At 40.0% G+C, this 286,660-nt stretch overlaps 5 protein-coding genes and 2 long non-coding RNA genes across 13 annotated transcripts; 3 read left to right on the forward strand and 4 right to left on the reverse strand.

Annotated features, from left to right (window-relative positions):
• Positions 1 to 1,558: 1,558 nt before the first annotated feature.
• Positions 1,559 to 36,033, reverse strand: NUDCD1 (NudC domain containing 1). Of its 2 annotated transcripts, none has more exons than XM_064394822.1 (10): positions 35,815 to 36,033; positions 26,083 to 26,237; positions 15,542 to 15,727; positions 13,646 to 13,826; positions 11,242 to 11,427; positions 8,670 to 8,877; positions 6,442 to 6,586; positions 5,021 to 5,146; positions 4,057 to 4,216; positions 1,559 to 2,423 (listed from the first exon to the last, which is right to left on the reverse strand). In XM_064394822.1, exons 1-10 carry the CDS (start codon positions 35,930 to 35,932, stop codon positions 2,131 to 2,133), a joined length of 1,758 nt encoding a protein of 585 aa, XP_064250892.1. In that variant the 5' UTR covers positions 35,933 to 36,033; the 3' UTR covers positions 1,559 to 2,130. The 2 variants fall into 2 exon arrangements, with proteins under 2 accessions (XP_064250892.1, XP_064250901.1); XM_064394831.1 differs by lacking the exon at positions 35,815 to 36,033 and adding an exon at positions 35,105 to 35,255.
• A 71-nt stretch (positions 36,034 to 36,104) lies between these two features.
• ENY2 (ENY2 transcription and export complex 2 subunit) lies at positions 36,105 to 40,714 on the forward strand. Of its 2 annotated transcripts, none has more exons than XM_064394864.1 (5): positions 36,105 to 36,235; positions 36,623 to 36,716; positions 38,615 to 38,685; positions 39,490 to 39,564; positions 40,476 to 40,714. In XM_064394864.1, the coding sequence occupies exons 2-5, from the start codon at positions 36,649 to 36,651 to the stop codon at positions 40,550 to 40,552; spliced, it is 291 nt and encodes a 96-aa protein (XP_064250934.1). In that variant the 5' UTR covers positions 36,105 to 36,235; positions 36,623 to 36,648; the 3' UTR covers positions 40,553 to 40,714. The 2 variants fall into 2 exon arrangements, with proteins under 2 accessions (XP_064250934.1, XP_064250943.1); XM_064394873.1 differs by lacking the exon at positions 36,105 to 36,235 and adding an exon at positions 36,252 to 36,454.
• A 28,688-nt stretch (positions 40,715 to 69,402) lies between these two features.
• Positions 69,403 to 87,831, forward strand: EBAG9 (estrogen receptor binding site associated antigen 9). Of its 3 annotated transcripts, none has more exons than XM_064394850.1 (8): positions 69,428 to 69,566; positions 75,303 to 75,478; positions 76,406 to 76,503; positions 79,811 to 79,935; positions 80,158 to 80,316; positions 82,210 to 82,317; positions 83,334 to 83,425; positions 87,302 to 87,831. In XM_064394850.1, the coding sequence occupies exons 4-8, from the start codon at positions 79,816 to 79,818 to the stop codon at positions 87,420 to 87,422; spliced, it is 600 nt and encodes a 199-aa protein (XP_064250920.1). In that variant the 5' UTR covers positions 69,428 to 69,566; positions 75,303 to 75,478; positions 76,406 to 76,503; positions 79,811 to 79,815; the 3' UTR covers positions 87,423 to 87,831. The 3 variants fall into 3 exon arrangements, with proteins under 3 accessions (XP_064250913.1, XP_064250920.1, XP_064250914.1); XM_064394844.1 differs by having other exon boundaries at positions 79,857 to 79,935; XM_064394843.1 differs by lacking the exon at positions 75,303 to 75,478 and having other exon boundaries at positions 69,403 to 69,566; positions 79,857 to 79,935.
• A 4,877-nt stretch (positions 87,832 to 92,708) lies between these two features.
• SYBU (syntabulin) lies at positions 92,709 to 132,812 on the reverse strand. Of its 2 annotated transcripts, XM_064394804.1 has the most exons (7): positions 132,529 to 132,812; positions 132,163 to 132,349; positions 118,998 to 119,195; positions 99,594 to 99,696; positions 97,005 to 97,208; positions 95,897 to 96,046; positions 92,709 to 94,767 (listed from the first exon to the last, which is right to left on the reverse strand). In XM_064394804.1, exons 1-7 carry the CDS (start codon positions 132,553 to 132,555, stop codon positions 93,669 to 93,671), a joined length of 1,968 nt encoding a protein of 655 aa, XP_064250874.1. In that variant the 5' UTR covers positions 132,556 to 132,812; the 3' UTR covers positions 92,709 to 93,668. The 2 variants fall into 2 exon arrangements, with proteins under 2 accessions (XP_064250874.1, XP_064250882.1); XM_064394812.1 differs by lacking the exons at positions 118,998 to 119,195; positions 132,163 to 132,349; positions 132,529 to 132,812 and adding an exon at positions 101,475 to 101,602.
• Positions 132,813 to 132,845: 33 nt separating this feature from the next.
• On the forward strand, positions 132,846 to 145,152 carry LOC135283784 (uncharacterized). 2 transcript variants are annotated; one of them, XR_010349427.1, is made up of 3 exons: positions 132,846 to 133,760; positions 138,815 to 138,931; positions 145,011 to 145,152. It is a non-coding gene; the product is annotated as an uncharacterized LOC135283784 (long non-coding RNA). The 2 variants fall into 2 exon arrangements; XR_010349426.1 differs by lacking the exon at positions 132,846 to 133,760 and adding an exon at positions 133,784 to 135,098.
• A 21,791-nt stretch (positions 145,153 to 166,943) lies between these two features.
• On the reverse strand, positions 166,944 to 172,523 carry LOC135289826 (uncharacterized). The gene is made up of 3 exons (XR_010352566.1): positions 172,306 to 172,523; positions 171,083 to 171,175; positions 166,944 to 170,497 (listed from the first exon to the last, which is right to left on the reverse strand). It is a non-coding gene; the product is annotated as an uncharacterized LOC135289826 (long non-coding RNA).
• Positions 172,524 to 239,648: 67,125 nt separating this feature from the next.
• KCNV1 (potassium voltage-gated channel modifier subfamily V member 1) lies at positions 239,649 to 251,083 on the reverse strand. The gene is made up of 3 exons (XM_064394894.1): positions 250,494 to 251,083; positions 248,229 to 248,755; positions 239,649 to 240,513 (listed from the first exon to the last, which is right to left on the reverse strand). Exons 1-3 carry the CDS (start codon positions 250,973 to 250,975, stop codon positions 240,002 to 240,004), a joined length of 1,521 nt encoding a protein of 506 aa, XP_064250964.1. The 5' UTR covers positions 250,976 to 251,083; the 3' UTR covers positions 239,649 to 240,001.
• Between the last annotated feature and the right edge of the window lie 35,577 nt (positions 251,084 to 286,660).

Genomic DNA, 286,660 nt, shown 5'->3' on the forward strand with positions numbered 1-286,660 from the left:
ATGAGAGAGACTACTTGATAGATTGGTCCTGGGAACCATGATTATAGATGAGTAACATGGAAAAGGGATGAACCTTTTCCCTGTGTTATTTCCAGATGCAAAGAACTCTCTTGAACAGACACACATTTGGAATGTGAGTTCTAGTCACTGCATATTGTAATACCACTGAAGAGGTAACCATTTTACTTTACTTTGTTTCCTCTGTTGCAGGAGGCGGTAGAGCATGTTTCCAGACATGTAACTCACAGCAAGAAGAATTTGACAAAGAACAGCTGAAATTCTCATCTATACTGAAGCTGACTGCAGTAGACCAAAGGTGGCAAAGGCATGTTGACTATGATTCCTTTACTCTTCCATTGCTCCATTTCCCAGATATAATGTTCTTAACTCTGTGTCCCCAAAGATTAAACCTCAGGTTACTAAGTAATATCCATATACATCTAAAAGCACCTAATTTATGTTGCAAAGTAATAAGCTACACTTTTTTTTTCCTATAGGACCTCTGCAAGAATTCTGCCACCTTGACTGACATTATTGGATAACAAATAAAATTTAGATGCAAAAGAGTCATGCAATGGTAATACATTCACCGAGCCTTTCCAAAAAGCATTTTCAAGACAGTTTTAGAAGGACAGAATGAAAAAAGGTTTACAAATCCAGTCTGTTTTAACTTACCCAACTAAAGCTTTTCAATATTGGACGCACAATATAATCTTGCTGTGAGAAGGAAAATCAGGTTTCTTGAAAAGTTTCTGCATTTGGATGGTTTTTGCAAGCCACAGCTGCTTGCCTCCCTCTTGTTAGTTAATCAGTTCACTGATTCAAATCTGGAGAATTTACAGGAGAGTCGAAACGATCACAACTAAAGAAATACTTAACTCTTCTCTCAATAGATTCTTACAGAGTTCTGAAATAACATTGGTAGGGAGATGCAAACTAAAAGGCTGCCTGTATTTGTGACTTCAGTACTTTGGTACCACAGATGACAGCAGCTTACCTGTCAGTACACAATATATTAGGCATTCTTTGCTAAGGATTTGTAAGCCAGCTATGATAAAAGCCCAGCCCAGCGTGAGGCTGTCACACCTGACTCTTTGGTTTAAATGTATTGACAATGCCACTTTAAAATAATAAACAAAAATCTTCAGCTAGAACTATTCAACTCAATTAACCATAGCAGTCTGTTAAACCAAAGCATCCTCATTGGCCTGAGTGCCCTTACATTGCAAATATATCACATTTTGACTTAGGCATCACAGACAGAACAGTTAATTGACAATGCAGCATTTTCAGTGGTATCTGAGGCAGAAGCAGCACCTCTGAGTGTCCCATCCAGGTTACAATACCAGTGCTTTTTCAGCCATTTTCTCATTTTCTCATTGTAAATGAAGTATAAAGTCAAGTGAAAATGGCACAACTGAGAGTATGACAAGACCTTAACTAACAGCACTCGATGTATAATTGCCAGCTATATATTGACCCTTACTTTGCTTTTGGAAAAAGCTATAAAACATACAAGTATAAACAAGTCCCAAACCAATAATTTAAAATGTGCACATACAGTAAAATTGCTCCATTTTATTACCTGTATAAGAAACATAATACCTTGTTAATTTCATTCACATGTCACTCAAAACTACTGAATATCAAAACGTGAAATCAGTTTTTTGGTCAACCATATTTGATCTGGAGATTTTTTTCTTCATGATACAATCTACTTGGCATATCATATGCTTGTAACTCTTTATCTGACTACTTTTTTCATAGGTAAACAGTGGCATTTAAAAACAGCAGTGAATTCAAAAAACTCAGAAGTATAACAAATAAAGTCACTTGGAAAAAGCAATGCATAAATCTATTCACCTATGCAATAGCAGCATCTGACAATTATTTTGACAAAGATGTTAATGCAGAAGACATTTTCCCATAGCTCTGAAAAAGTTTACTTCCATGGCAGCAAAGTCAAAAAACTCACTTTTTTACAGAAGAATTCTAACGAAGAAATTTGATTCTCCTGTAAAACATCCCCTTTTTGATTTTCAGCAAATTGTACTGAACTTGTCAGATTGTCAGCCTATTCACTTCTATAACAAATTGTTAACACAAACTACAGCAGAGCACACTGAATAATTAATTTCCAGAGTTCACCTTTATTAAAAACAAGGTTTTTGTTGTGAGAACAAATAATCTCTCACTCGTAGCTTGAAAGCCTAAGATAGGATCATTGGCTTCCAGGGTTGCTACCAGCTGCTTAGCAACCTGTCCTACTTGTCTTCCTTCCTTCCTGTTGTAGAGAACTGTGGCCAGAGGAGTCGGCTGGCGATAGATGAAAACTCTTCGCAAGCATTCACAAAGAGCAGCGTAGGAGTAATCTGGAGCACAAGCCATGAACTTCTTGTCTTGCTTTGATGCTTGGACATAACCTGTATAGCCCAAAACCAAGGAGAAGGGATAAGCAATAGCTGGGTTTCAACAGAACTTTAACTGGCTGACAAAAACCTAAGCTTAACAATATGCGATTTATAACAGAAATACTCCCAAAACAAACAAGAACAACAACCAATCAACAAAACCCAACATTAACAAAAAACCCCCAAACCACCAAACTACTCTTATTATATAAGCCAGTACTTTCTGAAGGGATGCATTAACCAGTTTAACACCCATATATAATTCTCGTGTACCTCATGTTAACTGGTGTTTTGGATACATATGTACAGCAAGATACTCTTCCCACATCTGGCTTCTTTCTGCCTCACAAGGTCTTTCATTTCCTCAGCAGGATCATAAGGACACAGACATGGTCCATATGGGAAATCCTGGCCCAATATTAGTGGTCTAAGAATAAATCTCTTCTCTCTCTTCATCTCCCAGTATGTAATGACATTTAAAAAGAGTCTATCTAATTTTGAACAGACACTTAAAACTTGTCTTCAGTTTAAAACTCACTAAAAAAAAAAAGTTACTTTTAAACACAGTGTAATTTCTGTTAATATTCATTCAGAAGGAAAAAAATCCTCCCCTTTCCACTTTCATAACAGGACTCTGGTATCATATTGACTCAATTTAGAATGATTTCCTTTCACACTTCTGTAAAGAGAATTGAGATGTAATTCTGCAAAGTGATCTACCATCTTTCTGCAAGGTTATTTGCTTCACTTCCCTTGAAAAATGCAAGCCAATGGTTATCACATGGGTCAACAAGACAGAAAAAATCTAAAGGTCACTTATTAACATACCTTACCATAAGATTACACACACCTAGACACATAATCAATTAACTGCAGCTGTTGCCCTGATGATGTCTGTGTCAATGTTAAGGTGGTGATTATGCTTTTCAGTCTCTGACTCCAGGTGACTTAACCAAGGAACTCTCCTTTTCACTATGCAGTTCTGTGCTTACATCCTGTACATGGTCTGAAAAGGCTTGTCTTTCTCCCAGGACATAAACGTTTCATTTCTGTGTTCTCTTATTTCTAAAATTAGGATACTGTCGCTGTTGACCTTGTGTTAGAGATAGAAATGAGATGAGACACTACTTTCTTTGTGCCTAATAGCTGAATTTTTATTGCACACAGCTCATTTTTACATGGTATCAGAAGGCACCATGTTTACCTCTAACTGGTTAACAACCCACTGAAACTCACTTCACTGCTCAATAAATGTATAGTGTACATCATCAAACCTCCCTCTTTCTAGACAGTTTGCAAATTTCTTTCACGGAGTCTCATGGGATAGACTTCTTGTTTTCACAGGTGCAAACTCTTTTCTTACAAAAATAGATTGTTATGCAAACTGATTCTCATTCCTATGATTCTTTTCTCATGGGAACTTAACAGGCTAGCTTAGCCAGAACAGCAAGGCCTAAGCCATGTCTTACAAGGCCTCTCTTCCATAAGGTTTTACCTATATGCAACACGCTACCATGCTGCTACCAACAGAATTATAATAACTTTCAATTCAGATTTAAGTAAGTGAAATGTCGACATAAGCCATACCAGCAGTATTCGCATAGAAAAGTCTCACAGGTGCGTGACACAGAAGTTAATTTCTTACCTAAAGCATTAAAAGTTGCAATGTGTTCCCACATATTCTCTGGTTGGTCAGAGTGAGGCTGCCAGAGAAGAGCATCAACATCATGCCTCAGGCAGAAGCATGGCATTTCTTTGGGATTCACAACAACTGAGAAAAGATACTGGTTGCTTCCAAGATTAATCTGAAAACAAAACAAATACAAAATATTGATTCAAAGCACAAATAGCAGATTCTGTCACACATACTGCCAAACTTAGATGATCAACAGTTTTATGTTTGTTACTTGACAAAATGTTTGAATACATTATGCTGCATTCCACTGATCAACAGTTCAATACACCACAGGTGCCTCACGCATTTCAAGGAGATGCAATTAACTTTGTTGGAGTAATATTCAGAGAAACATTATGTCCACTACACAAGCAAATGGGAATGTGTTTTGTGCAGAAATGGTTTTCTAGGACAGATCCTAACCTACAACTTCTCATGTTACAAAAGACTCTCTCTAAGTAATCACATCTGGTTTTCTGCAGGGCTAACAGGGAAGGAAATACTGTCCCTCTCAGGTAAAAGCTGGCAGACACTGAAACAAGGATTAGTTAGTATACTAAAATTATGAAATGAAATAATTTTTTAATTTACTTGCAATCAAGTAACTACTAAATTTCAGATTAGCACACTCTTCAATAAAAATGTTTGTAGCAGTTGTGGATAAAAAGCTGTATCAGCCCCATTTCTGAAGGGAAAGGCCCCAAAATTACTAAGAAGAAACCCCAAACAACTTGAAAGAAGAACTAAATCAAAGTGAAAATATCTTCCTGCATGCTGAAAAATATACTGAAATACTCATATTTCTACATACTCTAACAAGGACAAAACTGCAAGTTCTCATAGAATAGGCTGAATTTTTGTACTGATAATAGAGATCAATTTCCAAACAAAAAAAAAGTTTTAAAGTATTTCTATAATAATTTACAGTACTTACTATATGAGTGATTTTCAAGGTATCACCATCAAATCTGCACAAGCTTGCACCATCTTCAAGAAAAGCATCACATTCTTCTAACTCTTGAGCATTACATGGTGGATTTTCCTTTTCAGGGTTTGGATTCTGAAAAAAAGAATGAACTACACTGAAAATCCAAACAACTGAAAAAAAATATGAATCCTTTTTATAGCTTAAAAAACAACCTAAAGAACAATTGAACAGGAAGAATTATTTGCATATGCATACATACTGACAGATTAAGCTATTATGTACTTACTCAAAATTAATAAAACACTTTCTGCTGTGGAGGACAACACAAGTGGTATGTACAATAAAATCAACTTCAGTTTGAGGAAAGGTACATAAGCCACTAAAACATGGATGATAAATTCCAAATTATTCCAAATAATTCTCTAAGTAGCAAAAGCATACAATCCTGAAATCATATGCACATTTGATAAATGTACATCAGTGTAAGCTTGTTTCATCTTGCCATCAGTAATGTAATTAAAAATGTATTAATTTAATAGCAACTCTAAATACATGACACATTTTAGTTTTGCTATTAATTTTAATTTATTAAAATCTATTTTAAATTAATGAAAACTTAAGATTAAAAATCATCACTTTAAGCTCAGTAGGAAGTACACAAGAAAAGAAATTTAAAGTTAAAAAAAATCTATGGTCAAAAGATATACTATGATATCTTGCTTACAAATACTGAGGTAGAGAGAAGTCAATCTGGAGTACTACACAGAATTTATTTTAATAACACTTTTCAGACTTACTAAAAACAAAGTAATAATCCAAACCTAATATATAAAAAGCCACAGGGAGGTACAATGCACAAGTTTCAGATGAGATGCCACTTTATAATTAAAAAGTAGCAAGTCAATATCAGCTAAAAATTACATTTTACTTTAAGTAGACTTCCTGTATAACAAAAATGCTAGAAAGTTCATGAGCCATGTTTATACTTTCCCAAATTTTCCTTTTAAACATGTCATTTACACTCTGTAGGTCAAGTACAGTATCCCTAGCAAGACAGTAAAAAAGTTTTGCTAACCTATTGATAAACAAGAAACAGCCATCTTTCAAAATAATTTACTTAATTGCTTTAAAACAAACTGGCACACCCTAACTGGTGGGAACAAAGTTTATTTTCAGTGTTAAATCAGGCTTCTGTTTCGTGCACAGACACCATCATACAAGTTAAATTCAGTCCCCCTTGAAGATTATTGTACTGTTCAAAGTACATTCACAACTCTAGTGCCAGTAGTTTGTTACTGTTTCAATTGAAAACGAATAAATAGCAAAAGAAGTAATGAGCTGGGTCAGTGCAGTGCAAATTAGGGTAACAAGAAAAGACAACATGCAAAAGTACAAGAATTTTAAGTCTTTGATTCTTGACTCTTTACCATTACTTCAGAAGTAAGATGCATCAGGCTTTCAGCTATTTCAGAGCATTGGGAAGGGTCCATAATGAATTCCCCTCTTGTGTCGCCAACAATTAGCTCTGTCCACCGGCACCCCTCATTTTTCTTAATCAGAGAGATTTCCAAACTATAATGCAAAGAAAAGACAAAGAGTAGCACATGCAAACACTACATCCATTTGTCAGATTAGTCAAAAAGCTCTAAATGTACATAAGAGCACTTCTCTTCAAACTGAATTAATAAGGAAAATCACGTAACAGAAACCATTAGCATTCAAATTATAAAATAAACTATTCTAATAAAAAATACTTTAAAGAAAACCAGACCAAGGATGTGATTTCTAATACACAAACCTCAGGGTTTACAATGTAAGTGTAGTTTATCCTGAAGCAGTCTCATTAAAATATTTAAAATATGGCAGGAAATCACTTGTACAGCAATCTATTCAAAGACTGTCAGAATTTTACTACAGAAGTATTTGAAACATAAGCAGTAGTTCTTAGGGCTACTTAAGTGTGCCCTACCTCTAAATAACATCTGGGACAAAATATTAATATTTTACAGACCTCAGAAATAATATATCAACTAATTATCTATACTGACTATATAAAACAAGTATTCCAAAAGAGATAAGATTTCCATAACAATTAAAAAAAACCCCAACAACAACGAAGACAACCGAGTATAATCACTAAACTATTGGAAATAACTAATTAAGTAAATGAAAAATAAGACACAGCCTGATGCACCAACATGGTAATTCCATTTAAATACTGTATTGGACAAACACATAGATATAATGGTAAAACTGAAGTAAATTTTATCATTTTTAGATACACTTATAAGTTCTGCAGCAATGACAGCTGTAGTGCTCCTGAAAGAAAACCCTCTTAAGTTACTCATTACTGCACCATAGCAGCAACTATTTAGTGAACTCTGAAGCAATTACACTGGTACTAGGAACAGCACACTTCTACAGAAGACATTTGGAGCAAGTTTTTGACTTTCAATCAATAGATTTATAGCAGTGCTGCAGTACGAACACTAAGAACTGAGTGCAACTTATTACACTGAAATACGGAACTACCCTTTCTCATTAAAGTAAAAGCCTGATATTCATGCAATAACACTCACTGGAATGAGTAATAAAAAAAAATCAAGTTATTCACCTTATAAAAATCAAGTTATTCAGAGTTATTTTTCAGGAGGATATCTAAAAAACAACAACCCCACACATTTTAATCATAGTCAAATTTTAATATATGGTAATAGTATAACCTATATAAAAATATTAGTCTCTCTAATTTTTTTTTGAGAATGACTGTCCTTTACAGTTAACCTTTTGGAAACTGAAAAAAAGCCAACCTTATCACAACTCAAAGAGCAGAGCAAATCTTTTGTTTTAGATAAACAGCTATGAGCTGTTGAGTGGATCACCTGGTGGTGTACACGTTTCTTCTTGAGTTCATTAAAGAGTATGAATATCTCAGAGATAACCAGACCAGGGTGGGTAAGTGAATACATGGCTCACTTCAGGCAGAGTATGAAAACCAGACAATGCACAAAGAAAAAACTATGTTTTAGGGAGCTCTGAATTATTTTTTTGCACCCACTCCATTCTTTTATATTTTTATTTCAGAATGAGAAAAGCACCTAAAAGTAACTTTTCAAATAAAAGCAGGAACATTTGTATTTGAGGTCTACAACATTTTAAGTTCACACAGATTCATTTTCTATAATGCACATGATATATTACTTTTTAGGAAAATATATTAAGGAATTTATAAGTCAAGCCTAAAGAATTTTGTTGTAATATTACTAAAACGCTTGTCTGTGGAAAACAGAAGAGAAACTAACACATATAACAAGGTAAATTCAGACTAATCAATCCTGAAACATAGTGAAAAAAATAACTGTTGAACCAATTAAGTTTACTCTTCTTACAAATCTCTGTTTAACATTTGATACTGGGTGGGTTTTTCCCTGGAAAATAACTGCAAAAAAGGGGATTACTTTCACAATTAGATAAAGAAACATTACTGAGACAGGAAAAGCCAGTGAACTGTTTGCAGGAGAGGAGACACTCTTACAAGAAGGGACATGGGGTGTAGCATTAAATGAGACCATCCCAGAACGGCCAGAAGTCAGATATGGTATATGCTTTAAAATCAGTTCCTATCAATAAAAAACCTAAAACATTTATAGAATACCTTTTGTCCTCTCTAATTATCCATGTGCAGCTTTCGTGGTCCACAGATGAATAGAGCTTTCCTTCCATCAATGGAGGCTGGTCTTTTAGTGTAACACATATATTATCAGGGGAAAAACGTATTTTTATGTCATCTCTTGTGACATCTTGAGGCAGGTGAACTGTTATGGTCACATCATCTTCTGTCTGCTGCCAGTAGTAGAGAGGGTCTACAATTGGAAACATGTAGCAAAACACAAACTAGGTTACAAGGATTACTGGATTCCACAGCATTCAGTGTGGAAACACATGGAATTTTCTGAAAGCGTGTTTTTGAAAAAGTGGAAGTAACTTTTACTCTAAACAATTTACACAAAAGTAAAGTAATTTATATTCATGTCTATACTCAAATATGCTGATAGTTATACAATGGGCATTAATTATTACTCCAAAGTTTACTGCAGCATTATGAAATTGGAATGTGAAATGTACTTAAATACAATGAAACATTAATGATTAATAATTTGGTTGAGGAGACATCAGGTGCAGTATACTGAGACACTTGAGTGCATCCAGAGGAGGGCAATAAGGCTGGTGAGGGGCTTGGAACACAAGTCCTGTGAGGAACCATTGAGGGAGCTGGGGTTGTTTAGCCTGGAGAAAAGGAGACTCAGGGGTGACCTCATCACTCTCTGCAACTCCCTGAAAGGTGGTTGTGCACACGTAGGGTTTGGTGTCTTTCTCCAGGCAGAAACTGACAGAACCAGAGGACACAGTCTTAAGCTGTGCCAAGGGAAACACAGGTTGGATATTAGGAAAGAGGCATACAGTAAGTACTGGAAAGGTCTGCCCAGGGAGGTGGTGGAGTTGCCATCCCTGGATGTATTTTAAAAAAGACTGGATGTGGCACACAGTGCCATGGTCTAGTTGAGGTGTTAGGACTGGCTTGGACTTGATGATCTTGAAGGTCTCTTCCAACCTAGTTATTCTGTGACAAGCTACTGCATGATAGAAGTATATATCATTCAGAGATGCAAACATTTTTACTTCTATATTTTGCAGAAGCTACGCTGACTACTCAATAGAAATTATTTTATAAGACTAAGTGGTCTTAATCTGCCTCAGCTAATGGAGACAAAATAGAACTGCTTGCCCAGAGGTAGTGATCGACTTTTATTACTGTGTTTAGAAGCTGTCTGATTACTAAACTGCTAGAAGAAATGGCCTTTTAAGAGAAATTTTTATACAAAAGGAAGGCTATGACAGCATGAGTGGGTAATGCACAGAAAAAATATAAATACCGATGAATATATTTTTTAAAGAGCAATCTTGTACAAGTTACCTTTTTATTTTGAGAAAAAGTAAAGTATGGGTTCCCCTTGAAAGCTCCCAAGTTGTCACAACCCAACCCAAGATTCCACTGATCAAAGCCTCATACCAGCAGCTGTGACTCTGGAAGGACTCCTGCACTGTTGCCCTTTGCCACACAACTGCCTTGGTTGCAATGGATCAGTCACAGGTTCTATATAATTATACTTCCCCAGAAACTATTACTGAGACATGACAGCCTTCAAAACTGCGAACACTGACACAAACTGCATCTGATATTAAAAGTCCATTACACCTGCAATTTTATGTAACTGTGCAAATAAAACTAGAGCCTGTATTAGGGTCAGCAAAAGGCAACTGCATTATGGTGCTCAGTGCACTGAAGAACTCCTTTGCCTCAAGATTTATATGTACAGACTATTCTTAATAAAATTACATGTACAATATCACAGTTGTCACAGTGTTTAACATTAACACATTCCATAAATTTGATCCTTTTGTATTGTTTTCAAAATAGATTTTCACACTATTGACAAAGATTGCGCTACTATCCTTACAATTTGTTTACTAACCAATGCCTCATATGCAGAAATAGAAATCAAATGTAAAATAATCCAACATAATTACATAAACATAGACATTACAGAGCTTAGTGATACTTAGAAATAAACAACTCTATTAATAGGTTTTAACAGACTTAGTTTTGTTTTGATTGCAAAGAAAAAAAAGTATGAATGCATTTTGTTGAAGATTTTCTGAACTGCTTTCCCACTGGAGAAAACATAATCATTTACATGAGTCTCATTCTTTAGAAAGATTTTTCAAAATAATTATTTAAATATTACAGAGGCAGGAATAAATTACATATAAAAAAGCTTTCTGGTAAGCTTTTGATGAGTTTGGGGAAGTCCATGGCCCCCTCCCATCTAAGAAGACTGGTTTCTTAATTTGAGTACTTCAGACAGATGTCTAAATTTAGGCATTAGCAATTCAACTAATACCAAAAACTTATTATACATCTGTCTGCAAAATATCTTTTTCTTTAAGACAACAAAATTCTTTAAGCGTCTCCTATCAAAAAAAGTATAGGTTTATGCACAATACAACTGCCAAAAGTAAAAGCAAACAAACAAAAATCAATCTGTCCATAAGATAGATATTAAAACATTTATTGCTAGAGTTTCCAAGCAAATGCTAAACTAACAAGATATGTCCTCAGTCAAAGAAGAGAGCAGCCTGTCATAACCTGTCAGACTAAGTCTTACCTTTCTTTTCATTTGATACTTTTGCATCATCATTTTCTTCTAATTTGTCACTTTCACTTTGCATAAATGTGAATGGTTTGTGGGAAACAACCATTAGACCATCCCCACTTGGCTCTATTGCTGCATAATGGGGGACTGATTTTCCTTGCAAAACTCTCCTTTTAATGATTTCGTATCTATGATCACCTATAAAATAAAATTTTTAAAAAATCATAATATATTTCTAGAAGACAAATTATTATCTAAGGAACACATTACATTTAAAAATACTATGCATTCCTACCTGTTGAATCACAGTACCACGGTTTCCCAGTGAGTTATACTGGATTAATCTAAGACTGCCTTTTATTCTTATGATGTCTTTGCTGATCACAGCCAGCCCAGCATACCCTCTGTACAAATAATATTTTTCTTGTAGAGAAGGTCAGAAGAAAGCTAAGCATGTCACATTTTCTGAATCTCATAAGGCAGCATGGTGGTTCCTTATTTCAAGCTTTTACAGCAAGTATTCCTAGAAGTTTGGTTAATGAAAGAAAACCAACTTTGGAAGAGTATACCTTTGTTACAGTCCTTTGAAGTACCATAGAAGATATGAAAAGACCTAACCAGTGCCCCCGTTCTGATTTATTTTCATGCTTCCATTCTTTTGTTCTTTGGTAATGCAATAGAAGTGAGTATGATCCCTTTGTCCAGTCTGCCAAACAGGGCAGAGATTGCACATTTGTTGGTGTCAAGAGACATAACCATGTTTTAAGGCTTTGCTTTGATGAAGCACAGATTTTGATAATTTAAGAAATGGCTTGTTGATTAACTACTTACTTTTACTAAAATCTGATTATATAATATAATAAAAGTCTGTGTTGGTGTTCTCATGAGTAACAGTCTTCAGTTCTATACAGACAGTGTTACTGATTTAGTTTTTCTTCTAAGTTATAAACAATAATGTTCAGAGGTTTCTTTCTCTTGTTGAGCTTGCCACAAAAGCATAAGGCAGTTAGTCTTATGTGGCTTTCTGAGAAATATTTCCATCATCCAAGGTTTCAACAGCAGGAAACAACTAAAGCCACTAAGGGCAACCAACACAGCTGGTGAAAGGTCTGGAAAGAATGTCCTGTCAAGACTAGGTGAGGACTTCAGGCTTGTCTAGTTTGGACAAAATGAGGCTGAGGGGCAACCTCATTGCTGTCTACAGTCTTCCTGGGGAGAGGAAGTGGAGATTGAAATGCTGAGCTCTTCTTCTTGGTATCCAGTAACAGGACATATGGGAAAGGTTCAAAGCTGCACCAGATGAGGTTCAGACTGGACATCAGGAAGCATTTATTTCCTGAGAGGGTGGTTAAACACTGGAACAGGCTTCCTTGAGAGATGGTCAAAACCCCATCTGTCAGTGTTTAAGAGGCATTTGGACAATGCTCTTAACAAGAGGCTTTAACTGGTCAGGCAGTTTGACTAGATGAGATTCGTAGATCACTTCCAAATGAATTATTCTATTCCATGCTATGTTATCCATACTATGTTTGTAGGAGATGGAAGAACATTTGGCTAATAACATCACAGTATGTCTCAATGCTTTAGTTCAACTAGTTAAAGATCTTGGGACTGTCAGTATCAAAATTTTATTTCTTAGAACATACTGAGCAAGACCGTATCAGTCATTCCAAGAATGTTGACATTTAATCCACACATCTTTAAAAATCAGTGACACATGGGGTCTTGTATCCTTCATGTAAGTCATGATATTTAATACAAATATATATATGGTCATATTGAATATATGAAGTATCATTTGTAAAACTTTATTAGGATAAAATATTAATTAGTAGGTATTAATACATTAACTAATATTTTTTCAATATGTTGGTCTAAAATTAATGGAATAACTTCATACTCTTATTGCAGGAAAACCCAGAATATGCAGTATTTACTTCCTATGCTACAGGTCTTACATTTATCTCATACTACTTCCAATCCCCTACATCATTAATTGGAAGCTAAAAACAACAACAACAAAAAAACCATAACCAAAGACCCATATTCATGTACAATAATTTAAAAAATACAACAGACATTAGTTAGAAATAGTTCTGTATAACCTTGATTTTACAAAACCAAGCTAAACAGAAATTATATTTCATAATATTCAAGTAAAGTGCTATCTTGTTTTCTAATTATCTGAATGACACAAGTGCAAAAGTTTACTTTTTCCTGTTTTCCAAATGTCTGTCAAAATTTAGGTCAATAACTTGATCTCAAAATATAAGAAAAATTTACCTATGTAAAATCTAGGCTGTAGAAAAGAAATATCAGAACCTGTGGAAAAATAACTTTGAAGACAAAGAATAAAAACATGATCTTTATTTTTTTTTAAACATTACTTAGAGTGATGTAAATGTGAAACACTTACCCTCTCTTCCTTCTGCAACTGTAACCCATTCCAAAGTAACATGAAATCCACTTCCTTTTGTGTCCAGTTCATCTTTTTCTACCCTAAGCAGCAGCACAGCTAGTGAATGTGCATCAGATTTTACAAATGAAACACTGTGTGCTACAATAAATGGACTTCCTAGTTCTTCATTAAACACAATCTAGAAGACAAAAACATAATAAAAAGTCAGACAGTTAAAGCTGGAAGCCTTGCTCTTTTACAGAAAGCAGGGAAGGGCTTCAGTGAATGTCAAATCAGCAACAGTCTGTCTCCCACAAATCTCTCTGCCAACGTGAACCAAAAAATGTCACACATTTCTGGTTCCTCCTACAGTAGTTATCAAGCTACTGTACTGAAATGTTTTTATACATTATTGTTTATATTGATCAATCATTATAAGAGCCCAATAAACAAAGCACAAAGATCCTCAAACCTGTCTGCATTGTGGCTGTTTAGCACTGCAATAAACAGAGGTACAGCAACTGATGAGAACAAGAGGGTCCATAAACACTGCCTATCAACTGGGCAAATGTCACATTCAAGATGAAAATGCAGGCATTTCCCCAAGGCTCTCACTAGTTCTCTAGATACTTCAACATTCTGAAAATCTTTGTAGATCTTGACATGTGCAAAGAGGAAGACAAAAAAGTCCAAAGCATCATTGCCAGTGCTCAATCACCAAATGTGCCATTATTTAGCTTTGCAAGAGATCCGATTTTCCTCCTCTATAAAGTAAGATACAAAAAGCTATAATGAAATTAAGGAGAATAATATTCATGTTGAGGAGAAGCTAGGGTTAGAAGTTCTTGAATTTTTATTTATGTACATGGTTTGGAAAAGTCCCTTCAATACTTGAATTAGGCAGGCAGAATACATAACTATTACTGTCATACTGAAAGGCTATTAGACACCATTGTGAATATAAAATGTCATTAATTATGAAGTTAATGTTATATCATTAATTCATGTAAATTATTTCTATAATATGAAAATTATTTCATTAATTTTATACAGAAGGACTCCATATCTTATAGCATGACACATTTGGTACCTATAGCTGGAAGTTTTAAATCTGAAAACAATGTATTGCAGCTTTTTTAAGAAAGTACTCATTCAGCACAAAACTGAAGGTAAAAACAAAATTAATGCAAACAACAGAGAAAAAGAAAAGCATTATTTGCTAGAAGATTAACACATGAAAATGAAAGAACAAATGAAAGGATAAATTACAAAGAATTCACGCTGCAGCAGTTGAATGAGTATAGACTCAATCCAGCTGTTGTTACTGAAACCTGATAAAGTTTGAGGATTTATAGCGTTGTGATATTACTCTAAACAACTCTAAACCACTGCATGCTGTACATACTTGACAAGTCAATTTAAATAATGACAGAACCATAGATATAAATCTCGTATTTTTGTTTCAGTGACGACGTCAATGTAACTTATTTATGTGTCAGCATTCTCACACAGAATAAAAACCAGATGGTATTTATTACCAAGCATCTGAAAAAAGGATGATCAATTTACTTTACTGAACTCTCAAAAGATGTAGAGAAAGGAGCTAATCCATCATGCTGAAATCTTCCACTTCAGTATATACATCTATGTTTCTGTCAATACTAAAACATCTGTGGTTTCTTAGGAAACTCCCCTCTAATAAAGAAAAGAGATTAAGGCATTTTTTACCAGATTCCTCTTCATAAACAAAAAGGAATTAACCACAGAACATGAGACTCAAGCTTCGGGTAGAAATGTAACAATTGTATTTGTTGTGTCCAAGCAGGATAACAAATACCATTATTAATGCAATTAGATAACTTTGATAGGTATATATGCACAGCTTCTAAATATATTATTTATTGCAGGACATACCTCCCACTTTTCAGATGCACTGCTTCCACGTTTGCCTGATTTAATTAAATATAGTCTTCCTGTACCATCAGAAAGGGTAACCCACGTGGAGGATGAGAAATGCATTGAGGCACAAAGGCGATTATCACACGCAGTCAAGTCTGCAGGTAGCCTGAAAACTTCTCTTGGTTTTTGTAGAGCAGTGTCCTATAAACAAACAGTCATGAACTAAGACTTTATGAAGTATGTATTAATTTCAGTAAATATTACAGGCAAGTTAAGACTAATAAATCTCAGTAGCAATGTACCAGTTTTGTGTATCATTGAGCATATTTGGAAAAAAGTGGGCAGCAAGCATAATTCCCATATATGTGGAAAAGGTGTTGGAAATTCATCAAATTGACTTCTATGAGTGTTTTCTAACCGGTATTTCGCACTCTTTTTCTTCAATTTTAAGCAGTAATTATATTTTGCATTAGAAAAGGCTTTTATTTCCCCCTAGTGTTCCTATATAATAATCACTTACCTCAAATAATTCTAGTCCCAGGAAAAATGTGGAGACTTAAAAACAAAGTAAAGCCACAGAATTGTACTCAAACTAGTACATAAAACTCACCTGTAAATTTAAAACAATTGTAGCTTATTCTGTTGCACAACTGGCAAATATAATTTCTCAGCTTTTCTAGAGCGGTCACTTTATTCAGTAAGTTAAGACAAGTAATACCTACGATTAGCAAGCAAAGAAAAGTGCTAATTCCTACCACATTTTCAAATTATTTTTCTATCACATTATTATTATACTATGGAATGATTTTAAATCTAGTTGGTGGCCAGTCACTAATGGTGTTCCCCAGGTCTTAGTATTGGGGCCAGTCCTGTCCAATATTTTTATCAATCATCTGCATGAGAGATTTGAGAGTACCCTCAGTTTGCAAAACACCAAGCTGGGCAGGAGTGCTGATCTGCTGGAGGGTAGGAAGGCTCTGCAAAGGGATCTGGACAGGCTGGATTGATGGCCAAGGCCAGTGGTATGAGGTTCAATATGGAAAAGTGCTCGGCTCTGCCCTTGGGTCACAACCCCAGGCAGCTCCACTGAGGCCGGGGCAGAGTGGCTGGAAAGCTGCCCAGCGGGAAAGGACCAGGAGTGCTGGTCAACAGTAGCTGAACATCAGCCAGTGTGTGCCCAGGTGGCCAAGGAGGCCAATGGCATCCTGGCCTAGATCAGAAATAGTGTGGCCACCAGGATTAGAGAAGTGACTGTCCCTCTATACTGGGCACTGGTGAGAATGCACCTCGGGTCCTGGGTTTAGGTTTGGACCCTGCACTATAAGAAACAGACTGAGGGGCTGAAGTGTGTCCAGAGAAGGGCAATGGAGCTGGGGAAGGATTTGGAGCACAAGAGGACCAGAGCAGCTGAAGGAGCTAGGGTTGTTTTGCCCAGAGAAAAGAAGGTTCATGGGGGACCTTATGGCTCTCTACAGTGACCTGAAAGGAGGTTGTAGCCAGGTAAAGTTTGGTCTCTTCTCTAATAACAACTGACAGCATAAGAGGAAACGTCCTCAAGTTGTTCCAGGAGAGGCTTAGATGACATTAGGAAAAATTTCCTCACCAGAAGGAAACAACCCTATAAAACAGGATGCCCAGGGTAGTTGGTGCAGTCACCATCAATGGATATATTTCAAAGACATGTACATATGGCACTCAGGGACACAGTTTGGTGATGGACTTAGTGCTGGGTGACTGGTGGGACTGAATGATCCTAAAAGGCTTTTTCAACCTAAACATGATTCTACTACATGTCAGGATAAGTTTATCTGGCATCCTGTTGCAGTGCCACACTGCAATCTTTTTTAAGCTGAACTACAGATAGCTTTTGAGCAGGAATGAACAGAGACACTATGGCGAACAAATTGCATATGATATAATTATTGAGTGAACAACCAAGACATACAGATTTTTTTTAAAAATTCTGCATACCACTACATTTTACAAAAAAAAAAATCAATTATTTCCCACTCTGTTAATTGTGCAAAATGGATGTTAGATTAACAATTTTATCTATATTTCTATTAATTGTTCCCATAAGTCCTGCTTTAATTCTGTGCTGTGTTCTTAATTTCCTGATAATTCTAACAGAAAAAAAAACTTGCTTTCATGCTGAAAATTGGATTTCCAACTGTTTTCATTAAGTACAGTGGCATGTCTTCCATCATCTCTTTTAGGGATTATTCTTTATCTTCTGCCTTCACTCTCACATACAGCTCTTTCTTTGCTGAATAAGGCTTTGTGACCGACTTTCTGCTCATTATTTGGCTCATGGAATGTCAGCCATGCTGCTGCCTGCATAGGATTTACTTCAATTTTTTGTGTTGAAGTAATCTCTGAATACCCAAGAGGCTTGTTAGGTTAAAAGAAAACTCTAACAAAATCTTTATAATTTGAAAATAATTTAGCATCACAGTTTAAAAAACAGGACATGCTTTATTAGTAATAGCTTGATCAGCTACTTATGAAGTAGATGAGGCTGCGGTATTAAGAGCACAAACAAAATATTCTCAAAGAAAAATACAAGATGCAAATTGGAGACTCAGAAACATCACATCTCTATAATCTGTTAAATAACTGATATAGAACTTAATCATTTGAAGTTTTCCAACTGAACTAAGAAGCTGTTAAATAAAATGGGCTGGCAGTCTGTCACAAGTGGGGTCCCTCAGGGACTGACACCAGGCCCCACACACTGAGCATCTTCATAAGGTACCTGGATGATAGGATTGAAAGCACCCTCACCCCGTTTGCTGATGACACTAAACTAGGTGATGAGGTAGACATGTGTACCTACAAGGGAAGCACCTGTAGCACAGAGAGCCTGGAAGAGTGGGGCAGCAAGAACGCTGGGAAAATAAGCAAAGACAAGCATCGTCCTGCACCTGAAATGGAACAATCAGAGAGCTCAGAACAGGCCAGGGTCGTGGGGCAGGGAGAAGCCCTGATGAAGGGGACCTGAGGGCAACAGAGATAACAAGCTGAGCCAGCAGGGCAATGCTGCAGCACCACAGGTAAACTGGATCCTGGGCTGCACCTGCACAAGTATCACCAGCAGAGATAAGAGATGTGATCATCCCACTCTGCCCAGTGGTTGTCAGGCCCCACCTGGAGTAATGTTGAAAGAAGACATGGAGAGACTGGAAAAGGTGCAAAGGACAGCCATGAACACCATCAAATGACTTAGGAATCTCCCCTGTGTGAGAAGACTGAAGGAGTTAGGATTTGTCTCCCTGGAGAGGATTCAGAGGAGACCTCATCAGAGTGTTCCAGGGCAGCCACAAAGAGAGCAGGGGCTCTCTCTTCACAAGAAGCTACATAGAGAAGACAAGGGACAACAGCTAAAAGTTGCATTAGGAGAGGTTTCATGTAGACATAAGAGAAATTTTTAAAATGAAAACAATCAGTGACTGAAACAACCTCCCCAAGGACACAGCAGAAACTCCATCACTGGAGGTTTTCAAGACAGAACTGGACAGAGTGCTACATAACCTCATCTAGGCTCCTTTCACCATGAAAGCTTGACTACAGGATCTTTTCAGATCCCTTCATCTGGCCTGTTCTAAGATTCTAAAATAAACAAAAAAATATAATTTAAACAATCCAAACCCACACCATATCCACCACCCTGTCCCTCTTATAGATACATAGATTGCAGAATCTGATCTGCAGTCTTCAAAGAGGTCTTCCAGTAATAATAAAGAAAAGCAATTCCTGTTCTTTTCTATATCTTTGGGGGAACATTTCTTAGGAAGTTATGATTGTTTCCCCTAGTTTCCAGAGTGTTTTATAGTCAACCCAGTGTGTGTCCTGCGTTGACTATATGATGCTTTTATCCCCAATCATCTTGTTCTGTTTATGCTGAATAATAAGTTTTGCACCTTTACAACTTGTTCCAGAGAGTGAAGGGGAGAGGGAAGAAGCACGCCGTTTGTTTTCAGACACTGCACTCACTCCTCCACGTTCCTGCTCCTGGACTGTGTTGTCTGAGGATGGACAGCCAGCAGGACAGAGCTCTCCTTTGCTTTTAGTTAGGTTTAGCTAGCTGAGGCAAAGAAGTTCCCTGCACTATGGTTTTTTTTTTTCTCGAACCTGTTCAAACCTGCCCTGGACTGAGCACCCAGCAGAGCAGCGGCAGCTCCGCCGGGCCGGGCCTGGGCCGCGGTGTTTCCAGCCTGGAGGGACTGATCAGAGACTGGGAGGGACTGTTCTGAGTTTGTCATCTCTTTTGGAGCAACAAGAGGTTTTATTGTTTAATACTGTTTGGGTTCTATTGTTTAATAAACAGGTTTCTTTCCACTTTTCTCCAAGGAGGTATTTTCTCCAGTTGGGGAGAGGGGCTAATTGAATCTGCTTTTCTAGAGGAGCCCCTTTGGGGGTTATCTCCCAAATTTGCCCTGAACCATATATGAATATGGTTCATCATATATGAAACATATGAATCATATATCATATATGAAACAAAATTAGATAAAATGGGTTTCATAGGCAGTTTACAAGCTAGTGTACCCACAGGTATTTGAAAAATAAAATTATTTCTGAAAAAAAAGAGGTGCCTGACTGACCTTTAGAGATAATCCCTTTTTAAACCCAACCCTATTTTCTTAATCCAACAACAAACAGACCATGTTGAAAATATAAAAAATGGTTATAGAATCAAGGAAACTATTTTTTGTTTTATTTTACTAGGCTCATTTCCAGTCAGTTGATCTACAATTATTTCTGACGGTCCACAAATCAGAAACCTCTGTTTAACAAGAGAGATATTCTTCCCTCATTACTAAAAATCAGCATTGCTGTCACTAAGATGAAAATATATTTACAAACAAATGTATTTGTAAAAATAGAAAAACAAAATTTGAAAATATACAGGGACAATTTTGAAGATATTGACAAGTATGTAAAAGGAACCACAAACAGAAGCATACTTTTGTTCTGACAGTCTAGGTGGGAAACAAGTAATTTTTGGTTCTGTGACACAAAATGTTTCTTAGTTTCAGGTCCATCCTTAACATAGTAAGGCATGAGACTAAGAAATAGCAGTGAAAACATTCAAGACTAAGACTGTGTCTCATTACAGACCTCGAATATTCAGTCTCAAATCATTTAAACACCTTCTGTCCTTCTATTTTCACTCAAATAATCAGTAGCTTTGGGGGGAATAATCTGCTTCTAACAAAAGAAACTTATTCATTCTGCTCTGTGAAATAAGGCAGTCAAAAATATACATACAAAGGACCATCTCCAAAAGAGTCCTTTGCACTTGGGCATGTGAATGCAATACAGAGGGAACACACTGTACATGCAAAGTGTGCAGTGGCCTCATTTGTTGAGAATCCTGCCTTCAAGGGCATTTCAAAACATTCCTATTTTCCAGATGTCAGTAAACTCAGATGTGCATTTAACACATGCTGAAAGGTAAGCAAGAGAAATTGCATATGGGTAAGTACCATTTTAATAAGCAAAAGCAAAAAAAGACCAGATAACAAACAGATAGCCTGCCTGTCTTTTGGGCCTACTTAAATTCATATTAGAGATTACTGTGTGCTACAAGAAGATTATGAAACCTGCAATGGAAAATTTACAAATTTTTAATTATTAGAAGCATTCGGGGTCAGTTTCTGGAGTCAGCTGTATCCCTACACCCCTTGGACTACTCTGCTAATTTGTAACACATTCAGAAAGGGAGAATGAAAGAATTAAAAGGAAAACACCCAAATGAACCAAAACCCAAACAAATATCACACAATCTAGATACAATGAAGTTTGGCTTCCTCATATTTTACTTAATTTTTACATTTCACTGAAAGGCTTTTTTTTTTACTAAGAAGTAGAAAAGTTTTCCCTTGCAACTAGTAATGATTACCGAGCCTGGGAAAAGAAAGTCAGAATCTTGCGTATCTTATTTGGAAAGAGGAAGCATCATTCCTCTTAACAGTAACTTACAGGGGTATACTATATTACATTACAGAAGACCACAGTTTTGTTAGCCTTCAAATGAATTTGAACAGTAAGCCTCAAATAGTTTGGACGCAATTAAAATAAGAAATTATCAACTACTTAATCTTCTAAAGCTCACATCAGATTTATCACCATTGAGCAGGAATTTCAGAACTCAATCTTTACTACAAATTTTCTTTTAAATTTTCTTTCAATAGCCAAGAAAAGAAATTATATTCTTCACAACCCTTCTGTTCACTAATTTAACTTTAGGCATTTATTAGAACAGTCTCTAATCTCATTCCAACAATGAAAAGGATGGACTTCCTTGAAGATGAAACAAAACCTCCTCTCAATCCCATTGTGTCAGATTAGCTCTTTGACTGAGTGTCTTTGCTCACTAGGTGGTTAACTGGGGTAATAGTAACTCCCTGCTTTAGAAGCATGAGGGGATGGTGAGCGTCTGTAGCCATGTATTATATCAGCAAGAACTGGCTAAAACAACTGGCACTGCTCGGGCATTGGTCAGTGCTGGTGAGCAACTGTATTGTACATCACTTGTTCTTCCCTGGTTTATTTCTCTCTCTTTTCACTATCATTATTAATTTTGTTGTTGTTGTTATTAAATTTTGCTTTATATAAGTTGTTAAACTGTTCTTACCTCAATCTGTGGGTTTTACCTTTTCTGGCTCTCCTTCCCATCCTACTGGGGATGGAGGAGAGGCAGTGAGCAAGCAGCTGCATTGTACTTAGTTGTCAGCTGGGGCTAAATGACAATACTGTACAAACATGAGATATTTTATAAAAGACTTAAAATAAAAATTCATTTTTTTCAAGGAAATAACTGGCAATGGGAAAGGAATAAAGTAGAAATAACAAATACAAGACTACGTTTTTATGAAAAATCAAAATACCGAGGCATTTGACACATCTCTTTAACTGAAAAAAAAAGTCTTTACCCAGCATTCTGAATAGCAACGTGACAAGTATTTAAAACCCTGAAACACAACACTGAAAGATTTTGTTGTTTTCTATCTGCTTTCTTATTCTGACTTGTTTCAAATAGAATTCCCATACTGTGTCTGGTGCCACCAACAGTTGTTCTGAATTGAAGTTAACTGAAAGTTACAGAAACGGTATTCCATAGATAATTCTTATTGGATGTTTAAGAGATGAAAATATATATACCATTAAAGATTTTGATTAACTGTAAGAAGAGTTCCTATTGCCACAATTTTTCAATTGGATTATCTGAGCATAAAAAGAAACCAAGTTATCTCTGCAAAAAGAGCTTAAGGTCAAAAAACCAAGTCCAACTGCTAAAGGAGAAAACTTTGAATGTTTTGCAGCTATGTTGGAATGCTACAAAGTTGAGTCAGATGCATAAAAACCCGACCAATTAAAAAATCTCAAGTCAGTAATCCTGCCACTATCCTACCCATTGGGTGTTTAAAGCAAAGTATTGATTGCTGCTGGCATACTGAATGAAAAAAGTCCAACAGCTGTAATAGGAGAAGGTTAAAGCTATTATGCAGTATTTCCAGCCAGGTCTGAGGAAATTGTTACTCTACCTGGTATAAAAAACCCACCTGAATACTCATCCATCAACACAGAAGAACTGCTTGTGTTGATCACTTTTCTTTTTTCAATAATGTGTGATTTTGAGCAAATGGTAAGGTGTTATATGCACTTATTTTCCTTCACAGATGACCTCTTTTTAAACACTAAGTTGCAGGGATAATTCATGATATATGATAACCAACACACTGTCATATTAGAATCAAAGCTGCAACCAAAATAAGAAACAGAACTACAAAAAATGATGTGTTAGAAAGTCTATGTGCTCTTTCACTCTGATTTTAGGATGAACACATTACCCTGTTCCATCTTCTGTTTTAAAGAAGACTGACATGAATTTTAATTGTAAGCTGTACTTGGCCAAAACCAATGCTATTTTTAATATACATTTGACGAATATATGGCTGGGCACATTGGTAATGAGACACCTTGTTGATGTTTCTGAACACAAATTCCCTTTTATTCATATGCAAACATGTTTCCTTTGCAAAACAGCACAGTATCATGTATTAGGACACAAGATGGCGTCTATTTATTTCATAGCTTAATCAATTTTTTCCCCCTTCAGGTGGAACCAAAACTTGTGACCAGATATTAATCAAAATCTTGAAATAGGTCCTAAGGAAGAATATTTCTTATGTCAATTTATAGGCTGTTGTAAAGTCTTATCTGCTAGAGAAATAAATTTGCACACATAGTGCCTTCCTAGCAAAGGAAATGTAGTGGGTGTCTGTGTTGTGCAGGCAGAGACCTGCAGGGATGGCCTCAGTGAGGAGGGGTCAGGGCTGCCCAGGGCGCATACAGCCCCTTCCAGCTGGTTCCACTGGACTCTCCAGTGCAGACAGCTGAGCTTGTCAGCCAAGCCAATGGTGTGGAACAGAGGTTTGCCTGCAGCCCTTGGAGCAGAACATGGAAAGGAGGCTGTACTCCCGATACCCACTGAGGACAGATATCCACACTGCTGCCCATGAAAAAGCACACAGTGGAGCAAGTACAAGTTTCTGAACAACAAACCTTATTCCTGCTGCAAGCTTTGTGTGACCCTCTTTCTTATCATCCTACACTAGTCCTAACTGGCAATAAATTAAATACTTTTCCTCAAAGTCAAGTCTGTTTTGCCCATCATGGTAACTGGTAAGCGATCTCCCTGGTTTTATCCATATCCACAAGCTTTTCTCTCATTTCTTCTCGCCATCTTGTTGAATAGAGGGAGTGAGAGTGTTTGGGTGGGTGTCCAGCAGCAAGGCAGGGTTAACCAACCTCAAAGGATAAAACAAAAAATGAGATTATGACAAGCCACTGCTAAGAGAAGGCTTTCTTTTAGATGATTCTCCTAGGAATCCAGATGATCTCAAAAGTTTTGGAAGAAGTCCTAGAAAATTATTTTGTCACAGTAAGAGTCTGCCAAAGTCTCCAACTGCTACATACTATGAAAAGCAAAGGAATATTTTACAACTTCAGTTCTCAACCTACCATCTTCTGGAAACTTTTATTTCCTGAAAATCTAAAACTACAGTTTCAGAATTTGTCTTAGTTTAGTCCTGACCTAGTAATTTCCATCCCCAGAACCTTGCATAGGCTAAGCCACATGCTCTCAAAAACCCACTCATAGCCCTGTGTCTGACAGGGTTACAAGTCAAACTCTGGTAGTAGGACAATAGGCATTTTCCTTTCCACACAGTCTTTTCTTTCTTAATGCCCAAGCACTACAACTGTATTTGCCAGAAACATGGTGTCCACAGAACCATGTTTTTCCCTCTCTGAAATGAGGTAGTTTTGTAAAGGAAATGAAAGCATCTGTGCATTAAAATGTCTCAAAAGAAATACTGTTTGATTACTTAGGACCATCAGTATGAAAGCAGAAATTTCAGACTTGGCCTAGCTTGCTTACACTATGTCAACCTCGCTCACAGCCACCAGCATCTTTTTGCCTCCAACAAATTATGCCTAGATTAAGCATCTCTAATTCTAATATATATACAATGACTGAGTTTTCAAGCTAGCAAACAAACATCAAGTAATACCAGGGAGAAAAAGAAAAGCAACTAGAAAAAAAGCATCTTCCCTTTCCTTCAGCTTGTCATCATGTCCATCTTGCCCCGAATGGAAGCAGATGTAACACTGTGTAGAAGCCTAAAAGAAAAGAGCTAATGAGTATGTCTCCAGCAGTGATAGCCATAGGCTGTGGACTCAACCAAGGTTTGCTGGTAATAACACACTGTGAGAAAGAACAGGATGTGGCTGGAGACAGGGGCCACAAAGAGGTAGGACAGCACTTTTCTGGGACAAATGTCCTTGTTCTGGCTCCTAGAGACAAGCACAGCACAGTACAGCATGCATATAGGAGCAATGTGGAGAAGTGGATATGGACATGGACTGCAGGGGGGAGATCAAGACCACCAGAGACCTCCTAAGCCCTCCAACCTATTTCCAGAAGGGACTGAAAGAACAAACTTCACATGATAACTAACATGTATAGAAAGTGAGTCATGTATTTTCCAAGTGGAGAAACTGACCCACAAACAGGTACCCCCACCAAGCCCAGAGCACCTCCAGGACCCTGAACATCCCATCAGCCCACTGCTCTGTGTTTGTACTAGGAGGTCAGGGACTAACATTTCAATTTCTATACCAAACGTGTAACTCACTAAAAAACCTCTGTAAGCTTTTGTGAACCCTCTGGCTTTTACTGTTCCTTTAGGCCACAAGCATCTTCAACTTCTGAGTGCTCCACTCCTTAAGCAAGGGGACAGGGCTATTGCAACACACTCTGTAGCAACACTAATGCAGTATTATTAACATAAAGAAGACAAAAACCTCACTTAAAATCCTTTTATTCTTCCTGGTGAAATGCATTTTTGTTGAAATATCTTCCACTTATCTTCCGGGAAATAGCTTTCCCCAATTTTTGCATTTGGATCCTACTTGCAATATTTTCTATCTCATCTGCTCCCATCTTTTCCAATCCAGTGGTTTAAAAAAAAAGATTTTATTCTTACCAGAGTCACTGACAGATTCATGACCCTTCCAAACTGATCAACATAGTAGACATTATCCTGGTACCAGGAATCAAGGTGAAGATAATTATACATGCCAAAAGCACGCATGTGGTCAAGGGTATATTGATCATCACGAAGCTGCACTTCTGCTACAGCTGGAGGGAAAAGAAAAATACTATTTAAACAATTATTTACAATTTAGTAACTTAAAATTCAAACTAACAATTTAAAAATAATTCTTCCATTTTCACTCCATAGGTATGCTTTATTTGAAGGAAAATACATTGCGTATACATAGATTAAAATTTCACCATAAACTTGGAAAGCAAGTCATCCACCCTGAAGGCCACTGCAGTCATTCGCTTTGATTATCTCATCACTATTACCATTTACAGTGGTCTGTTGTGGTGGGCTTGCCCTGGCTGGATGCCAGATGCCCACTAAAGGCACTTGATATGTCGCTCCCCTCCTCAGCTGGACAGGGGAGAGAAAACATGAGGCTCATGAGAGAGGATGAGCACAAGGAGAGATCACTCACCTATTACTGTCACAGTGAAACAGGCTCAAGCTGGGGAAATTAGTTTAATTTATGGCCAATCAGATTAGGGTAATGAGAAATAAAACCAAATCTTAAAACACATTCTCCCCCAACCCTCCCTTCTTCTTAGGCTCAACTTCACTCCCACTGGTCACTCCTTCCTCCCCTCTCCAGTGGCACAGGACACAGGGAATGGAGGTTGAGGTCAGTTCATCACACCTCTCAGCTTCTCCTTCCTCCTCATTCTCTTCCCCTGATCCAGCAAGGAGTCCTTTCCACAGGAGACAATCCTTCACACACTTTTCTAAGGGGAGTTCTTTCCACAGGCTGCAGTTCTTCACAAACTGCTCTGGAGTGGCTCCCTTCCACAGGTCACAGTCCTTCAGGAAAGACTGCACCAGTGTGGGTGTCCCAAGTGGAGTCAAGTCTTGCCACCAAACCTGCTGCGGTGTGGACTCCTCTCCCCATGAGATCACAGGTCCCACCTGGAGCCTGCTCCAACATGGGGTTTCCATGCCATCACAGCCTCAGTCAGGTGCATCTGCCTGCTCCAGCTTGGGGTTCTTCACAGGCTGCAGGTGGATCTCTGCTCCCCTAGCGGCCTCCATGGGCTGCAGGGGAACAACCTGCATCACCATGGTCTTCACCATAGAGGACACTGCTCTGGCACCTGGAGCACCTCCTTCCACTTCTTCCTCACTGACCTTGGTGTCTGCAGAGTGGTTTCTCTCACACAGCCTCACTCCACTCTCTGGCTGCAGTTATTGTGCTGCAGCTTTTTACACTTTTTCAATTTATTACCCCAGAGGCACTACCACCATGGCTGATGGGCTCAGCCTTGGCCAGTGATGGATCCATCTCAGAGCTGGTTTGGATTGGCTCTGTCAGACATGGGGGAAACTTCCAGCAGCTTCTCACAGAAGCCTTCCCTTGTAGCCCCCCTGTTACCAAAACCTTGCCATGCAAACCCAATACACCTCCACCCTGTCTCTCACCAGCATGTATTGAGGACCAATTTATCAATAACTATCACAGGATGAAACACACATCTACACACATGCAACAACAATGTCAAACCTACTTTGTACTACAGTAAGGGGAAAAAAAGTCTGCTTTATATAGTAATTCTAGGAAAACAGCAACCAAAAGAAATATTCCATGTAACCACATGGATTTCATGGTCTTAAATTCTGAGCTACTACACCAACACTTGCAAGGCAAAAGATTAAAACAGTACAAAGCAGAATTAGTTCACAGTAATTACAAAAAAAAAAAAAAAAAAAAACACCAAAAAAACCACCAAAAAACAAAAGTACCAAACAAAATTACAACAAAAATCAAAAGCAAACAAACAGCCCCCACCATGTTCTCAGCACTCTCATTGAGGCTGAAATTTCCAGAAATGTCTAAAGATACCATCAAAATTTCAGACTAAGTTTTTGTAATTGAGAGAGGCTGCAAAGAATGGCTATCCACTAGAATACTACCTTCTTCAAGACAAGAAGCATGGTAGCTACAGTCATGCACTTGAGCAAGATTTTTCCAAATAGAAAACCTCTATTTAACTATCAGTAATCAGGACTAGGTTATCTGTTGAAGACTAACCAGGTTCTTATTTAAATTATGAGCAGCTTTTTTCCTCCTATTCCATATCTATACAGAGATGCAGCAGCTGCAGTCCAAACACCTCAAAATACATTAGCAGAGGTCTAGTCCATCCTTCTGTAAATAGTCTCAGACAGACCAGAACTCCATTTCATTCTCCAGTATAGTCAACCCAGGATTCTTAGCTTTCCTACAGGGAACTTATTTTGAACTTCACCCAACAAAACTCCTTTAGAGAGTTACAAGTAAATTGTCAGTCTATGATAATTAGCACTCAAGCCCAGAGTATGTGAAATGCACCTCAAGGCTAATCCTCCTCATAGCAGATTGTAGCTCCTACTCTTTCAACTTCTACTTTCTTCCCTTTTCTGCTCAGAAACAGAGAAAACCTATTTCCAGTATTTCACTTCCATCCCACCCCGTAACAGGGACCATTCACAACTCTCTGCAGCAGCACAGACTTCTGACTCTTCTTTAGCATCTATTTAAACCCTACTGCATCAGAAGTAGTTTATTGTGGCAGAGTACCAGTTCTGCAAAGAGCAGCTCGTTTGGCAGTGCCATCAGTGCCACTGCACAGCTATCACAGCTCAACAACCAGACAATCCCTGTATGCCTCAAAACAGACCCCAGCAGAGACACTGGCTATTAACGTAACAGTGGCTTTAGGAAACTATGCAAGATTATGCTGCCTGACTAATAGAAAATCCAGTCATACTATACAAAATGCTTGCAAAATCACAGCATAATTAGCAATTAGTCTCCTAATCACTGTTGATATTTGCAAACCGGCAGTTTTAATTCCACCCAGATCAAATCATTATTCATATTCACCACACAGGAGGGATTTTCGTACCTCTGCAATTAATTAATTACTGTTCCACTAGCTATAGCCCTTCAAAACAAGCTAGAATATCAACAAAGGAGTGAGAAGAAAATACACCTGTCTTAATGGCAAGGACTGCTACACATTCCGATTCCTACTTCAATTAACTAGAATATTTTACTCTAAATTACACTGCAAAAAAAATAGAATATACTGTGAAAATGCATTTTAAAGCTGTTTGTGTAACCAAGCTTTATCACAGACATATCTTCCCAACACAACAAGAGATGACATAAATGTTTTGTAAACAATTAGAGACCAAACCAAATATAATCCAGGATAATTATTATCAGTGAAATCAAGCACCTATAACTTATTTCCTGTATAGCTGATCCTATGAAATTAGAATATACATGCAGAAACATGTAGAAATTTTTTAGCACAAAACCCATGAAATGGTAAGGCTTAATTTCTCCACTTCTCCCTCCCCACTCCCCTAGTTATGTTGTTCCTGTCAGAACTATAACTAAAAAACAGTCTGAATACTCTAGATGATTCCTAAAGTAAATGTACAACTTTTCGCAAAGATTCTTGGAACAATAAACTACTGATTAGCTGATTGCAAGGTGATAAACTTGATAAAATCTGGAAGAACATGAACTCTCTGTCCTTTAGTTTTCTCAACTGTAGTTCTGATAAGCCCTGAATAATAAAAGGGGTCAGGAAAAGGAGATCCAAATCCCAATCCTTTGTATTACTGCAATATGTAATTAATTCCATAAACAGAAGTCAGAAACTATACAATACACAGGTGATTTGAAATTAGGAAATCTGACAAATGTGCACTCTCTTGTCATGAAACACCTCAAATGAGGTAGCCAACTGCTTTCAGAATGCATTATACATATGTATAGGCCTGCTGTTATGAACAGAAAGTTGTATTTTTTTTGAGTTTCAGAGTTAAAAAACAAGTCAGACCTCTTTGGTTTTGCTGCCGGAGAGGGGCTCCTTAAGTTACCTGTTAATGGCCGGTGATTAACTATTGTTTCCCTGATGCTGGCCGCTTGCCAAGAAGACACCAGGACAGACCCTCCAAGGTAAAGAGAATGGGCAGTGACATCAGAGCCAGTATGCAGATGAGAAATGCATTGCGCCCTGAATTTTTACAGTTTTACAGTTTTTACAAGAAAAACCCCTAATATCACGAGCCAACAAGTGACTTAAGTGACGTCTAAGGATGGGAGCATAGTCCAGTACCTGCTTGGACCCTTTTGTTTCTCACCCTAACCTGAAAAGATACTGATTAAAGAGACACCCCGGAGTGTTAAACACACAAGACAAGGACTCCACGACTCTCCCGTGAGGACAGAATCCCCAGCTCTGCCTGCAGACCAGCGGACAAAACTGCATCATCCTCCTTCTCCGTGCCACGCCTGGGAGCAACGGCGGTGTGGGTGCAACCCGTCGATTTCTCCCCACTGAGCTGATTCTTCTTAATAAAGGCATTAAAAAAGGAGAAAGATCTCCTGCCCATTTATTTCATCTGCCAAGATAAAGCAATTAAATAACCTATTCCATTCTCCATTAATTGAAACCCATACTGTGACCAAGTGAAATCTGCCATCTGCTACCACATACCATGTGCTTAGATAGTTTATAGAAGATTCTACACTAGGGTGAAATTCATTCCTTCCTTTCTACAGCCTTCAAGATTCATGTTTTCTTGACGGTCTTTAAAAAAAAAAAAAAGAGAAAACCAATAGAGCTGAGGGCAAAAAAATAAAGGATAAAAGAGAAAAGAAACAGAGATTTTAATAAAGTAAATTCAGAGAAAGGTAAGTTAATATAAATGGAGAAGAAGGAATACCTCAATCAGATCATCACCTTATTCAGTCTCACAGTTACACAGTTCTATGAGTTTTAATTTAGTTGCCTAGTCAAGATTTTTTTCAGCTTTGTTGTTGCTTGGTCTGGGTTTGTTTTACAGTTTTTAATTTTTTCCCTGGCTTTTTGTTGGTTGGGTTTTTGGTTTTTTTTTTGTTTATGTGATTTTTAAGAGTCAGACTAATGCACCAGTCCCAACAGGTTCACTAGTCTGTTTGGGTTCAATTCAGAAGCAGCAGTCAATAGCAGCTATTCAACAGAACGATGCGTGGTCTCTTTCAAATGTCTGATAAACACACCTGCACCATGATAACCCAGCAACATTGATTCATACACGGTCATTCATACCAGAAAAGAAAGCAAGTGTGCAGACTGTATAAACTAAATCTCAGCTTTCAACATTATTTCCTAACAACCCTAGCTGCATGGGATATTTTGGACCAGTATAAAGAAAACCATGCTACTTTTCTAGAATTGTATTTATCTCTACTAGTTTCATGCTTTAAAAGAAATAATTTGACTCAAAATAGTTTAAACATAATTAAATGATTTGCACTCATAATGCTTTACTTAAAAGCAAAAGCACTAAATATAAAGTAATTCATAAGAATCAACAGAAGTAACACATCCGTAACCTAACTGTTACTATAAGATCTCTAGCTAGATATTATTATAATTACTAGCCTGCAATGAAAAAAAAAAAACAAAAACACCTGCTCTGATTAAAGAACACTCAGTCAAGGAACTTATACTTTAGACGTCTTACATCTGCCACCAAACACTATGAAGCAGAAATGGGGGGGAAAAAAAGAAATGTAGAGAAAAAAAGGGTGAGGAACACCACCCAAATAGCTCCTCCATTTCTCCATTTTTAGATGTTTCCCTGAATACACCAAAGCAACTTTACAAAACTATATGCAAAGTAATTATATCAGCATATTCTGTGGCATCAAATATTTTATGCTTGTATGTCATGCCTTGTTTTGCAATGCCACCCAGTGGAAGCAATTTTGTATTGCAGACACACTGGTCTATTAGAGGAAGAGATAATTTATTTTCTAGTATCTACATTCAAAGATCCTTCTAACCCTGCATTAATGCTTTTTATTTTAATTATAAAAAACATGTTCTTATTGTTAAAGACAGCATCTCGTTGTTGTTGAGGAAATATGTACCTGAGACCTAAACTTCTATGAATTACAGCTGCAAATGTCTGAAAAAGCTCACCATTTCTTACTATTTCCCATGCATTAATTCGAACACTGTTTTTTATATTTAATTTTTCAAATGCAAATGGAAAATGCAAATGAAAACCTCTATAAATGTTTGAAACATACCAGTGCCTTTTGCTCCATGAAAAGTCACAAACTTGTTTTCCATGTAGCACTACTAATGAGCAACTTTCTGAAGCAGGCCTTCTAAGCAGCATGCATTACCACCATTTTTCAAAAAAAGTGATAAAACTGATAAATGCACGTGATCAAAGGAATGCATTCTCTGTATATGCTCCTGGCTTGCATCAGCAGCTCCATCTCTGAGCAAATGTTTACTCTGCCTTCCAGCTGTAGCTATACTGAAAAGCATCCACTACATTACAGGTACAATGGTCCTGCCAAACAGACAAGATAGAGGGGAATGGGATCAGGGACATCCACACCTGAATAAATTCCAAGCCTCTGGAAAGGAAAAGGAATTATGAGACATCTAACCAGTAAACAACAATGATCTCAATTCCTTGAAAATGTTATGCAACTTGGACATGTTCCTTTCTGGAGACAAGGATTTGCCCCACAATCTCTGCTTTGGACTCTGCTGAGCTCAGATTAGGGCAGAAGAGATAACCACAACCAAGATGCTCATTTGTCCTCCTAAATGTTAGGGGATCTCAAAAAAAGGCAGTACAAAACTCAATGCAAGGGAAACATTGTAAATAAGTTATGGAAATAAACTAAAAAAAGTAAGGAGAAAGACAAAATTTACAGTGAAGAACTAGGAATTAAAAGCATAATAATATAGGACTCATTACTAGTTGAAATATATTACTAGTAGGACAGATGAGAAAAACGACTGTGACAAGTTTAGCATTAATTAGGACAGAATGGGTTGGAATAAGGAAGAAAAGAAGAATATGCAAATCATAGTATCTAAAAGAGAAGAGATGGTATCATACTTACCCCTTTCTTCTTCACTGTGACCATACATTTTTAGAAATTTGTCAGAAAATCACCTTCTATCACAGATCTAATAAATAAATTGTTTCCTAAAATGTCACTCATATCTGACCACAGCAAATTCCTGGCAACCATAGTCAACCAGTTGAAGGCATATTAGAACAGAACACTAGGTTTTACATGATGATCAGAAAATGAAACTCACTGTAGTCCTCAGGGACATGACAACCACCACAAGTTGTCACACAACACCACATGCCGCTCTCCATCTGCTCCAGGGGCTGAAGACCGCATCAATTCCACAGGGCATTTTTTTGGATAATTTTATTTTATAGCTAGCAGTGAAATTAATGAAAATATATAATAAACACTTCACTGCAGCTGAGTTAAAACTCAGTTCTACTTAAGAACAAGCACTTATTTATTTCTATTGTCATGTATTCCAAGTACTCTAAAACTCACATATTCCTCTTAACTGCCACCAAATTTGGGATGCCACCCAAGCAGAGCTACAAATCTCAGGTCAGTTGAGACAAACACTCATTAAATCTTTTTCTGCAAAACAAAGAAATCAACCATCTTTTTACATTAATCATACAGATTCTACTACGTTATTTTTGCAAACAGTTGTGAATAAAATCAGAAATAATTGTACTGACGGTGTTCCTAAACATTTTACTTTTTTTCAGCTATTGCACTCAGACCCACTTTGAGGAAATTAAATAAAATTCTTCACACAGTAACAAATATTTATTTAATAACCCAAAAACTACCAAGCACTTCATCATGTTCTAGAGTCTTTGAATCTGCATGCAAGTGTGCTGGAAAGCAGAAGTTCTTGGCCTTCCCACACACTACTGGCTTCTTCTCCCATGAAGTAATTTGAAAAAGCCACAGCCTACACACCATCCACAGGCTCAACAACTCAACCCATCACTCCTGCACAACACAAAAATCAAATTTTGGAAAGATACCCTAAATCTAACACATGTGTAGACCACTGACACTGGGAAATACAAAAGTCAGGTACAGAACTGCACTGAGAGTAAATTGCCTTGAAGGACACAAAAGAAAACCAGCAAGGAGAAGGAGGCAGCCATATGGCTGAAGATCAGGCTGCAACCAAAACATCTGGAGGACAGATATAAGGAATTCTACATTTCCTGTTATTAATTCAAATGCACAAGAACAACAATAAAAGCTTTCCACTCTTCAGAGGACCAGTATCTATATCTACACATGCACAGAACAGAAAATAAGAGTTAGTATAAGTGACTCTGTAGCACAGTTGAGTAAGTTAGACTGAAATGAGTCAGGGTCTTTGTGCTGTGGGAAGTGGGGAAAGAAAAGAACAGAGTCACACATATCAATCCTCTATTACACACTTACACAGCTACTGTAGCCATTATGTAAAGTATCTGAAGGGACAAGAACTGAGTAGATCCATTTCTCCACTGCTCTGCAATACTGCTCATGTATTTTAATGAAGATCTGCAATCCTCAACTATTTAGAATAGGTGCACAACTGACTATCCAAGAACCACAAAGTTTGCTTGACCATAGGCAGAACAGCAAATAAGAGACAAACTCAGGGCATGCAGCAATGCTACACTGCTGCTCTCTGACACAACTGCAGCACACCCATAACATGAACCCACTCACCTGCACTTGGGCTGTCTTTTGAAAGGTGACACCAAAAGCAGTCTTACAGTAAAAATGTTACTCTCATTAAATTTTGCACTCCTACCACAGATACACTCACAGTCTCATTCACTTAACCTTCAATACAAATTTTATCTAAAAACTTCCCACTGCTGACAACTCAGCATGGCAAACACACCTTTCTGATCTACCATGAATACAGTACGTTCTACACAAAACTAAAGTAGCATGTAATGGGTCACTCTGTAGACAGGTATATTGTTCAGTAAATATATAGACAGATTAAAATTGTGTTTACTGTCTCAGCTTTACAAAGAAAACAACTAATTCACCCACCTTACAAAAAGACCTGAATTTCTCAAATCAGTAAACGTAGAGTGCTGAGATATTTCAGGGCACGGCTAAGACTGTAGGCACATATCCAACAGGACTTTGTGCTAATGTACTCCTCAGTGAATTAGCGTGTTAATGGACCAGCATCTCAAACACTAATGATGCTCGGCAGAGAAAGCAGGGCATGGAATGCATGACATGAAGATTCAACTCTGAACTCTGGGTAGAGTAAGAAAGAAAAACAGCTAATTTGCTGATGTTTATACAAGACGTTAATTTCATACGTATTTCCCTAAACCGCATGTGCTCCGTCCAAACCCCGCTACCTCAGCCGGTCATTTGGCCTCTCCTTGCCTGCACAAGCGAGAGCAGATTTAGGACACAGCTTCCTTACTCATTCAGCACCTAGGCGCACCAGGAGCGGGCTAAGGCAGCGGTCTGACAAGTCCGGCACCTCGGTGCACCGCGAAGGCGCCTGGCGGGGAGGGCGCCGGACGGCCCTGCCCACCTGCAGGAATTTTAACGGGAAAAGCGAGATCCCCGAAAGCCCCGCCGTCCGAGAGGCGCGGGACTCCCGGCGCTGCGGGCCGGGCTGTCCCCAGCTCGGGGCACCCAGCACCGCGAGGGGACGAAGGGAAAGGCGGCGGGATCAGCCCCGGCGCTGCCCAAGGGATGCCCGGCGGGATCAGCCCCGCGCCGCGCCCGCTCCTCACCCGCGTCCAGACCCAGCTGGTAGCAGGCCAGCGGCTCCAGCGACAGCTTGTATCCCTCGAACTTGGGGTCCAGCAGCAGGCGCTTGGCCTGCAGGGAGCAGTGGGCGGCGCCCGCCATCCCGCGGCTCCGGGAAAACTTCGGGAAGCGCCGGCAACTCCGCGGGCCCTCGGGGAACGCGCGGCAGTGGCCGCGAGGCACCACGGGAAGAGGCTGCGCGGGCGCCCGGGCGCCGGAGTGCATGCTGGGAGTCGTAGTCCGGGCCAGGAGGCAGCCGTGCTCCCGGGGCGCGCCGGGAGCTGTAGTCGCCGAGCCCGGACTACGTTTCCCGGCGGCACGCGCGCCCAGGAGCGGTGGGGCGGGCGGCGCGTTCTGCAGGCGGCTCCGCCTCTGCTGCGCGGAGCGGCGGCGCTGCGGCGGGCGGTGAGCCGGGAGAGAACCGGGAGAGAACTGAACCGGGCCGGGCCTGGCCGGGCCTGGCCTGGCCTGGCCTTCCTCGCGCCGCTCCCTCGCTCCGGGGCGCCGCTGGGCGGGCCGAGGGTGCCGGGCGGGAGGGCCGGGCTGCGGAGAGGCCGCGCCCGGGGAGGGTGGGCCGTGCCCGCGGCCCGGCGCAGTGCCGGTGCCCGGCGCTCGGACAGCCGGGTGGGTGCCGAGCTCGGCCCTGAGCCGGTCACACACTGGGGCTCCGGTCATTAACCGCGGGGATGTGTCAGGGCACGGAACACTGCATCTCATTCTGTTTTGGTCACTTTTTTTTTTTTTTGTTGAATGACACCAGCATTTGTCGAAACTCTGCTTTGCTCTCTGTAGGTTTGTGGAAAACCTAGATTTCCAAAATGAATAAAGATGCGCAGATGAGAGCAACCATTAACCAAAAGCTAATAGAAACAGGAGAGCGGGAACGGTAAGTTGAATTTCTACCCTATGCCGGTGAGAGGCTTTAAATACATCAAGACTGCACTACGCCTAGAAGTACAATAAACTCCATAAAGTAAACTCAATTCTAAAAATTGAGTCTTGGACTCAAAAGACTCAAAAGCTGAGTCTTGGACTGGAAAGTCTTGTGTGTTATATAAACTATTTAAAAATGCCTTTTGAACAGTTTTATCTTAGTTTTCCAATTGAAAAGAGACAGTAGGGAAATAAAGGATGGGTAATTGGCTTAAGAACTCTGAAGGTTTCTCTTATGCAGGTATTTTGTGTTGGAATACCCTAGATTCATGTAAGAATCATCCTTCCATTCAATTTGCTGCAGCTAAATCTTGTTATTTCCTGATAAAGAGAGGGAAACAAAAGTTTCCTTTTTGCTTTTAAGTTTTTCTTGTGTTTCTAGCTCTTCTCTTGTTAAGTAAAGCAATATATTTTTATGTATTGTTGAATACATAAAGGAGCGCTTGTGCAAGTCATTGTGGAGATCCCAATCAAGGCAAAACAAGTAAATTGCACCATTTTTTGGCTTATTGTTGTCTCTTCAGTCTGTTTTATTGTTGTTGTATTTACGTATCACTAGAGTGCTTATGACATTTCCCTCCTCATTGTTTCAGTATGCTTGCAACACCATGCACCAAAAGTCCTGTTTCCTTAATTTTTAAAGACCTGTATGACAAGAAATTTTTTCCTAGGTCATGGCATAGCCTAGCCTTGTGCCTGGTGTAACCTTTTGTAGCTTGACCTGGTATCTGTGCTCTGCATCTTTCCTGGTTGTGACCATCCCATTGAGGATTGTATAGAGCTTGAGAAAAGCAGGCAATTTATTGAAATAGTATGGAGATCTCTTTTATGCTAACTTAAGAATAGGAAGGGTGTTATCAGGATCTCAAAAGCTGTCTTATAAGCAGGCCTTATCAGAGCTGTACTGTGATCAGAGGCAGAGCACTTAGATTTCTTAAACTAAGAAGTACAGAGAGGCAGCCAATTTCACCTGTATTCTTACTCTGCCTTTTGTCATCAGTTCATCTGCCCTCTACACAATTCACTGAGTAAAAGGGATTAGACCTACACTCTTCAGCCTCTTGCTACAATCCTCTCATTCATAAAAACAGGGTTTTGCTAGAGTTACTTAGGATAGTACAAGATAAGCAGGCTTCCTAGCTAATGGAGAAAAGGTTAAAAGATATTAAAGTTATTTATTATATCTTACTTTCATTTTTGCTTCTGTTTTTTTAGTACTAATTTTCACTTTTTAGCTAACTTTCAATATTCTATTTTGATATATGGAGTAGATGTTTCATTGTGGCAGATTGTTGTGTCTTTTCCGGTAATGCCTGAATCATTATTGCTTAAGCTTACATAACTAACCATGGAAGCTTAAGATAGGAGGCTTAAGATATAGGATCCTTCATTTTCACCCAGAATGAGATAAATGTGTAAATGGGGAGATAAACCTGCAGTTGAGTAGTGCAGAATTCTTCCTGAAAGGTGAGGGAGAAGGTTTTACTTACTTTAAAGACCTGGTATCAGGTGAAATACTCCAACTTTGAAAGTCTGCATACATCTGCTACCAGAGTAGACTCTGTCAGGTCGAGTAATTCAAGGGCTTCTTCCTTTTTCTGCATGGCTGCAGCATCAACACTGCCTGAAGCAGTTCCGTGAATTAGCTCTGGAGGCACCAAATCCTCATAGTCCAACATGGTAACCTGAAATTGGAACTCATTTGGGTTTGGATTCACCTGCTGTTCAGCCATTTCTGCTGCTGCTCTAGGAGCTCCTGGGTAGTAATTGTAGGCCTGACTTTCACACTGGACCACATTTAAGCTGTCAGCACTGTTTGCTGTTCTAACAAGTTTTGTATTGTATTAACAGCCTTAAAGAGTTGCTGAGAGCCAAATTAATTGAATGTGGCTGGAAGGATCAGTTGAAGGCACATTGCAAAGGTAACAGTGGTCAATTAATTAATTTCCTTTGTAGTCAGCTGAGATTCTGGCCCAATAAAAGTCCCAGATGAAGGCTTTACTGACAGTTTAAACAAGACCTGGGCAAGAAGAATGTATCCCTGGCAACTTGACATTTATGTTTAAGCATGCTACTAAATTGAGATTACTTCTCAGCTGTGATTTCTGCATTTTTCAGTAGTGTGCAAGGCACTGTAAGTAAACAGTTGTTTCATAGTGATGAAACATACTGATGTGTATTAATAATAGCTTTTATTTTGCTATAGATTTATTCCTTTTTCTCTGACATACTTTTTGACTTAGCTGAAATATATACAGAAATCTTGTTTAAACCAGTTGGAATAATAGTAAGGATTTACTGTCTATACTCTTCCTTACTGTATGTTCCAAAGTGTTTTTCCAGTTGCACCTTTCTTACGACTGTGTAAATAATGTGTTTGAAGAGATAAGTGAGCCAACTTGTGAACTGCTCCAACACTAGTAACAGGCACATCTGGTAATGCTCAGATGAGATAAAACAATTTCAGTTTGTTTTTAAAATATAAGCTGATTAAGATGCATCAGCAGTGACAGGTTCCCATCCTTAAATCTATGGCATGAATGAGAGACTAAAATCCACTGTACAGTGCAGTGGATACAGAGCTAATAACCTATATTTAGGTCCTATGCTACTTTGTGTTCTCCCATGACCATGTTAGGCAGGTTTTGTCTCTAATCACCAACACAGGTTTTGTCATTTTATGAATGGATTAAAAGACTTAAAGTATTGGTCTTGGTCTTCCCCAGATGTCATTAAAGAAAAAGGATTAGAGCATGTTACTGTTGATGATTTGGTGGCAGAAATCACTCCCAAAGGCAGAGGTAAGAGAATGCAAATTTGGATGGAGTAGTAGATCAATAAACATACCTACCTCTATTTCATTAGTATTTTGAAAGCAGCATCATGAGCTTGTCTGTGTTGGATTCAAGGAAAAATGTTAATAACTTGATATTAACTAAAAATAAAATGTTAATAGCTTAATATTAACAACCAATGAAACATGAATTTGTATTGTGTAGCAGCCTTCAGATTACTTTTGCAGATTATTTAGTCATGTCTATATTCCTTTTTATAATTGACTTAATGATCCCAAGTTGTGTATGCAACAGAGATGTTTTAAAATTCCAAATCTTTTAAAATGGAAAAATCAGATCTAACAGTTCTAGTGTAATGGGAATGGGAAGAGTAAAGACATAGCATACAGATACAAAAAAAAATTCAATCACTTGAGGAAACTTCAGTCCTCTTTGTATTGTTCCTCACAGGCTCTTTAGCAGGGTTTGATGTTAGTGGTAGAAACTTCATTAAGTTCTAAATAAAAATAGGCCTTCAAAATCGCTTGCTTGACTCCCTTGCTAGAGACCAGATTGGATATTTTTTTTTGGTCTTAAATTTGGAAGAAAAAAGGTAGGATAATCACACTTGTTCTGGTGATTATATCCTGTTTCCTGTGAAATACTCCTTTTTCTCAAACTTTCCAGTTTTCTGGACTATGAATAGGCAAAAAAACCCTTGACCAGTAACATTGTTCTCAATAGATCCTAATTTTAGACTATTTTAAATGGGAAAAATATAGATGTGCTATACGAAAATCAAGTTGTTTCAGTTACTTTAGGTATTAACAGAATTGCAAGAACAATGAATGACTAGAAATGGCTGTTGTAAAAGTATGGTTTTAGCATACTTTTTATTTTGTCTTTTTTTACTTCTTGCTTTCTTATTTGTGTTTCAGCTTTGGTACCAGACAGTGTAAAGAAGGAACTCTTGCAAAGAATAAGAACCTTCCTTGCTCAGCATGCCAGTCTTTAACTTTGACATTCATCTGGGATACAGTTTCTGTATTACATCAGTCATGTCAGGATTGGAATGCATTTTACATACTTCATAAGGATGAAAAATCATTAATTTTTCTTTGCACTGCATTGGTTTCTTAAAGTTGGTGTTATTTTAATAAAAAATGTTTTGGACTCATGGTTCTAAGGTGGTTCTCTCTCTTGGTGGACTGTAATGTGGTATCAGCTGTTCCAGTTTTTAATAATCCATAACTTTATACAGTTGTGGAATCTTGCAAAGATTTTCAGAAAAGGAGCACAGTTAACAAGTATGTTGACCAGAAGTGCAGAAAGGTGTAGAAAAAAGTGTGGAAAATGGGATATGGCATACTGCTGAGCTTAGCTTTTCTGATTTTCCCAGAGTAAGCAGGACAACGTTAAGACTACGTAAAACTGTTGGTGAAATTCCTTTTGTACTTCTTTTCTTGAGAATGAGTTGTTTGAAGTCTCTGACGTGGGATGCAAGTATTTACTCAGCAATTCATAAGAGGTTGAATTATTTAATAAAAAGGCAGTTGTATCTTTCATCAGCAGTTCTTTTCACATTTGCTTTGAGTCGCTATTCTAATTCTGAACAGCTATTGTTTTCTATCTTTGCCCATATTACTGGTTTGTTGGGTTTTTTTAAGTGGATCTTTGGGGCCTTTTGAAATTGCAGTACAGTAATTTGCCACTGTAACATGATGCATTTTTAATTCTTGTATTTGGAACTGTAACATCAGCCAGGTCTATACATAACTGCAAAAATAAATTTGACTAATAGAGAGGATCAAGAAAGAGGCTTTGAAGTGATCAGGTTTAATTTTTCCTTCTTTTGAATGATCTATAAAGTGGAGTAGAAGTGCAAGCATAAGCAAAAACTGAATGAGCAATTGGATACTGTTGCCTCGGTGGCTACTATGAAAAATTACTGACTCAATTAGAAGAATACCGTAAAAACTGTCACTTAAAAAGCCACTGGGTTGTGCTGTTCCATCATTGCTGCGAGTTTCCGCCTGAGAAGCCGCACGGGGAGGGTGGTGGCAGCTCCCCTTCCCTCTCCAGCCCCTTGGCCTGCGGGGCAGAGCTGCGGTGCCGTGGCACAGGCACACGGAGAGCTGCGAGAGGCTGGGCAGAGCCACAGTGGCTGTGCCAGCCTGAGAGGGCTCCAGTGCCAGCTCAGACGGGGAAACAGGTCTGGGAGAAATCTGGCAGCAGCCAAAGGTGAAGTTTGGCAGTAGACAGGAGTTGGTATAAACAGAGCAACACCAGCATCAACGAGACAAGATGTAACTGGTCATGAACATCTTTTGTCTACAAGGACCAAGCTCCTGCTAAGACTGTAACAACACTGGAGCCAAGATCGTGGATCTGCTGCAGATATTCCTCCTGTGCTGTTTTAAATCTACCTTCATGTCAGTTAGAGCATATTTGCTGTATTTCATTGCCTCTATGCTGTTGAATAATGGTGGAGGTCAGAAAGAAGACAATTCTTTCACTTAAAGATCTTGTTTTTTAAAAAGTGTTTCTGCATTCAGTATGTATCATGGATTAACCCCTACTGGCAACTCAGCCCCACACAGCTGCTCACTCACTGCCCCTCAACACCCAGTAGGATGAGGAGGAGAATCGGAAGCATTGAAGTTGGAAAACTCATGGGTTGAAACAAAGACAGTTCAATAGGTAAGGTAAAAGCCATGCACACAAGCATAGCAAAACAAGGACTTCATTCACCATTGTCCATTGGCAGACAGATACACAGATACCTTCAGGAAAGCAGGGCTCCATCCCACTTAACTTACTATGGAAGACAAATGCCACCGCTCCAAATATCCCCCCTTTCCTTCTCACTCCAGCTTTATGTGCTGACCCCCAGTTGGAGTCAGCTGTCTTGGATGGGTCCTCTCCCCAATCCTTATACATCCCCAGTCCCTGCAGGGGTGGGATGAGAAGGAGAAGAGGCCTTGATGGTGTGTAAGCACGGCTCAGCAATAATGAAAACAGCCTGATCTTAGCACTGTTTTGAGCACAAATTGAAAACAGCCCTGTAATAGCTACTATGAAGAATATTAACTCTATCCCAGCCAAACCAGCATAGTATGTTAATTCAATGTTTGTAACTTTATTTTCTGTATTTGAATTGCATATATATAAAATTATTATGAGTTCTTCATTCCAGACTTAATATACCCAATGCTAGTACTTGATGAAGTAAATAGTTTCTTCACGCAATCTAGCAGAATACAACCTGAGCCTGTTTTACATGTGTCAAAGCTGTGCATTACCATCAGTAGTCATACCCTTTTGTTTTTGTAGGTTTTTGCTAATGTTCTTCAATATTTTGCACATGACTTTTAAAGTCTTTGCTTAATGAATGGCTGCAGCGTGTCATGGGCACTCAACTTGCTCCAGAGCTGCCAATTTATTTCCTTCACTGTGGTGGGAGAGGACTAAATTTATGGTATTCATACACTGAACTGTGGAAGACTTGTCTCATCTGTAAACATTTGAAGTTCCACTTGGAACATGACAGCTGAAGTGCATTTGCTCTACGTGCAATGTAGTCCTCTGCAGTCAGCTCATACTTGGCACAGAATAAAGACTGAACACTGTCAAAATTTTCAGAAAATTGTGCTGACCAATTTGAAGCTAAAGGCTTGACAACAAGCTCTTTTACATGCTGCCAAAAACAAGCTGTAAAGTTCTGCCCAGACTGGTTTCAAATGCAAGCGTGTTCAGAGACCAAGAAGGAAAAGGAGAGTGCCTACATTCCAGAGATACACCAGTGGCTCCTGTCTCAGGGCACCACTGGCTGCTCTTTGATGTCAGCAGCCCAAAGCCACTTGTTCCCCACGTGAGTTTTGTTAATCACACCAGTGCAGCCTCCATTAAGTAGCCAGGCAAAGAGTGTGTTGGACATGTGCAGATCTAATTTGGAGGGTCCTGGTCAGAGGTATCTCAATGGATCTGCTAAGAATGAAGTTTGATTTGTGGTGATATCAGCAGTGAGAGGTGGTTTATTTGTGGCCTCTTATTTTTGTTTTAACTGCTGCAGCGGTGGCTGACCTCAGCTAGAATCCCGGCTGGCTGCGGCCAGCAACACCGGCAGCACTGGGGCGCACTCCTGTGCCCACTCGGGGTTGGGAGGGCGCCTAAGGCTTTTCAGCCTTGTGGTGACGAGGATTCGCAGAAAGGAGGCAGAGGCTGCAATCCGCAGAAATGACAGGAGACGGTCTCCAGGGCAACACAGTCCAGGTTTAATCCCCAGGGTAGATACCAGCTGAAGACCCAGAACACTGCTTGACAGCGCTTTAAAAAGGGGATACATTGACCAATCAGGGGTTTAGGGGGGTGTAACTAACAACATACTGACAACTTGGAGAAACCAATGAAACCAGGGAGAGGGGGTGGTCCAGGCCTCTGATCCAATCACTCGACAGATCTGGTGGAAGATTCTGGAAGGTAGGGCGGGCTGCCGAGTGACGGACAGGGGTCTGGGAGGGGGTTACCTTGATACATTCTTTTAACTGGGTGGGGAAAGGGATGACAGACAGAGAAGGGAGGAGGGTACATCCCAGGGCCAAACCAACATAAACTTGGGGGTGCAGGGAGCAAACCAACCGCGATCCCACATCTCCCCCTTTTTTTTGTTTTTAAGAGAAAAATTATAGGAAAGAAACGTAATGAATTAAATACTGTCTTCAGAGAAGGAGTCCCCACCGGGGTAGTCTGACGTCCGCGGAATTCCAACATCTTCTCCATAAAGTTCGACTTCCTCTCCCGCGGCGGCCCGGTTGATCTCCACAGGGGAGATTAATTTTAGCAAAAGTCTTTTCACAGCTCTCCAAATACAGCATATTGTTATAGATAATAACAGTAATATAAATAAGATTAGGATGATAGTTTTTAAAATAGAGGATGCCCACCCAGATAAGCCCCATCCTGTGAAAAGGTTCCCCAACCAATCCGCTGAGTCTTCTTTGATTTGATTCACCATGTCTCTCATTTTATCGATGGAAATTCGGACGTCCTCGGCCTTAGACGACAGGTTCATACAGCACAACCCCTCGAATTCGTCGCACCGATGGTCGTGGAGCAGCAATAGAAAATCTATTGCCGCTCGGTTTTGCAACGTCGCCTGCCTTGTTATTTCCTCGTCGGCTAGGAGGTCACTGAGCGCGGTTGATGTAAGGTTCGCTTGTTTAACAACCCAGCATTCTAAGTGGCCTAATTCTCCGAGGGCTTGAGCAATAGCCACCCAGGGGAGGAAAGTGATCCACGCCACTTCTTCTGGTTTGCCCCAATGTACAATTTTTTCGTCGCATGTATTGTCCAAATTTGATAAATCTCTCTTTGCCCGATTAGAATTTGTTGCGACTCTTATTTTTTGCCAATTAACAATTTGCTTTTTACTGGGCGTAAACAGCGTCAACCGGCCGATGGTGCACGGACCTCCGAGAAGGCGAGAGGGGATGCCTTGCCAAGCTCGGTCTCCACAAATTAAGAACAGACCTTTGGGAAGGGACCTTGGTTTATAATCGGAGGTAATAGGGACGGTTATTCGGAATAGAGAGGCACACCAATTTCCGTTGGTGTGATTTAACATGATAATTGGGGTATAGGATTTATTATCATAGCCAGGGAATGGGAGAAACTGAAAGCAAAAATGAGCGGTGGAGGAGCCGAGCAGCTTGAACTCTTGAAGTTCTGATTTTGACTGGTTTAAGCGGTTGGAAAATTTCCTCCAGGCGGTGTTGGGGTATGGACTGGAGGGATAAGTTGTTTTATTATTGATTATTGGTATTAGCGAGGCATAAAGCGGGGTAGGTAACTCGCCTGGAGGAATCGGGATCCCCACAAGGCAGGTGGACAAGGGGTCTGCTGCTGTTGCGGTGGTGAGGCAGATACTGTCTTGACCGAGGGCGCCGGCGAGAGTCTTCCAGACATTCATTTTTGGTTGGGGAACAACCCACGGCCGCGATGCCGGTAGGGTCGCGCACCAGATGACAAGGACGGCGGCGGCGACCGGCGGCAGGATGGGTCTCACCTGGGTCGGCATATTCAGGGTTCTATAAACAAAACAAACATACAAAAACTTATTATGTTAAAAAGATTGGCTCGGCTCTGGGAGAAGATCCAAATCTTCGGAAAAGGGCTTCCTTTTCCGCCGCCAACAGGCCTCTCCGACCTGTGTCACAACCATTGCAGCTGATGATTTTCTTGGGACAAAGGGCTTCACCCACTTGGAAGGGACCCATTTCAATCCTGAGGGGGTGGTCACGCAAGCGTAACCTCTCCCCCAGGTTACTAAGTCATAGGGTCCTTCCGTCCTCCACGTCTCGGGGTCCTTGATCAAGACTGGTGGTCTGGTCTTAAGTTTAAAAACGTCATTCTGCCCAAAGTGCCTTACGATGGGAGGATTTAGATTACCGAAAGAGCAGTTCAGAAAGTTGATAGTATACAATGCTCTTGCCAGGCGGATCTGTGGGGGGTCCATCTTCATCGCCGACTGTTGTTGACTTAGGACTCTTTTTAGGCTCTGATGGGCCCTTTCCACCACGGCTTGGCCTGTCGGGGAATAGGGGATGCCGGTCTTGTGTTCTATTCCCCATTGCTGCAGGAAGCTTCTAACTTCCCTGGATTTGTACGCTGGCCCGTTATCGGTTTTAATACACTTTGGGATGCCCAGCACGGAGAAAGCCAACAGCAGGTGTTTCTTTACATCATTGGCTTTCTCCCCTGAGTGGGCAGAGGCATAAACCGCATTGGAAAAGGTGTCCACCGATACGTGGACATAAGAGAGTTTTCCAAATTCATTAAGATGGGTGACGTCCATCTGCCACACCTCACAGCTGCTTAGACCACGGGGGTTAGTGCCCAGTGTGATAGATGGGAGCTGGTACTTCTGGCACTGGGGACATGTGGCCACAATAGCTCTGGCCTGTTCCCGCGTGATCTTGAACTGGCGAACAAGGCCCGGAGCATTCTGGTGGAACAACTGGTGGCTGATTTTGGCCTGTTGGAAGACCTCCGGGAGCGGGGCCACCTGGGCTGGGGCAGCAAGGGCATCGGCCCTCCTGTTTCCCTCCATAATGAACCCCGGCAGATCAGTGTGGGACCGGACGTGCATTACATAATAAGGTTGCTCTCGGTGGGAGACTAGTTTGATGAGTTTTGAGAGCAAGATGAACAGGGCGTTGTTGGACACCTCCTGCAAAATGGCATTTTCCGCGCGGGATACTACTCCGGCTACATATGCCGAATCTGTAACCAAATTGAAAGGTTCAGCGAACCTCTCGAAGGCCCGAACGACTGCGTCTAACTCAGCTATCTGAGGTGACCCTTGTACCTCTTTAACATCAGCCTCCCACCGCTGAGTTTGAGGATCCCTCCAAGTCATCACTGACTTGTGGGATGCTCCAGACGCGTCAGTAAAGACAGTCAAGGCCTTCAAAGGAGTTCGACTCTGAACCGATGTTAATGATAAATAGAATTGTACCTCCGAATTAAAGAATTTGTGGGCCGGACGGTGAATAGAAATTTGTCCGGAGTAGCTATCCAGCGCGAACTGCAATGATTCGTTCTCCTGCAACAGGTGTTCCAACATCGCTTTCGTAAGTTGACCCGAATTTAACTGTATAGGTATGTAAATGCACTCAAAGTCCACACCTGCCAGCTCCCTGATCCGCAGGCGAGCTTTGCGGATCAGTTCCGCCACCAGTTCTTGTGGCCGTGTCATTCTTTTGGACCGATGGTGGCTAAGGAAGACCCACTCTATGATTAAAAGTGGATCCTTAGCCTTTTGGTCCTTTTTAGGTGTTTGGTTCTGGTCCCATTGAAAAATCACCCCGTGGAGGTGTGGCAATTTTCCTAAGATGATAAATTTGAACGGCAGCTCCTGAATGTAGCGATGAGCTTGCCGCTTAGCGATGGACGTCTGAATCTTTTCCAACGCAATTCGTGCCTCTGGGGTGAGAGTCCTTGGAGAACTCAGCTCCTCTCCCCCTTTCAATAAATTGAAAAGGGGGGCCAGGTCTTCTGTAGAAATACCCAGCCAGGGTCTCACCCAGTTTAAAGCCCCACACAGCTGCTGGACATCAGCTAAAGTTCGAATATGAGGCCGAATTGTTAATTTTTGTGGCACAATTGTGCGTTTCCCAATTTCAAGGCCCAGGTACTTCCAGGGCGGCATCCGTTGAATTTTTTCCTGTTGGAGCTCGAACCCTGCAGCAACCAATGAATTGATTGCCAGGTCAAGCACGTGAGTAAGCACGTCCTCAGTCGGAGCACAAATCAGAATATCATCCATATAATGGTGGATTATTGTCTCTGGTGCTGCAGCACGTACTGGGGACAGCAAGGAAGAGACATACCACTGGCAGATGACAGGACTATTTTTCATCCCTTGTGGGAGAACTCGCCAGTGATATCTCTTCCTTGGGGCTTCTCGGTTGATGGTAGGTACCGAGAAGGCGAAACGTGGGGCATCATCTGGGTGTAAGGGAATCTGGAAGAAACAGTCCTTTATATCGATGACAGCCAGATGGTAATTTTGTGGGAGCATCGCTGGGGACGGCATCCCTGGTTGAAGAGACCCCATATCTTCAATGACTTCATTAATTTTGCGGAGGTCGTGGAGGAGCCGCCACTTATCTTTGTTAGGTTTTTTAATCACAAACACTGGCGAGTTCCACGGCGATGTGGTCTCTACCAGGTTGCCCTTTCGTAGCTGCTCGTCCACGAGCTCCTGGAGCGCCTTTAATTTCTTATTTGAAAGCGGCCACTGCTCTACCCAAACTGGAGTGTCCGTCTTCCAAACTAATTTTTGGGTAGGGCGCTCCTCAGTGGCCGCCGCCCGAAAAACCTGGGGAGCCTGTGGGAGGTCGATTGTGGCTCCCCATTGGGCAAGGAGGTCTCTTCCCCACAGGGGTTCCGCATAGTCTAAAACGAACGGGCGGACAGATGCCAATTGCCCGTCGGGCCCCATAATTTGTACGATGCTCTTTGACTGTTTTGCCAATTGCACCCCTCCTACACCCTGGATTTGACCTGCCACGTTTTGCAGCTCCCATCGTGACGGCCATTGCCTTGCGGGAATGATCGTCACGTCTGCCCCAGTATCTAGAAGCCCATGGAGTGTGGTGACTTCCCCATCTTTCTGTAAACAACATGTCAGCCGTGGCTTGTCCCTGGATACAAGTTGCGTCCAGGCCACGGTGTGTGAATCCTGTTGTGTAGGTGTTGCGCAAATGGAATCTAGTTCAGGAACAGGAATCGCTTGCGCGATCACCTGCCCTTTTGGCAGAAAGATGGGGGGGCGTGTGCAGTACAGTGCAGCAGAGAAGTTTTGGAGATCGGATGCTACGAGGCCAGGTAGGATGGTGATATGTTCTGGCGTGTGCTTTGTGTCTCCGACGATAACGTACTTACTTTTGACCCGCCACCAGGTACCTGGCACGTTTGGGCAGACCGAGACGTCGTGGATGTCAGAGTCAGTGAGGTGAAGTGATGTCGTAAGCTGGAGTCTGTAAGGTGAAAAATTGGAAAAAGTAGTCAAAATCGGTTGTGACACAGGCAGGCATTGTTGGGAAGCCTGGTGGAAACCCTCCCTTTCCTGTTCCCCCCCGCTAGATGGAAAACCGCCTGCCCTATTTGTTTCGTGGCGCGGGGAGGAGGCGCGCTCGGAACTCAGTTTTTTGGCGGCTGATGTGTCCCCTGAGGCTTGTGATGGTTCCTGAAGCTGATGAATTCTTGCCTCAAGGGACAATCAGGCATCCAATGCCCAGTCTGATGACACAAATGACACGGCGCATCTTCGCCTGGCTGTGGTCGGCGGACGGGACGCGGCGTGCGAGGATGGGCAGGAGCGGCAGCTGCCTGAACATTGGCTGGTCCTGTAGCAGCGACGCGGCGTATAGGTACCCGGGAACCTTGGCTGGGCTCATCTGGAAGGACTGCGACCTTGCGCTCGCAGACTTCCACCATTTGGGAGATGTCAGGTGGGGGCTCGAGGGGGAGGCTGAGTATGGCAGCCTTACACGCAGCGTTGGCATTCGTGGCTGCTAGGTCGTTCAGGATCCCACTCCTGGCGGCCTCATCTCTGACTTGAATGTCAATTGCCTTCCGCAAGCGCTCAACAAATGAGACAAAAGGCTCATTATCAAGCTGAACAATCTTAGCATAGGGTATCAGAGGTGTGGCAGGTGATCTTAAACTAAAAAACGCCTTTTGCGCCGCTATAGTGGATGCTTTCAACGCTTCCGATGGTATGCACCACGCCTGATAGTTCCCGTCAGCCCAGGCGCCCACCCCACTAAGATGGTCCACTGTCAAGGCACCTCCCTCCGTATCTACGGCGGTGTTTTGATTTTCCCATAATGATGGGAGAGATTTTGAGATCTCTCTCTTCCATTTTGCCTCCCATACCGCGAACTCGGTAGGATTGAGAAGGCATGAGAAAATCCGCCGCAGATCGGCAGGGATGACGACAGCGTCAGTGAGGGTGGCTTTTAGGATCCCCCTAAAAAACTCACTGTCTCTAGTGTAGTCCTTTTGGGCTTTACATAATTCCTTGATAACCGAATTCGAAAAGGGGGTCCACTGGGCCTGAGTCCTCCCTTCCGCCCCTGGGATGTAAGTGACCGGGGCCGCAGAAAGTGTAGGCAGCAACCCCGGGTTCCGGCTCCCAGCCCCACCACCAGCTCCCGATGGACCGTGGGAACCGGAAGGTGGAGCGTGGGAACCGGAACTCGGTGCGGAAGGGGAGGAGCCAGTGACGGGGGCGGAGACTGATGGTATTGTCTCCGCCTCGGAGGCGTGGTACTTGGGAGGGGCTGGCGAAGGAGGAAGAGCCGATGTGGGAGGAGTGATGGGAGGAGGCAAGGGCGGAGCAGAAGGAGAAGGGGATGACATAAAAGGGGAGGGGTTAGAGTGATGGAAGGGATTGTGGGGAGAGAGGAAGGGATTGTGGGAAGAAGAAGGGGTTTTGGCGGGAAGAGCCATGTGCTCTCCGCCATTTTGTGATTCACTGGCGCCATCTTGCGCCAGTGAATCTTCTGAGGGCGAGGGAGAAGGGGGGGGGTAGAATCTAACAGAACGCTTAGAACTTCGGAGCACTCGAACCGGGGAAAAAGGAGGTTTGGATAAGTCCCGAGGAGTCTGGCCAGGACTCCTCCGGCGGGGGGATCGGGCATTCTGAAGAGAGCCAGGGAGATGGCATGAACCCTGCGCGGTGCTGTCGCGGGCTGCTCTCTTCAGAATCCCGGACTTAGGGGTAGGGGGTAAGGAAGAAGGGGTAGGGCAAGGAGAACCACGAAAACCGGGAGAACCATTTGGACTTGGCTGCTTTCTAAATTCAGCCTGCGACCTTAAAAGGTCCCGAAGCTTAGAACACAAGAACGCGATTTTAAGCATCCTAGAATCCCCCGAGCGGCACATGCTCTCTGCTTTTAAACACACATGGGACCAAAAAACGTGGCTAACAATCTGCTCAGGGGTGGTCGCAGGGAATTGGGAAAGCAGCCAAGTAACTAACCTTTTAACTTCCTGTTTATCAACATTTTCAAAACCCCCCACAACAAGAACCCCTTTAACTTTCAGAACAAGTCTCCGATGGGTTGTGGACACCTTTGCACCCATTATAAGATATTAAAATCACAACCCAAACCGCCCAACCTCGGAAAATAGAAAACTGGGAGAGGAAAAAGGGGACCACCAAACCGAACCCCGTCGCTGGGCACCGCCAGCTGAAAAAAGGGACCTGCAGGATTTTTCTAAAGGGATCGGCAAAACGATCCAGACGGACGAAACCGTCAACTAAAATATAAAAAGACGGGGGTGAGAGGGAAGAGGAAGAATAGGAAGAGAGAAAACTCACACTTCGGTGGTAGGTCCAGGGAAGGATCCGAGGAGGGTGGATTCTGCGGCGGGACCGACTCCTGGGGTGCGAGGAGCTACCGATCCCAGTCCTCGGGGAGCGCCACCCACTAAAACGGGGTCTGCTCACCCTGAGGTAGCTTGACGGCCAAGAGGAAAGAAAATCCAAGTCCAACGGACTGCGTCCTGGGACTCTGGAATCCTCGTCCGTGGGCTCCGGAGATGTTCACGGCTGCCCCACGTTGGGCGCCAAACTGCAGCGGTGGCTGACCTCAGCTAGAATCCCGGCTGGCTGCGGCCAGCAACACCGGCAGCACTGGGGCGCACTCCTGTGCCCACTCGGGGTTGGGAGGGCGCCTAAGGCTTTTCAGCCTTGTGGTGACGAGGATTCGCAGAAAGGAGGCAGAGGCTGCAATCCGCAGAAATGACAGGAGACGGTCTCCAGGGCAACACAGTCCAGGTTTAATCCCCAGGGTAGATACCAGCTGAAGACCCAGAACACTGCTTGACAGCGCTTTAAAAAGGGGATACATTGACCAATCAGGGGTTTAGGGGGGTGTAACTAACAACATACTGACAACTTGGAGAAACCAATGAAACCAGGGAGAGGGGGTGGTCCAGGCCTCTGATCCAATCACTCGACAGATCTGGTGGAAGATTCTGGAAGGTAGGGCGGGCTGCCGAGTGACGGACAGGGGTCTGGGAGGGGGTTACCTTGATACATTCTTTTAACTGGGTGGGGAAAGGGATGACAGACAGAGAAGGGAGGAGGGTACATCCCAGGGCCAAACCAACATAAACTTGGGGGTGCAGGGAGAAAGGCTTGACAACAAGCTCTTTTACATGCTGCCAAAAACAAGCTGTAAAGTTCTGCCCAGACTGGTTTCAAATGCAAGCGTGTTCAGAGACCAAGAAGGAAAAGGAGAGTGCCTACATTCCAGAGATACACCAGTGGCTCCTGTCTCAGGGCACCACTGGCTGCTCTTTGATGTCAGCAGCCCAAAGCCACTTGTTCCCCACGTGAGTTTTGTTAATCACACCAGTGCAGCCTCCATTAAGTAGCCAGGCAAAGAGTGTGTTGGACATGTGCAGATCTAATTTGGAGGGTCCTGGTCAGAGGTATCTCAATGGATCTGCTAAGAATGAAGTTTGATTTGTGGTGATATCAGCAGTGAGAGGTGGTTTATTTGTGGCCTCTTATTTTTGTTTTAACTGCTGCAGCGGTGGCTGACCTCAGCTAGAATCCCGGCTGGCTGCGGCCAGCAACACCGGCAGCACTGGGGCGCACTCCTGTGCCCACTCGGGGTTGGGAGGGCGCCTAAGGCTTTTCAGCCTTGTGGTGACGAGGATTCGCAGAAAGGAGGCAGAGGCTGCAATCCGCAGAAATGACAGGAGACGGTCTCCAGGGCAACACAGTCCAGGTTTAATCCCCAGGGTAGATACCAGCTGAAGACCCAGAACACTGCTTGACAGCGCTTTAAAAAGGGGATACATTGACCAATCAGGGGTTTAGGGGGGTGTAACTAACAACATACTGACAACTTGGAGAAACCAATGAAACCAGGGAGAGGGGGTGGTCCAGGCCTCTGATCCAATCACTCGACAGATCTGGTGGAAGATTCTGGAAGGTAGGGCGGGCTGCCGAGTGACGGACAGGGGTCTGGGAGGGGGTTACCTTGATACATTCTTTTAACTGGGTGGGGAAAGGGATGACAGACAGAGAAGGGAGGAGGGTACATCCCAGGGCCAAACCAACATAAACTTGGGGGTGCAGGGAGCAAACCAACCGCGATCCCACATCTCCCCCTTTTTTTTGTTTTTAAGAGAAAAATTATAGGAAAGAAACGTAATGAATTAAATACTGTCTTCAGAGAAGGAGTCCCCACCGGGGTAGTCTGACGTCCGCGGAATTCCAACATCTTCTCCATAAAGTTCGACTTCCTCTCCCGCGGCGGCCCGGTTGATCTCCACAGGGGAGATTAATTTTAGCAAAAGTCTTTTCACAGCTCTCCAAATACAGCATATTGTTATAGATAATAACAGTAATATAAATAAGATTAGGATGATAGTTTTTAAAATAGAGGATGCCCACCCAGATAAGCCCCATCCTGTGAAAAGGTTCCCCAACCAATCCGCTGAGTCTTCTTTGATTTGATTCACCATGTCTCTCATTTTATCGATGGAAATTCGGACGTCCTCGGCCTTAGACGACAGGTTCATACAGCACAACCCCTCGAATTCGTCGCACCGATGGTCGTGGAGCAGCAATAGAAAATCTATTGCCGCTCGGTTTTGCAACGTCGCCTGCCTTGTTATTTCCTCGTCGGCTAGGAGGTCACTGAGCGCGGTTGATGTAAGGTTCGCTTGTTTAACAACCCAGCATTCTAAGTGGCCTAATTCTCCGAGGGCTTGAGCAATAGCCACCCAGGGGAGGAAAGTGATCCACGCCACTTCTTCTGGTTTGCCCCAATGTACAATTTTTTCGTCGCATGTATTGTCCAAATTTGATAAATCTCTCTTTGCCCGATTAGAATTTGTTGCGACTCTTATTTTTTGCCAATTAACAATTTGCTTTTTACTGGGCGTAAACAGCGTCAACCGGCCGATGGTGCACGGACCTCCGAGAAGGCGAGAGGGGATGCCTTGCCAAGCTCGGTCTCCACAAATTAAGAACAGACCTTTGGGAAGGGACCTTGGTTTATAATCGGAGGTAATAGGGACGGTTATTCGGAATAGAGAGGCACACCAATTTCCGTTGGTGTGATTTAACATGATAATTGGGGTATAGGATTTATTATCATAGCCAGGGAATGGGAGAAACTGAAAGCAAAAATGAGCGGTGGAGGAGCCGAGCAGCTTGAACTCTTGAAGTTCTGATTTTGACTGGTTTAAGCGGTTGGAAAATTTCCTCCAGGCGGTGTTGGGGTATGGACTGGAGGGATAAGTTGTTTTATTATTGATTATTGGTATTAGCGAGGCATAAAGCGGGGTAGGTAACTCGCCTGGAGGAATCGGGATCCCCACAAGGCAGGTGGACAAGGGGTCTGCTGCTGTTGCGGTGGTGAGGCAGATACTGTCTTGACCGAGGGCGCCGGCGAGAGTCTTCCAGACATTCATTTTTGGTTGGGGAACAACCCACGGCCGCGATGCCGGTAGGGTCGCGCACCAGATGACAAGGACGGCGGCGGCGACCGGCGGCAGGATGGGTCTCACCTGGGTCGGCATATTCAGGGTTCTATAAACAAAACAAACATACAAAAACTTATTATGTTAAAAAGATTGGCTCGGCTCTGGGAGAAGATCCAAATCTTCGGAAAAGGGCTTCCTTTTCCGCCGCCAACAGGCCTCTCCGACCTGTGTCACAACCATTGCAGCTGATGATTTTCTTGGGACAAAGGGCTTCACCCACTTGGAAGGGACCCATTTCAATCCTGAGGGGGTGGTCACGCAAGCGTAACCTCTCCCCCAGGTTACTAAGTCATAGGGTCCTTCCGTCCTCCACGTCTCGGGGTCCTTGATCAAGACTGGTGGTCTGGTCTTAAGTTTAAAAACGTCATTCTGCCCAAAGTGCCTTACGATGGGAGGATTTAGATTACCGAAAGAGCAGTTCAGAAAGTTGATAGTATACAATGCTCTTGCCAGGCGGATCTGTGGGGGGTCCATCTTCATCGCCGACTGTTGTTGACTTAGGACTCTTTTTAGGCTCTGATGGGCCCTTTCCACCACGGCTTGGCCTGTCGGGGAATAGGGGATGCCGGTCTTGTGTTCTATTCCCCATTGCTGCAGGAAGCTTCTAACTTCCCTGGATTTGTACGCTGGCCCGTTATCGGTTTTAATACACTTTGGGATGCCCAGCACGGAGAAAGCCAACAGCAGGTGTTTCTTTACATCATTGGCTTTCTCCCCTGAGTGGGCAGAGGCATAAACCGCATTGGAAAAGGTGTCCACCGATACGTGGACATAAGAGAGTTTTCCAAATTCATTAAGATGGGTGACGTCCATCTGCCACACCTCACAGCTGCTTAGACCACGGGGGTTAGTGCCCAGTGTGATAGATGGGAGCTGGTACTTCTGGCACTGGGGACATGTGGCCACAATAGCTCTGGCCTGTTCCCGCGTGATCTTGAACTGGCGAACAAGGCCCGGAGCATTCTGGTGGAACAACTGGTGGCTGATTTTGGCCTGTTGGAAGACCTCCGGGAGCGGGGCCACCTGGGCTGGGGCAGCAAGGGCATCGGCCCTCCTGTTTCCCTCCATAATGAACCCCGGCAGATCAGTGTGGGACCGGACGTGCATTACATAATAAGGTTGCTCTCGGTGGGAGACTAGTTTGATGAGTTTTGAGAGCAAGATGAACAGGGCGTTGTTGGACACCTCCTGCAAAATGGCATTTTCCGCGCGGGATACTACTCCGGCTACATATGCCGAATCTGTAACCAAATTGAAAGGTTCAGCGAACCTCTCGAAGGCCCGAACGACTGCGTCTAACTCAGCTATCTGAGGTGACCCTTGTACCTCTTTAACATCAGCCTCCCACCGCTGAGTTTGAGGATCCCTCCAAGTCATCACTGACTTGTGGGATGCTCCAGACGCGTCAGTAAAGACAGTCAAGGCCTTCAAAGGAGTTCGACTCTGAACCGATGTTAATGATAAATAGAATTGTACCTCCGAATTAAAGAATTTGTGGGCCGGACGGTGAATAGAAATTTGTCCGGAGTAGCTATCCAGCGCGAACTGCAATGATTCGTTCTCCTGCAACAGGTGTTCCAACATCGCTTTCGTAAGTTGACCCGAATTTAACTGTATAGGTATGTAAATGCACTCAAAGTCCACACCTGCCAGCTCCCTGATCCGCAGGCGAGCTTTGCGGATCAGTTCCGCCACCAGTTCTTGTGGCCGTGTCATTCTTTTGGACCGATGGTGGCTAAGGAAGACCCACTCTATGATTAAAAGTGGATCCTTAGCCTTTTGGTCCTTTTTAGGTGTTTGGTTCTGGTCCCATTGAAAAATCACCCCGTGGAGGTGTGGCAATTTTCCTAAGATGATAAATTTGAACGGCAGCTCCTGAATGTAGCGATGAGCTTGCCGCTTAGCGATGGACGTCTGAATCTTTTCCAACGCAATTCGTGCCTCTGGGGTGAGAGTCCTTGGAGAACTCAGCTCCTCTCCCCCTTTCAATAAATTGAAAAGGGGGGCCAGGTCTTCTGTAGAAATACCCAGCCAGGGTCTCACCCAGTTTAAAGCCCCACACAGCTGCTGGACATCAGCTAAAGTTCGAATATGAGGCCGAATTGTTAATTTTTGTGGCACAATTGTGCGTTTCCCAATTTCAAGGCCCAGGTACTTCCAGGGCGGCATCCGTTGAATTTTTTCCTGTTGGAGCTCGAACCCTGCAGCAACCAATGAATTGATTGCCAGGTCAAGCACGTGAGTAAGCACGTCCTCAGTCGGAGCACAAATCAGAATATCATCCATATAATGGTGGATTATTGTCTCTGGTGCTGCAGCACGTACTGGGGACAGCAAGGAAGAGACATACCACTGGCAGATGACAGGACTATTTTTCATCCCTTGTGGGAGAACTCGCCAGTGATATCTCTTCCTTGGGGCTTCTCGGTTGATGGTAGGTACCGAGAAGGCGAAACGTGGGGCATCATCTGGGTGTAAGGGAATCTGGAAGAAACAGTCCTTTATATCGATGACAGCCAGATGGTAATTTTGTGGGAGCATCGCTGGGGACGGCATCCCTGGTTGAAGAGACCCCATATCTTCAATGACTTCATTAATTTTGCGGAGGTCGTGGAGGAGCCGCCACTTATCTTTGTTAGGTTTTTTAATCACAAACACTGGCGAGTTCCACGGCGATGTGGTCTCTACCAGGTTGCCCTTTCGTAGCTGCTCGTCCACGAGCTCCTGGAGCGCCTTTAATTTCTTATTTGAAAGCGGCCACTGCTCTACCCAAACTGGAGTGTCCGTCTTCCAAACTAATTTTTGGGTAGGGCGCTCCTCAGTGGCCGCCGCCCGAAAAACCTGGGGAGCCTGTGGGAGGTCGATTGTGGCTCCCCATTGGGCAAGGAGGTCTCTTCCCCACAGGGGTTCCGCATAGTCTAAAACGAACGGGCGGACAGATGCCAATTGCCCGTCGGGCCCCATAATTTGTACGATGCTCTTTGACTGTTTTGCCAATTGCACCCCTCCTACACCCTGGATTTGACCTGCCACGTTTTGCAGCTCCCATCGTGACGGCCATTGCCTTGCGGGAATGATCGTCACGTCTGCCCCAGTATCTAGAAGCCCATGGAGTGTGGTGACTTCCCCATCTTTCTGTAAACAACATGTCAGCCGTGGCTTGTCCCTGGATACAAGTTGCGTCCAGGCCACGGTGTGTGAATCCTGTTGTGTAGGTGTTGCGCAAATGGAATCTAGTTCAGGAACAGGAATCGCTTGCGCGATCACCTGCCCTTTTGGCAGAAAGATGGGGGGGCGTGTGCAGTACAGTGCAGCAGAGAAGTTTTGGAGATCGGATGCTACGAGGCCAGGTAGGATGGTGATATGTTCTGGCGTGTGCTTTGTGTCTCCGACGATAACGTACTTACTTTTGACCCGCCACCAGGTACCTGGCACGTTTGGGCAGACCGAGACGTCGTGGATGTCAGAGTCAGTGAGGTGAAGTGATGTCGTAAGCTGGAGTCTGTAAGGTGAAAAATTGGAAAAAGTAGTCAAAATCGGTTGTGACACAGGCAGGCATTGTTGGGAAGCCTGGTGGAAACCCTCCCTTTCCTGTTCCCCCCCGCTAGATGGAAAACCGCCTGCCCTATTTGTTTCGTGGCGCGGGGAGGAGGCGCGCTCGGAACTCAGTTTTTTGGCGGCTGATGTGTCCCCTGAGGCTTGTGATGGTTCCTGAAGCTGATGAATTCTTGCCTCAAGGGACAATCAGGCATCCAATGCCCAGTCTGATGACACAAATGACACGGCGCATCTTCGCCTGGCTGTGGTCGGCGGACGGGACGCGGCGTGCGAGGATGGGCAGGAGCGGCAGCTGCCTGAACATTGGCTGGTCCTGTAGCAGCGACGCGGCGTATAGGTACCCGGGAACCTTGGCTGGGCTCATCTGGAAGGACTGCGACCTTGCGCTCGCAGACTTCCACCATTTGGGAGATGTCAGGTGGGGGCTCGAGGGGGAGGCTGAGTATGGCAGCCTTACACGCAGCGTTGGCATTCGTGGCTGCTAGGTCGTTCAGGATCCCACTCCTGGCGGCCTCATCTCTGACTTGAATGTCAATTGCCTTCCGCAAGCGCTCAACAAATGAGACAAAAGGCTCATTATCAAGCTGAACAATCTTAGCATAGGGTATCAGAGGTGTGGCAGGTGATCTTAAACTAAAAAACGCCTTTTGCGCCGCTATAGTGGATGCTTTCAACGCTTCCGATGGTATGCACCACGCCTGATAGTTCCCGTCAGCCCAGGCGCCCACCCCACTAAGATGGTCCACTGTCAAGGCACCTCCCTCCGTATCTACGGCGGTGTTTTGATTTTCCCATAATGATGGGAGAGATTTTGAGATCTCTCTCTTCCATTTTGCCTCCCATACCGCGAACTCGGTAGGATTGAGAAGGCATGAGAAAATCCGCCGCAGATCGGCAGGGATGACGACAGCGTCAGTGAGGGTGGCTTTTAGGATCCCCCTAAAAAACTCACTGTCTCTAGTGTAGTCCTTTTGGGCTTTACATAATTCCTTGATAACCGAATTCGAAAAGGGGGTCCACTGGGCCTGAGTCCTCCCTTCCGCCCCTGGGATGTAAGTGACCGGGGCCGCAGAAAGTGTAGGCAGCAACCCCGGGTTCCGGCTCCCAGCCCCACCACCAGCTCCCGATGGACCGTGGGAACCGGAAGGTGGAGCGTGGGAACCGGAACTCGGTGCGGAAGGGGAGGAGCCAGTGACGGGGGCGGAGACTGATGGTATTGTCTCCGCCTCGGAGGCGTGGTACTTGGGAGGGGCTGGCGAAGGAGGAAGAGCCGATGTGGGAGGAGTGATGGGAGGAGGCAAGGGCGGAGCAGAAGGAGAAGGGGATGACATAAAAGGGGAGGGGTTAGAGTGATGGAAGGGATTGTGGGGAGAGAGGAAGGGATTGTGGGAAGAAGAAGGGGTTTTGGCGGGAAGAGCCATGTGCTCTCCGCCATTTTGTGATTCACTGGCGCCATCTTGCGCCAGTGAATCTTCTGAGGGCGAGGGAGAAGGGGGGGGGTAGAATCTAACAGAACGCTTAGAACTTCGGAGCACTCGAACCGGGGAAAAAGGAGGTTTGGATAAGTCCCGAGGAGTCTGGCCAGGACTCCTCCGGCGGGGGGATCGGGCATTCTGAAGAGAGCCAGGGAGATGGCATGAACCCTGCGCGGTGCTGTCGCGGGCTGCTCTCTTCAGAATCCCGGACTTAGGGGTAGGGGGTAAGGAAGAAGGGGTAGGGCAAGGAGAACCACGAAAACCGGGAGAACCATTTGGACTTGGCTGCTTTCTAAATTCAGCCTGCGACCTTAAAAGGTCCCGAAGCTTAGAACACAAGAACGCGATTTTAAGCATCCTAGAATCCCCCGAGCGGCACATGCTCTCTGCTTTTAAACACACATGGGACCAAAAAACGTGGCTAACAATCTGCTCAGGGGTGGTCGCAGGGAATTGGGAAAGCAGCCAAGTAACTAACCTTTTAACTTCCTGTTTATCAACATTTTCAAAACCCCCCACAACAAGAACCCCTTTAACTTTCAGAACAAGTCTCCGATGGGTTGTGGACACCTTTGCACCCATTATAAGATATTAAAATCACAACCCAAACCGCCCAACCTCGGAAAATAGAAAACTGGGAGAGGAAAAAGGGGACCACCAAACCGAACCCCGTCGCTGGGCACCGCCAGCTGAAAAAAGGGACCTGCAGGATTTTTCTAAAGGGATCGGCAAAACGATCCAGACGGACGAAACCGTCAACTAAAATATAAAAAGACGGGGGTGAGAGGGAAGAGGAAGAATAGGAAGAGAGAAAACTCACACTTCGGTGGTAGGTCCAGGGAAGGATCCGAGGAGGGTGGATTCTGCGGCGGGACCGACTCCTGGGGTGCGAGGAGCTACCGATCCCAGTCCTCGGGGAGCGCCACCCACTAAAACGGGGTCTGCTCACCCTGAGGTAGCTTGACGGCCAAGAGGAAAGAAAATCCAAGTCCAACGGACTGCGTCCTGGGACTCTGGAATCCTCGTCCGTGGGCTCCGGAGATGTTCACGGCTGCCCCACGTTGGGCGCCAAACTGCAGCGGTGGCTGACCTCAGCTAGAATCCCGGCTGGCTGCGGCCAGCAACACCGGCAGCACTGGGGCGCACTCCTGTGCCCACTCGGGGTTGGGAGGGCGCCTAAGGCTTTTCAGCCTTGTGGTGACGAGGATTCGCAGAAAGGAGGCAGAGGCTGCAATCCGCAGAAATGACAGGAGACGGTCTCCAGGGCAACACAGTCCAGGTTTAATCCCCAGGGTAGATACCAGCTGAAGACCCAGAACACTGCTTGACAGCGCTTTAAAAAGGGGATACATTGACCAATCAGGGGTTTAGGGGGGTGTAACTAACAACATACTGACAACTTGGAGAAACCAATGAAACCAGGGAGAGGGGGTGGTCCAGGCCTCTGATCCAATCACTCGACAGATCTGGTGGAAGATTCTGGAAGGTAGGGCGGGCTGCCGAGTGACGGACAGGGGTCTGGGAGGGGGTTACCTTGATACATTCTTTTAACTGGGTGGGGAAAGGGATGACAGACAGAGAAGGGAGGAGGGTACATCCCAGGGCCAAACCAACATAAACTTGGGGGTGCAGGGAGAAAGGCTTGACAACAAGCTCTTTTACATGCTGCCAAAAACAAGCTGTAAAGTTCTGCCCAGACTGGTTTCAAATGCAAGCGTGTTCAGAGACCAAGAAGGAAAAGGAGAGTGCCTACATTCCAGAGATACACCAGTGGCTCCTGTCTCAGGGCACCACTGGCTGCTCTTTGATGTCAGCAGCCCAAAGCCACTTGTTCCCCACGTGAGTTTTGTTAATCACACCAGTGCAGCCTCCATTAAGTAGCCAGGCAAAGAGTGTGTTGGACATGTGCAGATCTAATTTGGAGGGTCCTGGTCAGAGGTATCTCAATGGATCTGCTAAGAATGAAGTTTGATTTGTGGTGATATCAGCAGTGAGAGGTGGTTTATTTGTGGCCTCTTATTTTTGTTTTAACTGCAGGTTTATTCTCAGATGCATAGGCTGGCTTGTTTTGCAAACTGTTTCCTGCAGAGTCTCAGTTTGTTTGAGTATTGAAAACAGTAACATTTAGGATTCAGTCAGAGCATTGTCCTGCTGGGGTTTTGTTTCCCACACTGAAAAATACAATAATGTGTGTTTTTAAAGGATCCATACCTCTAGCATATACAGGCAGAGAGATGCATTAACTATTTCTTCTCCAAAATTTCCACATTTTCAATGTCACGAAATGCACTTACAAACCCAGAACTAAACAGCCATGAAGTGAGAATTCAGGATTGATCTGAATTACCTCAACTGCGGGAATATATTTCTTTTGGCTGGCCCAGTGTATATACATTCCAGTAGCTGGTTCAGCTTCACCTTTTTGTAGACAAGTCTGCAAAAAATAAAACAGTTTGTAAACAGGCATGGAAATAATGGGTTGGATAACAGATAGACTAAATCAGTATAGCTCTGGATGTGCACTAATCCAAATTCTATGTGACAGCAAATTGAGTAGTTCTACTGCTGTCAATGAAAGGCCAATAGAAAAAAGTAAGCTTAGCCTATCCCTTAGTCAGGCCCTGAGGGGTCTGAAATGCAAAATGAGCTGAAATTTGTTTGACTCTAATTTGTTTGATAATTATTCTCCCATAAAACTTCTCTATATCGACATAGTCCAGTAAAAAATGCTACAAACCAGTGACATCACCAATAATTTCTGCTGGGATGTCAAACTTTTACTCATGTCTTACATAGAATGATTTTGCTATCATAGGTTTTTCCTTTTTTTTTTTTGGGTGGGGTGTGGTGGTACTATTTATCTTCTTTTCTCCCCATTCCTTCTTCATTCTTGCATTCTTGTTTACTGCCATAATGTTTCAGTATGGCCCTTTATCACTTGGAGAACAAGTACATCTGAAGTCTGTTTAAATCCAGTAAGATTCCATCAGTGCTATTACAAAATATTTGCTGTTTCTCATTTCTCTCTGGAGGGTCCTTTGAGGTGACAGCTCTGCACTATCTCATCCATTACATTACGTCATGGAATACGTTTAATTGTAGCAATTGTGGCACCTTGAGAGTTTGGCTTAAACTTAGTCATTGAGTTTTCACTGGAGCAATTAAAAATATTGAATGTTTCTACCTGCTGGGTCTTTGGCTTTATTTAAATTTCTAAGTATTTGCAGCTGAAATCAGAGTTGTGTTTTTCTCAGCTATTCATTTTCCAAAAAAGAAACAGCTGTGGCTCCAGAGCCAAATGTGTTATGACTGGGGCTCAAAATGAGAAAAAACAATTTCCTCTCCTCAAAAATAATTTATATCTTACCACCTTGGTGTAATAAATAGGTTAATTGGTATTCTGTTTGGAATAACAAAAAAGCCTAATCTCACTTTATATTTCGTATTTATCATGATGCTTTCTATCTGAACAGTATTATTCTTAAAAATGTTTTCTGCTTTTAACTAGTGATTTAGTAACAGATCATAAAAAAATGTCCCTCTAAGAAGGCCCTGTTAATTTCTGTTTGTTGGAGTCACTAGGAAAGAGGTATCCATTCTTTCAGTCACTGATCCTAAGTAAGATATAAAGTTGATCAAATCTGTGTTTGGCAGCCTGTGGGTGAACACTGACAAGGGCAGGGCAAGCTGGCCTCTTCTGCTGCCCCACTCTCATCCACTGTCTGTGTACACAGTCAGCTCAGTGTTGGGCTTTTGCATCGAGTGCTCAGGGCAAAAGCAACACAACTCCCTGGAGTGCAATGACGCTGTAATAGCAGGGAAAAACTCTGCATCTGCTTCCAAGGGTTCTTTGAATACGAGCAGTGATGAGCATAACACTGATCCTAGCTCTCTATTCTGCGTTGGTGAGGCTGATGCTCAGCTTGCAATTTTAAAAGGAAGTAGGAAAAAATTGGAGCACTGAAAGAGAAAATGGAATTATCAAGGGGTAGCTCTGCTGGCTAAGTTTGAAAAATGTCCCAGTGTTCTTCTATTGAAAAGAAAGGTGACACAAAATATGGTTGTGATGTGTCATAATTTCTCAGGGAGGAAGAAGGAAACAAAGGAAACTAACAGAGAAAGGATTAAAGAGTGCATGAAAATAGAAGTCAAAATCCAGATTTAAAAGAACAACTGCTTAATCACTAGGAGGTATGGTGGATCCTTCATTTTTCAATGCTTTCCCGAGTACAACATGCCTTTAAGGAAGAACTGCTTTAGTTCAGAGTTAATCAAACTTTCTGGAAATGCAGTACTCAGCTATTTGTGCTCCCTGGAACTGGCAGCAGTTATTCAGTTTCTTTCAGAAGAGAAAGGAAAGAATAAACACTTTCCACAAAGAGAAATGCTGCTTTAGTTAAACACAAACATAAGTTGTCAGCCTTAAGCTACAATGGAAGAGAGAGTAAAAGTTAAGCATTACAAAATCTTTTTTTTGTAACTTGGATTGAAAAATGCTGTCTCTAGCTAATCTGTTAACATTTTCATGCACATTTCATTCTGAGCTAAGTTTCTGCCCAAACCCTGGGTGAATTTGCTAATATTTGAGTTGTTCAGCTTACATTTCAAAGTATCTGTTGATGCATATTTTGCAGGAGGAATTTAATGAAATAGTCAATAGTCAGAAGGGGACTGTTCTTCCTTTGTTGAAAAAAAGATCAAAAAGATTTTTTCACCTGCTTTTGCAACATTTCTGAGATTAGTTTTGGCAGGTTTTGTCTCTTTGCACGACACCTCATCTAATCCTGGTCCATTTTATAGAAATCACTAAGTTTCCCAAATTTTTCTTTTATTGTTTTCAGTATGCATGCCATGTCTCTCATATCATTTAGTGACTATAAGAAAATAGACCAAGGATATATGAGGTGCAGTGCAAAGGACCAAAAAATGCCAAAACTAAGCTCACAGATGCTGCAAAAGCAGGGCAAAAAGTCGAGGAAGAAGACACAACTTGGAGGGAAAAATATGTAAGCCATGGCATGGTTGCTGAAAAAACAAAAAATTGCAAATTTAGTGACTACAAGAAAATAGACCAGGATTACATGATGTGCAGTGTAAAGGACCAAAAGATGCCAAAACTAAGCTCACAGATGCTGCAAAGGCAGGGGAAAATGTCGAGGAGGAAGAAACAACTTACTGGGGAAGATATGAGAGTCATGGCATGGATGCTAGAAAAAAAAAATAAAATCTTTGCCAATTTCAAAGCCATCAAAAGACTGTCAAGTGCTGTCAAGTGCTGGGACTTGTTCCAAAGATTTCCCACTTGATCCCCGTTGATTTCACAAGATTTCATTTCCTTACCAAAAGGAAATTTCTTGTGATTTCAATGGGAATCAAGTGGGCAACCTTTGGTCCATGTCTCTGCACTTCCTGGCATGCCTTGCCTTTTGATGGCTTAGACTTTGGTGATTAATTTTAATTTTTTTTCCGGTATCCATGCCTTGTCCCTCCTATCCACCCCTCAAAGTTCTGTCTTCCTCCTTGATTTTCTCTCCTGCTTTTGCAACATCTGTGAGGTTAGTTTTGGCATGTTTTGTCTCTTTGCACTGCACCTCATGTAATCCTGGTCCATTTTCTTGCAGTTACTAAATTTCCCAATTTTTTTTTGTTTTGTTATCAGTATCCATGTCTCTCATATCTTCCCCTGATAGTTGTGTCTTCCACCTTGATTTTTCCCCCTGCTTTTGCAACATCTCTGAGGTTAGTTTTGGCATGTTTTGCTGCCTTGCACTGCACCTCATTTCATCCCCGACCATTTTCTAGTAGTCACTAAATTTCCGAATTTTCATGATATTTGGCTTTTTTTCAGGAGCATTTCATTTGATCATATATCCTTTCCAGAGCATTTTTAAGTCTTTCTTTTCAGGGTCGCAAGATATCGTTTCCCTTCTCGAAATGAAATTTCATTTCGAGAAGGGAAACGACATTTTGCAATTTCAATAGGAATCAAGTGGGCAACCTTTGATCCATGTCCCTGCAGTTCCCTGCATCCCATGCCTTTTGGTGTCTTTGACTTTGGCGATTAATTTTTTTTTCTTCTTCTCTATCCATGCCATGTCACTGATATCTTCCCCTCAAAGTTCTGCCTTCCTCCCTGATTTTTTTTGTCCTGCTTTTGCAACATCTTTGAGGTTAGTTTTGGCATGTTTTGGCCCTTTGCACTGCACCTCATCTAATCCTGGTGCATTTTCTTGTAGTCAGGAAATTTCCCTTTTTTTTTTTCCAGTATCCATGCCATGGCTCACAAATCTTCCCCTCAATGTTGTGTCTTCCTCCTTGATTTTTCCCCTGCTTTTGCAACATCTCTGAGGTTCTTTTTGGCATGTTAGGATCCTTTGCACTGCACCTTATTTCCTTCCAGAGCATTTTCTTGTAGTTACTAAATGTTCCAATTTTCTGGGTTTTCTTTGTTTGTCAATTGCATTTCCTTTGATTGTGTCTCCATTCCATAGTGTTGTAAGTCCTTGATTTCTGTTTCCAGGATTTCAGTGGGCATCAGTTTTGGCAAGGTTTGGTCCATGCCCCTACAGTTCATGGCATCCCACGTCTTTTCATAGCTTTGCGTTTCTATAGAGTTTGGTTTTTTTTTATTCTCCTCAGTATCCATGCCACGTGTCTCACACCTTGTCCTCATGGACCAGAGGTTGCCCAACTGAAATGATTTCGCAAGATTTCATTTCCCTTCCCAAAAGGAAATTTCATTTCCTTTCGGGAAGCAAAATCTTGCAACCCAGAAAATAAAGACTTGTAAAAACTCTGGAAAGGAGAGAGGATCAAATGCATTATGACTGAAAAAAAAACCAAAAAAGCAGAAAATTGGGAAATTTGGTGACTACAAGAAAACGGACTGGGATTATATGAGGTGCAGTACAAAGGAACAGAACATGCCAAAAGTAACCTCACAGATGCTGCAGAAGCAGGGGAAAAGGTCAAGGAGGAAGACACAACTTTGAGGGGAAGATATGAGAGCCATGGCATGGATACCAGGGGAAAAAAAGTCTTCGCCAAAATGTAAGCCGTGAAATGGAATAGGATGTCATGAAGTGTAGGGACATGGACAAAAGCTTGTCAGAACTGATGCCTATTGAAATCTTGGAAACAGAAACAAGGACTTAGACATACTAAACAAAATATTGTGATTTCAGTGGGGATCAATTTGGACAAGCTTTTGTCCATATCCTGCAGTTCATGCCATCCCACGCCTTTTGATGTTTTTTTACTTCAGCGAAGATTTTTTTCTTTTCAGTATCCATGCCATGTCTCTCATATCTTCCCCTCAGTGTTCTGTCCTCATTGATTTTTTTCCCCTGTGCTAGTGTGTTTTTATGATGCTTGTATCCCCAGTTGTGCCTTCTGTTTGTGCAGGATATTATATTCTGAGCCTTTGAGACTGGCTGAGAGCCACTTGTATTCCCTAAATTTCTCAATTTTTTGTTTTTCAATTGCATTTAATTTCATCATATCTCCTTTCCTGAGTGTAAATCTTTCTTTTTTGTTTTGCAAGATTTTGTTTCATTTCCTGATAGTCAATCAAATTTCCTTTCCTTTCCTTTCCTGAAACGAAATTAAATGTTAAAATCCTTCCTTCTCACTGTGGCATAGTCGCCAGTGAATATATATATATTGTAATGCCAAAACCTGAATGTGTTTTCCAAAGAAATTTAACTGGCTATCTTCGTAACTTGACCTTTCCTAGTGTGTCATGCTTGGAATTTTGTTTTTCTGTGTGAATGCAGACAAAGATTATCTTCGAGTTTCTGCTTCAGGTAGAAAATGTTATATTTGCCCAATTATCCCATCATAAAATAAAACCAAACAAAATTAATTGTAGCAGCAATTTTAATGAAGTAGCTTAAAATATATAAAATTGAATACAGTCAAAATAGTGACAATATAATTTGGTTAAAATAAGATATAATTTTGGTTCTGATAATAGCTCAGAAGCAAAATAACTGCATGGGGTAGCATGGGCAGGGCTTGACCCCCGTCACCTCATGTACAAGCTTGCCAAGCCCAAAATTCCCCTTTTTATACCCTATGTCATCACCATCCCCTCCCATTTTCGATTCGTCACACTTGTATCTCTGCCCTCATTATCACCTTTACCACGCATGCTCCACTATTTTTTAGGTGGTCATACAACTCTTTGGGGGTCATCCCTGATGAAAACCTCTCCTCTTCCTTGATGTCCTCTGATTCACCTTTTGGATTACACATGAGCACCAAGCTGGTATAATGCGAGCCAAAGCTAATATAATATAAGCCAATATTATGTTCTAGTATCAAAGCAATAATCTCATAAAATTAACATGTTTTTGGATGTCCAACCAAATTTTTTTCTCTTCCAACTAATTTAGTAATAGTTATCGCTTGCTTCTTCCTATTCTGAACATCTGCAGGAGAAGGGGGGGAGCCCCTCCTCTCCCTTTCTTTCTTGGCATTACACTTTAAATGTTTTATTATTTCCAAATATTAATTACTGTATCAATATTGATTACTGTTTCAATTTTATCAGCACGAATCACACCTATTTATTACAAAAGTTATACTGAAAGGTATACCTCTGCTACACAAAGGGTTTTGAAATGGTTTTAACATTAAAACAAGCATTGCATATGTGTTTCTCTTATTGAAGATGGGTTCTGCGGACATAAGGATGTCAGTCCCCAACTCGGCATGATAGGAGTGCTGCCCGTAAGCTTGGCACAACCGTCTCCTGACTTGCTATGCTCTCTACTGATCTTGGAGCAGTGCAGACTCACTGGCTTGTCCTTTGCTGTGCCTCATCACCAGAAACCTGCCTGAAGTCTGGACTCAGAGCTATCCCCGGATCACCGTGCTCATGTGCTGGCTGGCAGGGTTCTTGCCCCACGGTCAGATATATCACGTTTGGCTCCTTGTTCCTTTGGGGCCTGTTTCCTGATGAAGAGTTGTGGAAATGCAGTCATGGTGTCTGTTAGGGCATGAAAAAATGGAATGGAAGGAACCCTATCTGATACCAGTGCCTCCTCACAAGAGCCATCATCCTTCATCCATCTCCTCACTGCCCAACACACACAGGGAACACAGCAGCTGAGTAAATCCCATGGCAGAACAATAAGTCTTTATTGGAAGATATTTAAAGACCACAAAAAGAACTGAGTGGAGTTGAGTTGAAAGGAGTGCTGTATTAGTGCTGCTCTAAAACTGACTAAATTTCCATGGGAGAAAGAGACAAACATCCCTTTTACCTCAACCTACAGAGTGTAACACAACTGGAGGTTTACACACAGCTCTGGAATGCCTCAACATTAACATCACTTAACCAGCCATTAAAATGGACAAGCAGTTGGTGAATAAACTGGGACACTGGGGCAGCACCTGTCAGAAGCGACTTCAAGCAATGTTTGTTTTTTAGTAACATCCAAATTTACAGCCCAGCATCCTACCGACCACAGAGGAACACCTTTACTGCCACGTGTGCAGCAACCCGACGCGGTCGAAGTCCAGCCTTCTTCTCGCGGTTCCCCGGAAGGCCAAAGAGCCGGCTCAGACGCCCCAGACCACTGTGGGGGCGGGAGGAAGGCGGGCGGGGGAGGTCGCGGGTCGCTGCCGGGGCGGGCCGCGGGCAGCCCGGCACGGCCGTGCCCCAGCCCCGGGCTCTCGGACGGCCCCGAGCGCGGCGGGCGGGCGGAACGGAGCGGAGCGCACGGGAGGCGGTGCGGCCGGAAGGGGCGGGCGTGTCTCCCGGGTGACGGGGCCGAGATGGCGGTGTGCGAGGCGGCGGCGGAGCGGCGCGGGCCCGGCTCCGGATGAGGGGCGGCCGCAGGCTGCGGGAGCGGCCGCCTCGGCCCCTGGAGCCCCGCGACTCCCGGCGAGGCCTCCCCCCCGGGGCAGGTGAGCGGGAAGGGTCTGTTCCTACGCCGCCGGCTGCCGCTTCCGCCTTGCCGGGCAGGGGCCCGGTCTCGGCGCCTTCCCTCCCGGGGCAGGGCTGCCCGCGCGGCTCTCCCGCAGCAGCGCCGCCGCCCCGCTCTGCGCCGTGCTCGGGGCGCTCCGGGCCCGCGGCCCTCGCCCAGCGCCGGGGCTGCTTGGCCGGGCCGGGAGCGCCAAGCCCGCAGCCTCTGCCCGAAAGGTCGGGGCCTTTTCCCGGGCGAAGTGGGGGGGAATCTCATGGGTTGCGAGGAATATGATGTGGCGGACCAGTGGACAGGCAGCGTTTGGGAACCCTGTGGGAAAGGGCGAGTGTGCACGGCCTCTCAGAACTCGTGGTGGGACGGCATTGTTGGGGTTACCTAATGTTTACTCTGACGGGCAAATTTAATAATATCTAGAATGAAAATTTCTTAGCATGCTTTAAAATACGTTGGAATCTCTAACAGCTCACAGAAAAATTAAGTGCTACTATTTGGCTTCGGTGCTGTCTCTAATAATAGTCAAGACTCGGCTGGTCAGTAGAGTGGTAGGGCACTGCTTTTTGGTCATAAATTCATAGTGTAAGTGCCTGAGTTGCATCTCTAATGGAAAAATTGTATAGCTTGCTGCTTTATAGCCCTGTGGAAGGACACATGTGCACTGCAGAGCCTTCTTTAGGCCGTCTTGTAGTGTCATTGTTTGTTAATAGCTCCTTCTCCTCAACACAGGCATTGCAAGAAGATTTTGTAGTAGTAACAATGAGCATTTTAATTTGTTGTCTCTGGCATTCCATGTAGTTTCAGAAAACTTAGGTCCAGGATAGCAAATAAGGAGTGGAACAGAGCTGGGGTCTCTCAAACTCTGGTTCTGTGTCTGAGAACTTCAGTTTTGTGAAGTGAGTTATGTGAATTAGTGCATTATGTAAGAGACTTGTTGCAAAGTTATGAAGTGAATGAAGTTACAGTGTGGTCTCACAAGATTGCATTACTTCAAGCTGTGTTTTGAATGCTGTTTTTCACAAGACAGTGACATATAGGTAAGGAATTGTCAAAGAATAACTGATCATTCAGTAGATGTAAACTTTCTATCTTAACAAATATTGCCTTGAAGAGTAGAATTTATTGTAATTCAAGACAGAAAGCTTCAGAAGTTCACATTAGTGAGGTTGTAGCTCTGTTCAGTTTCTTGGAGAGGAAGGGGTCAGATGTGGTGGTATTACTGCAGAATTTTTATGACTCTGGGAGAAAGAGTTGAAACTCTATGTTATATATCAGAGTATTTAGTGTCTAGAAATAATTCAGGAATTGCCAGCAGTCACCAATTTTTGCTGCCTTTATTTAGAGAGAAAGACATTCTGTCTTGACTTTCAGTATCTTCTGCAGCTTTCATTAGTATCTCTTTCTGGATTTGAGTGCCTTGGATGACTTTACTCTGCCTGTGATTAATGTGAGTGAGCTGTCCAGCTACTGTAGCTGTCCCAGCTACTTGAACTGCATAGTTAAGCTGTGTGCACTGATAGTTGGAACATCAGTGTTGAAACTACAGTACCTTTACAAACATCCCACAATCACTTACCTACAATTAGATAGAGGAGATGCCTCCTGATCTTCCCTTTTCATTCTGCTTCTCTCCCTAATGCCATAGTAGCATGGCTTTAGGGTTCAGTCTGCCACTTAATGTATCTATTTATCAAACTCAGTGGTCAAGACAAGAATTTTTCCCACCACACATGTGTTCCCAATCAAGAGACCAAAAAATCAACCAGGAGGAGGGCAGTGGAACCTCTCAGTAGGCTCCAGGGTCATGGCTCTGTCTTTGAAATGCAGGAAGTGCTGGTTTTGTCTTTCAGTACCTGATTGAAAGCTGTTCTTGAATCATTACGTTGTCTTTTTTAAAATTCAAAGTGTCTTCATACATCTTGTAACATACATGATTTGGAGGAGGGTTAATGTGCTTGAAAACAGGTTTTTTATCTCTATCTACTAATCTTAAAAAAATTCCATCTCCCTATAAACCTACTTCTGATCTTTGATGAGGCCATTCTACTAGAACTTCATACCGGATCCACTTTTAAGAAATTCTATCCTTATCACTGAAAATTTACTAGGGTATTGTCAGCTGTTCTAGTGACAACACAAAAGCACTACTGAACCAGTATGGATTTTTGGTGCTGGCAAATGTAAACACTCAAGGACGTGTTAGTCTTTAGTACAAGGAAATTAATTTCTTGTTCTGCTTAAGGAGGGTGAAACATTTTTGGTGTCTCTGTATGTAAATTGGAGGGGAGCCTTTCAGTTTCAGACAAGTTATTTTAAGCATCATTGTCTGGTTATTTATCTAGCTGTGTTTAATGTGGGCTAAAATCAGATTCCAAGGTGTGTTCGTGTTTACATTCCAGAGTTACAAGTGAGCTGATGTGAAAGAAAGCTGATGTGGCAGTAAAAGATGAGTTCACTAGCAGGAAACAAGTTTCTAAAATAATTTTAGTGCCCCAAAGTGACTTTATTTTAGAATTGACTCTGTCTGTAGAAATCCTGTTTAAGTGGTATTTGTGTGTACAGTTAGATATGAAAGAGGAAGTGTTTCTCCAGGTGCAAGTGTGCTTATTGTACAGTGATAAACAGTGAGGATCTTGCTCATTGCACCATAGTTGATTAACCAATCCACCTACGCTGGACTATGCTGGCTACGGTCAGTGAAGCCAGAGGTACCAGGAGTTCTAATGAGGCCACTGTTGCAAGCTGTAAGCAAAGTAATAAAATTTTGAACTTTGCCTCCCTTCATTCTGTTTCCTTTATGGGTCCCTAAAATGTTTGAGTTTCCTCATTCTTCTGACTTGGTTCTAAATTGTATAACATCTTGTGGCTGTTGTCTTTTAGTCATTTCTGGGCTCATATTCTATGTGAACACCTGTTGTGACTTTTTACCAGTGGAACACAGTGTGAGATGCACAAGTCAAACTCCAGCTAAATTTGGTGTCTGTTACAGAATTGCTGAGTTGACCATGAGTATTAAATTGATTAGGATTCATGTCTTGATTTATTTGCTTGTTTATATCTGTTGTAGTGGAAGTTCATTTGACCCTAAGTCTCCTAAATGTAACAATGCAATTCCAGTAGTGGGAGAAGGAAATCTATCCTGTTTTATAAATGGAAAGCTGAGGCATGAGGTGTGAAACACACAAGGATGTGTCAGGCTGGCAGACAACCCTTACGAGATTTTCTGAATTTTAGTCCAGTATTTCACATTTTCCTCTATCTGTTAAGAAATGTTTTAGGATTCTTGATGTAGTACTACAACTTTGCATTATGTTTCTGTCATCCTGTGTTATAATTGACTGCTGATACAGTTGTGGTTTCTCTAGGGATTGTTTATCAAGGAAAGGCTTAAGAAAAGAATGAATGTTGTGGCCTGCCATTTATCTTTACACTGTTCAGTATTTTTCCCAGGAAAAAGAGAAGGTACATGGCTGTACTTCTTTCCAATGTCTGAGAAAGATGGACAGGAAAAAGATGAAAAGGTTGTTTCACTTCACAAGTTTAGTATAATGGTATCATGTGAATTAAGTTTGCAGTGAACTGAGGAAAATTTGGATTCTGTGTACATCTGTATTTATACAACTACTTCCGAATATAGAATGGTTTACCTTGAGAAATTTAATTAACATAAAAAAAATCCCAAGCACAAAAGAACCCAACCCCCAAAGGCACCAAATGAAACTCAAAACTTTTAGCAAACCTTTAACTTTTCAGGTGGTGCTGTTCTTAGAGCAAAATGCGCATGTTTCAAGTGCTGTTTCAGACAAAGGGGAAAGTGCTTTACTTCTCCTTACCTTGAGACAATAATTGTTTCAAGGCTGTTTTAAATTAATTTATAAAAAATAGTATTAATTAAATGAATACATATATACTGCTTCATATCATAAATAGCAGTATAAAAAGCAGGTACATTGAGGAAAGTTCTTTTTAAAGGTAAATGATTGCTAACACTACTATGGCTGGCTGATAGCATATTGTTGACAAAACTCTGGTTGTGCATCTGATCATTTATGTTGTAGGGAGCTTAAGTGGGAAGACTGCAATCAATGCTCAGAAAAGAGGTGGGCAAAACAGTATTTACTATCTTAAATCGCAGAGTCAGTAAGGTTGGAAGAGACCTCCAAGGTCATCAAGTCCAGCCTTTGAGCGGCATAGTTCTAGCTCAGCTGAGATGAAATGCAGCTCTATCACAAATATGTTAACTGGCCATATGTCTCATTGTTGGCCATGTGTCTCATAGTAACTCTGAAATCTTTGCCTGATACATGGAAAGTGGAGAGGTGCAAGTTATCTGATTGTCATGGGTATATTGATAGCTGTTGAACTCTGCCAAATGGGCATACTGGTGATACTGGAAATATAGTCACTCTTATGTGAATGACCTTGGGAAATGGATTAACTTTTGGTGATTAGTTCTTGTGGACTTCACAAGTACACTGACTCTGCAAGTCAGAGTTCTTGTGGATTATGTTTTTTTAAATTGTTTTAACTTTATATTGAAAACTCAATAGAGTATACAATTCGATGCATGAAAAAATGGTGATGAGTTGAAAACTGGGCTCATTTATATGTACACATATAAATATATATATTGGTAACTGACACATTTGAACATTGTTCTGGTTTTAGTTTTGCACTTAGTAATCTTCCTAGTTCCTTGACTTCAGGAATAAATAATATTTGAGTCTGCAAAGGTTTTTGGTGGCTTCCTGAAACAACCTTCTCAGTCAGTAGTTAGGAGTTTTTAAAATTTAGTGTCTGTCTATACTGTCCGGTGTAGCATAACCTGAATGAGAGAAAATAGCTTTACTCTTGCTAATATTCAGTACTGTTCTGCTCCTTCCCTCCTGCCCCCCAAGCTGATAAAAGAGTGAATTCTGGTAGAGTTGAGTGAGCTTCTAAAGAGGCTTCCTTTCAGAAATATGTACCTTTATAATATTTTCAGCAGGTCACATGCCTCACATCCCAAGCAGATAATTTCTAGCTGCCTTTCCTAAAATTAACATTTTCTTTCACCAATTCAGTGTTAGTTAGCAATATTTTCTACCTTTAGGAGAGAGAACTTTCCATCTTATTACTATTCACTCTTTCACTAACTTCCATTATTTCCTAATCATTCAAATTCTTGACTGATGCATTCTTCTGTAATCTAGATATTGTCAACATTGCTCATTCTAAAAGGTAGGGAAGTGCTTGAGCATAATATGAAATAATGGTCCAGTCTTTTAAACTAAAAGCTAAATATGTCGGACAATGTCTGTTCTTGCTTCTTTGTGGCAGCTGACTGCTTTCTAATTCTGATATATAAAGAGCCAATCCAACCTTGTATAAAGTTTCCCATGAAATAAAATACGATAACACAAATATTGAAGTAGAGGTGATACGTGTCCTATGAAGCCCTTCTCCTGAGCTATAGCTCGGTAGTGCAGTCTGTAATTTGGCGGTTACTACTAACTTAAGCCTTCCATTTTGTAGTAAAAGGACCTGTTTATTAGCTCCTAGATGGTTTTTCAGTAGCAGAAAGTCCTGTCCTGAATTACATGTAAAGCATTATTTCCAGTACTGTATTACAACAGTGTTTAATAGTAGTTACATTATCTAGCAAATGAGCACCAATAAAAACACATCTACGCTCCATGAAGCTCACAAATCCCATTGTGTACCTTTTTAATAAAATCCTCAGGACAGTATTGGAGCAGCCTACCTAATGATCCACCTTCCTGACTCTTCCTAACTTAAAGCCTGGAATATAAAAAGTGATTTAAATGCCATAGCATATTTGAAATCAAGCTGTCCTTCCATGGAATACTCATGGCCTGAGGAAAATGTCACAGGGCTGCCTTCTCTTCTCACCAGAAGGTATGTTAAACTTGCAGCAGAAAATGTTGTTACAAGTATAGATGTTCATAATGCAAAGCTATCTGTGAAGCCTAACCTCTTATTCTTTACTCTGAAATGTTCACCTCTAGAAGAGAAAAGGGATCCTTGAATTCCAGCAGATTTTTCTGAGTCAGTCTGTAGCTATTCAAGGTGGTATGTTGGAATGATGCGATATGATAAATGTAAATTCTCTAGATTAAATTGTCACTGAAAAAATAGCTACAAACAGGAGTGGCTTCAGCCAAAGATGAATTTTTTCTTTTCTGTGTTTGCTTTCATGCTCCAGTCAGGCACAGAAATATCAGTAGCTCTGTGGGTTAGCTGGTGCAGTAGTTCACACAGGATGAACACTCTTTCTTCGATGATGATTTTTCAGTGAGACTAGTTCTAAAATAAGCAGTGTTCTCATCATACATTTCCATCAAAATGGAAGGTAAATTTAAACAGCTAATTTTGGGACTTCACTTAATGACTAAATCTATGATTTGTATATGCATGACATGCTCAAGCAAGAGCTTCTCTCTGATGATTGTTCTGTTTTGCACTGCCAGTGTTCAGTATCACTGGTAGTGTCTGAAACAGATCAGCTGCACAGGCACTGCGGATGGTTGATTATGGTTCCCTTTTAAATGTGTCTTTAACTTTGACTCTAGCTGTGATTTTGTGCTGTTTCTTTAAAGGTCATATATATTAGATGTATTATTATTATTATGTATTATTATGTATTAAATCAGTGAAATATCCTGACAGTAGGCAGGTAGCATCTTTGTTCCAGGTACCTGCTCTCTTTCCTTGCGTTAATACAGTTTCATGGAATGCTCCTAGCTTAGTAGCAACTAAGGCAATTGGCTTTAAGTACTTTATAAAGTTGTATAATCCTCTGCATCTAACTTTTTTCTTTTGCAGGAAGGTTTTCTTACCATGGCCATAACACAGTTTCGACTCTTTAAAGTCTGTACTTGCCTGGCAGCAGTGCTTTCTTTCATTAAAAAGTTAATATGCAGGTAAACAAGTCTTACTTAATTTGATTACCTTTTTTTTTTTTGATTTTTCAATTGCAGGTTCTTGCACTTCTGCCCTTCTCCCAGCACCCAGCCACCACTTCTACAAGCTCTGATTTTACTAATTGCAAAACAATCAACACAGATGAAAACTAAATCAAGTGAATTCTTTAATTTGCTATTTATTCAGAGTTCCAAAAGTCTGTGTAGTGTATTTGTGAGTGTATTTTGTTGTATGGTAGCTGAATGAGGTTTTGTAAACAGCTATGACAAGGTTTTAAAATAGCTTTTAAAACTATTCCATGTCAAACGTGAAGAAAAGCTGTGCTGCACATTTTGAAAAGTAACTAGCAAGTGATACTTTGTGTTTTAAGAGTTTCAGTTAATGGGAGCATCCACTCTGTCATCCGGCAGTAGGCTGTCATTACAAATGTAGGCAATTCTCATCCTGTTTGTCAAAAAACCAGTTGCCTGAAACTTCAGATTCTTCTTTCTGCCAATTGAAGATTCTTTCAGAAGTTTGGAAGACAGTGATTGAAGTTCAAGGGAACGGCTTTTTTCTTTTTTTTTAATGATGAAGAATGGTTTCTTTTTTACACTCTTTCAAGTCATATGTGGTGTTCTTTTGAGTTGTAGACTCATGAATGCTGCAGTGTACTACTTAGAAGCAATCTAAAAACCCTCAAGAGTAGTAGAGTTCAATAATACAGTAGTAGAGTACCTGGGGCAATTCTTGGCGCTGTGCTGTCACATGAGCTACTGCGCTTTCTGCCACTTTTGCAGCATGTTGGTTACAGAAACAAATACCAATCTAGAGAAATGTATTCTCTTTTTGTGTATGATGACAACTACTGTCCCAGTGAGGATTAAAGTTTACACAGAATATGTGGTAGACACAAAATAACTGTTTATTTCCTCTTCACCTTTAATTATTCCAAGAATAAGAGGAAGCTCTTGACTTGTTGGTAAATTCATTTATAGATCTAATGAAGCCTTAGAAAGATACATTTTAATGCTGCATACAATAAGATGTCAGCCTTAGTTCTGTGATTTGAATTCCAAATTAAATTAAGAATACTTGCTGTTCAAGTTCTGAAAGAAGTCAAAACACTGAGTTGATCATAACTTCTGTATTATGTGAATCCTTCATTTCTCTAATGATATTTTTTATAAGCAGATAATTGTTTTCTAAGTGTAGTGACAGTATTTTCATTATTTTTTTCCAACATCTGAATGACCTATTATCTTGAAATGAGCAGCTGAGAAACTGCTTCAGAGTACATAAAGTAGAAAACCCTTTACTTGCTTAATAACAATTAGTTGAAGAAATGAAAATTAAGTCTTTCACATAAGCAAGTCACTGGATCACATTAATTCAGACCACTAACTACAGATGTTTCTTCTGTTCACTGTCATCTGCAAAGTGTAGTTTGATAAATTTTGTTTTCCTATAAGGCACCCCTCCATATAACTATGCCTAATTGTCAGCAAATGTGATTTAATTAAACGTACATTTTAATTCAGTGGACATGAGCTAGTACTTACTTAGATTACATAGTTTACATTAGGTTTTCATTTAAACAAGTGCCTGTAGAGATTGTGCAACTTTCTAGGCAGCATAGAGCTTACATATAGTACTAGTCCTTTCTTTAGTTAAATCTCTTGATAAACAACAGACTGCCTGAATCCAGTTGTCAGGAAATAAAATGTGTAAGTATAAGAAGAGATGAAACTTCCTTCCATTTAAAATCTCTAATTATCTCTCAACTGAGAAATCTGAATGCTGCTTATTAGTAAGGAGAAACAAATCCAATAATTCTTGAGGCATTTGGCATTCAGAGCAGTGATCAGTATCTAATGGTGGCTGTGGAGCAGCTGTTCCTGTAAGTGTCTTGTTCCCTTCCTAGAGGAAGTGGAGATCTGTAGCCTTCATTGGTGCTGCTCTGTGTATTATATTCTTTCTGATGTTGTGTGACAAAAGCTCTTTCCTCCTGCCTCCAGCCCTGTTACTGTAACCATTTTGACTTGATTAATGTTTGTTACAAGCCACATGCTTGTCTCATAGATCATACAGAGAAAGTCAGTGCAGAAGTGATGGCTTGTAATAGTATTAAATGTCAATAGTATTAAGGCTGCATATGTTGTAGAGGTCTGAAGGAGAATGTTTCCAAGCTTGGATTTCCTTTAGAGATGTCAAGTAAATCTTGTCAGCCAGAATCTCTAATGTGTTTGAGGGAACAGTGTTTTCACCTTCCTTTACCCATAAAATCTGTTGCTTTCAAACAAGAAGGAACCGTTTATAAAGGGAGTAATTATATAAAACTTGAAAATTTGATTATAGCACCTGGCCTTGTCTAAGGAGGAATGTTGGTCTAGAGTAGAAAGAATATATCTAGTCACTCACCAGCATACAGTAGAAGTCATATTACAAGCAATTCACCTAGTCAGTTGGTAGTATGTTCTCTAATACTAAAACTAATGGACAGAAACTAGAAATTCAATTTTCCTAGTTTATTCTCATTCTAGTAAGAAAAAACCATTAAATTTTCCAAGCTGCATGTCAGTTACATGACTACTTTGCTGTAGAAGCTTACATTCTTTGTGGAAAACATAAATGTGAGTCTGAATTGCTTTCTGTTGTGTTGTAAGGTGTTAAAATACAGTGAATGTCAGCTAAGAATATTCTAATTATTCTGACCTTTGAATGCCATGAAGTAGATATCTAGGTGGTTTATTTGCAATGCATTAGTGTTGTTTTCAATTAAAATTATTTTATATGGTTACTGAAATGCATTGAAACATTCTTTAAATAGAAGCATGAATTGAATTAAAGCTATTAACTTGCATAATCTTATATTGCCTCTGTTTAGACTGAAGAGAAAAGAGCTTCAGAGGGGCTTTCAAATCAAGCAGCTCAGAAGGCTATTTGTTAGACACAGCTTAAAATTTAAGACAAATAGAAAAAATTCCCATTTTACAGTAGAAATGGTACTTTGGCAAATATACATTGCTGGTGCTTGTTTCATGAGCACTGGCAATCTAAAAATTGTGACTGAATTATGCAGATGAGTTAGTCCATTTTAATATTTCTTAGAAGTATTTCTCCTCTATTTCACTGCAATTAGAAAAGTAAATTGCACTTTGATATTCTTGTGAACCCAACTTTCAATTCATGATGAAATTCCTTTGCTTAGCGGACTTTTAGTGGCAGTAGTTATTACAAAGGTAATTGAAGCACTAAATGTTTTAGCCATGACTGTTTTCAGTAGTGCTGTTCTCAGACTTCCTTTTTTGTTTTTTTTAAACTTAGTGCTCATGTTTTCAGAGCTTGGAGGAATCCTGCATTTTTTTTTCAGGTCTGGAAGAGGGCGAAAGTTAAGTGGAGACCAAATAACTTTGCCAACCACAGTGGATTATTCATCTGTTCCTAAGCAGGTAATTGTTAAAGTGGTAGGTGACTTAATCCCTTAACAGGGTGATTATAGAAGTCCTACAATATTGAATTGGTATATATGCAAGAAATATGTAATATAATGTGATATATGTGAAAGATATAATAATATGTGACACAGTATTAAGTATAGATCTTAGCAAGATAAAAAAAGACAAGTTTTTACCTGCAGATAATATTAATTTGTACCATATTCTTATATTCAGCCTGAAGTAGAAGACTGGTCTTCATGGGATGAAGATGCACCTACAAGTGTGAAGATTGAAGGTGGCAATGGTAATGTGGCTGCTCAGCAAAATTCTTTGGAACAAATGGAACCTGATTATTTCAAAGATATGGCACCAACTATAAGAAAGACTCAAAAAGTAAGTATTACATTTTCAACTGTACTTATGGGGGGTTTTCCTTGCTTTAAAATAAAAGCAAGTAAATTGGCAACTTACAGAAGGTGCTATTGGTAAATGAGAATAGATGGTATGTAGTTATCATGTTTAATATGAAGACCTTTGAGATCTTAACAATTGTGGTGCTATCACATGTTTACATATTTAGTCTTCATGTTATTGGAAACTTATGAATAGTTTCATACTCTAAAAGTTCTGGGAAGTATAATGTGAGAATCCTCTAGTCATTTAAACAAAGACATTCAATGTCTTGCTCCGTTGAAGTCTGAGGGAGCAGCCCTGCTGTTTCAGAAAACAATGGTTAATTGTTTCACCAACTTATATTGGGGAGGCTGGAATTAGGGAGCTAATATTTCGAAATAGCTTGTTCTTCAAATATCCATTTTTACTGTGGAGACAAGACAGGAGGGCATCTCTACAGGAGCATCAAGGTTGTAAATAAATACTGATTAAAATCTGGTGATTGCAGGTTTTGTTTCTATTTGCAAATCTTTTAGCTGGGTCCTTGCAGGTCTTTGAGTCAATTGGAAAAACCTCACAAGTACTGGAACAGGTTACCAGAGAAGTTGTGCAGCCTCCATCTCTGAAAGTTTTTAAGCCCCATGTGTATAAGACCTAAGTACTTTCATCAGCCTAGAGTGACAGTGGTTTGAGGAGGAGATTGGATTACAAACCTCCTGAGGCTCTTCCAACCTGAATCTTCCTGTCATCCTGTGAACTGGAGGTGATACTGGTGTCAGCTTTCTGTACATTCAGGATCTGCAGTATCCTATGGACTAAATTCTTCTAAGGATTTTGATCTCCCAAAATATGATGAGTAGAAGAGGGCTAGGGAGAGGTAGATTTCTTCTTTATATCTACTGACATTTTTTTGCCTCATAGAGTGAGCTTCAGATTCAGAACAAAACTGGGGAAGAGTCCATGCTAAACACTGGGTTTATATTAAATATATCTCTAGGGATGACTGCAGGCACTGTAAAGAACACCCCTCTTAACTGGGCCAAATTAACACCACTCAATATGAATTTGTGGTTTTTTTCACTGAATGTCTCAACATAAACCCTGAGATTTGATGTACAGTCTACTCATGTTGTCACTCATTTATACTGATCTATTTGAAAATAGAACCTCAGTCACATAACAGTCTGTTATTGCTCAATGAGGTTGTCTAGTCCTGTTTCCTGTCTTGGATTGGTACAAGTGTACAGGCAGTGGAACTGTGGATCTGCCTTGTTGGGAAGCAGAAGAGGCTCGAAGTAGGCTAAACAAAGTGTGTGACTTGAGGTCAAGACAAGTGATCTTGGCAACTGTTTTGGGGAAAGCACTGCTTTTCAGCCAAACCAGTAAAGAGCTTTACTAGTTAATGTTGACAGAGAATTTGCAGCTGTTGAAACTGCACAGATATTGGAATAATTGAGAGAGCTGACATTACAGTGCAGTACAATTGTTCAGACAGCACTGTCCACAAAAGTAGTACCTTAAAGTGACCTGTCACAGAAGCAGGGTTTCTCCAAGCAGTATATTACATAATTGGTAGCTTTTATGAGTACTGGGAGATGTGACTGTTTGATCTATGACTCTTTGTGCCCATTCTCTGTCTTGATACAGTCACAGATTTCTATGTGACAAAAGAAAAAGCTAGTTGGGGGAGGCGGAGTCCTTGTCTGTTGCATTTGTCTTTCTTTCACTTACAAGTTCATTTGGCTGTGCAGCTTGAAGAACCTGGCCAGGTTTGAGACACAGTGAGGTGTTGTGTAGCTCAACCTTCACAGGCACAGAATTATATGATCACCAAGGAGTCTCTGCAGTACTTTAATCTACCACTTTTTTGTTTCTTTTTTTGAATATTTTCAGATAGTTATTAAAAAACGAGAGCCTTTAAATTTTGGGATTCCAGAGGGAAATACAGGATTCTCTAGCAGATTAGCAGCCACACAAGATATTCCTTTTATTCACCAATCTGTAAGTATGCTTTAAGTATTGATCTTGCCAGTTAAATGATATTCTCTAAGGGAAGGAATAGTCTGCCTAAGGTGTGCATTGTGGGGAGTAATGTGGGGAGTAGTTGGGGATGTAAATTGTTTTAAAATTGAGTGAAGAATGAAGTAGCCAATATGTTCTGCTGAGAAACTTGACAGATCAGTGATAAAAAGGTAAGAAGCTTCCATATATTTACAGGCCTGCAAATCAGGTAAAGCAATGAACTGTAAGTTTTGCATTTTACACAGTAAGTTACTAAAAAAAGTAGAAGGCTTTTTTGAGAGCCTCTAAGTTACCTTTGCTTTATTGTTTTGGACCCATTTTTAACCTTCTGCTTCTGCCTTCCTTTTTATGTAGGGATTGTAATGTAGCAGTCTCCTAATTTTTGCTCTTTAGCCTTTGAAAAAATTGTCTGGTTGCCTAACAGCCTGGCCAGTTAGCAGGAGATGCTCTCCCTCCCTTGCCCTTTGCCTTTTTTAACAGTGTTTCTCTTTTGATAAACATTGTGCACAAAAGGGTACAGGCAGGAAGCAGTACAGAATGGTCATACCACCTCCTTGCACTGTCCTTTATGAAAACAGTTCAGGAAAGGACTTTTAGTGAGTAAAAGTGTTACTCAACTGATACTGGACATAAAAACATGTGGATGTACGTGTTGGTTTGTCCATGCAACTGCCAGAAATCTTTTACACTTTCTACTCATATAATCTGCTCAATCTGTCTTCCTCTTGCTAAAAATGCACTCCATTACTTCCTTCCTGTCTTTGTCCAAAAAACCATTTGACGACTGAAAAAACTCAGTATTATAGCAGAAAAAAAAGCATGGACAATAAGATGAGAAGCACTGCCATACCTCAAATATTTCTGTAAGTCTGAAACATTAAGGTTAAAAATAAGTGTTAAGGAAACTTTGCTGTCATCCAGGAGCCACTCTGGCAGTCACACACCAGTGTTTTATCTAATTTTTCCATGTGTTAAGAACTTTTCCTTTGTTTCAGCCTGAACTAGGAGACCTGGATACTTGGCAAGAAAATACAAATGCCTGGGAAGAAGAGGAAGATGCTGCTTGGCAGGCAGAAGAAGTTCTTAGGTAACTGAAGTTAATATAACACTATGTAAAGGTTTTACATATAAAAAAATCACATTTGTTTATTTGACACATTTTTGATAAGTGCCAAGAATTCTTAAACATCTCTTAAGACAAATTATTTTTATGCATCTAATCTCTGTGTAACTGGTACTAACCAGAAGACATTTTGGATCTAATTAATTTAATAAATGAGGTAGTAGAGGAAATCTGAAAATCACTGGAACACCACATTAACACACACGCACACAGGTGCTAAAAAAACGACGCCCCACCAATCCCATGAATTTATTATGTTCAGATCACGTTATTTGATTAGGTAAAATACCACTTAATGTCCTTAATATAAAGTATCACAACCATGTGCTTAAGGTAAAAATAGTTCAGGATAGAAGGTGAAGTGATAAGTATGCTCTTGGAGTCCCTGTAGGAGCTAGGCTTTTCTAACTTAACGAAACTAGCTGATAAGGCTGAATGTAAAATCAAAGTCTTGCACAAAGTTAGTGTGAATACTTCAGCCGTTCAGTTTGTGTTCTTTTTTCCTTTCCTTTAAGGGGTACGGAGGGTAAAGAGATGCAAATTAAGTTTATCATACGCAATGATTTGAACTGGTAGTGACTTACAGTTGTATCAAACTTTATTGCTTGCTACATCATCAGGTAGCCAGCCTCAGATAGCTTTAGCTTCCTAGGCTGTTGTAATTCTACTCACTTAATCACAAGTACATGGTTTCTGTGGTCCACTAGTGATAATATAAGAAATAAAGACATGATATAGTCAAAAATCATTCTAAGGAAAATAGGTATTGTGGGGAAAAGGAAAGAGGAATCTAAACAAGTATTTATTTTAATGTTTTGAGAAACTTACATTTTCAATCTGTGGAATAAGACGAGGGAAGTTACCAGCTCATTCAATGTGCTAATCATAATTAGAATTTATTCAATGTATTATCTCTGTCAGTCTGGCTTTGCAGCAGTTTAACATGTGAGAATAGGGTTGTAATGCAAATATTTTCGTAAACTTTATTTGGTATCTATGTCTACATTCTGGTCAATACCTTGTTTATCTTTTTTTTTTGTTTTTTTTTTTTTTAAACTTCATTACTGTTTCAGGTTTTGTACTGAAGTACAAACTTTGTGATATGAAAGATGTGCTTTTGGGCTGTTTTTGTTTCACGGATAGTACTTTTTCCTGTAAAGAATATCAATAGACTCAGTAAGATCTTTAATAGCTAGAGTGCAGTCTGCTGAGACTTAAATGAAAGACAGTGAAAATACTCTTTTTTGTTTGTTTGTTTGTTTTTATGGAGAAATGAAACAGCTACTTTTGCTACTGCAGAGGCTGCATTGTATTTACTTAACCCTTGCCACATTCCATTACAGATGGTCTTAGGACTATCAAAAGTAGTACTCAGACTTTCTGAAGCAGGGGTTTGTCATACATGAATTAGCTATTAAAAAATCACCTGGTGTATGTATATTCCAGTTTATTTTTGGATTGTAAAATTTGTGCAGTGAGTATTTCGAGGATGGGCAGAGTTATATTGTGTGCCAGCTGTCAGGTTCACGCTCTAGAATACTTAGGAAGAGTGATCTTTTACATGGTGATAGCAGTGGGGTTTCCCAAAAGCTTTAATTTTTCAAATTGATATTTGGTTGAACCTATCCTAAAGATTTCAGCCTACCATCTTTACTGTTGAAAGGGTTCAACTCAAATGGTTACTTCTCATGGGATTTCTTTTTGGCCTCACTAAAAAATATTGAACTGCAGTTGTTGTAGAAGGGACATGTGTCTAAATACTTCCAGCAGATAAAACATGATTAGAACTCCAGATGTCCATGGCTTACCACTTGTCCAGCTATGGCTGGCTACCTCTATACAGCTGGTCATTATGTAAGCTGTATCCCAGCTGGGTGAAGTAAAACCTTTGTTTTATTCATGACACAGAAATAACAACGTTTATCTGTAAATGAGTCAAGTCTTGGCTGATTTTTATCAAGACTGATAAAAAAGATCCCGACTGGGTTTAGTTTCTCGTGCAGTAGACATCACTGGTGTCTTTAACATCTGACATTTAAGATAAAACTTAAGTGTAGTTAAGGCTGGTCAGGTCTGACTTTGTTTTCAACTGAGTGTAGTAAGGAAGTGTACAGAGTCTCTTAATGACAGAAGTTTGCATTTTCGTCTGCAAAATCATTTGAAGATCCTGTGGCCACTCTGGTGACTTAATGTGTCAGTGTAACACTTGTATAATATTTCAGACTGCCAAATAGTGGACAGAGTCCCCCTAATGTTCCAGAGTGTTAATGCTGACTATACTCCAGTGGTGCTTTTTGAGAATGAAATGACTGTGCAGAAAAAGTAAGGGTGTCCCTTGGCCTGCTGTGTCTGGTATCTGTGGGTGCTCAGTAAGACCAGAATAATTTTTGTGTAGTAATGGAGTACTGATCAGTTATGCAGAAGTGGGCCGTGTCCTGCTAATTAGCAGTGACGACTCTATCCTGTGGCCTCTCTGGTGAGTTTATGTATAAGCATAACAGCTGAAATGAGCACATATAGTAAGTCAAATGCTCCCTGGAATTAAGGCATGAAGAAAGTGCTGAAGAGTAGGCTGTCAGAGCCTGAGAAGTTCTGTAGTCTCTTTTTTCCCCATTTTCCACAGGTTCTAAGCTGGAATACCCTGAAATATTCCAGTCAGTGGTGAATTGGTGTAGTGGATGACAAACTGCATTTTCAGTTAACTTGAGTTAGTTGGAACTTAGTTTCTTCTGCAAATTTTAGATACCCATCTACAACTTCAGACTTTATATTGCCAACAAAGTTTTTTTCCCAGTGGAAGAAGTTAAGCTCACACATTTTTAGTTTGTAACAGTTAGTTGTTTGTATTTTTGTTGGCCAGTTGCTGTGTCTGAGGCGAGGTGAAGGTCTCTCTCTGGGCAGAACTGAGTGCAGGTTCCCAGACTGTAGAGGGCGTGGAACCACTGCTGTGTGCAGGAGCTCCATGTCCTGCAAGTCATCCTGGGAAAAGGAACAGGAGCTGCCATGATCCCACCCTTCAGAACTGCACGTGAACAGCAGCATTAACACTATGTGGCTTTTTGGAACTTTTCTGTCTCTGTATATTGGCTAGTGAAGAAGCATAGTGCTTCTTCCCTTCTGCATGAGTTCAGATATGTGGGAAATACAAAAATCTGCCACTGTAATGTGGCAAATATTATTACTCTGCATATTGCTAGACTGACTGCTCTGTCAGCTGTCAGGTTGAATGTACAGTAATGGGTGACAATCTCAAAAAAATCCCTAAAGCAGCAAAAACTCAAAACTTTTGAGCTGCTGCTGCTGCTGAAAGTATTAGATTTTTAGTTTTTGGTCTAGGCCTTACAACTGTCCTGTACTCTCACTGATTCATTACTCTGAATCTTTGAGAAGCTAGTGGCTTTTAAATTGCTGAATAATTGAACAAATATTACTACCTAAGACTAAATTGGATTGAGTTGGATATTATGAGAAAGTTCTTCACCTGGAGTGTGATCACTGGAACAGGCTTGTCAGGGAAGTGGTCACAGCACCAAGCCTGCCAGCATTGTTTGAAGAATGCTCTCAGGTATATGGTGTGATTCGTGGGGATGGTCCTGTGTAGGCCAGGAGTTGGACTTCGATGATCCTTGTGGGTTCCAACTCAGAATATTCTACAATTCTAGATTAATCTGAAAAAAGGACTCCAGCACAGTAAAATAAGGACTGTTCTGATCCTAATGGCAATAGACTGCTCTGTTTTTATCAGTTGTATTAACCTGTGTATTGACAGGAACTTCAGGTATGACCATGCTGAAAATTGAGTGTGTGTTATTTAGCAATTCATGTTTTCTTTAATTACAGACAACAGAAGATAGCAGAAAGGGAAAAAAGAGCAGCAGAACAACAGCGAAAGAAAATGGAGAAAGAGGCACAAAGGCTAATGAAAAAGGAACAAAACAAAATTGGTGTAAAACTGTCCTAACAGAAGCCACACAGCAATGGGAGTGCCAGTGAAAAGAGAATTTCAGGTCCACAAGATACATATTGGTATTGATTTAACTATTTATAGGACTTCAACACACTGCTTGGTTTCAGTGCTTTCTTCAGGTCATCTTGGAAGCCAGAATTTTCCCAAAATATCTTGAACTACTAGTATGTAGTTCTTAAAGAAGAAAAGCCCCACAGAAAATCATGCCTTGATGGAATGTTTCTTGCAATAGTTCTTTTCCAGCACCCTTCTTTGCAGCAAGTGATTGACAAGGATGTTGATCGAAAAACACTCTAAATGAACAGCTCAAGCCTAGAGAAAAGAATGTAAATATTGCGTGGTGGGAAATCTACCTGTATTGTCTGTGCTTACCTGAAACATGTAATTAAACAGTTTTAAAGAACCTTTTGTTTCCTGCCTGATAAAAAAGTCTGCTTTTGCTCTTTTATGAAAGTATTTGTAAACACTTGAATGTTCTCCATGGGACATCATACTGTGTAGAAGAAAATAACTTACTATGGATGACCTGCAACTAAAAATGTGCTCCTGGTGGGTTATGCAGCTGAATACTGAAAGTGGATTTCTTGTCACTTTGTCACTTGCAGCTTCCTGTGCTCCCATTTACACTTGACACTGCATTGACTACCAGCAGTGGCATCACTACACAGGAGTGGTGCAGCCTACGAAGGGTTGATGTGAATGTAAGGGAGCATTTTAGTAATTTATTTGTATTGGTAAATCTGTATTTCTAGCAGAAATTCTTATACTTCCTACAGATAGGAATTCTCACACCTTACAGTCGTTGCATAGTTAGCATAACTGAGAAGAAAAATTATGTCTTCCTGCTAATAAAGCTAGTGTGAAAATTCTCAGTTCAGTTACAAGCACTTTTCAAACTCCATTTTTTGCACATTTTCTGTATGTGTTTCCTCTGTAATTCCCCTGGTGAAGCATGAATGGTATATGTGCAGTAGAAGGCAACAGTGCTTTAATGAAAATTAAAGTTCAATGTCTGCTGGAAAGAGGTAGATGGGATGGGGTTGAAGTCTGTGCGCTTCATCCAGCCCAGTGCTTAGTGAATGCTTTTTCCAGGTTCTGTTGCGTGGGTGCTATCATCCCTGATTTGTGGGTTGTTTGGGTTTCTTACCTTATGACAGATGAGTGACGTCGGCACATTTTGCACATGAGACTTGTTTCCTGTTCATCCAGGGACAGCACAGGAAGTGTCAGTTGTAAGAGAATGGGAAGGGGAGGAGGGGGCATGTGACTAGAGCTTTCCTGCCTACAAAAATAGAATTTGTAATTAAGTTCTCGTAAGGTCTGGCACAAGTTTTGCTTAGAGTATAAGTAATTGAGAAAACAAGAAGGTAAGAATTAATTTTAATGGCTTTAATCACAGAGAAAAGTTTTTAAAAATGTTAAGTATACTTGCCATATAGGTTCAAATCTTGCACAAGTAACTGATGTGACAGCAATTTTCAGATGTTAAATTCTGAAATATATTTTGAAGCCAACTGCCATGCATGTTTTCTGCACAAGTCTTCTGGCTGGAATAGAACACATTATTTCAAGTGCAGACTTCACTGCAGCAGTATGGCAAGTAAATCTTCTAGTACACACCTCCGAAGTATCTGACAAGGGATGGGAGATGAGAAGGTTTATGAATAAGCTTTAATAGCAATCTGTGTCCTTTTAACAGCACTCAAGAAGCAAGGAGGTACCAGTCATAATTCTTTAACTATTGCTGACACAGGGCAAAGAAACTGGCTATCTACTGCCTCTTTAAAGTGAAATCCGTTGGAAGCTATGTCTCATTTTTTTAAAAAATTAGTGATTACTGTTGCTATTTTTGAGGCAATATAGAATAGATGTAAATCGATATTATTTATTAAAAATAACAACAGGTGGGCGATTTACTAAGTTGCAAATAAAGCCCCTTAAATATGTCATGAAAGCACATTTGATCATTGAGCCTTTGGCCATTTTAAAAACCCTTGAGTTCTGCTACCTTCTGCTTGGGACTCCTCCTGCATTGCTTTTTCCTCCTGCTGTGTACTGCTTTGCTGTTCTTCCTTCTGCCTGCCAAATTTGAGCACAGCTGCTCTAGAGATTCCTCCCGTCTGCCCTGTGTTGATGTGGTGCCAGTAGGGAGGATGCTGCTTTTGGAGGAAGTCTCTTGAATGGTGATAACCCGTGCATCAGTACCAGTTCCATCTTTCTCCTGTGGTCTCTCTTCTTTCATCCTTCCTATATTTTGATTTTTTTTTCCTTGATAAATATGAAAACACTTTTGCTAAACTTACTGAGGCTGCTCCTCTGATATTATTTTTTCCATTGGTTTGAGTTTCTTGAAGATCCTGTACACCCCTGTGTGCATTTCTTGTCTTTCCCTTCTATTGCCATATGCTCCTCCTTTTCTCATTCATATTTTAGTTGTTGGCCATGTGGTTTTGGGGGGTTTTTTTTGTTTGTTTGTTTTTTTTTTCTTTCTTGGCTGAAAGCTGGACTTGATTGCTTTCACTGATATTCTTGACTATGAAGGATTGACCTGCCAGGATGACTGAAAAATCCTTTCCTTGACTGTGCTGTAGTTGTTTGTGCTTGCCAGATCCTGTGTTCATTTGTCTGAAGGGATTTGGAGTGAAATACTCGGTTGTATAGGGTATATGTAAAACAGTGATAAATATGTTTCAGGAGTTTGGGATTAAGAGGGAGTTGATGTGCAGGGAAAGGAAGGAGAAATGTGTAATTACAAGTTGGGAACAGCCTTGCAAGAAGGACACAAGGAAGGGTGAAAAGAGTCAACAAGCAGAAATTGATGCACAGCAAGTTCCACCTCAACATGAGGAAGAACTTCCTTACTTGAGTTGAGTGTGCACTGGAACAGATTGCCCAGAGAGTTTGTAGTCTCCCCACCCCTAAAGATACTCAAGGAATTCCTGGATGCAATTCTGTACCATGTGCTCCCTGCTTGAGAAGGGTGGTTGGACCAGATGACCAACTGTGGTACCTTCCAACCTGATGCGTTCTGTGATTTTGTGAAGGATAGAGATGACTCTCTAGTGGGAAGGGGGTCAAATGCCTGAGCCTCAACATTTTCAGCAGCAGAGATGTTGGGTCCCTCTTAAGATGAATATGAAAGAAGGGCTTTTTAGTCCCTGGATTATAAATAAAATGTGTAGTGGGATTATGAACATGCATCCCTTCTTCATCCAGGAAGAAGCTGATTTTGTTCCTATGCCCTAAGCCCGAATTCAAGTGTTCGCTATTTTACCTATAGTGTATGAGCTGCATGTCCTCCTCACCTGCATGTTTGAGATAAGACTTTCCAGTGGGGTAGGGGAGTGGGTATGAGCAATTTCTAAACTTAGAAAAAAAGGATGGGAGTTTTTATTGAACTGTTTGGAAGCTGATGATCCTCCCCTAGTACAGCTCCTAGTCCAGCCCCTAGTACAGCACCAGCGAGATTCAGGTGAGACATGACTAAGACTTAAGTGTAATATTAGAGGGGAAAAAAGCAAAGTTGGTATGTTTGGAACAACAGCTGACTTATCCTCTATGGATAGTGGAACAAAGACCAAAGTCTGGGACTAGTGCATTATAGTAATTCAGGTGTGGTCTAACAAAGGGTGTCTTGAGCTGTCTATGTCCTTGCAGTGTGGAGGAGGAAAGGTGGTGGCTTTTATCAGGAATGTTGTCGGAATGCTGTCACCTCTCGCTGAGCATAGTAGTTATGAGAGTTGAACATAGAGTCTTATGAGAATTGAACATACAGTCTTATGAGAGTTGAACTGACTGAAGAATCTTAAGGGCAGAAAGAGCAGAAAGAAACTTTGACATTGCTCTGGTTATGAGATCAGCCTATTGGCATATTAAACGTAAGTGTAGTTTTTTACTGCTTTGTTGCCTCTTCCTGCAAAACTCCCCACAAAGTCAACAGTGAATGCATCTAGAACTGAAGATCACGTTTCCTTCTAAATTATGGTGCATTTCAGTGTCACTCAAAGATCATTTAAACAATAATGGCTGTGAAAGAAAAATCCAACATTGTAATGAAGTTCGTAACACCAGGTATAAAATACTGCTCTCCTGGCCCGGCACAGACATATTTTGACATTAAGAATACAATTTTCTGTAATCTGTTTCAGTCCCAAGAAGAGATATTCAGGAATTATGAAAGTCCATGGTTGTGTAAAGTTTATATTGATAATATCTCCAACTGGTAATTTTGCCCCTAGCATTCCTATAATGTAAAAGCTACTGAAAGTGATGTTTGAGCAATATGCAGTGCAGCAGTGTCACAAGGGAAGCCAGATGGCTGCAGGCACCCAAGAAGGTAGGAGAACATGGAAGACAAGGTTATGGCACTATAAGCAAGATGCTCTCAAGTCCATCTCTTTTAGATGGGGATTATATTTACTTCAAATGATCTGTTAGAGTTCTCTTCCCTAATGTAATGCTTAATGAAGCTTCTAGAATATCTACTGCAAACATAAAATGATTCACCACTCAGGCACCACAGAGACATGAAAAGTTTGCAAGTCACCTCTGTAAGCATCAGTATCATCCTGTTGAGTGTTGCAAATGCTCCCCACACATGGCCAATTATACTCATTTGTGAAGTACTCACAACTTCCTTCCCAAAAGCTGCAGAGCAATACATGGCACTGTCAGGCTTCCCTGGATCCTTTCTTCTCCGGGTCACACAAGGAAATACTACACTTATTTTGCTGAAGGGGAAAACAGGAGGCCAGTGAGGTTTAAATGGCCAGAGGTGGGGTTGAAAGCTTGGGTAGAGCCAGATAAACCCCACTGTTTTGCCTGTTGGGTAGCATTGCTGTCCTCTGATCTATCCACATATCTTGGGTTTTGAATGTGGAGAATTCGTGTTTTGATGGTCACAGTGTGCATGCACACTGAGACCACATGACTGTCAGATGGGTTAAATGCCAGAAAGATTGGTATTCTGGAATTGCAGTGCTGAGGAGTTAAAGGTTTCCAGATGATTGCACTGGGTTAAAGATTAGGTCACTTGCATCTGTGAAGGCAGTGTGAGGCAGCAGAGTGGGCTGTGTGTGCAACTGCAGCCCAGCTGGAGCCTTTAATCAGCCTTTAATCAGTGAGTGCTTACACTTGGAACTGGATTCAGGTTTTGTCATTCTAATTCTGATCTCCTGGAACAGTACCTGGTAAAGTACCTCCCCTAGCTCAGCCTGTACCCGACAGCTCAGCTAGACTGGGGTACTTTTTTATACCTTTCTACAGTAAAACACTCACGCGTTTGACATATCTATCATGCTTTACTGAACTTGTGATTATAAAGGTAATTTACAATAAAGCAATTAAATAAACAATAAGTTAAAACACAATACATTTATACATAGTATTTCCAAGGGCTCAAAAGACTATCGGGTTCCAATACATAAAGACTTTAAAACAACATTAAGAATCAAAGTGTATCCACGCCTATACTTATCATTGTAACAAGTGTTAAGACTCCCAGCGATGTACATTTTTGGTTACAGTCCCTGTATACGCACAAGACCAGTGAAATGCTCAAGCAATTGCACAATTGAGAAGAGCACTACAAGAGACAGGCACAAACGATGTGCTGGAAGCTGCCTGGGGAATACGGGTTTTACCTCTAAATTGAATTGACACTTGGGACAACAAATGGAAAGCGCTAGCATGCTTTCTGGAGCACAGGTGTGATACCCTAAGGGAAGGTTAGTGCTGTCTAGAGAAATACCCCACCCTTCTCCAGACACTTGTTCCCTTGTGCATCTCGCACTACCCTTGAGCCAGTGCAAAGCCAGTGCTTGTTCATTTGCTCAGTGAACCATCCAGGGAGAGTGACTGAGCTTAATCCTAGCTCAGCAGTGGAACATGAAAGAGCACTAGGCTTGAATTCCTATTTCTCCGGTTATGTTCACTGTGCAGATGTGCTGGCACCAGAAAGCTACCAACACAGGGGAGGGACATGATGCCTGGGAGCAGGAGGACTATTTCTGTAAGCAGCAGTACTGTTAAAAACATCTTGTGGAAGTATGAGATTCAGCTTATTATTTTTTTTTTTTTTATTTTGAAACAAGGAACATGTTTTTAACTGATTTATAGTGCAAATCAAAGAGTCAAAAGCAAATTATGGACTCTGCCAGAATATACAGTAAACTTTTATGATCTATCTCATCCCTCTTTCTCTCTGCCTCAGCCAGTTGGTGCCCAGGGACAGAGCAGACTTTAGGTTTTGATATTGAAGGGTGTTCGGCGTAAAGAGTGCAGGGCCACCAGGCAGCAACCACGAAGCAATGCTCCAATATTGTAAATAGGATCTGTTCCTCCTCTCTGAGTACTCAAAGCCCACACAATAGTTGGTACAACAGGGGCTGCTACAGCCAGAAGATCCCCAAGGAGACTGTTGCTCCAGTATCTCCTCTTTATTCCTGTATTAACATACTCAAAGGCTTCATCATCATGAGTTTCTGTAAAATCAAGTTCTTTCATGAAACGGTTTTCATTAACTCTGTGCTCCACCTTCCTGCATGGAGACTCCATAGGAGACAAAAGGATGGCAGAATTGGGATCACTTGGAGTTAAGTCCACTAAGATACCAGAATCACTGAAGCTTCCAAGAGAAAATTCACCCAGTTCCTTCAGTGAAGAAGGTGGGCTTAGAGGACTGGTGTCTTGAGCTCTGAAGATGTTTTGAATGAGCTGCTCCACATCCAAGCTATATGGCACCACATCAGTCTGGATGGCCTGTTCCACCATCATGTTGCTTTTTTCTTTTTCCTGGCAATAAGTTAGTTTTCCATCCAGAATGATTTCAAGCATCTCTTCATTTACAGCAGCACTGAATGGAGCTGGATCACTCAACTCAGAGGTTGTGGTGGGCAGACTCTCTCCAGATGAGTCAGTCCCATTAGCTCTGCCCTCACTAAGAAGCAGATCACTGTCTGCCACCTCCTCCAGACCTTGGTCCTCTGTGATGGGGCTGTCTGGCAGGGTGGTACACAATGATAACAGCTTCCCCTCTGAGTCGCTCGTGTACTCCAGGCACTGCTCATCCCTCACAGAGTGGTTCTGAGCCATCTCCATGCTCTGCAGCAAAGATTCCAGTTTCTTGTTTTGAATGTTTATATCTGTGAAGTATTTCTGAATTTTTTTGTCTTTCTCAGCCAAGCTGTTTTTCATGCTTTCAATAACCTGCTTGAGTTGTTTAATTTCGCTTCTTGCTTCCTTTAAGGCCAGTTCTGCCTCCACACGATTGCATTCTTCCTCAATCCAGTCTTCCCTCATCCGTCCCAGCTGAGCTTTAAGCTCTTCTATTTCTGATTCCCTGTAGCAAAATAAAAATGATGTAACACTTCTGCTGACTGCTCAGTTAAAATCAACATGAGGCCTCCCATCACACAGTGATGGCTCTGCTGCTGAGATGCTCCAAGAAGGAAGCAAATTTCTCCAGGTGCCATTTGTGACCACCTCTGAGAGAGCCAAGATATGCCAGCTGATGGCTAATGGGAGTCACTGACCTCCCCACAAAACCAGCAGCCTTATGGGCTGTGCCATGATCCTGGGCAATCTGAGGCACAAGTGGTGACCTCTAGGTCACATCTAACCAACTGTAGTGCTTAAAATCTCCCCTACGGCCTCACCCTGGAGCAAAGAGGAAACAGCTGCCTGGATACATCCCTAGTGCCTGCCAGCAGCTTGTCACATACAGCCAGAGCCAATGCTAGCCTCGGACAGCCAGGGAGCTCAGGTCTGCAGGCACATGGGGAGCAAGTGGAGGAGAGGGGACTCCTATGTCAGTTCCAGGCCTTGCTGATGCAGAGCAAGCGCACAGGGTCCCTGGAACTCTGTCTTGGGGCTCAATTCAAAGAGCCCTTTGTGCCCCCTTGGGCTGTCTGTGGGAGAGCCAGCTCTCAGAGTGCAGTTTTAGTAAGAGACATCTGCTGCTGCGTAATGCATGTTATCACTTCTTTGCTCAGCATCCACACAAAGGGCTATTGTGAAAAATTCAGTATGTAAGTGACAAAAACACAAACAGGCACAGTGGGTATGAATTTCTCTCACTGAAGAAAAGGGGGACATTTGCAGTTCTACTTCACTGAGAGAGGTAGAACAGGACACTAAGGTAATACATGCTGGCAGGTAGAAACTGTTCTATGTATAAAAGGTCTCAATGTAAATCAGACTTATAAAAAGTTGTCCTTTAAAAGTATTTTACTGTGAAAGTTCCAAGAAGGAAAAAGCGACAACTATATTTCTAAATAAATTCATTGTTTTGCATCCCCTTAGTACACTCTGAAACCTGAAATACTGTAAACAACCTAACCAGACTAATTGTATTTCAAATTTCTTAATGGAAACTTCATTGATCAAGAAATTAGTAAAAACACTCAAGATTCCCACTCCTAAATGTTCCCAAATAAATCTTTCTGACTGATTTCTAAAGTGAGGTTTACCTTTCTTTGAGTTTGCTTTCAGATTCCTTCAGCTTGGTTTTCAAATGTCGTACTGCCACTTCTTTCTGCTGCAGAGGAGTCAAATACTGCTCTGGATTTTGTGTCTTAATACTGTGATTGTCACTACAAGAATTGTATCTCCCTGATCGCCTGAAAAAACGCAAAACAAACCATCACATAACATCACTCTTACAGTTCTTAAGTCCTGGCAGAATAAAAAACATCCCATTGACTGAAAAATGCAAAACTTGACTCAGCTGGGGCTTCTCAGTGTCCACACAAGTTACTTCACCTTGCAAATCAAAGTACTTGAGGAAACAGATGATTTGTAGCTACAGTGCAAGATTTACTATTTATTGTACTTGGTTTCAGTGTCATTACATCAAATGAGGCTTTTAACTTTATTTTTACTTTAAAACACCTGGACATCCCCTCACCCCAAACAGGTGGTGTGCCCAAGAACAGGCAGGGCAAGGGTACTCATCTACAGCCAGCCAGGTAATGCAGCCCAAGGACTAAGTTCAGCTCCACACAGGATCTATAAAGCTGAGCACGCTGACATTTACACTCATCCTGTCTAGCTTTGGGTGTGTATCTTACATGCATGGCTGCTCAGTTGTCTGGGACAGAGGGCAACAGCAGCAGCAGGGTGGCCATTTCTTCTCTGCAACATTTGTCACATGCTCTGGCAGGTATCTGTGTTGTTTCCTATACAGGAAATTGCTCTCCTTAGGGAGGTGCCTAAGGCTAGGCAGGGTGAATTTTCGCCCAAGTGTATCATGTTTCCTACACTACCCCACCCAATTCTCTTTGAAGTGAAACCAGTAAATCCTCATGAGAACTGATGGCATGAAATAGCCTGCCTTGGAGTGAAAACCAAATGCAAAGGACTTTGACTTAAAGTAAACTTGAATTTTACAGTGCTGAAACAATAAAGCTTTTACATGGTATGGAGAACCTTGCTGACTGTTAAGTTACCTATATGAAGCATCATAACTATGGTGAGGAGCAAGATGACCTGCATGGCAACTCCTACAGCTCATCCCACACTACAGTGCAGAGAGAGTGTCAATGTACCCAACACGAGGAGGCTGAAACACAGACTTGCCTCATCACTGGACTGCTGTCACTTCCTTTGTATGAGCCTGAGTTGCTGCTGCTGGCTGAAGAAGCCCTGTAATTCTGATGGATGTTAGCAGGACTCAGATGGTTTTTGCACAGTGTTGATGAAGCATCCTTTCCATGTGAAGCAGGTGGACTGGCTCCAGACTTGTAGGATAAGGATCCATTATTCCGACCATAAGGACCACGACTGGAGAAGAACCAAAACAGTGAAAGCATTATTCTCATCACACAATCCATTATATGTCTTATTTTACACACAAAGTTTCCTAAACAATAAACCAGAGAGATAACTGTGAGTGGCTGGAAAGAAATGAAGTTCTGACATGATCAGGCACTGCATGTTCTTCCACTGGCAGGGGGCTCTCAGTCTGAATTACGTGTTCTAAGGAAATCTCAGCCATTTTACATCTCTCTGTGGACAGCACAGTTCCCAGTGACTGCACCAGATCATCCACATTCCCTGAATCTTGGACTCTGTTAAGTAAGGAGAGGCTTGTGGTCTGGACTAATGCCAAAAGAACCACACTCCAGCTCTCCCTGGCCAGGCCTGCAGAGTGGTGCCTGTGCATGGAGGGTTGCTGTAAGACTGCTTTCATGCTCCTCGGCAAGTAGCCTGAGGAATCACAGTGTGCAATGAAAACAGATTTTTGTTTGGACCACTCTTCTTTTCTGCCTTTGGCATACTGGGTGCTTCATCTGTCATGGTCAGCTATTCATTCACTTCGATATAGTTTGAGCCCCATGGAGAACAGGCTGAAGTAGTATTAAAAGAGACAAAGGAAAGCACAGTATTTTCTTTTTTTCTTCCAGTTTTTATCATACATATTTACCTTTCTCTTTCTGTTCAAAGAATCTGTTAACTGTGTGTGCTTGAAAGCAATTGGTATCCTCCCCGCCTGACAGCTGCCCAAGGGCTGGAGTGCTCTGAGGCCAGCTTCCCGGGATGTGTCCTTTCCTGCTCACTTGGTTTGTCAGCCTACACTACTACACTGCTACCTTGACTCTCCCATTGAAGTTGTTCTTCTAAACGGTAATGAAAGGGCAGGTTTAAAAAAATAACATAAAGAAATCCAAACAAAAAATACCATAAAAAGGCAAACCCAGCCAGCAAAAGAGAAGGCTTGAATATAAAAAATCAAATACCACAGAATTATGAAGCAACATCTCTTCTTTAAATTGTTTCACTTGGTTTTTTCCCTTCTCAGCAAATGGAACAGTTTATAAGGAACAGATGGTTGAGTGGCTGCTGTGAACCTTCATCACATTGCTGTGGTTTGGGTGATTTTGTAATTATTTTACAATGAAGTACAGGACTGTGGTTTGTGACAACACTGAAGTGTTTCATAGCAGGAACAGTTAAAAAAGAACATATTGCAAAGGAGATATCTCTTTCCACTTCATACAGTGTATCATCAAATCTGGTGTGTGGCAGAACTTGCAGAGACTGTGCTTAACATAGCAGGGCATCTGAAGGAGCCTTATTACAGAGGACTTCTGTCCAATACAGGATGTCAGTATGCTCTAGTTTAAACTTATCTTAAAATGTCCAGTACTGTATGAAATGACACAGAATCTTACTGAAATTAAGGTGATTTTAGGGCTTCATATTATACTTAGTACAATTTTTTCCCACAGCCAGTAACTTTACTTGTTGGATGTAATCTAGCGGGAACTCAAGTAGTGTTTATTTTTCTAAGAGCCTCATGATACAGATAGGAAAGTGCTCTCACAGTCCCATTCTGACAGCCTCAGTGTGCCAGGGCACATCGTGACCCTCATGACTCTGGTGTGACTCAGGCACACGGGTACCCTGCTGCTGTCCAGCCTGCCTGCCAGCTCTTCCACCACGGGCAGGAAACCAGTCCTGTCCCTGGGAACTCCTTCCTCCTGCTCCACAAAATGTAACCAGCAGGGATTGCGTGGGCAGAACACAACCTGCGCTGCTCCATCTCAGTGCCCCTGTGTTCTCAAGCTGCCTGAATTGGCAATTCACAGATGACAGGGAGAAATCTTACAGAAATCATTCATGAAAGGGTCATTTAGACAGATGAGTATGATATAATTTTTTTTAAAAAAACCTGCCTATAGGCTGGGCAAGGGTATTTCAGAAAAAAAAAATCCAACATCCAAGGCAATACTGTCTACTTCTTACAACAACAAAAAAAAGATCATGATCTGGAAAGGTGCAAGCTCAGCTGGCAATTTATGACAGAGATAAAACAAATTGTTAAGGACCAAAAGGTTTAGGTTAACTGGTTAGAAATACTGCTGTTAACTAACACACCCAGCTCTCTCTCCACTCCAGCCAATGCCTTTTCTGCCTTACCTGATTCTATTTCTCACACTTGCAATGAATAAACAAAAAAAAAAACCAAAACCAATACCTGGCTGATCTGGTATACTCACAATTTTTGTGCATTGAATACAGCTTTTTTTTTCTTTCTTATATTGCAGTTCTCACCAGTGTGCTACCCAAGAGCCTTGTGTTAACCTTATTGTTTTAAAATGCAAGACCTTACACAGTAGTCTATCTTTGCACTAGCCATATTCAGGAAAAAATTGCTTTGCTTACTTGCGAGAAAAAGAAGATCTCTTGCTTCCAGCAGCCGACATATGGACTTCAGGTGCTGAAATACTGCCCGTGCTGCTTGAAGAGCTAAAATCGGCTTCACTGCCTGGAAAGGAAAAGGAAAGAGTGAAAACATGATGGAAATTATAACTCAAAGATTGTTTTCAAAATAACAGTGAATCACAAGTATCCTTCCTTTGTCTGTTCTGGGTGAATTTCAGAAGTTGCTTGGATTTTCAAACATCCCTGGGGACAGGAGCTGGGTTTGTTCCAGATTTTCCACATTTCTTCAGAACTGGCACTTCAGCAAGAGTAGAAAAAAGCTATTTGGACATAAAACCCTCACACTACAGAAGCCATTTTAGGTCTCAGACAGGAACACTTGTTGTGACAACCTGTTTGCTCTCTCACAGACATCGACAGACGAATGAGGCTGCTCATGTGGCTCCTTCAGGAGCACAGTGATTAGGAACACACCACTGTAACTGGGTATTTCTTATGCTTTAAACCATGCAGAAAAACTGCTCGCTGCTTCTGTTTTGTTTTCTCAGATAACGTAAATGTACATATATATAAGTATAAACATGTACAGGCTAATGGTATATCTATATATTTATCTACATGCATATGGAGATTTTCATGCGGTGCAAAAGCGTAGTGAGGCAGTTCTAATAACCTTCAAATAATCCAGTAATCACATGTAGGTCTCAAGTGCTTCTCAGGTACCAAGTCATCTGATTACTGATTTTCTACGGATCACACCTTTTATTTCACAAGCTCTGGCATATACAAGGAAAACTGCTTTCATTTTGCTAAGGTAGATAGATGTACTAAGAAAGTCTTATCCTCTGGAAGAAAAACACACCAAAGCTGTATTTTTTTTTCCAATCTTTCAGTCTAATGGGAAACATTCTATGCCATACCCAGGTCTCATGCTGTTGAGCCACAGTAATGATTGGTGACTTTAGCTGAGGGTATGCAAATAACTCTCCAACATCCTTTAAGCAGCTGACCAAGCACAGCATTTCTCACTTGGGAATTTCTGGATGTCATCCCATGGATAGACATCCCCAAGCCAGCAGCTGCAAACTTGCCATTCTTGCTATCTTTTCCACACAGGAGAGATGCAGCTGGAGCCACCATCATCTGTTGCAGCTAGACCTTCTAATCCTCAATCTCTCTTAAATTCTACACAGAGCTGATGGTGAAAGGTGCATCTTTCACCCTGAACACCTGAGACTGGGAAAAGGCTTTGTCAGAGCCTGGCTTCACAGCCTTAAAGAGGCTGAGACAGCCAGTAACCATTCTTACCATAGGGCAACACTTAACAACTGGCCTTAGAATAAAGTGTGAATGGATTTAACCCAGTACTTTCTCTGCCTCATGACATCTGAGATCAGCCTCTATTTCTCTGTGTCTCTGCATCAGCCCATCCCAGGATATTCCTCAGCCCAATTTCAAAGTACTCAGATACAAAGTTTAGCTCTTCAAAAGGGGATCCCAGGGACCCAGTTCTTGCACCTCTAACCAGCTCCATACCCAGTACAACACTCCTGATAATCAGACCCAAGCCACCACACCCATAACCAGATCAGAGCTGTGTGCAAATTTGCAAGGGGAGGAAGGAAAGCAGCAAAGCCACTTGGTTTCACAGAGTATTTATATCATGTTTACAGATGTAAATGTGAGTGACCCTCTCCTTGGGAAGCAAAATTATCATGGGACATGACATTCCAAGAAGCAACAGAGTTTTCCTGATAAACAAAATATCCCCATCTACAAGACTAACATACACTCCAAATAATCTCTTGGTATCACATTATACCTAAAACTACTTTTCTAAACAAGACCCAAACAGGTAAACATGTCACACAGATGTCATACCTCTGGTGTTCCGGTCCCCAAAACATTCCTGTGCTTGCAGGACACCAGCAGCTTTCCCAAGGCAAGTCCTGGCTGTGGCACAGAGAGCAGGAGCCCTAGCCAAGGTTCATCTCTGGGTAAGCAGATCACATCATAATCAGATCTTGCTATCGAAAGCATTGCCGAGTAGCAAGGCTTAACAACCGCCTCTCCCTGACCTGCCTGGCTTGGAGCACCGAGAGCTGCAGGGCTGGGCACTGCTGGTAAGAGCCAACAGAGCCTGAAAACAGAACCACACCATCAGCAGAGCTTTCTGAAAGACTGAACTGCATCTGAGACCAGGAACTGTGTCTGCAAAGCATGAACTAACCTTTCTGGCCCCAGTTCTAATAACAGCTACACACAAGCTTAACACTTCACAGAGGAGACTACTTATGTTTAAAATTAGGCATGTGGCTATTTATAGGATCTTTGAGAACATTTTATAAGTTAAAGGGGTCACTGCTAGTAATGGTTCCAAGTGTACAAATGATGTTCAAGTCAGTTTTGTCTGTAGCAGAGCTTGACAGCAATGTTATTAGGAGACTAAAAAACATCTTTTCCCATTTGGTAGACATCTCTGAGCAAAATAACATGGCATCTATCCATAAAATATCCATTGCAACATATTCTCCTGGGTAGGCGTGACTTCTCTCTTACAAATATCTAACAAAACATGAAACTCTCTGTCTAGCAGCAGTTCAGGCAAGAGCTGAACACGGTTTCTTGTTCTCCTAATGCCATTCTCCAGGCTGACAGCTTCCAAAGGATGACTTCTTGATTATTTTTATCACTGTGACTACGTAATGGCAAAACCTCACATATGTAAGCTCCAGAACAGCCCATTAATTTAGTGCTAACAATGAAAGAGACTGACATTTCTCAACCCCACATACCTTTGTCCTAAATGGCCGTAACACTTGTTTAGTTCCAATCAGAGACTTTTCACTTAAAATGACTCTTACCCCTTCCTGCAAAAGATGCTACACGTTGAGTCACCAGCTCCAGCAGTCTGTCATTCGGAGTTCACTGATTCATGTTCTTCCAGGCTGCAGCCCTCAGTGTCCCAGGCCATGGAGACAGCCCGGTGTCCCTGCTGGGCATCCCGTGCTCCGGCCTCCCCCGCCCGGCAGCGGGCTGCGAGCAGCACGCCCACGCTACGGGAGCAGAGCTCTGCCCTGCTCTGAGCAATGGGAGGAACGGCACAGGGATGGCCAACCAAGTACCGTCACATTTTCCAGGGTTGCTCTTTGCTGGGAATGGGTATCTGGGAAGCAAGAGAGCAATCCTGCAGAGCCCAGCGCTCTTTACCGCCCGGTGGGCTGCGGCACCGAGCCGAGAGCGCTCTGCAGGCAGCATCGCGCTCTGCGCTGCCTTTTCGCCTCCTTGCTGCCCTGACAGCACCGCGACAGCCACTGGGCTCGGCTGACACCGAGGGAGGAGCAGGGAGCCCGTGCCAGCTGCGGGGCTGCCTCTGACAGCTCCGCCCGGGCAGAGGCGCACAGGGAGCCCGCGGTCCGCACGCGTGTGGCACCTGCCACCGCTGCTCGGGGGCTCCCGCTCTCCTGTCGCACACGGGAATCGGCTGGGAGACCCTTACGAACGTCTCAAGGGCAGGCTTTCCATCCTGCATCTGCTGCAGGGAGAGATTTGGGGGCGGGATTGAGGAGCGGGAGAAGGAGCCGCCTGTGCGAGGGCCGCTACGCCTCCGGCTGGCACGGCCGCGTGTTTATCCCAGCGGCGCAGGGCAAAGCCTCACCTTCAACTGCGTCCTCTGCCCCGCCCCAGCCACAGGGCAAGCACAACAGCGCTACAGCTCCCTCTTAAAAAGGGTCTTACCCCTTCCTGCAAAAGATGCTACACGTTGAGTCACCAGCTTCAGCAGTATGTCACTTGGAGTTCATACATATACATATACATATACATATACATATACATATACATATACATATACATATACATATACATATACATATACATATACTCATGTTTGTGGAGTCAAAAGATACGTTTCGTACATCAGAAACGACCTAGGAAAGAAAACCACACTGCTCACATGCACTAAAAAGTGTAAAAAAACCCCAAAACAACAACAGCAACAAAAAAGCTGCAGAGAAGCAATGAAATCTTGCTTTAACATTTCAGGCTTTTCTTCAAATAACACCCTTTAAAATGGCATATCTTTATATGTATATCAGTCTTGAAATAGGTTTTGCATATAGCCAGTAAAATAGAGCTGTAAAAAAAAAAAAAAAAAAAAAAAAAAAACAAAAAACAAAAAAAAACCACCCAGTGCTGACAGAAACAGCTTGTCCTCAAATTGTGAAGTGTTTAAATTTGCTGAGCTTTCTTGCCTTCAAAAGCACTTTGTGATACAGCAAAATGACCAAAATATGCATACATATTAACCACTTTGGTGCAGTTACTTGAGGAATAAGTGGCATGCTGTCTCTCTAGATAGCTTGATTTTGAGACGCCCAGAGCTTGGGCCTGACTGTGTGGAAAAATATCCAGCAACGTCACTAGAAACAGCCAGAAAAGTAGAGAGAATTCAGCTGTAATGTCCACTAATGAAAGGACCTGTATTTTTAAGAGATTTGGCTGAATTTATCTTGAGAGCTTTAATTCCCAGCTACATCTCTAGCTCCAATATTTAACAGCATAAGCAGTATATTTCCAGGAAGCAGTAATGCTGCTTTTATTTTTCTATTTAATATGGGGTTTTTCCTGCAAGATTTTGTACACCACAAACGACCTAGGAAAGAAAACCACACTGTTTGCATGCACTGACAAATGTAAAAAAAAAAATGCAAAGAAGCAATGAAATTTTGCTTTAACATTTCAGGCTTTTCTTCAGATAACACCCTTAAAAATAACCCATTTTGAAGCAAAGTCTCCTAGTGGGAAATGTGCTGAATTCAAAGTGTAAAGACCTTAGATGACAGTGGGTTTTGGTTCCAGTCCCTGGCCTTTGACTTATTATTTATTTGACTTAGGATTATTGTATGGGAGACTCCTATTTTGGACTTAACTATTACATTTCTCACTGAACAGCAACTGGGTAAAAGCAGATGTAACCTTGAGAGCAAGGAACAGGCCACAGCTTTCCCCCATGTGGACTGCTGTAATCTTTAGGTGACAAAAGCTGCTCTCACATGCTCTGCCTCTGCTGGTGTCACTCTCTCCACTACAATGAGAGGGGAGGAAGCTGAGGGTGCCCAGTACATTGCACTGGTTCAGGAACTCTTAGGATTAGTGTAGAATTGGGCTCCTTTGGTCTAAAAAGGGCACTGGACTCAGATCCTTTCCTCAAACTCTAACTGCTCAGATGTGACACAGCACAGACTGGTAGCACTAGCACTGCCCATATTTTAGAGGAATGAAACCTGCTGGGTGCCTGCACTCACAAAGATGGTCTGGCTCTGGGATGGAGGTTCACAGTGAATCCAAGGCATGCATGTGGGCACAGCCAGGACTACAGGCAAGTGACTAAGTCTGGGAGACGGGCACTTCTCCCTGGCATCTCCTGTGGGCACATCTGGCATTTTCTCTGCTGTGAATCTTGGATTTTAGTACTGAATCACCCCTCTGGTTTTATACGAGGTTTAGTCATTGAACTCACATTTGTGAGTTGTGCTCCACAAATAATGGCAAAAAACTGGGTACAGCAATGTCTGGCATCCTCAATCCTAAGGCAACAGGCATCCCTTCCCTATCCCACTGCACTGGCCAATGGATGAAACCATCACTCCCACTCTTTGGTGGACATCCACCCAACTGCTCAACAGTGCTCCCTCAGCAGACAGGTCCATGGTCACACTTCAGCTGAGCGCTTGGCCCAGTGACAGCTGGCATCTTGGGCAGCTGGCAGAGATGCAGTCAGAGGGGATGTAGAGAAAAACTTTGGGTGTGTGTCTCCATAAATTGTTCAAATGCGTTGGGCAAGAAGACTTGCAGCTCAAAACCAGACACACTTTTGGGAAGGACTGCAACACAGATCTTGCTTCCCTGTATTTGGATCAAAATGCAATTTTACAAATTATTATTTATCTTGATTTTGGCTCATTTTTCTTGCTTATTTTTTTACTTTGAAAGAAGGATTGTTATCAAATAATTAATCTCATTAAGCAGTTTTCTGATCTAAGTACTATAGTTTTAGTAGTAATCTGAACCACACTCATGCAAATTATAAGCATTGCAGATCTCAACATGAATACATAATGTGACTTATGTATTCTGTGAAGCCACAATCAATCAAGATCTTCTCTCAAAACACAGTCACTACAAAATAATTACTGACATTGGCTGAGAGCCATCATGCATATTCTGCATATCACTATGATCTGGGCTTGTGTTTTTCTTAATTGTTTCTAATTCACTGATTTGTAGAGAAGCCAAAAGTGGATGTTGGAACAGACAAAGAGCATTACAAGTTGGAGTTTTTTGCTGTTATATGTATTGTTAAGGCTATTTTTCATACAGAAGTCAGCCTGACCTAATTATTTTTTTGTGCTTCTGTATGGAGCTTGAGCCATTCTAACACCTTAAAAACTACTCCCACAGTTTCACTCTTCTGAACCTGAAGTGACCTTTGTCAGGGGGAACATATGCTCATGGAGCAGAAGGGAACAGTCGGGGGAACTTATCTTCATGTTCAAACAAAAAGGCTCTTTGTTATCAGAGACAGAAGGATGCTGCTTTCCTACACCAACCTCAATACAAACATTGAGACTGGAGATTCAAAAACGACATTGGGAGTTTTATAAGCAATGCTAAACTTGCATTTGACAGTTTTATAAATTATTTTAAATTATAAATTATTATTATTTATAACCTATGGACAAGTATGTTTTATAAGCAAGCATGCAGTATCACCTCAGGGGATTTTTTAATGTACTGGGCAGTACTATTTGGTCTGTTTGAAGGGAAATGGATAGGCTGGTCAGAAGTATTTTTAGGAACTGGAAAATGTCATCTTTGGCACGGATAACATAGCAGTACACAGAGAGGCAGCAAACTTCATCAGAGACTGGGAAAAGATCCCAGCCCTCCTGTCACATTGGTGGCAGAGGTTTAACAAAGGGCTTTCAGAGGCCCCTTCAACAACAGATTCTCCCAAATCTGGTCCCTGTGTGCAAGGAGGAGGAGGGCACAGTGTATCTGCAAGTGCGTGAAATTGCATGCAAAACCTGATTCAAGTGAAAGCTTCTGCACAGTCACCCTTAATATAAGACATATGGTTTTCATTTTAATGTGCATAAAACATTTTAAATCAGTTTGACATGTTTTCAACAGGCAAGGGAAAAACACTGGATGGAGAAACATATCTGGGGGGTAACTGATGAAACAACCCTGCAATTCCAGGATGAAAAGCAAAATTTGTTGTAAGCTAATAAAATATTTACTGTAACACACATGTTGAAATTATTACAAAAAAATAATGAAGTTCAAGTGCCATCTGTTGAAAAGAACAGCAAAACCTTACGCAATTGGTTGCATAAGCTATATTTTTTACAGTAACAAATCCAAGGTGGGTCTGAGGCCAATGCGTTTCAAGTTATGACTGCCATCATTTGCTCCTTTTTTTTTTCCACTCTTACTGTTAAGAAGCAAAAATGACAGACAAGAAGCCTGTGCTTTTTCAGCTTATTCATCCTTGCAGGTTTGTGGTCAAGCTGTATTCCACCAGCTCTAGCAAACAGACAGAGCCTTCAAAAGCCAACAGCTTCCTATTATTTACAGAATCTAAGAAAGGTGGAACACAGACCTGTAATGAAGTGCCTCAGCATGGAAGCAAGACATTGTAATACTAATAAAATATGAAACAAGCCTGGCAGAATTTTCATTTCTTTAAAATACATTTTATGTAATGGTGTATATAAAATACACTACTATAAAGCAGGTTTACTATTTTTTTATGCCACATTAAAGGCGGTACATTTCAGAGTCCTTGGGAAAGCCATGTCCACCTTGCAGTAGCTGGAGGCTGAATGTACAAAACGAGGCTGGGTCTCCAGCTCCTGGGGGGAGTTATGTCTGTTTTGGAACTGGTGCTCTCCCTAACTGCCACCTCAGCTGGGAACCACCTCCCACCAGTCACACTCAGCAAAGCTTCTCAGCTCTGCCAAACTCATTTCTGTGCATGTCTAGAAGCAGGTCAGCTTCAAAAGAGGTGAACGGTTTGATGGCTCTTTCAAAAGACCTGGGTGGGTGTTTCACACTACACCACATAAATCAGGATCCACACAAAACAAACCCAATGACAGCTTTTATGCTGTCTGCTTTTCTTGGGAAAGAAAGGCTCCACCTGGATTCTTAGAGCCAGGCTTAGCTTTGAACTGGGAGGATGCTGCACATGATGTCCCCATTACACCCCCAGGAACACAGCATGCAGCAATAAGAACTTGATAAAGAGATGAGGCCCCATCCTTGCAGCTTGTCATGCCCTTCTCCAGCTCCTCCATAAAACCACCTAGTAGTTTGGAATGCCTGTCTTCATTAACTCCTGCTACATGGGTGAAATCCATACAGGCCCGAATTTCCCACAGCTCCCACCTCCATCAGAAGACTCCACCCTGCACACAACACAGCCGAGAAAACTGCTCTCTGCAATCTAGACTTTTAGCAAAGTTGAGAAACTTCTATCTAGTTGTTCTGGCTGCTGGGTTTTGTTTTGTGATTATTGCAGTTTCTTTACTGAAACAGGGACTGGACATGCATTTTTCCTTTCTCCTAGGCTCTTCCCAAGCTCAGAATTTTTAACTTCAAGGGGCAACCAAAACAGAGTGAAGACATCTAAAGCACAGTGTCATTGGGATTTAGATATCTACATACATAAAAGCAAGTAAAATACCACTGCTTAAATAGGCCAGATGTTTAAAATGGCACCACTATCTGCAAAGATCTGATAAGTTGTTTATGCTTTACCTTCCCTTTCTGAGCCCAGGCACCACCCACTCACCAATGCCTTTAAACAACAGTGAAATCAAGTAAGTGAGACTGGCATGACTAAAATAATTCATTAATTTAGCTTTCCATCCCTATGCATAAATACAGATATATAAACACAAGGAATGTATTGATTTATCCACTCAATACTGCTCAAAAGTATTTGAAATAATAACTCTGACAGAAACAAATCTTTTAGGTAGTAATTTGGTCACCAGAAAAAAAAAACAAGATCAGAGAAAACTGATCTTTAAGTCAAACTAATTTTTAAGTCTTGATATTTAAGTCAAACATGGCCAGAAAAATATAAAATCAGATTTTTCTACTTTCTGTTTGAAATTAGGCTTTAATTATGAAAGCTAATAAATGCCTTTCTTCTTTTAAAAATGGGGTAAAACATAAATCCCCAAAAATTCAAAAGATTTTAGACTGAATAGGCCTTTGTTCAGTTTGAAACAAAGATTTTCTTTAATGTTTTGATTTGGCAGCAACCCCCAAATCAATTGTTTGCACAGCTCTGCTTTTAACATAGTAAGATGTCAAACAAAAAAGCAATAGGGGATGAAAAAAAAACCAGAAAAGGAAATAATCTATCAATTCCCCAGTAAACACTGCTCAGAAAACACTTTAAATCCCATGAATCTCATTAAAAATGCATTAATAACCTGGAGAAATTCCAAAAAAGGTCAACAGTAATGATAACAGCATGGCAGGGTACTGTTTATGAAGGGAGATTAAGGGAAAGCAATTTGTTTATTCTAAGATAAAAATGCATACTGACAACACAGTTTATCATGGGAGGGGGAATATTGCTGGAAAAGTGTAAAGAAAACTATGTAACAGCAACACAGGGTTCTGGCTGTGATGCATGTTATTTCTTGAAAAATTACTTGAAATAAAAACTCATGGTGAGTGGGAGTTGTGCATAGGAAAATGTATCTGGAATAGGTTCAGAGTACTTTAACCGGGGAAAGTTAGGAAGCTATTTTAAACATTGGCATAAATAATACAGATTGTAATTTAAAAGCAGAGGACAAAAAAAAATTCCTAAGGGAAGATTCATAATGGACTCTTTCTCATGCACAAGTGGGCTGAAACCCACAGAAAACAAACACAAGGCACAGAAAACTCACTGCAGTAAATAAACAAATGTCAAGGCATGTTCTATGTTGACCTCACACAGATTTTAAAACAAGTACTTAAGAGTGTGCAGTGTGTATAACATCGGTTTCTCCTTTCTGGCTCAAATTCCGCTCTGGATTAGCAGAAGAGAAAAAAACCCAAACAAACCTGTTTGAATATACAAAAAGAATTTTATTGTTTTTACTAAAGATCACAGCTATTGCCATCTTCAATACCTACCTCTAAACCCCAGGGCCCTTCTTATGCCAGGCCCTCAGCTGCCTTTTCCTGATGCAGGAGCACATCCCTGCAAGCCCCAGGAGACCTTCATTTCTATCAAAAGGCATTTGGGTCTAAAAGATGTATTGTGTGGCACGGATGTCATCCTGTGCAGCATCCCAGGCAGTGCCTACAGAAGCCCCACACCCAGGTCCCCTCCTGCCTGTGACTGCAGTCAGAGCAGTGGCTCTCTCCTGGACCAGGAGCGAGGTTAAGCTGGAGGCCACGGGCATCCTCGGGCCACGATCTGCCTGTGACAGTGGCTGTCCCACTTTCTGTGTGTCTGGAGCAACAGCAGTGCAATTAATGGGCCAGGGAGAGAGAGACAAAGGAGTTACCGTGTGCCTGCTGGGAGTTCAGCTCTGAACGCCCAGTAAAAGAGGAACTGAATGAAAGTGGAGCAGCTTCCCTGGGAGCAGCCACCCCGCATCCCCTCAGCCCGCCCGGCGGCTCTGTATTAGGGCACTCCTCTGCTTTGTGCCATAGTCCATCCCCCAAAAGGCACACACAGACATCTAAATCGAAGTTCCCTTTCCATTTCCTGAACTAAGCAACAAGGACCTCCTTTTATTTATTTATTTATTTATTGTAAGGAAGGAGGTATGTAACTGCAGATTTTTGCCCAATGCCCTGAATTGCAGGCGGTCTGTGCCACCAGTGCAGAGCTGGGCAGGTCACTGTGTAGAACAGGTGGGACTCAGGCTTTCAGCTTCTACTTGCCAATTGCTCCTTTACATCTTGCTGGTTTCTTTTTTAGATCCTCCTTTTTTGCTGTGACATCTGGGCACTTGCTGCAGCCTGAGTCTTCTGAACAAAGAAATATATTTTGAGAGGCCACAGCCTACCCACTAATTGCCTATGCCTCTTCTAAGCAACATCTAAAATAATGTTTTAGAAAGGGCTGTACTATAAAATTTGTGACACAGAATTAAAAGATGTTTTTTCTATGCCACTTTATCAGGAATTTGTAGACCTGTGTTAAATACTATGAAATGCTTTGAAGCTGAAGCACTACTTGTAGCTTATATTTTGCTTATTCATGTTTGTAAGAAATGTTTGGGTATTTGAACATGTTCTTCCCAACAATTCAAACAAATTTGTTTAAATTAAAAGTTTAAATCTAAAATACATATGAATCTAAATTAAAAACCTGCTGCTATGCTAATAATTTTTACCTACCTTTCTAAGCATCTTTTGCTTAAAATATTTAGATTCTGGTTATATTCCAGTATTATTTTTCAGAAGCTACAGAGCACTTATTTCACTTCAGTGTATTTAGTTAACTCTAGCACTTACTTCAGTGTATTTAGTTAACTTTAGGACTTTAGTTAGCTTTTAGACTTTAGTTAACTAAAAACACTTAATTTCTGTGCATCCATAGCACAAAATGGGATTCAGAATCTCCCTTTGCAATGCTAGGCAGCTTGGGCAGCAGTCCTCACAAACTGGACAAATGGAGAGTACCTGAGCTTATCAGGGATGAATGGAAGAGGAAAAAGCATCTAATGAGAGCTACTTGAAGGTCCAATGTGCTCTTCAAGCACAAACTTTCTTCCACAATTGAATGTCTAAGAAATTCCCATTTCCCTTTCCATTAAAAAAAGAAAGAAGCCAAAAAAGAGAAAGAAAAGTCACAGAGACTGTGGTTGACTTCAGTAAGAGCCAACAGGAGAGGTGTCAGAGGTCTCATGAGGACACAGGAGAGGCGGGTAGGATTCATCTGACTAAACATGGAAGTCTTCCATGTCTGAGCCAACCTCAGTCCCATTCTCAGTTAACATTAACAAGTGACTTCTCAAGTAAATGCTTCAATATTTGGTCAGAAATGTCACACACTAGATACAATGGATTCATTCATTCTATCACCTTTAAAATAAAATAGGACCTTAGTGCACTCATGCAGGCAAAGATAATTAATCCCTACACTGCAGATTGGGAGGTCAGATAAATTGGGGCCATCTCTGCTCTATTCATCTTGGATGAAGACCATGAATTCACATGTCCCTCACCTCCAAAACAGCTCCTGTAACCCCCAGAAGGGAAATGGCAGGTTCACCTGTTAAAGCTGTTTTGTGTCCTTTAAGCAGTGGAACCAACCACAAGGACCAGAGACAGTCAGAACCCATGTGCTACTGAAGGCTGTCTAAGGAGACAATTAGAGTCCAATTTCACTTCCTCTGAATCACAAAAGGTGAGGGATTTATGCCAGACAGAGAAGGTCCAACCAACGGCATCTACTTGCTGTGCTGGGTCTAGAACTAGAAGGAAATATTCAAGGGGGCCATAAGAATCTGGATGTCCAGGTGTTTGTGGGGGAGGCTGGGCTTTGCAAATGCCAGATCCTCAGCAGTATCACCCCCACCACCATCCCCCAAACCTCGCAGGCTGGCCACCTTCCAGCCCTTACTGACTGCTACAACCACCAAACTTCTGCAGGGTGATGTCCCTCTGGGCTCAACTCCGCAGCACAAGCTCTGAGGATGGCATGGGCTGGAACCCAGACAGGGTGTCCTCACTTCTGGAGGGTGAGATGTGCATGTGCATCCTCTCCAGAGCACACCCTGCTCCTCTGGGACCCACAGAACTGAGGCCTTAATAACTCCCTGTGCTGGCAAGTGAGGCAAGCAAATCTGCACTGCTCCATAGCAACAGACATGAAATTAAAGCAGTAAAATATGCAGGAGGACTCAGCACATAGAGAATTATTATCCAGAAACATTTTTTTATTTAGAAAATCAGCAGTAGCTATTTTGTGTGGGTGCAAAATGAAAGGTGAAGGGAAAGAAGAAAAGCAAAAGTAACTAAGGGAAAGAAGAAAAGCAAAAGTAACTGAGGAAAATGAATAGCGTTAAAAACTTCCACAACTGTATTTGCTCGATTCTGTATTAGAAAAGGTCTCAGAAACTTTAGTGTCACAAATGAAATTATGAAATACAGATAATAGAAAGGGAGAAGAGTGTGGCTGAAACTGTACAGGGAACAAATGATGCATATGGTTGGATTTGAATGTCAGGATGGTTATAATGGCTGCTATCAGGTGAAAGACAGAAGTGAAGCATTCAAAGCATGTGCTTACATCTGAGAAAGATGCTTCCTCCCTTTTTATGCCAAGGTGATGTTTTAAAAAACAGATCAAAAGCCTTCCAGAAGCACAAGTACTTGACCACTGTGTATATGCTCTTTGCCAAATATCAAGTGGCTTAAAGATATAATGCCCAAGGTAAAGCCCTCCACATCTGGTTTAAGTTACTCAGGGAACCTGGATTTTTGCTCTTTCTCTTTTCAATTGCAACTCCTCTGTACCTGTCAGAGAATCTATGCTCTACACTTATCAATAAACATAGTCAGATCAGGAGATTCCTTGGTATTAATTCAAGTAATTTAAGGGAAGAACTAATGGTCAGTAATAGGCAAAACGTTCCATTATTTGCTATCAACTCAATTCACTTGGTCAATCTTCAGAACCTTTTTTGTTCTATGACCAATTATTTATAGTACACTGAACCTGAAGTAGCCCATTTCCTAATTTCAGCATTCTTATGCATGTGACAGCAGCCACATATCTAAGTAATTGAATATTTCTAGGATTGGAAGCATGAATTTCCCAATTTCACCACTCAAGTATGGTTATCACTGGTTGCAGGATGGGAACATGGTGTTCACTGATTAAATACTGCATTTGTAACCGGGTTAAATGTTCTTTGCCATACCCTTGCTCTAAATTATCCCTCCTGCAAGAAAAGGGGAAGTCTTGGAATGTGGGTTATGAGGTCCTGTTAAATAAATTACAGCAAAAAGACAGACACCAGTCTTCTTATTGCTCATACCTTTGTGGGATGGAATGAAGAATGCCAATTTGTTTTAACTATCAGTCAATGCACTTTGCTATCTCCAAACAGAGGTTTTCCATTGGTTTCGGGGTGGGTTTTTTTTCAAACAACCAAACAGTGTGACTTTGTGTTAGAATACACAGTACACTAGCAGCATTTTAAGAAGGGTTTCAACATAATAGGTAGACGTCCTAGCAAGCAGTTAAAAAGATTCATTAATTTCTTTGCATGCCATAGGAATTGTACAAGTTAGCACATTCTGTAACTTGGTTTTTGTATTCTGTTCTGCTGCTCCTGAATAACAGGGACAACAGATCTATTATTTTCCAACTGCTTGCAGAAATTTGGTACAGAGAATAAAGAAAAGTCATGCAAATACCAGATACAATGTTCTTGGATACATGTGCTGGTAAAACATGTCTTTCTAATATTTTATGGAACTTTCCAAGATAAAACAAAGTCCTATCATTGCAAATGATGCACTCACAAGGAAGTTCTTGACAGTGAAATAAATTTCCATAATTACCTGTAAGACAATACTCTCACAAAACTTACACACCAACTCATGTTTTTCAAGTGAAGCACATACACACACATACATCAGAGTCAGACACTGCTATTCCCCACACTGTCAGACTGAAATGAGGGAATGAGTTGACAAAATACCTGTAAAATAATACAGCCAGATGTCAGGAATATAACCTAAATCAAAATTGTATTTTGTTTTTAAAATAACCAAAGCAACTACCTTTAGAATACAGACAGATACAGAAGTAAAATAGCAATATGGATTAATTTATTTGCTAATTCTATACTAATGGATTAACTAGTCCCTATTCCTTGCTTTCACAGGGGACTCCCAGAAATAAGTTCTTGGAAATTTAGTGTCCTGGGAATCTAATCCTCACATACTAGACAATTAAAAAAAGAATGAAAAAACCCCAAACTTCAGGAAAAGCATTATATTTTAACAGCCAGACATTGTTAACAGATAAAACATGCTTTGCAGCTAACACTTCCATTTCTTCTCTAATCTGTTTGGCTTATTTAAATTCTAGTCTTAATATTTCCAGTTGTCTAGGGTAATTTTCCTTGCCTCCCTTTTGGTCACTATCAGCTCCAACACTGACTAAAAATGTTGGATGTACCTGCACCTATTGAATACTCACAACCAAGTAAGGGCAATACGTTCTGCTCCACCTGTCTCTCCTGAAACTCCTAATTGTCCCGAAGCCTTCAAAGATTAATCTGTTCAGACTGGGACACCCTATCCCAAGGCTCATTTACGGTGGCTTAATAAATTCACCAGGAAGAAGAAGGAAACACATGTTGAGTACAAGATTACTTTGCCTTGTACTTACTATTTGCTAAATAACCTTTTTAGTTGAATAGTGATTGTTAAAAGATAATTTTTTTTCCCAATATACCTTCATTTTTATGAACTTAAGTGGCAAACAAGGGCAGGAAAAACATGAATTGTGCCTTGCAAATACTTAACTATAGATCTGGCTGATGCACTGTTTAAAAGACAAAACAAAGTCCAGCAACACAGCATTAGAGAATCGCTGGGAGGTAAAAGGGACCTTTTGAAGCCACCCAGCCCAATTCTCCACTCAAGCAAGTCTAGCTGGAACAGGCTGTCCAGGACCATATCCAGCTGAGTTTTAACTACATCCATGGATGGAAACTCCACAGCTTCTCCAGGCAATATGTGCCAGTGTCTGACCACAGACAAAAAAAGTGTTTTCTGGTGTCCAGATAGAATTTCTTGTTTTTCAGTTTGTGCTTATTGCCTATTGTCCAGCAAATGTAGGTGCTCTGTGTGGTGGAAGCCTCTGACATTTTCCCATTAATCTACACAGAAAAAAGTTTTAATGTCCAAACTCCCACCCTTCTTGAAATATAATCCGTAGCAGTTCAATGACACTGAAATCCAAAATATTGCTATTTTAGCCAGATTCAGTAATAAATGGCTAGATGTCTTATTAGCAGTGAAAAAAAAAAAACCCTTTTTGCATAGTCCTCTGCTACTTGGAATGTTTATTATTGTACTAAGATGTGAATGACAGTCCTTACAAGGTTTGGGAGCTGATCCTAATGGGGTATCACCTAGGGCTCCTTTTGTGCCATGGCATTTACACATCTGCTCTGCAGAGTTCTGAAGGTGCTAAAAGGTCTGGGACAGCCTTAATGTTTTTTTCTTAGATCTTCATAATTTCATGTGAAACTTCAGCAATTCCATGGGATTTAAGAAACAGCTCCAACAGCAAACATTCAGTAAACTGTCCCAAGTGTGCCTGTAACACCAAATGCAAGAAGACCCAAACTTTACAGAAATGCTGAAAACAGCTGATCAGATGTCCTTCTCAAATTCTGATGCTGACAGAGATTTAAATACATCTGTGTTAGTTAAAACATGCAAGACTTTTAAAAGTTATTGACACTTCTGCTAAAGATTCTTTTCTTTATCCATGTCTTTGAAAGAGGCAGATTATGAATCCTTTCACTAAGCGTTCTAATGGAAGTTGAAAAACCAGATGAGAAAGACTGTCAAAAGAAGCAAAGCAATTCCCACAGCTCTCAACAGGATGTGGACATAGACTAAAGGAATTCAGGAGGGATCTTTCTAGGAGGACTGCACAAGAATGTGAGCATGTAGAAGTGCTTATGGTTCTGTTTATTCAATTACAAGAAGTGTAGGATACAATACAGCATCTTGATACAAAACTAAGACCAATGTTAAGACTTTTTGTGCCTTTTTGTGAGGACACGTTCTGCAACACATTTTGTATTGCTTTTAATATTATGTAAGTGAATCACATCTAAAAGAAGAACCAACTTCTAAAATCCAGAAATTAAAAGGCTTGTAGTTATATCTGAGAGTGGATGTTCTATTATTTTCCTTAATGTTCCTGTTCTCTCCATCCCTCCCTGGGAAAGCAGGCACAGGTTTTAAGCCAAATTCACTTCTACACTGCTGTGATTCAGATTTAATGCACAATATAAACCACTTCCATCTATCTTGAATGAATAATTTCTTCATTATTATAAATACTTTATAGGTTTAGCAAGAGCACTTCAGGATTATGTATGGTTCTCTATGCAAACTACATAAAATATGAATGATAGCCTAATCTATTTTGTTAATACTTCAAGAGGTGAAGATGGCTTAGACTCATATAACAAGGCCTTAGGCTGTTTGAGAGGAAAAAAAGGCTATGTGTATTTTGCATTTTGAAGTACAGAAAAGAAAGATGAAGTGATGTTACTAGAGAAGCAGAAAAGTATAAGAGCTTGGGAACAGCCCAAAAACATCCCAGGGTTCATTCTCAGTGCTATCCCTTTCTGACATTTCCTGAATTATCTAAATATTTGTGTAAGTGTTTCTTCTGAGATTCAGCATGTTCCAAGAAAACAATACTGGAAACAGACAGATTTCAGCAAAATGACAGGAATTTTGAAGGTCCATAGTGATGGATGTAGCTGTGTAAAAATGTAGTGCAGGACATGACTCCTGCTATGTAGTTACTGTCACAAGCCATTTTAGATTAATATGAAGGAGATATAATCTCTATAAATCAAGAAGGGCTTTTGGTAAAGAGAAAATTACACACAATTTCTTTTATATATGACAAGGACCTGTTGCTGTTATTCTCCTCCATATCCCACTTCCCTTCTATTGACCTCTGGTTACTCTCTGAGTGTTTTGCTACATGGTGATGCCTCCTCTTTGCACAATGTTTACATCTTCTTAACTGAGTCATGAGAAATTCATGTGCAAGTAGGTCATGAGGAAGAGACTGGGTCCATCTGAAGCTATGGAATGAGATAGCAATGGAAGAAAACCACTTTAACCCCTGTGGCCAACACTGAGGAAAATGAACTGTAGCTGTCCCCTGTCATCCATGTCTGACATGTCACACTTGTGTCAGCTCTCACACTATGACATGATTTTGAACAGTTTTTCACTAAAAAATTGTGAGATTGGCAAGAGTAACTTAGAAGTACTCTGTAAAACAGATCCAGTTGCTGAATATTGCAAAAGGCTAATAACTTCATCCTATAAGGCAATTAAAGTGTAAAACTGAAAATAGTTAATTAATTTATTGAAAAAGGTGCATAACTCTTCTCCATGAGTATAGGACTCTTCATTAGAAAAAAAACTTTTGCATTCATTATTCACATTTTGCTAAGCAACATTCATATTCACAAACAAAATCATTGTGGTAGCCACAGCTGCGGATTTGAATGTAATATACCACTTTCACTGCAAACCTTGTAAAAAATATTACCTATCAGCCATTATGCACAGCAGTGGGAGACTGGGAACACTCAAGTAACATGGTGCTATGAAATGAGCCAAAGAACTTGCAGGGATAGTGGTAAAACAGGTTTAATCAACCCTTCCAATGACCAAGCCAGTGAAGAGGTTTTGCAACAGATTTTCTACTGTTTCTGGATTAAACATGATGCTGGCAAATCTGAGCTGTTTTTTCATGGAAGTATCTAAATTGCTTCCAGTGGTAAAATGACTCTGGAAACAATACAGTCAGGAGGTACCTGAGCTCATAAACCATGTCAGTTCTGCAGCTGGCTATGTACAAGGCCAACTCTGTCTCCATGATTAATTAAATAGCAGCAGAAACATCCTGACCATTTGTAATCAAGAGCTGCCTGTACATGAATCAAATGATATAAAATATTTTATATCAACTGACTAAAATTACAGGAACCAATGGCACATCTGGGTATTTAGTCTTGGATGTGCAACAAGCAGGTGCTGATTTAGCTGGTGGTCTGAGGAGGCCCATTAGCCCAAGGCTCTGGGAGATACACTCTTTATTCAGCTATTGCACTACAGGTCCAAATCTGGCCAACTCACACACACAGGCTGCCTGTCAGACATCTCATATCCCCAGAGCTGTCAGAGCCTGGCAGCACAAAGTTTAGGCAGGATCCAACAATAAATTTAAGGACATTACAAGACTTTTTTATTTTAAGAGTCATTTATCTTTGGGCACTGAAATATGAGTGCAATTAACTGTGAAACAGAATGAAATCCATTTCAGCTATTTGATATCACCATCGAGCCTCACCATAAAAAAAGTGAAGATGTCAGTTGAGTATATTTCCATGAAAAGGACAATAACAATAGTGTTTTCATATCTTTCAGGTGGCTCCACAGAAAGAAGCCACCTATTTTATTTACTATCAGCATTAGTGATATGACAGGTGGCACAACACAGGTGTCTATGTATGTAGACACCTGTAAATATACCAGTCAATTAGAAAGTGTAATTAAGGAAATGAAAGGAATTATACTCACCGGGCTTTACAAGGCTTGTCTTTGTCTCCTTCTTGTATCGAGCCAGCTGTGTATTCCCTTCACTCATTGACCCTGGACTGAATTTCTTCCTGGAAAAATCTCCATCACTACCAGTGCAAAAACTGATTGGACTGTTTCCAGCATCAGAAGGAGTCTTAACTGGAGATACTGACTGGCTACTAGGACAGCCAGTGTCATCTGAAGAGAAAAGGGAAAACATCAATATTTCTAACTAATAAGTATATGAAACTTAGCAGAATAAAAGAAAGAGTGTTAGCAGAATAAACGAAGGAGTGTTTGAACTACAACTCTTTACAGTAAGTGATATGTACAACCTTGGCTCTGAAACCTGGTGAGAAGCTATTTGTTTCATGCATTTTGTGAAGAATCTTGAATACCTTATGGCAAGCTACAAGGGCAAGTACTTTCTTTACTCGGTCTGACAAAATACAAAATCACAGGCTACATAATGGAAATTCCTATCTAAGACGAATTCCTTTAGCAAGGTTAGGGAATATTGCAGCATGAAGATATCTTCATGTTTCTTACATAGGATATTTATTACAGGAATTTTCCTTATGTAGTTGTGCACACTGGCTGCAGAGCAAGCATGGGCCATACACTCTCCTTCAAGAAATGTTCCTGTATCTGAACAACAAGACAACAACCTACAGCCCACATGCACAAAGTCAGGAATTTCATGTAACTGGTATTAATTTTGAGACTCCTCAAAATTGTCTTTCCTTTAAAAGCAAACATGATCATAGAACTCTTCCATTCTTGACAAGTGGCTGTGAGGTACCTGGTTGAGAAGAGAGTGGGTTACACACAGATTGCTTTTGTTTAAAGCTGAATTCCTCTGAGGGCACACCAACACTCCAGGGCATCAACAGCCACCCTGGGAACAGACCCAGGTTCCTGACCTCCAGGGATACAAATACTCCAGCTCTTAACAACTGACTGCAAAATAAGCAGTCTGATTTTGAAAGAAATCCACATATCAAGCCACAACTTAATCTAATCATGTTCCATGTAATCTGGAGTAATTGCAGTTCCCCTAGAAGTCACAGTGGTTTAATTGATGCACAACAAAACCAAACACGCTATGTTGACTCTCCTGGAGAAATCTGTTTTTTCCCAGGACAGAACAAAAGCTGCCATTTGAATTATGCCATTGCAATCTTCTCCTGATGCATTATCTTTAGCCAACATGAAACCCAAAGAAGTACCTGCAACTGAGCCAAACAATTTGCATGACTGTTTTGCACTTACCGCTTCCACCCTGTTCATAATGTAGGTTAAGGGTAATTTTGTACTGAGCTTTGCATGGGCATATTGATTTTAAAGTCAGTGCATAACTGCATGTTTATGAGTCAGAAGGGACACCCCACATCTATCTAACACCTTTCTGCCTACCTCCCCTCAGCAGGAAAAACAGCTTTTGCCTTTTTTAGCTATTTCTCCTTCAATACAGTAGAAAAACTTCATTCTTCCATGTGATCCAGTTTCCCTTCATGCCAGGGCACTTGTTCTACCCTCACTCATCTGTTCCAAGGTTCTGTTTCTCATTTCTCCATGTCCTGCCTTCAGTCTGAGCAAGGTACCCACAGCTGTGACTGTCCAGAGCAAGCTGCATGCATTAGGCTGCAGGAGCATCCAGCAGCCTGAGGTGTTGCATCCCAGACCTCTGCCAAGTGCCAGGCATGATGCCAAGCCAAGGGACAATCCAGCCTACTGCCAGAAACACTTCCCAGGGCACAAAGGGCAGTAACAGTGCAAAGCACCCACTCCAGCTTAATCAAATTTAATTCTTTCACATAATCCAAATTAAGCCAAAAAGCATTTCTTTTTGCCATCTTGCTGCTGCCTTCTGTAACTCAGAATTCGTTCCTAGCAAAATAATAGAAAAGAGAAAACTGCTAATAAGTTTTTCGGCCTGTCCCTGTATTCATCCTGACTAACACAAGATTGCAGCCCACTTGACTTTAGTTTACTTTTTTATCCTTTCCATTCCTATCAACATCACAATATAATTCAACACAAAGAAGAGAGAAGGTGGCAATTTCCTCCCAGATCAGCCTCTGTTTCCTTTTCTCCACCATTTGGAGTCTCTTCTGCAGGCTGAGTGAATATTACCTGCAGGATGGTGGATCAGCACCACTGAGTGAGCTCCTGAATTGCATTTAAGCAGCTGCTTCAGCTGTGTCCAAAGCAGCCTCCCTTTAGAAGCACACAAACATTTATAATCAAATATATTCACAAATAAATGACAGCTTGCACAGTTTGTTTTAATTATGACTCTTCTACTCAGATGTTTCTGTATATGGCATTAGTTTCCAAACTTTCTGTTAGAACAAAACCAACAAAAAATCCCCACACAAACAAAAACCCCCTCAAAACAAAAAACCAAAACCCAAGCAAAGTCCCCTCCCAAAACCTTCCACCCAAACCCACAAGAAACCATCTACCTCATCTCTCCACCAATACAGTTACAGCAATACCCACACAGGTTCTGCAAACCTCACAGATCTGTTTTATATGGGAGAATTTATGTACAAGTAACTCCAAAAGCTATAGAGATGCAGCCTGGAAGAACCACAGGAGCTGATAAAACTTCACCCAATGAAAGAACTAAACTACAGTGTTAAAAATTGGGGCACTAAAACCCTCAAATGTGCAAAACTAACTACAATTAAGAAAAAGGTAGCTAAAGAATACATACTAAAATAGCACAAAAATGTTTTATTTACCACCCCCCAACATTGCCTGTGATATCACACTGGTGACACTGCACCATTAGATTATGTCTTATCTACATATCCTTGTTTTACTGTCAAGAACTAGAGCTTTCAGTGCAACAGGGCATTTTAAAAAAACAACAAATGAGCCTGGCCACCTGACCCACAGCTCACCCTCCTGGCACAAGGAAAAGTCCTGGTGAAGAGTGAGATGCTCTTTAGCTGTTTATTGCTAGCCAATTGCTTGCTTACCTTCATCTTTCCTGCTATTGAAACCTTAACAGGCTACTGATTTGTATTTAATAGTGTACATCAAGTCCCCATAGGAGCAGCAGACCTCCCTGTGGACCCTGATGTGGAGCTGATTCCCCCTCCATCTCCAGACAGCCTGACCACCCTCTCTGCTCACTGCTCCTCACCTGCAAGCAGAATGTGACTGCAGCATGGTGCGTTCAGTGTTTCCCCCAGACCTGCAGGCTCCTCCTAAATCCTGCTGGAAACTCTGATGGAAGGAAGTGAAGACCTCCACCTGCTCAGAAATGGGCCAAGATAAGGAATCTCTCTCAAAAAAGTGCGTATGGAACAGATGAGCCCACAATGGGATTGACTTTCTGATATGATGTGCATATAGTTTCCAGCAAGGTCAGTTAAGGATTCAACCCTGTAACTCAACAGGAGTTTTGCCCCAGTAAGGACTTCACACCTTAGACTCCTCAGGATCAGAGGCAGACCTGATTTACCTTCTCAGGCACATCAGCATCAGGAAGACAAAACAGAGAAAGCTGGTAAATAGTGCTGTGAAAGCCTGTACTTCTTATCTTGCCTGAATTTACTGGCACAAGAGGTGAAATCACATGAATTTGTAACACACGATTTCCATTGCTTTCTTTCACAGTGTCTTTTTTTCCCACAGGGGCCTCCTAGGAGCATTCTGGGAGTAGACTTTTCCTTTGAACATCAGCTGGATTTCATCACTTGAAATTCTATGTCCAAGCCCTCTCCCAGATCAGACATGCCTGCCAAATTTCAAAGCCAAACACGGGATAGTGTCTCCTCAAACAAATCATCAGGAAAGTTGCTCAGAGCACTCTGACATTTGCATGCCCTGACTAACCTTTAAACAGTAAAGTCAAAACATAAACAACAGAATTAAAGATAACAATACTCTGAACAATTGACAAAAATACTGTTCTTGTAGACTTTTAGGCTATATGTTAAGATGCAATGATTTTTTCAGCACAGATATCCTAGAAGGTTCACTGGAATATGCCTTAGAACCTTCTTAAAAAAAAAATACTGCCTTTCCCAAAAGGCTTCAAGAAGCTTTGAATATACAGCCTCCTTATACAACACATGTAAATAATTAATGATGCTCTTGCTGAGGAAGCACTGACTTTTTACTTTCACTCCTAGCTGCCAGATTGAGTTAGGCACTCCTGTGACACTGAATCATCCAGTTCCTGCCTGATACCTATTTCACTGTCCAACACTGGTCTCCTCCTAAGAGTCCCCTGACCAGTGTTCAGGCTGTACATGGTCTGAATTTCCACCAAGAAATGTGGGTTCTGGAATTCAACATACGGCTCTAACAAACTTTTGAATGTTCAGTGTACCAAGACAAAAACCATTTCCTGGCTTTTACCTGAAGGTTATGTTTGCATTCAGGATCTGTTACTCTGGGTAGCCACAGTTCTGCCAGGCAGCTACACTGCAAGCTGGCTATTGCCAGTGAGGGTACCACAAAGGGTAGTTTTTCAGGGTAATCTCCCAGTCTGCTTGTCTGCCTCACCTTTTTTGACCCTAATTTTTTGAACTATTTTGGTCTTCTCTTCATGGCTGTAGCACATGTGTTTATGTAGCACAGGGGTAGCTACAGGGGTAGCACAGAGGTGTTTATGCAATTACGAAAGCTGCTGGCAGACACCAAAGGGAATACAGCACCTACCTTCCACTTGTGAGTCTCTTTCTGTATTAAACACAGAGAAAGAGGCTCCTCTGCAGGGTGAGTCAGAAGGACAGCCCCATTCAGGCTAAATCATCCCAGTATCTGAGTCACTGCCTGCAGGGTCACAGCTCCCTCCAAGGACCAACACAACCACTGCTCTGACCTGGGCAGCTAACCCAGGAATGTAAGGGCTCAGTGCCCAGGCAGAGAAAACTGCAAATGGGAGAGGCACAGCGTCATTCTGCAGCAACTGGGAAGCACAGTAAAAGCAGCAGACGAAACATCAGAGTACAAATTAGTAGTACACATAGAAAGGCAGAGGTAGGAGCACACTCACATTCACACCAGGAGGGTCTCAACAGGAAAAATCCTATCTCATACCTCTGGAGGCACCCTCACCTTCCAGCAAGCACTGAGGGAGCACAGCCTAAGGTAAAAAGTGGGAATATTCTCCTCAGCTCCCGATTGTACCAAAACCTTTCTTTTTTACTCAGGTGTAGTGGCCATTCCAGTATGTGATTGTATGTACACTGTAAGTTTAGTAATTTGCTAATAACAATTTGTCACTTACAAAATCACACAGACTTTAGGAAAAAAGTTATTTATTAACTTCACTAAAGGTAGAGTCTTAAAAATGCTACTAGTTTTGGTCCTTCTGATCAATTTAAAAGTAATTTCTTAGCTATTTTTAAGACCTGTTTGGCTTGGTATTTAAGAAGATTTCTCAGAATGTGACATACTTGTGAGGCAAGTCTCTTACCAACAGTCAAATACCAAAGTAAAGTAGAGCTGAAGCACAAGGACAACTACAGTAGTGTCAGGAAAAGAGAGGAGGCCTACTTATGCAAAATCCTGCCATGCAAATAATTTCCACATTTAATCTCAGTGTCTCTGCAGGCAAAACTTGAATTAACTATGCTCCATTTTGCTTGTGAACAAAGGCTGGCTAGAAGCTGCACCACTCCCTGAGGTCACCTACAGAGGCTGTGCAAATTCTTGTCCTTGAAGGGTTTCTAGACTCCAACAGACAAAATACATGGCTGCTGGGATGTGCTGGGAACAGTCCAGCTTCAAAAAAAAGGCTGGATGAAATGCTGTCCACAGGTCCCTACAACCTACATGCTTTTCTTTTTGTCAGATATTCCACATCTGGAAAACAACCTGCTATTCACAGTCCATCTTTCAAGCTAGATCTTTTGACTGTAATGTTCTAGTCATAAAATCTAACCCAGCAAAATCACAACTGAACATCTTCAAGTGGTTGCTGAGGATCATCAATGTACAGACAGCTTTTATACTTGTTGCTCACCAGCCCCTTTGAGCTGACTTCTGTCACACCCACAGACTGACCACCAACTGCTGAAAATTTAGTATAAGAGCTGCTCACTGACTTTGGTAAGAGGCCCTCTCTGTTCAGTCACAGCATGGCAGGAATGCTGACAGGCTGACATTATATAGAAGAGGAGAGAGGAAAGTGAAAAAAGATGGGCTGACCTGCTCCTAAGCTTGGGCATCTTTTGCAATGCAGGATTTCACATAAACATGTCTTTAAAGCAATCTGCTCTTGATGTCTGACTGTGCAATTGCTAAGTCATACTGAAGTAGCTAATTTTAATTTTAACTGATTTTGGCAGCAAATCTACTAATGTTCCTTCTACTTGAACATTTCACTAACAAACAGGACTGACATGAGCTCTGTCAAAACACATGAAAAGAAAGAGGACTATATAATTGTGGTTTACTGGCTTTGTCATTACATTTATAGCCCTACTAATGGTGTATTACAGAAGAGAAGCATGAGGGCTTACTAGTAAAAATATCAATAAAAATAGTACTGTTACTAGGAGAGCTGTGGTCAGGAATAGCACAGCTTCCTGAATTTCATTATCACATCACAGAAAACATCTGGATAAGGGGTTTAAGATTATAAAGGACTGAAAAATCTATTTGAAAATTTTATAGAAATTTTAAAACTAAATGTAAGGACAGGAAAGAATCTAAAAAAAAAAAAAACAAAGAAGAGTATTTTCTGTTTGGTGTGGGTTTAAGCAATTTTGTAGACCTCATTAATCTTTTCTGAGGACAACAGCTGGAAGTGGAACCACTGTAGTAGTGCTGCTACTTCTGGTGGGAAAGCATTGACTATATCCAGTGTAAAAAATACTATGCATTTAATATTAACATTAAGTAAAATATATGTGTATATATAGCTTTGTTTCTGTGGGGTTTTGTGTAGTTAATTTCATTTTTCAGCACAGAAAGAAATGAGAAATATTATTTCCAGTTTTGAAGGCACCATTTTGGGAAATAAAAATCTTCAACAGACCACAAATAATTTAAGAATTTTGTACCTATTCCTCAAATAGTGCAACATGTTATACTCATTTGGTCTCATATAGCTCTGCCTCCATGGCTAACAGCAAATAACTGTGATCCTCACAGATTCAACATCACTTCATAAGGTTGCTTTGCTTACCTTCTCATGGAAGGATATAATATACATTGTATCCATTGTTATTTTATGCATATTTTTCTTTTCTCTTTTAACTATCTTCAAGCCCAGAGTGGCACTCAGCAGCACCATAGAATCTAGTCACATACACTTCAAAATACAGTTTGAAAATGTAATGGATATGTACTAATCCTGTAAATGTAGGGCTAAAATATGTAATGTTGAATTTCTCTTAAAACATCAAGATTCTCTTTTAACACAAAGTAAATACAAGACTTCTGATTCAAGTTTCATTCCTGCTACAAGTTGTGATTTTCTTCAGAGTGTATGACAATATTCAACTCAATAGAAAGTTGCATGAAAAGCACTGCAAAAAAAAGTATTGGATTATATATTTGTGGTGAAGAAAATACCAGATAGAGTCTAGAATTCAGCCCATAGTACACAACGAGCTACAACTAAAAGGCCAGTAGAAAGGCTGAGGTGTAGTAGAAAGGGTGACTGTTCTCAGGGCACCATGCAAAATGTTCCAGGGAGAACGGGAACTGTCCTACTGACCCCAGGAGCTCTGGGTTGGGTTTTAAAGGTTCACAGTACTGACAGACACATAAAAGGGTGACAAAAAACATCCAAAAGGTCAAATATTTTGGCTTCCAGATGTTGTTGTGTGGCAAAAAGAACAAAAGGATCGTTACTTAGTCAGGGGGGATAAATACTGAAGTTGAAAGGAAAGCAGGGAAAGGCCAGAAACTGGGGAACAAGCAGACTTTGCTCTTTAGTACCTAGACACTGTTCTTGTTTCCAGGTTTGGAACAGATCTCTGTGCCACAGAGACAGAACTGGTGGCTCATAATATGAACCAGTAATAAATTATTGCATGTAAGCTGGTCCAGCAGGAAATTCTCTAGGGAAGCAGTAGTGAGAAAAGGAAGCATGTCACCAGCGGCATTCTCATGAAAAAAGGCCATATGTGTATTTTTGAAAACAGATTTTGTTTCAATGTTTTTGTAAATTAATATCACAGTCATCACTGAACTGCCTTACAAAGTGCTGCAAACGAAAGTGCTAGAAAAGAGCTCCAGGTCTGAAAAAAAGCAAAATGACTGTGGGAAAGCATAGCATAAAGGATTGCAGGAAAGAGAATCTAACTTTCAGTATCACATACTTGAGAACTTTTAAGCATGTTTCTTTGAATCAGTAACTCAGAGAAAAAAATGAAACACATAAACCAGTAAGAAACTATTTAGACAAAATATTTTTTCTTATAACAATAAACAAGAAGAATGAGAGAGCTCACTGTTTCCATAGGATTATATACATATATACAAACAAATAATAGGAGCGATTACTTTTAGTAATTTAACTGTCTGGCCTCAATCTATTGACTTGTTAAAATACTAAAAAAATTAGTTTTCTGTATCTATTTCTATTCAGGAATATATATTTCAGTACACATACTTATTTTGTATAGTCTCCAAGGCTAGCTGCTTTATAATGCAATCTGCTTCAATGCTCTAACAGAGAAATTATTTACTGGAGTGCAAGAAGGTACAGCTTTTTTCTTCAGTAACAGTTGTACAACCTCTTCTTCTTGTCTATGGCAAGCAAAATGGGTTGTGCATTCACATGGACTTAATAAGCCTGCCTAAAGCCTACATGCTTTTTTGGGCACACACTGTGAACTCAGCCCCAGCATCCACCAATACCTGGGCCAACTGGCAAATAATCTCTGAGATCAAGGGCACAGGAGCAAGTGAGCAAGGAATGGCAACACTGAGATTCCTACTGCAGCACCCACATACACGTGCACATTTATTGTGCCACACAAGCAAAGGACAAGATTTACATAAAATCTCCACCCCAGAAAAGAACAAGTTATGAAACAAGGATTGAATTTGAGTAAGTGTTGAACCAGATCTTGAAATTTTAAAGAAAAAGCAAGAACGAAGCTTCACCTCCTATTTTTGAAGACTGCGTTGGAGTGAGTCACAGTCACTGATGTACAGAGATGCTGGTTTTCAATAGCTTGCAGGACTATTCACACTAATTAAAAAGGTGATTTACAGGTAAGCACAAGAAAAGAGGAACTGTTTGCTACAGATGTAAACCAAGTCCTCTGGCTTAAAAAATCCTTTGCTGAACTAATTGTTAAATATACAAGAGCTTCCTACAAAGCTACATCTTGGTTACCAATGCTTCACTGCTTCACTGCATTCCCTGGCAATATTCTGGCAGCTGGCATCTTAGAAAAGGCTTCAAAAGGAACTTGGGCACTGTTGTAAAGGTACTGTGTAACAAGTCATCTTCATACAGAGAAATTTAAAAGCTGAGCTATTCAAAAACCAAAAGTAGAAAAGAAAGTATATCCCAGACTAAATTTTTTTTTAAAAGAAAAGCTGAATACACTTACTGAGCTTAGCACAGGCTGACTTCAAACCAAGGACATGCACATCAAAACCAAGGACAGTGCTCTGCCCAAAGTATCATATTTCTTACAAAGCAACCACTAACTGGAATGACCAAAGGCCCAGCAGCTGCTCCTCCATGGATCCCTCAGCAGGAGCCTTGTTTGAGATGCTCTGGATCACATTCTCTGCACAACTGACAAGGTAAGCACACACAGCCACCTGAAAGCCAAGCGCAACTCAGGAGAGAAACACGCATGACACAGGCAAATGCTCAGTAGCAGGTGAGCCACACAAAGCTGCTGGGAGAATGTTTTCCCATCTTTTGACATTGTATGAGTTCTGTGGCTAACAGCCGAGCTGAAGAAGAGAAGTGCTCCCATATCAAATGACAACCAGGAGGACCCCAGATGCTCTAAGGTTTTAAGGGTTGTGCATGGTGAATTCAGACACAGAAGGTCAGCTTGCCTACACAACATCCAGACAGCATCCACATTCACTTGGCAGAAACAAAGAATATTAAAAACACATACAAAACCAAAATTTTGTCAGGAATATCACAGATCTGACTAACACTCTCACTGTGTTTCATATGGACTTACAAAGCAAAACTGACATAAAGTCAACTACAAATAATTGACCAACATGATCAAGTGAGGCTTTGATTCACTCAAACAAGACAAAGAGGGAGCTGATCATGCAAATTTAAACCTATCACAGCCAGAACTAACAACTTCTTCAAAAGAAACTAAGCATTACAAAAGCTGTCTCTTTTCTTTTGCCAAGAGATATTGTTTGCTCTTACCACCATGCTTGCAGCACTGCCATGGCTCCCAAAACCAACACTATTAATACCTACAAGATTTACCCTCATTTAAAAAGAAAGAACTCCAAGCCTGAGACCAGTGTAAGCACACAAGGAAAATGGACAACATCAGAAGCTTTACAGAATTAAGCAAATAATATGTATTTAATGGATGAGGGGAAAAGAGTAATTTCTTTTGGGGTAAAAAGAAATCTACAGATCATTACTTAGTTTCAATAATAATGGAAGAAAGGTAGAGAACAATCTGACAAGAGGAGGAAAAAGAGGAAATTAGTTATTCCAGGGATCAATTCATACTATCTGCTGCTTATCAAAAACATTTTGGAGCTTCATGCTCAAAAGAAATTACAAAAGAGAGGTTTATCTAAATGCTCATGAACCTTCTCATACTGCTACATTAGTGTTCCCATCTGCTCTCGTCTTCCAAAGGTACTACTTGCTGATTTAAAATAACCTTTTTTTGCACATGCTACTTCTAAATTAAGAAGAGGCACCAGGAGAGGCAGGTTAGGGCTGTGGCCCCTCCACTCACCTCTCCATACATCTGTTCACCATCCCCTCCCCAGAAATAGGAATTAGCAGCCACCTGATGCCCCTGGGGGATTTCACTTAAATCAGACAAATGCTGATAAAGAAGGATCATAAGTGGAAGACAGGAAAGAGATGGGAGAGAATGAGGAAATCAAGTCTGTGACTATTGCCACACCTACATCCCAGTGAAAAATCCATCAAACCTAGCAACAACTGAACTGGGGCCTAGGATGGAGGACAGTGCCTTGGCTGGTCCATGGCTGTGTAAGGTCTGAAGGCTCAGCAATAGCAAACCATGTAGTGTGTACCTGTATGGGTATGGCAGGCAGCTTTAGGAACACAAAACTCTCACATGGAGAAAAAAAATCAAACTAAATCATTGCAGTATGCATGAAATAATAAAAGATGAATAAAATAAATAAAATAGATGAGTGGTTATGCTTAAGATACAGGTTAAGAGACCAGCATTGCATGCTGCAATCCCTCTGTGAAAGGTGCCATACAACTGTCAAGCCATGAGATCAGACACACCCAGAATAAAAACAATGCACTGCCGGGACTCAAGACAGCCTATGCAGTGCAGTGGGACAGCAAGGGTATATGACAGTGGCAGCTACTTGTTGAGTAGATCTGAAGAGCGGGGTACAAATGCAAAAGATGAAAAAAATGTCAGTGATCAAGATGAAAGACTTGTCAACACAGAAGGAAAAAAATCAGGATGAAAATCAGCCATTTGGGAGAGATCATAAAAGTAACATATCTCTAGAAAGCTTCAAAAGATTTTATTTCTTTGGAACACGCAAACTCAAGCAGGTTAGGTGGAGGGATTGAAAAGGCATGGGAAAAAGACTCCAGCATTCTTACAATCCTATGATGTTTGTTTAACGCTCTGCATTGTTCATTAAACAATAACCAAATAGATCATTCCACTGAGCCTGAATTGCAAAATCTGGCAGAGCTAGACTCAAACATGGATATTGTGTTTCTCATCTAAGAAAACTTGTACTCTGTGTTCAATACACTGTTTTTCATGAAAGGAGTTAAAAAAGCAATAACAGTACTCTAATCCACTGTAGTGAAGAACAAGATAAATAAGAGCATTCCTGTCTATTCCCAGGAACACCTCTGGTAATTGGAAATACTTTTCTAAAAAAAGGAGGCTTAAGAAGTTGCTCTGATACTAACTATTGCAAAGACTTCTTAAAATTCAGATTTTTAAATAGAGAATCACAAAAGCATAGAAACATATAGGTTGTAAAGACCTCTAAAGTCATTGAGTCCAACCACTAACCTAGCACTTCCAATTCCACCACTGAAAATGTTACACTTTAAACTGATGATTGAAAACTAATTTCTCCACACCAAAAATACCTTTTGAATTACCACAGGCATATAGAGTCCAAGGTGTTCATGATGTGACCCTCAACTGACACCCCCTTTGTTATGCGTTGTACATTAACGTCATTTACAGTGAAGAGTTTCACTGAATTAAAAAATTACTCACCACTAGTAGGCATCTTTCACTGCCAGTTGAGGCCTTTAAATTGCGCTAAACTCTACACAGGGCAAATATTCAATATTAAAAAATCTGTTTGCGAATTGCCCCTCATGTGATATTTTGAAAAGCAAATGACATTTTTTTTGGTCTACAGTTGGAGAGTAATAATTTACTTCTGATCAACCATGCATCCATTGCCCTCCCTGTAGAGAAGCCATCACGGCCAGCTCATATCTGGTGACATGCTCATCAGCAGAAGCCTGAATTCTGAAATAAACAAAACTTATTTCAATATGGCAGTGAAGACTTCACCTACATATTCTGGTCCAATTCATGGAGATCATTGTCAAAAAACCAAAAAGAATTGCAGTCTGATAGCACCTCCCCTGTTTTACCGACTTTTGATTTAGGGGCTTTTCAAAATGCCTTAATACCACGCTGCAGTTGTTAAGGCAAATATTTCTCTTTAAAGCAACGCTTCTGCCGCAATAAAACCGCCAACTTTTTTAGCAGTGGATAGCAGAACTGGGAATGGAAACATCTGGTGTCACTTACGGACACATATTAAAAGAACAGATACTGGATTTCCCTGGAAAAATCAATGGTTGCCCTTCTTCATCGGTAAAACGGCTTGTTGATGCGGGCTCGATGGGAGCCCGACACACACACAGATGCTGCGGCTGGGATGACAGCGAAGCCCCGGGGGTGGCCGTGTGGGGCACACCGTGCTCCCCAGAGACCCCGAGGCTGGGGGGATCGCTCTGCGGTACCTGAGCAGAAGCTGTTGCTGCTGATAGTCCTGCCGGAGCCCGCGGAGGAACTGGGCGGGTTGAATTCCCGGCTTTCCTCTTCCGAAAAGGGCGATTCGGAAGCGGGAGACACCTTCTGCTGCGGCCGAAGGACCAAGCGGGGGATGCGGCTGCGGGACACCTCCTTCTCCAGCTGCGTCCTCTGCTCCTGCTCGGGAAGGGACACCCCGTCAGGAACCTCTCGGATGTACCCTCCTCCTTCCATCATCGAGGCAGGGGCAGGCAAATCCCGGCCCCTCCGCCCCCCCCAGGGCGGGGGCAGAACGCGATTTGCCTGCCCCTGCTTCTCCCCGCTCCCCGCCGCGCCGTCCACCCCCGGCTGCTCACCTTGCTGCTCTCCCGCAGAGGTCCCATCGCTGCTCAGTCACGGCGTAGCCGGCAGCAGGCACCTGGCATGGGCGGGAGGATGCGCTGAGCGGGCTGCGCTGCCGCTGCCGCTGCGGCGCTGGGCTGGCGTTGCGGGCGCTCCCCGCCCCGGCGGCGCACGTGGTGCCGCCGCAGCGCCCGCCCCGGGCCGGCAGGTGCGGCTGGGCTGCGGCCCCTGGGCACCGCTGCCCGGCAGCCCCCGCCGCGGGAAGGGGAAAGGAACGCGGGCGTAAGGCAGGTGATGGCGGTGCAGACACGATGGATGTGTGGCCACGCACTTCGCCAAGTGCAGCGTCAGACTTCTCTGCTTCTTAGTGTAGAATCATAGACTGTTAGGCATTTGGGAGGGGCCCTAACAACTATCTAGTCCTAACCTCCCCGGCCATAGGCAGGGACACTTCCCACTAGACCAGGTTGCCCAAGTCCTTATCAAGCAGATCTTGAAGACTGGCACTGCGGGGGCATCCACAATTTCCCTGAGCAACCTGTTCCAGCGTCTCACCATCCTCACAGTAAAGATTTTCTTCCCATTATTTTTCAGTAACCTGTTTATGGAACATGTAGAGAGACAAAAACTTACTTGATTCTGGCATAAAAACATACTTAATTCTCAGATGATACATTGCAATATATTTAATTGTCGTATTTTCTCTCTTACCGTTCATTGTGTTAATTGTCGTTGACCCTCGTATTGATTAATGCACATCTGGTAACCTTGTGCATCTGCTCTCTAGAGAGGATCTATTTAAAAAACAAGCATTAGCAGGACTGTATTCTGGGCCATAAGCATATGCACACAATGGGTGAAAAGGACTGCTTTTCCACACGAAGGATGATGAAATTCTCAATACGAAACTCATTGGAGGTGCCACATATATGGCTGCTTATAGGACTTAATGAGCTTGCAGAAGTTGTACTTTCAGCATTCATATTTTTGGGCAAAGATTCCCTTTACGTTTATGCTTCCTGCTGTTCTGGTTTCAGCTGAGATGTAGTTAATTTTCCCATGACACCTATGAAGGGCCCCCGTTTTTCATTGGAACTTCTGTTTGCTATTAGACCATAAATATTAAATACTGTCTCAAAAATAATTTGGAGCAAATGTGCCTTTAATGTGTAGTGCAGAGAGCATAGCATCAGTAACAGGAAAGGTGATGCATTCATCTAGACCTCAAAGAGGAAAGAGGACACTGGTAAGTACTGACGCACTGATTGTTGTATATCCAGAGAGTCATAATTACTAATTTATTAACCTGGCATCAGAATTAGATCCATTACTTATGTAGAGCTCCAAGCTATGCTTTGCCAAAAAGATGATACCATCCTTCCCTGGCAGTGACAAGACATCTATAATTCAGAGATGTGAGGTAGTTGCAGCTGAAAAAAATGCCTAAAATTCCTATAATAAAAATTCTGTGCTTATAAAATATCTTCTAAGCACTGGCACCTACCTTCCTGCCACAAAAGATCAGGAAGAATTCTGGACCTTTCTCTACTGCTCCAAGATTGTTTCCATGCAAAACCGCAAATCACATATTTTAATCACACAAATTTGCTCTTCTGTTCAGTAGAGATCAGGGCACCTGAGACCATGGGCTTCTCCTGAGGCCGTGGGCACCCGTGGCACATTGGGGTGGAAATTTCCCACGTACATTTGCAAAGCTGCTGTACCACTAGTAAGAGTAAGAAGAAGCTGTGCAGCAGCACTGCCATTGCCATAGTAACTCAGCTCCAGAGCTGCTGGTGCTGCTGATTCAATTGTCAGAGCCTGTTTTATCTTTTTCCATTTCAAGCTCAAATTTTTGCCTTGCTAAGAAACAAGATATAAGAAATTAAGTCTTCAGGCTGCCTCAGGATTCATAATGGGATGTGATTCCTTTTGATCTTCTCTCCTCTTGGCAGAGAGATTTATGGCCTTACCATAAATCATAAAACAATCATTAACCTTCAAGCAAACATTTTTTATCCCTTACAGTCATGTGTATCTTATAAATATTGAGGAATTAAGTCAGTTTTCAGTAATTGATGAATTAATTAACTTTTAAGTCACTTATTAAAATATTTTTACTTTGGACTAGTTAATCATCAGTACTGGGAGAAACACATATTTGATATGAACATGTGATATCACTCTTATTCCTCTCATGTCTTTTACAAACTGTCAAGATCTCTGCACGACCTATAAAACTAATTTTATAACCAGTGTGTAACTGAATAAATCTGTGTTTGCTGGAAAGAAAAAATGTTATGCATTCAAAAGGGCCTCAGAAAACCTACAGAACACAGTGTCTTCTTAGCCTTTTCTTGCTTTACTCCCTCCTGAAAAATAACAGCTCTCCAGGAAGCTGCAGAGGGCTGCAGATTCAGCAGAAGCTCCTGGACTCCAGGAGCTGCCAGGGGAAGCTGGGCGCTGTGCCAGGCCCTGGGGTTAGACCTTATGCGTTCCTGAGTGGGGAACAAGGTACATGAAGCAGTTTTTATTCCAGGCTTTTCTACCAAGTTCTTCATTCTGGTAGAGTGGTCTTCCAGAGGTAAGTTGTGGGGGAGAGGAGATGTGGTGAAATACAGAGGATCACAGAGTATGTTCTGCTGCTGCCTCTGAATTTTCTGAGTGGGAGGGGGAATGGGATTCTAATTCAGCAGAGTTTTGCTGGCCAGCAGTTAGCTGTGTCCATTAGCACAGTCACAAGGAGCTCATTGCATTGACACTTCCACTTCTGAACTGCTGAGAAAAAAGCTTCACCTGATGTTTTTGCAGAGCTTTCTGTGAAATTTGTTTTTCTAAGTTTATTTGTTCCATCTGATGGCACATTGTTTTGAGACATCCACAAATGTTTTCCAGTTTGCTTTCTTGCAGTGTAGTAGTTTTGCTTATGAGCTGCCAGAACAACAGCAGGAAAGCAGTACAGTAAAAGTCTCAATATCCTAATTAAGTGCCCAAATACCTCAGTTCAGAGTTAGACACTTCAGAAGAATAAGCAGAAACCTTAAGATACTCAAGAGAGAATTGCCTAGAGCTCAGCAGTATGTACAAGAGTACCTTTGCACCATTCCACACAAGTGGTTTATTCATGCTGCCAACAGAGACCAAGTCTCAACTGTGGCCTTCTCTGTGGTATAGCCTTTAATGTTTCTTCCTGTTTCCATGAATTTTCCTTTTCTGTGTAGAAACTCAGCTTCAGCAAGAAGGCTTCAACTCCTCACTTTTCTTGTGACCCGTGCTTCAGAATGGAAGCAAGCAGGACTTGTAGGAAGTCAGAGACAGCAGTCATCCCAGATGGCAAAAGGAGTGGAATTTTTTTTTGTGTGTGTGTATCTGTGTAATAATTAAAATAATTAAGAGGCTGAACAAGGATTCCTGTGTTATGTGAATTCTTATTCAACAGTCACCTCACGCACCTTTGCTATTTTTTTTGTTGTCACCATTTGGTAGTTTCATATACTTGCAAAATTTGACTCTGTGGAGAAGTGAATGCTTCCACACTAGGATTATTACCCAAAGAATGCTGGTCCAAAACCAGGCTGGCTCATTGCTCAGATCAGGACTCTTTCAAATTTTTACAGTACTGAAAGTACTTGTGGACATTTGGGATGGAAACCAAAGATACATTTTGTGATCTTATGTTCATTAGGGTTAGATGGCTTTCTCGCAAAGTTGTTTTGAATTGGAGAGTTTTGGTGCCTAAATCTCTCTAGATTCAATTTCATGAGTCTGAGTTTTTCTTTTATGTTTTGGCACTGGGCTTTCACAAGTTGACAAAGTGCAGGCAATACCTGTACTGGCCATAGGCCATGTTTTGGTTTTGAATTACATCACCCTCTGAGGTCAGTGATGAATGAGGCAGAGGGCAGAGCTGGGCCCTGTAATCCCAAGACAATATGATTTCATTAATGCAGGCACATAGCTGATAATGCTTCTGTTGGTGAGTTAGAAAGCATCTGTACTTTGCCAGCTGAGAGTAGTTTGCTTATCAAATGTGTCGATCCTGTTTTTCTATTCAGATGGGTTGTATAATACCAGCAGATCTCACTCAAATGCTTCCCAAATGCTAAAAAGAAAACCAGCTGGAGCTAACCATTTTCATAGCAATAGTTTACATTGGAGTTCAGCAGAGAATTACCTGGAAAAATTCTTTCATCTTCTTTCAGAAATACTAGAAAATAAGAGAAAGATGAGAAGGCTATGAATATCATTATAAGACAGAGAAAACAGAAAATGGGAAGGATTGCTTCACATTGGTCTTGGGCAAAATAATAGAATAATTAATTTGGGACTCTGACAAAACAAATAATTTAAAATATTAAATTATTAAATATTAAATGTTAAAGTAACAGATATCAGGACATCTTTATAGGAAACATGTATTGTAAGAAAGGCTCATTGGAGAGAAGAGTGACATTTTAAAACTTATAGCCAAATTCAAAGAAGAAACATCTGGGACAAATAATAAAGCTCTGCCAAGAGGAGGGGAAACTGTTTTGGAAAGCAAATTTGAGAAAATTACTTTGAGCCCTTAGTAGCCAAAATCTCAATATGAGTTCTTAGACTTAGACTGTGGTTAAGAGAACTAATGCAGAAGAAGTGGAATATTTAGCTGAAATAGGGGAGGGATCTTGCCTGTGTACACAGTGTAAGATGTCTGCTGGAACACTGTGTTCAGTGCTATTGGGAAAGAGTTCAAGGGAAATACTACTTACTGCAAGACATTTATTTAATCTGACTTCTGATAAGAGCTGTGTGATCTTTTTGTACTAGATGGATCTCTGTCAGTACTGCTCAGTGAAATGCAAGCCAGAAGGCAACCTAAAGCACTGTGCTCTCTCAGATGTTTGTGAAGCAGCCTATATATGTAGAAAGGACTTGGGTTGACTTGTCTGACTTCAGGCATCTGAAGTTACTGTGTGAAATTATGAGATATAGAGAGGCAGAGGCATGGCAAGCAGGCATGTGTGCCTGTGCCCACAATGGAGGTGGAGGTGCAAAGAAGGATCTGTGGTCAGCAACTCCCTGGATTTAAGCTTCTCTCCACAGTGGTCCCAGAGCTCTGCCAAAACTCATGACTCAGATCTTCATCCAAACAGTTTGGTATATATGTAAAATTTGGGTTAAAGTGAAGATTTGATCTGCTTTTGAAATAGTATAAACCAATTTTAAAAAAATCTATCTAGAAATGATTACCGTTACTTATTGTGACAGGCACTCCCACCAAAGTCTTTTAGTTTGTAGATGTGTGGTCTAAGTGGCACAGAAATTTTCTGTGTTTTAGGCTTCAGCTGTACCTGAGCTGTAACAGTACGAAATCTGGTATTGCTATATAGGTCCAATTTTTTCTGATTCATAAAATGGTTGCACATAGCAGGACACGTATTTCGATAATCTCTGAGAAGATTACTGCATGGTCCAGTGTAAAAGATTAGGAGTGGCCTTGTTATGATTCCTAAAATCCAACCATCTAAGCTCAATAATGGTATCCTACTGCAACATATGGCTTTTTTATATAATGTAAATTCTATACAGATTCGCAATAGAGCTTGGGATGGAGCTGTAGTGAGGTCCTGAAAAAGATGATGGTGTGCAGCTATTCCTGGTAGATGAGTCATGGTGTAATCTTCGACCTTAATTGGTTTAGGTTTTGGTGTAATATTGCTGAAACCTGAATACTCAGAGGAAACAGATTGGTCAGAGACAGACATGCACAATGGCCTTTACCTAATTTTGAAAGCTTTTCTGCTTGGGGACAAGTGTTCACTTTTATCTTGGCTCAGTGGTATCAGCCAAGCATTATTTAAGCTGAGGATACAAGCATGGTGGATCTGAGAGACATTTTTTATATTGTCAGAATAAGTGAGGAAGTAGGTAGTGGTGGTATTCAGCAGTTAATTATTTCTGAATGCTGCATCTCTTAGGGTTATCAAGGAAATTATTTTAGTATCTTGCTTTATTTTCCTCAGTATCTTGCTTTATTTTCCTTATGTATAGAATTATGAGAAATAGAGATGCTTATAGTATATAGCACCTGCATCACAGGGTGGAGAGAAAAGGATTTGATTGGGAATCTGAAGTCCAACTTGGATATTTTTAGTTCTATTTGGAAACAAGTGTCATTTGTGAAAGGATTTTTATGACCCCAAAATGGGTGTCTGAGAAATGTCTGCTCATTTAACTTGCAGACCTAACTTGATTTCTATGTTCTGATGAGTAAAAATTTTGTTTCTGATCTACTTTTATTCTGTTCTTAATATGCAGGTAGAGAAGAGTCTGATTTTGAATCCTCTTCACTGTGGGAAAGGCAAAGGATGCAGTGAAATGTGCATATCAGAAAGTCTCCCAGGAACTGAAGCACACTTTCGCAGAGCTCTTAAGGTGAGCTCAAAATTAGTTGAAGATATTTAATATGTTTAAAAGTAGGAACTCTCACTGACCAGGTGTCTAACATGTTCCTTAAGAGCTCTCTCCTTTGAATCAAAGTAATGCCTTGCCAATTACCACATGCTTCTGCCAAAATGCAATGATTGGAACCAGTAGGAATTTCATTAGTTTATTAAAAACACTCACCCAGGAATGAAAGGGAAAATGAGATACCATGATGGTGTAGAAGCAGATGGCATCTAGAATGTCCCCACAGGCTCCTCTGTATGAGCCAGAGAGTGCTGCATGTGCTGTATCCAAGTGAGATGTGACACAGGAGGTGAAAATCAGTTCTAAGTCCTTGGGAGGCAAACACAAGGCAATGGGGAAACGATGTCAAGGGTGCGCGTGTGATCTGAGGCACTGCTGGTCAAATAATGATATGATTTCCCATGCTCCATAAATGACGCACAGATCCATTTCAACTGCAACTGAGGTAAGAAAACCAGCATAAACTGTATATAATTGCCAATGTCAGTAGCTGTCCAGCTTCAGGGAAGAGCAGAAACTGTATTAGCAGAGCGCTGTAATTTGAGCTCAGGATAACTAAATTGAATTTAATCATATTTCAAAGGTAACAGCAAGAGAATGGTCAAAGCAGAAGCTTTTTACCTTGGTCCTTTTAAATGGCAAAGATATGAACAATTCTTCTCCCCTTCCACCACCACCAAGTAGACTGAAAGCTAAGGATCTTGCAAAGTCTTTTATCTTCTTATTAAGCACTCTATTAGTCCTTCTGGGGTTGGTTTAAAAATAAGATTTGGGATTTGTGTGAATTTTTCAGTACTGATGTTCAGTATTGAACAAGTCGTAATTTATCTGTGTATTCATCTGTAAACTAATTTATGAAAATTGGGTAGCTCAGAAGAAGAGCCAGAAATATGGGGTTTTTTTATTTACTCAACTGATATTATAGTATTTATATTTTCAACTTATTCTTAGAACCTGGTTTTTCTTCTATCACCTTCACAGTATTGATGTATATAAGCCAAGGAGCATAACACAGTTGCTGTCCTCCTCCTGCCCTTGTTCCTTTCTGTCTTCACTGACATTCTTGGCTAGACACTTAACCCAGCAGTGTTGTCCACATAGGAACTCTCTGAGGTTTGGAGGTTGAATTCTGAATAAGTATTTTTTATCTATTTTTCAGTATCTATTTCAATGTGATCTTGAATAGGGCCCTGAAATGCTACTTCATATAAACTGTAGATGGTAATATTAATATGGGTAAATGGTTAATCTTAATGACTTCAACATCAGAAAGATTATGGGGATGCTAGCTGGGATACAAATTCTTAAATAGTCCAATGGAATTATTACTAAATGGATTCAAAATCACTGGTGTAAGGGTTTTAGAGCAGTGTGTTTGTAGTTCACAAATTACACTAACCTGTGTATGGTTCATGACAGGTAATTTCTGCTTGATAACATCTGCCCACATAACATGTGAATTCAGTATGTTGTTACCATCCTCTCATTCCCTTTCAATAAGATAAGCCTGCCATCTGGGATGTTTGAAAAGCAAATGCCATGCCTTTTTTTTTTTTTTTTTTAATCTAGACATCTACTTTAGACAATGGCAGTATCATATTTCCCACAATTTTCAATAAATAACAGTGAGACTGCTTTGATTCAAAGCCTTGTAAAGTTTCTGAGAACATTGAATACATGAAGGGCATAAATAAGTATGCCTCGCTTTAAAGAAAATATGTATGTTTGTTGGGCTGCTGAAGATTTTTAATGTTTATAAATGTCAAAAAAAGGAAATGAGAATTTTAATCTTAATTTTGCATCTGTTTTGATAATTTTATTTACATTCTAAGTTTGTAATTTTATTTCATGTTTCTCTAAAAGAAGACAAGATAAACATGAAAGTATTTCCTACTGATAAGGAATTGTTGACAGTGTCAAATATACTGTTGATTTATAGTGTGGTTATTGAGCTGAAAGAACTGAATGCAGTTTGAGCCATGAATTATGGGTGACAGTGCAAGACTACATCAGCCCCCCTTACCTATTTATTGAGACTCAGCTGTGTTTTGCAGGCAGTGCCCTTCTCGTTAGAAGGCCCTTGGCTGCAGTGGGTGAGATGGCAGAACTCCTGCTGAGATATGTGTTGGCTCTCTCTGTGTTGTTCCAAACTGGCTGGAGGCGCCCAGCCAGTAATCCCCAGCTGCAGATGTCTGACACCCAGTCCCTCGGCCCCATTTAATTGCTAATTGCAACAAATGCCTCCCAGAACTCGAGAGCAGGGGCATCTGTATAAGTGTAGGGACAGGAAGGGATCACGTCAGAGCTGATTTCATATCCCATTCCCCCTGGGAGCTGCCCTGGGTACTGTGCCAGCTGGCACCAATGGATTTCAGCATGCCCTGCTGCAGCACAAAATGGTGTTGGGCACGCTTTAGTTCAGGAAAGATAAGGGATTGGGCTCAAATATTTCTGAAATGTGATTCAAACCCACAGTCCCTGTATACTCATAATTACCAGCACAGCTGAAAGGTTATATTCTGCCCTGTAGTTCCTACCAAAAGTTAAGGCCTAAGCTTTGAAATCACCTACTGAGGAATTGCTGTTGATACTAAGAGGGACTTGAATTAATACAATTATTGCACACTCATTGGTGATAAGAATTTCAGAAGATTCAAAATCCTTGTTAGTAAAAACATATGTTATTAAAATTTACCTGTTGTACACATTAGTTATCCTGTTTTCCTTGAATTTTGCTCTCTTAATCTAGATGTCAAGTGGTCAGTGGGCCTTTTAAATTATTTGGGGGGTAACCAATGCAGATTCAGACTTCCAAAAGCGTTAATTTTTCCTTTGAATAGTGTATAGAATGTATTTAAGTATGGTAAATTGTAGATTCCTTTTATTATTCCATGCACCTCTGATTTTTTTCTTATAATTTTCATTTTAATATAGATATTTTATAAATCATTATGAAAGACTAACATGATTGTCAACTGTGGGTTTCAGTTGAGTTTAAGCAGTCAAGAGCACCCACTCAACACACTGAGAACATTAATTTTGAGTTTTCATGGAAGGCAGATTTAACCCACATCAATGCACTATGCCAGAAATGTGGGACTTGGATGCAAAGACTGAAGTTCTGCTCATGGCAAGTCTGTAGGATCTGCCCTCAGGTCACTATTAAAATTGTACAACGGCTGTAAAATAACTTAAAATCTTCATAAACAATATTTAAATAACACCCAGTGTTACTTTTTATGGTATGAGTAGAGTTAAAAGAAACATACTTAGAGCCTGGACTCAAGAGAGAACTTGTGACAAAATGAAATATAGCCTGCTGAAACCTACTGTAAGCAAATACCACAGGCTGAGCCAAACAATTATGTTAGTTTCACATTAAAAGTAATACCAAATAGAAGGAGAGGGCTTACATATTCATGTCACCACTGTTTTTAAGTGGTACTCCCATGAATAAGGCTAACAATCATCTGGCAGAAAAGGCCATTAAACCATAAACTGTTTATACAAATATCCAAGACAGAAATGAGTTTTAAAGACTTGATTTTTAATGAGGAAGAAATGGATTTGAGTATCAGAACTTCCTTCTAATACTATTCAGGAATATTAGAAACACTGTTGTTATTTAAGAATTTAGTTTTCATTGCAGTTTAAATACGGGTTGGCTCCTCTGGTCCCGTATACATACAGACTATTTTTTACTTTTCATTGTGGGAAGTTATTGTGTAATATCTGCTCTTTGCAACAAAGCAGCAAGTAGAGGATTAGTGTTCAGTTCATGCCTGGTACATGACAACACTTTTGAGTTTATAAACGGATTTTGGTGGACACCACTGAAGTGGTGAGATTATATCTATTTAAAACATCAGGTGAAGGACTTGTGTCAAACTCAACAACTTGTGGTATTCCTGTCCAAAGATACAAAGATTTGTATGCTGTTGATTGGTGTGGGATCTCATGCTCCTGCCTCAGGGACATGATACAATTTCTCATCAGATCCTCCAATGCTTTTGCAAACATTCTGTATCTGTGACCCAACCTTGACCTCCTGAGGAACTCCCTTCTCCACTGCAGCAGATGAAACTGGATGTGGCTGGAGAATACAGGGCTTTGTAATGAAAGGGCACTTTATCTTTAGAGGTTGCCAGAACATGCTAACAATTTTGATTTCAGAGCTGAGTTCAACTTTTTTTTTTAAAGAATCCGTTGTTTTTGCCAACTAGGAATCTTCACAAATAGGTTTAGCAATGTTTCAACAGAAATACAGGTACTTCTATGTTTTATATCTATATTTTTCAAATGTTTGTTTATTGCTTTATTTGTTGCCCCAAATATGTATTGGAAGGCACCTTTCCCTTGGACGTCACAAAACTTCCTTTTCAGTCTATCATGAATCAAAATTATCTACATATCACTAGTCCTACACAGGCTAATCTCACCAAAATTACTGTATTCAGCTATATTTTTTGTATCATTTGGCAAATCATTCATTACATTTTCAGGGTTCCCCAATTAATCTTCTCCCAAGTACTGCACAGTTTTTCCTTCCATCTTCTGTGTACTTCAATATGTAAGAAATAATAGTTTAGAAGTCTGAAGTTTGTTTTAATCTAAGATAAGAACATCTAGGGAATTTCAGAAGTTACTAGATTTTTTGTGCTTTGTAAGGTGGAAACATTCACTGACAGGCCCTCTTTCAATGAGAGGCAACTAATAACATCAGCAGAGGTGGTGTTACTTCTTTCTTTTTCAATTAGAATCTCATATTCTGTAGACATAGGGAGAGCAATTACATCTCTTACTGGTTTTGTATAGTAATCTGTTGCAAATGCTGTTCATACTCCTGGCTTTTTCACAGTTCTTATATGATGGGATGCTTTGTCTAATTTTTTTAAATGATCACTTCCTTGCTTTTATTGAGGACATTGTGGGTATTGAGGACATTGTGGCTTCTTGTTAGAAGCCACTATTCAGTTCCAAATAGGACTAGAAAAAATATGAACAGTATGAAGTCATACTTGGAATTGTTCCCACTCAGAAAGTGCTTTTAGGTTAAGAGTGCAACCTCATTCAATATTTAAAATAATGGAAATACTAGATAAACCTGAATTCTGTCCTATGGAGTGAAGAAGTTAAATGGTACCTTACTCCTCAGAGTAATTAGGAAGCTTGCATGGAAGTTGGTTTAGTGTTTCAAATAACAGATTTTTTTAATCCATCTGGCAGGTGCTGGATCTTGGAAAATGTAATTGTCTTTGTAATAATTATAAATGCATTTGAAGTGTTTTAAGTGGTAAAATGGCATCTTATTCTGTTGCTTCTTATGGGAGTGCTGGAGCAGTATGAGGGAAGCCTTGATTCTGCAGAGGCCATGGTGTGCATGTGCCTCCCCCAGGCTGTGTAGAGGCTCAGGCATGTGCTTATCTGGTGACACTCAGATTTTTTGTTGCTGAATGTAACAAATCGGGTTCCTTCCTATCCAGTCTGGATGTGGTTTGATTCTCTCATCTGTTGACTATACCAAATAATAAATATGTTCTCTAGATGGTAATAGAAATTATTGTAGGAATAAGAATTTCAACTATACCTATATTGATTCTATTCATGTCTAACTTGCATGTCTATACATGTGTAACTTGCTCTTAGAAGTCTCCAGCAATGGTTTCCATAATCTCCCCAACTACATTACTCTTCCACTCTTAGTTATCTTTACTTGGTGTTTGAACTTTCTGTGCTAAAGTGTTGAAGTCATTACTTGTCCTGTCCTCCACAGCCATGAAGAACAGAGTGTGCTGTTTTTTAGCAACTTTTTATGCACATGAATATTGCCCCCTGCTTATCTCAGTTCCTCCGTATTCTGTTCAGCACATGATTCCTTCATTTATTTTCATTTATTCTGTTTGAAACAATCGTCATATTATACTCAGATGATATAACTTGTTAGGATTATTATAAATTCTAACCATTCTTTAAAGCTCTGACAGTCCCATTCAGCTTGGAGTTGTCGGCACATTAACAATGTAGTCCTTATTTTATTATGCAGGCCACTAATGGAACTGTTTGCCAGACCCAGGACGGATCCCTGAAGACCCTACTGAAATACGTTGCCATTTTTACAATGAGCCATTGATAATTGTACTCCTGGTATTATTTTGTAACTGGTTTCACATCTAGTAAAATATAGTTCCACCTCTATCACGTGTCCCTAGTTTGCTTTGAGAATGCACTGTCAGTACCGTGTCACAAGTACTAAAATCAAAATATATGACTTCAGCTGTTTGTCTCTTTCCCATATGCCTGTGACCCTGTCACAAAGAAATTTATATTGGCTTGACATAATTTATTCTTAACTAATCCACACTGATTCTTAGTCATCTCTTTCTCTGCCAGGTGCTTACAGAATAGTTTGTAGAAAAATGGTCATTTTGGTTCAGACTGGCAGCAGGGAGGAATTGACATGAGACCATCGCGATGGGTGGCTGTCAGCTGAATGTCAGTGGATAACACCAGAATAAATCCTTCCTCTTCAGACTCTTCACCCTAGTTGCCCTCCAGACTGCAGAAAGGATCCTTGCTGCCTGGGAGTTAGTAACAGGCTGTGTCTGTGCCAGCAAGCCCTTTTGCCAGGGACTGGTTCCTGGCACATTCATTGCACTCCTTGGGATGCAACTTCATTCTTCTTAACCTCTTGCATCCCTTTTCAAAACTGAAATCTATCACAGTTCTCAGTGGTAAGCATTTGATTGGCAAGTGATCTTTTTAGTGAAAGGGAACTTGGCAGCATGATTTGCTCATACTCACTGAATGGTAGACTAACAGTTGAAGTTTTTCCCTTATGATTGAAGTCCTCCAAATGTCTATTGCATCAGTTTTCTTTTTCCCTTGTATGAGAGTAATAATTTTGTCTTGAAGTTAAAATCTGTTATCTGATAGCCCTTTTAGAGTGAATTTTATTGAAGTGTTGGCTCAAGTGCTTATTTTCACTAAAATGTGACAGCTTAATAGCTGTATTAATTTCACTACATTTTAAAATTTTGTCTTGTGGTTTTTTTTCCAGAAAGTGAACACATCAAACATGAGAACAAATAACATAAACTATATTTACATGCATTATATATAATATAATAAATATATTTATCTGGGAATAAATGTCATATGTGTGCCTTTTAAAAATGAAATAATAATAAAAATCAATTAAATTAATTTACTTAATTATCCCGTACCTCTAGCACAGGAAAAATGAGACAGTCCCCGGATGTTGCTGGCACATTCACTGCATGCTCCTGCAAGCCAGTTGCAGCACTGCCAGGCAGGGCATTCTGGGGAAGGATATTTGCATGTCCTGTAGCCTCAGGTAGAAAAAGGTGCTTTAGGAAGGTTGTCGTTCCTTTCCCAGAGCTGTACACTAACAAGGTGGCCTTGCTGTCATTTTTCTTCCCTTTTGTGACTGAACCAATGATTTATACTCGTTCCTCCAGTTAGGAGTTTGCTCTGCCAGCTTGATGCAGACCAGGTGGCACAAGTTCCTCCATTTGAAAACTCACACGTGTTTAAAAATAAGCGAGGATAATTCCAAAAGCAAAATGAAACCAAAACAAAAGTCAGGTGAACTTTGGAAAACAGTTTTCCATAACTGATAGAGTAAATTATTAATTCCAGAAAAAATCATTATGCAGTTAGCATTAGCAATATGGCAAAGAATTCTCTTGTTTTTTTTCATGGATATCACACAGAGGTGTTTCTGCTATTAATATTGGAGGACACATGCAACTTGTAAATGTGGGAACTTCTGCAAATAATTCAAGCATGGGAGAGGGGAGCTCATAGGCTCTCTATGCTTGTCATAAATAGTTATTAACCTGGATCTTTTGTCTGCCTGAATGTAATGCTATCTTTCTTGCTTTTATTCTTTAATTATTGCTGCTGTTTGTCAATTTATGAGGTTAGGGGATCATAGTAACATTTATAAAAGTAGGAACACCATGTACTAGTGTACATGCATCTAAAAGTATCAGAAACCTTCTAATTTAAAAGGTGATATAGCGCAGTATTTTATCTAGATGCTTCCCGTTCCAGGAGACTTCTGTTTCCTAATTCTGGGCTGCAGGCTAAGAAAATTAATAAGTTTGTTTTTTGCAACGTGGACAAGCTATTTGATGGATAAACTGCTTGTTGGATGGCCACAGTTTTAAACTAAAAGAGAGTACAGGTAGATTGGACATATGGAAGAAGTTCTTTACTGTGAGGATAGTGAGGCACTGGAGCAGGTTGCACAGTGAAGCTGTGGATGCCCCATCCCCTCAAGGCCAGGCTGGATGGGGCATCCACAATCCAGAGAGCAATCTGGTCTAGTGGACAGTGTCCCTGCCCATGGTAGGACGGATAGATGATCTTTAAAAATCATCTATCCAAATGATAATTGATTTTACAAACAAAACGATTCTATCATTCTATGATTTTATAAACTTTAAAGTGGTGCATAAGAGAGACATGAATTCAGATTCAGAATTAGAGGATGTTAAATCTTTTTGAAATAACAGGCAAATCCATCTAAACAAAATTCCAGACCGGAAAAGATCTGGGTATAATTTGTCTGCACTTGTAATATGCCATTTGAAAGGGACAGAGCGGATACCAAGAAGCTTCAATTAGCAAGGGAACGAATTAAAGAGATGAGATAGCAGAAAAGATAATAACTGTAATGGACTTTGGTTTGCATTTTGAGGAACGAAACTGCCCAGGGAGCTGTTTGCAGACTGTGTTCTCCGGCACCCTCTCCTGGCTGGCTCAAGAGTGGCAATACAGCCCTGGAAAGTGCGAGGTCTTCTGGGGAAGCAGAAGATGACAGACTATGCTTACATTTTCAATGGAAAGTTAAAGTGGAAATTAAGTGGATGAGAGAAACAAAATTAGTTTTCTATTTTCTGTAGGTACCATGAGCCTATCTGCAGGATTGAAGAGGGGTTGTGTTTGTCATAAAGTAGTATTCATTCGGGAAATGAAATCATGCATTTGCATTCTCCCATGCTTGGACACAGACGCAGAGCAGCCACCTGCGATGTGTGGTGAAGCCACAGTGCTGGTGCTGCAGAAAGGTCACTCCAGTGGGTACAAGCACCCCCACCTCCCCTGTGCCTTCCCAAACAGTGCATCCACTGCTTCCAGTCACAGCACAATGTAACCCAGGGAACACAGTACAGGGCTTTTAGCTGTAGTTCTGGAAGAAGGAGAGCAGTAAAACAAAATCCGTGTTCTGTCAAAATTGGTTTCATGCCTAACATGAATAATTTCTTCCAAGCATGCAAAACAGAGAGAGGAAGAACACTTTCTAACCAGGTCACTACTTACTTCAGTTGCAGATGTAGTCCTAAAATGCAGAATTGCATAAGTCTTAAATTTCACTTGATGCATATGAATGTAAGATGTTACGAAATTAAAGGCAGAGTTTTTAGTAGCAGACTGTTTTATGAAAATGTTAATATTCTCTATTGTAAGAATGACTCAGATAAATGAAACTTAAACATTTTTCATGCCTTTAAGGGATTTTGGTAAGGATGTTTATACTTAAAGATGTATGCAATACATAAGATAAAATTAATATTTTATAATATATATATATAAACAAACACATGTAGAAAAGATTGCATCTAAAAGAAAATATATTTCTAAATTACTATGAAGATGTGAGCGATTTTTAAGGCTTTTGATAGCCATTTTCTCAAAAAAGTGAGAATAAGCCAAATGCAAGGTGGTAGTTTATTAGAGATTTGCTATATTTAATCAGCAGTATGTCATGAAGGTTCACAAAAACAACTTCACGTTGATAACAAACTCAGCCACAGCCAAAGGCCAAAACTCACACACGAACTAACTCACAACAGGGTAAGCACGGCGACGCCCCGGTGACAATTCACAGGTTACAGGATTGGTGCCAGTTACCAGTCAAGGATATTAGAACCAAAGAATCATGGAATCGCCAAGGGTGGTAAAAGACATCTTAGATCGATCACCAAGTCCAGTCACCAGCCCTGCACTGCCACCATTTTCACCATTAAACCATGTGCTCAAGTGCCATAGCCACATGCTTTTGGAACATTTTCAGGGATGGTGACCCCACCGCTTCCCTAGGCAGCTGGCTGCAATGCTTGGCAACCCTTTTCATGAAGAAAAGTTTCCTGATATTTGATCTAAACCTCCCCTGGTGCAACTTGAGGCCATTTCCTCTCATCCTGCCACTTGTTACTGAGGAGAAGAGACTGACACCCAACTCATTTTAACAACATTTTTTCAGATTCATTAAATCAATCTTCCTCTCAGAGTAAAAATAGTCATGCACCAATGTCTCCATCAACATGAATTTGATATAAAATCACACCCCTTGTGCTGTATGAACAATGGGAGAGATTTCTTTTTCCCTAATGCATTTATTTCTACTGTTAGAGAAATTATTACTATCTGAATAAGAACAAAAATTGGTTGGAACTCATTTATTAATATTCATCTCATTTGCCAGCTATTTTTAGGATTTTAGAGAAACTACATTTTTGGCAATTGTGCAGGGGAAGACAAAGTCCCTAAAAGATTTACTTTCTCCAGTGTTAGACAGACAAATGCAACTGTCCAACCTGTGAATCACAGAGGGGTCTCAAGGGACAAAGCCAGTAGCAGTGAACCTCTGCATAAGAACCTTGGCACCCAACATCTCTGCCTTCATGATCTTCATCTGGCCTGTTTGAACTGGTGGTTTTTAGTGGGTAAAAGCAGTTTTGATTCTTTTAATAGACTCTGAAATATCCTATGAATTGTGCTAGAATTTTTTGCTGATTAAAATGAATGTAATAATTACTTTTTCACAAAGAACAAAGTATAGATAATGGCAGTCATGTTGATAGTCTAGACTGCTGCAAAAATTCCTGCAATATTTAATATCCATTTGCCAAAACATTCAGTTTTGAGATAGAGAATCTAGTTTCAACCCAAATGAAATTTAAGTAAAAAATTGTAGTGCTATAATTGAATTAATATAATTGTAACTATCAGATTATATTTTGAGTTTTTTAAAATGTAGGGATCAGATCATTTGTGCTTCCCTTTTAAATCCCACATCTGCATTCAATCCTAATGCACTAACACCTTCTAGAAATACTGCAGAGAACTAGGTCATGAAAAAATGCAGTGCTACACTCAACTTTACAGAATTTTATGGTATTACAGAAGTTTCCAGACCCACTTTTTATACCAATTCACTGAAGTGGCACTATTTGAGTGACCCAGTCAGCATAGCACCACTGCAGCTGATATAATTTGAATTAACTATTACTATTTAGGCTTGGAAACAGTCTTATGAATAATATTTTTAATTCTGTTTTTAATGAGACTTAATGATGTTATCTTCCAAACCTTAGTATTCTGCAGATCTGTAGTAAAATATCAACTTATATTTATCATATCAGAATGCTAAATTCTTTTATTGTATAAATGCTTTTAAAGAATGTTAAACTAGTTTACCATTCTGCTGCTCTTCTTTTAGGCAACATGAGTCATGCAACCTTTGAAATGCACATAAAAAAATTTGTTTCTTTTTTGAGGAAAGCATAGAATCAAGGCTTTTCTGAATATGTACTAGGAGTGGTGCTCTGCTAACAATTAAATAGTGGTTATATATGAACATAATTTGCAATTGCTAATCAATTATTAGTAGCATTTATATAAAAATAAAAGTGAAATTGGGATCCAAAATGTTTTAAATTATTTAGTTTAGAAAGAGAGGATTTGATAAGAGATGTAGTGTTTCATATCCATGTGTCTGATTGAATGCTTCTTCAGTATCTAATGTAATAGACTGGTTGGCCTGTATGAATGGGAGAAGGGGCAGTGGAAGTATGGAAAATAAACTCATGAATATAAAAATATGATGTCTCCTGCTTCTTTGTCTATGCTTCAAATTTAGATTTTCTCACACAAGTGTGTTACTGACACCACTATGGAGAGCCTCTTGGGTAATTGTAGAGATGGAGAACATTGTCTTGGATGTGGTAGTACCTCCTTTACCTCAGCTGGGAATTTGAGTCACAGCCAAGAAAAGGACAACACCTGAGGCCTTTGATTATTCTCAGGTGGAGGTCTCCCAGCCTATTTGCCATAGCTATTCAATCAGTTGCAAATGAATTTAATAATTAGTTATATTTAAATAATTATATTTTACTAATTATATTTTTAATAATTATAATTAATTAGAGCCAGAAAGAGTTACCTGTCTGAACAACTCAACATTAATTTCCAAAATTATTTTCCAAGCTATTTATTGTCTTGAAGAAGATTAAAAATTAAGGGTCATATTCTTTCTGTAAGTAGAGAATGGAACAAATTTGTCCCATTATCTGACAACTTTTCACAGGGATGCTCACGGTCTCCTAATGGGTTGTTAGTGGAATTTGAGTCAATTTACATCTTCTGTGCTAATGTTTATTGATGCATTTTTTCAGCATTTTTTCTGAATACTCGAAATCTTCATACACATAAATGAAAGGAGAGAATTTCTTTTGCCATTTTCTGAATCTGTGGCATACACAAATGAGACATGATATTTATTAATTGCTCAGCTTTACATGTATTCAGCACATCTTAGAGAAAAGCAATTATAATTAATTCTTTCATAAAATTGATAACTTTAGTATGGTAATTCTATGAGTAATAGCAAGCTCTGAAGCAAATAACCAACATTTGTAATCTCAAAGCCCATTATCATCAGGTGAATTATCTCTTTAACCACCTTTGGTCCAAGAGGATCTATTATGTTGCTAGTGATCTTCTTTGTCATTATACAAAGCAATTTAATTAAGTTCATAATAAATTCCACCTCTCTTCCCTTGCACAGTTTATGTGAAAAATGCAATTAATTTATTTTTACAATATAGACCCTTTAATAAAGACAAATGTGTAAAATAAAATGTCTTTCACCATTGTTTTGCAACCCTCATAATTAGTTTTTATTACAGGCTAATGCATTTGTTATAGAGAGATCAAAAATTAGTGAATTTCTCAAAAACTCCATAAGCCTCTAACCTAACACTGTATTTACTTGTAAAAGCAAAAAAAAAAAAAAAAAAAAGAAAAGACTGACTTCAATGTTCAGTTCTAAGCATGTTTTCTAATATTGCTCCAGGTGCAATGGAAAGTTATAATTTCATAGCCTGACATGTTGTTCTCTTCTACAGTCAGCACAGGCTGAAAAATCAGAGAATAGATTCTTCTTACTGTCAAACCTGTGTGTGTGTGCACAGCTGTGCAAAATTACTGTCATGCTCCTTTTTCACAGGTGATGAAGCAAATAATCCATATACTAAAATTGGTCCTTGAATGATCCTAATAAAAGAAAGGAGTCAGGCACAAATCTTCTATAATGTATCAAGCTAAATTTCATTAATTGAGCTATAGTGATGAGCTCTATGCTTATTTTTATTATAGATGCAAATTCAAAATTCTTTGAATTACATCACCCTTCTGCCAGACTAGAAAAGTTCAATCTGTAATTCAGCTGATTCATTTGAACACTTGTTTCAATTGCCTTTTTAATGGAATATTTTGCTTGCATTTTCCTTGAATAAATTCAGATACTTTAGAATCTCTGCATTAAATTTAACCTTTCTGAAGAGTAAGGATAATTTATGCTTAAACACGCATGCTGTTTTATTTACTTCATGTCTCTAGAGATTTAAAATCTAATAATAATCTTGAGTGTCTATTTTGATACTTATAAAATTTGATAAATATAACCAGTGATTCAGTGTATCCCAGATGATACAATTTGTCGTGAGCCTTTCCATGCAGAAGGTGAACTAACACATCAACCATCTACTGTACATCTGTAGCTTTCCAGCAATTGGCTTTGGAATTGGTTGCTTCTCTCAAATGAATGAAGAAGAGCCTTTCAATCTACAAAGAGTAAGCTTTCTTAAATTACTTCATACTTCTTAGGAGATAAGAGGGCACATGGAAAATTACTGTGGAAAAAATGCTGTATGGTTTCTTATTCTGTGCACTCAAACTCCAAGCGTGGAATCGATGGTAGAGTTAAACAGTATCACAGCCTTCCCTGTGGACTGTTGACTGTGAAAATTACTGTGAATTATTAGGAGAATTTAAAGCAAATAAGCATGGCAGATCAGATGGAGCACCTTTTCCTTCTTAATTCCTAGCCTAGATATTGCTAGAAGCAATTTTTTCTGAACTGATTCTGAGAATCACAAGTTTTATCAATTAAACTGGAGATGGAATGAACTCATTTTATGTAATTTCAATGTAGGTAAAAATAATGTACAAATAATGTACCTTTCCTTAGCTCTTCTGAATACAAAGTTTATTTGTGGCTTTGCGACAAAACTGAAAATAATAAAGAATTGAGAGAATATTTTATTTCACAGATGTCAGCTATATTTAGGTATCCATTCCTTACAGCATCCAGAACCAAAAACCTGATTATAGAGAAACTCCATATGAACTCTTTATATGAGTCAGCTAATTCCAGTAAATTTCAAAGGAGACCATGTGTATCTATATTGGAGTAAAAGCTGGCATTCAATGTCATGTATTTTATTTATGCTGACTTAAGCAGGGCTAACTGGAGTGCAGCAGAATGTGAGTGTGGCTCTGAGAAGCACATGGCTGTGGGCATCCTTGACATAGGGAACTTAAAATAAAAATGGGAAATTCAGCTTTCATTTTCCTGTGAAGACAGCACAGAAAAGGAAGCCTGGCTATTCCTGTGTGCAAGTTTATGACAGCAAAAACTAGGACACCTGTCTGGGGTGGCGCTGCCTACATTTTATTCAAGATCATAGGCTCTTCCCGTAAAAATTTGTTGCTATTCCTTTCCACCCTGTAGCACATTTATTACTTAACATCAAGGAATAAAGTAACAGTAATGAGCTCTAGTGTACACCCTCAACAGATCAAGTCAGAGAGAGCACCATGTACGTGCTGCTCTTCTGAAGTGCATGCTGAGCACCACGAAGAGCTCAGAATCAAACACAAAATGATGTGCTCTGCTTGTGAGCCCACGCCTCCGAAGGAGAATGTGCTGCCTTGGCACTTAGGCAAAGTTGGGCCTCATGAGTTGAGCACAGTTAACGTTCCCACTTACACATTTTGAGGTCCTGATATATTTTGGATTTAACTCTTTGATGTTAAATATCAAGATTTTATAAAAAGAAAAGGATAAGAAAAATTTTACATCAAATAAAATAGTTATATAGACTAGACCAGACTAGGCCAGACTAAAGTTGTTCAGCTGAAGGGCATCTACAACAGTAATTTATCCAATTGCCTGACAACTTCAGAGCTGACAAAATGCTAAAGGATATTAAAGGTCTTGTCCAAATGCCTCTTGAGCATTGACAGGTATCACAACATCTCTAGGAACCCTGTTTCAGTGTCTGAATACCCTCTTGACAAAGAAATATTTTCTTTATACACTTCAAAACTAAGGAAAATTTTCACCCATTTTTTTATGTCAGACCTTTCCAATAAAATTATCACTTCTGGAAAAATAATAGAAATCCTTAAAATACATAAATATATGTATGTGGGATCTGCAATCAAATTAATAACTGTTGTTTGTCTGTCAGACACTGTATAGTTATACTGGATTGTACAAGATATCTGGGCTGTTTTTCACCATCTCAAAATGCTGCCTATGTTGATAAAGACTACTAAAATCAGCTAGCATGAAATGATCTCTAAAGGGTAAAAGGTGTCAAAAGTAATATTTTAAGGATTATTGTAACAGAGATTAAGATTTATGTGTTACTTTTTGAGATGAAACATGCTGATTTCTTGATTGCTGATTTATTTTGAGCTATGAACATGAAGAATTTCCAAAATTAGTTCCCTCCCACAAGCATTATTTTCTTAATCGTTTTAGTGCTGCTGCCTGGAACAAGTCCTGCTGATTTGATTCAGGAAAGCAAGCAGAGCTGCAACCAGCAGTGCCAGTACAATAGGAACAATAAATTGCCTTCACAATTTAAACAAGAAAATACTTGCCTTTTGAGAAGAGATGAGATAACACAGCAACAGCTGTGTTCTTCTTAGAGAACCCTGTCTTGGACACACTGGTAAAATATATTTTCCTTTTTGATCTGGATCCAAAAAATAAAGCTGTTTAAATACACTTAACATGCGGCTGTTGCACCCTTTCCAAACAGAAAACAAAGAGACATGCACTAAGTCCTTATTTGCTGAACTGCACCTTTGTTCTTAGGCAGAATGCTAATGGAAAGCCTGCTACTTACACTGCTCCTGCTACTTTGGAAAGCAATGATTTGATCTGACAAAGAGCTTCTAGCAAAAAATATGCTGTTAATAAAATCAGAACTGCTGTGCTGCACCCGTTCAGAGTGAATGTGGGCAGAAACCAGCAGCAGTTCAGGGCATGAATAAGTGAAGCTGAAGGATATAAAAGCCTTGGCCATGGTAGTGCATGGTAGTGTTTGTTGCCCTTCCAAGAAATTCTTGTGCAAGCATATTCAAGTAATGAAAATAAGATTTGATTGTTGACTAATTCTATCAATTTCTTAACATGCTTCTATCAACTCCATTGAGGCTGTCTCAAAGACAGTGTGAATCAGACATGTCAGTCCTTTCCTGGAGTACTATACCCCCCTTGTGAAGAACACAGATTGTTTAAAATGAAAAAGAGGTAAAAGCAGGTGTAAGGAGATGATGTGAATCAAGGAAAATACAATGTAAAATTAGGAACATTTTTTTCCTTTTTCTTTTATTCATTAAGTCCATGCTAGTATTTGAGTAATTTAATTCTATGAGGCATAAATCAGTGAATTCTGGTTTGGACAGTGCCATCTGTCCCATGGCAAGTGTCACAGCTGGGATTGGGAAAAAATATCCATACTTTTAATGAATTTACTCCCATGCTTTGAAGATTGTAAGTAGAAAGAAAGTTGATTACATTGACATTCAGCTTTTTCACTCATTAGTAAATATTCACAAACTCGTAAGTAATGGGTAAAAAGATATGAAAAGGAGCAGTTAAATCATAGGATAGCAGTGGATTTAATTGCTATCCTACTCTCTAGAGACACTTATCTACCCCCAGTTGCTTGGGGATTTTCCATGTCTACAGTCTAGGTAGCCCTTTCTGTTTTGAGGGATTTCCATCTTGTTTTCTTTGTCTCAGGAGTGCTTTCCTACACTGCTTATGTGTGTGACTGCTTTATTGCCCTTTTTTTATATGAGTCGCATTCATGTCCTTCTTTTCTGGCCACTTGCCAGCCAGAGAACAGCTTCTCATATCCCATTTATCTTCCTAATAAGTCTCTTCTTGAAATTCCTAGGGTCCCCATATAAATGAGTCACAATCCCCCTGTGGAAGTAGCTGCTGTCTTAAGTGCTTCATTGACTCAGGTGTTTGATCTCGTCTTTCTCACATCTCTTTGAAATACTTTATTAATTCCAGAGGGAAAAGAATATCACCTGAAATCCAGGTTTCTTCTTCAGTTCAGCCTTGATGTTGTCCTGTTTTCAAGAAGGAGCATGGAATCTCTTGAAGTGCACTGTTAAAACCAGCTAATTGCTGACACTTGATCACAAGAACCCTTCCACAACGTAAATATGATTATTTAGTTTAAACCTACATTAGATTTTGAAAAATCACAGGGAAAAATCATGGCAGTGGGTGCCTGCACTTACGCTGGAGAAAGCTAGTTTATTCTAGTGACATTGATATCAAAAGGGGTCTGTTTTGGAAAGGGATTAGCACTGTTTTAATCTCTTTAATATTCATAGAATCATAGAATGGTTTGGTTTGGAAAGAACCTTGAAAGATCATCTAGTCCACCCCGTGTGAGGCAATATCATATCAAGATGTTTATATACGAATTAATATTCTGCCAGAGTATTTTTTTTTTTTTAACCAGTGCCAAAAAGGTTTCCCTGGTGACGCCGCGGGGCAGAGCGGCCGCGGCCGCACTCCGTCTCCAGCACCGCGGACAGCGCCCGGCGGAGCGCGCCCGGCCCGCGCCCGGCGCCCCTTCCGCGGGGCAGCGCGGGGCCAGAGCGCTCGGGAGCGAGCATGAGGTATGCCTGCCACGGCCATTAGCCTTAATGGATGCAAACCAGACTGCAGTCTTACGGGAACCGAGCGTACGCAAGGAGCATGATTGATGATAATGGGAAATAGACTCACCCTCGGACATCCTGAATAGAAGAGCTGAGTGATTTGCACCTCTCTGAATGTAACGTCGAGAGGGCTTTGAACAGCAGAAGACACATAACGTAGCAAAGTGCATTGTATATACGCTGAGGTCCACTCAGTGTTACATTAGATCAATTTTATCTGTGGCAAAACCTGAGTATTTCACTTAGATGAGTCAGAGAATGTGCTTCAAAAAACTTGTGCTCCAGGGTAGATGATGTGAATTGCAGAAATGAAAAGGTATAAGCAAAATATTATTTACATCTTATGTTGTTTAAAGGGTTGAGTCTATATAACAAATGCCAGCAGCTCTGATGGCAAATAACACAATTCAACAGAGCCAACAAAATAACATGTAAGCTGATCAGATAGTCTTTCTAAAGTTTCTTGGATGATTCCAGTGCTGCTCTGTTGCTTTGCAGATGGGTAGAAGGACTGCTGTTTTCTCAAAAAGCTCTGCTTTTTTTGCACATGAACCTCTGGCTGTGGAGCACATCCATGAGAAAATCTCCTGATTTTCCTGCTTGCTAGATTTTGGCTCTTGATGAAAGATCAGAGCTCATTTCTGTCATATAGTGCATGCAGAGTAATTTGAGCCCTTTCATCTGAACTCAAGTATTATTCAGGCAAAACTTAAAACAAAAAGGCAAATATTAAAATTCCATGCAGGCAAGATAGTTCAGTGGAAAGAAAAAGTGATTTTTTTTCAGTGTAAAAACCTGAATACATAGTAGTCCTGGTTAAGAATAAATGGTCTTGATTATTTCTGCTTAAAGCAGTACTTGATATTATTGTTGAAGTATTCACATGCACATTAAATTGGTTTTTTATAGATAGGGTTGTAGCTGCTTCTCTAATCTTGAAATACTAAATGGCTTTCAAAAAAGCAGACATACTTCTGAGCAAGTGCAGCCTGTCAAGTTCTGTGCATAAAAAGAAATCATCCTATGACCTGCTTTTCTGTTCAATGTGTTAGCTAAAATGTTTTTAGCACAACAAGAGAGATGGCTCCTTGGCTCCTTGCCATATGCACCTTTTTCATACCTGGAGTCATCAGCTTCTTGAGTCTCCTCCCTTTCTTCCTCACTGTAGCCCTAGAACACAAAATACTCAATAAATGTACATTTGCTTGTACATTAATTATAATGGTTTTCACGTCCCAATGTTAAATTGAATGCATATATGAAGTTCTCAAAAACGGGTGGATAAGATATCCTGTCTGTAGGCTTTTGGGCAGAAATGAGATAATTCACAGTAGTATTTTTAGAGGTGCATGTGTTTAAAGATTGTAGTTTTTTTCCCTTGAGCTTCACACAGTCCTAGGATGCACTGACACAGATATTCTTAATCACAGCAGTGATCTTTCACAGACCGTGATCTAAGCACAAGCTGAACAACAATCAGTTTGTCCTGTAGTGTTTGTGACAGACAGCGAAGGTACGAGGAGCAGTGCAGATGCACCCCACCAGAACTCCTGTTGCAGCTGTGGAGATAGCAGAGTGAGCCGTGCAGCAGCCGTGCCATCTCCATGGTAACGGAGCGGCAGGGATGAGGGCTCGGTATTGAGCAGGCACTCTTCCTATTGCTATGCAGCCTCTTGCCTCAGGAATTCTTCTGTGCTGTCTCCAAACAGAACCTTGCTTTTTCCCTCAACCATCTGGAAATACAGAGATTGCAGAGCAGTCCTGTACTGCTAGACAACACTGAATAAATAAAGGCAAATTTTATCTCAGAATGCGAAGCCACCACAAATGTAAAAGCCATAAATCTACCTTTTGAAGAGACTGTGGAATGAATTCTGAATTTATTATTATTGAATAAAGAGTTAGGTGACATTGCATACTTTTAGATTCCTTCTGTTCCCTCCCCACTCAGGAAGCTCAGCTGTAAATTTTCCTGTTGCTCAGTGAAAGGACGTGGATTAGACAGTATTCACAGCTACCTCTGTGAATCATTTGGAAAAATCTGTTGTTTTTTCATCAGAGAGGAAAGCAGAAATGGGTTCAAATTAAATTACCTAAAAATATCAATGGGGAAAAGGTATTTTCTAAACAATATTTTAAAAGCCTCCAGTGGTTTGGAACCCGGTTATTGGTGGGTACATCTGTGTAGCTCCTTGACAGCAGACTGAGCCTGCTCTATGCACACACCAGATTTGTCCACTTTTCTCCAAGCCAAGCAGTACCCAGATAACTAGTAGTGTGTAGGTATACTATGATGTACCTCTTAATGTTTTATAGCACAGACTTACCATCATGCTCACCACGACTTCTGGGGTGCGGACAATGCGAGCTCAGCATTACCATGGACAGTTGAGCTGGTATACCACAAAGAGTTTCATACATTCTGTTCCATGATTAGTGCAGTAAATTTGTATGCAGGCACCACATTTCACATAACACATGCCTGAGATTCAAGTTTGCCCACACCAAGGGCTGAACATAATGCAAAACCCCACAACTCGAGCTATGACCTTTATCTTTGCTTATGTTTCTGAATATAATGATTATATTTAGAATATAAGGAAGTGTGACTCGTTCATTTCCACATTTTTTCCAGATTTTGTCCTTCTATTGGCACCTTTCTCATTTCTTTCCCCCAGCAAATTAATCTCTTTTCTCTCTCTGTGTACTGTAAGGTTTTCATTATTTTACTATTTTCATTTCTTCTTTTTCTGGGATTTTCTACTATGTCTGTATAGAGAATGCTGGCATGGCCAATGGGCAGAAGGATTGGAATCCCTAAGGCAGGAAAATGTAATCTGATTTGCATAGTATTTTTCTGTAATGGTGAATCTTCCACTGAAGCATCAAAAAGAGGATTTATACATGGTCAAGGATTTAACCCATAGTTCCTAGATATGATGGTGATAAATATGCCAGAAATTCACCCCCAAAGACATTATTGCTAATATACATGGAAAATTAAGTATGTAGAGCTGCCTGTACTTGTTTCTTCTAATGACTAGATTCTGAGTATTTTCATGGCTTTAAATGAAATGTTTTAATTACATTTCTTTTTTAAACTGTGTGTATTTTTTTTTTTATGAACGTACCAAGTGGTGACACATGAAACTGCATGTCTTAAGAAGTGAGGAGAATAAAGAAAAGGTTTCTGAGATGCTGTTTTTGAAACTAACATTTACTGACAAGTTTGTTACACTACCCAGCAGTGCTGACCTTATTATGCCAGTCTCATCTTCAGGAAGCCTCCATGCAGCAATGGGAAAAGAGGGTAGCCTATTTTTATAAAATACAAAATGTTCACAATGCTCACTCAAGCAAACACATCTTGTGATGACTTTAAAGGAATAATAATAATAATATTAATAATAATAGGGTAGTTTTTTCTTGTAAGAGAATATCTCCTACTATTCAAAGCACTGTGCTGGATTATAACCAGGAGATATAGGCAGCAATTTTGCCTGAGAATTCAATGAATAAGGCATTTGAGAATAAATCTCTAAGCCAGATGTTATTAGCAGTGGTATGTTTGTTTATGTGCCAAGGCTTTGGGAGCAGGGGGGCTGAAGGGGTGGCTTCTGTGAGAAGATACCAGAAGCTTCCCCCATGTCAGACTGACACAGTTCCAGACAGCTCCAAAACAGCCACTGGCCAGACCTGAGCCCTTTAAGCTTTGTTGATAGCACCTCTGTGATAACGTGTTTAAGAAAGGTTAAAAAGTGCTGCACAGCTGTTGTGAGAGACGAGTGAGAAAAAGTGAGAAAAACAGGTCAGTGAAGAAGGAGGGGGAGGATGGGCCCCAGGCACTTGCAGCCCATGGAAAAGACTGTGGTGCTGCATGTTGTCCCCCTGCAGCTCAGGGAGGACCCTGCACGAGAGGAGGGGGATGTGCCTTGAGGGCAGCCCTGGCCCATGGAAACCCTACAGTGGAGCAGGTTCCTGGCAGGAGCTGTGGCCTGTGGGAGAGGATCCATGCAGGAGAAGGCATCACTGGCAGGATGTGTGGAGTGCCCACCCAGGAGCAGTTTGTTCTCAAAGAACTGTTCTCCGTGGGAAGGATCAACACTGGAGAAGTTTCTGAAGGACTGTTTCCTGTAGGATGTGCCCCATGATGGAGCAGTGCAAATGATGGAGAGGAAGGAGCAGCAGAGACAAAGTTATGAGCTGTGAACTGTCTTCAACCTGCATGCCCCAACAACCTGATCTACTTGGGGCAGAGAAAGTAAAAGAGTCAGGAGTGAAGCTAAGGCTGGGAAGAAAGGATGGTGGAGGGGAAGGTGTTTTTAATTTTGTTTTTATATTTCTCACTTTCCTACTGTTATTAACTGACAAGAAATAAAATTATTTTTACTGAAGTCATGTCTCTTTTGCCCAGGATGCTAGTTTGTGAATCGTCTCCCTGTCCTTAGCTCAGTTTATGAGCTTTCATTGTTTCTTCTCCCTGCATCCTGCTGAGGAGAGAGTCATGGAATGACTTGCTGGGTATCTGGTGACCAGCCAAGGTCACCAGGGTGCTTCAATTTGAACAAACACATTTCACACTAGAAAGTTCCGTTTACCTCTTTTTGGGGGTTAACATTTTTAATGAGCTTTAAAAAAGTAACAGGTATTCATAGGTTGCAGAGGCTTTTTGTTCTTTGGAATACCTTTGGTCTAGCTCTCACCATCTGCATGTCTTTTCATGCCCCACTGAAAAGGGGTTCACATTCTCAAGCTGTGTACCACAAGTTTTAGCCCTGTCTCAGAAACTCAGAAATGAGATGACAGGGGAATTGGAAATAGATGATCTTCAAGGTTCCTTCCAAGGAAAACCATTCTATGATTCTATGATACATTTAGCTGTTGCCCAAGGCTTCTCCTTCTGCAACAGGTTCACAGAAAAACTGATCAATGATAAACATGTATCCATTCCCTGGAAGCTGAGGAGCTGGCTTCAGACCAGAACATGGAATTCAAACTTCATCAGTAGTGCAAAAAGAGGATGGTTTTATTCTGAAGGGCAGAGGAAAGACATCCATTCTCTTCCTCCTTAACTCCTCTGTATCGTGATATTGCAGCCTTGTTTAAGGGAGTTAGTAGTAATTCAGAATAATTTAATAATTTTGTATGAATACTCCCACGAGGCAACAATAAACCAGATAGTGATTGGAAGTTTGACTTACAGAATAATACAAGAACTAGCTGTTTCTTTATAAACCAGTTTAACTCCTACCTGCAGACAGATTAGGATGATATGTTGTAACAGGTGATATGGAGTTATTTGAGTTTTACCACATATGGCAACAGGACTGTCAGAAAAATTGTAATTATTAGCATACATCCTGCCAGTGAATGAACAGGCAGAAACTGAGCAATTCTGGACAGTTTGGTGCAATATTTTTAGTTAGAAGCATTATACCTGTGACTGCCTAATTCAGTCCCTAGTGAAGATCAGTGCTGGATTCTTCACTGACATTGTCTCAACCATTTCCAGATTACTTCTATTTTTCACATTTTTCTGCTGTCTCTGCAGCTCTGATGTAGTCCCATGATCCACTCAATGGATCTGAAGCTCCCAAAGCCTGGGAAGCTCAAGCTGGTACCTACCACCACAGAATTAGTGGCAATGGGCTTTACAAACTCATCCAAGAAGTTTCAGCTGAGTGCTGACTTCCCATAGAAAATCACACCAAGTTTAAAACATTTGTCTCTTGTTTTCAAACTACTAAAACACTTGGGTTCAAAGAGTCTAAAAAGCAATTTAATTTTCTAGGTTGAGCACAATGACTGAAGATAAAGGACCAAGCAAGTGAAGCAAGTTAATCACCTATGCTTAATATACTACCAGAAGAGCTTGTATTATGACAGAGAGAAAAAGGATAAAAAATACTGATGCACTTGTTGCAGTCTGGCTTTCTGAAACCCTGAGTCCAGTCCAGCCGGGGGGAAAGTGGCAAAAATAGAGGGATGGGAACGATGGACTTGCCCTAAAAATAAAGTACTTTAATAGCAAAATAACAAACATAGAAACCGCATGATCTGAGGGGCAATATCTAAAGATCAGGGAGCATATATATAGGGGTATTCTGAGGGCAGGGCTCCAATCACAAACGTGAACTTTGGACAGGACCTTATATGTGACAGGTCCTGAACCAACTGAGAGCAAGAAACAGAAACATGACCTATTATAGAATAACTCCACTAACATACTAACTCCCATGACCACACTCTTCTCACCATAACCTGAGCAGATATCTCCCTTTCAGTATCCCACTTTCCATGGTCTCATGTTGATGCCTCCTGTATATGCCACTGAGGCTAAACCACCATTCATCCCACACACTTACTGATAATCTCAGTGGAGGTGACATAAACAACCGCCTTTTGTCACCAAAGCGGATCACTTGTTTGGATAAGTGAACCATACTTGTGAGAAGCTTCCCCAGTAATGGCTTATCTTATACTTCAGTGGAAGAGCAAGGATTTCAGTTTCCACAGCTGTCAGTCTGATATGTGTTTCGATGTCTCATACCTCCTGACAGTAGTAGCCATAAAAAGCTTTCATGTTGCAGTTTGACTCAGATCAAAATGATGTTACTGACAACGAATGAGATCTTTACAATATAACCTTCTGCTCTGTGAGCTCATTTCATTTGAAAGGGAATAATAGAATTGTTGAATTTGTAAAATACCTGTAAGATCATCAAGTCCAGCCAGTTACCCAGCACTGCCAAGTCCACCACTAAACCATGATCCTATGTGCCACACGTCTGTTAATTATCTCCAGGGATGGTGACTCAACCACTTCCTTGGGCAGTCTGTTCCAATGCTTTACAATGCTTCCAGGGAAGAAATGTTTCCTAATATCAAACCTAAACTTCCCTGGACACAATTTGAGGTAATTTCCTCTTGTCGTATCACTTGTTATTTTGTAGAAGAGACCAAATCCCAACTTACTGGAAGCTCCTTTCAGGGAGTTGTAGAGAGTGATAACGTCCCCCTGAGCCTCATTTTCTCCAGCCTAAATACCCCCAGCTCCCTTAGCTGCTCCTATCAGTTTCCAATTGTCAGTCTCAGCATCAGAGCAGATTTATACTGTTTACACACTAAAGAAAAAAAAGAAAACCCTATTTTCTGGAGACTTCAATCACTTGCTGTTAAGAAAGCTGGGAATCTTCTTGTTACCAAATTTAGAAGTTGTGCACTTCTTTGAATCAGTCAAAGTGAACTTTGGTGCTACTGTAACCAAACATTTAAAATCAGATAAATGAGAGATAAAATGTTCTAAATTCCCATAAAGAACAAACTGAAAACAATATGTGAAAATATTAAGAGTTTAATGAAGGTGCATGCATACAAAGATGGTAGGTATTTACTGTAAAGTTAAGAACCAAAGTAATGAGAAAAAAGGTCTTCCTTTCTTCAATGAAATATTGAGTTTACTTAACTTTTTACTTTCCCAGTCCCTTTAGAATTAAGGGAAATGTGGTGTATGTTTTCCTCTGATGCCAAATAGTGCTGTGAAGTCCTAGTGAGACTTGGTGAGTATTGTCCAGAAATAAATTTCCCCTCATATTTTATAAGTAGATTAGAAAAATACAAAGCTGAATAAATGTACTTTTTGCCAGGCAGGTGGATGGATACACCTTACTCCAAGTTACAGTCTGTTTGAAAGAAATATTGCTTAGCTTATCTATAATTTATCATGACTAGTCTGGATTCCTGTGCTTTTTATATGAAGTGATGGTGATGGCATGCTAGGAGTATGTTACTAAACTTCAAAGAAACCAGGCAAACAGAGAAAAGCAAGTGAGAAAAGTTGAACACTGATCAGACTTTCTACCTGTCAGCAGTTGCATTTTAGATCAAAGATGTTATTTATGTGCAAAAACTGTAGTCCATCTCAGTAATCAAAACCATTTCTAACACCACAGTGAAAACAAAGCCATAGAATTTCCTGCTGTTTTTTCCAGTGTTTCCGTAGGATTTCATCATCCCTTCTCCACTGACAGGAAACAGGAACCCTTCAAGTGTTTTCTTTTCATCTTCTCATCATCCTCCAAAGTGTCTAGGTTCTGTGAAGAAAATCTCTAGGTCCACCCTCATGCAACCTCTATTGTATTCATAACTGAAAAATAAAAAAATCTTAGGTGTGTGGATAGTATCGCTCTTTCTTCTCAATAAACCCTTTTGTTCAGGTGCTGTGTAACACAGAGACCTCTGAACCTGATAACTCTTGATGTGGGTTCTGCTGTGTAAGCTGATCTGAAGATAACTTCACTCAGAGAATCTTCTTACTGACTCTTCTGAGCTGGTTTTGTCTGCAGCAAATTTGTTTCAGCAGCACTTCTGTTTTTACTTGTAAGCATATCACTTCTGTATATTGTCTGCAATTTTATTAATTGCATGATATTATATTCTATTATATCTATAATATATTATAGATATTATAATGATATATCCCAGATATTTTGCCTTTAGACTAAAGTGTATTTAAAAATATTTGACAGCATTTATTTTAAATTATAATGTGGTGGCCATTCTTGATATAGGGTTGTTCTGAATTGAGTGCTGAGTTCTTCTGTTCTTACATTCACAGTTAATATGAGAAAAGTAGGGCAGCAGTTATCAGACCATAAATTTATCTATAAATTCCTACCCCAACCCTCACCCTGTAATCTAAAAAGTCTTAATGGAAGACAGAAGTAGCTGATAGTAAGAAAAGGTCACAATCACTAAATCACATTCCATTTGTTCAGGCAGTCTGGCTTTCCTCAAGCTTTTCGTAGGGGCTGCTTTTCAGTAGAGACTGTATTTTCATGCACTGTGATGCACTTAGGAACATCAGAACTCAGTACCTCACTTTAATTTTCTCACTGAAATTAAGCATTTGCTAAATGCTCCTTTGCTGCTGCAGAAAATTATAATAAATTCATGACTACAGGCAGATCATGAGAGCTGTTCAAAGCAACGTTGACTTTCCAGTCTATCTCTTTTATTTGGCTGTGAGGTTATTATAGACTACTTATGCCTTGCTAAAGGCACTTATACAGGTTTTCAGCTATCCGATGACCCATTCATCTCATAATAGAGAGCCATCAGGCTTTTCAAGTGTGAGGTACCCTTGATATATCTGTGCTGGCTGCTCCCAGTCAAATTTTTGTGCCTGGAAATGTCCTCCAGGAAAGTTTTCCTCCCAATTTTCCTGTGGACAGATATTAAGCCAACAGGATGCTTCTTTTCTTGCCCTTTGAAGATGGGTGCTACATTTGCCTTTATTACAATCACTGGGGATTTCACCTAACTTCTGTGTCCTTACAATGATGACTTAGACTGGCCTTACAACAGCAAATGGCAGATCTGGTACCCAGAAACACTTCTCATCTAGTTCTATAGGCTTGTTTACACCCACTTTTCTTAAGTGATCTCTAATTTTGTTCAAAAAGTCAGAGACAGCTGCATAGTGGGAAAGTATCTTCGCAGTTGATCTTAATATGGGAACATTTACGCCATTTTCATTATATTTGGAAGTTATAAAAGCACCTATAAATCCAAACTAGCTTAATGAAGGATTGAAAGGAGGTAAATTGGGCTATAATAATACTGCTCCACAATCTTTAATTTAAATCAGACTACATTTAGTCTGGTATGGATTTCCTCTTACATAAATGTCAGGGTTTTGGCATTTTGGGGTTTATTTGTTTGCTTGTCTTCTTGTTTTTTTTAATTTATTTTTTTTTTAGTTTTTGTTTGTTTGTTTGTTTTGTTTTGTTTTGTTTTTTTTTTTGTTTTATTAGTTTGTTAGTTTGTTTTGTTTTTTTTTTTTTTTAATTTGAATCTTTCTGGCAGAATTATTTAGACAAAACAACAATGCCTGACAGAGTTGCTCAGTAAATGTCATGCATTAAATCTGATCTGAAAAGAAGTGTCTTTCAATACATAAGATAACAGGGGTTTTTGAATGTTCACTCTTTGTAAGGCATTTATTTTCTTAGCACACATCTGAATGCAATGAATAAAAATTGAAGAAATTTTCATTAATTCCAGCATAAAACTGGATGCCATGCTTCAGGAGGCAGCATTCTAAACACATACTGTGTTTGTCAGATTGAACTTGTTAATGTATGGTGGTATGAATATAAATCCACATGGGACAGGACCATTCTGGTTTGCATGAATGAATTATCACTTCTATTGTGTAAGGAAATTCAATCTTAACTAAATAATTTCCTTGCAGAGATTTTTTGGTGAGCTGTTTGTTTGTTCATTTGTTTTTTACATTGGAGATTATTGGATTATACATTGTACTGTTGGATTCAAGCACAGCACTGCCATCTGGTCAAGGGAGGTGATTGTCCCTCTGGCGTGTCCCCACCTTGAGTGCTGTTTGCAGTTTGGGGCTCCACAGTACAAAGTTTTAGAGAGTGTCCAGAGAAGGGCCACCAAGGTGTTGAAAGTCCCCAAGGGCAAGACTTACAAGCAGTGGCTGAAGTCTCTTAGTTGGCACAGCTTGAAGAAAGGAAGGCTGAAGAGTGATCTTATCACAGCCTGCAACTTCCTCAGGGAATGCAGTGGAGGGAGAGGTGCCAATCTCTCTCTGGTGACCAGCAATAGGACACAAGGAAATGGAGGGAAGCTGTGTCCCGGCAGGTTCAGATTGGACATTAGGAAAAGTTTCTCCCCTAAGGAAGTGGCCAATCACTGGAAGAGCCTACTCAGAGAAGTGGTCATGGCACCAAGCTGGCTGGAGTTCAAGAACTGTCTGGAGGGTGCTCTTAGTCATAGTTTTAAATTTTACCTAGTCCTGAAATGAGCAGGACTTCCAACCCGAAATATTTTATTATTCTGTGTCAGAATGTGTCTAAATAATAAGCAAAATCTAGGCAGACAGATTTCCACAGGATATGCTTATACCCAGTTCCTGGGATCTGGAGAAATTTTGACAATGCCTCCAAGCTCACATATCAGGAGCTCCAGGAAAGCAGAGAACTGGTCCCATGGGGTGTTGAGCTCCTTCAAATCTTTTGGGTGTCTCTGAGATTTGGATGTTATGAGGAACCCTCTGTGACTGACCCTCAGAAGCCACACTGTGGCCCTGAAGGGTTTGAGACCTTACTGTGTGCACCAGGAGAGAGGCTGAAGGTTTGCTGCATTAGATAGGAATTATGGTCCTTCCATTTAAATATCCACTGTTCTCTTCCTTCTTTACTCTGCTGCTCTTCTTCCCCATGATGGCCTTGACTCTGACTACACTGGTGAAGAGCTAAATGGTCTTTCTATAGCTTTTGTCTCCACCGCCTGGCCATAATGACACCTGGAATAATGCAGCCTCATGCAAATCTTGTCTCCAGAGGTAAGCTTTAGCTTAAAATGAAAAGCTGTGTATAACTTTTGCTTATCTGATTGTTTATCATCTGTAAGTGGGTAGCACAGCAGCTGCTCAAATCTGTTCTATTTCTTCTCTTTTCTTTTTTCTTGCTCAAGTCTTGCTGTATTAATGCTAGGGGAAAAGGTGAATTCAGAATTGAATCTCCCTTTCATCGTAGAAGTGAAATCCTGAAAAAAAAACCCTTCTCAATCGCACAGAGAATGTAATTTTCTGATTTATCTTGATTATTCTAGCTTTCTTGAAAGTTCTTATAAGCCAGATCAAACTTCAGGCAAATTCAGAATGATAACTGGAATCTGTCTGGCTTCATGGTTCTTTAGAGACAAGTGATTTGCCTCTCCAAATGAGGGCAAATGCTGACACCCAGAGGCAGGATAATGCAACACTTCACAGTAGCTCATGCAATTTTGAACACTGCACATCAGAAGGAGCTTCAAGAATGGCTTCTGGGGAACCTTTTCACATACTTACAGCTGTAGTTCAGGTTAATACTTGTATAAACCAGCTTTGAGCAGGAGGTCAGACTAGAGACTTCATGAAGTGCCTTTCAGCCTGAATTGCTCTGTGATTCTGTGACTGAACTCACAGAACATTACATGTTAAGAAGAGTGTGGGACTGGGGACTATTTACTTGCAGAAAACTTCATTTAATTAATTAGCTTAGCGTCACTTCGGGACAGAGATAAAGGAAGACCATCGACTTACATCATCACATCATTTTACCTCATTCTGTAGTATGAGGTAAGAGTAATCTACAAAGCTACCCTTTTAGCCTGAAATTCAATCAGTCTGGAAGGCTGTAAAATATGAGAAAATATTAGGTCATAATCCATTAAGACAATTTATTAAAAAAATGCATCTGTCCACAGAAGCAAGGCTAAAAATAAAATATCTAATGACAATTGCTTTTATAAACTAAAACTGCTGTGGGTTTGTTGGTCTGTATAAATATTTCTAAATATTGAACAGTCCTTGCCTTACAGAAAAAAACAAGGGAAGACTGATCTAAGGGACAGCTTCCTATTGTCATAGGGGGCCTTGGACATTGCTCAGAAGTACATATGCCATCACACAACTCATAACTTAGTGTTGCCTTTTCCTAATTTCCAGGTGCCTTATTTTATCATATTAGCAATATTTTCTTCTGATAGACATGCTATCACATAGGATGAGTGTAAATGTTGGAGTTATTAAATTCACTGCAAAGAATTTAGGGATTTTCTCTTCCCTGCCTTTTTCTTACCAGAATGGCAATCTTAAAAGCATTCAACTTATATATTGCTGGTTTCAGTGCACTGTGTGCATGAATCCAGACCCTGAAGACATGAGTTGTACTCAGTCTTTGCCTGCCCTCTAAAGGAAAAGGATTTCTTCAATAACTTTTGCTGACACTGGCCTGTGTGGCTGGTGCAAGCTCCCACTGCTAACAGGTAAGCAAGATGTGTGGATCTGATGCCGAAAGATCTCCAGGGATCTCAAATGTCTCTAGCTGGGAAAAAGCAGACTGGTGTGTGAGATTGCACGCTGCTGGATGTAATAAACTGTTTGTAGAGATATATCTTCTGCTGATGTTAAATACTTCTTGTGGCTGAGCTGGAACCAGCACATGGAGTCGTAGCTGTGGTGTGTTTGAAGAGAGGCAGCCTCTCTGCATGGTTGGGCAGAGTACATTGTACAGTCCCAGCCATCACTCTGATGTCTGGTGTACTTGAAAGTCTCTCCTCTGGAAGTGGGACAGAGCTCTTTGTTGCTGCTCCACCATCTGCCTTTTTGTTCTCCATGACAGCTATGTCCTGTTCCCATATTGGAAATAAGAAATTAAATTTTTTTCCTACTTGCTGTGAAGCCTTGGGTAGACTCTGTTCCTATCATGCACCACAGCTCTTTTCTGTCACTGCTGATCCTTATTCAGTGTTTCCAAGTCTGCCTGTGGGTACTCCTGGTTTCTCCTTGCTAGACATTATCTCTTCTATATCATTTATCATTCCCTTCAGAAAAAAATTACAGAAAGAAAAAATCAGTTATTCTAGACAAGTTTTAATTCTAGTTTGGTACATTCCCATAAAACATATTTCTAATCCAATCTAGTTTTCTGTTGTCAGTCTGAACATCTTCCAACCTGTTGACAGGAACATTTTATTTCAGACTTACCATCAAATACTGGAAATGGATGGAGCACCTGTTACTGTATTCTAACATATAATTATAGAATCATTTAGGTTAGAAAAAACCTTTTAAGATCCCCAGTTCAACCATTAACTTAACACTGCCAAGTTCACCACTAAGCCATGTCACTAAGTACTAAATCTACATGTCTTTTAAATACCTTCACAGATGGTGATTCCACACTTCCCAGGGCAGTGACAAAAGCTCATAAATGTGGGATAGGGAATGACTTGGTGCTTCGCTGCATGTCAGATTTGGACAATGGCTTTAACTAGAGTAGAATAAAACATTTAGGGCCACAAGATGGCAGAAGGGAACAAGGCAAGACTGCAGGGAGGAGATTTACGCAGCTCTAGGTTTTCCACACCTTTCAGCCAAAGAATAGTTATGAACAGTGATTCATTTACCTTCTGGGCCACAATGGGATCTCCATAGCAAACAAAGGAAATGTCTTCAATGATGCTAAAGGGAAGCAGGTGACACTCAGGACACAGTTGACACTGAAAAACCAGCATAATAATAACTCAGAGACTAAAGACGTCAAGGGTCAAGGAACATTCTTGCTTTTACAATGATGGTCTTTAAAAGAAGTATATTTCATAGGTATGAATTTTGGAATATCAAGTAAGAATATGATCATAATAAAAAAACTTTTTCCCCCCAATTTTGTGCTTTTCATTTTTTTCATTATTGTCTCAACTAAATGTACCCATCAGGATGCAATCTCTGTCCTGATGCAGTGTGTGTTTATCACAGGCCATTCCCTTTTCCCTAATTTAATGCAAATAACTATGTCTCCTTAGGTGGCCAAAAAACCTGAGGAATCTTTTCCTGCTCCTGGGCTCTGCCCTGTTTGGGGCAGATAATGCTCCCAACAAAGCTGAGACTTTGCTGCTCTGAGCAGCTCTGGGCACCCTGAGAGCTCACGCCCTGAGGGTGGCTGTCCCTGCCATACACACTGCCACAAGCAGCACTCACCGGGAGCTGCTTAGCTCTGCTAAGTGGCTGTGACTCTTGCTAATAGTCCTGGAAGCAATTAACAAGTCACTTTTGCATCCAGTGGATCTGGCCTCATGATTTACCATTGCTTCTTTGATTGTTTATTTGAGGGAGGGTAGTGATTCTCTGCAGATTTGTCACCTTGCACCATAAGCCGTGTACAAATTACACAAATACACTGTGCCTCAGCAAGGAGCTAAACCAGCCTGGCAGCTCTTCAGGGCACAGGCCCACTGAATTACAAGTGAAAATGAAATAGAGCAGCTTTTAGCCATTGCCCACCATCTGAAGCAGCCCTGCCTGAGGGCCTGTCTTTGTGTCCCCCATGCCCCTGCCCTGTAGAAGTGAGGGAAGTGGGTGTAGTGGTGTCAGGGCTTGTTTTTTAGTTAAAGAGGCATATTTGGGATGGGCTGAAGCCAGGCCATAGGCTTGCAGGTAGGCCCTGTGGCTGGCCAGGGCAAGGCTGTGGTGCTCTGGGGGCTGTAGATCAGCCATTAGAGCCCCAGCTGAAAAGCAGCTGCCATAGGCCAGGCTGGGTTATGGCCAAGCATTCCCTATGGGATGGGGGCTGCCTCAGCTGCTCCAGCTCTGAGCTGGCCCTGAGTCCTGAAGACAGCCCTCCTGTCCTTACCACTGTAACAAAACTTGATATTCCTATTGCTATTTTAGTCCTATTGTTTCTTGGTTGGGATTGCTGCCTCCTGGCTTTCAGGTAGCACTTTAAGCTTTTGATTTTAACTAGTAAGTCCTAAATAGTCAGTTGATGACAGTTTGAGGGATGAACTGTATTGACACATGTAGTCTGGCTGGGAAAATGGATCCCACCTTCACATATGGAGGCTTCACACTTGTTTCCAGGCAGAGTGTAAGTTAGAGTAGTCTTTTATTTCCCAGCAGAATGATCAAAGCTCCAGGCTGGAGAGATCCCTTTGGCTTATCTAATTGGGCTGATCTGCTCTCTGTAAATAATTACATACTTTTTTTACCCTTGGCTCTGTAGCACTTTCCTGTTGCCCATTTTGTATCTTCACTGAGTGAGAGACTGGACTGTCACCGGTTAATTGCTCAAACAATCGACCACTTAATCGCCCATCACCAGAGGCTACAGTTGAATGTTGAGCAAGATAAGGGAACAGGCTGATAAGAGGCAAATTCAATGAAGCTGGATAGTGCTTTTTATCATGACAAGGTCCTTATACAAGTGGCTCAGCCATGAAATCTCACCTCTGGAAAAGTATTGGCACATTCACATGTAGTCTGACAGTATTCATCTCTGCTGATGGGCCATAATGGTCCAGAACTGACTGCACTTCGCTGATGTAAGAGGCGTCTTAGAAGATGTCAAAGACTCCCAAAGTGTCCCATGATCCAAAGTATTACAGCATCCAGTAGAAAACTTCCTGTCCTAGAATGTCAGAACCCAAGACATCGCTCTGGTGTCCTGGATGGCTCAAAATCCTGGCTGGCAGGAGCTTGGAGACCCTGGCAGGGAGCCAAAGACACCAGGGAATTCAATCTCAACCCATGGAGCAAATTACCAACATTATATGAAGAATTACAAGTCACAAAAGTTTAGATAGAATAATAGTAGTCGTTTCAGGGTAAAAAGAAAAATTTGGGGGGTTTTTACTATAGGGGTCTAGGAGGCAAGATGGAGGGATTTGGGTGTTGTCCTGTTCTTCTCCCTTCTTCTCCCTTCTTCTTTGCCTCCATCTTCTTGGTGATGGTGGCACTTTGGGATTGGTTTAGAGTAGAAAGTCACTGTCTAACATAGGTGATAGGTATTGGAACAGAACAGTAAATACTGAATATGTAGTTTATAGTATAAAAGACAACACCAGCCCCATGGGCCAGCAGTGTGCTTCGGACTGACCTACTGAACAGACCTTGGCAGGCCAGACAGAAAATGTTTTAGATAAGAAATAATAAACAACCTTGAGAACATGAGCCAAAGACTTCTGACTCCTTCTTCAAAAGCTGGGTTGGGGAAAGAGACTTTTAACACACCTTGGGGTCATCTTGACCAGAGGAGATCCCGAGACTAGGAGAAGTACCTGGGCATTCCCACCTGTACCTAAGCAAATATAAATCCAGAGGACTCTGTTTCATGGGCTTCCGGCTCTCCCAACAGATCACGACCAAGACCCTCATCACCATGATGACCAGAAGAAGAGGACCAATGGGATGTTGTCAGGATTTATCTGGTGGTGATATTTTTTCTATTTAATCTGTCTCTCTGTCGCTCTCATTTTCTCCTCCCACTCTCTTTTCCTATTTTTTCTGTCTCTCTCGGTCTATGTCACATTTATGGTAAAATAAAAATCCACATTATTGACTTCAGCATATGGTCTCATTTGAACCTTAATTTGGACAGAGTCATCGCTCTGATAATTTTAATAACCAGTGCACAGTGCACTGGTTCTCTGGGCTTGGCCTCTCATCTGAAATCTGAACATATTTAAGGAGCCCATGCAGAGATGCTTCTCACAAAGCTGGATGCATTCTTAAGGAACATGAAAGTTTTGATGGAAGTAATGAAAGATGGTCTACCTTTCTGTAAAGCAAGTTAAAAATATTTTAAGGATGTTTTGACAGAATACCCTTCAGATTAGAGAGTTGGAGAGTGATAGCAGAATTATCCCTCTTGTCTATTAGGCTGTCTTGGAACCATTTTAATATTTAGCTTGAAACAGATGTAATTTCTTGGTCCTCAGTACAGGCTTTACTGCCTTATCTTCCTGTGCTATAGTGAAAGGGCAAGAATATGGAAGGATAAATGATTTTGTGGAAACTGAGAATGAAACTGTTACTGTTTTATTTGGAAATAAAACAGTTTGTTAAAGATAGGTATAGCCTCACTGAATACTGGGGAGTAGAAAAAAGTGTTGCTTTCTTCCATCTATAGATGTCCATAAAGAGCATGCTTTTCTTACTGTTCTCTTTCGTGTTTCCTATTTCCCTGAATATTTCATGTGGGATTTCTCCACAAGAGCGGTGACTCAGTCCATGCAAACCACCAACTCTCCCACTTACCCTCTTGTGAAGGAAAATTTACTTTAGATAAATAGGGTGATTACAGTCAAGGAGGAGAAACGTTTGCCTTTTCAAGTGGAGAAGAAGTCAAAGAACCCTCAGAGAACTTGAATGAGCTGAATGGCATCTCTTAGTTGATCCCCTTGTACCCCCCAAAAAACCCCAAACTTTAGGCCATGCTGGATATGCTCTGACTTCAAACCAGGATATGATCACCTACCAGTGCCAAGATTCCTGCCTTTGCTCCTATTTACAACCATGTTCATATATAGCAGAGAAAATATGACTCAAAACACTCTCTGGTAATTTAGAAGTCATATGATATGGACATTGCAAGATACTGAAACAGATTAGACATCAGTCTGCAATGGCTTTGCCAAAAAAACACAGGACTATATAATGTTTCTTCTTTGATATCTGAATCTATGTACTCCAAGTATGGTGCACTTAACAGTCATCTAAAAGTATATTTGCATGCAATCATAGGTACACACACACACACATATATATGCACACACATGTGAACACAGACATGCACACAAATCTCTCTCTATATGTACGCATATGTGCCACATGAAATATCTGTTCTGGTGTATGCATGTTATGCATATATTATATATATTATACCTATATGTACATAACTGGCCATATATATTCACACACATTTTACACATGTGTGCATACTCATATACATATATATATATATATATATAGTGAGTACAGATGATCTACCTGTATGTATACATGCAGTACTTATGTGGTTCCTAAAATTTAAGCCTTTTATGATAATATGTTGTTCAGTAGCCATAATTTGACTTTGTTGCCTAGAGACTGATGTCAAGAATGAAAGCACACTGCTCTTAATCTCTATCTTTCAGACCATCTATGAGAGAGAGACACAGTACTGAGGCAGAAATCCTGATTTTTGAGACCCCACATAACTTTCATACCAGATACTGAATATTAAAATGTCAATCCTAGTAATCATCCCAAGCACTGTACTGTAAACAGGATTTTTGGAGCCATTTGAATAGACTAGTGCTGATAGTAGTTACATTCTACTGAAATTTAAACAAATGTGATGGGCAATGAGGCATTTCATGTGTGAAAAGTTGTGCAATTGTATCAATCCTGAAAAAGCCAGGCAATGCCATTTCATGTCACCATGTCCACCTGACTTAGTGCCAAAACATATCCTTCTGATGACTTTTTAAATACCACGACTATAACTAAAATGTTCCAGCAGAAGAGCTGATTGAGAATCAATTTCATGGCTTTTCAGCAGTGATGTGTTCCAGCACTTCAGATTTCCTGCCAAAAAAAGAAAATGGAATTTATTCCTCCTGGGCATGCAGGAAAAAGAATATTCTAGGTTGTTTTCTAAAAGAAAGATTATTATGGGATTTCTCTGTCTGTTACTTCCCTTCATTGCAGTAGATTTTAAATCTAAAGTTTAATTTCAATCGTATTTAATGAGTTATTCTAGTCCCAAAACTTTAATGAAAAATGATGGCGGGGAAATGAGAGACAAAATTAGTGCCTCTGATGAGAAAAAGGCTTAAGTCTGAACTCAACTGATATTTCTTTTGTGGTTTGCAGGTTAGTCATTCAGCATTTTCATGTGGCAAGTCAGTCACCATGGGCATAGTTGGAATTAGCTGGGAATTAGGAGGAAAAGGAGAATTGTGAGAGTTCAGATGTGGGGGAAATATACATAATTTTTCAGTTTTTAAATTTAAAAAATCATCTGTTGGATGATAGGCTTCAATTACTACAAATATCCAGGAACATTTTTTCTATATGTGATTAACTCAAAGATTTGCTTCATCACTTACCAGCCCCATGAGTGCCCTTTGCAGCATAAGCTAGACAGAGATGCAGCTTTAGCATTAGAGAGCACTCAGGGAGGCTGTGAGGCCAAACATGAGACACACTGTCATACCACTTGCTATAGTTAGCCACTGTAAGTGCCAGTATCCTTTGTGCTATTTTCACATTCTTTTGCAAGTTCAGTATGTTAGCTGCTTCTGGCAAGTCATACAGCAGTGGCTTTAAAAAACTCCTAACTTTTGTCACCTTTCACAACATTTAGCATAATCTAAACTCCCTTGACTGTTGTTCCTTAGTCAATTACACTGAAATACTGAAGTTAATAATGTACAATGGAAGAGTCCTTGTTTTAATCACACTATCTTTCAGTAGCTATTTTTTTCTGATATAAAAAGGTAGGGGTCAGATATAGGTAAAATTTAGGGGATTAAAGAGTTTACAACTGACAAACACCAGTCTACATGGGAAGGATTGTTAGCAGAAACTCCATATAATATTACTAAAAGGCTATGACATTGGAAACTGTTCACAGTCAGTGGAGGTCTAGCTAAGATGTTCTTGCAGTGGTGCCACAACTGTCCCAGCTCTCGTTTAGAGTAAGATTAAGGTTTATAAGTATTAATCAGGACAATTGCTTGTATTAAAATCCTATTTGAGTCTTATTTATCACAGGCTTCTTCTATACAAGCAGATCATGCAGGTTAAATTTCATCTTTTGCTTGTGAGGGCAAGCAGCATTTCATAGCCCATATCTCTCCATATAAATGATATCCCCTCATAAAAGGATCACCTGGTTTATACAGCTTAGTGGAGAGGGTTTGTGTTTCAAGCTATCCCCTGAAACATGCACAGACATTCCTTTCTGGTAGTGCTGCCAGGTGGGATAAAACAAAATCATGCAGGGCATGTTTTAATGGTTAGAGAATACAGTCACATTTGACTGTTTTAGTGAGACTTTGACATTATTAAGTCTAATAGTAAACACATAGAAGCTATCTTTCAGCTAGGCATATACCCAGCATATATCAACCACCTTCAGCCTGAAACACAGACCAGTATTAGCTACAGTCAATACCCACCATTTTTCCAGTGGACATTTAAATGTGTCTTTGTTGCATGACAAGTGTACAACTGGTCACATGATGAGCACATCTGTGCAGCTGCTGGATCACAGATTGAAGAGGGTTTTTCTGACATGCAAAGTGCATGAACTTCTGTTCTCTGGTCCTGAGAAAGACCTAGACCAGCTATTTGCAAGAGGAACGTGAAGTAGAATTATGTCCTAATAATCACAAAGCTGAAATGGATGCAGTCATCTCACAGACCAGTATTAAGTTGGATATGTTGAATATATGTTAAATATGAGCTTTAGGTGTGTCATTAAATGTCTGCAAAGTTTGCTGAAGAGAGGGATTTCTAGCACCATTTTGTCTTGGCAATTTGGACTTTGTACAGAACAGAAAGTGCCTACGGCTGCAAGATGCTGGCACAAAAAATAGGGGCTAATCTAAGAAACAGGTTTTATGTATTTCAGTTATTACAAATAAGCAGAAAATGAAACAAGATAGACAGACTTTCATATTTTGATGTTTAGGAGTAAAATCAACATTATCTAGGTTTCACACAAAGAACAAAAGAGAGGTTTATTTAAAGACTGCGAAATGTTTGATGTGACCCTGGAGTCAGAAAAAATCCCCTCTGCAAGAGATGAGGCAGCAATGGTCTGAGGGGAAACAACTGTTATGGGAAAGGTAGTTTGAGGAGCCTGCTTAATTCATAGTATTAACTGAAGGAATTGTGATCACAGGGAGATAAAAATAAAACATTTTCCCAGCTGCTGTCACAGATGTGAATCTTTATGCAGCAAGAACACTTTAACCAGTAACAAACAAATACAGAGGTGACAGCAAGTGCTTGGAGCCTTATTTAATTGAGCAAGAAGAAGAAAGCACCTCTGGTACATCGGCAGGGTACTGCAAGGTCAAATCTAGTTCCTCTACATAGAGTGTATTTACTGCCAGCAGATATTTTTCAAGCATGAAGGATTCAGGAAGGTAACCTTCCAAATATTAATGTCATTTTTTGTACATGTTTCAGTTTAGCCCAATATGAGACTCATTAATAAGATGTACAGTATTTTTTTTAGTAACCAGCCTTGCAGGAATTCAAAGATAAAGCCACATCCTGATATAAGTACTGCTCAACAGCTATCTGTAATTACACGTGTCAGAACTCCAGAACATTTCTATTGTAAATGTGTAATTAATTTGCTTACTAAAAATATTTTAGATCCTAAAAAATATCTTAAAGATTAATTATTGAAAGACCATTTCAAAAATGTGTGATTCAGGAAACAGACAAAGTTGGATCAGAAAAGTATTAGCATGAAAAATTTTAGTAAGATTTTTGTTGGATAATTAAACACCTGGGGTTCAAAAAAAACAAAACAAAGCCTCCTTAGTGAGACTATGCATTCCCACATGTTTGTTGCTCTTTATATTTCTGTAGGGAAGAAGCAAATTATAGACATCACAATGCAAGGGTTTTTCAGGACTTTTCTACTGAAAAATGATAAGAATATCTGAATATTTCCAGGTCTAAATATTTGAAAGCTAGCTGGGGTCTGTAGTTCTTTCCAGCACAGTCTTTCCATACCTAACGCTCACACCAATGGCAAATTTGTATTAAACCAGAGACAGATTATTCTGTCTGATGAATACAATTATTTCCCCCTTTGAATTGCCTCTCATTTGTGATTTTTTCCAGCTAAGACACAAGAGATAGAATGTTGCTTCTTTTATTTGCAGAAGAAACATTCTGTTGGCTTTAATTGGATGATGTCTGTAGGGATATACACATGAGAAGGAATAATCAAGGGACCTCTGAACCTAGAACCAATGCAAGAGAAATTAACTTCCTTTCTTGTAATGTTCTATGTTTCTACACACTGACAGTGCTTCTGGTGGCACTTACAAAATATTTCTCTCTATACTGGGTAGTGTGAAATGAAGGCCTGCTAGAATATGAAAGTAGTGAAAGTCACTAAAAATATTTATGGGGCAAAACTCATGTACTTCTGACTCCATTTTACCTGTGGTCTTTTCACTCTTTCTCAGGAATAGTACAATGGAGATTTGTGAAGTCTTAGGCTGGGCATTTCTAGTATATTTCTTCACATGATTCCCATTATTATCTCATGAAATTATTTCTTGTATTGCTTTGATGTTGAGACCTTAATAGATTTTATGAATAAGACAATTTGTCTCAAGGTTGAGATCAAGAAACATCTTTACATTAGAATTTAAAATAAATTTATGGCTGAACTTCTGAAGAAAGCAAATAGGGTTTAGCATGCACTTAGGAGATAATTAACCTTAATGCTCTGCAGCGAGTGCCATGATATGCCTCAGTGCAGCCTCATCAGCACTTTCTGGGACTCTTTCCATAAACCTTAGCTTGAAGCTCAGTGTTAATTTTCATCCAGATCTGCTGGGTAATGTTGCTGAGGTCTGTTCCGTAGGAAGCAGAATGCCAGCTCATCTTCTTCTGGGACAGCCAGGTGCTGAACATCCCCTCTGAATTGGAAACTCCAGCATGCAGCAGCTGCTGTCTGAAGGAGCAGATAAAGAGTATCCTGCCAAAACTGACAAGCTGAAATTAAAGAAGACTCTTAAAGTTTAGCAAAATTCATCCTATACTCCTTTTTCACATCTGGACTGTAACTCCTCACATGAGCAAACTTGTTGCAGACCAATCTTAAAACACTTAAGTTGATAATTAAAACCAGAAGAAGCATAGGCATGCAATACTACTGATCAGATAGTAACAATTATTGTTTGTTACTTGACTGACTTCAGAAATAATCTACTGAGAAGTGTCTCTTTTTGAGGAACTAAAAGCTGGTTTCTAAGGAGCATGCAAAAAATCTCAGTGAAAGTAGACGAGCTACTTTTCTGGTAGCCCTCAGTTCTGTTAACTTTCAATGGGGCGCATAGCATCTCCTCATATCTCCTTAAATAAAATGAACTAATGCCATTTAATTTAGCTATGAAATGAATCAGAAAGACAAAAAAAAAAAAAAAAAAAAAAAAAAAAAAAAAAAAAAACAGAAAAAAATCAAGTTATTGCACTGAGAAGTTGCTTGTTGTGAGCAAACTCTAATTTCCTGTCTTTTCCTTAACATATTTAGCTGCAACTGACTGAATACTGCTATTTAAAATCTGCAAGCCTTTGCTAAGAGCAAATGTCCCATTAAGCATATTGCTGAGGTCTTCTAGGCACAAAGAAGTGCATAATTCTACAGGTGTGCATTCAGAAATATTTTCACATTAGCTATTAGGAGTTTAATTTCCCCTTGGTAAAAATAAACTAAATTCAGAAAGCTCTGAATTTAACATATTTTTCTCAACAAAAATCTCCTTTTTTCTTATTTAGGAGAGAATCTTGGTTTTGTTTTAATTAAATATCATTAAGAAACCAAACTGATATAGTTCTATGATAATTTTCTTTTCTTCTCATTTTGTACTTAAAAAAATAAACAATTATAAATTCAACAATACCTTAATATAGCCTGGTCTTTTTTCTTCCTGAAATAGCTTTAGTACTCCTGCCATAGACATAATCAGCCAATTACAGTAGGAAGTACACTAGAGATCAATGCTCTTTAAGTGCCTTATTGTCACAGTTCTGAAATTCCTAGCTTTTAATTTCCTTAAATAAGAAAAGGTAAAATCAAAATAAAATCATGCAGTGTAAAACTGTTTCTTTGGTTATAATGGTGAAGGTGTTAAAATCACTTATGTTCAGTTTGTTTCTGATGCTTTGTCAGACGATGTTCTTTTCAACATCTCCAGAGGTGGAGTATTTGTCCTATGCTTTTATTTCATCGTTGTCAACTTGAGGAATATTATTCATGTAACTGCTGCTTCTGCTGCCTGTATAAATTTGGGATATTCCCCATTGATAGAGAACTTTTGTCTAATTAGCTTTTTAATTGGAAGCTGAAATCAACAGTCTCATTTCATGTTTTGGTTTGCTGAAACCAATGTGAGGGGAATAGTTCTTGTCCCTTCTTTAAGATCAAAGTCTTAATCAGGGAACTGTAAATTACACTGGAAGTTTGGAACAACAGAAAAATCTTTGTCAGAGGGAAACTGTCATGGCCATCTCAAATAGTGACATGCACTCAACAACTTCTAATGCATCAAACACAGTATGACCAGTGGGGTAAAAGACAGGATTATCCCAATGTGTTCAGCATTGGTGGGACCTCATCTGGAGCACTGTGCATAGTTCTGGGCCCTTCCATTTAAGAAGGATGCAAAGGTCCCAGAATGTGTCCAGAGGAGGGCAACACAGCTGGTCAAAGGGCTTGAAGGTGTAGCCTGTGTGGAGTGGCTGAGGACTCACTCCCTACAGCTTCCTAAGGAAATGGAGAGGGAGGTGAAAAATATGTGAGAATTGTTCAAGTCCATGTCAAGGGAAGTTCAGATGAGATGTTAGGAAGTGTTTGTTTATTAAAAGGGTAGTCAAAGGTTGGAACAGGCTTCCTGGAGAAATGGTTGATGGTCCAAGCCTGTAAGTATTTATGAGGCATGTAGACATGCTTCCAACTTTGATCAGCTGTGAAGGAGAGGTCAGGCAGTTGAACTAGATAATTGTTGTACATTTCTTCCAACTGTACAGTTCTCTTCTCTTCTCTTCTCTTCTCTTCTCTTCTCTTCTCTTCTCTTCTCTTCTCTTCTCTTTTCTTTCTCTCTTGGGTGATAGTTGTAGATAAAGGAACATGAGAGCATACTGCCCTTGATCCAAGGTGAGCACTACCACTCTGCTTCTTCCAAAGGCAAGAACTGCAGAGGACTCTGGGACCTAAGTATGCAAGGTTGCCCAGGTATGCCGCTGTCATACACTGGGGGTTCATGTGTTGTGGTCTGCTTATGGTCTGCTTACAGCAAATGAGGAGAAATAATTCTCTCTCAGTGGTCTAAAAGGACATATGTTTATCAGGGAGCTGCCTGAAATCCAGTCTATAGATAATGTTCAGTGTATCCCGAAGTCTCTTTGTCCAAATAACAAGCAGTAGGACAACAGGAAATGGCCTTGTGTGAGGGGAGATTTAGATTGGGTATTAGGAAAAATTTCTTCATGGAAAGGATTGTTAATGATTGGAACAGGCTGCCTAAGGAAATGGTGGGAGAGGTGGATAAAAGATGTGTGAATGAGGCACTTAGGGACACTGTTTAGTGTGGACTTGGCAGTGCTGGGTTTGCAATTGGACTTGATGGTCTTAGAGGTCTTTTCTAACCTAAACAATTCTGTGGTTCTCTTCTATGGTTCTATCCTACGATTCTAGGTCCTGTTCCCCTCTAGTGCACGTGTACCTCATTGAGTGGAAGAGATGTGATCCCTTCTTCAGTTTCAGCTGGACATCTCTGCTGAAGGTAGATTTCTGCAGTTTGAAAAGCAGGAACCAGACATCTGTCTTGCAAACTATAATCTAGGCTGGTGATTAAGGCTTACATTTAGGACATGGGAAGACAATTTCCTACTGATTTCCTAACAAGATTTTTATTAAGAATTGAGCCCCTTTTTTCCCTTCTCCAGAGGGAGCCAGAACAGAAGCAGAAATACCAGATCCATTGGGTCCAGAGGAATTATGTGGAAGGGATGACAACTATGAAAACCAGTTTTATGCCCTTTATGACCATTATGTAGATTTAGACCTATGTATTTTATTAGTAATGGTAATGGTATTGAGAACCCCCCTCACAAATGTATCATCTGATGAGGTAATTGCAGCCAGTCTTTTGCAATTCTTGTGACCCAATGACTCATCCACATTTCTGCACAGTAACATACATTTAGCAAATATGGTATCTAGGATTTTAACAAGATAGTAGTGTTTAAAATTAGACTTTTGGAGACTCAAGACCAACCCTCCCTCTTTCACCACATATCTGTACCTCTGCCTGGACTACACAGAGCTCAGAGTATAAATTAAAATATCCACACTGCCTGTATTGTGAACATCTTCATGCAATGACTTGAAACTTTTCACTCCAAAACTCTGTTGCAGGTGTTCTAAAATAAGAAAAAAAAAGTACAATATGCTTGCATTTAGTCTAACTTGTAAAATAATTATTATAAAAGCTATCTATACATGGCATTGCAAAGTACTTTCACTGGAATAAAATTGAGAGTGAAAACTGATGCTTTTCTGATTACAAGTCCTTTCTTATGAGAAACCCTTAAAAGGAAATAAATTTAAATCACTATGAAGAGTCATTGAAAACACTACATTTTAGAAATTCACATTTGCTACATTTTGTTAATACCATTTAATTATCTTTCATAGAGAGGGAAAATAAATACTGTGATGTAAGGTAGTAGGTCCTGCAGGTTATTGTCCTATTCTGCTTTCCTATAGCAAGGGTACTTTGATATGGACATTTCATTTTCTTGTTTCCAAATCTGATTTCTGAAGATGAAACAGGAGTGTTTATTTTGTCTGTCTGACCTGTTCTGGTGTCTTTTTGTTCAGAGGCTTGTAGAGTGTTTTTTAATGTACTCTCTGAAGTCTCCAGCAACTATAAAAAAAATTGGATTTCTTTCCCATTAACTTCATGGTGAAAAAAAGAGCTGTAACCAGGTAAAATGTTCTTACCAATGCAAATGGAAAATCAATTTAGCAATTGAGGAATGGTTTAAGATGATGGTTTGTAGGCAGGGTACAAACTGAATTATTTTGTCTTATTTTCTAATGAAGAATTCTGAGACGTAGCTATTATTTGAAGTGTAGGCAACAGTTTCACTACTGTCAAGCCATCATTTGCAGCCAAAGAATTCGTCCCCTATTCTAGAGGGCATGTGGGCTATGAGTCATAGTCTCCTAAAGACATGCTCAAACTTTGAAGAGGTTTTGGGAGTAAGATTATCCTCAGCTATCCTCCTGACTTAATTTGTTGAGTGATTTTGCTCTCTGCTCTAAACATGATGTGAGATCATACCTAAATTAAGACCTTACCTAATTGAAGATGCTGACTGACCATGTGCTGGGACCTTTCACAGATCTTTCCTAAATTTTTTAAGCTTATGTACTCATTTTCATTAAGGTAAATTAGAAGTTGACTACATAACAGAAGGAATAATAAGAAACAAGAAAATGAGCAAAAATATTTTTGTTCACAGTACAGACATGGATATTTCTGAGTCCATGGACCACAGACTATGGGAGATAGCAGAGGTGGAAGTGAACTTAGCAAACTGAGCTGTTCATGTGACTGGGAGATCATGTGCTGCTGCCAGTGAACACTAAGGTGCTTCAGAAAATATTTTGGCTCATGAGTGCTGTGGCTTAGGAATGGTGCTTTTTAACTTAGTGCTTACATTAAAATGAAAACCCATGAGCTGCTGCATTAGGAGCTCACAACTGGTATATCTGGAGTAGTCCATACTCACTGTCCATGGTACGACATACAGTGGCATTGCCATTCAGACACCAATATTAAATATACAATTCAGCACTGCAGACTGTTCTCACCCAAAAATCAAACTTCTTTGAGGTTACATTGTCCTTCCCTGTCCCTCTGTGTTGTCCACCAAGTGCATGAGGTCCTTGAGCAAAAACAGGCCCATGGATGGGTTTGCACTTGCTTGAGGCAATACTAATCCAAACTTCCCTGAAACATTCCTCATATGCACCATGGGGACTTTATCCCTTCTACTGTATGTGGAGGTTTTGATTGAGCAGGGTCAGCTTGATTGGTAGAGCCTCTAGTGTTTACTAACCAGGTGGCCTTTGCTAATTGTACATCCAATGTTTGAAGATCCCACTACCCACAGTTTTCAATATAGTTTTCAAAAGTCCATGGGGTCCCTCAATTTTTCCAGAGGCTGGTGCATGGCAATATGACACACTTCTCAGTGCCATGCTCTCTGGTTCCAGGTGTCTATGATTCTGTTTTTGAAATTAGTCCCATTGTCCAACTCAGTTCTTTCTGGCATGCCATGTTGTCACAGGACTTACTTTTCAAGACCCAAGATGGTGTTCTGGGCAGTGGCTTGAGGCACAGCAGCATCTTCAGCCCTGTAATGGTTGTTTCCACCACTGTAAGCACATAGTGCTTGTCTTGGCAGGTTTGTGAGAGTGTGATGAAATTAAATCAATATGCCAGGCCTCCCCATATTTATATTTCGATCATTGCCCGCCCTACCCCAGGGGCTTTACCTCTTTGCCCTGCTTCATTCCAGCACGTTTCACAATCATGGATGACCTGGGGTATAGTGTCCATGGTTAAGTACCTCAATAATCAGCCCACCTGCATGATACTATATTATATTAAAGACTACTATACTAAACTATACTAAAGAATAGAAAGAGGATACTTACAGAATGCTACAAAGATAATAACAGAAACTCGTGACTCTTTCCAGAGTCCTGACGCAGTTTGGCACCAATTGGCCAATGAGTGAAAACAACTCACAGCAGAAACCAATAAGACAATCACCTGTTGGTAAACAATCTCCAACCACATTCCAAAGGAGCAAAACAGAGGAGAAGCAAATGAGGTAATATTTGTTTTCCTTTGTCTCTGAGGCTTCTCAGCTTCCCAGGAGAAAAATCCTGGGTGAAGAGATTTTTCCAGAGAATGTGAATGTGACAGCAGCTGGCAGCTGATTATCTGTTTTCAGAATTTGTTCCTTTTAATTTGCATTCCAAGGTGGGATTAAGGTGGTAATCTGGATTGTAAAAACATTTTTCCTTTGTTTTCAAGGTAAGTAGTTATTTCTACTTCAGATCAGATCTAGAGATAAAAATTAAAAAAAATTGTTTCCATGGAATAAAATTACCTGACTTAGGCCTCTTCAGGTAGCACACTGATGCTTTTTTTTTTTTTAATCAAGTTAATAGTAGGGAATGTTAGTATTTCAGCTCTACTCAAGTATGAAGATAATGCACTATGAGTCTGAGGCTTCTAATCAGTACAAAAGCTGTTGTTTATTTCAGTTACTTGTTACCACAATCTTAGTCTTGTGATCCAGAATGAAGAGTAAACACTTGTACAGAAAATCCTAAATCCATTTGCTTATAGTTCCTTTAGACAGGTAACTATAAGGTTTGAGGCTTTAAGTATTTATTCTGAACTCAGGAGTTTATACTTTGACAAGAGTTGTGCAAGACTCATTTTTAACAAGTGGGTATTTTAAAAATGCCTACTGAAGTTAATGCAGCTGTCCATCAGTTTTCTTTACCTTGGGTCTTCTATGTAATTTTAGGGAAGTACTTCTCAGACTGCAGAGGACTGTTCATCCTGGCCCAAGATTTTCTCTCTTTTCTTTGGTTGTTGAAAGAGTGTAAGCAATTACCTCAGACTGTTTTTAACCCTCAAATAGCTGAAAAGAGATGAATTCTATCTGCTTCCACCTGAAGATTCTGACAGCTCAGACACACACTTTGGGTTTGAAAAGGGCAAATTGTGTTTATTTTCTCAGGCATGATCCTTAATATTTACAGGACTGGTAGGTGTGTATTTGCTGACAGGCAAGTAGCATCATACTCTATACTGTTTTCTGTAATACTACTTTTTTGTATTTTAAACACATCAGAGGTAATGAAAATTAATGAATAGAGAGACAAATCAATGGCAATTACATTAAAAATAACACTCCATAGAAAAGATCATAAACACGGTTCAGAAAGCAAATCTCATGGGGCCAACTTGGAACATCTGGTCAACTGGACTTAATAGTTTTTTTCTGTGTTTTTCCTGCTGATAATTCTTCTAAGTCCACATGCAGGGAGGTTAGGCTGCTAGCTGTGCTGTTTAAAAATTTCATCATTAGCATTCCTGAAGAGTTCATTTGGACTCACTGGAATGGATATGATGATTTATCAGCAATACAGAATGGAGTCTCTGAAAATTTGAATCTCTTTCCATTTACTTTTGGCATAGGTAAAGCACTATCCATTTACACAGCTGCATTTCCCATGTGAGCACTGTGACTTGAGTCTGGTGGAGATGTGCCCTGCATTGCCCTTGCGTGGTTTCCTTGGGCAGTGTAGAGCAGTTGCACCTGGCTAGCAAAAACTACTATAGATAAATAGTACCTGACCTCTATGATGCTTACAAAAAGGGCAGAAATGTAAGCTCAGAAGAAGTACTGGGAAAAGTCACTTTACACAATGTCTGTAAGGGTGGAGAGACAAAAAAGGATTTAAGAAAATTTTCCCAAAGGAAGATGCTACCATTTCCCCACCACATTCCCTTCTCTGCTCTTTTTCTCCTTATATTATTCCTCCTCCTTTCCCCACTCTGTCTTCACACATACATGGCTGCCTCTCTGTGCCACTTATTGGTGACTGGATAGAATTCAAAACTGTGATTTTTTTTCATTTAGTCCCAAGTTCTAAAAGCATATTTTGTATCTTTCAAGCCTTTTAGGTCACTGAATGTATATTTTATGACTGTTGTTGAGAGTCTGCATCTCCAAGGGTACCATCCAAAGGCTTCTAATCAAACATTCATGCCACCAAATGTTTTTTTGATATAGCACTTTGAGATAGCAATTTTATGTTCTGAAAATAAAATTGATAAGACCCTTCAAGAAATTTTAGATTTTTAACTTTATCAGGAGAAAAATACTCATAACTGTTGAAAATTAACAAATGTGAATTTCTTGTAATTCAGTGGATGGCAGCACTGTACAAACAGTGTGATTCTGGGACTATTTGTACTCTTTTAAGTAGATGTTCAGGGTAATCTTTTGATTTTTTTTCCTTGGAACTACATTAGCTAACCTCTATCAGACTAAATTTGAAAATAAGAATTACATTTTTACAACCTGAATTTTTTTTCACATTTTTCCCCAGATTTCTCACAATGCCAAATAAAATGCTACACTTGCTTAGCAAAAAGGAGAATATTTTGTACTCTCACTCCAATATGTTTTCAAAATACAGATTAAATTGTTTGAGGCTCACAGTGTGTGTCCTACTTGCTTTATTGATTTAAATCACTTCATTGTATTCCTGGGAAACAGGGAAGGCAAGATTTAATGTTTAGAAATAAAAAGAAGCTGGTGAATTATTCTTAGCAATTAGAATTGTTTCAATTTGTACTGTTACAATAATTGCAAGTACACAGAAAATATTAATGCACAGAACTTCAGATTGCTCCAGCCACAGGGAATGCAAAGATTTATTGCCTGACTAAATAAAGCAGAGTAACAAAAAATCACATGTGATACTTGGAATGAGTATGAGCTTTACTTGAGGGATCCATTATTGTATCTAAATTTATTTTTATGTATCTACCTTACAGATTTAGGGTACTTTGGAATAATGCAAAATCCATACATTTTGCCATTACATGTCTCTAACTGCATTATACATTTTCTAGACATCAGTGCTGCTATTTCACTTGGTCAAAAATCCAGTGTGGTGGGGTTTGTTTCCCCTTTGCACACCTGCTTCAGAAGAGAGGAAAGCATCTGAAAAGCTCTACTTGCCTTAAATCTAACTGTTACTATTTCAGGAAAAAAAGCCTAAAAACTATGAATGAATAGATCATAAAGATGTTATTGGGCCATAACAGTTTTAAATCCATTCTATTTCTGTGTTATGTAATGATCGCTCTGCATGTGATCATATTGTGGATCAATATCCACAATATTTATACCATACCCCAGATACCCAAACCTGTAGTTGCTCTCTCTTGCACACCCTTTTGTCTGGCAGAATGCTTTCACGTGCACCGTGGAGAGCTTGATGCTTAGTTAAATCAGAAGTGTCCAGGTCCAGCTTATGGCATTTAACTTTAAATTTTTTAATAATTCCTTTGGCTATTTTAAACTACCCCAGGTTAAATTTAGTCATTTTCATATGCATTTTGATGTGTTAGCCTTCATTATGAAATCTAAGGAAGTATTTCTATGCCCAAAGCTAGACATTTGCCAAAGCATCTAGGTGATTCAGTTTTGTAACTGAACATGTTCCTTAATGTATAGATTAGCATGAATTCATGAATAAATTAAAAAGTAAACTTTAAAAGTCTCTGGAAATCTGGGATTTTAAAAATAAAGCCTGAAAGACAATTTTGCAAGGCATAGTGTAGCTATTACGTGTACCACTGAAGAGCAGGATTTGTTCATTAGATATATACAATTAATCATCTACACAGTCATCAATGGAAGGAGATTAGGCACTTCTAACCTTAAATTTGTCATTTCCTGTGGTGATTGTGTAGGAAAGATGGGGTGAGTTAGCTTTTGCAGATTATTATCTTGGGTTCTTTAGTTACATTGGGGCCCTAAGTAAGTAGTTCAGTGTTAGTCAAGCATTAATATAGCTGAAATTTCAGTCTAACACAAGGATTTATTAGAATTGCTTGCTACACTTAAAGTACCAGGGATGTTCTCTGGCACTGAGTTCAGCTGCTGCAATGTGACTGGTATTTTTACTATTGAACATAATTTTATTCTAAAATGCTGCAACGAGATAAAAACCTGATGACTAACCCCTAGACACATGAAAGAACTTTATGGAAAGCTCTGGCTGTCACTAACCTGATAAATGCTACTCCTAGGTGTAATTAAATTATAGATTTCCTTCTGTAACAGAATTATTGAAAAAGGTAAGAGATCTACTGGTGATATGAACATTGTTTGATAACAGGTAACTAGCAAAGGAAAAGGATAAAAATCGAAAAATAGTAGAAATAAGAGCAATAGATAGAAGAAGGGAAGGCAATGGTAATGTAAAACATGGGCTGGTGCCAAGGACATCATCTATTGTACTCCCACATGCAAGTCTGTTGTGCTCTGCTGCTCAAACTCACTTTCTTTTTTCTTCCTAGAGTAACTTTCAAGACAGTATTTATACAATCATATTTTATTGAGTTAGCTACATCAAATGTATTTCAGAAAGATGCATGAATTCCTGCCCTATTTCAATTATTTAAGCCAAAATGTATTATTTAGAGGTCTGTATGTTCATTTGTTTTAGTACAATCAATATATGTGTATCAAAGAAATGTCATTCTGATTTGAGAGCTTTTGAATAAATAGTATTACGTGTTACTCTCAAAATGAGTATTTAGAGCTTGTAACACTAGATGTATTTCAAGAATCTATAAATGTCTCTTTCCTGTTTTATATGATAGTTTAATTTCACAGCTCTCAGGCAAATATATCCTGTGCAATATAGCTGTATGATTTAACCTCTGGGCAGTGTAAATTTAAGTGTTGTTTATCCTACTGAATACAAACCAGGGTTTCTGTCCTTTATGTTAGGTTTTACATGCTCTCTGAGGAGCTACCTGAGCCTAGATACTGAAATGAGAAGGGACATTGCCATGGAGAGGGTCTACACCCTCCTTGAGCTCACCTTCCCTTCCTATCAGTCTGATGGGGGTTCTTTTCCTGTCTTTTGATACCTGTTTTTATTCATGTGCCAGAAGTGGTAGTGATGGAGATTAAGCAGACCAAAAGCAATGTTTCCAGGCTTAAAGCCTTTAGGGGAATTGCCGTTCCAGTGTGCCTATGGAAAATGGGGGATCTTTGGTGAGTAGGAGAGGGAAAGGGACTTTCTGGGCTAGTCAAACCCACCTAAAGATACTGAAACTAGGGGCAAAAATGTCATGGTGGGAGGAGAAAGAGCAAAATCTCATTGGATAACTGATGGGACATAGGGATTCTTGTGGTCACCTTGACAACAAAGGAGCATTAACTTAGAGCAACACCAAACACTGCCCACTGTCCTTTCTTATGAGCGAGAGCCTAGACCTAAGGCAAGCTCTTCTACTGTTACATCCTCTTGCAAGCATTGTTAGTCCTGCTCTGAATAGCAATTATACATTTTAGAGGTGGCTATCCTGGCAATTTCCATTCTATAATATCCGCTGAAAGATTTTGTTGTCATTTGGAGAAAGTGATTATAATTTGTAAAACTCCTGTAGCAGGGTAGTAATTTTTTCCTAGTTTTCCTGGAACAAATCTGTCGGACTTCTAGTGCAGACAATAATGGAAGGGTAAGTCAACTTCCTCCAGTTCTCCTGTTTTCCTGGAGTAGGGACAAACTGTTAAGTACTCTGATGAAGCAGGAATATTCCAAGTCCTGGAGCCCAGCTCCAAGTGCACATTCATGTACATCGCGCTTTCCACCCGCCTTTGCAACAAGGAGCCAGGATCCATGTCATGATGCAGCAGGTATTGCCATGTCTCCTTGGTGTAATGTATTCTGTAAGCCATCTAGTCCTCCAGGTGAGTTGGAAGAGTATTTGGTAAGAGTTTATAGAAAATATTTTGGAGAAGTGTTTAGAAGACCTATAATGTTTTTCATACTGGAGTGGTTTTATTGGGAATTTCCTAACTATACCCACTATTTTTCACATGGGAAGTTCATTAAGTATGCAAGTGTTTGGGGATCTTACCTTAAAATTATAATTAAGTGTGCTGAAGAGAAGCTAAAAGGTCAAACCCTGTTTTCATCTCTTGCTTATCAGTTCCTGTCACTTGGATCTTATTGATTACACTGAACCAAATAGTTAGGGAAAAAAACATATTTTCTGTGAATGAATTTCAGGACTTAGGTGTTCTTTTGCATCTCTGTTTTCAAGGATCTCTTGCTTTGTTTCCTTAGACTTACTCATGTGACTTTAGTCAGTTTGAATTGCAATGTCTCTTAAATTTTAATACTTTACAAAGCCAAATGATTTTCATGGGTATAGATATTTGTGAATAACAGTGATGCCTGGTATTTTATACCAAAAAATTTCTTTCAAGAGTCAGCAATATTTATTGTGAGAAAGTTGAGGACTAGATGAAGCAAGAAAGATAAAACCCTGGTAGAATAAAACCTGGCCAGGAACAACAAAGGCAGCAAGAGAAGCTTCTAGAGGAACTTTGGTGATAAAAAGAAGCCTATGGAAAGTGTACATCCTCCCCAGAAGAAAATGGGAAGCCTGATTACCTGGTATATGAAGAAGGCTGAGGCAATCAATTATTTGTTTCCCTCAGTTTTCACCAAGTGCTCCAATCTCACCATCCAAATTGCAGAAGGCAAAGAACTGGAGAACTGGGAGAATGAAGAACCACACACTGTAGGAGATCAAATTTGAGAACCTAAGGAACCTGAAAGTTCATAAGTCCACAAGACCTGCTGACATGCATTTGCAAGTTCTGAGGAATCTAACAGATAAAATTGCTAAACCATTATTAGTGATATTTGAGAACCTCTGTTCCTCGTAAGACCATGGAACAGATCCTCCTGGAGATTACACTAAGGTATGTAGAAAATGAGGATGTGATTGGTGTTGCAATCAGAGAAGTGAGAGATGCTTCTGATTGAACTAAGGTGTAAACAAGACCATATGCTGAAGTCAACAATACAGATTTTATTTAACAATAGATGTGAGGTAGAGAGATAGAAAGAAATAGAAAAGAGTGGGGAGAGGGCAGAGAGAGAGAAAGGACAAGAAGAAGACAGTTCTCAACCATGAATCTGGTGGCATCCTGTTAGTGCTTCTTCACCCTGGGCTTCTCGATGGTGGGTGTTGGAGTCATTTTTCAGGGGGTACCGTCTTTATACAGTTCAAGTTCTGGGTATCCTTGGAGGCATATTCCTAATTTCTATGTGAAGCGAGAATGGATGTGCCTTGCATGTAAAGCAAGAATGGGCATGTCCTCCTTCTGCATATTCTTCCTCTAAAATTTTGGGAGCTTTCAGTGGTCATTGGTGGTTGCAGATGCTGTCTGTCCTATAACTTCAGGTTATCTTTGACTAATGATATGTGCATGAAGAGTTTCTTCCTTTTCCACAGTTTGCCACAGTGACAAGTTTTGTCCAGATGTATTAACCAGGATGTGCTAATCAGCTCTCACCTCTGCCAGGCATAGAATCAGCACTTTCCTGTTGCAAATTCCTCCCTTCTGTGCTTACCTCAAGCCTGCTGTGGTGGCTTATTTTATGATAAGTCCCTTCTGTGGCCTTGACAGGGTTTGAGACAAGAAACTGTGCTCTTTAAGTCCTTACAGATGGTGATGGTCAACATGGCTTCACTGAAAGCAAATCATGCCTGACAAATTTGGTTGACTTCTATGATGTGGTTATGGTCTTACTGGATGAGGGAAGATCGACTGACATAATCAGCTTGAACTTGTGCAAAGCATTTGGCATTGTCCCTCTTGACATGCTTGTCTCTAAATTGGAGAGACATGGATTTGATGGATGGACCACTCAGTGAATAAGGAACTGGCTGGTTGGTCAAATGCAGAGTTGCAGTCAATAGCTCGATGTTCAAGTGGAGAGTGGTGATGAGTGGTGTTTCTCAGGGGTCAATACTAGGACAAGCAGTGTTTAACATCTGTTTTGGTGACATGGACAATGAGATTAATCCTCAGAAGGTTTGCTGATGACACCAAACTGTATGCTGCATTTGACAGGCTGGAAGGAAGGGATGCCATACCAAGGGACCTGGACAGGCTTGAGAGATGAGACCATGTGAACTTCAGCAAGGTCAGATGCAAGGTCCTTCAACTGGACTGGGGCAGTCCCAAGCAAAAATACAGACTGGGTCTGAGACAGGTCTGAGAAGGACATGGGTGTGTTGATGGACAAAAATCTTAACATGAGCTGTCAACGTGTGATAGGAGCCCAGAAAACTAAATGTATCCTGGGCTGCCTCAAGAGCAGCATGGCCAGCAGAGTGAGGGAGGGGATTCTCTTATACTCTGCTCTGATGAGACCCTACCTGGAGTTCTGTGAACACCTGTGGGATCCCCATAACAGGAATGATATGGACCAGTCAGCACAATCCAGAGGAGGACCATGAAGATGATCAGAGAGCTGGAACAGTTCTCCTACGAAGAGAGGCTGAAAAAGGTGGGATTGTTCAGCCTGGAGAAGTGAAGGATCTGGGGAGACCTCAGAGCAGCTTTCCAGTAAAGGAGACCAACAGGAAAGCTGGAGAGGTACTCTTTTCAAGGACAAGTAGTGATAGCACAAAGGGTTTTTAAACTGAAAGAAGGTTAATTATATTCTATTGGATTAGATATTAGTAAGATATTCTTTACTGTGGGGGTGGTAGGTACCAGACTAGGTTTTCCAGAGAGGTTGTGGATGCCCCATCCCTGGTTGTGTCCAAAGCCAGGTTGAATGTGGTTTTGAGTAACTTGGTCTAGTGGAAGGTGTCCATGGGAGAGAGGTTCATGGCAGAGGGACTCATGGCACAGGGGATGGAGCTGGGAGGAACTTTCAAGTTCCTTCCAACCAGAACCATTTTATGCCTCTATGATTTTGTTGTAAGTACAGTTCAGCAAGGAGAAATAATTCAGAGCAAGGTCAGCCTGTTTCCAAAATCTCAATGCCATATTGCAGTTATAATTCTACTAATTTTTTTTTTTAAATAAATGAGAACATATGTATTCTTCTTAAAAGATAATGTGGAATTCTAAAAAGCTGGTGCTGCACGGTCTTAATCTATGTTATGGGCTAGCACACAAAATGAAATTCTATTCCCTTCCATCTCTATAAGCAGTCTGTGAGAGTTGTTTTGCTATTGGAATACGTATACAATAATGGGACACACAGGAATTCACTGTTTTGCTAGTTACTATGTTGAGTATTTTAACTGGGACGGGTTCACACCTTTGGCCAGTAGCTGGCATAGCCAGCAGTGCTAATTCATTATTTATTTATTTAAGACAATGGAGTAGCTTCCATGTAAATCACTCTGCCTGTTGTCACCAGTCCACTGTGTTGGCTTTGCCTTCTGCTATAAATGTTGTCACCAGTGTTATAAAAGTTGTCTTGACTAAATTTTTTGAAGTATTTAAGACCTTATTTTAAATATATAAACCAAAGGAGAAATAGTATTTCCTTAGGAGAAAAGATCTATCAGAAGAAAACTGACAGAATGTAAAATTATTAACTCAGAAAAACCTGTCCAGAAATCATACTTCATACATTTCTTGTTCGGTTGTGGGCCAATGGTAACTGGGTAACCATGTTTTATTAAACTAATAGAGGTATTTTTTAGTAGATCCTGCTGTCCTTGCCATATGGCAACAAAATAACAAAGAACTCTACTTATGGAAGCAAGAAAACAGGGACATATGCACCTGCTCTTAGTACTGCTTCAGAGGTAAAATATTGCTACTTTTGCCAACCATGATGGCATTAAATAACAGTTTTGCCATGAGAAAGAAACATTTGCTTTTTTATGGTTTAAATAAAAATGTAGTGCTGCTCTGAAAGCCTGAGACACTGTATAGTTACAGAATACAGAGATGGGGATATCTTTCTTTTTTCTTGCAAAAACAAAAATATTTTCTCTTAGCTCTTTACATAAAGTATTCACTAGGGTATCTTACTACAAAGTTTTGAGCATTAAAAAACCTGCAAGTTGAAGAGATTAGTATCATTTGAGCACTGGAATCATCCCTACCTTTGGTGGTAACTTTGAAAACAAAAACATGAAAGGATATCTATGTTTTAACCTCTCCACAGTGCAAAACAGCAAAGCTACTCCTTTAGTGCTGCCCATTTCCCTTCTGGCTGGCATCTGACCCCGACACTGCTCAGCCATGGTTCTCTGAGCACAGACCACCTTGCTGGAGAAGCTGGCAGAGCTCCATGCTGTCCTGGACGCTTCTCCATCACATCTCCACCTCAGCCATGGCTCTGGCCCAGGACTGACTGGACTGGTGCAGCTCTCTGTCTTTGTCTGAGTTTTGTCTCTGCAGGTGTATTCCACTGTGCTCCAGAGGCATGGTGCAGATATGTGGGAGCCATCAAGTACCTCTCAGAGCTTGTGCATCTGGCTCTGCAGCTCTGCACTTGCATCTTGTCACTTCAAGGTGCTTCACCACGTGCTGCAAGTTTGAGCTCTCGTGTATGTTGAACATGTGGTATTTCACCATGGTAAGAATGCATAGCTATGCAAACTCCCAAGCACTGACTTCAAGCTATAAACTTAGTATATCAAAAGTGTCAGTATGTCAAAAAGTATAAATCATGTTTCATAATGCTAAGTTCTTCTTGAAAAAAAATGAATCAGACAATTCTGCTTTCAGTAAACTAAGCAAGGTCCATAAATAAATTTCAAAGCAAAAAGTTTCACTGCTGGTGCTCTTGCTGTAATAAAAAATACACATTTCAACTTAGGACTGAGAAGCAATGTGAGAATTGCTGTTCTAGGACATTCTGAATGAAAAAAACCAAACCCAAATAATTATTTGTGGGCATTTCTGCCATAAGACTGAGGTAGGTATTGTTGATAACATATCTAAACAAAAACGCTGTGTGTAGAGGCCCAGAGAAGCTGACTTTAGTCATGGGATGGATTGCAGCAGTGCATCCCCACCACCTCAGGCTGCACTATGATCTGAGAAATGTTCCTTAGGCCTCCTAGACAAACTGCATTTGGACTAAACCCCTCTTGTACGTTACAATAAAGCTGATAAAAATCTAATACAAAAACCAGTTTTCAGATCCTGCTTAAACTGACCACATTTTGTGTGTATTGTTTAGTATCTAGACTTGAAAATGAGCAGTAGATAATTGCAATCTCTTTGAGCACAGTTTATGACAAGTGATGGTTAGGGAGACTTAAAGTGTCAAAAATCAGACTCTTGTGTTTAGATTGGTTTTGCTAAGCATATTAGAAAGTTTTTTCAATGGCAGGGCAGTGGGAAAAATTACTTCCTAAATTACTTTTTAAATGAAATATTCTGATGAAAGCTATTAATTTTGAACATTAAAGTTCCTGGTATTTCTACAAATATTAGATTAACTCTAAAAATCTTATTCATAAGCAGAAGTTCTTCTATGTTTTATTTGTTTGATAATACTATACAAATAATTAAGGAGATAATGGTTTCTCATGCCTTGAATGGCTATGTATGAGTTTGAATTGTAAGTGGAAAACCTGTAAATTCCAATGCTTTTTAATGTTTGCTATAAAATCATCTTGGGGATTAACTAATAAGAGAAACAAGCAATCAACAGTGTTCAGCTAGAATTCTTTAATCTATTCCAATAGCTGAACTAGCAGGAACCGAATTGATTTTTTGAGAATGTTGTATTTTAAAAACCATTGGAAATTAAACTCCAAGGAGGGTCTTTACTTTTCCCCTGTCCCCTCCAGTGAGAAAGGGAAAAAAAGGCAGAGATTATGGGTTGAGATAACAGTTTGCTAGAAAAACGGCAATGAAAAAAACAAACAGTAACAGCAACAATACTAATAACAACAGTCTATAAAAGAGGGTGGTTACATGCAAAAACTGCTCACAGAAGATGGACCTGGTGTTACCATAGCCAGTGACATGTGGCTTCCTGCGACAAAGGAGAAAGTGGCTGACATCACTGTGGCTTTCTCCACAAGGCCAACACAATGAAAACCAACAATGTACAAACCCACCAAGATGGACCATTTGTGTCATGCTACCCAGAAGAAAAGGAAGAAAATGGGGTTGGTTCAGGGTCATGTTCCACTTTTCCTTCACCCAAAGCCATGTCCTCAGTGATGAAAGGGTGGCATAAAATAAACGACCCCCACATGCCCACACAGCTCCAGGCTCCAGCTCCTGAAGGCAACTGTGATAAAATTAACTCCATCCTGCCAAAACTAGGACAAAGACTAAAATTCCAGCATCAGGCAATTGGAGAGACATTCCTTGTCAAAAACCCCTTAGTCATTCCATTGTAAAGATTGTAGGCATAGCCAGCCTGAGGAAAACATCCCACATTTTGTGCAGTTTGGCTAAGGAGGCACAATACACGTGATTAGCTAAACAAAACACAAACATTTTTAAAGGAAAATAAAATCCAGCTACCTGTACATGTATTACTGAGTTAGAAAAATTCTTAAAAGATTCATATGAACATGTGCCAGTGTTTGATGACACTTCCTTCCGCAGCCCCACACATGGAGTGCAACCTAAACAACACACATTTGCCACAGTTTAGGACAGTCTCATCATTCATTTCTGTGTGACCAAACTAGACTTCTTGCCCTCACTTTTCAACTTTTTGATTTCTCTTGAGTTTTCTGGTCAATACTTTGATTATCTGAATCCCCAGCTCCTAATTTCTCTCAGGTCTTCTAAGATTCCTCTGCTTGATTAACCATGTATATGCCTGAGGCTGATTTTTCTCAATTGCTGGTACCCCTAGTGCAGTAGAAGTGCACTTCACTTTTGAACCAGTGACTCCAAAAAGAAGTCTAAAAGCTCAAATCAGTAATGGAAAGACAACTGACAAGGTCTTTGAGGAGCAAGTAGGTAACTTTATCTTTATTTTAGGATACTATATTTCAGATTTCATCAGGAAAATGTACAATGATGCCTCAGTAAAAAATACAACTTTCTCTTGTCTGCAGTCAGTGATGGTGACTTATTGTAAACTAAGAACCTTACTCCAGACACCTGAAGACAGTAAAATGCTTTCCAGAATCACTGGAGTAGAATGGCTATAGAGCTCATTTTTGAGTAACTTTGCTTCAAAGATAAACCCAAGATTTGAAGATGCTGAGATTTTGCTTTCAATCTATGGTAAAGCTTTTGCTTTCAAACTATGGTAAAGTCCTTACATTTAAAACAACTCAAATTATAAACAACCTGATAAGACAAGAAACAAGAAAAATAACTTTTGAAACAGCTGAAATAAATTAGTTTTGACTCAAAAGTTCCTTGACATTGATCTGTGGACCCAGGAACCACTCATTGCTGGCTGAGCTGGAGTTGTCCTGCTCCCGGGTCTGCTGTCTCATCAAGCTATCGAGTCTGCAGTGCGGGGGAGGAAGGAAGGTTTCCAGCATACATTCTTTTAAATAAATGTGTTTCCACAGAACATTATGCTTTATACAAAATCAACAATTGCCTATCAGTAAACCTTTCCACTGTAAAATATCCAACCAGCCTTTTTTTGAGATGGCAGGTATTGTCTGGAAAAAAACAGAACAGTATCTCTAGGGTATGTTTGAGATCTTCATTCAGGTGATAGTATTCTAGAGTTCTGCCTGCACAAGTCTTTGGGAAAAATCAATGCAAGAGTATTCTCAAATGAGTATTACTGGCTCAGCACAGGAGTCTGAGAAATTCAGTCTCTTTGATAAGAACATTACTGTATTTGGATGATAATATTCTTCATCTGGCTAAATGATGGACAGTGTAGACACAATTTTAGACTAGCATAAAGGACATTATATCTGTCCTGCCTCTGAAAATGGACATCTTCTGCAATGAAATGTTCATCTCCTGCAATGGACATTATATCTGTCTAACTTCTGAAAAGTTGCTGCAGATGTTGCTGTGACTGGACGTCAGTGAGGTTAATCAGCTGAACCACTGACATCTGTTTATAGGAAAACTACAACTAGGGCATGGAAAACCAGCTGGAGTATAAAATCTAAAGTGCTTGAAAAGGGTCATAATTCATCATCAAATCAGAAGCAAACAAAGATGTTAATACAGATTTGAACATGCAAAGAAAGAATAAAAAGAAGCAGACATGGCTTGATGCATCATGTTAGAGGCATGGAGCAACTCGGTGTAAATGTGCACATTCCCTGCTTGTAGCTTTTCATCTTGCATTTCCTTTTTTCCCTTAATGGCAACAGTGAAAACTAGAGGGATACACAGTGCAATTGGAAGAATCATCCATTTCATTACTCCGATTTCTTTACTTTTAATATAAATAGATCAGATCCCCTTTCAGCCTCTTCTATGACAAGCGTACTAAAAATGAAGTGATGAAGCCACTGCCTACAGACTGTCCAGAGATGTATTACAAAGCATTCACAAAATTTAAAAAATTTACCTTTTTCTGGTGAATATAGGATCACTGCAATATCTTTTCAAAAATTGCACAAGTGGTGATGGGTTGATGTCTCACTATATGTAGCAGAATGATTTTTATGCTGAGATGATATGGCAAGGTTCTAGAAATGTTGTGCTTCTTTATAGATGATACCCAAACCAAAATGCATCCTCTTAAGTGTTCTGTGCATTCTGTGGAAACTTTTATATGTATATATGAAAACAACTAGTCCCCTGTAATTCCAGTTCGAGGGTCCAGACCCCTGAGGCCTTTGCACTTTGAATACAATGAAAGCTGTAGCCCTCTGCAAGCAGCCACATAGAAGTGGGATTCTAGTCTTATCTTTCTTAACAATTGCCTATGAAACTGATAGAAGGTTCTTAAAGAGAGGATTTGGGGCTGCAAGTTTGCAGCCTGAAACTATACTTGTCACTAATTGCACCATAAAGGTTCTGTTTTCAAAGTCAGGTTCATTAAACAAGTGACACAGAGTGACAGGTCCTCAGCATAGCTCACATCAGACCTCTTGCAAAGTACCAGTGCCTCCATGCTTAGCCTCAGGCATCAAGCTTAAAATTTTGGGACCAGACGCATACAGCATACATTAAAAAAAAAAAAGTAGTTCTGCTTGAGTCCAGGAGTGCATCATCCAAGACCTGGCACACTGGCCATACTAGTCCCTCAAACAAATCAATGTTAAACATCCCTACTTGACATAGAAGAAAACTGTGAAGCTTGGTGTGCTAAAAAATTCACAAGGTTATCTTAAATCCCTTCAGAGGCTAGAAAGAATTCAGGGAAATATTTCTGAAGAGTCACAATTTCACTCTTAGTTCTTTGGAAAAATAACCAGGCAGTTGTTGGTAAAGAACTGAATCACATAAGGCAATTTCTTCTGCATTTGTAATCTCTCAGTGAGTATAAATCAGGTTTTTTTGCAAGACAGATGGATAGCAAGACAGATGGATATGAAGTCTCTATGTGCTTCACTTAGTTATGCTATTATAAATATCTTCATATATAAATATCTAGTAACATGAAATAAATGGTGAAATTATTATCACTGATGGAGAATTTAATATAGGCCAGTATGTGTACAAATGCACATGTGTGCACATATGTATACACACAACAGGGTAGATAATATGTATGAATGCAAGTCAAAATATCAGATTAGATTTTTTCAGATAGCAATTTGTTGTTAATAAAAAATCCTTTGGCAAAGAATTACTAGACCAGAGAAGCTGTGGATGCCCCCTCCCTGGCAGCTTTCCAGGCCAGGCTGGATGGGACTTTGAGCAACCTGGTCTAGTAAAAGATGGTGGGGATTTGGAACTTGATGATCTTTAAGATCCCTTCCAGCCCAAGCTGTTTTATGATGCTATGAACCCTATGTTAATAAATGCTTGATGAAGAAATAATGTATTCTTCTCAGCAGCAGGATATGTACATTTATTAAATTATGAGCTTCTTCAGAAGTTAATTTGAGATGCAAGTTACTGAAAGCTGATTTTGTTGCAATAGCTAATAATTCTCATAATTTAATGGGCAATTAAAACACATTAATTTACATTTTGAAGGCACAGAAATAATTTTTTCCTTCTGAATAAGGTTTGTAAATATGGTTTTTAAAATAAATTTCCTTAATGAAGAAACAAAATGAATATTCATAGGAGTACATACTAACTAATAAATATTACTGCAACAAATAATTGAAACAGCTGTAACTGGAAGGACTTCTGTTTATGATTAAAGTTAACTGTTATTTTTAAGCCTTTTTTAACATTAAAGATTACAAGGTAAAGATGTGAAAGTTAGTGAAATATACACATTTGAATTGCAGTTGAAGTTTCATGCTTATGAAATGATAAGTAGGAGCTTTGATTCATATTGACAGAGACATTGAGAGAGAGATGAAACTTTGAGATTAATTGATCCCTTGTCTCTGACCTAAGTCAGCTGCAAAATGGCATGGCCTAGAGAAGCCAGACTGCTTAGTCTGTTTCAGAAGGGGATGGCCCTCTTGGATATGGCATGAAGGCTCTTGGTATGTTGCCTAAAGCAGGTGTTCAGGGACCATTTCTGCACATCAACTCTTCAGTGTGCACCCTTCACTGGTGCTGCTTCTGATCAGAGACTGTTGTGGGGTGGAACTATCAGCTTCTCAAAAAGAAAATACCCAGATTGCAGAGCCTGACTGCTGGATCAGCACAGACCTGCAGAGCCTGACTGCTGGAGCACACAGAACTGCAGGTGATTCAGGGCAGTCACCTGAGCATTGTCTTCTACTTAACTGTAACCTCTACAATGGCTTCCAGAGCTAACTCAGAGGCTTGCTGCTTTCCCTGCCAGTGTGCTTTAGTGGTCACTACATATTCACATTCCACCTGAATTCCCATTGCTTAATCATAGGTTCCCAGGTTCATTCATTGCCTTTCCATACTTAGAGAACCTTCTGGTATTCTGTCACTGTGAAAGCAGTGTTAATCCAATTACAAATCAATTTTCCAATAAGTTTAGGAATATCAACCTGAAGAAAAGGTCTGTCTGTGGTGAAGCAGTTAGGATTACAGTAGCCCTAATCTTCATTGCAATTTGTAATCTCTAATATAAATTATAGAGGCTTTCATCATGCACTGAGTCAACCAAGAAAATCTTGTGATTTAAAAATTGACTGTCCCCTTACTATCACACAAACAAATAGATGGGTATAATCCTATTAAAAGACTACTCCTGTACGGTTCCTGTGCGCTTCTCTGGACTCCTCAGTCACAATATTAGGTTTGTCTCTTCAACAGCAAATTAGGTATTATTGGGTACAAGTTCTTTCCCTTATCTCTGAAGGAAAAAGGAAACTGAAAAGAGGTGAGATTTTTTTCTTATTTTTGTGTTTATCAACACTTGTTTCCATTCAAATATAATTTAGGGACATCCATTGCTTTATGACTATAGCTGGTACAGCACTTTATAAATAAAATCCTTCAGAGCTGTCATCAGCTAAAGAATCCTTTAATCAGAGCTCCAAAGCCTGCTTTGATATAAAGAGCCTGGTTCTGTTGCAGAAAATTGGTCTGCTAATACCATTTCTGTTACCCTTTTAGCAAAATGCTGAAAGTCAAAAGCAGCATAAAATAGAAAGCATTTTGTAAAAGGCATGGATGCTTTAATAATGAATTGCTAGATGTGACCTGCTCTGCTATGAGGTTGTGAAGCCTAATACCAGTTCTGAACTGAAATATCAGTTCTGAAAGAAGCACTTTCCCAACATTCTCCTTTTGGAGTCTAATCTAAAATACCACAAATCAGCACTTTTCTGACTTGAATTTCCATTTTCAGCAGCACGAAGTTTCGGAAATAGGAGGTTTCAGAACATTGCTATTTGAGATAATGTATGTCACAGCCTGGAAAGAATTTGATTGATTGCTTTTAATAATATTTGATTACTTTTTAGTTATAAGATACGATATGGAACACCAATACATAATCTATTTTTTTATATCAGAGAGATGAAATAGGGGGGAATAAATGGATTATATGTCTTCTGAACATGTAAACCTGGCTTTAAACTTCAGCAGAATAATCTAATGAGAAAGAGCAGCTGGTTTTCCTTTAAAGCAGCTATGTAAAGAAACAGGTAGGATGCAGAATGTACAGAATAACCTAAAAATCTTTACAATTCTTAAAGTTCTGCTGGAAAAAAATATTTAAAAATAAGTCATCTTTAAATCTATATTCTGGAGACTTCTTTTGATGGGACATACATTCACAAGTCTCAACTAACATTGGTGTTTCAGGCTCTTGTAAGCAGAAATCTGTAACTTTATTTCCTCAAGAAAGCAATTAGTGGTTTGGGAAACTCTATGGACAGGGGGAGGGAAGAGAAGAGAGAAGAGAAGAGAAGAGAAGAGAAGAGAAGAGAAGAGAAGAGAAGAGAAGAGAAGAGAAGAGAAGAGAAGAGAAGAGAAGAGAAGAGAAGAGAAGAGAAGAGAAGAGAAGAGAAGAGAAGAGAAGAGAAGAGAAGAGAAGAGAAGAGAAGAGAAGAGAAGAGAGCCATGTTACCCAATTTTCTTCAGTCAAAATTACAAGGAAAATGGAAGGAAGCCAAATAGGGTACAGAAAAAAAATCTGCAACTTTTTCCTGCTGCCTTTACTGTCTACATCTTTTAATGGTTTTACTATCATGATGAAGAGTCATTATTACTGGTTACAACTGCCATGTCTTGCATCTATCTCTAGTCTAGCAATGTATTATTTTTTGGGGAAAAAAACCCAAAAAAACCAAAAACCGACAACTGGATCTATATTTTGTTTTATATGCTCCTCAGGATGAGAGATGCAAATCTGAGTCTGGTTTGAAAGGGGATTTTTCCTTCATGAGTGCTTACAAATTACAGGGTATCTTTTCATGCAAAGCCAGGATAACCTTTTTCTAGAATTTTCAAGGGAATGAAAACCCAGGACTTTAGACCATCTTTAGAGGAATCAATCTCATCCCAAACTTCAGTCTTCTCTCACTTTGATGATTAATTTGGTAAGCCAGCTTGGGAATGGTGATTCAGTAACCCAGTTTACGCACTTAGATTCAGTGAATGCAGAGGATTGGACAACTAAAATGAAGTGCATGGCTCCCAGAGCCTGTGAGGGAGAGGACATTGGCATCTTCTGCAGTTCTCATTGCTGTGGGTGAAGGTAGAGGAACTCATGGGACAAGGCTGCTCTCTAGACTGAGGGGTGTGGGGGAAGGGAAAGCAAAGTCACCACTTGGGAATAAGCAGGTGACTGTGTCTTGTCTGAGCTGTGTTGCACACTGTCTGTTTAACCTGTAATGACAATCACTAAAGAGGAACAGACATGAGTGAGTGTCTGGGGAATACCTGGGCTCACAGCACATCCTTCCCTGCTCTGTCTTTGCTCCAGGACATCTCCCTTCCAGCTCCTAGGCTCTTTCTCAGCCCCTCAAAACACAAAACTGACAAACACTCCTGCAAACTCTAAATCAATAACCAATAATAATAAAAAAAAAGGACAAATACTGTTGTGGTGTTGTCTATTTTTTCTCACAAAGTAGGAGTGTCCTTACACAGTTTGGAAGTTGGACTCCTCTTGGCTTCAAAGCGATCTTTCTGTCCAAGGTAACAACTTCATCATTCAGACAAAGAAGAAATTGGGGGATGGGAGCAGGGTATTGTGTGCATTTAGCCTTTTGGAAGCTGTTGGGAAGAAGGCTAGCTCTGGAGCTGGTGACACATATTTTCCCTTTGGAATAGAAATGGGCCTGTCTAGAATTCCACTTTCTGCTATGCTTTTTTCTTTTGTTCTCTGACTCTTTCAAGAAATTGCATCAGTAGTCTCTGGGGCAAGGCTGTAAAAAAAGGGTACTCTTCTGACACTGATTTTCAAGAAGAAATTTATTTTGTTCATCTTAATTCCTTTGAGGTGTTAAGGGCAGGGCAGAGTCAAGATTTTTTGGTAACTCAAATAAAATATCCTTGTACTTGGCTAAAACTCATCTTTGTATTCTTTTAATATGTACAAGGAAATCCTAAATCTAATACAAGAAGCAAATCACTGTCTACATGCACCTCTACATTTTATAATATCCTTGTTCCTATACTGGCTGATGATTTATTAACTATATCAGGGTTATTAAAAATTGAAAGGCTTTGATATGGCTTTTAGGTTGTAGAAATTATACATCAGTTATTTCAGATTCTCAGCCATGCTACAAAATTGGTCCACCATAAGGCTCAGAATTAAATTAAAATGAGGTGTAAATAGTGAATGTTGCCAGGTGACCTTCTGAAATATTTAATACAGCCTGACTTAAAGTTTATTGCTTTAAACCTGAAATGCGTGTAATTTCACCCAGGCAGCATAGTCTTGAGATAAAAACCTGATGACTTTGAAAAAGTAGCTTGATTTTGCACATACATTTTGAGTGTGTCAGTTGCTTTTCCCTCAAGGGGCCGTGTGAAGCTTATTGTTTCCTCTTGGTCTGCCCAAGTTAGGTGCTCTGAGGTTTACTTTTGATCTAAGTGTTTCTAATAACTCTAGTGTAAGAACTGGCTGGAAACACCACATTTCTCCTTTGAATATATCAGATTTTAATACATTTTAAGGAGAGATTTTTCTGATTTCCCATATTTTCTTACAGATTTTTTGTCCCCTGCCTACCAGTGTACCCAAAACTCTCTTGCAGCTTCAAGATGCACTACAGTTCTATGTACACCTATGGAAGGAGGGCTGTAGTGAAACTTTCTCCAGCAACCTTTGGCTTTATTTTTATTATAGTAATGTGCATGAAATTTTTTTCATAAGCAAAGTCCTTATATTGAAAACAAAAATACCATGAAAATTATGTGTACTTTCTTTCCAACACTTTTATGTGGCCAGAGTGGTGTAAAGATTCTATCAGAAAACTAAAGTTTAGGTGTCTATAAAATATGGATATCTATACAACAGTACAGCTATACATACACAAAAATTTCTGGAGTTTCAAGAGATTTTTGTTAACCCTCACCCTAACATCTGCTTCCCTTTTCCCATGCTGCTGCCTGATTTCTGTCAGCACAGCTGCCAGGGCTGGCAGAGGGCTCTGGCTGAAAAAGAGGGATTTTTCTTCCCTGGTTGGGATCTGACTGCCAGGGGACAGGAGAGCCCTAGAGCAGCCTGTGTGATGAGCAGAGAGCAGCTGGTTGGGAATGCTGACAGTGGGGGGACATCTGAAACCAGAAGTTCAGCCCTAATCACTGTTTCAGGATGATGTTTCTTCCCTGTGATTTATAGCCTGGAAAGACTCTGTTGATCTTAAACAAAGACTGACATATATTTAGTGGTTTTTTGATCACAGTTTTGCTTTTTATGTATCTGAATACTTCAAAAATTTTTAAAAATATCTTTAATTAAAGGTCTTTTATTTAGCTTCAAGAAAGTGTTAAAAAATGTCAACAGAGAGAAGAAAAAATAAAAAAGAAAGAATGGTTAAAGGATTTTAGCTACTAAATATTTAAATATGATTTCACTAAAAAAAGAGTTGTGTTTCCATTTTGGTAAAAACTGCCTGAAAATAAAAGCCAGGTGGTGTGCTGAAAAAGATATTCATACCGAATTTTACTTCTTTCATTAAGACTGAAACCCAAATATATCTATAAGTAAGCCAAGTATGAAAAATTGTTGTTTTAATGAGCAAGTGAGATTGTTTATATGGGAAGACACATGAATCACTGACTGGATCCATCCGGTGGACTCCCTGTCATTCCCTCCAAGCATGATAAAGATGTTAAATGCATATGCCCTATTGAATGAATATGAATAACCAGTTTCATCCTAATACACAGATAAAATATATTAATATTCCATAGATTTGCTAAGAAGATTGGAAACAGAGTTTGCCTATTGGACTGAAGCATCTTTCATATGCAACTATAATGTGAAATCAAACAAACATTAGTAAAGCTGAAGTTTTCAGCAATTTTGAAAATGGGGCCATATTTTCATAAAGACACCTCATCTCTGATCTCATGTTCACTGCCATGTTCCATCATAAAAAAGAGTCTTTGCTTATAGTTATTAATATGAGGATCCACAAAGTCCCCTATTCCCTTGGGATTGATCTGAACACTCTCCTTTTACAAATTCATACTGGTTTGAAAGCACTTCCAGCCAGACTAGAAACCTGCTAAAGTCAATGGACTTTCTTCATTGCCAGAATTTCCCTGCTCTGTTATTAACAATAACAGTAGCTACATAAGTTTTCATGAATGTGGAGGACTCCTTGTCAAAGCAGCTTTCAGAGCACACAGAGGCATCGGCAATGAGCCCTTGCTAGGGCCAGGTCATCCTTGTATAAGCACAGGAAAGGGCTGCTGCCAGCACAAATCCATCATTACAAAGAGCCCCAGGAGCTGCAGACAGCCCAGCTCTGTCCCTGCTGCTGAGACAGTCTTTATCTTGAGCTGTGCCCTTGACCACTGCCTCTTCTTCCTCAGCTTGTCAAGGCCTGGCATGCCTGGCTCCACTGCTTTATCCCTGGTGTTCCCTGCACTGGGCTCTGAACCTTCTGCCTGGCCATGCTCTTCCTTGTCCCCGCAGACCTCACCAGGCTGCTCTGTGCATTTGTTTCTGGTACCCCTAAACTCATGTTCTTCTCATACTCCTGGTGTACAGGAGAATGGATGGTTATCAGTGTCCTAATCATACCATGGAATGTTTCCTATATTCAGTAAAATACATTTTATCCAACACTGGCCTGCTGCCTAAGTGAAGCTACTGAAGCTAAAAGCAAACTAAAGTTTAGGAGAATGGAAAAGGGCACCAGGCAATCAGAGCAGTTTGTTACTGGCTCATTACTTGATCAAGCACCCTGAGACAGAGATGCTGCAGTGACAGCAGAATTCCCACATGCAGAAGCTGGGTGTTCATTGCCAGCCTATAAAAATCTTAATATAAATATTCATATCTGCCCTCCCCTGGGTCTGTCTTGCAGAGTAAGCACTACTGACTGCTTTGTACCTGCACAGGAGTATCTCAAACAGATACCAATCTTTTATCAATTATTTCACATGAATACTGCAGTGTGAAGTAGTGCTGCCTCTGTAATTGTGCACTAAGGAGTAACTATGTTCATCTGTCCTTTCCTGAAGCCAGAAGGAGAGCAGTGCTAATTTCAGTGGGATTATGTCAGCTGACCCTGCTGAAAATCTGATGGTGTGATTATTTTATGTGGTCAGAATAAACTGAATGTGTAACTGTGGCATTAGAAAGATGTGAGGATGCATACTAATAATTTAAATATTGGAGATGATCCCTGAGGATCCTTCAAAGCTGGTATTCTAAGGTATTTTATAATAGTGGTAAATTTATCACTGTTCATGTCCCCATATTAGCTATAAGGAAATTAATAACTTTTGTGTTTTGCATGTGAAAGGCCTTCTGTGTTGAGGATGATTTATTTTTTCTCTTTAATGCTCCTGGGATTCCTGAACAGCTGTCAGCTGTACCAGAGCAGAAGAACATGTCTATTAACACACTGCCAAGCAGAAATTGCATTATACACCACTGCATCTGTTAATTGCATTAGTCAGTATTTACAATTCAAATAATATAAGCATTCAAAATGGTGTTGTTAATATGTGACAAAATTTCGTTTCTTCATTTTTCATTTCAAAATATGAATTTGGTCTTGGTTTGGTTCAATGACTGTAATGTTACCTAAATGGAAAGCACCTACAATTCCAATTTAGTTTTATGATTTATTTAAGAAAATAATACCAGTCCAATACAATACTAAGATTACTCTTAAGCAATTCTTACAGAACAGATGGAATACTGTTGTGGATTAGAGTACTGTTTGAATAAACAGCTGCTTATGGCCCAGGTTTACCCTTGTGATCTGTCATTTCTTTTTCAATCATGCTGGATATCACAAATGAACTGAAAGCTGGTGATGCTGTAACATGTAATATACAACATTATTTATGCTGTTATTTAATCAGTACAGATTCCTGTATATTCATGACAGATACAGTGATGCCACATGACTACTTTATACTTTTTATTCTCAAACTATATGAATAGAGAAATATTTCTCTAGACCTTGTCCTTAGCCTCCATCATCGATAAAGGAAGGAAGAGAAAAAACACTATCCTTTTCTGGACTTGTTGGTGCTTGAAGCTTCAAACTTTGGCTAAGTTTGAAGAATGCAATCTTCAAAGTGGTCACATTTCTGAAACAACATGGACAATACATAGAGACATCCTTCTTGCATCCTGCGTTTCGTCTAGTGACTGAATTCTCTGGATGATTGAAAATTCTGTCTTGGGAGATAAGCAGACTCTCTCTGGTTAGTTCTTGTGCTGTGAAAATTAGTTGTTTTATTATTAATAAAACAAGTTATGCTATATGAGGAGAAAAGAATTAATTACATATTTTTAAGTAAACTCTTGAGTTCAAAGATTCTGTGCTACTATTAAGCTAAGCTGAAGCTTCATACAATCATAGAATAGCTCAGGTTGGAAGGGAAATTCAAGGATGATGTGGTCCAACATTTTGTGGGGAAGGAAGCCCCAATGAGATGACCTAGCATTGTGTCCAACTGCAATTTGAAACTGAATCCAAACAACATTTCCATCCACATCAGTTCTCAAAACTATGGAAGAAGGTTAGTCCTCACTGTTCTTACAACCTTCTATTAATTTAAATGGAGTCAGGATCACCTCCTGAGAGGTGATCCTGGGTGTTTAACATCATGAGGTGTTGAACAAGTGGTAATAACTTCTTCGGGAGGTGGTGGATCTCTGGAAATGTCCAAGAGACGTCTGAATGTAGCACTTGGGATTGGTTAAGGAGTGATTATGGTGTAATGAATTGATGGTGGGACTAGATGACTTTAAAGCTCTTGTCCAACCTTGATGATTTTGTGATTCTTTTAATTCAGCTTTACCATTGGAGGTTCTGATTAATCATGTTTTCATTGAGGAATGAAATATATCCCAGCTGACAATCTTCTGAATGTCATTGCACACAAACGTCACTGTGATTCAGAAGAGCTCAAACTATAGAAATTACTTAGGCTTACTGTGGAAAATTCCCTGTGGACATCAAACTAACAATTTATCACTTTGGTAGATATCTACCTGTGCACTTGAATAAGAAATTTGTGCTGCCAATTAGTCAGTTTAATAATGTTTGTCAAGATCTACTTATGAGCAATTACTTATGGACAATAAAACTTCTTAATTATGTTTTATAAAGTTTCAATGTGAGAATTGGATGAAAATCCTTTTGTTATAATTCAGACTAGGGAGAGAGTGGAGCAGGATCACAGACTGACCTTTGTACATTGCAGACAAAGCTGTGCCACCAAGGAAGTACTGAAAAGGATTGTAAATAACAAAGGAGAAGACAGGCTTAGCCCAGAGAGTGGTTAAGAAATGAAGCACTCCCTCCTAAATAAAAAGAGAAGAAATTTTGGGGAGCCAGACCTCTCTGACTCTGAGCCTCATTAGTGGTTGTAGACATCAAAGATGCTCCACACATAACTAAATCTGCACAGCTACAGGTGATGGGAGTTTTAACCAGTGCACCAATGGGAATTAGACCGCATACTGTGTGATGTTTAATTAAACTCGATAATTCATTTTGCTGGGTAAAATGCTATGTCAGGTTTCTTCAGGTTTGTTTGTTTATTTATTTATTTATTTTAAGTAACACTGAAAATGTTAAACTGTGTGAAAATATCAGTAATAACGTATCCAGAGGTGCTGTAGCTTAAGGGTGTTTTCCTCACCTACTGTTAAACAGGAGAAATCGCACTTTTACCCAGGATTCGTTTAGTGGCTGTTGAGCCTCACCATAGAACATCAGAAATTGGTGAGGCAGAGGCGGAAAGATCTTGCTATTTCTTTCTCTATTGTGTATGAACTGGAGACAGATACTAAAAACTATTTTAGAAGCTGTAGAGATCTGAAGGAGGATTGACTATTGCTTTCCTATAATAGTTTTGCTGCTCTCCGCTTCCAATGGTTGAAGTCACTACAGATAAATTAAGAAAATTTAATTTATTGTAGGAATACACAAATCCTTTCTAAGGATTGGATATTTATTTGGTTTCAGAAACTACATAATTTTCAGATTATGCTATCACTTTACACAGCCTGTGAGTGTAATTTGGAAGATTCTGGAAAGAGGAGAAATATAATTTAAAACGTTATCTGAAAAACTACTGTTTAAATTACTAAACTGAATCACCTGTGTGAGTACTGTTACTTTGGTTCCCCACATATGGACTTGACATTTCTTTCTCTCCAAATAAATTTCATGGGAAGACTTACAGTTTTAGAGACAAAACTTTATCCAAGTGCCTTCAAAAAGGCTTAATGAAAGAGAAGCAGTGATATATGGACATAAATGGAATTTAATCCATTTTAACATGTCTCTCAAATTAGCAACGGACAAAATATTTCCAGAAATCTAAAATTTCTATTATAAGTTTCCAGTAACAGTGGAAGAAACATAATGGCCACAAAAATTTTCTGTGGTAAAGAGAAGGGGTAGTGGATGCTCATTTCCAGGTGGTCCTGAATTGAATACTTTGATTCCTCTTCACCCCTACAAACAGCTGGCAAAAATTGAACCTTACCCTTATAGTTTGGGAAATTAAATTCTCTCCAGAAACTCCAGGTGAGAGAAGAGGCTCACTGTGCTGAGAAAAATCTAATGTAAATATTATACAGACGGTTGAGAAAGCATGTTTATGTTTTATTTAATGTTTTCTGGAAGCTACTTCACCTTCCGTATCTACTTGATTTATTTTTTTTAAAATAAAAATATCTAAATGAAGCTTTGAGGGGGTAAGGCCAATGTTACTAACACTGTTTCTGTGTTCCAGTTTCAGGTAGGAAAAGCTGCTCTGCAGAGAAAATGTTTAGATCTACTGACTACCTCATGTGGTTTACAGTACTTAATTTTTAGGAGATAGTAGAATGACCATTAGGGTAACCAGTACACTTTTTAGACACTTGGGTAGAACCTCATTCTTCCTCTAAAATGACTGGTACCTGTAAAGAGATGTAGCCTAATTTGTAATTCACAAGGTGGGAAAGAATAGGTCTTTCTTATCACCACCATCAAAGTGCTCCAAAGAGGTAAACACACTCGCCTGTTCCTTAGGGTGCCAGTATGAAACAGACGCCATCCTGCTAAAGTGACAGGCCTGGAAGCAGGGGCTTCCACCCCCAGGGAGAGGAGAGACCCCAGCCCTGTGCAGGCTGGAGCTGGTGCTCAGCAAATCCTCCAGGATGAAAGAAACTCTCAGCAAACCATCTTGTGAGAACACAGACCATCAGAAAAATGCAGTTTGTCATTGCTTGCCTCTTCTTGGCAAGGGCTCTGTTGGTGGGTTTTGATTAAAAACTGAGCGAAACTCTGGTTTTGGTACTCCCCACATATATTTAAAATTGAGTTAATCTATTTTTGTGGCAACTGGAAGCAACTCATTTTTAGACCTATGGGATATAAAAGTATGTAAGTCATATTTCTACAGAAATTGCACAGTCCTGTGCAGTTGAATAACCATTATCAAGTCTTTTATAAAGTGTATGATAAACTATTACAAAATCTAGACAGAATAACTGTCTCCTGAGAATGAAATTTAATTAAGTACTTGGAGACAATTTGAACTGGTGGATCTTAAAATGAAATTAAAACTAATTATGAAATACTCACATAGAGTTTTGGATAAATTGAAAAGAGAAAATTTAATTGACAAAAAGTAAATCAAGGGAATGTCCTGGGAACACATATTGTTAAATAAAAACCAAAGACAATTAGAATCTTCCGAGGTAGAAGAGAATTAATATAACATCGCCAATGTCATAATCACTGTAAAAACCGTAAGTGCCTGTAAAGTATTTCAGTAATTGAAACATCCAAGTTTTTTTGAAGCTGAAGATATGCTGGGATGGCTTCAGCCAGGTTCTTTAAAGGAATATTGACCTAATGTTTTTTTTGCACAGCATTTTTTGAATTCTGACTTGGAATGCCCTAAAGAAAGGGGTTTTCCGAATGTTTTAGAGAGCTTTAAACCTGCACCATTTCAAAGTGGTGCACCTCAGAAGTCCGCCAAAGCAGTTTTCACTCCTCACAGCATTGACCTGCTATATGAATTTTGTGCTTATCTGTCTCCTCAGAGTGGAAATATTTTAAAATTCTTTCCGGGAACAATAGTGCTTCTCTCTTTAGTTATGCCAAAGCAAAGTGAGTCTGGGCTGTAATCCCAGAGAGCCAAGACATTGTACTGTAAAATGTACTGCAGAGCAACGTGTCTCTGAGGGCTAACTCAAGAGAAAGAGTAGATTTCTCAGGATTTAGAGGAAATTTCACACCTAAAGTAGTATGAGTAAGGGAGGTCTAGTCAGAAAAATCAAACTCACCAGACTATCTTGACATAAACACCAAATGCTTGGCTGTCCAAAAGTTCTCTAGATTAAATTACAGTAATAACTTCTGATTTGATTGTCTAAATATGGTCACCCATCATCAAGGTGTCCCACAGTATCCTGTCTAACCTCCTGCAGTATTTGTTGCAAAAGTTCTTGAGTCTCATGTAACTGCTCCTGTCACATCTGCCAGTCCTGTACAGATATCCTAGAGACACTTTGGATACACTTAAAAGCATCTCAAACAGCACCAGAACCTTCTTATCAGGCAAATAATTCAACACCTACAAGTTTGCTGACACAGCAACATTTTCAAACCTAACACCAGGTGTGTGATATGTGTGTTTTGACCTCTTAATTTATTGAAAAATCCCATACATCGATTGGTGTAGCTCAGCTGGCTATGTGTACGTGGCCATCAATATCTGAGGACCCACTGGGTACCCAAGATGTTAATGAAAAGCTGCAGATATGACACAAGCTCTCTGAGAGGCCACCAAGTTCCCCAGGTGACAGCTAGCAGAGAGTGGTCTCAAGAGCCCAAGTGCACCAATGACACTTAGTGGTCTTGACTAGCCTCACCTGAGACCTCCACCCTCACCCACGAGTGCAGAAGCATTATCAAGTGCAGAAGTGAAGCTTTGTTTTCTGCATCAGCTAAACTAGAGTGCTGTTTTCCAGCCCTGCCATAGCTTTGCCCTGCCTGACCTTGCAGCTGAGTCCTGTCCTAGAGAGGTACACTGGATGCTGTGTCTGCTCTCTGCAGTTACATCAGCTCCTTTTAGCAGTAGGTCACAAATGGCCTAAAAGCCTTTTTCAGGGGAAGCAAAAATATAAATCCAAGGAGAATGTTTCTGTGATGGTTGCTGTAAGAGTGCCTTCTCCCCATCTCTTGGAGTTTTGTCTGTCTGTGTTCAAAGGCACCCCAGAGTCAGTGCAGCTCCATTATCAAGATGCAGACTTTCCAATACAATTCCATAATAAAAAATCTGTGTTGTGAGTTGTTCAAAAGAGTAGGCTGTTTCCAGCTGTCTCTGTAGCACTAGGGAATTTAAATGATAGCATTTTATCCAGAGCTTATGTTTGGAAATATCCTGTTTTCTATCTTCTCAGAAGGGAATACTAAGATGTAGTTAATTCAATTCAAAGTCTTCTAAACACATGATACCTGACATCTTTTTTTGGTATCACTCAAGAGGACAGTGACACCTCAATACACTTCTGCACCACAGAAACATACCCTCAGGAGTGACACAGGAGACAGTGAAAGGTCCTGTTTATTATAAGGGAGAGACAACTATGGGCCATCTTATACCACTTTTTTTTTTTCTCTTTAAATAATTCTGCAGCAGAAAAAAACATGGAGGATTATTTACAAGACAGGCTGTTGCAGCCCATTGACTCAGACCCTGTGCTACTGGCAGCTGAGAAAAGATATGCAGCCAGCATTGAATCATCCTGGTTGCGATTCTCTCCATTTGTATCCTGTCCAGCATGTTTTTGAAGCACGTCTTTAGTACAGCTGGCAGCATGACTTCCACTGGGTGCCCTTTCACAACCACAAAGGTTGTAGAGGAACAAGCCTTTAGGCTCCAAAACTCAGAAGTATGTAGTAAAATCTTCACTAAATAGCACTGCATCTGTTCCTCAGAGCAAGCCTGGCCTGGCTGCTGAGTGTCCTTGCCCATTTTCTGGGATTCAGTGGCCCACTTTGTGCTCTTTTAAAATTAGGATGCAATTCCTAAGTGCCCCCTTCTGGTGTCTCCTGGAAAAGGCTCCTTTTAGCCTGTCCATTTGGTTGTGCTTAGCTCCATTTTTCCATCTCAGCATCTATCCTGCCACATAAAGGAGCACGGGTTTGGGAGCTGGGAACTGGGCATGGGTGAATAGGGACAATAGTTTTTCATGGACCCCCTCACAGATGCTCATAAGCACTGGGTGATTCAGAGTCCTTCCTCCACAGCTGGGCCAGATGCCTGGTGCCATATGAGACCCTTTTATCCAGGGGCATTGGCTAGCAGTTAGCTGTGCCTGGCTGCCTCACCAGTACTGCCAAGGGCTTCCAATTTGTGGGGGTGCATGTGAACAAATGGCAGATCCTTCCACTCCAGTCTTCTTTTTCTACTTTTAAGGATTATTATCTATAGTAGAGAGAGTTCTGTCAGTCCTTTTGTAAATTTCTTTTTAATTTCTGCTGTATAAGAATGGGAGAATAAATGACCACAAGGCACCAACCTGTTTTGATTCAGTATCAGTCAAAATGCTTCCCACTGGTGGTGCTGGATTTTGTTAGAGTATGTGCTAAAGGATCACCCCTTACACACAGGGGGCATGGGAGCAGAGGGCAGCTGGGGAGTCCCAGTCAGAGATGTGAGTGCAGCCCCAGCCCCAGTGTGGTCCCAGGAGCATCAACCCCACAAGTGAACCCAGCATTGTGAGTACCCAGAGATGTGACTCTCTGGGACCTGCACAGACTGCAGGATTCCCTGTCCTGGAGGATGGAATTCATTATGGGATGCTGGGAGGAGTAATCTGAGGTTGTGCAAGAGGATATAAGGGGCCAGCTGCCTCTGAACAGTTTGCTGGTCAGTACATTTTTCTGGCCATGCCCTTAGCCCAGCCAGCTTGGTCTGTCCTGTCATCTCATTAATCTCCAATACTCACTCTTTTCCTGGGTGTATGCCCTCTGTTCTCTGTGCTGTGTGTGTTTGGGGTTTGAGTGCAGCACACTGGGGTTCAGACCATGGGCCAGAGGCACTTCTGTGTCTGTGGTGTCACAGCTGGGGAGGCGAGAGCGTGGCTGCCTGTCTCAGCATGTGGCTGACAGCAAATATCAAGCTGCTGAGCTACATGGTGCATTCCCTTTTGCCTCTAACAAGGACTGGAGAGTAAAACAGTGAGGAGCAAATGAATCAGGAGGAAATGCATTAGGTTCCTTGAGTTTGGAGGAGTTTCGGAGTTTCACTCACAGCAGGGAGCAGGGATAAGTCACTGGCAGGGAAGCTGAGCAGAGTGGTCAGTCAGGCTTTGTAAACAAAGCCTTTCTCACTCATAACATTTCATTGTTGTTCTTATCAAGTTTAAGTCACTTAATCACCATTAAAAAAATAAATTTAGAATATATACAATTGCAATTCGTCATTAGAGGAGGTGGTATTTGTACCCCTTAATTTCTTGGGTGTGCTGCCAAGAAAGCTGATTCAGGTCCCCCTTCAAGGAGGGAGCCATTGCACATGCTTGAATCAATTTGCTGCCTGAATGCTCTCAGAACTTTTCCAGGGGACCTCCCTAAATCCCTTCTAAGTGGAAGGTGGTGATTTGAACCTGCAGATTCCCTTCCTGCAGATTCTCTGAGATCTATCAGGTGTCACCTTCTTGAATTCCCCACTGAACACTCAGCTGCCTTCTCACCAGGTCCTAGCTTCCAGGTTCCAGCATGAGGCTCCTTGGGTATTGATGGAGGGAAAGTGGAGGAGACCCTGTGCAGAGGTAGGATTTTGCTCTTCATAAAGGAGGAGCCTTGCCGGAGAGAACTTTCTTTAGCAACGACCTGTGTGCTGCTCCTGTCCTTCCCCTGGCAAGCTTGCAGGCTGACCTCCACAGTGCCTGGGGTATCAGGCTGGGAGCATCTGTGTCCTACATCTGGAGGTGACCTGGGTAACCTGGGTGGAGCAAACATGATCTGTGACTGAACCTTTTTTGATTTCTTCTTTGTTTGGACTCTGTTTTCACAAGCATTAACCTTACCATTCTGTTTAGAGCTCCAGAGAGTTTTGTATTTTTTTTTTTCCTGTATTTCCCAGAAGTTCTGAAGCCTGTGTTTTTGTGCTTGGCTAACACCAGTGTGTGCTGTGATAGGTGTGTGGGACACCTGACAGACTGAAAAGTATCTGAAGACTGCAGCTGGCTCCCTCCTGCTTCATACTTCATTCTTGGTTTTCTTATGCAATGGGAATGCCCTGAAAGTGAAAACCACTCAACTCTTGATAATAAGAATTAGAGACTGCAGATAAAAAGGGAACTTAAAATTAGTCCTTTAAAATCAGATTTTAAACTGAATACTGATTTTGCAAAAACTTGTACAATTGAGAAAGCAGGTAGAGACATGGCTAAGTTAAAGGCTTCAGAGCTGCCCAGGATTTTTTCTTGCTTTCTGTGTCTTTTACCTTTTTTGCCTAGCAAAATAATGCTAAGATGCACATTAAGGTATAATTTCTGAGACAATGGGTTGCATGCATTAAGGAGAGAAGCTCAAATCTGCAGCTGTTTATTTATCTCTGACATTAAGGTAAACAAGTGCATATAATTCAAGACAGAAAGATAGAACACATTGCATTCTTATGTGAACAGTTCAATAGCTAATTCTGATATCCTTAAATGCTTTTGATCTATTTGTGGAATTTTTGTTTTTGTTTGCATCTTTAATTAGTTCACAATGATCTCATGATCTGGTTAATTTTACTCTTACTTATTTAAATTAAACTGTAAATAGAGGGGTAAAGTGAATTAAAAATCTCCTTTTCAAAATGTCTTTGAGCATTTGCCTAATATTAATGATTCTGGGTTTTTTGTAAGATGCTACAAAGGAATGCACATTCTAAGAACTCAATAGGATCTGGTTTAAGAAAATAAAAATAAACAGCAACATCCCCCAAACCCAAAGATTAAAATACATGACACATTCAGAGAAAAAACCATAAACTCTTTTTTCATAATTTAGCATATAGGAGTTTGTACCTCTTTTCCGTGAACAGAAGTCATTATTTCAGTATACTCACCTTTGGGATTATTGTTTTCTCTCTTAAATGGTTTCATCAGCAAATTTGATTATGGCTCCCATCTGGCATTTCTTACATAATGCTATGCCTTTGCTTTAATGCACTCATTAAGGTAGTTATAAATCAAAGTAATTTCTGAAAATAAACCTGCATGCTGCTACTATGTTCCTCAAACTTTATTACTGTTTGTATCTATGGCACTGAAACTGTTGGGACTAAAGGTTCTTCACTGCTTGGCTTTTTTCCTGTTTGTTAAAATGCTCTTGCCACTTGTTATTTCAGGCTTGTTGCTCAGGCTTGTTTAGGAAGAAAAAATAACAAGGTCTCCTAAATGGATTGAAAGGCGCTGACAATTCCCTACAATCCTTTTAAAAGCAAAAAAGGCTTTTGAAATCAAGGAAGTGACTGCTTTTGAATCCAGCTGTGAGATTTCCTGCAGCCACCACCTAGAGAGCCCATGACAGACAAGATGGCTATGTCAATACTGCAGAATTTCTTCAGTGGTTTTATCCAGTCCTATTCCTGGTTTCATGACAGCGTCACCCTTCATCTCATCCAAGTTTCCCGTTAGTAGTTTATTATCTTAAATCTGAAAAATCTTAAATCTCCCACATTAGTTTTTTCAGATGAAGTGTGCTATAAAGGGATTGTGTAGTATACTAGCTGTTGGATGGATGGCAAAGAGAAATCCAGAAAACACATTTACCTCTGGAAAAAGACCATGTTTTGTCTAATTTTTTCTGATCTGCCTTTCAAAATGTGCCTTCACAATTTTCTCTATCCAGTATTGCTATACTTTCAGATGTGAGACACCATCCTCTTCACTCTATTTCAGTTTACTTATCTTTATTTTTTTTCCTTTTGCCTTATTTTGTCTGTTTTCCTTTCTCCCATTCTAACTTCCCATGTCTTTTGTTTTTTCCAGAACAGTAGCTCATTATGTACACTTCAATCTCCCTTACATTCCTCCTCTATTTCACTTATCCCTTTTCATTGTAGCCATCACTGTTTCCATGATCTTCTGCCTCATGTGCCAGATCCCCTAATTTTGGGACACTCTAATACTGGTTTCTAATTCTTATCAAACACAATGAGTTGCTGCTCAAACCTTTCCCCTATAATTGTATTAGGAAACTTTATGACTCTCCTTGCCCTACCTGTCTGGCAATCTCACTTCTTTTAAGGTAAATCTTTTGAGACAAGAGGAGCTAGAAAGCCAACAAATTTTTATTTTATGGATAAACTTTGCCTCTAAAATCTATGACATATGAATAAAACCTGAGAGATTATGCTAATGCTCCAAAGTCTACTTCAGAGATTTTTATTTGAGTCAACTTTTATTTTTGCTCTGTGAATTCCTCAACTGCAGCTTTGTGATTTCTGAGACCCATACTTCATGAAAAAAACCCATTAATAAGAAATCTTCTAGCCTCTTAGTGAGATTAATTTTCCTTTGTACCACAGAGGTACACTAATGTCACAAAGCACTGAAACAGCAATTCCTCCACTTGGAGAAATACCTCCTTTCAAAAAATTCCTCCCTCTGCCAACTAAGCAACTAAGTCAAAGGCAATTACTGTTACCCCTCAACAACAATATATTAATGGATGCCATCTTAAATGCATATAGGAGAATTTAATCATTGAAAGTTTAATCTTTTATAATGAGATTTAGGCATCAGAAACCATGAAGCTGAGAATATACACAGACATAAGTCATTAATCACTCTGGAGATATCAAATTGAATATATATTGGACAAAAGAGCGTTATCAACAAATTTACACCAATGAAAGCTTTTGCACATAAGTTATCTGCTTCTGAGACAATGCTATCTCCCTCATTTGGATGAGTAATTGTAAGCAGTTTCTCTGTGAAATGCTGTTATGGTTGATGTATTTCACAGACAGAAAAGAGTAATATATTTTAATATTTCTTCTTTGTGTGGTACATTCTTATTTTACTGTAGCTCTCATTAGCATTTCTATCTATTGTGTTTAATTTAATACTCTAATCTCTGAAGTGCTATTAAAAACAGTCCACATCACAAGTATCTATTGACAAAAAAAGGGGGTTCTTGTTAGGCTGTGCTGCTCATATTGCTAGAACAACTTCGGCTGTCAGAAGGAGGCATTTATTTGACTAACTGTTGTCTCAGATTATATGGTCAGATGACCTTGTGGCAATATTTATCAGCTTTTAATAACCCACTGTTTTATGAATGGAGGAAGAAAACAGACAAACGCAAAGTTATGAAAGCTATCATCAAAAGGTTTTCTTTCAGTCAGCTTTAATTTAGGACTTTTTCAGAGTAACTAGCTGCAATACTATGTCTAAAAGAACTAGTTGCAATGCGTAATTTCAATTGCTTCTTAATAAATTAAATTGAATGCATTTGAAGAAAGTCAAATTTGTTTCAGCACGCTAAAGATCAGGCCCATTCAGCATAGAGAAGTGAAATTTGCTTGCAACTTCACAGTTCAGCAGAGATGCTGCACAAGTCTGTCTGCATTCTTATTCAAGAGTGGTCTCTGAACTCCCTTGACTCAAATTCTTAAACTATCCTGTGAAATAGTGACCTCTTACGTGTGGGCTAGGAGAGCTGGAAGCCCTGAGAAAGCTGCACAGAAAGTCAGAGCTCCTCATTGCACCCCCCTGAACTGTGAAAACCAAAACTCCAGGCTTGGCAGGGTCCTCATCACCTGTGGAGTTTGGTGCCTGGGCAAATGTCTCTTCATCAGCTACATTCTGGTAAACTTGTTAAATCCTTTTTAGTTCATCAAAGGACCATCTCTTTTGCCAGTGAGTTGTCAGCCAGAAAGATTTCTCTTCTGAATATAAAATGAATCTCACTGAAAGTCTTTACCAAGGGAGGACCACATGCACAACTATAGCTTCAGCCAGAAACTGCCTTCCTCTTAAATCACTAGTGGACAGCCACTTGGGTGATAGGCAGCATCTCTGCAACACACACTTTTCAAGACCTTTGATTTATAGAGACAGTTTACCCTGCCAAGGGCTTCTGCTCTGCCACTGCTACCCAAATGACAAAATCAGTATTGTCAGAAGATCAAATTTTATGTAACAAACTCCCACACCTTAAGAATATTAGAGTGACCATTCTAGGCTAGACATAAAGTCTCATCTCTCAGAGTAACCAATGGATGTCTTGTGAAGAACATGTTACATAACAAGGCAATTGTACACAGTTTTCTCTGTGTGCTTCCCCAGCCTCTGTTTTTCAGTCTATGTTACATATATATGTAAATATATATTTAGCAATGTTTAATGGTTTTGTCTTTAATTAACTTGTCGAGACTTCTCAAATCCATCCTGCTAGAAGAAGCTTAAATGGTATTGGTCAGTGACAGACCACATAGATAAGACATTAGATTTATATTAAGCCCTTTGGCCCCTTCCAGTGTGTGGCTGGACTGATTTATCCTCTATTTTTCCAGGACTACTCAGTCCAGATGCATCTTTTTAACCAGGTCACAGCAGCATTCATGGTCAGTATGTAAGGTATAGATTCAATCACTAGAGAATGACCATAGAAATTGGTACAGAAGCACCAAATAGAAATATTATCTGGATAAAGAATGTATCATATTGTATGGGCCTTTATGCATCTGTTACCAATTCCTCTGTCTGGACTCGGGTTGTGAGGGTGAGGGTGAGCAGTACAAAGTCAACGTGGATCATGACTCCATGCTACCCACACTGCTTTTCTCCCATGTCATCCCATGTCAGGTGACGAAGCACAGCCATGGAGCAGTTCAGTGCAGTCCAAATGTACCAGAATGACTGACCCTTTCTGGGTGACAACATGCTCCACAACCACTTCTGCAAATAATTTCCCACCTACTTCTTAGTCCCAGTACTTCCTGGCTCTGACAATCGTAGCTGAGCAGGGGTTGCATACAGAGGATGGGAATTCTTGTGCCTTACTTCTCAGGGGCAGACAGTTAGGAGGGAGTGGCTCACTGAGAGGTGGCCCTAGTAGCTGTGGGAAAGTGTTGCCTTCTGTTGTGAAATGTTTTTCTCTCCTCTTTTGAGTGACCAGTGTGTGGCAACTGCTGGCCCATAGCCACCACTCCATCAGAGTCCCCAGTGCAGGGACCTGCAGACAGCTCTGTGCTCTGGACCGTGCTAAGTCTCTGTGAACAGGGACAACTGTCACAAACATTTCTGTTTTCTGAACTCAGAACTGAATATTCACAATATTCACTATTGTGGAATTAAACTTGTACGAAACTTTAATCTTTCATGGACTTCAACAAATTTCCCTCTTTCTTATGCAAAGAACGATAAGCAGTCCATTATTGTAAGGACCATTCAGTCAGAAGGCAGCCCATACTCACCCTTTTTATAAACACCACCTGCTTCCCTCTGTAAAGGACTTTCTCACAGATCTGATTGGAGAAGATATCTGTGGATTTGGAGAAGATTCCCACTGTTGATATCCCGCAGCAGGAAAACACAGAATCCAGAAAGTGCTATTTTTCTGGACCATGAAGATTTAACTGTTTTTGTTGGATGTGATAACAAAAGAAACCTGAAACCTAACAGGCAGTTTATAGTGCTTTAGAGCCCTTAAAATCCTTTGTGTACTGAGTATGTGCAATATTGCATAAAGTGTAACAACTTAATATGTTACATTTTAAATGACATTTTTCTTATTACTATTTCACGATTTCTAATCTATGAGAATAGCAGTTCTATGAGAATAGCTCCTCATCACTGCTGAATCACTGCTAGTGACTTAATGCCATTTCACACTGCTTTCCACTCACTAAAAGTGGAATAGCAAGATTTTTCCGTAGCCTCTAAGTATACATGTTCTCTAATCTTCACTGTTTGCCACTGATTGCAGTTGTCTGCTTGTGATGTGAGAATGAGAGCTGCATTCTCAGTTAAAGAAAATGACGTAAGAGTTCAACAGTGTAGGCAAGTAAAAAAGAATTTTTCTTTTCCCATAAAACTGTTCTCATTTTAAGAATGTCTTGCTGAGAAACATGCCATGTAGATAAATCCTCTTCCCCATTTTAACAACTTTAAACATAATTTGAAGCCATTTCCATGAAACTCCAACTCACTTAAGATACATGTTTAAAATAACTTTATATAATAAAGCAAAAAGTGAAATCCATCTACTCATCATATCTGTTGCACGAGTTAATCAATGCCATTTCTAACATGCTATTCACCACAAAATGTTGTTGCAAACATAAAAATTTCCAGTCCCTGGCTCATTATTCAGTGTGGTGTGGTTTAGTGTCCGTGGAGAGGCAAATTATTCCCTTCATGCAGCATCCATCAGTGTTCTATAACATCTCTGGTTTCTTATTACCGATGTATTTATTTTTGAAAGAATTTTTTTACTATTCGTAATGATCGTTTTCTGGGATCCTATCTGATCACAACATAAGCACAGTCATCCCTAAAATACATTTCTGCAGTGTTAAAAAACCCAGAGGAAGGACACTGCATTTATATTTTTGAATGTGTACTGAGAACATTTTTCTCCACAGAGAAATTTGGATTTTTTTCAAATTAGTGTTTAAGAAGTAACTATTTTGATATAATTACCAAAAACAAGAAAACAAACTCTTGAAAAAACTAAATTGGGGTATACTTGTTTTGTTAATTAGCCACTTGGCGGCCATCAGAAAACATAATTTTTATTTCTGTAAACAATGACTAGTATTTTAGAAGGCATCTGAGCATCCTAGTGATGAAATGGATGAACAGATACTAAAGCATAAATGTGTTTTCTGAAGTGTAACAAAATGCAAAGTTGCAGAGAAACAGAATAATTGGCTGGTTGGCTACAATACACTGCCCTTCAATTTCCATTACTGAATTAGACAAATATATTATATCTTTTATATGTTGTACACATATGTCAGGTCTATTTGCAATTAAATATTCTAAAAATTTCAACAAGTGTTTGAGAGAAACATTTCTACTTTTCCTCCCATCTGCTCTGTATAGTCCTGTTTTTAAAATCAATGCCAAATACTTCATCACCTGGATAGCTGGATTTACTACCTGAATTCAGCTTTATAAGGGAACTCGTACTCAAATCAATATCTGAATCAGGGACAGAATTCCTGGGACAGACATATGCACATGAGAACGTTCAGTGTGTAAGTAACTGCTGTGTCATAGACATATCCTTAACATTACTTATAAGATTTAATTCACTCTAAGTCAACTGAAAGAATCCATTAAAGGAAGAAGAAATAAATCCTTAATAGCATGGCATAAACCATGTGAGATATTTGGACCACAATCAACTCATTCTCAGTGATCTTTTTTGATTTTAATAAAAAGAGACTCATTAAAGTTACTTTTTAAGTTACTTTATAAAGTTTTTCAATATAAATTTTTTACTATAAATTTTTGCACTATAAATTTTCACTCTAAAACTTTAGAAGTTTTAGAGGAAAATTTCCAGAATAGTTATACAATCATAAAAGTGAAGTTGAGGAACTGCTTTTGTGTTTTCCTTCTTTCAACTTATTTAAGAGGTGAACAAAGATTTCTCACTGGTTTGACAGTTGATTTTGTCCAAGCTTCAGGATAGTGAAAACAATATGTTTTAATCTTTTAATATTCTGCTCTTATGGGCAGCTTAATTTCTGAGTAAAAATCTGTGCATGCTTAAGAAATATTGCAAATTAAAAAAAAATTATCAAGAGTGCAAATTAGAAAATAAACTCAAATATATCACAAATATACCACAATCACCTCTTAATTGTTCCTGGGCAGGTCCACAGCATGAAAACTCAGTCTGCTACTCCCAGCTTTTCGGTTTTTAACACTACAATGATTGCTTATTGAACAATTTATTAATCTCTTAGTGTCAATATTCACCTTGTATCAGAACAAATGTTACCTTAAAGCAAATTAGTCTTATTTTGCTTTTAGTTTATATAGGTATGCTAATAAATATGATTGGTCTTCTGTCAAACATCAGCAGGTTGAAATGAAACAGGTAAATTAGTTTTCTTAAAGACACTTCAGGTTACCTTACAGTGGAATAAGGAATTATGTCTCTCTAATGTGCCATTCAAAAGCACAACAGATTCTCGTGAAGACCACAGTTCTTTCTGTTTCTAAGAAGTCTTCTGAAGGCAATTCTAAAGCACATGTTGGACAACTGGCTTATAACACAAAAAAAAAATATCCTCAATACAGCAAAGAAAAGCAGGACAGAAAATATAGAAGGGATTTTGAAACAACCATTGTTTTTGGGTGGTGAGGTGCAGCTAAATGGAAGGAGTGAAATTCATTCTCATTTCTTTGTTTCTCAACACATGTACATGATATTTGTCAGATTCTTGGCTCTTACCATGAAGTAGGTAGTCCAGAGACTTTATCAAATGTATTCCTTTGTGTGATGCTTCATTAAGCTCCTGATGCAAGCAAAACAATGTTCTGTATTGAAAGCAATTTTCCTGGGAGTGCCATCATTTAGAAAAAGGAACACAGGAAGGTTTGAGACAAAACTCTTGACTGGTGGGGCCTCAGAAATCAGAACAGTGCTGGGGGCTGAGGGATAGGTCTGGGACTGTGCAGCTGTGGACAGATAGTACAGCATAGTGAAATCAGTATTCCTCCTAAATTTAAAATATCAACTTTTCACAACTTTTATTTTTGTTTTGCATTGAAACATGAGAGAACTGGCTGAAAAGGAATGAAGGATATGAATCTAACTATGTTAATAGCCTCATGTTTTCCCTAGGACTTGGATTCTCAGGGATGAAATGAAGACTACCAGGCCAGCATTCTTGCAAAGCTACAGAGATCCTAGTATCCAAGGAGTCTGAGGAGCATCACAGAGGGAAGGAGAAGTAATTCATAACCTTTCTTGCTTTAAGAAGTGTGAAGACACTGGAATCCTTATACAGGAAGAAAAAAACAACCCTTGTAGGTTGAACATGGGTGAAGAAGTCAAAGGAGGGAAAAGGCTTGAAAAGAGAGAAAGTGTGTGGCTTTAAGATCCTACACAGAACAAACTGATCAATTTATCAGCTTCTAAGAAGAAAGGGGGATCCCTGAAGAGGGATCATCTCCATAGCATGGCATTTTGTGAAGAGTAATGACACACAGTATCTTATATGAATGCTTAATACTGAGCATACAAAACAAAATAGCTGTTGTCTGAAATGGTTAAAGTGTTCTGTGGAGAAAAACATTGAAAAATAAATCTGATCCATTGGAGCCTATTATAACACCCATATCCTCACAGAACAGAACAGATTTGCACTCTCACTGCCATCTGGAATGGAATTATGTTAGCTGTCTTTAAAAAATAAAAATTAACTATTTCCTGCATTTCTATAGTGCGATGCTTTCTTTTCCTGATCATGTCTCCTGTTTGGTTAATCATGACAACTTTAAAGTCATTGTTTGGATGTCACATTGCTTACTCTTCAGATCAGAAAGAATAGTAATGTCTATGGAAGAGATACATTAAATGTGAAAGATAATTCAATATGAGTCTCTCTTCCATTAAGTCGATGGCCTTTACTACAACATAACTGTAACAGATGCTGCTTAACCTAGCTAAATTATATAGTCTTACAACTAAAATGAACATCAGGTATGCATGATCAGTCTTTTACAGGTGTTTAAAATAACATACTTACCATGCAAATTAGGAAAAACCCAGATAAATTTAAGAATATATTTTTTATTGAAGGAAGAGAGCCCTCAGTAGATCATGTTTTTGCTCAAATTTGTAATTACCATTACTATTCTCTTTTAAAGCAAACCTGCATTTGATGTGCAAATTAAAAACCCAAGTTTTTATCTTTCTTGGCTATTTGATATTTACAAGAAGTTGTGGAGTAGTTTTGCATAAATAAATTTCAGACTGAAGGCTATTTGTGAAATGCTCACTTCAATGATTCAGTAATTGTGATTCATGTTTTGTAGCTAATCACTCAAAGCACCTGGCATTATTCCCCCTCTGTAGAGCAAGACATGAAATGAGGAATGTATAATTTGCTTTCTGAATTGAGGGAACAAATAGAACTAAAACTTATGAAAACATCAAGTTTTGTAAACTTTTTAAGATTATCTGATGCCTGATATAGTCATAAGAAACCAGCAAGGCTGAAGAAATAAGATCATAAACGTTTAACCATTTGCCCCTAAAAAATCCAGAGCAATGTTTTGCTCTAGATAGTCTTGAAATCTGCATTGGTGAATTCTCCTTATTCCTTAAGCTTTGCAGATTTTCATCTGGTTTGTTCCATGAATGTCTCCATCTGGAGGACATGAGCTACATGAAACTGGAATTAAAAAGACATCCTCTAAAACATCCAAAATAATTATGCTCAGAATAATTCTACCAAAAATTATGCATTTAATTATTGGAATTTCTTGTAGTAAGGAAGGACTCAGAGAGCTGAAGAAGAATTTTTAATTCAGTGAGCAAAACAAGAAAACAAATGAATTATTATTTCAAGTTCAATAAATCTTCCCAGAAAGGACTACAGCTCTTCAGCTGCAGCCCGAATGGATTGATTCAAAGCAGTTCTAACTGGCTTCAGAGTGAAGAGTTTCTCTTAAATCTCTCTGTTGAATGGTTAGACAATAAACTTCTTGGTGCCAAAAACGGCTGCAAAGGAATGATTCAACTCTCCATGACTTTGAGTTCTAAGATGTGTCTAAACCAGAGCTAGTCAATCTAAAGGTCTCTTCAGCCAATGGAGAATAACAGACAACTCGATTTTAGACATCCTATTTTAGATGAAATCGCTACAAAAAGTCATTAAGATGAGCTGTATCAGTATAAGGTTTTCCACACTGTGCTTATCTAGGGTTAGGGTTAGATTAGACTCTCACTCCTGGCTATAATACTGCTTACCCATACTGAGAATTCTGATGTGACTTTTAAGGCAGGAGATTAGACCCTCAGCTTTTCCGGCCTTTTCCATCAGTTGGAAAAGCTTTTAGCAGTACAGCTGCCTCAGGCATATCAATGCCCTGCAGGAGTTAATGCCAAAATAACCCTTTGTTCTAAGTTATTAAGAAAATATGGGGATATTATGCCCAAGTAAGATGTAGTCATCTTACTCTATGAAGATCATCTCTCCATATTTATATAGTTTTCAGGTTGCAAATGAATGAAATATTTCTGTAGAGTGCTATATGCTATGGGTTTTGCAGAATTCTCTAGATGTCTTTAATGAGGAAATCAAAATACTGATTCCACCCTGTAGATACCATAATTAAATGTTAGTTTTGTCTTATTTCAGAAGGAAATGTGTCCATGTGGGTTAATAAATGTGTTGTCATTATGCTGGCAGGTATGCACTGCTAACGCAGAAATAACATGTCAATCTAACCAGATGACCCAGTAGAGCACTGCAGTTTAACCTCTTTCTCACATCTTATGACAATCAAAGACTAATGTACTCACACTCCAGGGCAAAACATTCAAATAGCATTTCAATCAGGGAGCCTGCAATGGCAGGGAGGAAATACAGTCTGGCAAAGCTTTTGTTTCTAATCTCGAAACCAAGTACTGGTGAGTTAGCCATGATCACCAGCACTGTTTACAGGCTTGGTTGCTGTGGTGATGGCATCACATGAATACTGTGATGGGGACTGAATCCTTCCGGCAGCACAAGTGGTTTTCAAGCAGACTCTGATTGCTTGTTTACAAAATATTCCATAGTTTTCTGAGCACACAGCCCAACAAAATAGGAATGGACTTATAGGAAGTCCCCAGCATTGCCTTTCTGTGTATGGGAGAGAAACTGATTCCAAATTAGAAAAAAGGGAAGGGAAGGGAAGGGAAGGGAAGGGAAGGGAAGGGAAGGGAAGGGAAGGGAAGGGAAGGGAAGGGAAGGGAAGGGAAGGGAAGGGAAGGGAAGGGAAGGGAAGGGAAGGGAAGGGAAGGGAAGGGAAGGGAAGGGAAGGGAAGGGAAGGGAAGGGAAGGGAAGGGAAGGGAAGGGAAGGGAGATAGGATGAAAAAGAGGAGGGGAGGAAAAACATCAGCTCAATCAGATGGTCACTGGCATCTCTGCAACCTACCCACAGCTGCACAGCTGCACTGATGGAGTTGTCTCTCCACTGCCAGGCCCCAGAGCAGGTCTGAGATGCTGCACGAAAGGGCCCTCTACAAGTTGCAGACCTGCTGCCCTTCTTCTTGAGCCATGGTTTGTTTGGTCTGACTCCAAAAACATCAAGTGTCAACACACTTATTGAATCAGAAACTGAGGTTCAGCAGCAATGGTACCTTCCCCAGAATCCTATCACTTTCTCAGATCTGGGTTGTAGCTCTGAAACCTTTCTGCAGCATCTGGAAGGGATATAAACCTTGCTGCTAAGCATCCTGCTAGGCAGGGTAATCTATGGATTAAGGCCCCTTGCAGCAGTTGCTGCTGGTCCTCCAAAGACATTTTGACCATGAATGCTGGCCATTGCTACCCTCCTCCTTGGAAGGACAGGATTATGCTTGTCATTTTTATATAGCTTGAGATGCATGGGAGATACATTTTGCATGCTACAATCCCTGGCCTTAAATTGGTTTCTGGAGGTGGGGAATGGAACCAATAAATAAAGCTAATTGCCACTCTTGTGGTGTCCCTGTCCTTTCTGTCTGGGCTACACGGCATTAAACTCATGTCAGAAACAACCAGCTGGTTCACTAATATAATACTTTATTTTCTTTTACTCTCATTCCCTTATCATAATGCTGGGACTGCGTGGCAGATACCAACACTTCTCAGGTATCTAAAGCAAACCTCCCACTAAGCTTTTTCCCTGGTACAAAATTTGCCCCAAAGGAAAAAAATGTTCTTTCTCCAATGTTCTTCAGGAGCCTTTCAGTGCCTGTTCTATACGCACTGAAGTGGGAATGGAGGAGGTGAACCTGGCAGAGATTTAACATGTTGCTGCAATGCGTCTGAGTGTTCAGTATGTTTTGTGTTTTAAACAAATGCTTCAGATCCTCTTATTCAGGAAAGGGGGGGGGAAAAGACTTTTTAAAGTGTGAAGGATTATTAATTATTCAGTTTTCAAAAGGACAGACAGCATCAGCTACAGTGCTATTTCTCTCACTCAAAGCCAGATCTTGTGCAGATATATCAAAATTTTCAAGTGTTTGAGTTTACACACCTATAGTGGCAAACCAGAATCTGACATGATCAAATGTCTAAGGCTTGCCCAGAGTACAGAATGAAGTGAAACTCAAAAATGTTAGTAGCTTGCATAGGAGTTGTTGCATGCTGGATAATTGGAAACATCTATCATCTAAACCTGGATTTCATATTCTGGACTTGTTGTATCTCTTCTATAGTTTCTGACTTTTTTTGCGTCCCTTAGCCTAGTCTCAAACTACACTTCAGTCTTTTAAGATTTTATTTTTTTCTTTCAATTATTTTTACCATTACCCAACTATAATGCATTTTCATCTTTCCTGCCTTACTGAGGTTCTTAAATGTCTTTGCTAAAATATTTCCTTTAATGAGCAGATTATATTTTACCTTGCTAATTGGACACCTCTACACGGGAAGGTGAGGAAATGAAACTGCCTGGAAAATGAAAGCACATTGCACTGTTTAGAATTGAATTTGCAAATAATGCTTTATCGCTTAACACATTCAAATTCTAGCATGTTTGTTCCCTGGGCTAGTTCAGTGGTATTGAATAGGTCCTCCTAGCTACAGGTGCCCTCTTCCACAGTTTTGGGGGCTGGCTGGGGAAAAATGAGGAATAGGCGAGCTGGAGACAAAGCTCTGATGTGCAGAGCAGTTTCTTCTGCCTGCATGACCTGTGGGACTCCATTTCACTGGTGTTATTTAATGACCACTTGGTTTTATTTCACAGACTGGATTTGGATTGCATGTCAAAAGCTGAAGCTTTCTGCTCTCCATAGAGCATCTTCTGCTTCTGAAACTGGCACCTGTGTGACTCTCCTGTTATTACACCTGCACTGTGTTCTCCTGCTTATTACACATATTACTGCACCACAGAAAACATCATTCCAATGTGGTTCTCTGAAGGAACATGTCTCCCTGGCAGAGGTGGCTCTGATGTGAGATGTGAAAATACAGGTGAGAAAAGCACATTTCATCTTCAGAAACTGAAAAGATAATGTGAATGGAAGCCTACCATGAATAAGTAAAAGTCTCTACCCACCACCTGGAAACAGACCCACAGTTTGTGATGATATTTGTGATAGGAAATGAAAGCAATTGTTATTGAAATACTGAAATGTCATTGGAAAATAACATTCTTAATGCAGAAAAATACTGTATAAATTATACCCATCAATTTTGCAATAATTATTTTGCTTAATCTAGCTTTGACTTTTAAGTACATTAAATAATTGATAGAGAAATTCACTAGTTCTGAACCAGGACTGAACTAGCTCTAACCAGGACTGAAATCTTGGTTAGAGATGAGCAGAAGTGCTTTTCCTTTCCCTTTTTCTAAATTTTGGCTTGTGTTTTGTCACATCTGCTGGACAGCTGATGGGAGCATTTGCAGCATAATGCAGCCTCTGTGTTGTAGTGCTGGCCAGTGGCATTTTGTTAGCTCAGCCTGCCAGTAATTCCATTGTGATGCTTGGCAGAAGCAAACTGGATTAATCTTCATATTGAAAGAGTGAGTCTGCATAACAGAGGCCATAATTTGGATGTTGGTTTTGGTCCCTTTTGTGGCTGAACCACATATGCAACTTTCACACAACAAAGCCTCTTATAAGAGAGTTTTGGCTGGGAAGTGGGCTTCTTGTAATTCCATGACATCAGTACACTTGCCAAGGGGGACATGTCACATTATTCCTACAATTAATCCCTATGAAGGCTTTAGGACAAGCTTTTCTCCTTTACACTCTCAGTTTGAATACAGGGTTTGTTTTGTGCAACACAATTGGGTGGAAGGGTCTTTAGGAAAAGGCTGTGTTTTGACTTAGTGCAACGCTTGCACAATGAGATCAGGCCTCTCAGGTGGCTTTGCGGTACCAATTCTATGAAATGTCTAAACTCAGGGGACAGGTATTTTCTCAGAATGTATTCCTTCTTTATTTGTTACTGAAGTCTAGTTTTCTATTGATATAAACAGCTGTGTTAATGAGGAGTCAGTTTTGACCAGCTATAAGCACACAGCTTCCAGTAATTTGAAAAACTGTGGTTTCCTGGGCTCCTAATCAAGGCCATCCTTTCACCTGGGGAAAACACATCATACTCCCTTCTTTTGACTTGGATTTTGTTTCTAGTATAGGGAAGCAGAACACAGGTCTGTGAGGTAGGTTTATCTACATTTTGACAGTGAAAGGCTGTGATTGGCAATTCTTCCGCCTGTTTTTTGTCAATTCCTGCCAGGAACAGAAGATGGGAAAGTTAAATGAGAACTGACAGCAGAAATAAAAAATAGCAGAAACTGTAAATAGATTAAATCTGATCTTATTCTTTTAACTCAGCATTTACTTCTTACAAAAAGATGGGGTTTATGTTGATCTACAGAAGAACAAGGCACATATGAAGGCGTGTGCTTACACATGGTTCAGAGCAGAGGTGTGCATGATATACAGGGATGAATGGTAGGATGAGGTATGATTTATTAGTATGTGATCTAATTTGTGGTATGGACCTATGATGCATGTCAGTTAATGAGCTGAAAAGAATTTCTTCCTCTGCAGTAAACGATATGTTCTTCTTTTCTTTATGAAAAATATGAAGACTAAAACACACAAGGTCAGTCACAAAAAGACACTGGTAAATCTCAGCTGAAGAATGTAAAATTCTTATTTTAAATTAAAACTAATTTAAATTGAAATTAATTTTCTCTTTCCTGTTCTACCTTCTTTATTTTTCTTCTTGTATTTTCAGCACTAATAATGGCTTAATCTGTCTGTTCATGGTTTCAGTAGTACTAACTTTTATCACTGCAGCATCTAACACACATCAGAACAGCTATGGAGTGATTGCACGGAGCCTGTAATTCTGGCAGTTTCCAAAGGTTGTGATGATGTTGCTGGTTTAGGACAAAAGAAGCTAAGAGTTTATGGATGTTGCTTCACTGGACAGCAGTTCTTAAACAAAGACATGTTCATCTTGGAATGCTTTTCCATAATTTGACATCTGAATTGCATAATATATTTCATACCTCAGGCTGAGAGTTACAATTCAGAAATCTGTAAAGAGTGAATTCATTAGTTAACTTATAACTATGTCCAAGCCAGTTGCCTTTTTTATTGTGTTGAAAAATGTGTTTAGGACAAATCAATTCACTGTGCTTGTTTTTATGGCAATTGCAAGAGGTTTTTCTGAACTGCTTTTCAAGTTCTACTGAGAAACTTGTTCATGCATTAGGTAGTGAGAGTTATGCACACTTCAGCCATTTTCCAGGATCCATCTCTGCTGGAGAGTTGCAAATAGAACTGCCTTTGTGAGTAAGCCATAGGAAATGAAATGTCTGTCACAGCGTGCAGGACCACACAGTAATACTACGTGACTTACAAGCACTTTTCATTTTATTGAAAGCTGTACAGAATTGAGGATAATTAGAGAAAATCTTACATCTGCATGGTCTTTCTTTTCTTGACAAGGAAGAGGATTTAACTTGCAGAAGCTGTTACAAAGGCCTAGTTTTTTTCACATCATAATGGGCATTTCACATAATCTTAGATGAACACAACTGTAGACTTCTTATAAGACCCAACCTAACTTTAGGCTGTTCTAGATTATTTTGTATGTTGTAAATCCATCCCACCAGCTGTTTCTTGGGGGTCTGAGAAAGACTGGGAACAACTGAGGTTTACAATGACTAGTGTTGGGCTTGTTTTTATGACATTAGATGGGATCCCTTCCTTATCCTCACCCCAGATAAAGAAGCTCCTGGTGTCTGTAAAGCATAAATGCAACATAAAACATGTAATAGTACTCCAAATACCTTTAAATAGGTTGTAAGTTCAGATTTTTGTTGTAAGTTTAGATTATTTTTGATTCATGTAAAAATAGGATAATAGGCCAGCAGGCAAAACCCACTTGCACAAAATTTCCCTCCCGTTTTTCTGTGGGATGTGTCTGCTCAGGCTTTTCAACAATGCAAATAAGAGGCACAGGCAAAATGGACTGTTCTTCAGCTAACAGTGCCATTCTCTAGCAGAAGTGCCAGCCCTATATATCAGGGTCATGTTTTGGTTTTTTTTTTAGAAAATATTCTATTTCATACATAACAAACACCAACAAAGTAATTATAAGTAAATTGTTCAGCTTAGTGTTTAATTAAAACCCATTTTATAAAGGAATTACTTCAGTTACTGACCAATCATTAGGTCAATCTCACTATTTACCAAATTTAAATGCATACAAACAGAGTCTGTGGCAGCTGTGCATTTGTCTGGAGATGTATGTGACTTCTAGTATTTGTGTTTATATAAAAAGAAAAACTACAATTATTACAGGACTCATTAAAACTCTCTCTCTCAAAAAAAACCCTTTATTGACAAGAGGTTGTAATTTAATAAGGCATTTCAGTCTTAGAGACATAATTAACTCCAGCCTGACACTTTGGTGAATGACCTCTTCAAGAACTCAGAACCCTGAAGACCCCTGTTTGCAATCAGGGGTGTGACTACAGCCTGCTCTACCCTTTTTGCAGTGAGGCTGTGTGGGGAGAGCACAGGCAGCTGTGTCTGGAGACATCAGCAACAGCTGCTCCAGCACAGTTTGGATGGTGAGCATCTCAACAGTGTTTCCTGCTAAAGCTGTGTTTATGTATGGATACTTCAATGGAGCTTTGAGAGGACAATGCTGTAGCAAACAAGAAAAATATGTCACTCATCAATCGTAACAAAATGAAAAGACTTAGCTATGTCAGAAAACTTAAATTACTTTACAAAAGACCTCTTAACTTTCTCCTTTCCTTTTTGCTCCTTTTTGTTCTCAACCATATTTGCCATGTGCAGTATCATAAGCTCAGACTTGACCAGCAAAATTCCTCTCTGAAGGAAAAATTGTTCAATTTATATAGTTAATATAAAATAAAGTTTGAAGTGGTTTATTAGCTTACTAACAACACATTAATTAAAGTGATCATTGAAGTATGCATTCAAGATCAAAATCACTACAAGAAGTAACATGTAGAATACTAGCAGACATGAACTTCTAAATACCTTTCTAAAACACCCCAGAATTAATGAATCCCTCCCCCACAGCTAGCAGCACACCTGCCCCTCCTGGACAAAAGGGTTTTCTGATGTGCTGGTCTCTGCAACCTGGCCCTCCACTATGTTGCTGGAGTACCCCCAGTAATCTGTCCCTGTTTTCTTGTGCTGGGGTGCCCAGCACTGGACACATCACCCAGATCTGTCTCATCAGGTTGAGGAGGAGGACTATTTCCCTTGACCTCCTGGCAATGCTCTGCCTAATGTGACCCAGGAGACTGTTGCCTTTCTTCAACGTAACAATGACAACAATTTTAGTAAAGTTTAAAAAATTTTGGTGGGTTTGGATTATAGTGGCCCAAAGGAAAAGCTGTCCCTAAGCATCTATAAACAAATATGAAAGATTTTCTGAATGTTTGTCTACATTTTAGTTTGTACCCCTACAGGAAGGCTAAAGAGGAACTTTTTGCAAGAGCATGTAGTGACAGGACAAGGGGGAATGGCTTTAAACTGAAAGACGTTGGTTTAGATTACATTTTAGGAAGAAATTCTTCACTCTAAGGTGGTAAAGTTGCCCAGTGTTGGAAGGTATGAATCAAACTGTCAAGGAGGACTGTAAATCAATCAAGTGACCTCACAGCCTGAGTGAAGAGCAGGCCAGTGATTCTCTAGCATGGACAAAGCTTAAAGGTGCCTGCATCTTCTTTATGAACCTTTGCTCAGGTGCTGCTTTTAGGGTCCCCCTGAAAGCAAGGGAACAGGAATAAACAAACTCTTTGTATTCTAACAGTGACTTTGTGGCTGTCCCACCTGCCTACTTGTTTCAACACACACACACACACCTAGAGAAACTGTGGATGTGCCATCCCTAGATGTGTTCAAGGTCAGACTGGATGGGACTTTGAGCAATCTGGTCAAGTGGAAGGTGTCCCTGCCTACACCAAGGGGGTTTGTGCTACATGATCTTTAAGATCCTCTTCTACTCCAAGTGTTCTATATATTTCTATAATTTTCTCTATTAATTTTTGTACTAGGGAACCAAGATAATTGCAGGGCTTCTTTCTATCTGCTGCAGCTACAACCCTTGATGTCAGTTTGTGAAAATACTTGGTGTTTAGAGCTAAAATACTCAATTTTCAGCCAATGTTACTAATCATGTCTGCCAAGTCTGCTGCAGGATGGCAGAACAGAAGTGAGGACAAAAGGTAGCTTCTTGTCTTTAGTGTGATATTCTAAAGATAGCAAAGTTACATTCTTAATTTGGTGCCTTAGTGGTGGCTGAGCTATTTCCCAAATCTGTGGTAGCACATACATTGTGTACCTTCATTTTTTTAGAGTTGTGATGTCCTGTACTGTGTGTTTCTCAGTATGAATGCTCTGGTCCTTCTGTCTGTAAGAGCTGAAATCAGAACTGGCCTTCCTCTCTAAAAAGATTTGCTAATCTCAGCCCATAAAGTGATAGATAACTGTTCTGTGTAAACAACATGATTGACAATCTCTGCTTGGGAGACTGAACTTAAAATCAAGAGGTCAGAAAACAGAGGCCAAAGCAGCTACTTGAAAAGCCTGAGCATGTTTGTCCCATGGGCATTTCTAGGAAACTATCTCCAGAGATGGTCAAAGGAGTGAATCAATGAATACATCCCAGAATATTTCTCTCATTCTTTCGAGTCTGTCATGAAAAGCTCAGGATGCAATAAAGCAGCCTTTCCCTAAAGAGAATCAATCAGCTATCTGACTGCATTTCCTTTCTCAAACACAGATCAGATGCTGTACAAGACAGCACAAAAGACATTACAAAACAGCCTTCCCACAATGAAAGCTTCTTCCTAATTCTCTATAATTAGAATGACTTTTGAATGAGAAACAGACTGTACAATTTGTGCAGCCTGAGAGACTTCCTGCTCTAAAGAGCTATGAAATAATAACCTAGAGTGGGCTGCACCAGACCTTCCCCTACAGAATTAATTTTGTCTCCTGGACATCACAGGGAGTTTTGTGGTGCATTCATAGAGTATCTGGGAAGAGGAGAACACTGTGATAATACAGTTGCTCTCTGTTTACCACAGACCATGAAGATGACCTACATATTTTCACACCTAGGCAATCTCTGGTGGTGTCCAGCATTTATCTTCCTTCTGACTCTTGTGACAGTTACGTGCGCAGCACTGGTCCCAAATCAAAATGCTCACTGATGCCAGCTGACAGATCAGAAGTATCGTGCAAAATCCTGCCCAATTTGCATCAAGATGCCTTGAAAATCTTGGTTGCTGGATTATGTTTACACCATTATTTACAGGGAATGACAGAAAAACACACTCTTATTTCAAAACAAGTATTATTCAATGTTTATTTTCAATTGGGTTATTTGACCCATTCATGTATGCTCAAATGCAGTTTAAGCCTTTGATGTACATAAATAGATAAAGCTTAATAATACACAGTTAATAGATGTATCTTTTTAGTGTGTATATTGCCCAAAAGAAATGTGAAATATGAAAGGTTTGTGAAATTTTAAATTAAATGTACTAGCTCAGTTATATGCATTCTATGGCAATGTCATAGTCTAGATTAGTGAAATCATAATAAAGAAAAGTTTTACTTGCTAAGAATGGTATTGGACCACTGGAGAGGTGGGTGCTGGGAAACTGGACCAAAAATACCTTTGATTATTTTAGTTTTTTACCTTGATGACAACATAAAGCATTCAGTCCAACAAGTGCTCATTTTTCCTTTGAAACAAAATATTTTAATAAAGCATTTTTCTAATAATGTATCAGTGAAGATAATTAATTAACTTTTAAAAAGTCTGGTTTACTTGGAATACCTACAATTTCAGTGGGAGACAGAGAAATCACTAGCTTGTTATCTTTTACAATTTCTGCTTCTCCTGTTCTCCAATGGTGTCTTTACTTGAGCACAAAAACTGCTTAACTACACAAATAAGTCATGGGAATCAAAACATATAGAGAAGGCACAGTTTAAACTAAGTTTGTAAATTATTTCCATATTGCAAAGGCTGCATTAGCTCCTGCTACTTCTGAAGCAACTACAGGTGATGTTCTATATTATGGCACTTTTTTAATGGCTGTTTTGTACTTTGCTATAGATCTCGCATCTCCTTGATACTTCCACCTATCTCCTAATACCCATTATATATCTGGTAGCCCTTTGCTTCTCTGCAAATGTGGAAATTCCAAACTCTCCCCCTCCTCCCTCCCTCCAACCCTCACGCTACCCCAGAATAACTTTTTTCATGCAAATAGGGTAGAAGATGGGGATAAGAAAGGGGATCAAGATTAAGCTAGTTATAGGAATGTCATCCTAAATTTATTCAATATTTTACTTTCTTAGACTTCCCTTTTCAGTTTTCCTAAATGACTTTGACTTTTGTTCTTCAAGTGCAAGTACAAAAACCAGATGTTAAAAATTCAAAACACTGTGGCAATTTTCACCAAAACTTTATTATGATACATTGGCAGGGATTTAGATTAGACAAATGCTTGCATCATTGTTTTACTTTCATGGATCCATTATTTCCCATCTCATCTATCATGATCCAGTTCTGAAAGCAGGTTTGAGAGTTTCTTGAGAGATTCCATGTTATGAATTCTGCCTTTTGTATACAATAAATATTTCAATCTGTCCAAGTAAGTAAAACTCCACCTGGAAAAGCAAACACACTGTGTGGCAAATAATAAAAAAGAGATACTTAATACTAAATTTCTGAAGTCGTCTATGTGCTACACAAGATTAAATAAGTTCAAAGCCAAACCCAAAAATTATCGCACCCAAAGTCAAAACCAAAATTCATCTGCACCACTGCTCCTTGTACTTGCTCTCTCTCTGCTTTTTAACCGCAACATGTCCATGACACTGCGTGCGTATATGTCTCGCAAATTAACATTGATATTTGAATCACTGGACGAGTTCTTCATGAGTTTCTTTAAAGCTTCACGCTGCCGAAGAGCAGCTTCTTTTATCTTCAGTGTAAAATAACAGGCAGAAAAACGGTCATTTATTATAGCTATTGGCAAAGCCAAAACCAGTATTCCTGATAGTATACACATAAAGGCTACTACCTTACCAATGGTAGTGTCTGGTCTAATGTCACCATAACCAACTGTTGTCATGGAAGTTGTTGCCCACCACCAAGCACCAGGTACACTTGTGAAGGTTGTGCCTGGCACACCTTGTTCAACAAAGTACTCCACAGTGGAAAATATAGAGATTCCTACAGAGAGGAAAAGAAGCAGAAGGCCAACCTCCTCATAGCACTGAGCAATAGTCATCCCAAGAGACCGCAAGCCTGAAAGATAAGAAATGCTGTTAGTAGGTTGATTCATGTAGCAGTCATTATATCTTTGCAAAACATTTCTTACTTAAAGGCTGACTGCTTTATATTTTATTTGAATGCGGGTGAACATGTCTTGACAATCACATACCCAGTAAGATTAGAGAAGACCTTCAAGGTCATAGAATCCAACCTTTAACTGAACACCAGCTTGTAAACTAAACCATAGCACTAAGTGACGCATCCAGTTGTTTCATGAACACTTCCAGGACTGTGACTCCGTCACTTCCCTGGGCAGCCCATTTCAATGCTTAACCACCCTTTCCATGAAGAAATTCTTCTTGACATCCAACCTGAACCTCACTGGCACAGCCTGAGGCTGTTTTCTCTTTTCTTATTGCTTGATGCCTGGGAGGAGAGGCTGACCCCACCTGGGTACACCCTCCTTTCAGGTAGTTGTAGAGAGCAATAAGGTTCCCCCTGAGCCTCCTTTTCCCCTGGTTGAACAACCCCAGATCCCTCAGCCACTCATATGATTGACTCTCTTGATCCTCACCAGTTTCATTGCCCTTCTCTGGACATGCTCCAGCACCTCAATGTCTTTCTTATAGTGAGTGGTCCAGAATTGGATACAGGATTTGAGGCTTCCCAGTGCTGAGTACAGGATGATAAATAGTCCATTTGGCCACACTACCAATGGCCACGAGGCCACTGGCCTTTGAGGACACTTGGGCACAGCTGGCTGATCACACCCAGATCCTTTTCCACTGGGCAGCTTTCAGCTGCTGTTCCCTCAGCTGCTCTTCCCCCTTCAGTTCATTTGAACTGAAACAGGGGTTGCTGTGACACAAGTGCAGAACCCATCACTTGGCTTTAATGAATCTCATACTGTTTGTCTCAGCCTGTCCAGATCATTTTGCAGAACCCTCCTATATCCTCCAGCAGATCAACTCCTCCACCCAACTTAGTGTTGTCTACAAACTGACTAAAGGGTACAACCCAATTCCCTCATTCAGATCATCAGTAAAGATATTACACAGGTCTGGCCCCAATACTGAGCCTTTGGGACTCCACTAGTCACTGTCACCAACTGGATGTGGCACCATACACCCCAGGGCCAGTTTTCACTCCAGCAAAGAGTGCATCTGTTCAGGCCACGGGTCTCCAGTTTCTCCAGTAGAATGCTGTGAGAGACAGTGTCAGAGATTTTACTGAAGTCCAGGTAGACAACATTCATAACCTTTCCCTGATCCACTAGGCAGGTGATGTAGTCACAAAAGACCAGGATGATCAAGCCTCGGCTGAACTGTCCTTTCCTAAACCTACAGTCCGCAGCTGGGCCTGATCCCCTGGGTGTCCTGTACATGCCATGTGATCATACTCAAGATCATCTTCTCCATAATCTTCCCCAGCACCAAGGTGAGGGCTGTGGTTCCCTGGATTCTCCTTCTGACCATTCTTGTAGGTGGGCATTCCATTTGCTAACTTCCAGCTCCCTGGTTGACGAAGGCCAATCATAAATGATGGCAAGCATTGTGACAAGGTTTCCTGCCAACTCCCTCATCACCCCAGGATGAATCCCATGTGGCCCCATAGACCTGTGAGTGTCTAAGTGGCACAGCAGGTGACTAACTACATCCTGTTGGATTGCAGGGGGTCTATTCTACTTCCCATCCCTGCCTACCAGCTCAGGGGCCTGGGTGCCATGAGGATATCCACTCTCTTTGTTAAACAATGAGGCAAGAAGATATTAAGTACCCCAGCCCCTGCCTCATCTTTGGTAATAATGTTACCCCCCGCCTGCAACCAATAAAGAACAGAGATATTCCTTGCCCCTCCTTTTGTTGTTAATGTATTTATAAACCTACTTTTTACTGCCTTTTACACGTAGCCAGATTGAATTCTAGCTGAGCTTTTGCTTTTCTGATTTCCTCTCTACATGACCTAACAAAATCCTTGTACTCTTCCTGAGCTCCTCTCTTTCTTCCAAAAATCATAAACTCTTTTCTCTTCTCTGGATTCTGGCAGAAGCTACCTGTTCATCCAGGTTGCTCTACTTCCTCCTTGGCTTATCTTTAGGCACATAGGTACCGCCTGCTCCTGAGCCTTTAAGATTTCTTTCAAAAGTATGTCCAGCCATTCTGGAGCCTTCTGTTTTTAAGGGGTGTTTCCCAAGGGACTCTCTGAACCAGTCTCCTGAACAGGCCAAATCCTGCCTGCTGGAAATCCATGTGAGAGGTTTTGTTGACCTCTTTCCTCACTTCACCATGAATTGAAAACACTCTAATTTCATGGTCACCATGCTCATAATGATCTCTGACCACCATATCTCTCACCAGCACTTCTGCTGGTCTAATGAGGCACTGACCCTGGTAGGCTAAAAAGAGGTGCTGCTCTAAACAGAAGCTGGGAAAAAGTGATTTACAGAAATAGATCACAGCATCAGACTGAACATCTGACATCATCGAAATTTCCTTATACACAGTATAGGAATTCTTTTCAATACTTATCATCTGAACAATGTACACATATATTTTAGACAAAATAAACTATAATGATTTACTAATTGGCTGTAAAAGAAGATCTAGCACCACTCTAAACTACTTAAAAACACACAAAAATATATATACTTGGAGACTGAATGTGCCAAGCCTCTGTTTTCCAGCCACTGTCCTATTTTTCTCTTGGACCAAGGAGCCCTTAGTTACCAAATTTGTGTTGCTATGTGAGTACTTAGACCCCAGTTCAGTCCACTCAATAACTTTTTCTTTAAGGACTGTTTTCAATCCTTTTATAGTTTTCACAAACTCTCTTTGACCCTTCTTCCCTCCCCCCAAGCCCTATCCCTACCTTGTATCTGGAGACATCAGAACAAATACAGTCTTCCAGTAACAGCTGCACTTGTGCCAAACTCAATATAGCTCAATGCAAGCATGGAATCCTGTTAATTGACTATGTACTGCATCAGTCCTTTTGCCAATGAGCTGCACAGGGAGTTCGGGACCACTCTCCATAACCCCCTATATTCCTGTTAGAGCTACTGCTTCAAGGCCTGACCGCAGGAAGCAAAGCAAGCAGAAAAGTAAATCCAAAAATAGTGCAATAGATAAATATTGCACACATAAAGAAAGAAAGAAGATAACAGGGTACCAATTCAGCTGAGACACATAGGAGACTAAAATTATCTTTTGAATTACTTTGGATTAGTTTTTATTACTATTCTTTAAAAAGGTGAGATGCTTTCTCTAATAAATGAGAAAAACATAATGCTTATGAATTACCCTTCATGGGTATACTTCTCACTAAACTAGTGTTTGCAAAACAGCTTACTGAGGCTCTGCCTCTGCTTGCAGACTTCATGTGCTAGTTAGCATTACAGGCAATTTGATTTTTGGAGTTTCAAACTATAAGATGTTAATATTTCTCGCTTTTGTGTCTTTCTTTTCCCCCAAAGGTCTAATGGGTTTTAGAAATTTTATGTACAGCTAACACTGGAAGTACATAGTAGAATTTGGAGGCAATGCTGGGGTTTTCTTCCAATGCTATCTGCTACAAACTCCAGTAAAGAACTTACCCATACTGAGACCTTGTATTACTATACCTATGATATATTGAACATTTATTACTGATATAGATTAAATCTTTGACACAAGGGGAATAAGATGTATCAGTGCAATCTTTTCTCTGTAAATATGACTGCCTTCATATTTTGGAAATACTAATATCAGCAGTGCAAAATCTCTGTGATAACTGCAAGGACTCAGATCAAATTCTCATTTCCAAGTAAGCTACTATGAGCCCCTGCCCTGTAAAACTTCTTACTAAACAAGGCAGAAGAGTAAGTCCTTTCAGGTGAGCTAGGAAGAAGTTACAATTTAAAATCATTCCTGTAGCATTTATTTTCAAAGCATAAATGAATAGTATAAAAGCTAGGGTTTGTACCTCATGATGAATCTTGAGAGTACTATAGCTAAAATAAAAAGCAAATATTTCACATAAAATAGATTAAAATAAGGAGGAAAAGAACAGTAACTGTTGACTCTTTGTATCACGATGACATTCTAATTTTTCCTATGGTTAGTTATTCTAACTGTTCAGGGTCTGATCTTTTATTATTCTTCTGGTACACTCATCTAAAATTAAGACATTATTCTTCATGTGTTTAGATGAAGTCAGGAGACATCCCTAGGCAAATCTATGAATCAGAGAAGCTACTGGATTCTGCAGCTCATTCAAAGGGGAATCAGTTGGTGTAATGACATGTATGAAGTATACTACTATATTACTTTGTACCTTTTTAAAATGTCTCTGAGTCCTGGCACATGACCAAACTAGGGCTGTTCCAGCACAGACACCTCAGCAAGTCTTACAGCTTCTCATGAGAACTCCTTGCCAGGAGGTGTGACAGCTTGGTTACTCATGCTTGGAAGGTGCTAAGGTGCTGTAACAGAGTTGGTGTGAGGCTGGCAACCAGCCCCAGCCCTGGTAGGAGGAAGAGGAAGCATTTCTGCTATGCAGGTCAAATTCTATCTCTCTTTTGTCCAAAGTGACTTGGCAATACAAACTGATATTCAGGAGCTTCAGTTTACACAGCGTTTAAATAACCCTAAATTTTTGACACAAAAAGTGCTGAAGTTTCAACTTCTCATGACTCTAGAGGCATGACAGCCTTAAATATGCTACAGTCTTCTCTCAAATACATGCTCATTGCTTTTGCAAGTAAGATGCTCATACCCTCCTTCTCCTCAACAAGTCCCTCTGTATGTTCTTCCCAGAGGAGACCAGCAAGGCTTCCCGGAAAACATGGTCCCAGGGGAAGGCAACAGCTGAGAAGCATCTGAGAACATGACAAATGCAGCTTCAGTTCTCTTCTGTTCTTGAAGTTACTAAAATACATAATTTTGCTGTATCGGAGAGGTAGTCTTGCCCTCTAGCTACACATTTTATGGACAGAGGTGCTATTGATTTCTCAGTGGTTCCTTGATGAAATACAATACTTTGCATAAGTAACTGCACACTCACACCAGTCTAGCCCGAGCTTACATACTTCCTGGCTTCAGCTTCCAAAGGGGCAGAAATTACTTTTTAAATTTCTTATTTTCATTCTTGTTCTTGTCCCATAGAAAGGGTTAAGTTGCTATTTCTTGAAAGTGAAGAAAATAACTGATGTTTTTTCACCTCACTCATCCCTGCCCCTGACAGAAGGACCAGGCTCTGTTGTGATCCCAGCTTTGCTATGGCTTCACAAAGTACCACAGAGATGTTTTCCTTGTGGCTGTGAACACTCCTTGGTGAAAGAGAAGCTGCTGTCTCCAGACACAAATCTGCTCTTGAATATCTTGCCACACGAAACTGAGCAGTGTCTGAAGCTCTGTCTGGTCTGAGAGTGTAGGAGTTGGAGAGGACTCACTGGAAGGCACCTGTCAGATCCAAGGCAAGAGAGCAAGAAGAGCTTCAAGAGCCACCCCTGAACACGGAGGTTTATCAGGACTGCCTAGGTATGTGCAAGGAGGATGCTCTCCATGCATGACACATATGGGGCTCATCTTGTATTAGGAGCTGTGGTAAAGGATGCATTTAGAAGCACATTAACACGCTTCTTCAGACAGGAGATCAGAACAGTGAGTTTCTACATTTAAATCATTCAGATTTGATTTAGCATTCTGGAACTAAGTAGGCAGCAACAGACCTACCAAAGAAGCAACACAATGAAGGTAACACTGCACCGAGTGGTTTAAATTGATACATATGTTGCTTCTTGTACCTTGAAACTGGGATTTTGATTCCAGTAAAAAGAAGACAGCACATCTCCAGATCACGATACTACATTTTTATGTAATTAATTCACTTTAATCTAACATAGTACTATTAAATTCTATGTCACTCAATATTATGATCTGAACTGTGGTAAATACTGAATAATTAATTTAAGAATATATAAACCTAAGTGTTTAGACTATCCTGGAAAGTATGTATACCTGAAGTTAGCAGTTATACAAATATCAGAAACATCTAATTCCAAGTTGATAGAGCCACAAAACAGTGACAGAATGAGCACATTCACTCTGTAAGAGTAAATTGCAATAAACTGGAAACTTAACTTGAATCAACATACTTTTGGAAGACCATTTTGTTAGTCAGCACAAAAGTGCCCTGATGAGATAAAATCTTTTTGTTATTTTCAAAACACAGAGAGGATGGCATTCACATTACAACTACCATCAAAAGAGAATAAAAGCTTTGCAAAAAACCTCTACCAAACCCTGCAAAACTTGTAATGAAGCAAAACTAACACATTGCTTGACTGAATCATTATAAACTTCCTCTCAGCTGCTTTCTAAGGGACTGTTATGCATCAGAGGCATAATCTAGGGTGGAGAGTAAGATTAAGATACTTCCCAAACCACTATCATTGTACTTATGATTATGAGTAGTATCAAAGCTACTCCCTGCTACTGGCAGTCAGGTTTGCTACCTTTCAGTGGTAACAAAAATATACCATTCTGCTGCTGTGAGCACACTGTAACTCCTGCTGAATTTGGGCCAGTTCACAGAGAGGGCTCTCCAAAAATATGGACAGGCATCAAACCATTCCAGCCTCATGGCTGGAAATCCTGAAGGGGCACATTGGGTGCTTTTCAAGAACAATCACCACTGTCTTCAGACAGAGATAATTATCTTGCAGGACAGAGATAATGATTTACTATTAGGATTTAATTTTTAAAAGCTACTAATGTTGGCTGAACTTTTCTCCTGTAAAATTCAGCACCATATTCTCCACTGATTTAGGTGGGTACATAATCAAATGATTTTGAAAATGCCAAGACACTTTTTATTCTTCCATATAGCCAGGTATACACATGCCACAAAGTAGTAATAAAATCAGAGGAAATGCAAGAGGAAATTCAACACTTTCCAATAATTTCCAGCATCCTCTGATAAATTCCCACTAGAAAATGTTAACTTTTATGCCTTCCTTTCACCAGAGAGAGCAAACAAGATGGTTCACAGAAATGCATTTCACCTCCCACCCCACCCCTGCTGCTGTTCATTATCTGTCACGAGTGCCAGGGCACTAAGGGCCCCAGACCACTTGGTGAATGCTGTTTGAATCTGGCACTGCTGCTCTGCACTGCACCCAGATCCCCCTGCCTAAGCAGCTCCTGATGGGCTCCACATACCACTGGAATACCAGGGGGTTCAATGGGGCCAGAGAGCCCCTCAACCCACCACCTGCAAAGCATTTAAACAGTTTCCTTGAAACATTCTCCACTGTGATTGTTTTCAGGATCTGTGACATGAACAAAATAATGATATAATTCTTCACACATGCTTTTAAACAAATGAAACTGTGACAGCTGTCAGTAGTGGGCCTTGGAACATACAAAAAGTCTGGGCTGAGGATCTCTGCTTCTTCCCTAATAAAATCAACACATATATACATTTTAAAATTTATCACACTATGAATGACTGGTGGATGATTTACAGCATGCAACACTGAGGTCTGTTTATGTACATGTTCAATGCAAACAAAATGCAAAGCTTTATGAAGAGCTAAAATTTTTCAGAGAAGGCCCACTCAATTATAACGTTCAAAAGTAAGACCTTCAAAAGCCATTACTGCTAACAGATTGTGTCATGCAATGCACATACAAAATGGAGGACTGTGCCCAGGGACAACTACTGCAGGCAGTGAAATTGAGAAGTATCATAGCCATGGCCAAATATACCTGTTGAATGTCTTCCCAGCTTCAACATCCGCAGGGCTCTAAGAAGTCTCAGCACTTGGACAATGCGCCCCACATTCTCCAGTTCTTGGGAGCTCTCACCACCACACAGGCTCTCTACCAGCAGGGTGATGTAGAAAGGCAAAATAGCAAGGAGGTCTATGATGTTTGCCACACTCCTTAGGAAGCGGCACCGATCTCGTGCACACAGGAGCCTCAGGACAAACTCCGCTGTGAACCACGCAATGCACAGGTACTCTAGGGCATCCAGCAGTGCTGGGGCCAGCCAGCTGAGCTCTACCGAAATCAAGGCCATGTTGGCAATTGACACAACAACAAAAACCATGGACAAGGTGCCAAACGTCCTGGCTGCTGCAGAGGAGCCAGGCTTTTCCAAAACTTCCCAAAGTTTCTGTCTGACATTGGGACAGAGGCTACCAGAAAAATCCTCTTCTTCTTCTTGGGCATCCAGTTCTTCTGCATCTTTCTTGATGTCTAAGGCTTCACTCAGCTCCTTCCTCCTGAAATACCTGCCCAGGAACACCCCCCCAAAAGATTTTGAATACCAATAGGCAGATGCTTGTCTTATAATTTACCATGCAAATCAGAAGAATACACATTAAAATTTACCTTATGTAAACTCAAAAAACCCTAATATCAAGCATAAGGCTTTTACTGTTGAGCCCCTGCAGCATGTTTCCACTGACTGATATACTTCCATTACCCCATTTCACATCAGTGACAGATTCTATATGCAGAGTAATTTTACTGATAGCGATTTATTTATATGGATCATGTTGACCACAGTAGGATCTGCGGCACGACTAACATGAATTCTTAGAAGCAATCCTGGCACAACTAGAGCCTCTGTTTTTAAACAGTTCTCAATTTGTTTAATTGTATGCCATTTTTATTACGCTGGTCCATATTTGCAATAGTAAAGCTGAAGGCATAATTAAAGCCATGCAGTTCATGGGTGAACTTTAGTCAATACACACCAAGATGACAAGGCATCCTTCTTTCTTTAGTTATATTGGTTCTCACACAAAGTGGACAAGCATTTGTACTGAGTAAAGCTTACAGACTGTAAATATATAGTGTTTTGTCAGAGTAAGAGTATATTTAAAGTGGAATTTTGTCAATCTTAAACATACTCGAAATACACACACACAAAAAAATTCTTTAATCTCTTTCTTTTTGCCTGCTGCAAAGTTCAAACCTTAGACAAAGGTGTTGTGCAATTTTGCCTTCAATACAGTCAGTCCTGCATATGTCAAAAAGGTCTGTAGTTCCATGTATCACTAAAGTAGTAGGAGCGTTTAGTTACACTTACCAGAGAAGGAACAAAGGGATGAAAATTAGGCTCAATTTTTCTCAGCTGAAGAACTAAGCCATACTAGGGTAGGATAACTCTAATGTCCTTTTGGGATGGTATAACTTCTTTCTTTCTAATAATTTTGACATAACTGCTATAGCTAAATAGCAGTTACATTCTTTATAAAATTCTTCAATACTAAAAAACCCAAACCAGTAACATTGAATATGGTGGGAAATTAACTGCAAATAGAATTAACAGAAACATCCTGGGGGTGGTTCAGTCAAAACCCACCTCGTTCCTAAACTGCCTGTTATAATTTGTCTCCAGTGAGCCATGTTCCCGCTGTTGCTGCCCCCTCCCTGTAAGCTGCCACATCCACGTGCAATGCTTCCTTTCATGGCTCCTCCTGGAGCCATGCCACCCACACTCAGCCTGGCAGGTGACCAGCCCCCCTTCTGCCTCTCCAGCTTGAATTTGGAAATCCTTCAAAATTAAAGTGCAGGTGGGCAGGATCCAAACCCTCACAGCATTGTGCATTACTCCACATCTATTCCCTCTATGATAACCTCAAACTGAATGATTGAAGGGGCATCTCTCCTTTCACAACCCTTTTCATCTCTGCCATTGTCCTTTTCAACATTTTGAGCTTCCAGGCCAAGTTTGAAGCCACTACAGGACATCCCAGACCTTGTTACTGTCTCACTATCTTGACCTCACCAGCAATCTTCCCCACAGCAAATGGTAACTGTGACCTCAACCAACACATCTCCCATTTCTGACACCCATCCACTGCTAGAGCACTCTGGGCTCAACTCACACAACTTTTCCTGCTACCTCACCTATCCCCACTGCTAGACCTCTCACCTGAGGGTCCCTGAATGCAAGTCAATGCTGAACTCATCTAGCCCACCATCCACAAGATGAGGAAGCCTCATCTTCCCACAACTCACCGGTCTCTGCAGCAGGAATCAATGCTGAGCTCATCCAAGCCCCAGTACTGGATCTCTTGCAGGAAAGAGAGTGCACAAAGCTGCTCCATCACATGCAGCCTCCCCGTCTGGTAGTAATTCAGGATGTAGTGAAATGCCTGTGAGCTTCGGTCAAAGAAATACTCATTCTCCACGAGGTTGGCATCATCGCAGAGCTCAAGAAGGCCAGAAGCCACATCCCGGGCAGCAGAAACCACTACTGCCAGTTTGCCAAGACGGGTGTCAGGGTAGCAAGACAAAGTTTGCTGGGACATCACAAAGCGACTGCCTCCTACATTGATAGTAAAGCAGTCCAGAGAGGGAATGACCTTCTGGAGCAAGGGCCCCTGCTCTTCCTCACTGGAGAAAACACTGGACTCCAGCGAACCCAGAGATGTGCTACTCCCCGGATCCTCCAAAGATGCTTGGGAAGAAAGAGACATGCAGCAGGGAGGCGACTTCATCCTGTAGCTGCCAGCAGCAGCCCACACTCTCCAGAATCAAAACCACAACACGGCTGCAGAGAAGGCTGCCCCGCCAGGCTCGGAATGTTGCCTCTGGCTATCGTCCCAGGGACACCGCACCGTCTCCGCTGCCTCCGGGCGGTGCCTGGAGCTGGGCGGAGGTCAGGCGGGTGCTGCACAGCCCAGCGCCGCCCGCGCCCGCGGGGATGCTGAAGGAGCCGGGGGACCCGAGGCGGCGTCACCTCGCGCTGTCCGCGCCGGCACCATCCGCCCGCCACAGCCCCTCCGCTTCAGCGCTCATCTCCAGCCGCAGGGTCGAGGCAGGGGAAACCCACCGGGACGACACAACACGAAACACCGGCTTCAGCGGCGACTCCGGGCAGCGCCCCGACAGCAGCCCTGGGGGCCGCTGGCCAGCCCGTCCCCTCACGCCCCGCGCTCGCACTTCGGCCGGGGCTGCTGCGGCCGGAGCCGAGCCCCGCGCCGGGGCAGCCGCCGCCAACAGAGCGCCTGGGCAGGGCTGCCGGCCCCGGCCCGCCCCCGGCCCGCCTCACCTGCCCGCCGCCCGGCTGTGCCGCCCCGGCCCGCTGCCTCCGCCCGCTGCCCGGCTCCGAACCCGCGGGCAGCGCCGCTCCATGGCGGGCCATGTGCCGGGCTGGGCCGGGCGGGGCCGAGCCGACCCCGCCCCGCAGCCGCAGGTGCGGTGGTGCCGCCGCTGTCCCCGCCCGGGGCTGTCTCCGGGACAGCCCGGCGCTTGCAAACTTGCCCGAGGCAGTTCACGGGGCGGTTCGGAAGCCTGCCCTCAGCGGTGTATGTAACCCCAAACGTGTCTCTGAGCAGGTAACGTGTCCTCAGACTGCTCCCACGGCTCAAGTCTGAAGTCACTCGCGTAAATAAGGCACTCTAAATTGATGAGCGTGAGCGAGCCTATTTTAACCGAGCTGCATTCAGCCTGTTTTCAAAAATACTCTGGAGTATCTTCGTTACTGTCCTGTGCTGACTTTGTAGGTCCTCAGTTCAACAATGCAAAAATTTAGTTCTCCCTCCTCGTTATATTTCCTTTTCTCCTATGAAGTAATTATTTCTAACAAATACTTGCTTTGGAAATTCGTGCTTTCTGCTGCCTCTGACTCCTCGCGAGGGTGGGCAGCTGCCGATATTCCAGTGGAACCTCCCAGGAGGGGAAGTTGTGGAGCATGCAAAATGTGGCATTGTCTGTGTCCTGCCACCAGCATCATGTGATGTCCCACCAGCTTTTTATCCCACGTCGCTTGTTGCATACAGCTGTGTCCAGTTATGCACATTTCTAGCATTTACTTTAGAGAGATCTCATAGAGTTTCATCTTTTGGGTACTGGTAATCCATATTTCAAATGAAGCTGAGCTGAACACTTACCATATTGCAGAATTGCAACACCCACAGCAACCTCTCTACTCAGCAGTTACTGGCATAGAAATCTGCTTAAGTGACTGTTGGCAAAAAAAATACACTGATCAGAGAGAATCCAGCGGAGAATAGCAAGGGTGGGGTTTGGAAGTCAGGGCACAGGAAGAAAACACAGAATGGGATATCTACAGTGGAAGGGAGTGAGCATTGTGATAGCCTTCAGACATGTAAAAGGCTGCTCACAAAGATAAGGATGATATACTCTGTTCTCCTTGGATGAATTGGACATGTGTAGAAGTAATGGAGTTGAACAGCAGGAAGGATATCTAGAGTAGCCATTATGAAGGCTTTGGTGAAGCAGTGGAAGAGGCACATTTGTTGTCTGTTGCAGGTCATCAATGAGCTGGCTGGACAAGGATCTGTCAGAAATAGCAGATGTGTGGTGCTGCTTTTCCTGAGGTAGTCTGGAAGGGTTAGATGAACTTGTGATACCTCTTCTAGCTTTCTAATGGTATATTTGAAGTGTGTCATAAAGAAAAATACTTATTTTCATAGACATTTTCTTTTTTATTGTTTAAAACAATCAAATTTAAATATAATTTAAGTGCATAAACACAAACCTATGAATTAGTTTTCCTTTGAAACTATCAACAACTGCTGTTATGCAGCAGGCTTTCAGGAATCGCTCTTTTTAAATCCAGGATTGCCACTCAGGAGTGCAGTCCCTCTGACAGATAGCACATAAGCCAGCATTTAATTAAAACAATAATTAAAAAAGTAATTAAAATCACCAATTTAACAGCATCAATGAGAAGTACCTCAGAACAGCAAGATGCCTTACTGACTGTAATAGACCCCTAACTGCTCAGTCATTAAACTACTCACTCAACCTCTTCAGTTCTTTCCATCAGCCAGAAAGACTTTTTCAGGAATAGTTTCTCCATTAGAAGGGACATCTGAAAACACTCCCCTCCCATCATGATGATTCAAGTGATTACTTCAGATTCACTGGTGTTTCTAAGAATCTAGCTACCCGTTTTGACTTTGTTTAGTCAAAGTCAAAACTGCCTCAAATGCCCAGCCTCATTAAAACTGTTGATAATTTGTTCTTAAAATACTCTGATACATAATTTCCAGCACATGTATGAGATCTTGAGAGATCAGGTTCATTTTTCTGTTTACTTAAGTAATTTATGGCATAATTACTGTATACAGGTATATTTATTTCACTTCAAACTTAATTTTTTTGTCTGATTATCAACTGTTCATACCAGAGTGTTTTCTTCAAAACACTAGAGGAAAGCTGTATGTTAAGGGTATGTTTTCCCTTAGTTTTTTTCATTCTTCCATGTACTTCTCACTGCAGGAAAATGACATCACCAACAAATTTCTGTAGTGTCCACAACTTCCATACTGTAAACTCACATAATCACAATTAGACAGGAGATATGTGTATGATATAGGACCTTAATTCTGAGTAGTTTCCCTGCTAGTTGTAAATTTAGATTTTTATTTAAAAAAGGACTTTTAGAAAACTGTTCTGAAAATTATCTTCAAATTTAACAACAACATAAAGCTGGAGCATTTCAAAGAAATGAGAAAAATGTTTTAGGAGTAGAAAGGCTCAAAACCAGAGAATTTATTTTTCTACTACTAGAGACAGAAGAAACAGGTTTTACTGGTGCATATTTCATTTTCAGGGGATCTCTTCAATGATCTGCTATTTGTCATTCCTGCTCATTTGTACATGGGAAACTAAAGCAACTTTCATAATTTTATCATTCCCTTGGCAAACTCTCTCAAGCAACCATATTCATATATCCCTAGAGTAGTAGCAAAAGCTGCTATAAGAAGACAAGGTCTGGTCTTAATCACTCTGCCAGTGAAATGCTGCAGCTGATGTGAACCACAGACATTTCCAAGGTGGTTTGGCTCATGGAATTAGCAATGTTGGACAGAACCATATCTGCCTGGTTCAGATCTGTGGTTCAGACCAAAGGGACTATACTGCTTTGTCATGTCAGAATATCTGAAACAACTGAACACTAATGACATCTGTCTGAACTACTGTCTTTACCAATGCTTCTGCTCATATTTCCCTGATGTGATATCACTGACAGAAAAAACAGATTTCATTGTTTCAAGATATGGTACAAAAACCAAATTTGATGGAATGCTGAAATATGAGTTGCAACCCAGTATGTCTGTTGTGGGAGTTGAAAAATTTACTTCAGCAAAAGAGCCAGCTGTTACAAAAACCTCTTTTTAAAAAAACCACACTCTTTTATAATGTGTTTTCCTTATTTTCTCTACTCATATTGAAAACTATGATTTTATGGCGATTGTGTAGTCACTTTTTTCAGCTGGTATGCTGTGATAGACACAAAAAAGCCAGGATGTGCAGGTCCAAACATTTGCCATTATCTTTTCAAATAGGGTCGAATCTCTTCATACAGAAGTAGTGCTTCAGAATCAACTGGTTCTTAATTACTGTAATTTCTGACATACTGGGTTTCCAAATATTTTAATACTTTTATCTCATATATTAGTCTGTTTTGGACCTTAAAATCTAAATGGTTCCCTTGGTCCTTGTGTAGTAAAACAGAGGGAAAGCATTCAGAGGAAATATGCTGGTTAGGGTATTTCTAGGCAAACTCCCTCCAGGAACACCTTCATAGTTTTCAGTGGCACAGGAATTTGATGAGCAGGAGGCTGCATGGAGCCCAACATGTTTAATACCTTTTCATGGTGCTGATAATGATTTGTTTAAGGTTCTCCACTATTTAACTGTGCACAGGGTGAAAGATACCACCAAATTGTGTTTAACTGTTCTCTGTTCTGGTGTTGCGATTGCTGAATAATGATGTACTGCTCGTGTTGCCAGTACCATTCATGATTTTGCTGACATCTGCCATACAATAGTCTCTGGGGAAGTGGTGAGTTATAATAATATAAATTTAGTTTTTATATGGATCCAAGCTTTGTGAGTAATAAATCAAAACAAGGGTTAAAATTAATGAATGTTAGCAGTATCACTGTTTGTCTGTGACAAATTTTGTACAAGACACAAGTTTTGAGCCGTGAATTCAACTGCATTTAGCATGAGACATAATCTGTATCATAAACTCCATGTCCTTCATGCAGATCAAGAGTCAGTCCAGCAAATGACAGTGGTACTGGCTACATACTCTGTTGAATATTTCCCATTGGTGAGTGTAAAGCAGTGCCCTTCAGGACTAGTTGTGGTTCTTTTACAACCTAGGTGTCTGAAGCCTGTCTTTCTTTCATATAGTCTGAGAGCTGCTGTAATGTCACTCTTTCAATAACAGGTGAAAAAAGATTAAACCTAGAAATTCTCTAGACAACTCTCTGCTGTTACCTTTGGCAAGTGAAATGAGAGCTTATTAACACAGCTTTATTCCCCCCAGGGATATTCTGCTTTTCTTGTGGAAATGGTCCAGCTGAAACCAGCCAGATCTCATTTCCTTTAAGCTTGCTGCATGGAACAGACAAATCAGAAGAAGACACACGGTTTGGTTCACATTGTGTGAAAACAGTTTAAGAGAGTATGGAATCAGAGCTATGTTAAGAAAGCTGTTTTCGGTATCTCTGAACACTACCCACTTTCAGACCCTATTTATTTTCTTGCCTTTTACAATGTGGTAGGAAGTAAAAAAAGCATAGCTGGGGAGGTAGTTCTGTAGAGCAACTTACACATATGAGCAGTTCTTTTTTCAAAGTCAGGGCCAGTTTTATATCCTTCAACTGCATAGGAAAGAAAGTTGCTGATATTTTCTGATGAAACTGTAATGGAAATGGGCATTGATACATAAAACTGAGTATGGTAAACACTACATCTGATGCTAGGCTGCATGTTACTTTCACTCTTACTAGATTGGTGAAGGAGATTAATAAGAATTTTCAAATTTTAATTTTAGCTGCATTATTCCAAATCCCCAAAGTCCTCTGAGATGAATAAAATATATGCAATTAGAACTGACTGTTGACCTACCTAATGCATTTTTTAGGACCTATTACTCCGTCCTCTTATCACTGAACAGGCATATCCCAGCAATGCCAAGGAAGATTACATATATGTATCAAGAGGAAAAATACTTCCCTTTAAACAGGCTCCTGCTTTTACTCTGGAAAAAAAGCTCTAATGATTTACTATGCAAAATAATGCCTTATTCAAAATAAATTTTTAAATAGATCAAGGAGAGTGGTCATTCAACACAGGATGAAATTTTAATCAGTCAATCTGAGATTTAAATTGATATTATCAGAAACAGAATAAACATTAAATGCATGCAACAATCTATATATTTTTCTTGATACTGTTCCTGCCTAGAATTACTTGTTTTATTCAGCAGCTAAGCTCACTGCTTCATCAGCCAACCAGCAAAGCTTTCAGTCTTCTCCTTAAGTAAACTTGAAATTACTTAACCTTACAGCTGAAATCTTTTAATTTGGCAAATGTCAGTTCCTTTCTGCCAGCAGTTCAGGTAAACTATGCAACTCTTAAATCAATTTTGTATTCATTCTTTCCTGTGGTCTGTTCCAATGATTACATTTTATTGTTTGTGTTTCTTCATTAGTTTCTCCTGTGCTAATTTACTGCACAGACTTGCTTTCCTTCAAGACCACTCACACCTTATTACCTGAGTTATTTTTATACTGAGTTGCAAGTGCTTACCTCAGCACACTCTAGACTGCTGGGCTCCTGTCATCAGTGCAAGAGCCTGGCTGGGCCATCTGCTGGGAATTTCAAACCAACATCAATTCTCACTGCTCTTCTTCAAAGACACTTGCTACATTCGCATGTATAGTTTGGCATTGTTAATGTCAACAAAACATTCGCACATCCATTTTTAAGTGGAATTCTTTTGAGGATTCTCAAAAGTGAAGGCTTTTCGAGGAATTTCTGTTAATTAGTTACTTCTCATTATCACTTTAGCAGAGATAGAAGACAATGATCTTTTAAAATGTAAACTTCTCAATAAAATCTCTACCCTTCAAAGAAACTGGCTTCTAAATATGTGAATATTCATTGTGTTATGTACCAGATCATGATCTTCCAGTAGCACCCTGGATAACAACTTTATTTTTCCCACTGAAAAAAGTATACAAAGTATGACAGCCAACAGCAAGGATACTTTCTTTGAGTCATATGATCAATTCCAGCCTATAAAAATATTACTTCCTGTGGCAGGATGCTCTGCCCTGGAATGTGGTCAAGCTACTTGGACAATGCCCTATTTGAAAGGCTCTCAGTATTAGATTTAGAGTGTGTGCTGATTTTGGTGTTGCATTATGCTAAAACCAGTCCGCTCACCAACCCGAAAATTAACATCCTGATAGTGACACAACCAGAGACATGTGGCTGGCAGTCAACAGCTTCACACTCTATGGGTCCAGTCCCCTCTCACATGGTTAGATAACATATTCCTCCGTGGAGTGCGGAAATTCCTCCCTTAGGTAGAGATTGTCTCCCCAGGATACTCAAGGCTGAGTGAAAGAGATATGCCCATGACCACTGCTATGGTGAATTATATCAGTCTCTACTTAATAATTGTTTCTTTTTGCTAGCTTTAATATAGTTGCTTTGATATAGTATGCTACCATACATAACTATTAGTTTTGGCTTTTAGACTGTACAGCAAGTAGTCCTAATTAAGATTTTAGCCTTGTCAATGGCATAATAAATAATTAATTTTATCAAAATAAATCTGGTTTGCCATCATTAATCCTGTGGGACAAAGTTAATTAAAGTGTTGATAAAGTCTGGGGCTAAGATTGAGAAGGAGTTAAGAAAGCCAGGGGTCATTTCTGCACCTCGTGACTCAGCAGAAGTGTTTCTCTAATAAACTTTGTCTGAAGCTCCCACTCCCACATGTGACACTTATAAATTAGTAGCAATCTCTAAGCAATTGGTTTAAGGCAAAACTAGGCATTATTTAAGAATTTTTATAACATAATCATGGTATCAACCTCAGGCAACTTTAAAATATTGAGTCATTCATACAATTTTTTTTTTTATTGTAATAACTGCATGTTGAGGTGAGTGGCATTCAGAGTGCTGCAACCTTATCAAAGAAGCATCTTAAAAAAGACACCTCTGGGGCACAGGCAGGTCTGTGCTGAGGCTGGGTGATTTCAGCTCTTCAACATTCTGGCGATGTGGAAGGAAAGACATGGGGTCTTTATGTGGGGCTTCAAGGACAACCTTTATTCAGGCTCTTCCACAAAGGCATCCAAACCCAAACACACTCTCAGCCAGCAAAACCAGAGGTTTATATATGGATTGTGAGGGGCAGGGTAGAACACCAGGGCCAATGGGATGAGGGCACAGGGGTGGAGTGAGGGAGAAGGGCCAATGGGATACATTTAATCTGCATGTCACAGCAAGGCATGCTGGGAGAAGCCTTTTTCCTAACCATAAAAAGGTGGTTATCACTTGGGGTGTTTCCCCTCCAGGGTAGGGCGGTGGATTCTTTCCCTGTTGGCCCACTGGCCTCCGCGTCTCTACTGATGGGAAAACATCCAATCCATCTGTCTGTGTAATTAACAATTTAATTTGTACCACTGAACAGGCAGAATAGGTCAGTATCTAAAAACAAACAGAAAAACCAGTACAGGCATGTCTTCATAGAGGGAAACATCATCATGGAAATAACTTGAGATAATTTCACTCAGTGCAAAAGAGAAACGTGTTCAGGCAACTTCATCTCTGCTGAATTTGACTGGTGTTTCTTTGCTCCACAATCCTTCAGTTTATATTTTATGTATTGAATAATTTCCTTTCAGTAATAATGCAAAACCCCATACTTGGCCTAGTGTGTAAGATGACTCTTCACCATCTTTTCAGTCTTCCAAATTATCTTAAAAGTCTTAAATTTACAAAATTAATTTTGGTAAATTGACCTCACATATATCCTTTATCTAGATTAATTACTTTTGTAAGAGGAATTGTGGTTGTTAAGTGGTGATTATGTGAAAATTGACTTCCTGTGTGACTGACTCCATAATTGATCAACTTTGTCTGCCTATGAGAAGCAGACATTTCTTTGTCCTGCCAGCCTCCTTTAGCCTCTTCAGTCAAAGAAGAGAAATAGAAGATTCAAAGAAGCAATTAATTATTTGTTGTACACATATCTGCTTTAGGATGGGATGAATCACACGTCACCATGGTCCATTTGTCTCCCCTGATGGAAAGGGAAGGCTAGACAACAGTTCAGATAAATTATTAACACTTTAGGTTTCTATGGTTTGTCAGATGAATCTGACCATAGAGTTTTTTACTATTTTTATTATTTTTGGTGAAAAAAAATGCTCTGTTACTTATATAAGTATAGGTATTAGTTCTTACCATCAAAAGCATTTATTATATTTTATTATTTATAATTATCTATTTATTAACAAGTATCACCCACTTGTTTAGATAAATTTAGAAAGCATTTAGCATTTAGAAAATGCTTTGTATTTTTGACATAACATAATTTGCTCTGCATGTCACAAATAATTTTAGAAATGCGGTGTTTGGTTAGTCCTCACAACATTAGTGTTAAATAGGTAAGTATCATTACAACTAATTACAGTTAACTGCTGCCATGTGCAATTGAACTGTACTTCCCAGAACACTTCATGCTTCCAGGTGACTGAACATTTAGAGGGAGCTGGGTGCTATGGGACTGCATGACAAAGTGCTGAACTTTGTGCAGGAGATATTCCTTTCTGCTTCTGGGTTCATGGGAGTGAAAGTGTGTTCGCTGACTTCTCAGCTCATGCACTGGAGTTTATTTGTACTGTATGAGGGCTCTGTGTCCTCTGGAGAGCTTTTGGAAGGCAATTTGGAGAAAATTTTCATGGATAGAAACAGTCCTTATTCCTCAATTTCAGCCTGTCACATTTGCTTAAATAGTATCTCATTAATTAGTCATACTAAATTTCCCAGGTTTTTCAACTACTCCAACAATATGATCTGAACACTCACTGGAACATTCTTATGACATGCACACTTGACTGTGCGTGTAGGAACTAATGATGTTTTGTAACTATTGTGGTTTAACCCCAGCTAGTAGCCAAGTCCCACTAAGCCACTGGCTCACTTCCCCACCAGCAGGATCAGGGAGAGAATAAAAGCTGGAAAACTCAGGGATTGAAATACAGACAGTTTAATGGGGACAGCAAAAGCCACTCACACAAGCAAAGCAAAAGAGGGAAGTAATTCACTGCTTTCCAGGGGCAGGCAGGTGCTCAGCCATCTCCAGGAGAGCAGGACTCCATCTCAGTAATGGTGACTTTAGAAGACAAACCCCATCACTCCAAACATTCCCCCCCTTACTCTTTCTTCTCCCAGCTTTATATACTGAGCATATCACATGATGTGGAATATCCGTTTTGTCAGTCTGGGTCACCTGTCCTGGCTGCGTCTCCTCCTCACATCCCTTGCACCCACACCTTCCTCACCAGTTTGTCAGTTCAAAAATCAGAAAAGTCCTTAGCTCTGTGCAAGCCCTGCTCAGCAATAACAAAAACATCTTTATATTATCACCCTGTGTTCAACACAGATCCAAAACACAGCCCCACAATATATTTTTTAAGGAGAGCACTGGATTCTAAATAATCCCGTCACTTCTTATTACATTTACACAGTAGTAAGTAATCATGGTAATTTCTGTTCAATAGCTAAAACCCACCTTCTTTATGGTAGGCTTTACTGTGAGGAGAAATCATCTGACAGGCAATTCCCACACAGCATTAGTAACTTTTTCTTGATTTTGGTATGTGTGTTTAAGAAGAAAAACAATGAAGTATAAGCAAACCTGTGAAAGTAATCACCTCAAACATGCATAAAACTAGATATCATAAAACTAGATTCCCCTCACTCATGGTGCTCCAATTGCAGTTGTTTAGTGTTTGTTTTAGTCTTTGTTATTCACTTATTAAAACTCCAATAGGCAGTGTTTTTATAGATGTCAGTAGGTGTATGTTTATGGGTATAAGCCTGTCAAAAAAATCTGTTTAATGTCTCTGAGTTTTGTAAGCCTTTCATTGTTGTCAGACAGATTTTCCTAGGGATGATGATGGGTGTGCTGATCAATTTAATTCCTTTTCTTAGGTGCATGAGACTTTGTATTGCCTGGATCAAGCGTGTAGTATTTACAAATAAGAAAGAATTCATAATTTATCAGACTGCAGGAAGTCTCCCTATGTAGTGCTAATAATGAATTCACAGACAGACTAGTTCAAAGTTCTAAGTAGCTAAATACTCAGGTTTTATGTTCCACAGACAGTTTCTGATTGAATTGTGCATCACTGACTAATTTTTCTCTACTTTAGAGAGGAAATCCTATCTACTTCCCTTGGTCTTCTGCTTCTGTGTCTTGAACTAAAGCTTGTATTTAGAGTACAATCTTGTTCTTAGCTTGCTTGGGAGGAAATACAGTTCAATTCCCCTCATCAAGCCATTATTAATAATGAATATTATAGCAGCAATAGCCTTAAGTGTCAGTAAAACTACTAATAACCATGAGTAAGAATAAAATATTACAGTCATATTGACAAATAGAAAGTAATTAGAATCCAGAGGAATGAGGGTATTCTATTATAATATCCAAATCTTCTCTTCTGTAACTGTGTTTGTGTGGTACCAAGACTTTGCCTAAATGGAATTGTAGAAAGCCTCAAAGGCTCATGGCCATGTTTTCCCATTCTCTTTCCCACACAACTTTTTTGTTTCTGTAATTTCTTTCCTTTTCCCTCTAGTTTGATTTGCATTGGGCTTAATCATGCTGCTGTTCTTGATGGTTCTCAACTTCTGGCTCAGGAATAGTTCCTTACAAAAGCACTGTCACTTAAGAATGCTGTAAAACTTGTCACCAAGAGGAAAATATGTAACTTTAGCATGCAAATAAATGGAGTTATTTCAGGGAGAACCCATGAAGTCAAGCACAAATGTATGCTTTTCTTTAATTGAACACCTATAATCCTAATAAAACAGACGGTGTGTTTGATAAATATTTGGGATGTGATTCTGAAAAATAATCTTTTTTGCTTTGTCTTTGAAAGCACAGTTAAATTTATGCGCCTTTGTTACTGTTTTACTTGATCATTTAAAGTAGGAATAATTTTTTGCTTACTGAGTAAAAATGCTTTAAAAGTAAATGGGAGAAATATTGAGCAAAGGCTACTAATCTATGAATTTTCTGTGAATTCACAGATATTATGAATTTTCATTTTATGTACATTATCATTGCTTGCCACAAAACAACTTCAGTGATCTTGACTAAATTTTGTTTGCTTTAAATTCTACTTATAAAACTAAAAAGTTGTTCTAATCTAATTCATCAATTTTAACTCGATAGCTCTGATTTTTGGAACAAGTACTGTCTTTCAAGTTTAATTTTTATTTTCACTTGAATTCCCCTCTGCATGAAAAATTTAAAACCACGCAGTTTAAGGCTGCACCTTATGTCAGTTTTGTGTCCCCTTCCCATTGTCAGCTTTCATACTCTGTTCTAGCCTTGTCTTGCCTTGCCTTACCTTCCTTTCACAGAATCACAGAATTGTTAAGGTTGGAAGAGACCTCTGGAGATCATCCAGTCCCACTCCCATGCCAAGGCAAGGTCACCTAGGGCAGGTTACACAGGACATGTTCAGGTTCGGGTGGGTTTGGATTGTCTCCACAGAAGGAGACTCCACAACCTCTCTGGAGAGCTGTTCCAGTGCTCTGCCACCCTCAGTGTAAAGTTCTTACTTTTGTTGAGGTGAAACTTCTTGTGTTTTGTTTGATGGACGTTGCTCCTCATTCTGCTGCTAGGCACCACAAAAGAGTCTGGTGCCACCCTCTTGACACCTGCCTTTGAGGCATTTATATGTATTAATTAGATCCTCTCAGTCTTCTCCAGACTAAACAGGCACCACCCTTCCTAAATTTTTATCCTGAGATCATCAGGTTTAATAACATTGACTCCTCCTTCCTGAAGTTTTAATGACTTCCAGAGTAATTCCAGTGATGCAGGGTTCAATTTGTTCATCAAAACTGACTGCTTTGAGCTACTTCAGCATCATGACTACCAAAGCTTTTATGCTTCTCTCTGTGTGAAGGAAATCTCTGCTTCTTATTTTCTTCACAGCAATTCCTTTTTCATGGCTCCAACTAAGTTCAATGGCTAAGTTCTAGCAGCTAGGCTGGAGGGTCCAGACTGCATGTCATTAACTAAACCTAAGAAAATTAATTTTTTAAAATGTGGTTTATAGCAAATTTTGTCTTTGGCTGTGGCTAATAGTAATTTATATTACTTTTAAAAAGTGTGCCTCCCCTGTTTTCTAAATCAGTTTTCAAATTGTCAAGATGAATGTTTGTGTTCTGGAAAGACAGGAGAAGGATCGTTCTAAAATTATTCTTCCCTGTTGCTTTCCTGCAGCTTACAGATTCAGCTCAACTGTATCTTCCCATGATGTTACTTGCCTGTGTGCATCTCAGACTACCCAACATATAAAGGCAGGCTTCTGCTTGGCCTCCACTTGTTTCCTTGAGGCAGCACAGATATTTTACATGTTTGGCCTCACATCTGCTGGTTCTAAGCTGATATGTCAGGTACCCTTGGAAATATCAAATGACACTTGCACTTAAAAAAGTGAGTCAAGCTGAAAATATCTTTGTTAAAAGAATTTAAATATAGTGAATGTATAAAATTTCATATATAGGAAACCAAGCCTCAAAAAATTCTCATCAAAAGCTAATTATTAATTTTACCCTACTTGAAGGATTTCCTTGAAATAAAATTATTACTTTGACTGAAGCAATTCCTTTCCAGCTCTTTTTGGTATTTCTTTTTTTGCTTGTAAGTTATCATTTTCACCTAGTGAATGAATAATGAATTCTTAAAATACAGAACACCAGAAGACTTAAAAGAAAATACTCATTTTTCCTGGCCTATGTCTTCTGTTTATCATCCTAAAGATCTCCGTGATTCCTGATTGCACTAAAGAAGTACATAAAATGTACTGGTGGAAATGAAATCCCAAAGCCTCACTCTCATATATTACAAGATTGGTAGTTTTAGAATTGAGGTGTGATTCAGAATACCAGCACCACAATAGTACACACTTTGGAGCACAGAAGAGAGAAAGAACATTCCTGTACCAAGTTGTCAAAGAGAAAATATGTGCTAACATATGAAATACACCACCTAACTAGGTAGCTATGCTGTAATTAGCACTGAAATATAATTGGGAGACAAAGTTGTATGAGCAAGTTTAAAGGTACTGGGCCATATTATTGGTTGGAATAAATTGGAACAAGAAGGAATAAAGTAGGATTACTTTATAAAGAGGTATTACTTTATGCATTTGGGAAGCTGGTTTGTAAACTTGCCTGAAGGAAGGGTCTTGCTGATAGCAAATACTTGTTTCTGCTCTTTCACCCAACAGTTTATGTGCCCTTTGACAAATTTAAAACAGCATGGGCTTGAATTTAGTTTAGCTTAAATTTAAATTGTACAATTGATTTCTTTTTACTTTGGTTCAATTTTATATGGCAGCAGAATAGCTTAGAACATCAATCTGCTGAAATGACATGAACTGGCCTTTAAGGGACCTAGCTTTGCAGATTGAAGCACTCGGGTTGCTTGCTTTCTTGGGTTTTCTATGTATTCCTTAACTTCCTACTTCTGAGAGGAGTTTTGGTACAAAATCAAAATTTGAAAGTGCTAGGAAGAGAGCTGACCCTCACAAAAAGAATTTGAAGAACAGGTCTCAGCAGTGTTGGTGAGATTTGGCCTTCCCCTGGGAGATCCAGTGAGGATCTGCTTGTGCACCACTTGTGCAATGGTGCGTGCACTGCTAATGGCATGTACAGTCTACATCCTACAAAAAGGGAGAGTTTTGCCTCTATGGCTTTTTCCATGGTCAATATATTCATATGGGATCCTGAATAGACCAGAAGTGAAGCAACAGACAAAAATTCCACATGCTCACACCCTCACAGCTGGCTTGAACAGCATCTTCGTAGATTTCTTACAGCAGAGGGGGACAGGGATAACATATTAACAACAGAGAGAGCCTGGGGAAATTAATCTAATTGAACCCTGCAAAAAGTGCACAAAAATTTACCTACTGTCACATGGAAGCCACTGCTATTTGGTAATTTCATTTAGCAAGTCCTGATTAGAAAAGATTTGGGATGACAGAATCACAGTGATTGAAGTTGGAAGACACCTCTGGAAGTCATGTGGTGCAACCCGCCTGCTCAGCTTCTGTTTGTTGCACTTCATTCCACGTTCTGGATGCCAGCAGAAACAGGGTAGTGAACACACAGATGCTGCTGAAGAGACTTAGATCTATTTTGGAGACATCTAGCAATGGTGGAGAAATGTCAAACATTTTATTTGCTGCATAGGGGTCCAGATCAAGGCTGGGGCTGGATCTTTTGTACTGTAATGCCTGTGATACAACTGCAAGACAGTATACCAAAAAGCCAAGATGTCACAAACTTGGCTTTTCAGTCACAAGTCAAGTACATAATAATAGCATAATTTTAATAGCAGATTAAAATATTTGTATAAGACTCTTGCATTGTTTAAAATTTTGAATTTTTGTTTTAGTAATCTATATTTTTCCAGTGCAGGCCAAAATCAATGTTTGTATATGAAATTTTCCTCTGGGATGAAATTCTCTCTCACTCTATTATGGATAATTATCCATGAATTACAAATCCCTACTTCAAGTAGTATGATTCTTTTAAAAATCTGATGTTATTTTTCTGTTTTCTGTCTTGGCTCCATAATTTCCATTATATAAACTTTTTTTTTTTTTAATTGTAATACAAAATAAAATATATCTTGTAGATATCAAACATGGAGCATGTGGTTTGGTGCCTTCTACATAAAACTGTTATGGCTGTAGATACTGGTGTTTCAGAATAGCCAGACTGCTCCTGCTCCTCCTTCATGAAATGCTTGAGTACTTCCAGCCATTTGTAAATCTTCTAGTAAAAAGCTTTTGCTTTCAAGAAACAGTCAAAGTTGATTTTTCTTTGTCATTACAGCTTTCATACATTGTACTGTATGTGAAAAGAGAGGAAATTTCAGTCTTGTGTCTCATTAGCTAGGCAGTTTTGGAAGAAATAGTTATGTATGCTTCAGCTTATTTCTTCAGGGAATGTAGAACTGCAAGGATGGCTAAACAGAACAAAGGGGATCATTGCAAGTGTATTGGCAAATGTAATATCTCAAATCAAAGGATTAAAACATTGCAAGACTCAAATGGTTGATCAGAAATGAAGAAGAATATTTAGCAAATGATATTTAATTATAATGTGCAAATTTGCTTGTCACTCACTTTTCAGTGCCATTATCTAGGAGTAAAATCTGGTTCAGCCTGAACAGGAAATGATTGCACAAGTTTTGATGTGACAGTGCCACCTGCTGTTAAATTATGCAATTTGAAAAAAATTGTTTGAGTTGTTTAGACAAATATTCCCACTATCAAAAGAGACACAGGAAAGTTTGGGAGCTTTGGTGTTGAGCTGGTAACTTTGTGCTGAGCTGGTAGCTTTAGGTTGTATTTGGTACTATATTAAAATTATGCTTTTTTATATGTAGCTAATTTGGGAGAATGGAGTAACTTCATTGGGAGGGACCCACACATACTCATTCCTCTGAGAGATGACTGATGAACATTTACATCTCTTCATGGCCTGTAGAAGGAGGAGTCTATAGGGAGAATTAGTGGAAGCTACACCTTCCCCCCTGATTCAAGACCTCAGCCTGGTGCATATGCTCTCTGAGTGCCCACAGCATTTGGCAAAGTCTGCAGAAGCCTGACTGCAACTCATGTGGAGCTCAGGAGCCTTCATACCCTGTCTTGCTTCATACAACAGTTCTGATGGACCAAGAGCAGATTGGTTGGTACTCAGGATGCCAGGATAAAACTTAATCATATGTAGAACATCTCTATAAAGCAAAATTCTTTGAAAAGAAAGACAAAGTTTGGATTAAAACACCTGCAGCAGCAGTTGAACATCTCATTCTCCCATCCTTCAATGTCCTTTTCAACCTTCTCTGACTATCTTCTACCCATTATGAAGAGAAGTGTGGAGAGACACCAAAGCAACACAATATATTAGTGCTGTGGATGCACCTTGGATTTGTAATGAGCTGTTCTATATTATTATCTATTTTTTTTATTGGGCTTTGCCCTCTGCTGAGATCAGTTTTTTGCAAGAAAACACCAGGATATTATTCTCAAGTAGTGATAGGTAATTTTGAACCCAGTAATGAAAATATAAAGGTAAGATTGTTTTCCACTTTGTGTATTAGTTTATTTTATCTAGCCTGATTTTCATTTGTTATTGCTCACTTTCATGAGTTTCTTTTGCTATTTCCACAACCCCACCCACTGTACTTTTGCAGTTAGAGCCCTGAATAACTTAGAGGCACTAGAAAACCAAATCACTTAAGCATTTTCAATTTCCAGATCATTCTTGAGCATGCTGAAGTACAAAGCTTCACACAGACATCTAGAGGATCCTGTAGTTTCCCTCGTTCCACTGAAGAAAAACAAAAGTAACGCATTCTTACTTTTGCCTTACTTTTGTTTTATAGCTTTAAAGGAGATCGTTATTCCTGTGGGGACTTCCCTGTTACTTCACAGCAGCTTACTGCCTGTAACTGGATTTGGTGGACAGCCCTGCTGAGTGCTTTCTGAGGATCCTGGAGGATTATACCAGTTAGATTTTTCTACCATTTCTTTGTGAAGTAGGCTTCTCTTTACAAAGCTATGTTGATTCTTCTACAAGATGCTTTTATCCAAGTATCAACTTTTTAATTCTGTGGTTTATTATATGTTGTAATAATTTGCTTGGTACAATTTCAAATTTAATTCACTGAGGTTACCAGAGTAATTTTAAAAATTTTTCATCATGTTTACTCCTTTCTATGCTTGATACTGAGACAGTTTTAAATGCATGGTTAAATGTGGCATGAATTTATTTCCCTTAGAACTTGTGGGGAATGGTATTACTTGTCTTTGGCTGTCTTCTCAGCCTAGCTGCTATATTTACAGTGTCCAAAAATATAGTCTCAGAATTGTGTGTGAAGTTATGTCTTATAAGTATATACTTGAGCAATCCCACATATCCTGCATCCTAGATTTGCAACTTTTTAGGCCTATCTGAGCATGTCACAGCAATGCATCTGATGCTGTCTGGGTCAGGCAGTGATACTGTAGTGATATTACTGCCTGTGACAGATATCTTGTATTAGGAGCTAATATGGCAAATTAATTTGTCTGCTTTGATTCTAAGTATTCTTTTATGAACTACTTCTCTGTTACTAGAACAACAACATCTGTCTGTCCTCTGTATGTCTTAGAATAGCAAAATCTCTACAGTAGTAACATGTGCCAATATAGAGATTTTTGGAATCAGTGGATATTAGTGATAAGTATTTCTGAATATGCTAATAGCTCTTGTCTGCATTTTCAGACACCTATCTAGATTAATTTCACATTTAAAATGTTAGAAAGTAATTTTCTTTCCTAATAAAATTTGTGTAGTCATAATAAAATCTACTGTTATTGAAACCATACTTATGGACGGCAGCATGTTTTCTTAATGCATGACCAGCTGAATAGCTCTAGCAATAGTTAAGGGATCAATGATACGCATTGAGGAAACTCCAGAGAGCTTCATGTGTTAAGCTTCCCTGATATTTTTTCCACAGCTGTGGGTGCTCCATGCACAAATTGGCTGATTTCCTTCCTTTCCACTGTCCGTGCTTTCAAACTAAGGTAGTTGTTGTCTTGTCATTTAATGTCTACATTCCTCCACTCCTAGGATTTTGTTGACAAAATTTCTTGCCAACTGATTTGTTTGTCAGCATGAAAAGTTTTCAAAATTCCTCATGCTTATTTCTGGCATGCCTACGTCACTGACAGTGCTAAACAATCTCAGACTAATGGAGTTTATGCATACCTACCTTAGCCATAGTCCTCACAGATTTTTACTACTGAAGTTTCATTCAGCAGCATTTTAATTCTCCTTGAGAACTATAGATGACTTTGGGTAAAATTTGTACACAAGACTACACAGAGCACCCGAGATGTCAGTTTAAAATAGCTCCCTTTATTCTGTTTACAGCATATAGCAGGAGTTTCTAGATCATAACAAGATCATGTCTTGATAGGATTTAGTGTTTTTTCTTGGACTTCTTTCTCGGTTTCCTGAATATTAGGTGCTAAAGACACTGACAAAAATAGAAATTAATTGTCTAGTAATTTATTCCTTTTGCTCACATGGACCTGTTGGAGCAAGTCTGGAGGAGGGCCATGAAGATTGTCAGAGGGCTGGAGAAACTCTCTTATGAAGACAAGGATGAGAGAGTTGGATGAAGAAGAACAGGCTTCAGGGATACCTTGAAGCAGCCTCCTGGTGCCTGAAGTGGGCCTGTGAGAAAGCTAGAAAGCATCTTTTTCCAAGGGCCTGTAGTGACAGGACAAGGGCAATGGCTTTAAACTGAAAGAGAGTCCATTTAGATATTAGGAAGAAATTCTTGAAGCTGGTGAGGTACTGGAACAGGTTGTTCAGGGAAGTTGTGGCTGTTCCATCCCTGGAAGTATTCAAGGCCAGGCTGGATGGGACTTTGAGCACCCTGGTCTAGTGAAAGGCATCCCAGCCCATGGCCAGGTGTTTGGAACAGGATGACATATAAGATCCCTTTTAACCCTAATTTCAAGATTCTGTGATTTCGACTCATGCCTGTTTGTAGGCAACTTTCAAATAGTGGTTAGAAAAGCTGCATTTGTGTAGATCTCTTCTTGATTCATGAGTATAGACCTGACAGAAATTGCAGTTTCTATGTCAATAAATTGAAAATTCTTGTGACATTCCTCTGTATGGGCACAATGAAGCTGACCCTTTTTGAAATTTCTAAAACTTAGAATTTAAGTACATTCACTTTTAAGAATTTTTAAAATTCCTTCTTTGCTAAAAACACATGTGCATTGTAAAAAGACCTCCCAAGACAATATTTCTAATTTTCTTAGAAATCTTAGTCAAATCATGGTAGAGTGAGAAGCTTATAAATCATGTTAGTTGAACCATAATATTTAGATAGATATTTAATGCATAACATGCATGATACATTAAAATAAAACAAAAAAACCAAGACAATTAATGCAAATGGGTTTCCAGACTAATACAATGGTCTGATGGGAGTAAATATTCACATTATGCACCCTTTCTGCAGCTCTTTGTCAAAACCACATACCAATGACAATGTGAAGTGTGGCCAGAGCTGATAAACAAATTATATCTTTCAGTAGTTTAAGTATCTGATTCTTCACAGACAAGCACTGCTCCAGGTAATTTTCTCAATGGTATAAACATATAAATGAGGTGAAAATTGGTGACCTAATAAAATGAAGCTTAAGCAAGATGTAATTTTCTCTGTGTCCAGATGGAAATCTTGATATATGTCAGTGTAACATATTTGCAAAAAACATTTGAGAGTGGTGGACTGCCAGTGTTCTTAAAAGCGACCAGAGATCTCCAATTACCATCAAGGAAATTGCAGGAACACTATTAGTGGAGCCACAGCCCAGAGAAGATGATAAAGGAAACCACATCTAATGAATATTCTCAGGGGAATAGTGAATAGTCTCAGGGGAATTTTCTGTCCCATGCAGATACACAGACACATCACACATCTGGCTGCAGAGGTCAGTAGAGAAAGCAGTACTGTTCCTGTCACCCACACAAACACCAGCAGCACTCACACAGGCATCACCACCACCATCAGCAAGTGCTCTTCTTTCTCTTGAGACCACCAGGGCAGGTGTTTCCAGGTAGACTCCACTACAACACACACATCCATGGGTCACTCAAACACCAAAACAGTCTGTCCCCATCATGTCTGGCCAGAATCCCTCCCCAGGGCTTGGGCCCCATTTGTCCATCCTCCAGCCCTGACCTGGCTAGTCTAGGTTGAAGTTCTGTTGCAATTGTCCCTCAGCTCATCACAGGACAGAGAGAAAAGGTGCTTTTATCCCTCCTCCTCTCCAGTTTCCCATTCTTCCCCAGGTGAGCTTACAGGCATAACCTCTCAGCATCCATACAGTGTGATGAGGATGGCTTCTGGCTGATTAAGATAATTGGCACATTTTGAATAATTACTATGTTGGAAGGTGGTCACTTAGCAAAAGGGGATAAACAAAGCTATAGAATAGTATGGATTATATTTTCATCTTCTCCTACAGAAAAAAAAAATCATATTGCTGCTTTTTGTATTTGGATGATTGTGTCAAAAAAAACCTTGATGTGTACTGTCATGATAAGCACAGAGCAATTCAACTCCAGGCATCAGTACAGGCTGGGGGATGAAGAGATTGAGAGCAGCCCTGCCAAGAAGGACTTGGGGCTGCTGGCAGATCAAAAGCTGGACATGAGCTGGCAATATGTGCTTGCAGCTGAGAAAGCCTCATGTGTCCTGGGTTGCATCAAAAGTGACCAGCAGGTCAAGGGAGGTGATTCTGCCCCTCTACTTCTCTCTTGTGGGTCTCTAACTGGAGTAGTGTGTCCAGCTCTGGTGTCCTTAGCAAAGGGCACATGGGCACATTGGAGTGAGTCTAGAGAAGGGCCATGAAGATAGTCAAGGGCTGGAGCACCTCTCCTGTGAGGAAAGGCTGGGAGCTGGGTCTGTTCAGCCCGGAGAAGTCTCCAGGGAGGTCCTAAAGGAGCCTTTCAGTAGTTAAAGGGGGCTTATAGGAAAGCTGGGAGTCAGAGTTTTTAGCAGGCCCTGTTGTGATAGGAAAAGGGGTAATGGCTTTGAGCTAAAAGAGGGTGGATTAAAATATAAGGAAGAATTTCTTTACTTGGACAGTGGTGAAACACTGGAACAGGTTGCCCAGAGAGCTTGTGGATGCCCCATTTGTGGTAACATTCAAAGTCAGATTGAACAGGACTCTGAGTAACATGATCTAGTTTAAAATGTCCCTGCTAAGTGCAGGGGGGTTGGACTAGATGAGCTTTAAGGGTTCCTTCCAACTCAAACCAGTCTATGACAGCATGATGCTATGATTGTGTTAAAGTGCAGATGGAGGAATGATGGAAGGGAATATGAGATTGATTTAGGTGTTCACATGGTTTTTTCTCTCTGTTTCTTTCTATTCATTGACTACAGAGAGATGTGATTGTCTCCATAGAATGATCCAGTCTACTTAAAACATGCTTCCTGTTACATTCATTGAGAGTATAACCAATACTTAATGTCAAATGCCTCCAACCATTTGGGATACAGTATACTTAATTTTTTCCTTAGACTGGAAAAGGCATGGTATGGCTTTCTGATTTTGCACAATAGTCTACAAACTGATGAAGTTCTCCAGTTTCAGATGGTCAGGCTTCCCAGCTTATATTTTGTATGCCTGAAAAGTAATAAGTAAGTGAGTACTGAACAATGATTTACGGTAAGCTTAACTCAGCTTGCAACTGACCTGTGTCTTTTGAGTACATGTCTATTAAAACTGACTAAATAAACTTTCTTGTGAATAAATTTCTTAAGCAAAAAATGATTGCATCAAAGGTAAATATCACCACTACGTTAAATAAATTAGCAGTAGTCCTGATAGATCTAAACTTTTTGGGTATTTCCAGGAATGTAAATGAAGCTCCTGTGCTTTTTGCCCCAAGCCTGGGTTGTGATGAATGTTCTTCTCTTAGCAGAAAATGTCTCTTTATGAACACTGGGTGGTGCATGAAGATATTCTCAAGGGATTTGAAGGTAAAAAGAAGCCTTAGTAAGGTAGAGGTGTAAATAAAAACTTGCCCTCTCAAGACTAGTCTGCTGCTTCAAATAATGAGTGCATTTTGCATACATAAATCCAAATCTAAACAGAATGTAGGTTGGTGAGATCTCATTTTTTATTAACTTCTGAAGAAATTCAATTGTTGTTCTTTCACCAGTGACACTGATATTAATTTTATTTTGCTAGCTGCAGTCTGTGACATATATTCCAAGAAGATTATTCTTTCTTGAAGGTTTTTTGCCTCGTTTCAGTTAAAACTGAATTTCATTTTTACCAAATAATTAATTAGCTCTGTGTCTCATGTGTCTGGGTTAGAAAAATAACAAATATTATATTAGAGGATGAAGAGGAAAGAAAAGGATTATTTTTCTTTGACTTCACTGCTTTTTTTGTATTCCAAAATCTTTCTGAAAGTTGCCAGGAAGTTCTGTAAAATGGTTGGCTGAAGGGTGTTGAGGTAGGAGAGGTGACTACATTCCATAACTTTGTGTGTTTTTATAACACAAAATGCATCATAGTTATGGAATGTAGTCACCTCTCCTACCTTCTCCCTGCTTCACAGAAAACTACCTTGTAATTGATTAAATGTTTCATCCTAATTTTAGCATTTAATCTGTCTTGGCTGTCAGTAGTTCTGAGTGAAGTTGAAAGAAAGGTTCCCACTTAATTTAACAAGTTTCTGTGTAGTAACTGAAATAGTTTGAAAACTGTATCCTCACATTCAATTCATCTGATTGAATGTGAGGATACAGTTAATCAGGATGCATATGGTGTTTCTTGAGGGGCAAGGAGGAGTAGCATAAGGTAAATGCTTTTTTAAGCAGACCTTAGGAAGGGACAGTAATGATGAAATTTCAGAGACCCATGGTACACGCCTCAAATATCCAAACATCATATTCTTTCAATTTAAGATCTAGTCTTATGTCTTAAAAGCATTCAGATATCTTCAGATAGCATTCAGATATCTTCAGAGATACCTTTTAAGCATTCTGAATAAGTTTTCACATGAAAAAGTGCAAGTAAGTCGCAATCTCTGCAAGGTGTTCTGCTTGTGAAATCACAGCTGCTAAAGAGGTACCTAGTATTAGCTGACTGCCCTCATATTCTGTGCAGATCAATGGTAACCACCTAGCTTAAGCAGTTCTCTTAAAACAAGGTAATCTGGAAGCATTTACCTCCCTCTAGTGCCTTTAGTGGTAATTAATTCAGTGCCCTACTTTCCACAGCTAAGTGAAATGGAAGGATAAAGTGCTAAATGTTGATTTAGTTTAAAAGCTTTTGAAAATAATGGTCTTCAAATGTGCAGTGCCAGACAGTTTTAGCAATGTTACAAACATTATGTGCAATTCATCTTTAATCTATTCTTCACATTTGTTATATTCCAGATTTCATCATGTGGAGGCTTTTTGTCCTGGTAGACATGTGACTTCCTGAAGGAACAGCTCTTGCTCTTCAAGAAAGCTTAGACTTGTAATCGCTGTGTCTTGCCTCATATAAATAAATGAAAAAATGAGGCTTCTATATGACCTGGATTCACAGTTTCACATAAATAGGTGTGTCTTTTACTTGTACTTAAAATGCAGCTATAAGAACTATAGGTTGCTCTTAAGCAATACATCCAATTGCTTCTTTATCTGTTCTAAAAAGCTTTTCCCAAATGCATAACTTAAACCTTCTTGTTACAATAATTAAGTTAATTTCATGTTTAGACATGTAGACGCACTTGTTTCTTTCTTCTTTATGCTGTCGCCTACTTGTCAAGAATAGTATCAAACATGGGAGGAAATTACTAATCAAAGTATATGATCTGACTCATTTTATCCAACCTATAGTGAACATTTTCTTCAATGCCTTTTTCAGTTAGTTTCCATAGTTGCATCATGGCTACTGTTGTGAAACACAGACATCTGTCAGGAAAATCAGTTTTATTTTAGGAAGGAAAATTCTGCTCTATGCTTTTCATGTGTCAGTGTGAAATTTCACTAATACAACAACTAAATTAAATTACTTTAATAACAGTGGCTATTTCAGTTTCTTCTGGCTGGTAAGTGCCCTTCCAGAAAACTATCATCAACATATTCCCATAGCAAATTAATATCAGCTCTTGAATACTAAATCTAAACTTGCATTCATGACGTTCTTAGCATCTCTCTTGTTCAAGAGCATGTATTTTTGACTAATATATTTGTATGTGTCATTTGCTAAATGACACACTGCTAGATTCTATACATAGATAGAATCTACATATATACATATCCAAGGGTACCTGAAGAAACCTCATCCCCTTATAAATGCCTGTTTTGCTTCCATGTGTATTTACATGACCTTTTCCATGCCAAGAATTGTATAAACTGTAGTCATGAGGCTGGAAAGTACTTACCCATATTGCAAAGCCATTATTGTATTTGGCATAATTGTTGACACCTTCATCAGGAAGAGGCCTGAACACAGTAGGTCTATCCCCAGAGTCCCCTCAAAGCAGTTAACCTCAGTCTGTCCCTTTTCCATCTCCAGAATCTTTTCAGGCGCTGGGGGCTCTGTGAGGAAGGCAATGAGGAGGGAACTTTTCTTACCTCTTTCTCCTCTTGCAGGCAGGCACACGTGGCAATATGTGTATAGCAGTCATTCCATTCCTGAAAAGAATTTAAGTATGAAACAAAACAACAACTTGAGACTTTTTCCTATTCTCACCAGTCTTTCTTTTAAGTAAACTGACTCAAACATCTTTCATTTGACACATGGGGAGCATTCTGCCTATAACTGTTTGACGCTAATGAGTAAAAGTCTCTTCCTCTTAAGATGTCTGTGTTGTCAGAACTCAGTAGAAATCTTCCACAGGTACCCATGGTCCAGTTGGTCTAGACTGTTGGCCAGATATTTAGCCTTTAGCTTCAAGATCCCAAGAGTCTCTCTAGCCTACTCTCTATGGCAAACATAGTGTATAGAAAACAGAAATCTTCATGCCATTTGGGGCTGGAGAATGATATTGTGCAATACTCATAGTAGATAGCAAAGAGTAAGAAAGAAGCAGGCTGTAAAAAGACAACAAAAACTAGCTTTCCATGTGGACTCTCAGACTCCCATGAATATAATCAACATGCTGCTGAAATACTACATTGTTCACATTCTCTCCAGCCCTTCCCCAGTCTGCTGGAGAATACTGACAATATTAACGTCCAAGAAGCACTGAAAAGATAAACATAGCAGCAGAAAAAAAAGGGGTGGTTAACAAGAACAATTTTTTTTTGTTACAAGAATCTGGGGTTTTTTAGATGGTTGGGCATAGTCAGCAGAGATTAATGATTTGTAAATCAACCCTGACTGGTCTGACTGCTTTGTATGGCAAAATACTTGGATTTTCATATTACTGGACAGTAGTAAATGTGATATTATTTATCAAGACTTTCAATTGCCAGCCACAATTTTCTCATATCCAAGTAGGGATATTACAGAGTGGATGGATGGGCAACTAAATTGTAAAAAGACAAGTCGGATGATCAGGCTCAGAGAGTGGTTAGTGGGATGGATGGACTTTACCTGATAAGGAACAGACAAATTCTTGTGAGGATACTTCAGGAATCTATCTGGTACACATACCCTTTAATATGCAACAATGACTGGGAGGGGATTACGAAATGTGTCCTCATCAAGTTTGCAGATGACACGAAATGTAAGGACCAGTATGCTCACTGTCCAGGTATCCCTTCAGAACAACCTGGACAGGCTGGAGGATGGGGCCAACAGGGAAGATTTTGAAAGTCAACAGTGACGAATGCAAAGTCTTGCATCTGGGAGAGGAGAGTTCCTGGCATCAGCAAAGACTGGGGACTGTGGAAAGCCTGACCAGGGAGCAGTTCTGCAGGAAAAGAGCTGAGAGACGGCAAGCTGAACAGGAACCTGTGTGCAATAAAGAAAAGCCACCACACCCTAGGCTGTATTCCCTTCTAGTTGGCACTATTTAGATCTAGACCAGTGCATCCAGGATTGGGTACCCCAAATACAAGAAGGATATTAATGAACTGGAGCGTGTTTATCAGAGGCCCACCAATCTGTCAGAGCTGGAGCACTTGCCATATGAAAAGGTGCTGAGGGAAGTGGGCTTGTTCAGGAAGGGGAGAGGTGGCTAGGGGGGAACCTAAAACCAGCTGGTCAGTGTCCAGATGGAAGCCATGAAGAAGATGCAGTCAAGCTCTTCACAGCATTGCTGGTTGGAAGCAGAGATGCGGTAGACATCTGTTTATGCAGGAGAGGCTCCATCTGGGAATTAGAAGCTTTTTCCCTATGAGGGAAGTCAGTGGAACAGGTTGCCAGAGAGGTAGAACAGCCTCCAACCTTGGTGATTTCTTGACGAGTTACTTCTTTGCTTTATAACTTTTCATCAAGTCGAAGGGACCAGTTCTGACACGCTTAATTCTTTAACAAAGAGTTTCTTAAGAATAAGAGTTTCTTAAGAATAAGAAACTTTTACCCTTCTGAAATTTCTAAATTATTGGGTTAAACCGATGAAAATAATGGAATATAACATTAGTAGCTTTTAATGATTATCAGTTTTATCACAGTATTTGTGATTTTGATTTTGTATTTCTAGTTTGGTGTCCTTTCTTGCTGAAAGTCCCTAGACAGACATACAATTGGTTATTAGGTGATTTCAGTACCTTAATCAACGATTATATTTAATTGTGTTTACAAAAGCTCAAGACAAACAAACCTTCTCTAATAGGTATGGGGATGTTGACATAATTGTGCATTAATAATGTTGTTAATTATATTTTGCACAAGAGTAGCATCCCAAGACACCAATCAGGATAAGGGATTATATTTTGCTAGGCAGCAAGCAAAAAGGATGGCTCTCATGCAGCACTAGTTTGGTACTGTGGAAGATGTCGTTTTGCTGAAGGGGAGTGGAGGTTTAAAATATGGGTTTTTATGTGCCTAGTTTTGAAATGCCATAAGGGGATGTCAAAAACTAGCAAAGGATGACCTAATGGTTTGCAAGAGTATTAACATCTGACAAAAGCATCATGCTATTTCAGTAGAGGAAGATGGTTTCACATGGATTGATTTTTTGTTGGTGTTTTTTTCCTTTTTCCAGTAAGAATTGAAGAATTTCAACAAAATGGGAATTTGTCAAAGAAGGAAATTTGCTACAGAAAGGAATTGTTTTGAAAAGAGTTGTTAAATTGTGTGTCATAACTAAATTCTGGAAGATGGAATTGGAGAGATGAGCTGTAAAACCTGTACTAATCCTAATGTAAAGTTCCTGATATTTGTGTGCACAAGAAATAAAAAGAAAATTTTATAGACTAAATTTAGTGTTGCAATAAAATCCAATGTGACTGATATCTTTCCTTTCTCCAAATCACATGTGACTGATATCTTTCCTTTCTGCATGGAACTAAGAGACACATCCTACCTATGCTGGATGCTAATATGCAATTTATTCTGCTGGCAGTGAATTGTGTCTTGTGCAGTCTTGATAACTCCATGGAAATGCAGCAGGTGTCAAATAATGAATAATAGATGTATACTTATTTGGAAGTAAATACTGTCTCTTTCAAACAGCAAATTCTTCTGGAGGCCAGAAGTCAGCCAGAAGAGCCATAAGAGATCCATTCTGCTTACCTTCAGTATATTTCACTGCCATCTTTTCCCTGCTCATTATGGTTTTCACTCTCCTGTAAACATTTGAAAAAAGCTGACAAATGCAAAACATGCTGTGTTCAGCAGGCATTGTAAAACACTCCTTGAGGTGTAAAGATGTATTAACATAGAGTGGAAAAAAAAGAGATTTTTTTATACAGAGATGAAAGAGAAAGTTGCTACCTGCAATTAGTTTCTGAGGCTGTACTTTGATATGCTCATAAATTGGTTTCATTACTGGAAAGTGATGGCCATTCTTACTTCCTTTATGCCTCCATCTATTTATTTTCACTCTCTGACAGCATATTTAATACTAATACAACATGATACTTGCTTATTTTTCAGAACACCAGTGCTTGAGCTGGTTTACTGCATGCCTTCATAGATGAAAATGCTGGCCTAGTGTGAAGAGGAGGGAGACTAGAATGGGAAGAGGAAGTCAACGTGAAGACAAAGTCTCTTTTTACCAGGCATAGTGGAAAGATAAATGCACATTAAAACTACAGATCGTCAGTAAAAAATTATGACACCAGATTCAGGACCAAATAATGTGCAGGTCAGAGCAAAGAACTGAAGTATAGTTTTATTTCCTTAGAGAAGTTTGTTGAAGTGTTGCTGCCATTAGCCAATTCAGTTCTTGACTGTAGGCTGCAAGGTGGACCTACAAAGGGATGTGTTGGCATAACCCAGAGTCCTCCACTGGACCTCAGAATGGGTGAGCATAATTTGATAGGCCTAAATCACAGTTTTTCAGAATCGGGTTGACTACAAAAATTTCTTTACTCCCACTGTGTGAATGTCTTGTTTTTTCATCAGAGAAAAATAGACTGGAAATTAATGTTTGAAAAGAAACTGTTACAAGAAATACAAAGTGTTACAAAGTGTTATAAGAAATAAGAAAATATACTCAGATGACAGGGAATGTATTATGTTAAATTGCAATCTTCCCCACTGTTTTTTATATTAGGATTAAAAAGAATAAAAAATGTATTAACACCAATCTTAGTAACAGCCTGGAAAAGTATATTTCATTTCTAATAACTCCTCTACCAAAATTAATGCCAAAAAGATAAGAAATTTGTGTTTTATTTCACTTTTATTGGATAATTGAAAATATTAACTTTAAGTTTTCTTACTTTAAAATGTGGAAACAAATAAAATATCAATACTGAGTAAATTACTGTAAGGCTCTACTATCTTGAAATCTCTCAGATACTGTCTAGATTAATATTCCACTTACTTATATGTGGAATATTTATCTTGGAGGAGTCAACAAAAGATCTACAGCTTTTGTAAAACAAAAGTAATTTAATGGGGAGACTGTAGGTAATATGCACTGCTCAATTTTAGTCACTTAAAACTACAATTCTTGGTCTTTGTTTTCTGTAGGATGCTGATGCGTAATCAATTTCTCCATTGGGCCATCCACGTAGCTCTAAGAAAACCACAGATCTATATTGTTCTCATGTCACACATAAAACTTTGCTGGATTTTACCATATTGCCCTAAGAGTGGACTCCACGACAACAAACAGATTTTCTAATTGCACTTAGGTAGCTTTATGAAGACAATGAAAATATAAGTGTTTTATGTTATCAGGATTGTTTTTTCTGAAACCTTATGGATATACTGCAAAGCATTTTGCCTGTCCAGCCAATCTTTTGCCACAGTCTATAGCTAATGTGGGCCCAGGCTCATGTAGCTAGCTAACCTAATGACTCTGTAAATTTATGTATATAATTTAATATATATTTACCAAACTGGTGTTGGTGATGGCAGTTAGCATGTCAAGGACACAGTGCTGGATAACTTGCACACAGTAAATTTCCTTGTTAGATCAGCTTTTCTTTTCCTTTCCTATATTTAATTTTGTGACTCCCCCTTCTAATTCCCCAGCTTTTACAGTGCCTAATATTGTCCCAGTCTCTGTTCAGTCCTGTGGCACTGGGAGTGAGGATGAAGGATCCCCTGCAGGAAAAGGAGTGAGAGAGAGATTACTTGAGTGATCATATCTGCCCCTCCCACAGCTCTGTCCTCCAGCTGTGCCCTGAATACAGCTCTCTTACCTTCCCTCTCAGCACTGTGTTTCATCTTCTCCCCTCTTGCTTTGCTTTTATCCACCTCTTCTTATGCAGCCCAGGCTCTGAGGAGTGTTCTTGTTCCTGTGCTTGCCTTCTTGGCAGGTTACCAGGAGCAAAGCACATTTGGTGCTGTCCCACTCCCCAGAGAAAAGCTCTTCTCACTCTTTGCCCATAACACGTTCTCGGGACAAAGTCATTCTCCAGTAGGAGGAGATCTGGCTGCAGATTACCTCTCTGAAAGATGAGCTTCTAAACTCATGTGAGAGCTGATTACAGCTATAAGAGGCATTTTCTGTGATGCTTGAAATGCTTTGGGAGTCAAGGGGATACACACAGGAAGTGTTTAAAGCTTCCTACCCCATTTTCCAAATGCCCTACAGAGGTTGTGTAGGTGTTGCTGAAGACCACAGCAGTGTGTGTGGATACAGGAATTGTCTCACGCTCAACAGCATCTTTGGGAGTATGCTTCAACAGAAATTGTTCCTAGGAGATCATAGAGGATATTTTCTCACAGTATTGGAACTAGTCAGAATAAGGTGTTATAATGTAATTATGATGCTTCCTAGGTTAATGACTAAGAGTTCTTAATGAATTAGTGCTTCTTAAAAGAAGAAAACACGAGCTGTGACATGGTCATGTTGAAGAACAGGTTTTGGAAAGGATCTTGCCATCAGTTTCCAGGAACTGGAACAAAATAGTTCCAGTGAACAGAACCATTTCTTTCACTGTCAACGTAAAAGGGAATTTTAACTGAAATTTCTTGTTCTCCAGTCATCAAGACCCTCTCTACTGGATAAAAAAAAAAAAACCCAAACTTTTTGAATAGATTTTCTTTCTAAAAAATTACTCATTTGGTGAAATAAAACAGACTTAATGAACTAAATTACATGGCTGTTTAATGCAAGTAATGCATTTTCTGCTTTATAATGGCTCCATTTTTATACCTATTTTTTTCAATCTTTTATTGATGAAATATGGTGAACGGAATTGTCCTTCTGGCTTCATCAATGATTCACAGTCTTTCTGAAGATGAAATTTTTCTCCCTCCCTTTTCCAGCTGTACTCCTGTATTCATATTCAAAGATTCAATTAAGTTTGGGTTTTTTTACTTCTGCAAGACACCAGAACAATTTACTTCACTCGTTTACTGCAAACTGCACATGCTGTTAAAGCCAAACACTAACACTTTTCAGTATCTCCTTTATAGTAATTCCTTGTATAATTTTGAGCTTTATTCCATCAAAGGAACTCAAATGGACAATCCCAACAAAGATATTCAGACCACACTGTATGACTTGTCATCATTATTTGCTACTCTTAGTTCCTCAGTCATTCTTATCCTCATTAGAGTCATAGAGCTGTTAAATGGTTTGGTTTGGAAGGGACCTCAATGATCACCTGGTTCCAACTCATCTGCCATGGGCAGGGACACCTTCCAGGAGACCAGGTTGCTCAGAGCTCAATCCAGCCTGGCACTGAACACTGCCACTGGATGGGACATCCACAGCTTCTCTGGGCAACCTGTCCTGGTGTCTGACCACCCTCAGAGCATAGAATTTCTTCCTAAAATCTAATCTAAACTTACCCTTATTCAGTTTAAAGCCATTACCTCTTTTCATTACCTCTTTTCACTTTCTGTCATTATAAAACATGTTGCCAAGATTTCCCAACTACCCTCAAATTACATGCTTCAAAATCAGAAGCTGAACAGCCACTGTCAATTCAAAAATCTCTTCAGACACACAAGGTATTTACTTTAGGGACACTAATGAGAATCCAGATATGTTGCTTCTAGGATGTGAACTGCTGGATGATATTCTTGATGGCATTTCATGCTGCAGAGTCTATCTATTTTTAATGACCTATGAAAATTCTTAAATAAATTTGAATTTTATTCTAGATCATGGATCACTGATCCTACAACCATCAGATTGAAAATTTATATAGGAAAATAATATTTGACAATGATTCCCCACTGCATTCTGAGGTACACTAGTAATTCTTAAGACACATAATTTAAAAAATATTTTTATTTCTCATATTTTAAACCCTTAGTGGTGCAATTCACTAGTTCTCCGGATCATTACCTAGTGAATATTGTTTACTGAAACAGTTTGTTAGTTTTAAACTACATGGGGTTGGATGTCACTGGTATAATCTCTATTTTAAAGATAGAAAACCTTGAAAGTAACATGAATAAAATCAATAATTGAAAACAATTAATTGGACACTATCCAGTTGTTTGGTTTCAAGCAAAGATTGTATAACTGCTTTACAAATAAATAGAAATGGATATGTGAGTACACATGTGCATTTACTATATTAGTGCATATTGCTGTGCAGTAATTTTACTTATGACCTTGAAATTTTCTGCTATTAATGGAAAAAAGGAAAGAAAAAACCCCAAAACCTTGGGAGAACAAACCATTTGTGTTTGTTTTTATAAGAACAACACAAAATTCTTATGAATGCATGTAAAGTCCATAGTTTTCAAGTCCATTTTATGTGTTTATGTTATAAATTAAGTAGTATTTTTACCATAAAGGAACATTTACATTTAATTGTGTCTCATAACAGCTGGATCTAGTACTTTTTCCCTGGGCAAATACTGCTATATATTTTTCTATCTCTTGCTATGGATTGAGATCGTTATGCTTCTTCCTTTTTCAAAATTTATTGAATAAGTAGGATATAACTAAGGCAGATAAAGAGATTATAAGGTCCTGAGAAAATAATAGCACTTTTTATTCCTAGATACACCAAAATGTTTTGTAGTGTTTTCAAAAGATGCAGAAAATTGGACCAGATGAACTGCTCATTCTAGAGTTGAATCAGGTTAGGAAATAATTGCCTTCAGCTTCTTGCTGCTTTCCCACCATGAAGTATTGCTCTTTGAGGTCTGTAAACATGACTTGACTTCTCCTTAATCTCTTGTTCATGTCTGAGCAGGTTTATTAACTCGGGCTCAGAATCACTCTGAGAATGTCTGATGAATTTCTGATTTTGAAGCAAGGTGTTCATTGCCTGCTGATGAATCCTTGCACCATATTCCGCTATGCAGCAGAAATATATTTCAAGGTTGAACAGTGCCAAGTGGGGATGAGGATGGAGGAGTCATACAAAGTGATGAACTTCTGGTTACTTGATATGCCACTATAAAGGCTTTGAAAGATCCATGTACCTTGGTTCTCTCAAAGCCTTGATAGTGCTTTGAGAGAACCAAGGTACAAACAGGCACACACAGAGATGTGCTATGGATTTCAGGAGATAGGATTGTGCAGCAGCATGTAGCTGGGGCAGAAATATCTTAACTCTTACCACTTATGATCAGAACAGCATACCTTAAGCATACCGTGTCTGTACATGATCCATTTCCTTCTACCTTCATGCTGGTGTAGTTCACTAGAACACTGATATTTCAGTAAAAAAACTATTTCAAAGATCAAGATCATTAATAAGAAGTACAGATATATATTGATGTAGTTGCATATACATTAGGGTATTTATGGAGATGGTTAAGTCCTTTAAAATATAGTATCTCTACAGGTAGAAATATATGAATGGAAATGTTGGTAAAATATATAAATATATACCTAAGGTAACTAAGGAAATGACCCACTAAGTAAAATTCACCTTTGGCAAAAAAACCCAACAAAACAAAGCTAAACCTGCAGAAGATTCTGCATGTCTAAAGCTCGAATTAAAATTAAATGAGTTTTTAGTAGAAGCTTCACTGTGAAAGTTTTGTGAATTTTCTCTGAAATTCACCAGTTTAAAACATAAGAGGAAGAAACAATTACATTCTTATGCTGGAGAGCAAGAATGTGTGAAGGACAAGAATAAGATTTTGTGTCAATATAGAAATCATTGTGGGACGATATTTGATGGACTGCTTGTCTACAAGCAAATACAAGATGACAAGTCATTTATTTCAAGCTATTGCCAAAACATCATAATATGAAACAAGGACATGTAAATAAAGTACATCCTATAAGAGATGGCAATTAAACACTTCTCAACTCGACATTGGTAAGTCATCAGGTGGAATTCTTAAACATTTTTAGGCCTTGTACATCTGTGCACCTATGAGGCCTACCTATAGGAAAGTGATCCCATAGAAAACATTCAGAATGAAAAAGAACTCAGATGAATTGCAATTTTTTAGTCCTGAGAAGATTGAGAAGGTTCCAAAAACTTGGAAAGAGAAAAAGAATATGGGAATACTGTATTTTCCATGCCTGCCTGTCTGCTGTGGAAGAATAAGGAGGTTTGGTCAGCTCTGTAGCAATGAGGATTAAAAAGATACAAAGTTTCTAACAGTACATTTGGTGGAGCACCAAGATTTGAGGTATCTGTCACTTGTCATACTGATGCACTTGAAGGGTAGATCAGACAACTGCCTGCCCAACATTACAGTCATAGAGCTGCTTCTGCCTCAGAGTGGAGGGTTAACCTGAGGATTTGTAGTAGGGTCTTTCATTCTTGATGTCTTTTGTTCCCTGTGTCTTATAGGTCTACATTTGTCTGTGGTCTGTGCTTCTTTCATTTATGATCTGTAGACTTTGCACAGTACTCTGCACTGAAATCCATGAGCCAGGATCTCCAGATAAACCAGGCTCAGTCCTGCTTTGGCAGTGTGATCATCAGAACATGCCCTCTCAACTTCCTCTCCCCACACACCTCAGCACACCTGGGATGTTAACTCTATGAAAGGCCATGGTAATCACATATCCTCTGAACAGAGAGAAACATAATCATCTTCCAGGTTTTTCCTGGGAAGCTGTGAGAAGCTGTGAGAAAGCTCAGAGAAAACAATTCTTATCTCCATTTGCTGCGCCTGTTGTGCACGCGTGGAATGTGTTATGGAGATTGTTTACCAAAGGGTGATTCCTTAACTGAACAGTGGTGATGGTGTTTTGATTCATTGACCAATTGCATCCATATGTGTCGTGACTGTCTGTCAAGGGCGATGAGCTTTTCGTATGGTATGGTATGGTATGGTATGGTATGGTATGGTATGGTATGGTAACAAAAAAGCAATTGATCAGCCTTCTGCAATCATGGAGTCAATGCTCATTATTCCCCATTCAGGGGCTCCCTGCTACAATAAAAGGGAAAGAGCTGAGCTGTTGTGTGTTAGGAAAGACATCAGATGAACACAAATTAGATTATTTCCTCTGTACCTATACAGAGGAGATCTTATGCAAATCACATTAAAATAAGTAGAAATGGAGTTCAGAAAGGGTGGGTGAAATCCACAGTAACTTTTTTGGTGAGGAAAGAAGGAAGTTGTCCTTTGCTTTGTTTTGATGAGGCACTTTTCACAAACAATGTCTTTTTGATGCTGTATTTCTAGAGTGTGAAAAGCACAGACCATGCCTTTCTTCTCCTTAGCCAAAGCTCACTGCACATGTCCCAGGAAATGCCAGTACTATTATCTTCTTGTTGTTGTTGCTGCTGTTGTTGTTTTGTAGGTACCTTTTTACCCTAACAACAAAGACTAGGCGTGGTTTGATGCTAAGCCATAATTAAATAGACTACCTGCTACTCAGTTCCTTTCAATGAGCCTAACTGTTACCAATAGCACAATATAAATAACTTCAAATTCAGTCTCCAAAGCAGCAGCCTGAAGGGATCAGAGCTAACATATCTTTGCATATTGAGGGAAATAAGCATACTTTCCACTTGGGACAGAAAATATCTTCTTTGGCTACATGAAGTCGTCTAAACAGTGGTGCTCTGCAAAAAATAGTCTCATAAGATATTT

This window comes from Passer domesticus, chromosome 1 (genome assembly GCF_036417665.1).
Source record: "Passer domesticus isolate bPasDom1 chromosome 1, bPasDom1.hap1, whole genome shotgun sequence".
Taxonomy (NCBI): domain Eukaryota; kingdom Metazoa; phylum Chordata; class Aves; order Passeriformes; family Passeridae; genus Passer; species Passer domesticus.

What these genes read in the sequence shown, in the direction of transcription:
- EBAG9 (XM_064394843.1), top strand. Translation starts at nt 76,421, where the DNA reads ATGGCCATAACACAGTTTCGACTCTTTAAAGTCTGTACTTGCCTGGCA. An exon ending in CTATAAGAAAGACTCAAAAA is followed by an intron (nt 80,317 to 82,209) that starts GTAAGTATTACA and finishes GAATATTTTCAG; the next exon opens with ATAGTTATTAAAAAACGAGA. An exon ending in CAGGCAGAAGAAGTTCTTAG is followed by an intron (nt 83,426 to 87,301) that starts GTAACTGAAGTT and finishes CTTTAATTACAG; the next exon opens with ACAACAGAAGATAGCAGAAA.
- ENY2 (XM_064394864.1), top strand. Translation starts at nt 36,649, where the DNA reads ATGAATAAAGATGCGCAGATGAGAGCAACCATTAACCAAAAGCTAATA. An exon ending in GTTGAAGGCACATTGCAAAG is followed by an intron (nt 38,686 to 39,489) that starts GTAACAGTGGTC and finishes GGTCTTCCCCAG; the next exon opens with ATGTCATTAAAGAAAAAGGA. An exon ending in AATCACTCCCAAAGGCAGAG is followed by an intron (nt 39,565 to 40,475) that starts GTAAGAGAATGC and finishes TTTGTGTTTCAG; the next exon opens with CTTTGGTACCAGACAGTGTA.
- SYBU (XM_064394804.1), bottom strand. Translation starts at nt 132,555, where the DNA reads ATGGGACCTCTGCGGGAGAGCAGCAAG. An exon ending in CAGCAACAGCTTCTGCTCAG is followed by an intron (nt 119,196 to 132,162) that starts GTACCGCAGAGC and finishes TTTTCTCTTCAG; the next exon opens with ATGACACTGGCTGTCCTAGT. An exon ending in GACAAGCCTTGTAAAGCCCG is followed by an intron (nt 99,697 to 118,997) that starts GTGAGTATAATT and finishes TTTCCTTTCCAG; the next exon opens with GCAGTGAAGCCGATTTTAGC.
- KCNV1 (XM_064394894.1), bottom strand. Translation starts at nt 250,975, where the DNA reads ATGAAGTCGCCTCCCTGCTGCATGTCTCTTTCTTCCCAAGCATCTTTG. An exon ending in GATTCCTGCTGCAGAGACCG is followed by an intron (nt 248,756 to 250,493) that starts GTGAGTTGTGGG and finishes GTTCCTGGGCAG; the next exon opens with GTATTTCAGGAGGAAGGAGC. An exon ending in GCTGGGAAGACATTCAACAG is followed by an intron (nt 240,514 to 248,228) that starts GTATATTTGGCC and finishes CTTATCTTTCAG; the next exon opens with GCTTGCGGTCTCTTGGGATG.
- NUDCD1 (XM_064394822.1), bottom strand. Translation starts at nt 35,932, where the DNA reads ATGGCGGGCGCCGCCCACTGCTCCCTGCAGGCCAAGCGCCTGCTGCTG. An exon ending in ATAATTAGAGAGGACAAAAG is followed by an intron (nt 6,587 to 8,669) that starts GTATTCTATAAA and finishes TTTGCATTATAG; the next exon opens with TTTGGAAATCTCTCTGATTA. An exon ending in TGCAACTTTTAATGCTTTAG is followed by an intron (nt 2,424 to 4,056) that starts GTAAGAAATTAA and finishes TGGGCTATACAG; the next exon opens with GTTATGTCCAAGCATCAAAG.